Source organism: Apteryx mantelli, chromosome 1 (genome assembly GCF_036417845.1).
Source record: "Apteryx mantelli isolate bAptMan1 chromosome 1, bAptMan1.hap1, whole genome shotgun sequence".
Classification (NCBI taxonomy): Eukaryota; Metazoa; Chordata; class Aves; order Apterygiformes; family Apterygidae; genus Apteryx; species Apteryx mantelli.
Window position 1 is genome coordinate 188431258 of NC_089978.1, and position 260811 is coordinate 188692068.

The window sequence follows — 260811 nt, forward strand, 5'->3', positions numbered from 1 at the left end:
TGAGGGATTTAGTTTGATCATTTCAATTGTTTTTCTCTATATGTATTTTGAGCACGTCTCCAAAATTATCCTAAAGAAAAATATGAACAAGAAATACTCACCCACAAACTATCACACCATAAGATACCTCATATAATGAGCACTCCTGAAAGAAATATCTTTATGCTGTCTGTAAAAGATTAAAATCATCACTTTCCATTGCTACATTGATTTTTAAAAATTACATATAATCAAAGTACAGTCTTTTAAAATTAATTTAAATTATTTTGACTTCAGAGTATCACCCCATGAACAAGTGGCATGTTACATGGAAGTTAAGAAAGAAAAGCAGAAGGAGCAGTATTGCCAGATGATAAACTCACTTGCCTTCTGCAATGGTATGTCAGTTTACGCCAACTTAGGATTCCTGCATTAGAACTTCTTGCCTCGTGCTCTGAAGCACCATTACAAACCAGTGTTGGCGAAGGAACGGTGAACTATAGGCCTACCAGCTCCAGTGGATATATTAAGTTTTGTGATTCTGTCTCACTGTACTGGATTTCTCCTAACCTGTATGCTGTGGGCCTGATTCTTCTCTTTTAAAACCTTTTGCCTTGACAAATAGATGTAAAATCCTCCCTTTTGCTTTGTTAGAATTTTGCATACAGTGCGTATTGGCAGGCATGACTGGGTAAAGCCGCGCAGAAGCTGGTTCTGCCTTTTAGACACTGGACTCCTGGAGCATGTTCTCAATGGGCAGAAACATTTAAAAATTGCACTGTTGTAAAGCAGCATTTCCCAGTGATACACATTATAGCTATACAGTTTATACTTCCTGTTAAAGGGTGAGGAAAGCTTAAGATAAAAGTTCTGACCAAACTAACAGACCCTACTCTAAGTGGGGAGGAGGTCCTCAATTTCTGCTCACTAATCTGGGATTTGATCCCTCTGCTTGTACTCCAGTGGCTAGATATCATTACCTTCTGGATAAATTATAAGACTTGGCAGTTTTCCTCAGCATTTTCTGGCATAGTAAAAGCATCCAGAGGCTGATGGGATGCAGTCTGTTGTAGCACAGGGGAGGCTCTAAAGAGGTCCGTTCCACATCTTTTCTCATGACCTGGTTTCCAGAAGTATTGGCTGACACTAGGTCAGAGTGACCTCAGTGAGAAGTGCACAGTTACTCAGATACCTGAAATCGCTTTCTGAGAATCTCTGCTCTTCTCAAGTAATTTGCCCTGGAGGGAAATGACAGTAAGTGCTTTACAGCCTGAACGCGTTCACTGGTACATATGTGACAAGAATCTGGCTTTCTGCTTTTATCTTGGTATTTTGATAGAGTAACAGAGAAATAAAGCTGAAAAGCACAATGAAACAAATAATATGAACATAACAGTGAGATATTTTCATTGCAAAATCTGCTGAAAAATTGAGCTGACTGGATTTTTGCCGACAGCAATAGAATAGAATACAGTATAGTACAGTACATGTAACAAAAAGACCCCCAAAACAATTAGAACAAGTACTTCTTAAAAATAAATTGGTCTCATGATGTTCAGCATCCATTCTACAATATGGATGTGGCTTCTGTTTCTCTAACATTTGGGTACTTTACATTTTAATGCATTTATCATCACAATGTGCCAGTGAGATGGGAGACACTTTCTCTCTCCATTGCATAGAGGAGGAAAGAGGGCAAAAAGAAGTGAAGTGACTTGCCTAAGGTAACAGAGAAAATGAGTAGCAATGCAGGGAAAGAAAACCAAGTCTTCCTCTGCAGGCTAACTCTCTGGACCAGCATCACTTTTTCCCTCAATGTGATAGTGACATTAATTATGCCCTCCAACACTCTTATTTTAGTCAATATACTTTATTTCCCATTTTTAGTAAAACCTCTGTGTTTCATTCCTTATAACAACCAGGAGATATTTGAGTTACTGGAATTAAGTGATTTTCTTCTTCATTTTGGACCCCTTTTAGTGAATCTTACTCCAATAAAGGCTCACTTTTTATTGATTACAAACTGACTGGCAGCCAGACTGTGTCCTCAAGTGACATGTAACACTGTAACTCTCACTAAAACTGTAGGCAGAAAAGAGCTGAGTGATTTAACTCTCAGTTCCCTTTAGATTTTCACTAGCCTCTGGAACTTTTTTCCCTAAGTCAACATCTTGTTAACTAACAAGTCTCAATATTCTCCTGTTTTGCAGGTGTTTTCTGGGGAAAGAAGGTTTCTTGGGGGAGGGGGGGGGGAGCTCTATTTGGCATCTTTTCTTTTGCCCTGGTTTCCGGGAGTATTGAGACTTCTTCACTGTTTTAAAAGTTCGTCTTTGAAGACAGAGGAGTTTCTGTGAGCATCAGAAATCACAAGAAGTTAATTTCCCCATGATGTAGGATATTTTCCTGCTTCCAATTACCTTTATGAGCCATTTAGTAGAATCAGTTTGAGGTATCCAGCATAATCTAAAAGAGTAGCTGCAAAATACTTTTTAAAGCTATCTTTGTCCTTGTTGTAAGGTTGTCAGAGCCAGACTGGTGCCAATTACACACTGCAACCTGGCCACCAGTCCATCAGTGAGGGCTCAGAGGATATATAAGCTTTGGCTGGGCAGTGCTCTTGCCTCTGGCCACACTTGCTGCACTGTCTCTGAGAAAGGAAGAGGCTTCTGGGTTTGGCCCTTAGTCAGGATTAAGCACTGCCAGAAGGTCTCAAGGCAACACTAAGGTGACCAGTGGTCAGAGTTTGTAGGAACAGAAAGCAGTTCACAGAGGGGAAACTGTGGAATTATTGATGCCCACAGTTAGTGAATTAACTTCTGTAAAATGCATTTTATACTGCAGAATGAGCTGGTCTTCTGAAATCTCATAGCATATTTTTCATGTTTGTTGGAAAGATGAAAGACGACGATGAATCTCGTCAGGCAAGTTCTTTAATTCTTGAATGCAGATTTCAGGTTTCATTGTGCTGTGATTTTTTTAATGTTAACAAACTCCACCAAATTTTGGAAGGCAGGTTCTGTACCTCCACTTGCCTACTGAAGGTGGTCCACAAAAAATAATTCTTGCACAATTCAGCTCTGCAAACTAATTCTTGCTCTAACTTTTCTAAGTGGTACTTTTGTGGTCAGTCATAACTCTTAGCAGAATTGTGAGATAATCCTTTCAAAATGAAAACAGGTGCAAGTGGACAAAACAGTACGAGGCATATTCAAATGTCAGGATATATAGTCCCAGATCATTTTAAAGTTAGGCACCAAAATATTTTCAGTGACCTGTGCTGTGGGTCATCAGGTTGGAGAATAAATAGCCTTTGCTTTATGCTGAAGACCTCATGAAAATTTCCCTTGAGAGGTGGCCTTTCCCTGAAATTATAGCATGTAATTTTGTTATCTTCTATGTCTGTTGAGGACTTTACACACTTCTCATGAACCTTGGGCAATTTGGTATTCTTTGTTAAAGTCCCAGCCCCTGGAATCATGTACTAAGTGAAAAATCTCAGATTTAACCTTGAAAAAATATGTTTCATCCCCTTAATGAGTATCGTTACCTACACTTGTAAAAAGACAAAAACCCCTATGAGTGAAAAAAAAAAGAAAAAGAATCTACTCTTTTTCATTTTAATGATGTTTAACCAATCTTGACACTTCTGACTGGTTGGAGCTAGTAATACTGCAGCAAGTAAATTGTGGTTCAACTAGCAATGTTTAGCTAAGAAATGCTTAATGCTGGCATAAATGGAGCATTTTGGCCTATGGTAAGATTTTGAATTAGGGTTGCAGCAATGAGAAACCAGTGAACTGCCCTCTTGCAGCATGTGACCCTAATTTCAGCTTGTTTGAGGAAATTATTTCTAAACAAATTGTAATATGCTGAAAATCAAAGAAAATAACTTTAGTGCCTTTATGGCTGAATTTTATCATTACTGTTTTTACAGTGTCCTTATGGCAATACAGACTGCGTTAGCTGCTTAAAAAAAGCAGATGTCTTGTCTAATCCAGTTGTCTAAATACCTTGTCTAATCTGTAGTCAATACAGAGAGAGGCACCTCCAGAGGATGACACAATTTATCTTCTTAGATGTCTGTTTTAAGGTGATGTATCATTATATAGAGCTACTTACTTCTCATTAACTGTGCAGAAGACCTAGGCAAGTGGCTTAGACAACACACTGAATTTTAGACAAAGAAGTGACAGTAATGCCCCTAAATGTATTTAAGTGAGAGAGAGAAAGGAGATGTTTAGCAAGAACTGGTAAGCAGAAGGTGCTGTGGGCACACTAGCACATGGGCATCTTGAAGAAGAATGGAGCCAGTAAGTCCCCAGCTTTCCAGATCCCCATCTTTCTTCTCAATAGCAAGGCTGCGTAGAAGGCATGGAAAGAAGATTCTGCCATAATGTGGAAATGGCCTTTACTGCTGACAACAGGAGACCCACAGAGTCTTTTGCAAATGGGGGGTGGGGTGGGTGGGTGTTGCTTTTTTGTTGTTGCAGAAGTGAAACCTACACCAGTGTGCAGTTTGTTCAACTTCTTCATCAATGACCTGGATGAAGGGACAGAGTGCACCCTCAGCAAGTTTGCTGATGATACAAAACTGGGAGGAGTGGCTGATACCCCAGAAGGCTGTGCTGCCATTCAGAGAGACCTGGACAGGCTGGAGAGGTGGGCAGACAGGAACCTCATGAAGTTCAACAAAGGCAAGTGCAGGGTCCTGCACCTGGGGAGGAATAACCCCAGTCACCAGTACAGGTTGGGGGTTGACCTGCTGGAAAGCAGCTCTGCGGAGAAGGACCTGGGAGTGCTGGTGGACACCAAGTTAAGCATGAGGCAGCAATGTGCCCTTGTGGCCAAGAAGGCCAATGGTATGCTGGGGTGCATCAGGAAGAGTGTTGCCAGCAGGTCGAGGGAGGTGATCCTCCCCCTCTACTCAGCTGTGGTGAGGCCACATCTGGAGTGCTGGGTCCAGTTCTGGGCTCCCCAGTACAAGAGAGACATGGAGCTACTGGAGAGAGTCCAGCTATGAAGATGATTAAGGGACTGGAGCATCTCTCTTATGAGGAAAGGCTGAGAGAGCTGGGCCTGTCTAGCCTGGAGAAGAGAAGGCTGAGAGGGGATCTTATCAGTGTATACAAATATCTGAAGGGAGGGTGTCAAGAGGATGGGGCCAGACTCTTTTCAGTGGTGCCGAGTGACAGGATGCGAGGCAACGGGCACAAACTGAAACACGGACAGTTCTGTCTGAACATGAGGAAAAACTTCTTCACTGTGAGGGTGACAGAGCACCGGAACAGGTTGCCCAGAGAGGTTGTGGAGTCTCCTTCTCTGGAGATATTCAAAACACGCTTGGATGTGATCCTGTGCAATGTGCTCTAGGTGACCCTGGTGGAGCAGGGGGGTTGAACTTAGACGATCTCCAGAGGTCCCTTCCAACCTCAACCATTCTGTGATTTTGTGAGTCTCACGAGAGCCTGCCCATGCATTGTCACCAGTCTGAGGCACCTTGTTGCCCATGTTTATTCAGGCAAAGAAAACAAACAAGTCATACATATAAACCAAATCATGCCTTAATAATAAGGCATGCAGATGATGCCTCTGAAAACTGACAGTGATTCACATGACCTCAGCTAGTCCGCCGCGTGACTCTATCATCTGCTACACTGCTGTAGATGTAAGGAAAAGACGATCATGCTATTAATACATTTCAAGTCCTTTTTGGTGACAAATCTTTTCTGGAGTGACTAATTTATTAATTTTGAAAGCCCCATTGAGACCCAGCATAAGAATGCAAGCCCACTTCTCACATCCACTTTTTGTGCAGGATTTCAAAATACGCTTTTAGAACTGCAAAACCCTATGATCATTTGCCAGCCTTTTAAAACTAATCTGCCTCTATCATCTGCCATCTCGACTTGACTTCCTTTGAGCATTCATGCAGTCGTGTCATATGGGAATGAATGGAAAGTGGATAGCCAGTGACTTTGAGGCGTGGGGGAAAACATGGCTCTGAGGGATGCTGTACCACAAGTTCTTGCAGAAAGCGCAGCCAAGTCCAAGGTGGTGACTCCCTTTGGTGGGAGATGGCAGCAGCCTGTGCCTGTCCCCTCCTCTGCCAGGGGTTCTCCTCTGCCTGGCTGAAAAGCTTCGGGGTGTGTGACTGCTGCTGAAGCCTTGTGCTTTAAACAAAGTCATTACCAGACCCATGGCTCAAGGTTCAGGAGCAGAAACGGAGCCATGAGGCTCAGCTGGACCACTAACCTGGCACAGCTGCTGCTTGACTATTTGTAGGGAGCTGTACATGGGATGAAACTTTCTTGTGGCTTTGCAAAAGTCTATTTTAATCATGGCCAAGAGCAGACAAATGTGGGAGAGGGCAGTTTTCTAGTGCCCACTTCACAGGCAGAAACTGTCTAAGTTTCTGAGATGAAATGTGATACTTCTAGTAATAATATTTTTAATTTGCTTGTCAGGGCTGGAGCCTAGGCATCACTGTGGAGAGCTGTTTGTATAGGCTTAGCAATACCTGGAGATTTTTAAGGGCTGTTTTCACACAGCCTGAGCTCTATCTGTGTCTATATTCATTTCAACTGAATTGTACTTAGGAACTTACTCTCAAAGTGGTGGAGAGTTGGAAGGAAAGCTTCTAATCCCTCTGTTAGTATGACTTTTTAGTATGGAAGGATTTTTGAATTTGGACTATCTTAAGAATTGCAATATATTTTAAAATATCAGTGTCTGAACTAATCTCTGAGTTTTAGCACTGGATCAGCTTGAGTTTGACTTGCATGTTTAGTATCCATTTATTGTGTGTTTATAAAATGTTGTGAATTCACAAAGCTGAATGTAAATGAGCATTTTTACTAAAATTTTGTAAACAGCTGCAGTGTCGAGGAATTTATCTTGTGCTAAAATGTGAAAATATTTATGACATGATAAATTTTATTTTAAAGCATGGAGTACTTGCTTCATAATATATAGTATAATTTTTGGAGTGCCAAAAGGCATTTATATCATATTGCAATATCTCATTTTCATTCATCTGAGGCTAAACCTGCAAAGTCTCAATCTTTTGTGAAATGCTTAGTACCACACAGTCTCTGTGTTTATGAAATGGGAATGCTAAGCAGAAAAAGGAGTAGGTATCTTGAATATGAATTACTAGGATTTGGCCCATGGTTAATGTTTAATCCACATGGCTTGGAGCAAAAGATACTTTTTGGTTACTATATACTTCATTCTGGCCAATAAATACAGAACTAATATTCTGACATTTCAGAAATTTTCAACCTTATGTGAATAGCAAACAATGATTTCTTTAGACTGCTTGAGCAACAAATATCGGTAGAGTAGCCATGATGTATGTGACCAGAAAATTAAAACATAACCAATGTTTTCCCTGTCTTGTCTTCAACATTCATATATATTATGTCATTCCTACAGTTACAATCACACTGAGTATAATTCTGAAATAGATATACTTTAAATGCATCGTTTTTCCCCAGCAATTTTCATTCTGTTAATGCAGTTTCGCACAGACACTGGAAGCCATTTAATACAATGAATGTTCTCTACTGTGTCTGTCAGAGACAAAAAATACTCTTGTATGTATTGGGGTGAAGCATTAACACTTTTCTCTACATAGGGCTCCCAAGGTAGAGCTGAGTATTCCTGTGTCATGCCAGATTCTTTGCTGATGTAACTCTGTGCAACTCCTACATATCGGTTTCAGTGCAACTGCTTCAACAGACATCACCTGGGGACGTGGTTTGATATACCTAACACAAATTCACTTGTGCATCAGTGTAGTTGGAGCACATTAAAGAAGCTTATAAACTAGATATTATGCTATAGGTTTAGGGAGACATAATGTCATTGTTTATTCCACAGGATCTAGAATAAATCAATCTTCAGAAATTGTCTCAGGAACCACTTGGTTCAGATCTGTATGAGGATATCTTCTACATCTTATTTCTTGAACAAATGTTCTCCCCTGGAGGCATATGCACCACGCAGGCAGAAAACACAGCAGTTGAGAGAATTAAGCAAAAAGCCTAAGAAAGACAAAAGCAAAATTCCCATCAATTTGAGCAGACTTGTTACGAGGTCCTTGGAGATCTGTACTGTTTCATTATGGTGCTGTACTAGTGCGCTAAATCATTCCCAGCAGCATCCATGGAAATGTGTGGCTTGTTTAGGGTTTTCTCAAAGAAAATGCATGTCTTCAGTTTTGATACTGGTCCATCTTCTTGCCTTTATGCTTGCAGTTCTTGCATACAAGCTGAGATTTAGTGAATAGAGAAAAACCTACCCTACCCTACCCTACCCTACCCTACCCTACCCTACCCTATCCTATCCTATCCTATCCTACTTCTCTATCTTTACATGCAGGAGTGTGCTATCTCTCTGACACAACAGCTTATTCAGTTTTTATATATCCAGCTACCTCTCTGGGCTATATCACATACCATTAAGTGCATCACATTCTCAAAAAAGGAGCAAGGAACTGGAAAGAGTTAAGGAACCATACCAGGGAGTGTCAAGGACAGGTAGGCATGTCTTGCAAAGATCAGATGACCTGAATAAGGTGGTAAAGCAATGATTAAGGGGAACAGGGCATTATAGCAGTCAAGGAGTATTTGAGAGATGTGAACAAAAGGGAAGCAAAGAAATTGAGTATGGTACCTTGTATATACTGAGCTGTATTTTTAGAAGTGGAAAATTTTACCTGCCTGTTAGGGAAATTTGCGGAATCTGGCTCACAAGGAATGGAGGAAGAGCCCTTCACTTGGGAATTTGGAAGGTGGAGCAGACAAAACCTTAGCAAGTGTATTGTCAAGAAAAAGCCCTCATGTTCAGGAGGACAGCTGAGGTTATCTAATAGGTCTTTTCCTTCTCTGTCTTCTGTACAATTACAGTCTAATCCTTCTAAACTTATTTACCCCACCAGTTGCATTGAAGCCCCTTGGATATGTAAGATGGGTAAAATTTGGCTGCATGTTCTTGATGCTTTTAAGCTCCTTATGACACAGTTCCACATTGATGGTCTCATGTGAAACAGAAGCTTTAGAAACCTAATGTCTGATATAAATCATTCCTTTTCGTAAATGTTTTGCAAGCATACAGCTCAAATGTAGACAATTAGTTCTCTTGGAATATATTTATATTTTATTAGAAACAGCAAAGTGTTATGAAAAGCTGTAGTAAAAAATGCTCATTAATTTGTAATTAAAATAGAAGAAATTTTCACCAAAGATTATGTGAATTCAGATAAAAAATAGGTTATATAAATATTTTTAAAATGTTCTGTGTTAGACTTCTAGAGCAATATTTTATTGCTTTGGGAGATCAGCGGATTTGAACATCAGAAAGCTTATTAGGATGCCCAAATATGTACTCAGGAACATAATTTTGGGTGATCTTTGTTTTTAATTCCAGTTGAAAAACCTTTACAAATGAAGAACGTGGCTTAAATGCATTTATCTATCTTCCTTCCTGGTTACTGATTGTTTCTTCTTTTTTTTTTATCTAAGTATGCAGTTACATTTTTTGAAATAATCAGGTTATTTATAGAGACTTAGATTACAGTACAAAGTCTAGAGCAGTTTATTTTTTGCCTAAAGTAAGACAGGAAAGTGACATAGGCGTTATGATGCTGATCGCATTTTACAAGGCTACAGTTTTAGCAAGTATGATATTTTCAAAAGAAAAAAATATTCCACATTTCATAGCTGATTAATACCAGCAGAAATCAGAAGATAATGAAGATTAGCAAAAAAACCCCCATGAGCTTTATGGAAAAATCTAAGGAGCTATTAGACAATGAGCCTTTTCTAAGACTTGGAAGCACTTCTTAGAAATAACAGAGACTTCTAATTCGTTGGTTCAAAAATTTTTGTAGAAATGTTACCAAGTATTACCTAATTAAATGGGATGATTTTGCAGTTTTTTTACTGTACTAAGTAGAGCCTTCTTCAGCAAGTGGTTTGTTTAAATTAATGAGAACGCTTGCCCAGCAAGATGGAGTTCAATATCAGGATGGCAGAATATCAAGCCCTGTAGTTCGTGGAAAAGTTTCCATAGAGGTCAGCTTGATCATCTCATTGCATTTTATATTTTTTTTCTTAGAGGTTCCTTATTTATTGAAGTCCTCATTTGTTTGAGTACAAATAACAGCACTGGAATACAAGCAAAAGAGTCAGGATTCCTTTGTAGATTTTGAGTTTCTTTTTTGACTTTTAAGTGACCTTTTCCAGGATATTATGCCTACTATAGTTGTTTAAAATAACTTTCTCAGATGCATTATACTCATGTAAACAATGTGTTCAAACCTAATATTTAGAAAAAAACATAACTGTAGCAATTACAGAGGTAAATTTCAAATCTGCAGGGTTACATTCTCATGATAAATGTATTGTGAAGGTTTTGCATATTAACATTTAAGCTATACATATAAACTAACCTTGTAAAAATTCAAAGAGCAATTACTTGGATTATCATTGTTTACCTTAAAAATATCACCATCTTGGAAAAAGGAAAAAGAACTTGTGGGGCAGGACTTTACACACTGACTTTTTGGAAGACTGTTGTTATGAATATCACCTAAGCTCTATGGATAATCAATTAGATCTATGCTTTCTTTGCAGCTCTTTCCAAACACTTTTTTCTCCGAGCCCCGCCATTCTACTCAGCATGCTGCGGTGGGTCCTGTCAGCACCCTGCATCCCCCACTGCTTTTCCAAGTAAGTTTTTATGCTTCATCAGTAATGCTTGAGTTACTCTGTAAACCGAAGCAGCAGGATTTAATGTGTTCTGGAAAACTAATTGGTGATGCAATGGCAGCAGCTAATTCCTTAGTAAAATCACAGCAATCCTATTCAGAAGGTTTCCAAAGATTTATCAAACTTAAGTACACTGAGCAATTGTGAGAGATTTCCAATGGCACTGAGACACCCAGACAGAGCTAGCCTAGGAAAGCTCCTTGTTTTCAGTTTGCTAGAAAAGGTTCTTTAAAAATCATTAACTCTTTTTAAAATCTATGTCAATACAATAAACATTTGCAAATAGAAGAAGAAAAGAGCTGAAAGTTCATAAAATGGATACTGCATTTTATTGTCTGTTTGGCATACATTAGGATTCAGGAAGCAGTAACATTATTTAGATAAAACAGTCATTCTGGTCTTAGCAGTCAAATGCATGCACATGTTTAATTTGATTTTTCTTTAATTATGATGTAAAAAGTTGAAGACATTAATTGAAGAGAATTTTGGCTAGTATTATATACTCAAGGTTAAGATCTGGAATACATTTCTGTCTAATCCATATCTAAATTTAACCTTGATCATGAAGTTTATGTGCCACAGTGTAGGAGTGGTTATTAATGATTTTAGATGTTTATGACTCAGAAATACAAAGAGAGGAGGCATTTCCTAGTCCTTCAAAATGGAATAAAAAGACCAAATTGGGTGTCAAATCCAAATGAGAATTGGAGCTTATGCATGCTCTAGCATATACTGTCTTATCACAGTTGCATTCAAACCCTTCCTGACTATGCGCATGTGTTTTATGAATGTTTCAGAAGGGCAGTTGCTAAGTTGAATGATTCTTGACAAGTGAGGCAGCAAATGCTGGCAGTTTAATGAGCTGCAAGTTTCTGAGCACCTCTTTAGGGGGCTGACACTTTCCCACAGAGCATTTTACATGGCCCCAGCTCTCCCACAATGGCTGACAGCACCATGACCAATCACCACTTTCACTTTACTCATCCACACGCGACCTCACCACAATTTTTCACTGTGCAGATGAACTTTAGGAACCATTTCACATTGAAAAGGCCTGGGCAAGGGTCATTTGCCCTTTTGTATGGCCATAAAGCAATACTCTATGTGCCAGTCTTTTCTCCTGTCTCACATTCCAAGAGATTTTCTGGACACCATTTAAAGCACTTGACTGAAAAATAAAGCAGTGAATGAAACTGACTTTTATAGACTCATTCTAGCTCATCTTCCCATATAACCCTGTCTACCTGAAAAGGGATTTAGTGGATGAGCTGAGTGTATACAGGGACTTGCTGAATACATAGGCCCATTATCAACTGTGGGGATTGTTTATTAACCAGGACTGATACACTACTATTTTGGAAGTGACCTATTAATTGTCCATTTAACTAGAATGTATTGAATTCAAATGAAAAAATGGAAACCACGACTAAAGCTTTTACTTGCTCCTTCAAGGTGGTCTCTGCCATTAAGGCAAATGAAGATTGTTCCACAGATTAAGAAGACATTTATCACTATATATTAGGATACTAAGGAAAGACTTAAAAAACAAAGCAAAGCAAGACAAAAACCAAACCAGTAACATAGGAAATAGTTGGTAACAGATTCACATTTATGTCAGCAGAGCACTAAACCTTTTGATGCATGTTCAGAGTGACAGACTGCAAACTCACTTCATTTTGATAGAATTGTTGTCATGTGTGAACTACTGCCTGTCCCCAACATATCGAAAAATCCTTTAATTCACAGATTGAAATTTATTTTTTGTGTGCAGAGTCAGAATGTATTTTGGAACATGAGGTACTCTTTAAAAAAATCTCTGGGCTTATCCCAACAAAAGTTAAAAAATTTTTGACCCGGTGTTGACCCAGTGGTTGGTTGCTAATGCTTGTCTGTGTTCTGCCTATGGTCAAATTTTGTTTAGTTAGGCCTTTACAATCCATCACATATTGTGCCTTACGCTGTGTAGTCTTCACTATTACACTGGTCTTACACAGGTGTTAAGCTGTAACCTACATACTGCCTGTATAGGAATTAATTGGAGCTTCAGTGCTCCAGCAGGAGGTTGTTTCTTAGCTGATTGACTGTTAACAACCAGTCAGGCAAGACAAATTTTAAGGCGTCACATAATCTGGCATTCTCTGTCCTTGGCTGACAACTCCATTGTGGAACTCAGCCCGGGAGTCAAGGACCAGCCCTGTTAAGCCTTTTTCCTCCCTGGTGTCAGTGGTGGGGATGAGAGCAAGTTCCGGTTCGAACCTTTCCACTTTCAGACTTTACCTTCCAGTAAACTTTAAAAAGTCCTAATAATTGATCAGGAACCACCTGGAGGCTATCTGGAAAAATGTACCTAAATTGTACAAACTCCAGCGCGAAGGATAGAAAACATGCTTGAGGAAGAAGGGCTAGTGTTTGTCCCAGCTTCCTGGTCAGGAACAGGACTTTGGGGGGTGGCAGTTGCACTCTTCATGGAAATATGAGCCCAGCCTGTTCTTTGCAGAAATGTCCAATGTGACATTTTGACTTGTGTTCTGCAGATAGTTTATTTTAGTTTTGACAGAGTCTGTGGCTCGCTGTGTGATAAATACCAGGACAGTAACCAGTAGGCTATGATTTTTGTATATGTTTTCAAATATTATTTTTAAATTTGAAATATATCTATATAAATTTAAATTTCTTTATATTGTAACACTTCAATTTTAAATAATTACTTATTGCCAGAGACTGTTATGGGGGCCAAATATAAAGATGGGTGAAGGTTTAGGAAAATTCAAGAAAGGCATGTCTAGCAGAAACTACTAAATCCAATGGTCTCTGAATCAGTAGTGTTGGGTGCTAGGAGTGTATTTTGGGGAAAGATCATTTTGTACTTGCTCAGCTTCTAATACTCTTCCTCTGCTGGCCACTGCTGGAGAGGATGCATACGGGAGTAATGTTTTCAAGACCATGATATTTACTGAACAAATGTATTTAATTTCCCCCCACTACCACTACAGCTGACTAGAACAGATAGACCTTTTCATGAAAAAATGTGTAATCTTTTAGAAAATCTGCTTTAGATGGGAATTTTGCCACTGGCTTTGATACAGAAATGATCAGACCCTTGACAGAAATTGAACAGCAGTACACCTTTATTAGGATACAAAGGAAGTATCTTGAAGGCAGTTGTGAGGCAAGTCCATGGGAAGGTGCTATCAACAGGAGGACAGCTTGCACCGTTAGAGTCTAAATTGCATGTGACACAAACCAGAGCTGCCTGCTCACAGAAAGGTCCTATGTGTCCTATACAGCGATGGTGTGGGTGTCTGAATCAAAGGGCAGCTCTTTCCTGCGCTGCTTGTAACAATGTCCTGTGCAATTATCACATCTAATATTGGGCGTTGGGCCCTATTCAGCTGGCCGCTGGCACTGCTCCCTGGGCAAGCTAGGACCGCTGGAGGCATACCACTCCTTGCCAGCAACACCAAATCCTTCTATGGGATGGGGAACATGGGAAAGTACTATGGCTTTAGGCTTTATTGGGAGTGAGGAAGGTGAGAGATTTATCTGAATTTGTTTTTTCCATGCTCTGTGTGAGGCTGATGAACAGACAGTGTGGATACTCCCAATTCCTCCACTGCAGTTCTGTCCCCCAAGTCTGAGACTGTTTTCCAGAGCAGGGGATCTCTAGGGGATCCCTCTCCAGACATGGATCAAGGGGATATGACCGAATTTACTGCACACTGCCCTTGCAGGGCTTGCTATGGGATGTCAAAGGATTAGACACCAGGCTGAAAGAAATAATTTCAAGTACTCTCCAAATCCTCTAATAAAGAAATTGCTGCAGTTTCCAGAATAAATAAGTAAATGGCCAGTGATTTTCTGAGAGAAAGTTCACCCTGACAGCCTTTTCTTAGAAAACTAAACTATATAAGCCTATTTAGCTCCTTTAAATCTGTATTACGGACCACTTTCATCTGGTACTACATTTCACACAGGGAGAAAATAAACTCCTGGGAAAACTTACTGCTGTCTACTCTGTGATAATAATGTGCAAAGGAAAGTGGGGAAGTTTTTCTCTGACCATATTTGGATTTTACAGTGGAGTGTACAGAGGCCCTGTGTTAATGTTCCTCTATGAACTCATCTGATTTACTTTTTACCATGTCAAGGGGAGGCTCTTGACCACTGACAAACCTCTAGATCCAAGTGAGCATTTAATCCTTAATGAACGTGACTGAAGCATTACCACACAGTTATAACACCAACAAATCAAAAGTGGGGCACCAGCCTGCTAGCACTATTATAGACAGTGCTTAATATTTCTCTGGTATGTGTTAGATATTACGTGAAGCTCTAATCCATTTCCACTAGGAGAGGAAAGTGTCCTGCCTCTTCTGACCCAGGAGTCTAACTCCAAAGCCCGGAGAGGTATATTAAGAAGAGCTGTCTTTTCTGAAGACCAGAGGAAAGCTTTGGAGAAAATGTTTCAGAAACAGAAGTATATCAGTAAAACAGACAGGAAGAAACTGGCCATTAACCTGGGTCTAAAGGAGTCACAGGTAAGGAGGAATGACAGAACATCCATGACTTTCTGTCTTTTTGAAGTAAAAATCTTTTAAATGGCTTTACAGAAGGAAAATTGAACAGCCTAGGGGCAGCCCTGAGCTCCTTCCCTGAGCAAAGACCTCAGTAAATCAATGACAGTTTTAACCAAGGAATGCTTGACCAAGTGTCTGTCCCTAGTTTATTCCCTGAAGATGTACATTCAGAAGTTGATCACTCCATTTCAGCACAAAGTGGGAGTAAAATGACCTTTGAATTTCATTTCCAACTCCCATTTTGCTGTCTCACACAGACCCCCTCAGGGGCTTTGGGGTAGTGAATTGTGCTCCCTTCCACTGCCACATAGGCAGCAATCCAGGCAGAAGGCAACACACACAGAGCCCTCCTGCGTTCCTCTGAGCACCCTTTGCACCCCCACTGCTGAGCAGCTAATGACGATGCAGTCAGCCACACTCACTCTGAAGTCACTCTGCCCCAAGAGAAAGGGCAGTCATCCCTACAGAAACAAACATGGCTCTACACGGAAAAAGATCCTCAGACTTGAGAGAAGCCCTAGAAGGAAAATTTTGAAGGGTGACCTTCCAAAAGGCTCCCACTCTCCTTACTAATTCATATTTCATAGGATTTTTCACATGACTCTGATTTGGCCTACTGCAGAACTTCAGAATTTAGCTAGAGTTTAATACCTCTGGCAAGTTGTTCTGACTAAAAAATGTGTTAATGATGATGCCTAGAGGCAGTAGCCAAATCTGGAATCTGAGAGGCCTGACCTAGCTGCAAATGCAGGCAAAGAAAAAGTGCCTGGCTTGAAGGGTACAAATTCTAAAGACACTAGAAAAAAGTTTGGGAGGGTGTGCAACAGTGGAAAATGAGCATGGTCGCAACTGGCAGGTGGGATTCTGAAGGCACTGAAGGAGATGCAGGTCTCCAGAGTACAGCTGAAAGAGGATGAGAGAGTGACAGTACAGTTGTATTTCTATGCATGTGGCAGGAGTGAAAGTGCCTAAGAAAATAAGAGCTGAAGCTATCTGGTGAGCATAAAAGCCTGGGAATAGTGATGGGAGCTCTTGTCATTTTTATCTTGGAGATTTTTAGAACTTGACAAGGCCTGAAGCAACGTGCTCTAACTTTGCACTGCGTAAGAGGTTGGATCTTGTGGACTGCAGCGGTTCCTTGCAGCCTGAATGAATCTTTGATTCTGTCTCAAGCACTGCAACTATAAAGAACAAAGAATGTAGGGTTGTGGCCCTTCTCAGCATGATGAGCAGAGCTGTAATCTCTGCAAGATAAACTATTTCTTTTCAATGAAAATGTGCAATTGCACTCTCCAGTGAACTGCCTAAAAATTTCCCAGTATATAGTCAAATTCTTAATATTACAGCTATATCCTTGAGCTTTTTTTCTGTGTTCTCAATATTCAAGAGAGCCTAGGGAAATAAGAAATAATGAAGTGAGACAGAGAGAACAACTAACATTACAGGAAAATTATTTCATGATAATGATAGACCAGATCATGCCCTCCAGAGGTTTTTCTCATAAAGGGAAGAACAGTTCTCATGAGGGTCAGTTCTTAGATTTTCTGACTGGTTGTGCTGGAGGAGCAGCATCTGCCATCTAAGGCTATGATTCTCAAACCTTTTGAAAGTATAACCCCTCTGTCTTCATACCAAGTGTCTGAATACTAGAACTTCATGTAAATGTTTCAGGAAAAAAAAGAACATAATCTGAATAATCTCATTGATTCACCCCCCTGCAACACATTTCTTCTCTTTATGTAAAAAACAGTTCTTAGATACATATTTGCCTAAGCTTTTCCCAGCACTTCATGAATGCCTTTGAACCCCCATGATCAAACTTTGCATTTCAAAGTTTTTGGAAAATGGGTTTTATCTCAAAAACACATGGATTCTAGGCAACTCCTGAGCACCTGTAGTCAGAAAGACAAAATGTCTTTAAATCCTCACTTCTGTGTCATAACGCACATTTTGTAGCTATATGGCCAAGCTATCTTTAGCTATGCTTGTGAGTTGGACAGTCATAGTTCTCACAGCCTCTTTAAATAGAAATCTTCACATTGCCGATGATATCACTTAGTTTTGTTAAGGTTACTCTGAGAATCCTTATCTGTCTACAAAAAGGATGTTACAGGAAGTTGCTCTCTCCTTAGCCACTGGTGTGTCCTCTTTCCAGTCTAAGCCAAATAATCACTTCTTTGAGGTGGGGAAAGTCAAGGAGAGCATTTGGCCCAGCTGTAGTAAATAGTGATGGGAAAATGCTCAGCTAGCGTAAATGAGACAGCTTCACTGAATCTACTGTGACATTGACTGAGGAGGGAATGTAAAACTGAGGGTTTGTAAAAAAAAAATTGTTAAGACAAAGTTGTTTTAAGAAAACAATGATAATACACTCTCATTAACTTGCAAACAGGTGAAAATTTGGTTTCAGAACCGAAGGATGAAATGGCGAAACTCCAAAGAAAAAGAAGTGCTTTCAAACAGGTGCCTCCAAGAAGAGAGTCTTCAGGAGAACTACCTCTCAAGATCCACTGTGAATTTTACTTCCCCATGCCCTGCTGTGTGGGAAGCGTCTCAGGAGCAGGCAAGTACAAGGTGGAGGGAGAATTCTGCAGGAACTTCTGAAAGACTGGTTAGTACACAACCACCTCCAAGAGCAAATTCATCACAGAGCCCACTGTATTTGTATCCTGACCAAGACACTGCAAATAAGGCAGTTACATCATCAGCCCAAGAAAATAAGAGGCAGTTTGTAAACTGAGAAAAGAGCACAGGCTTCAGATGGGTGGTCTTCTAAGACTAACAGTATTTGGACACTGTAAAGCTAACTAGTTTATGCCTCATCAATTTTCTAAAGTCTAACACCATTAAAATGACAAACAACTAATGATTTAAGAAATATTCTTGAATACTCAGTCTTTTCTTCTGTCTTTTCCAGTCTTGTACTCACCTTAAAAGTGAAATAGGAACTGATGGTAAGTAAAATGAAGTGAAGAGCATGGAGCTGAAATTTTGCTCTGATTTATACATCTGTGCTGTATATAGATATTCATTAAAAACACACTGATAGAGACTCATTTTTATCTCTCATTGCAGTCAGACCAATTAATTTCTTTTGTGCACAAGAATAACCCTGTCTCCCCCAAGATAGTAAGTTGCTTTGGGTGTTTTTTTGAAATTGATAAGATGACACAATAGGTTTATGTTAGATGAATATGAAAAATTTTAGTATGTTTTCTCCATCTGTCTTCACTTATATCATTATCCAGTTAGTTCTAAATAGCATGGCCACAAGTCAGCTGATTACGCTAGTAAAGTTGCAATATTAGAAGACAACCAACCAACCCTAATAAAATATCCTGCATTTAAATCACTTTGATTTGAATGCATACTGAGAAATGCAATTCACCAACTCCTTTGTTTTCTCCCGTGGATGAAACTTACAGCATTCTTAACTCTGAATTTCAGTGGCTTTTGTCAGATTATTAGTGCAATCTCTTGTATTCTGTTCTGTATTTCAAAGTTGTGATGGTGATATGCAGAATTATAGCCCAAATGGAATAAGCAACAGACCTATAATTGGACACTTTGCCACCATAGCCCTCTCAGAGAAGAACTTGAAGAGATGCCATGCTGTAGTAGTCTTATTCTTGACTTACTCCTATTTAAACTGGTGCCAGTAAGTGCACATTAGTATATTTCTGTATCAAAGACAGGACAGTATTCTATGTAATACAAGTAGCCTGAAATAATATTATTAAAATTGCTTTACTTGAAATGATTTTCTTGCTTCATCCACTCATTCCCATCTCAAAATGGGAATAGAAAATGTTTTTTTTATCAAACTTTTGTGAATGCATTTGTTGAGGAGAAAGACTGGAAGTATTTTATGTTACAGGCAAAACCTCTTGAAGAACATTTAGGTTTTATAAGGACTTTTCATTTCTGTCAGATTCCTGTATTTTATAGCCAAAAGAGATTATTATGATAACCTAGTCTGGTTTTCCTCATCACGCATGCCATGTTTCTAATTATTCTTGCCTTGAGCTCCATAGCTTTTTGAACTGTATCATGGTCTTTCAAAAAGCCATACAATTGTTATTTAAAGTCTTAGCTTTGGAAGATGATCTACTACCTCCCAAATAATACAACGTATCAAGGGGAATAAAGTTTAGATACATTTGCAGCTAAAGAACTTGAAATTGCAGTGACAGAGTTCATATCATAACAATATGCACAATCAGGCAAGTTTTGTATCCCAGCTTGTGCATGTCCTGCCTTTAAGTGCTCAGCTGTGCAGTCCTAATCTTGCACTAATGTCATTCTTTGCATGTAAATTCTTAGGCTTGCTTTAAAAAAAAAAAGAAATTACACAAAAATTAAGAAATCTTCTCTTCCTCAAGTTATAAACCCTGGTTAGCACAAGCTACCTAGATACCTACCTACCCTCAGAGGGCTCTTGAACACATTTAGTAAGCCAGTTTTATATGCTGTTTACTCACATGAGGAGAAATTTATTCCTATCCTGCAGTAGAAACCCCAGAACCCGCCCATATTCTGTGTAAGACCTTTTCTGGAGGGATGGGTAGACAGACTGCTTATCACACACACGGATGAATTTACCTTCTAATTGTCCTGTTGAAAGCATAGAGACTAGTCTAACAGAGCAGGACTATCTGAAGGATTAGCAAGAGTTAGTGGCCCAGATTCATCTGCAACAGCATCTGCTAGCATCTGCCTACAATGAAAGGCATGCAGAGATTTCTAAGTTATCATCAAATGATTAAATAGAGAGATGGTGGTGGGGGGAGGATATTCATCAGTGCTTCCTATTTTGGAGAGAATCAGTGCATGCTTGGGACGATTTGGGGTTTTACAGTCTCACCTTCCAGGTGTAAGTGTGAAGCCCTGGAAGGGAGATCTTTCATAGCCGCTCGTATTCTTTTACTAAGCCTCCCACACCACAACTCAATCCAGTGACAGTGTTAGAAGCAGCACTCACGGACGAGATTCAGGATGCTCACTGTGAAATTCTTTCAGCTGATGATGCCGTTGCAAGCACTGAATGTGAGCTACTATAAAAACTCTCAACTGATGTGCTAAACAGATCACATTTGAAGAACGTCTCACTGAGGCAAAGATCAAGCGATGCTCATGCAGAACTGGATTCACAGTTATAATGTTATACATGTTTTAAAGTTCCAGTTTCACAGTAGCCTATTTAAAGCTACATCACTTCATGGCCCTCCAAACCTCTAACACTTCCTATTAGAATGCTTATTTCATAGCTAGAATAAAGTTTCAATGTGCCAGCTTAAACCTCTCTACTTGAAAATGCTGATTCAGCTTTCTTCAAAACCCTAGAAATATGTGAATTCTGAATTATACCTAAAATACTATGATTCAATTAGTCAAAATGGATTTAGGCCTGTAACACATAACAAGCCTGATTCCCCTCATTTTAAGCTTTTTAAAGGGGAAATTTCTTCAGTGCCAACATACTGTGAAATCTTGGTAAATGAGAAGCAGCACTCAGTATGAACACAGAAAATATGAGACTTACAGTGCTATTCTTTTCTGAGTGTGATGGATCAAGTACTATCTATTAGTTTTCTTCAAATAACGTATGAACACTAGTTATAAAAGAACAAAGAGAACACAAATGATACACAAAATCCCCAGTAGGTGTTTGAAGTACTTTGACATTCATGTTACAGGGGTGTAAGGCATATAATGCACCTGGTTTGGTATTATGGAGTGACATAATAGATACTGATGGCATCTCACAGTTAAAACTGGGCACATACTATTTTTACTTCAAAGATATGACTTGATGGACGATCTTGCATCATGGTTATAGGGTATCTGAGCTATATTTTTATGTATGGCATTTTGAGACTATATAGTTCTAGCCTGTAGAATATTATGAAGGACATTTGTTAGGATCCTGGGGTTTGGCAGAGTTTAGGCGCCTTAAATTCAGAACCGCAACAAAAAGCTAACTGTTCAGTGTGCCATTAACAATGCAGATACTTATACTTGCTGGGCACTTCTCTGTTTAGTCTGGCAACTTATCAATGCTAATGTAATATAAAATACAACAGGGAAAGGAAGGAAGGACTGAGACTCAGTACTCCCTTTGTTATCCAAGTTGCAGGCTCCTGTTCCCTTAGGCTATCCTGCTGACATACTACAGAGCTTGCTGCACGGTGGAGCAGCATCAGTAACAGGAGGCAGCATCAGTAACAGGAGGAGGTTTTCTCACCCCACCGATTCGAGACTGTGCAGACTAGTCTAAATGTGGATTTCCAGAATGAGTGGCAGATTATCAGGCACAGCCACAGTCATGTTTTATTGCATGTAAACAACTCTGTGATCATGAACATGAAGAGAGGCAAGCTAGCTTCTCCATGGACTTCAAATAACATTGTTTAAAACTGGACATAATGACCACACCTATGTCAGCACTTAAACTTTGCTTGTACAGATTTATGGAATAAAATAATTTTCTGAAAGTTCTCTTGATTCTCTGCCAAACAGGAATTAATTGTGAGGGCCTGTTAAGCAGAACAGGACTGCTTTGAGGCACAAAACTGCATTACTAACTTCAATGTCAGAACAGTAACACAATGACCAAATGTCACTCCTTAGCAGCAATAACACATCAGATTAGTTTTTTCCACTGTGATTTGCTAGTACTAGGTTTTAAATACCAGTTGCCATCACCTTAGCCACGCAGCTCCTCTGACGAACATAATCTGCTCCACAGTCAGACTGACATAAATTACATTCATTGGCTTCTGTACCTTTTGTGAACAATAACGTTGCTGATCTTCACAAACTAGAAAGACACATGAATTTAAAGCAAGTTAGCTGTAAATACAGTGCCCTAAGAAAAGTCCAGAGAGAGATTAGGGCCCAACTAACTTTAAATTTAGTTTGGGACCATAGGGAGACCAAAAGGCCACTCCAGAAAAGGGTTTGCATTCTAAGTGGACTAAATTGCCATTTACTATACAGGTCTACAATAACTGTGCTTCTAAGTTATGTGCCTGACAACTGCTGCTGTAGGAGATAAACCTAGGTATATAAACCTGGATCTAAGATGCTCCCCATGTAGACTTGCACCTAAATTAATTGTTAGCCAAAAACCTGCAACTTCCACTCCCTGGTTGCTTATAGATAGTGGTTGTTCTAAGCAATGAAGCTGGGCATGATGGATGGGGATGTCTCAAGGCAAAATTCTGATAGTGAATCCCCAGTATTCACCCAAACATTCATACAAACATCTAGCCTTTTATAAACATTCAGTGCTTCAGGAATTCTTAAGATTTTTTAAGTCGATTTTTCTTTGCATGTCAACATTAGAGTGTGATGTCAGGTATTTAAAAGTTTATGTATACCAGTCAAAGACATCTGTTTCCATTTTTTTTCTGCTTTGCTATGATATGGTTTTAGATAAGAGTTAAACTATAACAAAATTCTCTCTTGTAACTTATCTTTCAGTTAATCCATCATACCAAACATCAGCACAGCAGATTCAATCTAAATTTAAGATGCATTATCAAAGCCATTTTGTATATTGTGAAAGAAATAAAAGTAATGTTCAGTCAGTGTCTCTCTACCATATCCTTCATCATCCTTAAAAAATGGAAAAAGTACAACTAGGAAATCCTCCTCTAACCTGAGGATGATATCAGTATTCTGGGGATATCCTGCAACATTTCATGTAATAAAGTTTGGAGAACAAAGGAAATATTTGTAATTCTTAAATTTGGTTGGCTGATGAGGAAAGTTAATAGAAACATTTTGTTACAGAATCTGAAATTACATGATGACTTATCTATAACACACATTGCTATATATTGCTGTATATGAGCAATATATATATTGCTGTATAATTCCAATTAATTGGAAACAAATATATTCATTCTGATTTTCCATTAATTTGTAGACGAAGTTGTGTCTCCTAAGTTTACATTAGTATTCTCAGATGCAAATGATGATGTATTCTTATGTTTCAAAGCATTTGATCTTAGTGTGCTTTTTTACATTTTCAAATATTCCTAACTAGTTTCACTGCTGCCTTGAAGAAAAATCATGCAGATGATGAACTATTCCCCTGTGTAAAAAGCAACCATCAGTGATATTTCTGTTTGAGGCATCAGTCACCAAAGAGAAAAACATGCCCTTTTCAGCCAACTCTTCAATTGTTTTCTCAATCAAAAGAGGAGGTAATACATTGCTGGCAATATAGAATGTCTTTCATTACCAACGTGCCTCATTTTAGCCATAGGCAAATCATGGAATGTAATACTAATTTGTGATATCAAATTAATATGAATGACTATGGATATTTTGGTACACTGTTGTTCTTTCTGCAGCACCCACTCTATCATTTTCTGTATTTTCATATTTCTCTACAACAATATTTCCAGAGTTTTGCTCTTAGAAGTACAGTAAAATTATTTTTATGATCTGCTCCACTTGTTTTCCATCTGGCAGTAAGCTGCAACCACTGGAGGATCTTCCTAACTAAGATCCTCATAGCAGTTACTGTTCACTCTCCTGATCCATGCCAAGTCACCTTGCAATGCATTTGGACAAAGGAGCCTTATCTCTTCAAAGGCTGTGCCGGGGTGCACCTGGACCTGGGCATGGAGCGTTACCATGACAATCACTGTCATGGCCACGCTCCACTTTAGGTCACAGTCATTCTCTTCTGAGGAAAAAAAACCCAGATGCTGTGCATCATACTGCTAGAATGTAATTCATGGCCAATATATAGCATAAAGTCATCCCTAGACACCAAAAGATTGAATTCACTGGAAACTGTAAGCTGCAGTTACCTTCAATAGCCTAAATCTATTCTGCAAGTACATTTTAAATGCACATTTATACATTTCAGTGATGGCTGAAACCACTTTTGTACACAGCTTGTTAAATACCCTTTTAAGGGTGATGCAGGGCTCAGCCTCAGGTTAAGAACTGGGAGGCGACACCTGGGCGACAGCACTGAGTGAATGTATGGGGCCGGCCGGCAGGCCAGGGCCCGCTCCCCGTGCGCCCTGCCTTCAGCCGCAGCCCTTTCTCCCACCGCCATGTGCGGTTCCTCCGAGCCCCCCGGCACGTGGGCTCCCCTCTGCTCTGACCCCTCCGCGCCCAGCCCGCCTCGCCAGCTCTCCCCAGCACCAGGACGCCCCACAATGCAGTCGTCTCTCTTCCCACGGAAGGAAACACCCCTGCAGCCCAAGTCCAGAGCTTCATTAAACATTTTAGCACCAGCATTTCTCCTGGCATTATCTGATCCTGGCCGGGAGAAGCAGGAAGGGGCAGACGAGAAACCCTGGGATGTTCCAGGGCCAGCCTCAGAGAGCAGCGCGGCTGCTCTGCCAGCACCATGGGACTCCCTTGCCCCCCACACCTTCCCCCATCCCTGCACTCGGCCCTGCAGCCCCGAAGGAAACCAGGTCCCGGCTGCTCCGACCTTCCCTGCAAGCCCGCACCCTCTCCCTTCCCTCATCCTCACCTTTGCCCCCTCCATTTCCCTCTCCCTTGCTCCCTCCCCTCATCCTCACCCTCGCCCCCTCCATTTCCCTTTCCCTCACCCTCTCCCTTCCTTCATCCTCCCCCTCCATTTCCCTCTCCCTCTCCCCTCCCTCATCCTCACCCTCGCCCCCTCCATTTCCCTTTCCCTCCCCTCACCCTCACCCCCTTCATTTCCCTCTCCCCCTCCCTCGCCCTTCCCTCATCCTCACCCTCGCCCCCTCCATTTCCCTCTCCCTCACCCTTCCCTCACCCTCACCCCCTTCATTTCCCTCTCCCCCTCCCTCGCCCTTCCCTCATCCTCACCCTCGCCCCCTCCATTTCCCTCTCCCTCACCCTTCCCTCACCCTCACCCCCTTCATTTCCCTCTCCCCCTACCTCGCCCTTCCCTCATCCTCACCCCATCTCTTTCCCTCACCTTCATCCCCTCCATTTCCCTCCCCCTCGCCGGATCCCTTTTCCTCAGCCCCACTCTCGACCTCGCCCCCTCCACTTCCCTCTCCCTCCCCCTCGCCACCGCCATTTCCCGCCCCCGCCCCGCGCAGCCCCTCGCGGCGCCCCCTCGTGGCAGCGCGGGGCGCAGCAGCGCCGCGGCTGAGGGGCCGCGGAGCCGCGCGGGGGAGTCCGGCCGCGGCGCTCCTGCCGGGGCGGGTGGCGGGGCCCGGCAGGGACACTCGCGCCTCCGGAGGCAGCCCGGGGCCAGCAGCCGCCCCACGGAGGGGCCGGCGGCCTGGGCCTCGCCGCCCCGCCGAGGAGGGGAAGGGTCGGCCCCGGCTGGGCCCCGGCTGGCAGCATCAGCCCTCTTCCCCAATGCTCTTCCCTACTCTCCCCCTCCCCGCCCCTCTCCCCCACCTGGGCCTGGGCCTGCCTCGGCCGGGCACGATCGCGTCCCTCTTGCCAGTCCCCTCCTTTCATTTGACTCTTTGGGCTGCGACATTTAATAGAAGTCTGGTGAAAGGTAGCTAGTGTATATACTCTTTCTCCAAAAGACTTAGTCGGATCAAAGTAACAAACACTTCTTTGTATAGTTGGACAGTGGTACCAAACCTTTCCTCTGCAAGACCTTTCCCCCACACACCTCTTTCAGCAACTTGTTTTTGCATGAATAACCTTCCCATATTTGTTAGCTTTTGTTTCGGATGTTTACTTCTTCTAAGCAACACCTCCTTTGCTGGAAGGTACAGGGATGAATGATACCCGATCACCTTCCCCCATTTACTTAATTAATGTACGCTTCCCAGTTCCAGCCTTTCAGAGACAGGGATAACCCCATACTGATACGGGATACACATGCTGGGCACAGCATGTTACAGTGCCGATGCACTGTGGGGTTGTGGCTGCACTAGATGACAATATAAATGTTCTGTATTTATCTGCAGATACAATATTTTTAATGACCGGTTTTCATACTTGCCTTAGGTAAAGCAGGACATAGATCTGATACCTGTGAATTGTGTTCAAGGTCAGATTATGCAGCTGACAGAAATAAATGCTGTAAATAATCATTAGTTGCTATTATATCTTCTGTGACTGTGGACAGATGTAGACAGAGTAGACATCCCTCTCTGGTTCTGTGTAGCCATTTGCCCAGAGGAGACCTTCCTTTATTCAGATCATTTGGAGATGCATTTAGTTTCCAGAATTTCTTCAGAGTTTGCATATTAATGTTGATATTTTGTTATTTGTATGTAGTATCTTACTGTCTAAGAAATTACAGCTGGTAACTTCTTTAAGGGCAGAAACCATATAGTCCAGTGCAGTTCTACCATACGTGGCACAACAGGGACCAGATATGAATTGTGAACACTCACAGCTTCTGGCTGAAAAAGTATATCTATTAGACAGGATGATAGAAATGGATGTAAGTGAAAAAGTTGTTCCTTTGTTCTTCCTCTGTTCTGCGTAAAGGTTTCTTTGAAATTCTTTCCTGTTCTTTCTACTTCTCAAGCCCAAATCCAGTGTCAATATTAAATAATCATCAGCAATTTTACCCTCCATTCTTGGCAGCCTGAACTCCAGCAACTGTCCACAATCATTAAGAAGAGTAGAGGAGGCCAGAAAAGATCATTAATAGACCAAACCTGCCTGTACTATCATCCCATCAGCTACACAATGCAGAACAAGGAAAGACGAGGCAGATGAAGGTGAGGGCACAGGAAGTCAAATGGCTGTTGTGGGCCCTGCGAAAAGGAGAAAATCAAACCACATGGCCAGATAAACTACACACCAGCGCTCCAACTTACCTCCTCTTGTTTTAAGCACTGGTGCACCTACATTGCTTGAACATGCTCCTTTCCTAATTTTGAAATGAAAATTTAGCAAATAGCACAATTTACATGTATGCTACTGCAAATAAGAACTTTTCTACTTATCTGAACGTTCACGTGTGGAGAAAATGCTGGCTGAACTGTTAAGTGTTTGCTGTTCCAGCTTGAAAAGTAACTGCCTATGCTTTGGATGAGATTTTGGGAGCTAAGACATAACTCAGAAAGTTCTTCTGTTCTGAGTCGTCTCTTTGAGTTTCTTAAGTTTCCTCACAATAAATGTGTAGCTGCATTCCTACCATGGCTTCAGACTTGCAAATGTGAATGAAAACACCATGGGGAAAATTTTCAGTAGTCTAGCACATGCAGGACTGTCAGGGATCAAATAATCAAGAGTATTAAAAATAAATCCATGTCAATTATGAATGGTCATTTAGAATCTGAATGCAAGAATGTTTGCAGATGATACAATATTGGGAGGAGTGGCTGATGCATCAGAGGGCTGTGCTGCCATTCAGAGGGACCTCGACAGGCTGGAGAAACGGGCAGAGAGGAACCTCATGAAGTTCAACAGAGGCAAGTGCAAAGTCCTGCACCTGGTGAGGAATAACCCCACGCACCAGTAAATGCTGGTGGCCAACCAGCTGGAGAGCAGCTTTGCAGAGAAGGACCTGGAGGTCCTGGTGGACAACAATTTGAATGTGGGCCAGCAATGTGCCCAAAGGTTGCCAATGGTATCCTGGGCTGCATTAGGAAGAGCATTGCCAGATGGTTTAGAGAGGTGATCCTTCCCCTCTACTCAGCCCTCGTGAGGCCACATCTAAAGGGATAGGTCCAGTTCTGGATTCCCCAGTACAAGATATGGAGCTATTGGAGCTAGTCCAGCAAAGGGCTACTAAGATGATGATTAGTGGCTGGAGCATCTCTCATATGAGCAGAGCCTGAGAGAGCTGGGACTGTTCAGCCTGGAGAAGGCTCAGGGGGATCTTATCAATGCGTTTAAATATCTGTAGGGAGGGTGTAAAGAGGATGGGGCCAGACTCTTTTCAGTGGTGCCCAGTGACAGGATGAGAGGCAATGGGCACAAACTGATACACAGGTAATTCCACCTGAACTTAAGAAAACACTTTTTCACTGTGAGAGTGGTTGAGCACTGGCACAGGTTGCCCAGAGAGGTTGTGGAGTCTCCATTCCTGGAGCTATTCAGAAGCCATCAGGACACAGGCCTGGGCAACATGCTGTAGGTGACCCTGCTTGAGCAGGGGTTTTGGACTAGATAATCTCCAGAGGTACCTGCCAACCCATACTATTCTGCAATTCTGTGTTTTTTTGTCCTATTGTCCTAAAAACAGCAGTAAACAGCACCCCACTGTTTGGGAAAATGTAATTGTTAAAAAATCCCTGACAGATTTCAGATTTTTTTTGATATGGAGTTTATGTCATCATTACTGTAAAATGCAAGCCCTGTGTCAGGATGTGCTATGGGAAACAGAGACTCATTGCTGCCTCAGCCATACTCAAACTGAAGTGGTACTTAGACTAGAATTCTGATTTACCTTTCATATAGAAACTTTAAGAGTTTTCAGTGAAATCAGCGATGCAATTACAGGTATAAAAGAACACTCAACACAAATAGAAGCGCTAAAATCTGGATCTTATGGGACGCATGTGAAAGCCTATAGAAATTAGTAAAAAGCATGACATGAACATAAAGAAAGTTTATCCCGGGGTCTGCAGTTAAATGAACTGATCAACAGCAATACCACTTTTCAGTGTTAGGCAATATTCTGTAGGCAATAAATAGGGGAAAAAACAATTTTAACATAAAATATACTTTATTTATAGTATATAGATGTATTTTACCAAGGTTTAACAAACTGAATTTCACTTTCAACTATGTGCATATTTAAACTGTGTGAACCAGCCATACAGTAGTTTGTCATAGTGTAATACGCAAGGATATTGATTTATCTACTGGTACTCTGTTTTATCTGGTGTGTTTATCCACATGCACACATCATGCTTTATTTAATATTTCAACTGTATAGGTTAACAGTGTGAAGTAGCTGCCAAAACATTTCAAAACCACTTTCCTAATAATTTATAATTACTGTAAATGTGATAGTTTATAAATTATATTTTTCCATTTTTACAAACAACATGTAATTCTGCTCCTGAAAACTCCCTGTCAAGAGATTAAAGCTCAACGACTATTTTCTGGCATAATTCTACATTTAAGAATTTTTAGGTAGCTTTGTACTTTATTGGAGTCTCTCCTGAAACAATGAATAAAGTCAGATTCACTCATCAGGTTTTCTTCATTACTAATGGATAAACCAGCTGCTTCAGATGATGCCATTCCATTTAATGAATTGCTGATGATCCCCGTTGACTGCATCTGTATTGAAAACAGGAAAACTGTATATGGTGTTTTATGAGTATAAACCAGCTTGACAAATAACTATACATAGGAGAAAAAAAAAATCTTTAAAATACTAGTGCTGAAGTCAACTGATGCATCACTATGTTAGGCTGTTCTATTCCAGACTTTTCATGTACCTACTGAAGATGTGTAAAGCTCCTTACAGAGAGATAACATTGCATTTTCTTTGAACAGTTGCCTACACAATCTGAAGATTAGCCTGAAATGATCTGATATGCTAGTAATGCAAAGATATTGGCCTCACGTTCACGAATATAAAACCATTGGAATTTAAGTAGGAATCACTGTTTGATAATAGTTATTTCCTTTCAAAGTAATACAGCAAATCAGTGTCTCTAGACTTGCAGCCATTTATTTTAATGAGCTTTGTCAAGGGAAGTTTCTAACGTAAGCATTCGCCAGTGATGTTTAACCTGGTGAAATCTGAACACTGTTACCACCTCTCAGGAGTGCTGGCTTCACAATAGGATCAAGCTTAGAATTACTGTCTTACAGCAAAATACAGTTGCAAAATATTGGAATGCAGATTGCTCCCATTTGATGTTGTTTGCTTCATTTTTTTATTACATTTCTACTGCGTGGTATGTCCATAGTACGTATAGGTCAAAATGGACATACATGCCAAACTTCAGAGAGCTTTCCTTTTTAATAATGCCTCAAACGGTATTTTAGGAAGGAAAAAAAAACAAAAACAGGATAAATGTACCATAAGTGTATAGTTAGTTTAGAATTTTATGGCTGGCTTGAACTATAGAATGAAGCAAACAAAGGTCAACCTCAACTGATGCCACTGTTGTCTTGAAGAACTTATCCATAAAATTGTTGCTTTAGGAAAGAGGTCTTTGCAGCAGACAGTGATACATGAATTAGTTGGAATGTGTATCAGAAAAACTGAAAACAATAAATATTTGTCATGGTCTACCCACATCTCCTTTACCGTCCTAGATGTAAGTCCATACTGGCTCATTTATGAAGCTGTAAATGGTCCTACTCTTTGTACTCTCTTTCATATATTTCATATCAGTAAAATATTAATGTGATCCACATTTCTGTCACTCCATAAACTAAGTCACAGCCTGTGGCTGAAAAGTTACTGGATCTGTAACAGAGCCCACTATATTTTGTTATCATGACTTTTTGTCTTGGACATGAAAGAGTGGAAGAATATTGTTATTTTACTAAAGAACTTTTCAAATGGATTGGAGGTGTTAAGCAATTTGAATAAGAGCTGTCAGGCTCAAGTCTATTGCTGAATGAGAGCCTCAGTTCATATTCAGGTTATAGCCTAAATGAGAGCAGACATTAGCCCCCAGAAGTCACTGCTGCCACAATATCGTGACTGATATAAATAGAAGCTACATTGAAAATCTTGCCTTTTCTGTTACTTTCTCAACTCCAGTCTTCAGCTCATGTACCATATTGCTGACTTGCTTAGCTTTGCTAAGGCTGTCATCAGATAACTCTTGATGGTGTTCAATATGCTGGTTAAAGTGAGAAAGTAGTTCTTTCCAGGCTTGCAGAAGTTTCAGTATCAAGTGTGTTAGTTCTTCCCTCTTATAAATTAAAACAATAAAGATTTTTCTGTTAGTTTGCAGGTCATATGAATGCTGTTGGACAGTCTCACTGAAATCTGGGCAGGCTTAAGATTTGTCTGTGCAGTTCAGTGTTTTTCAAATATTCAGAACTTGAGGGGCACTCCAAATCTGATTTTTTGCCTAGATATAAGAAAGGGAAACACCAATTTTTACACAACTTCCTTGTCAACTTTCTTAGACTCCTAGGCTTTAGACTATACCTAAAACTGTAGAATACAGCATTAGCAAAATGGTGGCACTCCTGTTAAAGTTATTTTCTACTGAAGAACTTTTCAGTAATTCCTGGGTGACTCATGAACCCAAGAAACCTCATCTAGACTTTTAAGTTTATTGATATGGTAGTGCAGATATTTCCTCACACCTGCAGTGGTTATAGCTATGTCAGTTAAACACTAATTGCAGACACTTCTAAAAGTGCCTGGTGGTCAGGATGGTTGCTTCTCCAGGAGAAACTAAATGGCCGTAAGAGCTCTCTTGCAGGGTAAGTTCAGAAATAAGGTTGAATGGTTAAACCTTTCTAAAGCAGGTAAGGCCTCATTTCCCTTCAAGGCGAGTTTCTAAACATCTTGGGCAAAATCATTCGTATCATCACAACTGAAGAGCAAGGTGACAAAATAATAACATTTTTCTAAGTTTGTCTCCTCCTAGAGGTAAAGGCTTCTGTTGCTGTATCCTCAGTTTTGCAATCGCTGCTTTTCCTCTCTCTAAAGAAACTCTTACTGCTTTTCCTCTAAACTGATTTGCCATGACATGTCTAAAACAATCTGCTGATTTTTCCCCTTACCTAATTACAGATTCAAAGAGATAATGACTGTCATGTTTTTCTCCTGATGGCTTTTTATAGCTTGCGATGGAACAGATTAATCAAACTTACCTGTCACATTCACAGTTTGCCAAGTTTGTGTTTCACGGGGACTGCTACAACAAAATCAAGGGGACGCCTGTCTGTCAGTCATTGGCATGAAATAGTAGGGCAACTATCACAATAAATTTGAACTAAGGACTTTTAACCATATTTATCTTTTTAAACAGAACAAAATGGTGATTCATTATGCAGCACCTCTGATCTGCGGCTGCTTGGGGTCAATACTTACAGTTGCTTCACTCCAAACCTGTTGGGAGGCACCAGAGACACAAGACCAACCCTGCCCACCTTTTTGGGCGAGCCGTTTGGGGGTCAGCTGGTGGTGGGGGGAATATTTTCGCTTTTCCTTGGATAGGGGTGGAGGGGGGCCCACCGCCCGGAGCCAGAGCTGCTGCTGCAGCCACGGGGGGCCCAGCAGCGCCGCCAGGCACCGGGTGGGCGGCAGCCTCCCCCCCTCGACGGCCCCAACCTCCCCCCGCACTGAGGCCCCCCCCCCAATGGCCCCCAAACTTCCCCCCGCACTCTTGGCTCCCCCCCAGCTTCCCTGCACTGACCGTCCCTAAGCCCCCTTGCAATAGTGGCCCCCAAACCTTTCCTTGAACTGACCCCTACTTCCCCCCCCAGGACTGTCCCCCTGCCCAGCATCAACGGTCCCCAAACTCCCCTCCCAAGGATGCCCCTTCTCCTGCCTCCCCTCGCACCAAGGGCCCCCAAACCTTCCCTCACACTGATAGCTCCTCCCCAAACTTCCCCAGCACCAACACTTCCCCCCTGCCTCCCCTCGCAACGATGGTCCCTCACACGACTGTCCCCTGCCTCCCGGTCCATGTGCTGGTCCCAGTAGAGATGTGCTGCTGGGCCGTGCCTGAGCTGCAGGCATACGCCGTGCTCCCCGTGTACCTGGGTACTCCAGAGGGACATCACTGACCCAAGCGCATACCCAGCCCTCTGAGCGGGCTCCCGCTGCAGGGTGAGGGCCCTTGCTGGTGTCAGCCAGGGGCCTGCATGCCACTTGTCCTGGGCAGGAGGTGACAGCTCCTCAGCCCACACAGGGACAGCCAGGCCAGACCTCTGCCATCGTTACTGGGGAAGTGCTGGGGCAGAGCAAGGTTGTGAGAACAGGGATTAACTGGCTGTTGTCAGTGATAATGAAGGTGTATATAATAAGGACAGCCACAGGACAACTTCACAGGGTAAGAGAAAGGCTTGGCCTGGTGGCATATGATGAATGGTCCTCTATCATCAGATGTTTAAGATCAGATTGGCTTTCCCTGCTCCCTTGCTGCTGGTCAGAGGTAACCAGGACCACTAAAGGCCCAATAGCAGGCAACTGCATGATTCGTGGTGTAAATATGCCTGATGACAGGTGACAGTTTAGCCCATTGGGCTAAAAGGTTAAGGGACTAATGTGACAAAGCCCCTAGAGCAGGATCTGCAAAGGGATGCAAGTCCTACATGCTCAGTTGCTGTCCTTAGTTTCTGTTTGAGATACTGGGCAGCCCTGCGAGGAGAGTTGAGATGTTTGTCATGGGGCTCGCAGTTGCTGTCATGTCAAACTAGGAGCTGCTTCAAGCTGACCAAAGGGGATGTGGAGCACAACCCCTTACTGCTCTGTTTTCTGTGTTTTTGGCACGTTACTCCTTACAAATCCAATGGGTACAGCTCAAGGTCTAGGAGTGCTGAAATCAGTCACCATCTCTGTGGCAGTCAGGCTGAAGCTGGCCACGAGACTGCCGTAACTGCTGGCTGCTATGACATGGGGAAAGGGTCAGCTCTGCCCTTCTTCTTGAAGATGTTCCACTGCAAAGAGAGTAGTCTGCTTAGAAATGAGGATACATTTCACATGGAATTGTCATTGAGGGCAGTTTATGTCCTCATGTGACTACAACAGCCACTGCATTAGTCTTATATCTGTTTTCTAGCCCCTGAATCCTGATTTCTTTTATGGAAAATGGAATAACCATACCTCCACCAGAATGAAGAAGAAAGTCCCTCTCCCCTACGTTGTAGGATAGCTTGGTGATCAGGACACCCTCTTTGGAGGTGGGAGATGTGAGTTTGACTAGCTTTCAGCCAAGGAAGAATTGACCTTGGTCACTTATGTTCTGTGTAGATGCTAAACAACTAGTAGAAAATGAGTAGAGGCAGCCAAGTCTTTGTCATCTGCCGCTGCATTCTGCATGGATTTTCCAACAACTGTTTATTTTGAAAATATGAACTTCTCCAAGGAGATAGGTATCAGTTTCTGGACTCTGAGTATGATGACCTGTATGCATGGCTATTAACTGAGCTCCAAGTCCTATTAAAGCTGACATATTTGGGGACTTGCACAAACATCAGGCTTTGAGAGGTGAGACCTTTAGTGCTGAGAACAAGAATACCAGGAGAAGTCACTGCCTGTAGGGCCACCATTTGGCTGGTTATGCTCTCTGCCTGGGTTCTGTTTTCCATGTTTACATCCTTTTAGGGATTTGGCTCTTTGTTAACAAGATAGATTTTTAGGTCGAGTAGAAAGATTTAGATTTCTTTTTGCCTAAAGGAAGGTTGAAAAGATAGCACGAGAAGAAATATTCACATGTCTTTCTCACACAATCTGTATTGCTTGCTTTCATACAGCCCTCTTGAAGGAAGAAGGTTATTTCTTTCTGAGAGATACCTACAAATCTTGGGTCGTTTCCAGGACTTGTCTTTGCCGCAGTGCACTGAGTTACCTAAATTTGATTCCAAATCTCCCCCCCCCCCAAAATTTGCATTTTTCTTGGCTCCGTTTAATCAGTATAAGAAAATGTCAGAAAACTCGCTCCTGGACTAGTCCATCTGCCCCTGAGCCTGCACTGGCAATGCAGCTTAGCCAGCCATTCAAACCAATATATCTCTGAACCCAACAGACCAAACTCATTTATCCAAAGTCACTTATAAATGTTGATAGAGTCATGGGTCCATAAGATACTTCTTATGAATCATTTTTTGGACTTCCTAAATTTAGTTTTTAAAGCAGTTCATTAAAATCTACCTAATGATCTACACTATTCAGTAGAGGTTGTTCTAATTTTCTTACCTCTGCTATATCTCAAATGAATAAAACTGAATGCAGTTAATTTTAGTGGTTAGAGTTGTTGAGAGCTGCCAGTTCTTAATGGCAATCATACAGTAATCCTTGGCAGTAGCTGTGAGCTCTTTGGTAGCTGATAAAATACTGCTGGCTTGGAATATTAGTATCTAGTGGCCATCAGAAAATGAACAGTCATGCATATGACAGGATCTGAAAAACATTGGTAGCATTCATATGGGAAGCATGTGTATCAATGGTTTGTTTTTACTGGCTAAAAGACTTTTTCTTTTGGTTTGCAATGGCATGGAGAAATCCTGACATATGTAAATCTTACTCTGGAAGAGGTTTCTTAAAATGTTAAGAGATTTTCTGAGCTTTGGAGGAGATACACTTATGCTAAAGAAAGGTGTAAATGAATTGCACAGCAAAAAAAATGCAATACAACTTAGAGGAAAGAGTCCATAGTAAATCATGAAGTTTCATTAAAGCGTCCAGTTCCTAAAATGGATGATGTTTTCTTAACCAATGATATATCAATGTTTAGAAATTTTTTTTTTTCCCTGGCTCTTCACTGATTCCTTATTAAGTTTGTAGATGACACCAAACTGGAAGAAGTCACTTACATTTTAGAATTCAACATGATCTTGACAAATTAGAGAAATGGCCTGGAAGAAGTAGGATACAGTTCAGTAAATAAAAATGCAAATGACTGTACTTAGACAGGAACAAGCAACTGCCCAAATACAGAGCTAGGCAGCAGTTGTGCAGAAGGGGATTTAGGCTTATAAGATATAACACGCTGAATGTAAATCAGTGGTATCTTATGGTTGCTTTGCATTATTTATTTGTTCATTTGTTTTGCAAATTGGGATGTGTACTTTGAAATGTTGTCTGTAAGACATGTAAAATAGGTCCTCTGGCATACTTGGCACTGGTAAGGCCTGTGCTACAATCCTGTGTTCAGTGTTGGGTATCACGTTTCAAGAAAGATACAAGCCAACTGGAAAGAGCCCTGAGGAGAACAACAAGAATGATCAAAAGTTAAAAAAACCATGTGGACTACAAGGAAAGACCGAAGGAAGCAGGGTTGTTTACTCTCTAGTAGGGAAAGATGAGGCGAGATACAGTTTTCAAATATGCAGAAGGTAGCAGCAAAGAGGAAGAGAATCAATTATTCACCACATTCATTACAGATACAAGATGTAACAGGATTAAACTGCAATAAGGGAGATTTAAATTAGACACTAGAAGAAACTTCTTAATGGTTAGGAGAGTTAAGGACTGGAACAGATTGCTCAGGGACACTGTGAAATCTCCATCATTGTCTAACCTTTCCTTAAAAACTTTCAGACAGTTTTCAGCCTGCCAGGAATAGGTTTCATCCTTCCATGAGCAGGAACATCTGACCTCTCCTCTTCCAGCCTTCTGCAGTTCTCTAATGCAAGGCCAGCTGGAGTTCATTATACATTTAAAATCCCTCCTAAAGTTACAGCACGAAGGAGTAAAAGGTGAAATGAAAAGATTTGTATCAACTAAATACTGTCTGCTATTGCTTTGCCCTTTTTCTGTAACATAGCAACATGCATGTTTTACAGCTGAGGAAGGGGCAAGTCAAATTCTTTTGCTCTGAAAGTTATAATACAACTTCTTGAATAAAATAATATGGAAATTATGAAGCTTGGATCTGAGAAGTGAAATGAAAAAATGAGTTGTCTATCCACCTGAAGGAGCCAGCCATTTTCTGAAGGCTGGAATACAGGTCTGTGGAGAATCCTCCATACCATTTTCTGCAGTGATGGTAGCACACAGGTAGAGAGAAATACACGATTGAAGTATCTTCTCTATTCCAGCTCTTTGGAGAGGGCTAATTCCTTAGCTGATCTGCTGATTGCCCATCAGGATGAACTGCTGTGCTAATTTATGAGAAGAACTGTATGCACATAAAGATTAAGTAAAACTGAAGATAAAAAGCCAGTTACAAATTCCAGTCCTTGGAGTTCTGAAACCTTTCCCTGCCCATCCTGCTAAGGGCAACTGTACAAGGAGGGATTTGGGAGTATATGGAATATCTGAGCGAAAAATTGCCGTGCTAAAGAGATATTACTCTAAATCAATGACTTCCGTCATAATAAGTGTCATACAGGTCAAGTGGGATAATCAGTGTCTCAATATTTTACTTGTGAAGTGATGCTTCTTTTGGATTTTGTTTTAATTTGTTTTTTTTTTCTGTTCTCGTCTCTGTTGACTTCAGTGGGATTGCATGTGATATGTGAACATCATTCTACCTAATTGTCCGTTTACTTAATGATTTGGAGGGACTGATCCAATCACAGGGAAAGGTGGGTTCTATGAAAACTCTGACCTTCACGGAAATTTGTAGGAGTAGTATGCAGTAGGAAGTCCTGACCTTGCAATTGAACTTTTGATCTTATTCTACACATTTTTTTTAGTGAAATTTAATGTTTTCAATTTTATTTTATATAGTCTATATTATTTTAGAATTTCTATATTTCAACTTTGCAATTTTGTTTAGCCTGGAGAAGAGAAGACTGAAGGGGGATCCTGTCAATGTGTTTAAATATCTGAAGCGAGTGTGTAAGGAAGACGGAGCCAGACTCTTTTTAGTGGGGCCCAGTGAGAGAACAAGAGGCAACAGGCACAAACCGAAACACAGGAAGTTCTGTTTGAATCTGAGGAAAATTTTTTTTTACTGTGAGAATGGTTGAGCACCGGCACAGGTTGCCCAGAGAGGCTGTGGAGTCTCCATCCTCAGAGATATTCAGAAGTTGTCTGGACAGGGTCCCAGGCAACCTGCTCTAGGTGACTATTCTTGAGTAGGGGGGTTGGACTAGATGATCTCCAGAGGTCCCTTCCAACCTCAACTGTTCTGTGATTCTGTAATACTTGAATGTGGTCTAGATAAACTAAATTTGAACACAAAAGGTAGAACCTATAATTAAAGTGTGAAATATTTGGACAATTAGGATTTGCTCTGCACTCTGGGATATTCAATCAGACTGAAAAACTCACTTATAAAATATTTCCAAGATATAAAAATAAAAGAATATAAAAATAGATTTAGAAGGGAGAAAGGCATGATCGTATCCTACCCTTTGAATAAATAGAAATGATCTTATTGTATAAAAAAGAGTGGGAGATTAAATGTCATATTTTACCATCTACAGATTTTGTAAAATGCTTCAATGGAACTTCATTTTCCTTGAAGCAAAAAGTCAGTCTTCTCAAAGGAAGTTGCACCCTAACGATGCAGCTGCATCACCGTGCTTTCTGCTCCTTACAGTGCCCATATAGTACAGTCCGTATAGTACCACTCATGTGCTCTAACAGCACTAAGCATTTCCAGCTCAGCCATGTTTCCCCTCATATCAAAAGTTTCACTGCTGTGTCAGAAGCGGTAGTGTCATACTAAAGGGATGTGTTAAATTTTAAAGGAGATAGGCTTGTATTTGAAACAACCTTTTTTGAACATAAAGGTAAAATGATACACTTAATGTTTGAAAGTGCAGCAAGCAAAAATGCTTTCTTTAGCTTGTTATCAGAAATTATTTGGAGATAAGTTTCAGGCAAAGTAGTTACTCAGGTCTGAGAATACTAAGGAAATAATGATAATTCTGTCATGCATTGCAGGGAATCTCTAGGGGACGCCTTAGTGCTCACTGAAATCTATAGTAGGCTTTGGTTGACTTTAGTAAATATTGGGTTAGATCATTTTAGTGGTATAGCTCCACTAACTTTGATGAATTTACTTCTGGCTCATACCGGTATATGATTGGATTCAGCCTCCAAGTCTGTATTATCGATAAGCATGCGCAGTTCAAACCCCCCAGGTTTAGTTTTGTAATGGCAGTTGGAAAATACATGCTATATCCTCTGTTTAAGAAAATAAATTATTTAGAGAGTTTAGTGAAGTAGGAAAGAAGACCCTGGAATTATGTACAATTTTTGTATTTTTTTCTTGCAGCACTGTCCTCTGATTTGAAGTGATGCTGCATTTAAATTGTGACTTCCCATCTGACACCATATTGGAATCATCATAGCAGAAGAGAAGTATGTCGAGGTACCAAAGCTCCAAGCTTTTTATAAATGTAGTATGGATGTATGTTAACAGCAGTTCATTTAACATCTGGCTAGTGACAGATGTTGCCAGGCTGTCTCTTTCCCACTGGCATAATAATATTTTACAGCATAAAGTACTTGGTGAAATCTCAAGCTTTGCAAGGCTCATGAGGAAAATAACATAAATATGTCTTCCATTTTGTCAAATTCTTTGTAATTTCTGCTACATTCTTTTCACAGACTCAAATATTATAAAGAAATTTGTTATTATAAAATGCTCCTTGCTTCAGCTGAAAATATTAAGTATGCTATGGAATCTTCCTTTGTATTCCTTATGCATACATGTGTAATAGCCTTTAATTACATGACTGAAAGGTATTTTTTCAACTGGATTTCTGCTTGGTTCAGTATACTGTATTCAGCTGAATAAGCGGCTATTCAGTTTTGTTTTTCTCTTGTTGTTTACTGTGTGCTCCCATGCCTTATTTACTGCACACTATTCAATCCATTCTGAATACATAATCACTTTCCTCCTGGATTCTCTCTATTGCTCTTGAATATCTGCCTGTTCACGAGCATTAATTAATTGATTATCACATCATATTCCTGAGCTGAGGGGATGCTATCACACCCATTTTACAGATAAATAAAGAGGCGCAGTGAAATTATTAATCTCTTTGGACGGTCAATTTGACATGCAAAGGACATGATGTGTACTTGAGGAACTGAGGAATGGAAAACGTTATATTCAAGTACTACCCTTACTGAATTCAGATATAAAAATCTTTTGTTCAGGTCCCTGCTCTGCTGATACACTTTTCCCCTAGCGTGGGGAAAAAATATCTAGCTGGAATCAGCTATCCCTACTTGGAACCCTGAGATCTATTTTCAGACCTTTGCCTTTCAAGCTAAGAAATTGATAGCAGCGGTAAGTCGTCATCCCTTTGTGGGGAAAGGGTACAGATATTTGCTGACAGCAATGGCTTAGCGAGACCTGGGAACATTTTGTTCTGTCTCAAGTTGTAAAGGGGGCTGTGCTGTAGCTGGATTTACTCAATCTCCTTTTCAGTCTTGTCTCCGAGACAGAGAAACCGAGTAGGTATTCTCCTCCCCAGGTGTGCCTAATATCTGGATATATCTGGATATTTCCCTCAGTTCTCCCCTGCCTTCTTGTTTTGACTACCTTGTTCAGCCAGTTGTATCCTTTCTTCCTACCTCTTCTCATAGTTCTTCTCCTCAGACTTAGCTTCCAGTTACCCTCTCTGCCCCTATAACCTAACACCAAGAAGGTGTATAGCATGTATGAAAACTGTTTTCCTTTTTCCAAAGGGTAACAACTTAGTCACATGAGGATTAGATTTGCAGAAGAATAAAAGATTCATATCTGGGATATGAAATCATCTCCTAATGCCATCTGTCAAATCTCTACTTCAAAAGAGGAGAGTGAATGGAGAGTATTGGAATTTCTAGTGAAAGCTTATTGTTTTTTGAACAACTTTTTTTCCCCCCATGCTTTAAGGAACCATTTAGGCTGGTCTTTCAGAAAAACAACAAGCCTTCACTAGATCCCAGACATTTACAATTTCAACCTAAAACGTAAGGCTTGACAAATTATAAGGAACTAGGAACAAGGAAAGTACTGAGAAGCCTTTATGATAGGCATTGTTATCTGCCTAGCTTATAATAAATGATTTATCATCTTTTTCTGTTATTGTTTTTTAATATGCAGTTCCCTAATCATCGTTGAAGGCTGCGTATCCAAGATGCTTTTTGGTCATGATACCTTCTCTGCTTTTGTTTTGCTGAAGGGAAAGCAGCTGAGGAGTTTTTGACTTGCTTCCATGAGAGGTATTTTCTCCTTTATCCCGCTATGATGCCAGCACGCTGGCCAGTGAGCACAGGAGGAGTGGAAACAACTGGTTGTTTCCAATTCTTTCATTCAAAGGGAGAATGCAAGCAAGTTAGTGGGCACTTGGCCCCATTATACCTGCAGAACTGAAACCTGGTAGAAAATCCCCTGAAATTCTGTGCTCTCCTTTAAAAAATTTTTTTTTCCCCATTTCTTTCCTTTTTTCCCCTGACCTTTCCTAACATGGGTAGACTATTCAGGATTTGATACGTGCCATGTTTCAGACTGAGTATGTGACAGGGACACTCTTTCTTATTTTCCCTGACATACGTCTTTCCTGGGCTGACAGTACCCCTAGTATTCACTGTCCTGAAGCCTATGGGAAACCTGTGTAGGGCAGCTTGTAGCTGTCCTGTACAGTCTCTCTGCTGGAGAAATTCTCTTTCCCGTAGCTCAAAGGCTTTTTTTTTCTAGTCCCTGCTTACCACATCAGCAGTATTCAGAGGCTAGGGAGAATCAGATCTGTTTCTAATGGGAAGTAATAACAGAATGCAATAACCCACTTAAGGGACAGCAGGTGTTTTTCAATCATTTACAGATAGAAGAAAAACTGAGTGGAAAACTGACTTTTCCAAGGTGGTACAAGGATTTTTCCTGGCTAGGAATAAAATCCCTGCCTTTTGCTTCCTGTACTCTGACCTCAGGAATCCTTATCCTGAACAGATTGGGTACTCCTTGCTGAAGCAGGACTGTTGCACATATTTCTGACATCTATGTTCTGTGATTTATATACAGTTCCAAACTATACTCTTGTAGTTTTTAAAATATATTGTAGAAAGTGGCAAATTACTTCTATTCAGAATCAAAAAAAAAAAAAAGTTGCTCCCTCTTGTTCTCTTAATGCTGTTTTCCTAGAGGTTTTTATTTTCTTTCCAAATCACTGATGTGTATTTCCATTTATAGTCACATGCTTATGGGCTTTATCCTTCCATCATTCCCTGACTGCAGCCACGTGACAGCATAACAATAGTGAGAAAGCCTGCAGGTTTCTTACCAAACTGCTGCAAACCATTTAATAGATTGGAATAAGTGGCTAACTTTCCACTTTCTTATGTAAGATGATGAACATAGATTATTTATAGAGGCTGCTCTCTCTAAATTTGTTTACTGTCACATGGGATATGTGTCTCTCTTTCAAGTGTCTCTGTGAAAACTCCTTGGAAAAAATCAGCCTACCACCAAATACTAAGAATTCGCTGGTCCTGTTGTGTCTTTTATTTTACAAGGATGAAAAATGACATATTTATAATAAAACAAATTGGAATGAGTAATTGCATATATATATATATAACTTTATTGTGCTCATATGTTTAAATTTAACTCATGGCAAAGAAAAATCATTAAATACCAAATTAATGTAATGTAAGTTCAAGCTTTATTTCAGTGTTTCCTAATAATCCTTTGCGTTCCCAGAACAGGAGGCATTTAAAACAGGTAGTCAGAATATGCTTCCAAAATGAGGAAGCAGTCATACAAGGTAAAATTTGTTTTGCCCTGTGTATCTGGTGCAACTAACACTGATCCAGTGCTCTCCTTGCTCCATCAATGTTCAGGCCCTGTGCCTATGGGGGTGCTTGGTCCTGACTTGGACTTCTAGGCAGTACATCAACAAGAGCCAGTGTTATTTGAATAGATAACAGCATTTAAATCATATTCCAAAGAAGGTTATGACTGACGGGAAGAGTTCTTCCCTACAGAATGTTCTTCCCTAGAGAATACCTATTGCTGTCCCTGATTTATATAGCACACACAGTATCACCTCTTAGTCCATACCTGCTGCCAGAGTGGATTTGCTCCAGCTGCAAGCAGGCACCATGAGGATTGTTGGAAGAATGGGGAATCACAGCTCCCACTGGGCCACAGCCAAATGCAACAGGGGCCCAGAGGGGCTCTTCCCCTCTTGACTTCTGTTTCTGTTCAGGCTGATATCCATGACTCCAAAATAAAATAGAAAGAGGAACAAAGTGAACAGAGACATTGTGACCAAGGAAAAACCTGTTTCTGATCAACTCCATGCTGTTACAAGGGTCCAAGCCTAACAAGTCATACGTTGTTGTGTGTCACGGGGTTTGACCATCCCACTTGGCCACATCCCTTTTGGGGGGTTCAGAAGCCTGTAAAGGCCCAGGTTGGCTGTTCCGCAGTGTCCAGGCATAGCCGAGCAACACCCAACTCTTTTTCCTATTGGGTGTCGCACACGATAAAGAATATGGTGTTGAAAGGAGGAAATGAGTTAAAAAGTGGTGTAGAATCACTGGAATAAATTGGCACAGGCTAAGAGAAAATGTGAGGAAAAAACAAGTAATGAGCTGGTGTTACAAAAACCCTAAGTTAAGCTCAGCTGGAATGAGCTAATGGACTTTCCTGCAAAAATGGCCCTAACTGTTTTTCCCCACCATAACAAAATAGCCTGAAAGGAATAGGACAAATAGGAAGGAAAACAGGTTTGGGAGCTGGCTACCCCGCTGAAAGGAGGAGGATCCCAAGGGGCCAAAATTCTCATTATTTCAAGCTCACCACACAGACTGGTCTGTCGCTCACCAAGTGGGAAGAGTGAGCAAAGTTTTCCTGAGCTCTGAGATAGGCTGGAGCAAGCGCTGTGTTCCCATCCCTTCTGAGTTACATTTCCCATTTACTTGACAAGTAGGCTATTAAGAGTGTTGATTTTTTTTAATGTCATCTGAAAATAATTTTATAGCAGAAAAAAAGACAAGACTGTGCTTTTCTCAGAGTTGTCCAATGGATGTGTAGTTGGAGTTGTTTAGTTGTTCTTAGGTATGCAGGTATTTTAGTTCATGTGCAAAAATGAATACTCCATCACACAATCACATGGAAAACTATACGTGACATTAAGAAATAAGCTATAATTGTGAATGCTCTTTAAGAACTGACAATTCCTATCAGCAAAAAATTGTCCAAGACTTCATAGCGGAATGTGTGAATCCTGAAGGAACCATTAGAGGCTGACTCATTAGCAAATGCTCATTTCTTTAAACTACAGACTGAATATGTTGACAGTGAAACTTAATTGCCAAGAATGTATTTGGTTTAGAATTACTGAACCAAATACTGGGAGACTTTTACGGGGAAGTCCGTTGTCACACCATCTTTCTATTTAAATGGGGCCATTAATCATCATGCTACAAATCCAAAGCTTAGCAAGAACTGTTCTGTTATTTTAACTGTATATATATATATTGAACTATAGCTATTTCATTATTCTTCTCTCCTAATGTAGTGTTAATATTTTCCTTTCTATCTCCCACTGTTAGGTGTATCATGTAAGTGTATATTATCAATGTACAAGGCCTAACTGTGAGGTGAAAGAGCTGTACTGAGTTGTAGTAACTATTTGCTTAAATAGCAGTAAAGGTATGCCTGAAATAATGTAACTAAAATTACATGCTTGCCTGTTTCTTTGTCAGTGTGTGAGTATGAGCGCAGAGTATGTCTTCAGAAGGGAAAAAAATGTCAGAGAAAATGAATATAAAGACATCAGCTCTGCAGAATATGAAAGCAAATGTATGCTAGTTGCACCAATCAGTCTGACATCTGTAGAATTACTTGAAGTTACACTTGAATACCTTCTTGAATTGAAGCCTGAAATCTTAAGCGTATATCCTGCTAAGACCTCTGCAGCTGTGGAGGACTGAACATGGTTGTGTGAAGGAACAAGGAAGCTCAGCAGAACTATCTCTGATATTTTAGGAAGCAGCAGATGAAATTAAATACTCACAGTTGAGATTTTCCTTTGTACTTGAGATTCTCGTTCATATGCAGGGCTGATAGAAAACTAATAACTCCAGGCTAGAGTTTTAAAAAGAGTTCTTCATTTCAAGTTATGACTGTTTATAATACCAGAGATGTGACAAACTGTATCAACTCGAACGAGTACTAGTAAAGTCTACACTGTTAGTGAATATGTTAATTTGCAGTTTTCTCCCTGCTGTGCATTGCATATCCTTTAATGGGAGAGGTCTGTGTTTTGGGGTCACGTTGTTAGGCACAAGTAGTCTACCCTTTATGGGATGATTTTTCAAAGGCACAGAACAGAAAAAAGATAGGAAAGTCAGTGGGAGCTGGTGTCAGGGACTCTTGTCTTTGAAATTGTTCCCTTTTGGTTTTTTGGCAATGGATAAATATATTGTTTGAGAAATTCAGTCTATTGTTTAACAAGTTAATATTTTCTCTTTGCCCATTAGCAAATATTTGACTCATGCAGCTCAAATCATTAAAAGCGTGCTTCAAGCATGAACATGTGTGGAACTAATTTTTGACTAGTGTCCTTACCAATTGAAAGGTTTTAATGATTAGGAGGCCTAGCGTGAGTCACTTCATAATGCAAGGTTAAATAAGGATGACCTTTACTGGGGTTTGTGCTCTCTTGGAGAGAAGGAGGTCGCAACACAGGGTTTTCTCTGCTGCTCTGTAAATTGACCTTAATTTTGACCCACAGCAGTAGCCTCTGGTTAGGCAGTAGGGAATTTCAGCTTTATACTTAATTAATTTCTAGTCATCCTTTGACCAGACTGCTGGCCTCACTACTTTTGTAGTAATTTGTGATATTGTCAGTTGCATGACAAAGTGAAGTTGATTTGAGTTAAAAGGCTACCAAAAGCCACCAAACTCATGTCAATTATAAGCAATAAATGTAAGGATGTTACAGAATTTGTGGTTTATCTTGTTGTAACTAGAATTTTTTTTCTAAAAGCAAGCGTGCTTTCTATTGCATATCATATGTGCTGCCTTTACTGTTAGTTTGGCTTTTTAATTATAATTATTTGGTGTACTGTGTTCTGTATAACGTGCTGATTCTCCATTAAGAAATAACTGTTAGCAAAGGCAGGAAAAGTGGCTGCATTCAGTAGTTTCAAATGTGATTCTGAGCAATATCATTGTTCCGAATGCAAAATAATTCTCTGATGAAAATTCTGCTTTCGACACTGCTGTCCCTAGGTAGAATGTGCCTCGTTTGCTCACAAAACAGCCGTGTCAGCACAAGTCTCAGAAGACACTTTTTATCCCTTCAAAGCTGGTATAGGCTGAAGCGTAGCTGGTATAGGCTGTAGCTGGAACTAGTTGTAACTAGCGTCGCTGACTTCCGTAGGGCTGTATTTGCTTATATCAACTTATCTTCCAGCTCAGACAGAGCAGTTTTATACTTTTGCCTTGCAGATTAGACTTCTCTTCTCTCTTCTGCAGATAACTACTTCATAACACCTCTGAAAAGAGAAAATGAAGGAGGAGATCAGTGAATTGAGTGGAGGTAGGTGTTGGACAGAGAGAGCGGCTAAGCAGCAGCCTCCTGTTATCCACACCCCAGTCAGGCCTTGTCTCAGTGGTCAAAAGGCTGTGGCACAGCGTTTTACACTCAATTTGAAGAGCTTCAGGAGGATCAAGGTCCAGGATGGCAAGGCTGAGAGTGATGGCAGTGTGTAACTGGTGAGTCTGGCCCTAGCAGTGAACACCTTAATGGGCACGGTGACACTGAAGCTCATTAAAGGTGGTATCAGGGAGAATGATAACAGAGAGATGCAGGGAATTATGGGGGTGAATGAGAAGAAGGGCCAACAAAATCTGCTCTATAGCACCATTTAGTCTCAGTGGAGGGGGACTCAGGGACGGCGGGGGCTGCCATGGCAGAGGTCGGCCACGCTCCTCCGAGGGCTCTCCAGGAATCGGAAGGAGGGGACCTGATTCACTGGAAACCCAAGGTGGGAAGATGAGAATCTTTAAACAGCTTGTAACAACATTCGTGGACCAGGTTGGAGAGAGGAGCACTATTAAGAGACAGCAAATGGTAAAGAAAGCGCAGGGCTCTCTTAGAGCAGAGTGGGCCACCGAGAGTGACAGAGCTGCTAGGGGTGAACAGGCTTGTGCGAGTCAGGAGGCTACCCACTTTGATGAAACTTGTATGAGAGATTAATGTAAGGGTAAAGCTAGCTGAAATTACGTGAAATTCAACAGCTGAAAACAAAATAGTACTTTTATCCTCCTTCTGGGAGGAAGAAATGAAATGCAAATAAATGCGGCAGTTTCCTAATACAAAGGAAAGACTAGTTCAATATGATTTCGAAACATGAAACCTAAAGATTCATCTGGCCAAATTAAAAAGCCATTCAAACACTGGGCCCTTAACTGAATTGAAACATGTCAAACCTCCATTCTGTCTATGAAAAAGAGGTTTTAGTTTAATGTGCATATATGTTCTCTTTTTTCCATAAAAATTTAAAAGGTATGTAGGCGAAGAATTACTTCGAAATAAAACTTTTATTGTCAGAAGAGTTTAGCATTTATTTAATTTGGAAAAATCTTTAAATTAGATTTCCATTCATAAAACAATTATTGAGTAAAATATTCATCAAAAAATTCTGTATGTTCTTGCCATATCCATTCTATAATTGTATCATTCACTGTAGAATGGCAGGTTTTGGGGGCTATCAGAAAGACTATCTTTTCTAGCAGTCTGTGTATTAGAAAAAATAACCTGAAATATATTACAATATTTGCAGAGAGTTTGTGTTATTATAAGCTATAAATTGTGTGAAATGTTTTTAGAAGAAAAAAGTATTAGATAGCTCAGTGCTCATATTTCACTTCAGCCAACTGGCAAAAATAACAATATTTTGACATGTCACTCTGCTTTGTGGACACAGACAACACTTGTGTTTGCAGTCAAGAAGCTGAATATCAGCCCTCTGCCTTTTCGTTCAGATAAGAAGGCAGAGGTCCTGTTGAGGGCTCTTTGGAAATGTGACCTACATGTCTAGAATGTTAGTGATAATGCATTTTTAAAGACAGAAGGGTAAAGGAGAAACTGAGATTCAAACTAAGCTATCACATTTAAAACATAATGGCAGCTGGGAAAAGGGTCATGGTTTCATGAGTTTCTTTGCTGCAAATTTATGCCTTCTGCCTGTAAATACATATGTAGAAAGTTAATGGAGAATTGGTAAAAATACAATGTATCCTAGAGTAAAAAGAAAAAACAAAAAACAAACACCCAAATAAGTAAATCCTTCTTTCTCCAATTCTGAGAGTTTTTTTTTCTTTGTAGAGGTAATCACTGAAAAATGTTGTATTTCATTCCTCTTTTCTCTATCTGTCCTACTTCTTCTGAAAAAAGAAAAAAAGATGAGACAGGTTATTTTTTCATTTGGAAAAAAATTCAGAAAATTTAAACCAGGACTTTTTCCCCAAAAAGCTGTATTTCAATTGAGACAATCAGTTATATTACTTTGGCCTGATATCTGAAATATGCAGAGCATTAGGGATGTATGTAAATATTTGAAAGACTGGAGCTTTATTCATTGTCTTTGATTTCTTTGGGAGCAACTGGATATCAGAGCATTAGTGTTTAGGCCATTGTTTGTTTTTATGAGAAAATTTATACACAATGATAAACAAAAGAAAGCTTTCCATCAGACTCTTTCAGCTTCGTTATTGCCTTGTTTATACATCTGTTCTTTCCCTAAACTTCAGTTCTATTCTTTTTTTTCCTAGCCCTGTTTTATCACTAGCAGGCTTTCTGGGATGCTGATCTTCTAGTTCTGACTTACTCAAGCCCACCACATTTTCTACCTATCTTTTCTTTCTTTTCTTTTTCCCTTTATCTCTTTCATTATTTGGAACTGCAGTTATCTCTGCCTCTAGCACATATTTAACCATCACCATCACACATGTTGTGCCCTCTTGTTAAATACCTGTAAAAGGAATTAGGACTGCTCTAACCAACTAACATTGTATGATGCATTTTAACTGGTTGTGGGCATGCTAGCAATAGATCTTGTGGCAATTAAATGTTCTCAGATTATTGCATGTATCAGTTGTACCTAATCAGCTTCACGTGCTTTGTCTCTGCCTCTAGAAATTGTTACAGATCGTGATGGACTGGGCAGTTCTGGGTGTTTGGCATACTCATAAAAGGAATGCAGGCTCAAGCTACCTGAATATTTACAGAAAATTTATGATCCTTTAAAATAAAGCATTCAGCAATTTGCTTGAATGATTTTTCTTCTTTATGCCATGGAACTAACAGTGTAGTGGAACTTACTCTGCTAGACTAGTCTAGACTGCTGGACTGCTAATTAGTCTTAGCAAAACTAACAGTGAACACAAATGGTTGAGTTTTATTTTCTCTTTCTCTAGTAAGGGACTTACCTTGTTGAGAATATCTCCAGTATCATGATGGATGTGGCACACTACTATATATGAGACTTTCTAGCCCACAATGATTAGGCATGGGAACATCTGCTAGAGGAGCTTAGCAGGGCTTTCCAGAGATCTGGCCAGCAGTCCGAATCTGTGTGGGAGAGGTGGGAGGGCCTCTAAGCAGAGGAGTCACAGGGAAGAGTCTCCAGATTTCTTCCTGGTATCCGGTGTCTCACCTGACTTGCAGGCTGCACTGGGATTTGCCCTACCACAGTAGTACCTGTTCTAGCAGAATCTCTTAAACAGAAGAAATGCTTATTCAAACAAAACCAAAAAGTCTTACTAGCAGGAAAACTCTCAATACAACTACAGTATAATAGTCCATTTTTTGCAGCATCTTGCATGACATTCTGTGCAAGCAAGTGTGTGAGATTTTCCTGGTTAGAAATGTGCAAGTGGAAATTAAGCATGATGTCATCCACACACCCTACCTAAAACAGTGCACACATCTGCATCTGTGCAGGAGGAAAAGGTAGGGAGATGCTGCAGGTGGCGAGTGAAGGCAGCTGGCGATGGGGCCAGTGTGCAGGAGAGGAAGCTGAGGAGCATCTGGGCTATGTCAGTGGCAGGTAGTGCCTGGCAGGCACCCGAGGGCTTGCTTGCGGCGCTGAGAGAGCGGCCAAGCGTTTGGTGGGAGGCGTAGGTGCCAAACGCACCCAGAAAACTTGAGGTGGGGACTCCTAGTTTAGGGTGCAGCACCACAAGCTAGGAATCATGTCAAGCTGTTTGTTTATTTCCACTCTTTATAATAAAACGATCTTTTAATGGTGGATTTGACATCCCAACTCAATGGAAGAAGTCCTTTCCTGCCAGGAAGAGATTTGCACCTGGGAAGCCCTTCATGGAAATACGATGAAAAGTGGATAGCGCTATTATCTTGTACCTCTTCTTAGAAAGCCTCCAGTATTGGACAGTTATTCCTTAAGTCAGCTCATATGTTTGTTTGATTTTTAAGAGATTCTATTTTTATTTCATTGTCTTAATAGCACAAATGATAGCCTATTGGCAATTTCAGACGGCTTTTCTTCCACAAGATGGCACTATAATCCTTTCGATAATTACAAGGGACAGTGGAGAACATTTTTTCTCTTTCTAGATACAAACTTTCACAGCATCCGCACAAAACAGCTCTTTGAAGAGATTGTTTCCTACAGCTTTTGGAGTCTAACCAAAAGTGGCATGATAGGTGTTTTAACTGTTATTATTGACTGTTATGGTCAAAATAATTACCCCTACATCTGAACATGACCAATTGCTATTTAATCACTGAGCACATAAAACCAATTCCGTTAAACAGATTTACACAATAAATGAGGGATTTTGTGGTGATACACTTTGTATGCAGCACAGAGTGTTGCAATATATAGATGGCCTGATACAGTAAATTCCTTTTGCATGTGCTTAACGGCAGTCTCCTGCTGCCCAGAACAAGGTTGGGTGTTTGGATGTGCCGACTTGCTTTGCTGCAAGATCTTAGACCACTCTAGCTTAAAGTCTGGGACTTCTGGCTTCCCCAACAGCCCATGATGTAAAATTAACTCCAAAAGCAATGTTGGGTTTTGTTGTTTTTTTTCCCCAGTGGCCCAGAAGTTTCCATATAGTTATCAACTGGAATAAATTCTGTGAAGAAATGAAAAATCCCAGGTCAGAGAATGAATCAAAGATGGCAAGGTAAGAAAATAAGACGTGCCAAGGACCGCAGTTCACTCCTCAAAGTGATTCCTTCACAGCTTTGTGGTAAACTTTGTAAGTCAGAAAGATCCATGAAGGATTTTTCATATACATTCAAAGGCACTCAAAGGTTGTTTGAAAAGGTTAACTTAAAAAATGCTTTATTGTTACAGATTTCAGATACAATATGTCTGCCATCAGTATATAAGCAGTATATAATAAAGGCTATTAAGACGCAATTTTGTTTAATTAAGTAGAAAAAGATATGCCAAAATGTCTCATTTTTGTTGCAGCATTGATTTCCAACAGCTGCTTTAGGTAGGACATGGTTAAGATTTGTGCTTGGCACTCTAAAGAAGCCAAGTGCAGTTACGCTTAGTGCTGTGCTTCTGCTTGGCCTTGGTGTTGAGGAGATGCAGAGGAGAACAGGAAGAGTAATTTCTCTCTTAGTGTCTCAGCCCTCATCTCTGAAAGCAGAATTACAATTCATCCCCACTTTTTTGTCTAGATATCCCACCTATTTTGAACATAAGTGCTTTAGATGAGGGACTGCTTCTGATTCTGCACACTTACTCCACTAAGTCTCATCTTCCAGCTACTACTGTGACACTTAACACTAATTAAATGGTGTAAGAAATTAACTGGGCTGTGATTTTCCTGTTGGTCTTGTGTTAGATAAGAGATTGTCTCATATTTATTATACTAGTGTTATAGAGATTGTCTCATATTTATTATACAGTGTTACAAGCTGTTCTTGTCTAGGTGCTTGCTAATTTGGGGAAAGTCTTTTTTCCTCAGAATACTTCATCTTGCCATTTTGCTCTAACAACAACACATTTCTCTGGCAATTGAAAGTGTTATAAATAGGCTTCTTATGTACCTGAATTACTGTCAACAGTAAGGACAGGAGCAAGTGAGGTTAATAGGAGCTACTATGACATGTATGTCAACGATTCAAATATATCAGTAGCAAGAGGAAGACTAGGGAAAATGTGGGGCCTTTGCTGAATGGGGTGAGTGCCCTGGTGACAAAGGATGCAGAGAAGGCAGAGTTACTGAATGCCTTCTTTGCTTCAGTCTTTACTGCTCAGGCCAGCCCTCAGGAACCCCAGACCCTGGAGGCAAGAGAGAAAGTCTGGAGAAAGGAAGACTTTCCCTTGGTGGAGGAGGAGCGGGTTAGAGATCATTTAAGCAAACTTGACACCCACAAATCCATGGGCCCTGCTGGGATGCACCCACGAGTGCTGAGGGAGCTGGCGGATGTCATTGCTAAGCCACTCTCCATCATCTTTGAAAGGTCATGGAGAACAGGAGAGGTGCCTGAGACTGGAAGAAAGCCAATGTCACCCTTCAAAAAGGGCAAGAAGGAGGACCCAGGGAACTACAGGCCAGTCAGCTTCACCTCCATCCCTGGAAAGGTGATGGAACAGCTCATCCTGGATACCATTTCCAAGCATGTGAAGGACAAGGTGATCAGGAGTAGTCAGCATGGCTTCACCAAGGGGAAATCATGCCTAACCAATCTGATAGCCTTCTATGATGGAATGACTGGCTGGGTAGATGAGGGGAGAGCAGTGGATGTTGTCTACCTTGACTTCAGCAAGGCTTTCGACACTGTCTCCCATAGCATCCTCATAGGCAAGCTCAGGAAGTGTGGGTTAGATGAGTGGACAGTGAGGTGGATTGAGAACTGGCTGAATGGCAGAGCTCAGAGGGTTGTGATCAACCATGCAGAGTCTAGTTGGAGGCCTGTAGCTAGCGGTGTCCCCCCAGGGGTCAGTACTGGGTCCAGTCTTGTTCAACTTCTTCATCAGTGACCTGGATGAAGGCACAGAGTGCACCCTCAGCAAGTTTGCTGATGATACAAAACTGGGAGGAGTGGCTGATACCCCAGAGGGCTGTGCTGCCATTCAAAGAGACTTGGACAGGCTGGAGAGGTGGGCAGACAGGAACCTCATGAAGTTCAACAAAGGCAAGTGCAGGGTCCTGCACCTAGGGAGGAATAACCCCCTGCACCAATACAGGTTGGGGGTTGACCTGCTGGAAAGCAGCTCTGCTGAGAAGGACCTGGGAGTGCTGGTGGACACCAAGTTAAGCATGAGGCAGCAATGTGCCCTTGTGGCCAAGAAGGCCAATGGTATGCTGGGGTGCATCAGGAAGAGTGTTGCCAGCAGGTCGAGGGAGGTGATCCTCCCCCTCTACTCAGCTGTGGTGAGGCCACATCTGGAGTACTGTGTCCAGTTCTGGGCTCCCCAGTACAAGAGGGATGTGGCACTACTGGAGCAAGTCCAGCGAAGGGCTACAAAGATGATTAGGGGATTGGAGCATCTCTCTTATGAGGAAAGGCTGAGAGAGCTTGGCCTGTTTAGCCTGGAGAAGAGAAGGCTGAGAGGAGATCTTATCAATGTGTACAAGTATCTGAAGGGAGGGTGTCAAGAGGATGGAACCAGACTCTTCTCAGTGGTGCCCAGTGACAGGACGCGAGGCAATGGGCACAAACTGAAACACAGGCAGTTCCATCTGAATATGAGGAAAAACTTTTTCACTGTGAGGGTGACAGAGCACTGGAACAGGTTGCCCCGAGAGGTGGTGGAGTCTCCTTCTCTGGAGATATTCAAAACCCGCCTGGATGCAATCCTGTGTAATACGGTCTAGGTGACCCTGCTTGAGCAGGGGGGTTGGACTAGATGATCTCCAGAGGTCCCTTCCAACCTCAGCGATTCTGTGATTCTGTGATTACAATCGACTACATGCTCTGTAATAGATAAAAAAGTTCAACTTTTGGGTAATTGCTTTCATGAAGTTTATCTTTGGTCGTTAAAATCATGCACTGTTAATGTGTGCGAGCCACAATACTTTCTCGTGTAAACCTTTCCAGGCAAGCAGATCATGAAGCTTCCTCTAGTGGCAGGCAAGGACAAGGAGCTGCTGCAGTGTGCCTACATCTCTGCGACGTACCGTCCGGCCGCTCTGGGCACCATTTGCTGTTTCAGGATTCACTGTGTGTATGTACAGGTAAACAGTAGCTAAAAATCGTGTTAGTAAACAGTTGCTGAAAATTCTCAGGCTTATAAGTAATAAATGACCCTTTTTTACCTTGTCTTTCTGTTTTGCACTGGATGAGGAAGAGGCTGCCATACGTGAGACCTAGTGGGAAAGAGCTGAGGTAGTGTCAAAAACATCTCCACTTGTTAATGAAGCATGAAATAAAACTGAATGTTGTAGCAAAAGAAAATTAATATTTGACCATGAAACTTCCTGTTGTATAAACTGGAGTAAGGTAAGTTACAGTGTATCCAGTAGAGTATATTTCTTTCAATAGATTACATTGCTTCAGTAATCTTAGAGAACTGAATTTTCTGTATATCTGATATCATAGAGCCTGTAGCACTAAATACCACTAAGCCTTCCTGATTATAAAAGGCCATTTTCACTGATTTTTATGACCTAGCTAAAGTCTGTTTTGTTTGAAATTCTCCATAATAGCCTCTCAGTGAAATTATTTTAATTTCAGCTAGAGCATTTCAACCATTCATTGAGAAAGAGATTGTTTTGCCCTGTAGTCTAGGGAGGAAAGCCAGAAACTGAGGACAAAGCTGGAACTCACTGGGTAAGGACGTTGTGAAAATTTTAGATGGCTCTAAACTGAAGACTGAGACTCGATATTGCTTGTTGAGAAGAGACAGCCCGAAAAGAAATTGAAAGGACGAACAGACTTTTCTGGAAAGAGAATTAGAACTGAGATAAGAAACTTGAGATGTGGATACCGGAATTTTCTATAAAAGAAAATACGATTGCACTGAATAGAGAGGAAAGAGACTGACAAAGAATCCTGAGAGCAAATTAGAAAGAGCTACAGAAACAGCAAAAACACTTGCACTTGTTAGTGAAGGACTGGGGAAGAAATAGGATGAGGAGAGGGATGGGAAGGCAACAGCTCAGAAGATAGATTTGGAGGAAATGGTCAATGAAGGTTGCGCATCCTTTCTCATTAATTTCTCTCTTTACATTAATTTCACATTAATTTCAATTATTTTCACATTAATTTCTCTCTCTCTTTTCTTTTAATAACATAAATATCAGATCCCAAAAGAGAGGGGTCTCAGGTTACGGAAGGAATTCTTAGTCAAGAAGGGAGAAATACATACACACAGATGAGCTCTAATGCCTCACCTCTAGACCTTTCTTAGAAGGCAAATATTAATTTCCTCCACGGCTTTTATTGTCATATCAGAATGTTCCATACCTGTTGTCTGATCACAAATGTCCAGAAAGACGTGGTGGGTAATATGATCCTCATTTTACAGATGAAGGTGTTAAGCATAAAAGATTAAAGACAAAGGTATTCACTAGTTCTCAGATATTTAGGAACTGGTTTTCAGAGCACCACCTCTGTCAATCACACTCTGCTTGGCTAGTTTTCACTCCATAATCTGCTTTATATTTTGGTTGGGACATCAAGAAGACCCTCATGGCCTCCTTTTTTACTCAGCTCCCCTGCTAGAAATGGAAACCTTGCTTTTTGGTGAGCCCACGTGTCCTCATATCTGATAGAAAAGGGAAAATTTGTATCCAAGCTCCAGGAGTCTGACCCAAAGATATGAGGTTGCTCATGTCTTTTCCTCCCCTCAGGTTCATAGCTATCTCTGCTGTTTCATAACACTGCAAATTTTCCATCTGCTCTGTTCCTGAAGCTGTTATTGGCTACACAGCACTTCAAGGCAGTGTTGCCTGTGTTTTCTGAGACTTGTCCTCCCCTTTCACATACTTCCTTCTGCAGGATTTGTGGGATGCACTGAGCAGTGCATGCTTAGTGAACTGCTACATGTGCTTGGCAGCACCTCATGCTCCCCCTCCAACCCCAAGTTCCTTGTCAGGCACTGAAGAAGATATCCAGGCCCCCCAAAATACACCTCTCCTCAGATTAGTCAGTGATTTTCCCCCAGATGCCCTGTGCATATACATTATATGCAGAGGATTGAGTCTAAGCAGGGATAACAAACCATCATATTTAGAAAATGCATTGAGCTTTGAAAATATATTTACTGTGCATGAAGAGAAAACACCCACGCAGAAGAACATTTGATTTAAATAATGTGCATTTGTTTTTACCAATGACTTTTCTTCCCTTGTGCTCCTAATAAATATCTACCAAGCAATAATGATAAGTTCACCAGGGCCCAGACCATTCCTGAGCATGTAATATCATTAGGTTTATTAATCATTAGACTTTTGTATTCTCCTCTTTCACCAGAGCAGACCAAGCTGCAAGCTGTTATGTCTCCCATCAAACACTATCATCTTTAAATACGGTTCTGTGTCACCACAGCCACACAGATTAAGAAGTGCCTGAAAAGCCCTTGTTCCATTTTATTTCTTGTCAATCTCTGCTTTAAAAATGATAGCTCCTACAGCCCTAAACCTACATTAAACAAAGTTGTTATGACTGGAGGCTGAAAATTCATACTCAGCGACCTGAGTCAGGTTGTTGTTGCTTCTCTCATCTGTGAATGCCTTCTGTGCTAGCAGAAGGACCTTTTACCAGGAGCTTCTGGTACTACAATATAAATATGCAGAGATGGTGAGTAAATGTTCTAAAATTACAGGGCATTTTATTGTGTGCCCAATCATAAAATGGCTTCAGGAATTAATGGCTGTGTTTGCATCACTTGGACAGATTTTTCAGGAAATGGATAATTCTTGCTTTAATTTTTTCTTTGCATTGTTTTTGATTAGGTCCAGGAAGGTCATTAATTCAGCTTAGCCAAATAAGTTCTGAGGAACTGCATCTATTCTCCTTGAACCAGAGTAATTACATTGCTGCACCACCATTTGTGGGCTCCCTGCTAATAAAAGTCTGGAAAATACAGTCACAAAATACTTGTTGAACATAAGATACTTGGGAATCCCGCAATCTATACACACAGCTTTCTTAAAGAAAGGGGAGTGGTAAGGAGGAGGGTATTCACCAGCATGAAGTTAATTGAAAAGCACATATTGGTTCTTGCTTTGCTTTTGCTGGTCTATTAAAAAAAAATCTACAAACCCTCCCCTTGCATCAGGGCAGCAGGAACAAAACTAGGCTTAGGGTTAACTGTCAGAGTGAGTTGCAGCCAAAGTGGAAATCCTGAGAAAACACATCCGAGCACTTCACTTTTTCTTTTCTTCAACTATTCTCTTTCCCTTATCTCCATTTGGGATAAATTGGGAAATCCACAAAAAACAAAATTACTGAAATGAGCACAAATATAGAAAAAAAAGGCAGTGGCAAGAATACAAACCAGTCAATGTAACCACACCAGAAGGAAAAGAATTAAAAGAGCAGATTAGAAATTATGACATTAATTCAGCTGAAAATGCGATTATCATTTGGGGTAATCAACCATAGTGGCTGAGAGTCCTTCACTGACTGAATTATAAGTGTTTGGGTTTTTTTATAGTTTTCTACTGTAGTAGAAACTGTAGTACTGTAGTAGAACTGTAGTATCTGTTACCATTTCTATAGGATCTGAAAATGGGCATAGTTCACAGCTGGTATTTTCAGTGGAACCAAAAATAGCCATTGTGGCTGTGGGTTCCAAGCACCTGTGGGCCTGAGCCTGCAGGGCTGGGTGAGAAGCTACTGTCCCCACTGCTGCAACCTGCTTCTGAGGTGAACATATGCTATGCAGTGCCCAGAAGAGCAAACAGCTTGTGGGAGGTGTTTTTTAACAGTCAGATCAAAAGAAGTTTTAACTGACCTCCCCCATCAGCAGGACGGTGCAGACTGTTCCTGTTGGTCTTTGGCCCCTTGGGTTCCTCAGTGGATCTGCACCTGGGGCTGAAAGAAGCCATAGATTATAGCTAAGGCTTTGGCAGTTTGGATTAGAGGAAACTGAGATCTCCAGATGACTTGCCTTTAAAGTGCAGTGTACTCTCAAGTTCTCAAAATCAGAGTGCAACTCTCACTTTCCCTGCTAGGCCTTGCTTCTACTGGTGCTCAGTGTAGCCAGGTTAATGTTGCCTTGGGTTCATCTAAATGTCCTGCTGTCTCAACTCTGATACACTGTACATATATTCTTTGCCAGTTATGGTTTCTTTTTTTATTTCTAAGAGGGCTTCTTTGGGAAAGTAGAGCTCTTGCAATTTCACCAAAGTGATTAGCAAGAGAAATCTAGTTTCACCTTACCTTCTCTAGGGCTTCAAAGACTTTAATCCTTTAGCTCACCTTGAAGGTTATGGCAATTTCATGGTAAGAGAGATGGAGAGAATGGTTTCACAAAGGCAACTGGTCTGCAGAAGTGGCTGTCCAGATCTTAGGGCAAAATTGAACAGAAATAAGCTCTCATACAGGATCTTTGTGAACTATCACTTGGTACCAGAACTCCAGAGAGAGAAGAGAAGTTGATACTACGAAATGAAGCTTAGCACTGTGTTGCTTTTTGATCTCAGTGTAAGGAAATACTGGTTCTTGAAATCATTCTGTTGCATAATAAAAGCTCCAACTAAACCCTTTAAAATGACTAAGTTTTTGAGAACAGTCCCATACATCTCTGGCAAGTACAGATGACTCATTGCATAAGGCAAAGCCGATGGACCCATTTTCTAACTTATTTTACACTAGGAGAAACTTGCTCTTCCTTATGATGCACTGAAGAGAGGTAAGCATCAGCATTGGAGGTGGTCATCTAGACTTTCTTTATAGAGAGAAATGGGGTCTTCTAGGATATTATTAATCTCACCCTGAAGCTGACATCTAAAATAGGTCAGACAAATCAACCTCTAGAAGTGTCTCTTTCAAATAAAAGGCAGTTAGTATGATTAGCTTAGATACAAGAACTTTTACTGCAGATATCTCAAGTGAGGTAAAACAAATCCTACCTATCCATCTTTCTTTCCTGGACTGTCTGGTGGAAGACTAAGAAGATTTCTCAAGAGGAATTGCATCCCTACTTTACGGCTAATCTCTATAGCTCTACTGGACAGCATTTTCTGGGCTCTGTCTTTGAGATCCTTGGTTGACAAAGCAATAAGAACTCAGTTCTGTAGAATGTTCAGATTTTCTTGAATTGTTTTCTATAAGAAGCACAAAACAGTTTATTTTGAACAATACTTTGTTGTTGAATTGCTAGTGGTGGTCCATATTAACAAAAATCTATTCAGATAATCAATTCTTCTGTGACAAGAGCAGAGCTGAAAAAAATTGCATACTTTCCTCCACAGGAAGATAAAGCCACAATCCAATCAAGTGCAGGCAGTGGGGTTGTGTTATCTCACAAGATGTTATGTCCTGGGACCAGCAACATGAGTGCTGCAGTAAGTCATGCTCATGGCAAAGTAGGGTGGTTACAGCCTCTCTGAACTTTCCCCTCTATCCATCCACTAAATCCACACCTGCCTTAATCTTATCAATGGAAAGTCAAGCTATGTGAGAGCTGAAACAAAGAAAATAGTATGCTATTCATCAATTGCAATGGGGGAAAAATTCCTTCCTTCTGGGAAGGAATTTTGTATGTCAGCCGCTCATCTTGCTCTGCAACCTATTCATCCCATAGTCACGCAAAGGAAGCACCGGTATATTTGTTTTGAGTTCCAAGATATGCCACCATGTACATATCTGCCCATTCCAAACAGTGATTGTAATCTCATATGAAACATTATAAACTTACACATTATGAGCCTACACAAGAATATCAACATCACCTCCAGATTTTTAATCAGTTCTGTGTCATTTTCTAAGGCACAGAAATACTCTCTTTTCTCACACGCAGCATTTATATGACTTAGAAATCTAAGCAGGTAGAAAACAGACACAAACAACAGATAACTGTATAGACACTTAGCTGTCAGACAAGATCTAAGATGCAAAAATCTGGACATCCAGGAGATGCTGTGATATGGTTTTCTTAATATTTTTAGAAACAAGTACAGCACGTAGAATATATACCAGAAGATGAAGCAAAGCTCTGCCTTCCTGAAGAAAATAAAAGTTGCACAGAATGTTAACTAAATTCTTCTTGTTTTCTTTTTTTCTCTTCTGCAAAGGAAAAAGTGCTTTTTTTCCTGCTCTCCTAAAAATAAAAGATTGATGAAAACGATGCATGACATGCACATCAGGAAAATGCACCCTGACATTTTTGCACAGAATATGCGTTGCATGCTGACAGATATTTGCTATAAAACTGACAGTTTTGGTGCAAGCTGTTCCTGCCATGACTATAGGGAATAGATAGCAAAAGGAAAAAGTATAATTTACACTATGCACACTTGAAATGAACCTGACAGGCTACAAGGTGGCTCAGTTGTTCCATGTGAAGGTACCATAACGTATCTAAAACAAGTTCCTTTTGCCCTTTATAGCACAACATTATACTTGTAATGTGGTGAATTGGTTACATCAAAAACACAATCCCATTTACTGATCTTCACATGTAGTTTATTAAGGTGTGGGTCAGTGAGTTGAGCAGTCTCTCTGTGATTCCTTCTCTTCCCCAAAACATTTGTAGTGCAAGACCACATTTCCTTCAAAAACTGACATGAAACAAGACTGCTTATTTATGAAAGGATTAATAAAGGTGACCATGCTGTGTCTGCATAGTTCTAGAGACTTTCTACAGGAAATAAAAATGGTAGCAGTTCCTGTAGCAAATTAAACATTTGGCTGCACAGAATGTATATCTATTAATTTTAAATGAGAGTACATCCAAAAAAATCTTTCTTGTTGTATAAAGGTTATCATCAAAGCTGTAATGTATTCAAATTCAATACAAAATGTCATTTTACTAATAAATTCCTATGCTTTGAAATTTCAAAGAAGTGGAAAGATCTTTAAAAAGCAATGATTAAATATGCAAATCAATCCTTACAGCTTTTTTTTTTTTTTAGAAAAATGTACCTTTTAGAAACCTATCTGCAGAGAAATCTTACTTTTTTTCTCATCTTATTTTTCTCCTCCGCCTCTTCTATTTTTAATGATGGATTGCTGTACAGTAGGCTGAACACTACGCAGCTTCAGTCTTCCCTATTTAGATTAATCTAGGGAGAACATTAGATTTCTAATCTTGGGAATCTCACTTCCATTCTCCCATTGCTTGAGGGCTTACCTCCTGTCACCTCAAGCTAAATCCTTCTCATTTATTCACGTGAACCATTGACTTTCATGAGACTGCCAAAATAAATAAAAGCAGCAGGATATGGCCCTGTATTTATTTCAGTAACACCTTTTTTCATTGTGTTACGCAGAATGACACTAGGGTTCTGCTCTTCACACCCACTAGTTTCTAGGGTAACAACTTGATTTTCATTTTCTTATTGCTTCAGATATTTACTAAAATTGCAAGAAATGGGTAAATGAAGAATTTCCTCCAAATCCAATTCAGTTTTGAGGTATCTTTGTTTTCCTTGGCATTATGTTCTGCCCCTCTTCTGCTCAGTTACCCCTGAGGATGCTTTCTTTTTTGGCCTTCATATGAGTGTTCCAGGTTTGGCTCTTCTCTGGAGCACTCTCAATGGGCCATGTTTGGAAAGATACACATCCGATGGAGGTAAATAGAACTAGTCTGATGAGGTAATGGAGATCAAGGCTAAAATTTTGAAGCCTACCCTGAAGCTGAATGAATGGGATTCTTCCAGTGAGAAGCTGACACTAGCAAGTTTCAGAGGTCTGTGAAAAGGCTGGAACTCAGCTGCATCCTTTGCTGTTCATCCCACCTGAGTGCAGGGAATGAGTCCTGCTATTATATAGCAGAAAGTTGGGATTAGAGTCATAAAACAATTTAAATGGCCATGGAACAACTTGTGATCCTGAAGACCTCACCTTTTGTGGCCTCTTTATTTGAAATTAATGTTTCTCTGAACCCTGAACTATGCATGTACCCTATTAAGCCGGGAGTCCTCCTGCACCTCGACAGCCCAGAAAGCTATTGTGGTCCACGCATGCTACTTACTGGAGCCTGCAGCACAGACAGATGTGAGGTGGCTGGCATTACATCTGGCCATCTTTCCCTTTGCATCTTTCAAAACCCTAAGTCCAAATAGTAAAGGCAGCTACTGCCCAGGGCACAAGGGGAGGCAGAAGTGGGGCGGGAAGGTACTCTGGGCCAACAACCAGCTCAGAGTTCTGGTGCTCGACCAGGTTGCTTTGTTTATTACTAGAGCAGTGGTTCCCCAGCTTCTTTAAACAGTCCATATGGCGTCTGCTGCCTTCTGCCTGGTAAAAGAAACACAGGGCATGATCAGTCTTATCGCGCTCTCTCTCCCCTTCTCCCTTTACTGGAGCTGCAGTGCTAAGTGTCCCAGCACTGGTGCTGCCTCTCTCTGCCTCCCTCGCGATGAGGAGCAGAGTGCCGGCACCAGGGCTGCGAGGCAGTGCCGCAGGGCTGGGGAAGGAGGGAGCGGGGGGGGGGGGGGGGGAGAGATGCAGCACAGATGATCCACAGCACACACAGAGACACATGGAGCATTAAGCACCCTGACTTTTGCCTTTTTCTTATGCAGCTGGTCGACTCGTAGTGCTGTGTCTTGTTAAAGAGGCAGAAACCATGCTGGAAAAGGGCAGCGGTGCTGCTGCCGCCTTCCCCCATCTCTACACTCAGTGTTAGGATGTCGCACTCGGAGGAAGCCCCTCTGCCAGGGAGGCTGCTGCTAGCTTCATGCAAGCAACAGCAGTGGGGATGCAAATTCTCTCCTGGTCTACCCCACTCCCACAGGAGAAGATACAATTTGGGGGCAGCTGAATCTTCAGATCTGCCATCTGCTTCCCACAGAGCTGTGAGAAACGTTTGAAAGAGACTACTGCTCATCAAAAACACGGAAGACAGATGAGTACAAGGAAGAAAATCTGCTGAGCCACCCAAGAGAAGACAAGTTTCTCTCCTAACGACAGAATGCAATAATGATCCTGAAGAAATCAAGGCCATGTAGTAAGCTGTTCAAGAATGTTGTTCCAAATGATATTGAATTTTGGGATAATTCTGAGAGCTAGAAGATACATGCAGAAGATTATTCCCCACTTTTCTGAGCTCTATCACTACAGCAGTTTCATCTTGGTTACTCTCTCTAAGAGGATTAGAGACCCTACCTGTCACCTTCCCTCCCCCATCGCACGTCACCCAGACAGCAGAGTTGTCCTGTCTTATGGACTAATATCCAAAAGCATCTTCAATGTGTTCCTGATTTGTTGCAGAGCAATCTGTCAAGAATACAAGTCAGGAGGAGGTAGGAAGAAGTGGGAGCAGAGGGGAGAAGAAGGAGTGATGCTTATCGTCATGGCAACATTTCCCCACCATACTGCTGGCCGGCACTTTATAGATGTGGCTTTCAAAGCAGCAGGACAGACCCAAAGCATCCTTCAGCAGTGTAATGTGTGCCCTGGTGGATGCTGGACAGGGTAGTTGCAGTTTACCTGCCTTTGCAAAGCTACTTGTGCATTGCAATCAATAAACTACTTCAGCCCAGTACTCCAAGTCACTTGCAGTAACCTGGATACTACGTTACTGGTGAAGACAAATGCAGGATATCTGCAGACAGCAAAATCTGTTATGGGGCTGTTCTGCATTCTAATGCTTGATTCTAAGTAATGTATTTTCTGACCTTGAACTCTGCATTTATTTTTGAAGAAGCCTGAGAATCAGTTTCAAATTATTGGAGGGATAGTTGTAATCTCCATTTTCTTCCAAGTGCATTGCATTCAATTCCCATCTGTCCTCTCAGACACCTCCTCTATTAAATGGTCACAGAAGATGAATAACAGTTGTGCGAATTCTTTAAAATTGCATTACATGTTATTCTGCTCCTTATTAATGTTCTATGTTGTTTTATTTACGATAACCTTGTGAACAGTAAGATGAAATGGCATCCACATGGTCTCTACATTTAGCTGAAAAACTACGCAAGTGTATTATTAACATCCAAGGGAGGGAAAAAAAAACAACAAAAACAAGTAGCAAAGGAGAGAAAGTACTTTTTGAAAATTAGGTCAGAAACTAAATGAAGAATGTTATTGCTATATATTTGGATAAGCTCTTTCTTAGTTGCCAAGGTTTTAAAGATCTCTGTAATTCATTTAATTGTCAGAAGTTCACATTCTTCTCTTATAACACCTACTGTATGCTAATATGTCTTTTTCTAATGGCTTTTATCCAGAGTTATTTAATATACAGCAAAATGAACTCTGCAAATTTTGTTGTGCCTTTACTGGCTCCAAATACAGTGTATCACAAAGAGCTTTGGGATCAAGGGAAGACAGGTTTTTCTTCTACTATATATTTGCTTTGTAGGTTGGACCATTGTAGCATTATTACTACTGAGATGGCATGTTCCATATACCATGTTCTGAGTACCTTAACATAATGGTAAACATTAAATAGATATATAGGAGCATATAGTAGTTGATTAAACAATTTTTATTTTAATAATATGTTATCAAAAGTCTGTTATAGGTGAAACTGTTCTGTACCACTTTTCTGAGTACTTGAGAAGAAGACTTTCAGGTTGTGAAACCTGCTTCATGCCATAGTTCCTGGTGGCAATGATAGAAGGATATTTGCAATTTTAGTACAGGAATTGTGATTCTGTAAGTCTGTTGTGCGGGGGGGGGGGGGGGGGGGGGCTCCCCCTTTCCTTTTCTACAGCGCACACAGACATCAAACTGGGTCAAGGTATAGTTCTCTCTCCCTCCATTTATCACAAAATTGCCACCAAGCCCAATGCTCAGAAACCATGGCTCAGACTCCAAAAATCTTGAGATTACTTACACTTGGATTTTTAATAAATGAATTTCAGGTATCTTCTCATTTTCTTTTTAGCTTCAGAGTGTTTAGGTGCATCTGAGTCATATTTTCAAGCTTCTTTCTACAAACATGAGTGACAAACGCCTTTTTTTTTTCTTTAATGAAAGCTGATAGTCTCCTGCAGTTGATTGCTGCTAGCTGTGGCCTCCAGAAAAACAGCACACATCCCAAGAGTCAAAGGAAAATATAAGTGTTGCTGAGATGGCCGTCACATGTCTCTGCTCTTTAGACTTTTTATAAGGGAGCTGCATAATAATGAAGGGCAAGAAAAAGTGTTGGTAAATCAACCAGAGATTTATGGTGGGAATAAGAGGTACAGGGACAGAAGCTTTATGATGAACAGAGGGCACAAAGTACAAAATATGTTTCTATCAAGGCCATCTGTTGTGGATCTCCCCAGTCTCAGTTGTGTATATGGGTGGAGATCTCTATAAGATGATGGAAGAAATACGTATTGGTGGGAGATTATGGGAGTTTTTAACTTGCACATAGAGATTATTAAGTTTTCTACCAGTAATTGTAAGGTCCAAGAATTCTTGGATGTAAAGGTCTGCACATGCTTCTGCTACAGAGTTGCTATACCAACAAGAGATGATACTGCTTCAAATCTTAACAGACTATAGAGGAGCTGGCTCTAAAAAATAATCTTTGATCCAGTGATTATAAATCAGTTAAAATAGGTCTGAAACAAAGGTTTTGGATTCAGAATGGCAGTTTTTTTGTGTATGAAATAGGGCTCAATGGAGTGAGGAGCTCAAGAATTTCAATGTTAAGGAGGCATGGAGTTAATTTAAGTCAGAGGTGTTTATTATTTAATAGCTTGACTATGTATGCCAAGTGCAAGGGAAAAATGGTAGGAAAGGAATACTGATCAGCCTGGCAAAAGTAAGCACCCCACAATAAGTGTTTAGGAGTAAGGAGAATTGTTAATGGAACAGGAACTGACAGTAAAGAAAGCTATGTCTCAAAGGTCATAAAATGCAGAGATAAACTAAGAATGTTCAAAGCCCAGCCACTGAGCTGGGCCTAGTGAAGAAAACTAAAATAAATAGCAGGAGATACTAGAGCTACTGAAATAAAAAGAGAATTAGAAGAGAAGAAGTGAGGGAACTGCTGACTGACAGATGGAAATGAAAGGTTAATCTAGGTATGGCCAAAAACTAAATGAATCCTGCTCCCAGGATCTGGGAAGTGGATAGTGCTAGGATATGACTGAGAATGGCAGGGCAATGGAAGTCATCTTTTCCTGAGGCAAAAGCAAAACGGAGGGCATGTTTGCACAGCATTACTGCAGTCAGGCATGAAGTAGCTCTGCTGCTGCAGCGACCTGGCCAGGTGGGAGTGAGCTGCGAAGCAGGCACTTTGGAGCTGCATTTGCACAACACTGGCACTGAGCTAATGTGCCCTGCTGAGAAGGGCTAACGAGGCCTGTGATGATCTACATCTTTCATCTCTACCTTTTTTTTTTTTTCATTTGCTTGTTCCATGAGGCAGCATGTTTCTCCCTGAGGATGACAGGAGGAGAGGTGTCAGCGGGGAACAAGTGTTGTCCCGGTGTCTGCTGGGGAGAAAAGGGGCTGATGAGCTTCTGTAATGTCAGGCTAGAGAAAAGTAATGTTCAGGGCATGACTAGTCGTCCCAGGCTTCCTTCTTTTTTCACTAAAATTTAATTTCATTAGAATATTTTTAGCAAGTATGCCTGTTTGATGATATTGGGGAGCATTTCTGTCAAAGAGCCCTGAGAGACTTTTAACGAAGGGAAAGAGCATTCAGAAAATCTCCCAGTATTGGCAAGGACTCCATATAGGTCCTGGATGTCCTTGCAGCTTTTCCAAAATAAACGAATGCAAGGGCATGGAGGGGAAGGTTCTTGAGAAACGTAGAACTGAAGGCCAGGCTATGCCAGAATCAGGATAAAACTGCAGCCAGAAGATGGACTCAGAGACCGCATAGGGCAAGAATGATGAGTGGTGAGAACAGATATGCTCATTAACCCAAAGAGTTAACAGGACCAGCTCACAGCCACCATCTCCTGCACCCACTGGCAGTGAAAGCAGTGGGTAGGACAGCCATCAGTGAACACGGAGGCAGCAGCAGGAATGATGAACCCCACTATTAGGGTAGACAGGGGCAACAACGGCTCTGTTCATGTGCACCCAGCAAGTGCACTGCTCCTGGGAGAGGTGGAGCCCCCAGCAGGGGTGCCTCCAGGTGCTGGCCTGGTGCTGCTGCCAGCCAGTCAGACGGACACAGGAATCTGCCGGGTTGCCTTTTGCGTGTGGGCACAGGCCTGTTGCAGACATGCAGTGGCTCTGACAGCCCAGGATTTGTGGAGGTTACTGTATATATATATATACAGCTGTCTTGGTTTCTATAAAGCAGGAAAGTGTCAGCTCTCTGGGAGCCTCACTACTCCATTTTAAGTGTCAGGCTGGTGGCCAGCGGGGCTCTCCAAGACTGGACCCCCAGCTGCCCATGCTGAGTGTTGGATGAACAGTGCTCACCTTGCCCCACACTCAGCAATGGAGGAGACGATGTGGCCAGAGTTTTTGCCTAAGGCACAGTTTGGGAGTGAGTAGTCTTTGCCATCTCTATTCTGGAATGTCATTAGCTGTTTTCACCCCAGAAAAGATTTTAGGGGGGAAATAAAGATGAGGAAGCAAATAAAAAGTGGGACTGAATTTATCTAGATTTAAGGAAAGGGTTGAGACAGGGCATGCCTCACAGGAACTAATATTTGCATTAAAGATGATAGGGGATTAATTCTAAAATTGTCGAACAGAGGAGCTGCAGGATGATAGGAGAACAGACTAATAGTTATGTTCCATGGGAGGCAGCCTTGGGCCCAGGCTGGGTTGATGTTTGCCTTAGTGACCTTGGTCCAAGAACAAGATGTGTGCTTACAAAATCTGCAAATGACACAAAGCTGGTACGTATTGCTAATACAGACCAGAGGAAGATTTGATTATCATGCAGGAAAAATTAGATGACCTTGTTGAATAGCAGAATAGAACAGCATGAAATTTAATAAACCAAAGTGCAAAATCATGCCCTTCAAGACTAATCACTAGAACTTTTGCTATAGGAAAGGGGTTCATGAACCAGAGGAAGGAGAGATAAATTAATTGGTTGACCACAGGATGGCCATGAGCCCCTGTGCGATATGGCTGTGAAAACAGTTAATGACGTTCCAGAACAGATATGGCAAAGAATTCTCAGTGGAGACAGGAAGGAATTAGTAGCAGGGAAAAAGTACTGGGTTCAGAATATCATATACATCTTCGCTCACCTGTGTTCAAAAGATACTTTAAACTGTAACAAATGAAGAGCAGGGCATGTATGTGTAAGTAGGAAGGGTCAGACTGGGTAGCAGTGATTAGTATTTCTGTGTCAGGTGCCCTTTATTTCCTCCCCCTCAAGCTTTCATGCACTTACGATATTTGCTGCTCTGTGTTTATAGTGTCCTGACGGAGTTAATCCCATCCCCAAGGGACAATCCTAGTCTCCTGAAGAGGTGAAGAAGTGAACTCCCCTTTCCACTGATGTATAACTTGGTTACGGGGAAGGGAGATTTCCCTTCCTCTGCTTCACCGGAGGTTGGCTACAAGCAAAGAGAGGGTTTTGGGGCAGGCACATGGGGTGTCCCCGTAGTCCTGAGAAACCAGCCGGCACCTGTCAGCTGTGTCTTTCTGAACTGGCCTTTCCAGTGGAGCCGACCCATGGGGCTGAGCAGGTGGGACGGATGCCAGCAGCACCTGTGCTGTGGGGCTGGGTACCTGCAACGCCAGCGAGGGACCGAGGTGCTGGCCCAGCTGCACGCTGCCCTCTCACACCCGACTGCTGGTATGTCTGAGCTATTCCACATTGCATCAGTGTAAGGAAAGAAAGAGGATCGCACGCACTGTCTTCAGTGCACCCTGGCCACACTTACACACCAGGCCTGCTTTAGAGATTTCCCTCCTCTTCCTCCCTCCTTTCATGCCTCCTGGTCCCATCCAGGGTCAGAGGAAGGAGAGGAAACGCTTCAGGGGGTTGGCCAATGCGAACTTTCAACAAAAACCCTCCTGTCAGGACTGTAATCTGTGAAAAATATCTTGCAATAAAAGCAGGCTGTTCATTTTCCTCTGCGCACAGTAAGCAGAGGCTATCTTTAATGTGTCATCAGTCTTTTTTATGAAGAAATATAAAAGCTCCCACAGCAGGAGTCCTCTGGCTCTGAGGCTGGGTGAAGGAAGGCGGCTCTGACAGACTGCTTAGCTGGCCACGCTGCTCAGAGCCATCTGCTAGCCAAGATTTTTCTCAGATATTAAGAGAGAGGCAGACACTGTCCTTCACAGCGGTGGTACGTCACCATGTGAATTGAGCACTACTAAGAGATTCAGAAATATTCAGATAAAACAAAACTCAAACATTTTAAATAAACAGAAGACACTTTGTACTGTCTGCTGTTTTAAAATTATCCACTTAGTTGTAAGTAAGCAACAAAATATAGTCATTCTCTTCTCATAAATGCAAACTGGCCATGTTCTCCCATAATTGGTTCAGACCTGTTAATGAGCGTATGCAGCTTGTTTTATAGCCGTATCTCTGCAGTTGCTCATGCCGAGCATCTTTTCCTGTCCTGTTGCTAGTTTTGCAACAAGTCCCAAGAGTTATTTACAGACCCCTTAGTTTTATCTAATTTAACAGCTTTGTGTTGTCAGCAGTTTTGCCATCTCATTGTACTCCCTCTCCTCCTGGTCATTAATAAATAGATGGGGATAGAGAAAGAGTGAAATTAATCCTAGCAGTGATCCTCCAGTATAGTCCCTGTGGCATCACATTGCTACCACCTTTCCATCTCAATGATCTGCCATTCATCCCCATCCTTTTCTCTCTCTTTCCTTTAATCTATAGCAAAGACTTTATCTCCTACCCCAGAGTTACTGAGTTTCCTTAAAAGCCTCATGTGAATGATATTATCAAACGTCTCTGTAAACGTATATCCACTGATTCTCTTTTATTCAATATTTTGCTAACTCTTTTTATAACATCTGAACAGGCTAGGAAAGCACATTTCATCCTCATTGATAGGGATATCAATTTATCTGTGCTGACTTGCAATTTATTCATCCTGATTTTTTTCTCTCTCTCCTACACAGGTGTTTTATAACTAGCTTAAATGATTTTCTGAACTATTTTCCCCATTACTGAATTAAGGTTCTCCAGTTTTTGGTTCTCAGGGGGAGCCTTAAGAGCTTTTTTAAAGGTTGCTACAATGTGGGCCATTTTCCAGTTATCCAGTGGAGTGGCTGTTTTAATGATAAATTACATATCTTTAATGATAAATTATGGTAGGCTGGAATTGTATTTCATTCTTAGGATTCCTTCAGAATCTCCAATGAATTCCATTTGGTCCCATGAATTATTGGAACCTTTATTTCTTGAGTTGTTACAACACCATTTTAATACCTTTTATCCAACAGGGCTTCAACATCATTACACGTAACTCAGAATAAAGACTCACCTCCACCCCCTCTTTTACGACACCCAAATAAATCATCTAGTTTCACTGCAATTTTTTCTCATTGTGTGCTTTCTTCCTTTACACTTAGCAGGCTAGCAGGCCTAAGTATAATAGTCAGCTTCCCACATGTGATTTACTTGTATCACTTCTTATTATATGTCATCATGTGTTTGACTGTTTTTGTGTATCTTCTGAGCTTCCTCTTACTGTATGAGTTATATCTTGCCTGCCAAATATTCCATTTTATTAACAGTGCTTTAACTGGATATCCATTTCTGAAAGATGTTTTGGGGACTAAAATTAATTCTTGTACTCTATCATTTAATTATCCTGTGCTTTCCTTTCTTTCTTCATTCAGAACTGAGGACATCTCCTAAAACACAGGTCATAAATAGCTCCCATTTAAAGTTATAGATCATGATTTTTAGCTTTACTTTTCTTCTTATTTCTCTGGAAGAAAAATCCTGTTTTAAATGCTGATATTTTACATATTGCTTGATTTACTTAGCTGGAATGTGATTCCATTTACCCATACTTGTTATTCTATCAGCTTGGAGATACTCATGTAAATAAGGGTATCCTAATTATTTTTATCCTAATTATTGTGTTTGGGACCATACTTTCTGAATCAACTCATGTTGTTTCTAAGCTAATGAACTCTGTTACTCATACTCCTTTTTCATGCTTAATCATTTTGATCCGTAGGTCTGTGGTGTGTTTACAGTACTGGATTTGTTTTTCTAGGATCTAGAATTTGTGCATTAACAAGGTTGTTCTAGTCAGTTCCTACTAAACACACTAATATACTTGAGTTCCTGTCAATGGTTTAGGTGGTGCACTTTAATTCCTACCTTTATCCTTATCTAGGAAAAATGGTCATCACAGAATATCTCTTGAGATTTCCTTCTAAGAAAGGTTATTTATCTACAGTTTCTTCATTTCTTCCCAACATGGTACTGCTTTCTCAGCCATCAGTATACCTACACTCCTGTATCTCTGCACCTTTCTGTTGCTTTCACATCTGTAATTTAGCAGCCTGGTTCCCCTTTCTCATCCAAGAGTAAAGCACTAATGTTATTTTAGATGTTTAATCTATTTCTTAAAGTTTTATTGCTGTTAGTATTCAAAATCAAGAATGTAAGGAATTCCCAGCTTCTAATTTCATTCTCCTCTCTGTGGTTAAACCCTAAAGTTATTGATAGTCATCTATCCCCATTAACAGTGTAATTCCTGTAGCTAATCAGGTACATTAAAATAAGAGATTTCTATCTTTACATGTGTTTGAACAAGTAATGAGTAAAACTGCAAGTGATGTTCATGAGAAATGTCTAGTGCTCAGACTTTTGAAAAACAGACCACTTAGATTAGGACTAATCAAGCATTTTATGGTGAAATAATATGCTAGAAATACCTCAAGAGCTGGGCACTCACTAGCAACAGAGATAGCCCAGAACAAAGCATCTGCTGTAATCAGATGAAGTAGGCACTTGAACCCAGCCTGCCTGGCCCTAAGTGCATTTTTGCTAGGACTGACTTCTAAAATATGTGTTAGAATTTGTCTATAGATGTTATATTTAAAAAAAAATAATATGGGTTCAAATCTTTCTCTTTCTTTTGTTTGTTCAAAAGAGGGAATAATGGGATGTTTACTATCATGTCTCATAATGAATTAGCTCTAACAGTTAATGGAGATTTTTTTTAATTTTGTGGCCTTAAAAGCAATATTAAAATCATACTATTTTTAAAATGCATAATGTACATTTACACTCTGGAATTGCTGATCAAATTTAACAGACTGTTGGGATCTAGCTACTTGGAACTGGCTATTTTTTATTACATCTGTAAGACTAACCCAGTGAAGCCTGGTTCAAGGTGGAGTGCACCTTTCTTTTTTATGATGATGCAAATAAAGAGGTTTCCCTTCAGCTGAAGGAGGATTTGGTGAGGCTGGCACTGGGCATGTTTACACAGTACGCTGAGGCAGGGTTCAGAAATCCCCAAACTTTGCCATGCTGGAGTACAGTGCTGTTCAGACTTTCTTTCTCAGGTCCAAAAGCCATCCAGCTTATCCCAACATCATGGCACCTGTGCTAACAAGATGTTATTACAAATCTCCCAGCAGTGGAGGCAGATATAGCTTTGGTATCCGCCCCACAGTGTAGACAGGGCCCTTAGCACTTGGATCATTCCCTTTCTTCTACATTTTTCACTCCAGGCAATAGAAACCCAAGGTCATTTAAGAATTGGAGTTTGATGATATAGTAATGCTACTACAAAATGCTGCGCTACTTAAAGGTCTTCTTAATTATGTGATGGAGTAATAGAATCATTGAAGCTATTCCATTTTGCCCAATAAATATGCCTTTGGGTCTAGAAACTGCACAGATCAAGTTTGAATAGCCTATTATTTGTCAGGCAGTGTAAGAGATCCTGTGATACTTTCTCTCCCAATATTGCAGAAGTAATTAGACTATACTAGAGACTGTTAAATTTGTACTTTTGAGGTCACAAGCACATTTTAAGCCTTTTTTCCCTCTCTGTACAATGCAGAAGCCAAAATCTGTCTTTGTTCAACTGAAAACTAAATGGTTGGATGACAGGTATTAATATTCTGTTCCACTGTAGTCCCACTCACGACACACCAGACAGATTATTTTTGCTTGAAATTGTCTGTGTTAGATTTGGGGAATTTGTGGATATGGCAGTTTGCACACATGATAAAAAAGCAGATCCTTTTACCACAAAGTGTCTGCCACTCTTTCTGAGCAAGCAGGGCCTGGGAATAGGCTCTGGAAGAGGGCCCCAATCCAAAGTTGCCGGGAATCTTTCCACTGATTCCAGCAGCTTTTACAAGTCATCCTTCGAGGCACTCTGACCACCATGGCAAGCCGCAAACGTCATCCCTTAATGTCTGCGTCAAATCTGTAAGGATACCATGTTCCCTAAAATGGTGTCTGTTTTTAATGAAAATAAATGGTGGAGAATTCATCAATCAGTGATCAATTTGTGGTCATTAACTAGTTGTGCCATCAAGTATGGATTTCTTTAGATTTTATTCTCAGCTACTGGATTTTTTCCTGCCTTTATTCTCCACAGGAGAGAGTCTTCTACTACCAGAAATCATCTCTCCACATTGCAGATGTAATCACCGTATTGCATTAGATTGCAAAAGAAGAAAAAAAGTGCACCCACCCTCTCTTACTGACTTTTACTCCAGCCAGTGTCTGGCTCCAATGAGGACTGTGTATATTTTTTTCTTTATTATGTAAGTAAAACATACCAAAGTAAAGGCTTCCCGTGCCAACTTTGTTATAAATATTTCTGATGGATATGCTGATTCCTTTTTAATAGGGGGTAATACTTCAGAAGGCAGAATGATCAAATCATAGAGTACACTTGGGTCAAGATAATTTAACTCTAATTTTGCTAATTATTACTGTGGCCTGGTTTGACAGAACCAAAATAATTAAATCCTGATCATGAACTATCCTTTCCTTACTTCATACGGTTTCTCGTGCCAAATACAATGCCAAAACTTCTAGCTGACATCTTCTATGAAAAGACATTTTAAGGCATCATAATGTGTGAAGGCTGTCAGCAGGGCAGTCCATCACTTCTACCTTACATCAAAAGGATGTGCATGTGCACCCTGTTGGAGGAAGAAAATAAAGCTAGTATAAAAAACAAGACTCTAGCAAGGAAGGTTAATGTGGGCACCTTGTAACTCTGAAGATCAAGGTTCAAATTTGGGAAAAGCAGACTGCAGAGTGCACCTCCAGCCTTTCTTCCTTGCCCCTGAGTCAAACAAGAATCTTTGGGAAAACTTCTGAAAAATGCCTTCATCTCTACCTCTCGTTAATGTAATCACTTGCATTTCTCTTTCTGCTCTCAGAAGAATGCACCCATAATTCTAACTTTCTAATACCCATCACTCTTCCCATGCTCTGCTTTTCCACTTCTGGCTGCACCATTCAACTTGCCAAAGCTGAGATGTAAGATGTAAGTAAGTGAAGTATCCCCAAGTGAAGATGGTATAAAAAATGAGGAAGACATGAAACTTGGAGAGACATAAAGTGCTTTCCTTTGGTAGCTATATCCTTTGTTTCACAGCTCTATTTTTATGGTGGTAAGTAATTTCTGAAATTACAAGTGAGGCACTAGCAAATTTGTATGAAACATTCATAACTTTGTAACTAAAATCAGTGATGTGTCTTCAATGGATTTGTGTTAGAGAGGAACGCCTTTGATGCCATGGCTCTTTAACTGGGCTAGTATTGTCATGGTAGGTGTGTGGCTTAGTTAGTTTGACAGTCTCTGCTGGGCCTCAGCCAAGTGCTAAATTTAAATCTTAAGGTCTCTGAGGCTTTCCTGGTGAGAGACACATAGTACATTTTTGAGATGGGAAACCTGCAACATGCAAGATTTTAGTACAGATACCAGTTCTGACCCTGCAAGTTCTGAAACTGCAAGACTGACAAATTGCAAAGAGGAGATTAGTAAAGGAGTGTGTGTGCATGCACATTTGTGTATGGGAAAGGGAGAAAGGGGGAGAGAGAGAAAGGGGGAGAGAGAGAGCGTGAGAGCGAGAGTGGGCGCATGAGCATGAGCGAGCTGCTAAAGGTCAGAAAGCATTTGGGGAATCGAGGAGAAAAGACTATGTAAGAGAGGGAACTATAAAGAGGCTAATGAAGGTGCAAAAGTACATCAGCTGATTTATATAAATAAATAAATTGATGTGTGTATGTGTTGGAGGGAGAGTGCGCCACAGGTCACATTCACATAGCTGGTCAGGAAGCTCGCAAGCAAAAAATCTAATAAACACCTAAGGTTTATTCAAGAACTGGAGAGCATCTGAGATTTGTTTCTCTTTCTGTTGAAACCTTTTAGAAACAAGTGAAAATGAGTTTGGTGGTCTCACCTTAGTCCCACATGACATTCTATACATCACACAACGACTGCATGGGTTTTACATGAGGAAGTTTTCATATAAGGAAAATCTGGATTGTAATGATGTAACAGTGCAGATGGGAGTCCACATTGAAGGGTATTAACAGAAACTCCTGCAGCATAATTTGCATGCATTTTCCCTGACTGTAACTAATAAGAGCCCTTATCCTCAGCAGTATCAAATTTACTCACATTAAAAAGCTGCTTCTCTATGACAACAGACTATTCTCTTTATTCTACTTCAAAAAGTATTAATTATGGAACATCATGTTTTACAAATATTTTTTCTGTACAAATGCTGCATTAAAGCACTATAATATTGAGTAAACATCCACCTGTGTTTTGCAATATAAGGAAGATTGTTTTTTATACTCTAAGAAAAAAGTTGCATCAGTGTTTTATAAGTAGGTCAGTGACAATTCTTTATGTATTTCTTAAATTCACATGGACTCTCCAGGTCCTGGGGTAGAAATACCTGGCTAAAACTACTGTGAATAAAATATTTATGCTTTTCTTTAAAAATAAATAGACCCAGTTAAGCTGCAGTAGGAGAGGTAATGCTTTCCCAGTGCAGGACTGTCATCTGCATGTTTTAAGAGTTTCACTCAGTTCAGTTTATTAGCATATAATTAATAGGAACATAATTGACATGAGATTCCCCTTGCACTGAAATCATTCATGAATTTGGGGCTTGTAAGACATCCCTTAACTTTTCATTTGTTATGACAATTGTTGTGAACACTACTTATTATTCAGAAGACCTATTTATTTTTTAGAATCTAGTGGGGGGGGGGTCCTGGGGTCAATATAATGACATTTATTTCATCCAAAAATCTTACTGAAATAGAAACATTTACCACCTGTCCATGAGTCAGTTGTACTACAGCGCATCAATTTTGTTTGTTCCTGCTCATCTGCCTACTAGTCCTGCAGGCTCACTTGCCTGGGGGGCAGAAGCAGCTGGGGCAGGAACATCACCGCCAGGGCCCTGAGCGCGTTTTGCTGCCTGGGTCCAGGGTCAGCGCCTCGGAAAGCCTTTTCATTTATATTTGTGTGGCATTGTTGACATGTTCATTGCTGTGGAATTACAGCATGTCATGTCATCCTAGATATTTTGTAAAGAGGATTGTTTTCACTTCACTACAAATGTGGAAATATCTCTCACTGGTTGGTATTCAGAAGAGAGTCCTGTGAAAAGTCAGTCATCTCATGAAAAGTCCCATGAAAAATCAGTGCAAAAGATTGGCCCTGTCACCTACAGCTCTTTCCTTGGGCAATGTTTGCTCTAGTGTTTATATGGACCAGAACTATGTTAATGCACAAAAAAAGAAAATATGTCTAAGTTACGTCCAGGCTTGGAGAGCCTTGAAACCTGCTGAGAGCCTTACAGGTTAGTATCTGGAATGGGATGCTTTAAGCAGGGACCTTGTTTAATATATAAAGCACTGGAAGATTGTGCTTTCATCAGTATGTGGTTCTTACTGGATATGTATATGCTGTACCATTTTCTTCAGGCTGCCACCCTTTGCCAAGCACAGAGAGGATTACAGTGAGCCTCAGTGTGATGCATATGCAGATTTCTGGCTCAAAGACATTGTTTGCATCAAAGGGAAGAGCATCCTGGGCACCTCAAGATATAAAGAGTATTTTCATTTTAGTATTCCCATAATATCCAAATTTAGAAAGTGATTTGTCCAAAAACACTGTGAAACTGTGTGTTTCTAGGAAGATCAGAAAGCGATTCTGCTGGATAGAAATATGTATTAGTTTTAGGCAAATCTTTGAAAGGTTACTCTCTATTCAACAACATCATATTCCTTCTATTGGTAGAAATTCTCATTTGGCTGTTCACTCGCCTCTTGGTTAGCTGAATTATGTCACTACATACACCTCACATAATGGAAAGGCAGCTCTATGTAATGGGTATAATGTGGCTACATAGCGCTAACAGGGAATAAAGTAGGCTGGATGGAGTTGGATGAGTGACTTCTCATGTACATCACATGAAGATGAGCGGCTGCTCCCCAGAGGTCTACTGCGAGAGAAAGGGGCGATTGCAGAGGAGGACTCCAGCTACTTCCCAGGCTTACTCCACTGAGGCAGGAGCAATTGACGGAAACTGCCTGTAGCTGCTGGCAGATTCAAAGAAATAAATGCAGATGTTTGCCTATTTTCTTCTGTTCCTTTGCATGCCTGGCTCAACTGGTGGTGGGGTTCATTATGCACTGTTACTGCTCTGGATTATGAACCTATTTCTTCCCAAATTAATTACTTCTGGTTCAGTTATCTGTAACCAATGTGATTGAAAGAGCATGAAAGAAGCCACCAACGTATGGCTCTTGTCCATTAATTCCCACAATTAAACACATCTTCCATTAGCTTGCTCTGACAGCAGGTGGATTTCCTGAGCTCAGAAGCACAGCTCCACTTCCCCAGCAGGCTGGAGACAAAGTTTTCATGCAGTAGAGGTGTTAGTCTGTTTAGGATGGGGCTGTAATGTCACTATCTCCTATGTCTGTTTAAGATAGAAACTCAGGTATATTGTGGCACTAGTTACGCAGCTGGTACTGGCAGGGTTCCCCTTTTGATTTTTGGGTCAGCTGCAATGACAAATGGTTGTCGAAGCATCTCTCATGTGACTGTACCGACCCCAATACCTGGAAGAGATGTCTGCAGCTCTTCTAAGATTACATGGGCTGTCAGAGCTGCGTGCAGACACCCGTGATGTGTATTTGGTTTGACAGATGGATTGCATTTTCCCACTCTCATTTTCAGACACTCTTCTCTCCCTTTTTTTTATAGGGAAGAAGGTGACTTTCACATTAGCAGCTGATTGCTCTTTATGCTGCTTAGGATCTGAGTTGGTCGATCTAGCCTGGAAAGGAGATTTGCCGCTGACCCCCATGGTCTACTTTGAAGAAGAAAAGGAGAGAAAAAAAACATCTTCCCTTCAGTCTTTGGAATTATTATTTGTAAAGATCATAGAGAATAAATTGAGGGTGGTCAATAAACACTACAGGAAATCACTGGCTGATATCAAGGTCTTACTGCCATGCACGGGAAATTGGCAAAAATTTGAAAAAAACATTTTTCTGCAAAATCCGACTAACTGGCAACAAGGCATTTTTGCCTTGAGCATCGGAGTCCTTACAAAAGAGCAGGTAAGAATAAGGCTATTCTTAGCCCCCTTTATAGGCACAAAAAGCAAGCCACAGCAACGTCACTTGCAGGGGACCTGCTGGGGAGCAGAGAACTGGACTGCTGCGTGACTGCAAAATCTCCCGGCCCCAAAGGGCAGACGGGCACCTGCCGCTGAAAGCCCTGCGCCAGCACGCTCTAACCTTACTCGATTACCCGAACCGCTCTGTTCCTCCCCCCCCCCCCCAACTGTTTTTATTTCAGCTCAAAGATCAGGCCGAGATTTCGCCAGAGCCTAGAAAATATTATCCCGGGACGGGAATTAAAGCGGCTACTTCAACATGCGAAAGCAAAGCGGAGGGAGGCAACCCCCTGCCACCAAGCAGGAGGCTGCCCGAGGGCGAATGGCCAGCGCCGCCCGGCCACAAGCGGAGGGCACCGGGGAGGACCCGCTGCCGCCCCCGGGCGCTCCCGGCCGCGGAGGTGCCTAACGGTTTCCCTCAAACTTCCCTCCTAACGGTTTCCCTCAAACGGCCCCGCCGCGCCGCGCCGCGCCGCGCGCCCCGCTCACCGCCTCGGGCGAGGGCGCCCCCCCCCGCGCCGGCGGCCGCGCCGCGCCGCGCCGCGCCGGCGGGGTGTGCAGGCCGCCCCCGCCGGGGGCCACCCCCGCCCGGCTCCGTCCCGCCGGGGGGGCGGCGGCTGCCCTTGGCGCCTCGCCGGAGGGCGCGGAGCGGCGGCGGCGGCGGCTCCCCTGGCGGACGGGGCGGTACCGGTACCTCCCCCTCCCCTCCCCTGCTGGCCCAGCCCGGCCCGGCGGAGGCGGTGGGCGGCTCCCGCGGGCCGCGGCATAAGCCGGCGTCCCCTCTCGCCGTCCCCGGTGTTCCCGCCGGACGGCGGGAGGAGACTGGCGCTCCCGCGGGGGCCAGCGGCAGGTTGCGGCGGCAGCAGCGGCAGGTTGCGGCGGCGGCCGCCGCTCCTAAGCGGAGGGGCGAGGGGGGAGCCGCGGCTCGGCGCGGCCGCCCCCTCCCATTGTCTGCCCGGTGGCGGAGGGCAGCGCCGCCCGCCCTGCGCTTTGTGTGCGCCGGCCCGGCGGCGGCGCGGCGGCCGCCGTGATGCGCGCTGCGGGGCGGCGGGGGGTCCGCTCCTCCCGGTGAGAGGCGGGGCGGGACCCAGCCGCTGCCCGGAGGATTTGCCGCGACAGCCGGAGCGGGGGGGCTATGGACTGAGCGCCGCGGAGTGCCATGGAGTCGGGCGGCGGCGCGGGCGCGCTTTGCTTCCTCCTCTGTCTCCGAGCAGGTAGGCGGCCGCCGCGCCGGGCGGCGGCGGGGGGCCGCGGGGCGGAAAGTTGCGGCGGCCGCCGGGGGGTAACGCGGAGTTTGTGGGTCAGTTGCAGGTTTCGGCGTTGACCCCTCGCTGCAGATCGACGTGCTGTCCGAGCTGCAGCTGGGCGGCGCCGCGGCGGGCGTGCGCCAGGTGCCGGGGCTGCACAACGGGAGCAAAGCCTTCCTCTTCCCAGGTACGGCCGGCGCGGCCCCGCGGGCCCGGCTCCCTCCCCTCCTGCCCTGCCTCCCCGCCGCCCCCTTCCTTTTCCCCCCTCTTCTTTTTTTGACGGATAGGCACTTAATTAAAGTGCAGCAGGAGCGGGGATGGCAGATGGCTTGTTTTGTGAGTCGTGGGGCGCAGCGATGATTAATAGCACCACCCACTCCCCCGGCTCGCTGGGAAGCGCCCCGGCCCCGGCGGAGGAAGCGCTCGCTCAAGTTTCGCGAGCATCGAGCCCAGCGCTGGAACGAGGCGCGAGCGAGGCAGATGGCTGAAAGCGAGAGTGCCGGTACCTACCGAGGGAAAGTGACCCTTGTGCGCCTCAATGCCGTACCCGCTGTGAAGTAAAGAAAGGATTCTGGCCTCTTCTTAGTGCTTGTGATTCTTCCTTTTTTCTTTCCTGTTTTTTTCCTTCATGTGGGGGAAGGAAAAAGTAGCGGTCATGTTCCCCCTTTCAAAAATATATTGAGGAGGATTATTCCAAAATAAGAAAACACTCCTTATACTGAAACTTATATAGGTCGGTAAAATGACTGTCAATTGATAGATGAAGTTACTGGGGTAGGCTGCTCATTCTATTTGCTCGTTTCAGTGTATTTTTTAATTTTTACACCTTAATGGTGTATTGACATCTTGCATGAAGCTGGACTCAGGAATATGTTTTCAGGAAAAATCACCATCCTCATTTAAAAAAAAAAAAAACAAAAAACTAAAAATGACCTTTAAAACCAAGTCTCTCATCTGAAAGCTAATGAAGTGTGTTTTTTTAGAAACTTGACTGAATAAGAGCAAGAAATACGGCTCAGCAGCTGGTGGAGTGAGAACAAATTTCTGCATCAATTTGTAGTTTTAAAATATAGGGACATGATTATTGGCTTCTTGTGTCGTGTTGTGCTAGGAGTTTCAGCTCTGATCTGGAAGAATTTCTGGTGCAACAGGCAGGAGGCTGTGTTTCCTATGCAGAGCAGTTACAATTTCAGGGAGATAAGAGCTGAAGAGAGAATTTCTTTCATGTTTGTATTAATGAGATAATTTATCAGAAGCTAGTAGTTGCCAAAGGCTTTTTTTAAGGTGATCTCTGTAGTGGGTGTTCTTCCCCGGTACGGTCAGCGTGTGTCACTGTGGACGCTAATGTGGAGACTCATAGGTATATGCGTTAAGAAACACTGACACATGCTGTCCTTAAACGTCAGTGGTGGGCTCGCTGCTTCACAACAGACTTCTGTGAAGAGGGTTTGCAGCTGCTTAGAGTGGCAGCACGTTTGTATGGCTGTGGTTCATGTCCTAAAATAGCTGTAGTGTATAAGGTGTGGTGCTCTGATTTGAGGCCCCCCACAGTGTTAAAATAGGAAAGAGAAAGTCAAAACTCCATCTGATTCAGTGATAATAGGATTAGAGGTTTGCAAGAATAAGTCTTTTTGTTGTATATTTTCCCAGCTTTGGGGCAAAAAGATTAAGTTACTAAAGAATCTTTAGATTATCTTTTTTCAGTTGTCCCTCTTGCTTTGTAAAAACAATTTTATAATTCCCAATTGGTTTGCTAATTTAGTTGTAACAAAAGAAGACAGGACTTTAAATTTACACACAAACCTTTTCTTTTGTTCAGAGGAATTGGGGGGGGGATAACAAGGACAAAAACACTTTGGTCTAAAATGGTGGTTGAAGTCAGTCAGTATCCCTTGGGAGGTCTTTAGCACCCTGCAGGACTGTATACACTTTCTCTTACTGCATAATTGGACAGCTGACTTCCGTAGTAAGTAAATGGAATCCTCCCTGAGCAGACAGACTTTCATTTTTCTAACCTGCATTTAGGAATATAGAAATTTCCATACTCATTCAGACCACTTTTTATTTTGCTCTTAGAGCTAACACCTTGGGAGCGTTGCTGCAATGTATGCTTTTTAATGTATGTACTTGCAGAGTGTAAATTTGAAATGTATGAACTGCTGACTTCAAATTTATTTTTTACCTCTTTTGCCTAAGTCAAAGCCTTAGTCATTAGACCCAGTTTATTTGACTAAAGACACAAATGGCTTTAAATGGTCTATGAACTTACTCTCAAAACTTTAGTGTTCCTTTTTTTGTTTTCTTCAGAAATTGAATATTTTCTTGTACAATATACATTTTTGTGTCACTTTAGTGTTTTGCCCTTAGACCTTTTTTGTAGACAACGTTCTCAGCTGGCATAATCCCTCATTTGTAAATCCCCTTCAAATGATTTGTTGTTGTGCTTCCTACTGGCCAGAAGTTCTTGCTGGTACTGTCAGCCTGAGAAAGGTTGAAGCACAGATTTCTGTTACATTCCTCTGTACAAAAATCTGCCTTTATGCACACTTAAACATACAAAAAGGCTAAATGGAGGTCTTTGTTTTAGAAAGTAATCATAAGAGTGGCAGGTTGAGCTGCTGACAGTTAGCTGACAGTTAACAGACAATTAAAATTGTACCTACAGTTAAAGCAGAACAGTCTCCTTCAGTTTCTAGGTGAAAAGTCAGTTTTGATTGGGTAGAAATTGCTTAATTGGGTGCAGCATCAGTTTTCAGTATGAGAAATTGTTAGTGTCTAATTAGCTACTCTGATAAATTCTTCTTTCAGTAATTGATTTTCAAAGGAACTTCTATTTCTAGACCATAGAGCAGAATCCATGCTTCCTTGGTGAGGGTACTTTTGTTCTGTTATGGTCCATTCAAGAGACCTTAGGTTACTCCTTACACAGTTTCTGATTTAGAAATAAATCTAGCCATTTGAAATTTGCGGTCAAACTTGCATACAAAGTAAAAGACTTGTGAAACAAGTCTTTTGCTTATGACTTCAGTAGGATTAGATACCATGGTCTTGAATTTTAAAGCTTTTTAGATTGCTGATGCTCCTTGGTTGTAGTGGATGATAGCAGCTGAATACCACTGTAATCTGGCCCTATTTAGCTACAGGGATTTCTTTTGCTGTAGAAATGTGATTTACAAAGTAATTGTAAAATGTTCCAATGTAGCTTGTGGGAAGATATAATTTGAGTAGAAAATAGGAGGAAGTCTTCCAAAATGTTAGTGTTGCTATATATGAACATTTGCCAGCACTTCTAGCCAACAGATTATTATCTCAAAATATGTTGAGAAGAAAATTATTCTTCTGGCCAGAGTATCAGAACAGAAGTCAGAAGATCTATGGCATAAACTTCTTTTTGCTGGTGACTCGTCTCATAAGTTATTGACATTCTCAGTGCCTCAGCTTTTCCTTTGCAAAAGAGGGATAACATTTAAAGTAACACCGAAATCAGAAGGGTGGATTGAAGTGTAATTAATGTGTTTGAGGAAGGCTTTGAGCTCCTTTTGGAGACCTGCCAGTTACTGTTATTCTTGTGCTTCTTTCTTTGTAAATATACCACATTAACACAATTTGAGCAGATAAGTGGAGATGAAAGTAAATGTAGCCATTTTCCTGTGCAAAATATAAGAATCTAATTGCTGCAAGAGCACTTGTTGCACATGTAACTGTTTGTCCACCTCTTTTGAATTTTCATAAACACAAACAACGGGCTGGAGAGCATTAGGGTTTTTGGATGTATCAGGAATATGACTCAAGTCTGAGCATGTAATTAACATTAAGCACTTGCAAACTCCCACTGAAGCCAGGTATTTCAACTTGTAATAGGAAATTGCTCTGAAGTATGTGAATCTAAGTAAGTAAGGACTGTAATAGTAACTTTGTTTCTTTCTGATAGTCCTCTATGCAGCAACTTTCTCACCTGCCTTCCTGATTTCAGACTCCATATTACTTTTTTTTAACTGCTCTTGCAAGTAAATACTGTGAATCAAACTAGCCTTGCTCAAAGAATTTGTACAATAATGGACACATCTTTCAACCACCTCCAGCAGCTGTGGAGAGTGTGAAGGTTCCCTATAAATCAAGAGGGGAGAGGCACAAAGTAAACATGAAAGCAAGGTGAGGTATAAGGAAAATATACACCCATCAAAGGAGAGAGCATAAAGGGAGGATAGAGTCAGACGCTTACAAATGCAGGAACTTTTTATTTAAGGCAAAAGTAAAAAAGGCATGACAACATGAAAATGAGAGAGCTTGTATCTTTGGAATGAGTTCCAAATTTTATATTCAGATGAGCTTTTTTGCCAGTTAGGATATGTAAATTTTAACATGGTTATAAACAATGCTTATGTAATCTTGATGAGGAGGGACAGTGCTGGAGGCAGTATATGGTAGATTATGATGGGGAACAAGAAGTGCTATAAAACACCAAAGAGCTGATTTAATCTGTCAGTACGATGCATGAAAGGACTTAACAGTAGTGGTTTTTTTGAACTGGGTCTTGCTGGCACAAACTACTGGCAGAAAATAACACTGAAATAGGCCACTTCATGTAAATGGCTTATTACATATTGTTGCATGGCTAGATAATTAGCACAGTACTTAAAAAATGCTAGCAAGACAATATCACTACTTATATATCCAGTATCCCTTGGAAGGATCACTAGCTTCTGACCAATGGTATCATCTCTTAATATCGCTAAAGGAGCTAGAAGAGCAGCTTTAAAACTAGATGGAAGTAAACTTTCTCTTATTATAAAAATAGGATTTAAGTTGGCTATGCACCTCACATGCTTTTTTCCTTGCCACCTGTCACTGGAACTATGGACAGATGCTCTCTCCTGGTTCCAGCTGAGCCTGCTGAAAATGTTACTGTTCCCAGCTGCTTTCACTGCCCAGTAGCTAGAGGTTACTGTCCCCACAACTTTTCCAAAGCAAGAGATCATATAAGCACTCCCTAATCTGCTGATGGCAAAGCCAGCCAGCTTCTGGAGCTAACCTGGCTGCCTGCAGTGATGTGCATTAGTGAGTCCCATAAGATCTCCTTCCTCCAGCTGTACTAGAGACCAGAGTCCTCTCCTAGAGGAGCCATAACAGACAGCTGGAGGAGAGGGTGCTCATGTCACCAACTGGCATAGCTGACTGTAGAGTGAATGTCTATTTGCAGCTTTTTTTGTCTTGCAAGCAGTCTGGTTTCTCTCTCAGAATCAATGAATCCTCAAAATGTGGGACCTCCAGCATAGAGGTCACCTGTGGATATTTAATATTCCCAAAACTTTTTGAAGGGACAAACCAAAACCCCTGTCCCATAGTTTTGGGAAAGACTGAAATAACTCCAGTACTTACTAAAATGAAACTTTTTTCAGTGCTAGAAATGTCTAGTGTAACCAGTTACTCTGACAACTCAGTTGTCAGAGAGATCCAGATTTTGAAATACCTAGAGCAGCAGCTTAGGCCTCCCACTGCTGCCATCTTGGCCCTTCCACCTTCTGCACCTTCCAAAGTAGACTCCTGCACCTCTGCGTTTGCTGCTGATAGTAGCTGTTGGGGTAGAGCACAATTTGGGTTGAGATTACTGCTGGGATGGGGGCTAGAGGAGAGAAGCCTGCAGAGCTGGGTGACTCCTGCTTCTGCTGGAGCTTGCAAAGTGGGGGACGGCTGCTGCGAGACAGCCTCTTGCTCCGCAAGTAAGAGCTGAATACTCGGCATCTGCCTTCTCTTGGCAGCAGTAGCAGGAGGAGATGTTTGGACAGCATTCGCTGCTTGAAGAGTCTGCCCAAAATGTAGGAAGTGATATGTGAGAATCCTGCTTGCAGTTTCTATCCTGAGCCATGCTGAATTTACATGACAGCTCTCTGTGCATGTTTAGCTAGGCAGTAGATAAGTACACATTCTTTATTGCTGAATAATGATAAATATACCTGATATTGGAGACTGTGCTGCACACTAAATACTGCCATGCTGGCTTATTTATAAAAGATGAGAAAGCTATTGAAAGAACAATATTGTTGACTTGTGAATAAGAAGGAAGAGTATAGGGTAGAACTGAGGAGCGGAATGTAAATGTGGACCTAATATACTGCAGGTGCCAAAGAAACTTGGATTTCTAGAGAAGAGATGCCTCTAATCCCTATATGTAGTCACTAATACCTAGTTAATGCAGAATAATGTTAGGGAATGATAGAAAACTTGGCCCGTAGCATTTAGGGATTGTAACTGTCTAATGCTGAAAGTTTCAAATGATGTCTTTGCTTTATATGACTAATGCACATTCTCAATGTGAAGGCTTAAGTGTAGAGCAGTAATGTTGTTTTAAGAATGACTCTAAAAATGATGTCACTGTTCATTGCAAGAAAAGAGACTTCACATAAAATTTTCTGTTTTGCTCTGTATTTTTGATTTTTCTATAGTGGACTTTTGGGGGAGGGAGCGGGGAGAAGAAATAAACAAAAATTAAATATTCCCTCTGAAGTCCTTGGGATTTTTGCAGGTATTTTCATCTTTTGCCATGTGTCTCAGTATGGGTGCTTGGCACCTTCTGGCATATCCAAACAGCTTAGACTCTGCAGGAAGACCAAGCGTGGGGAGAGAAGATACGTGCTTGCTGATGCAGTCACCATAACTTACCTGCCATGATCCTGGGGGGAAATAATGCCAAACAACATGGTTTCCACAGCTTTGGCTCAGCTTAATGGGCCAGCTAGAGCCTCCTGCCTCTGCCACTTTGCCCTCCCGAATAAATTTATACCTGCATTTAGTAATCGGCTAGTGTTCAACTCTTCTTGTTAGGAGGAATGTCATATTTTGCAAGTAGTCTCATTGACTTCAGTAGGATTTTTGTTGACCTGGTGTTCTTCACAGCCAGGTTGCTTCAAATATCTGCAATAAATAGAAGTCTCTGGGGCTCTCTTTTCCATTAGGACAGTGTAGTTTGTCTAAAATATTTTTTATGACAGTTTTGTTGCTTTGGTTAACTCCAATGACCATGCTCCATGTATGCACTCAGTGTTGCCAAAACCAATTCATGCTTATTAACAACAGCCAGAATTGCAGTTACTTGCTACTAGATTTGCAATCAGGCCTCTTCTAAAATCTCTCAGATACAAAACCCAAACTAGGATAGTATTTTCCTAGGGCTCAACTTGGCACATTTATTTGGAAGCTGAAGACCAGTATGAGATGTGGCTCCAGGTCATATGTGGAAGGAAAATACAGGAAGACAGTGTCGGTGTGGTGCTATGGGGCTGAGGCTGTGCTTGTGCCTGGGGAAGGGGAGCCAGACTGCTGCCGGTGTAGCAGGGTGCAGTGGTCTCAGCTCAGGTTAAATGTTGTGCTGGCAGTGAGACCGCATCTGTTTCAGGTGCTGGAGAGAACCTGGCACCTTGCTGCATGTGTGTTACTGGGAGGGGAGGGGGACAGGCACAGTGACTGTGCTGGGCAGCTGGGTAGCTGTCAAGCACATCTTTCCATATTGCTGGGGGAGGATTAAATTAGCAAAGGGTAGTGACGTGGGAAGGCGAGGTCTTGCTACCCTTATATAACTGTTTTGTTGTGACATAGTTCTGTGGTGGTGTAGAGTGGCTGAGACTAGCTGGGCAAGGGTTTTTTAATATTTTTATTTATTTTATTGCATCAATGTTTGCGCTCCAGTGAGGTTTCAGAGAGGACAGCAGCATTTCCTATATGTTCCTTCATGTTGTAGATTAGCCTTAATGTCTGTTTCCTCCCCTCATTTTCACACAAGGCTAATCTTTGCTTGAAAGACCTGGGAAACAGGTTTCCTACACTCCTCTTACCGCTTGCATTCTTCTAGTCTGTATTCACCAGGGCATAGGGATGCTGGCTCAGGAAAGTAAGAATGGTTAATTTTGCTACTTCCACTGCATCTTAAGGAACATACAGAACTAAGCTTGTAAGTTATTTAAAACCAGTGGATAACAGCTGGAGATTATATATAGCTGTCACAGGAAACTACACTTTCATATAGTTACTCTAAAGTTCTCTATATGTTGTCACATTTGGTTATATGCCAAAGTGCAAATCCACTGAGCAGCAATGTTTTCCTATCTTAATTTTTAAGGTAGAGCTGGGTATGGGGCAAAGCATTATACAGAACTCTGAAAAAATCGTTGAAAAACTACTTCTCACTGAGTTTTTCTGTCCATCTGTTTTTTCTAAATCCCTCAATATTTTGTCTCAATGTTTAAAATGTAGTGGTTTGTCCATCTCGGTGTTATCCAACAACTTTTCACTGGAAAATCTGAGAAGAAATATGATGAGGGTACTTCTATTTTAAGTTTTTGCCTGGTCATTTATTGTTTTCCATGATGAATATCCATTATGACTGCTTACTTGGATATTTCCGGTAGCTCTCACTGGACTTTAAAAATTTAAGGAAAATTTGTTGTGAAGATGTTATTTAAGTCAGGGTCCCATTCAGGGAGTAAATTATTTTTTTTTCTTTAAAACACTTAGGAAAATTTGCTGTAGTCATTTTTAATGTGCAAGATTTTTGCAGAAAAAAATTCAATATTGATGTTAATATCTTTTAGTTTGCTTTTCTTTCATGCACACTTTTTCATGTTCTTGATGACTTCAGAGAGAAATAGGAGTTTAGAAAATTGACTTCTGTGTTTTGCCATCTTGGGAGATGCTACTCACAACTCTCTGTACTGCAGGAAGGTGCTAAAGTAATGGGCATGATATAAAAATATGACTACACTAAAAGAGAATTCTGAAGATGGTGTTCAGAAGGGTTTTAGCAGATTAACATATTTGCAGCAGCAACAACATTGTTATGATAGACCTCAATGTTTCCAAAGGAGCCATTACAATCAATGTTGCTAGTGATCCATAACTGAGAACACTTTTAGTGGAATTTTACAGGGGAAATTGCCACTCAAAACATAGAGACCTACAGTTTTAGAGTTGTTCTCTGTTAGACTGGGTAACGTTTGTACTGTTTTCCCAGTATAAATGCTTATATAAGTATAATTTGACAATAGTAATGTCCTCACTGTTTATCTGATTGAAAAGTCACTGTAAAGAAGGCACGAACCAGCCTTGACTCCAGGGCTGGAATCTGAGTCTCTAAATACAAGTGCATAATGAAACAGAGAGGTTCCAAAGGAGCTTTTGTGGTTTGGAGGTCAATAATCTGTGTTTTAATAGCTCCCTAAACATGTATTTGTGTAATGGGCCATGGCTGTTCCAAAGGCGCTCTGAAATTTCCTGTAACACTAGCTAATATCTCTTGAACTTGAAACAGTCCCCAAGTTTGCTCAGCACCCATTCAGGGAGTGGGATAAACATGAGGAAAAACTTGTGTACTCTGCTCAGTAATGCTCTTAATCTCCCCATACAGCATTAGCATTTGAAGTATAAGGAAAGCATGTTATATTAAGAGATCTGGAAGGGTGTGTGTGTTGTTTTTTTTTTTTTTTTTTTTTAACTGTGATTGTGTTTGGGCTACTGCATTCACTTCTGGGTTTCTCCATTTCCAAAAAATATCAAAAAGAAAAACAGCAAATCTGATACAGTAAAAAGGTCTGGTTTACTAAGACAGATTCTGAAAGAACTAAGTATGTACAGCTTGTCCAAGCAAAGACAAAAGTGTTGCGTAGGTGTCTAGTATTAGAGTCTCAGAGATTTAGAATGAAGGAATTATTTAGTATACAAAGAGCTAGAACTAAATAACATAGTAAGTGGAGAGGATTTAAGATAAAAGACTTTTATAGTAAGCTAGTTTATATTGTAGAATAACTACTGAAAGGAAGTGGTGGAAGTCTCCATAATTTTGATTTTGTACAAGATAGCTAATGCTTAATTTTTTTTTATTTCATGCTGTGTTGTGGTCATTGTGAGACATTCAGTTAATAAGCTGAAGACAAGGTAGATGACCCTGTAAGTCTTCCTATAGTCTGGAAATCTGGGTTGTTCCAATATAGGGAGAGACTTTCAAAGGCAGGGAGTATCGAATACACGATACTCATTAAAATCAAACTGGTGCCTTTGAATGCTAAAATAAATACTAAAACTGTTCTTAGGTGCTCTTGTTGATTTTAATTGTGCTCAGGTAAAAACAAGCCTACAAGAGCAAGGAGATCAGGATTTGGATGCATTCTAATTTTAACTCATCCAAGTTTATAAATTGTGCATGTATTTTAAAACCCATGACTAATTCACTGGGGCTAGCAGGCACATTCATATAAAGCATGGATCCATTAATATCTGGTTTAAAAAGAAATTTCTTGCAGGAGAATATGAACTTTTGGCTTCCTTGGGACTCTAGGAATTGCAGCTTGAGTCCCAGTGTGTATCACAAAGCATGGAATTTCTTCACTTTGAGACTCACAATTCAAAATTTTTCTAACCTTTTTTTTTTTTCCTGGCATCAAAACGAATACCAGATTAGCAGAAATTTTTCTGAGAGTCCTAGTAAGATATTTTGGTTACCTGGTGCTATTTCCCTCCCTTCAGTCATGACCCCTTGGCCCACTGGCACTGTTCCCCTCATTTCTTCAATACCTGATTTCTCTTTATGGTTTGGTCTCCTAGCTTCTCTTTCCATCTGCTGCTGTTTGCTCAGTCCACTGCCAGAGGCCTTTGGCTAGCAACAGAATTGTTGGATATCTGGCATGGTTCAGACTTTTTTTTTTTTCCAATGATGGCCTTGCTGTTTTTGTTGTTGGGATGGAGGTTTGGGTTTTCTTTTAAGAGGGGAAAAAGAAAAAAATATCTGAGTTGGTGACCGACCCTTTTCTTCAGTCAGAAATTAATCTATCAAATGGACTACATCATTGTGGTTATATGGAAAATAAAGATCTATTTCATATTAATGCTTTCTTAAGCTCACCATTGTATACATAGACTGAAGATAATTAAGTTTTAATGCTTAGTTTGAGCCAAAGACTTTTGTACCCCTGATGTGAGTACAAAAAATTGTACAGCAAAAGCTAGGATGAGAACTTCCAACAATAATCCCATTGCAAAGATGGAGAAACCATTAGGTTTCTAATAGGGGAGAAAAAAGCTAAACCCTCCAGGGCATCAGCAAATGCAGGCCTCAGGTGGTGGCTCCTTTGGAGTAGCCTTATAGGTCCCGGGAAGAAGGAACTATTGAGAGAAAATGACTTATCAGAGACCATTAGTAGGTCTCTGAGTCTTACTGGCGCTTATAGTGAGAACCAAGTGAGGAAGAGATGTGGCACGTCGGTCGAAGGATATAGAAGTGTCTGCACCCAGCAGCATCCTTGTCCAGAGGTGCCCTGGTGGTTGCTAGTCTCCTACCATCTGTCATCCCATGACCCAGTGCACCATCCTGGCTGTGACCAAAATCAAGCCAACAAACAAGTGCTGAAATATGATACATTTGAGAAGCCTGAATTGTGCAGTATCTTCTGGGAGAAGGGTAGTTCATATAATCCCATTTGATCTACATCCAGCGTAATCTGCTTGCGTGGTTTATTATTGCTGTTAGTTTGCACTTTATTGTTGATAATTGATTCCACTTTTACCTTGATAGCAGTTTCCAAGTGAAAAAGCAGGCTAACAGCACTGCTTCCTCCTCTGGTCTTCTCCCCATGGTGTCACTTGCATAACTTTATAAATCCTGGCCACACTACATGACTAGGGCCTGGAAATAAATTCAGTCTCTTAGCAGTTCTCATGTGTGTCGTGCCTTTATTACAGTACCAGGAGGGCTGGAAGACAATATATTATTTTTCTTGTGCTCTTCAGTCTGTGTCCCAGTGTTAACAGCATTTCTCAGTGCGATTATTTTAGTTTGTTGTTAGGTCAGTTTGACACAGTGTGCTCATATGACAGTATGCAGCCAAGCATAACTAGGTGCATATGCCACAGATGGCAGTAGCAAGGAAAACAAGACAGACTTGATTTTTCTCTGCAGGTTTCAAGGTGTTCTCAAAGCAGCGTCTAGAAAACTGTTTTGTTCCTAAAAGGGTGCATGTGCGTGTGTGTATGTGTATATACACATATATTTATAAAGCTATACTAGCTGCAACCTTTTAAATGTAGCCAGAACCTAATTTAAAATGAAGAAGCAAACAGAAATCCCACTCTTTACTAGTTCTGTATCCTTGTTCAAATATAATTGGTTTTATATTGGTGTTGGCCCCAAACAATTTAAACTTCATTGTAAGTAGCAGCACTTGGTATTACCTACTAGGGAGCGAATAAAAAGTCTTCAGAATTTGAAGAGGGATTGATAATAGTGTTGGAATACAGACTGGGGAGAACTAGTAATCAAAATGCTATTGCATCTTATAATTGATAACCCGGAAACTATAAATCACCAGAAAACTTTACAATAATAAATATCTGATGCAGAGCTTTACGACACACTCTAATTTCCGAAGAGTTGAATGTCTATAGCAAGAACAGATGTTGTCTTTTATCTTTGTCATTTTGTTATCATGTAATATGTCCCCATTGAGTAGCACCCTCTCTCTTGGTGATTGTATCTTGCATGATGACATGCTTACAGTGAAAGAGAGTATTTCTTGTAGGCAGGGAACAATGGTTTTCTCTATCATGTACATGTTTAGAAATGCCTGATAGTACTTTTGTATAGCGCTTGTGCTGTGTTGGTGCGCTCATTACTTTTCCTTTCAGAAATAAATGCTCAGGGGTGCTCGTAGGCTGTTACTGATTCACTACTAATAGATTTCAGTGTGAATAAACCTGATCTTCATTTTCTTTGACAGTTTGGTGAGAGTTAGTTGTTTTAGTAACAATCTAGAATGGTAGGATCTGTTTCAGCCTCCAGTGTGAGGAATATAGACTTCTAATCTAGAGCCTGAGAAATGTAAAGCTCAAGTTTTCTTAAAATTAGGTTTCTCATCCTTTTATTTGCAAAAGCTTGAAAAACTGCCTATAGAAATATGCTATTTTACATACTGCAACTAGAACTTTCACTGTATTTATTTATCTATATTTTTTGCCTGCTGAGTCTGAAAGTCATGAAACCCTCAGACGTGGATCCTTCATACTTTTGAACGAGTGCACATGACTTGTTGCTGTGCAGTCAGGCTGCTTTACCTTACAGTAGATTGCTCCTGCTTCTAGCCCTGGTGGTAATTCCTTCTTTGCCAAAGGGACCACAGCCTGATGCTCAAATGAATTTTTATAGTGGTGTAGATCTAGCTACTTGATGTCTCTGAATTTATTTCCCTGTGTTGTAAGTATCTACTTATCAAACAAAGGTGCTGTAGCTGTTTGCAGTATGCTGCTGATGAACTGAGGCTCACCATTATTGAAATAACGTTTCCCTGATCTGTCATCTAGGAAGGGAATTGCCCTTAGCAGCAGCACTGTTAATTTGAGAACCTCACAGGAACGGCTGGATTCTGCTTGTGCAGTAGGTGGCTAGGGGTGGAAGAAAGGATACAACTTCCCCATAATATGATCTAGCTAAATGTTTGTACCACAAATAATTGTTTCATATCATAAATCCCAAGATCATCAGGGGTTTCACCATGTTTGATTGTATTTTAGTGGGTAACACCTGACCAATTGTGTTGTAGACTCACAAGGATGCAAAGGAGGCTATTTTAGTAGGGGAAATAGGTAGTCAGACTGTGAGAAGATAGGCTTAGCATTACAAAAACATTCGGCTCAATATGACTTTCCCTAGTTTCCAGAAGCGGCCAGTATACGAACTCAGAGGCCTAATCTAGTCACTAATATAATGAACCTCAAACTAACATTGAATCATCTTTTTTTGCAGAATGCTCCTAGGCAGAAACAGATTTTCAGTGTTGTTAATATATTATGCATTCACTGTAAAATAATACAGCCATAGTTTGCCCTGGACAGTCTTGGTTTTGCAAACTCTGTCCTAAAGTCATTCAAGTCAGTGCCAGGAGCTGGCAAAAATGATTGAGGGCTTGCTGCCAGTCAGTAATCAGATTCTACCATATCAGGTAGAGGGTTCCCCCCTCCCCTCTACTAAATATGTTCTATTTTCATTTCATCTGGTGTAGTTGACAATTTTGGATATCCCTTTAACCTTATTTAAAAAGGGGGGGGGGAACCTTAACAAACTAAGCAAAAATCCCTGGGACTTTGACTGTGGAGAACAACACATTACTAGTAAAGCACTTTGCATAAGCGATCATCATTTCATTCAAATACACAAGCTACTTCAGATTAGACAAGGGAGTTAGGTGCTTAATGACGATTTGGTTACTTCAGGTCAGAAACATTGCAGTTGTACTGAAGCATATGTGTCCAGGTTCAAAGTACCTTTTTCCCCTCCTGTCCCGCACTGGATTTGTCTTCTCAAGCTAAGCCAAAATGACTTTAATATTTTTTTATATTATATTTAACGTACACACAAATATATAGCTTGTAGGTAAGGTAGAGTTTTGGCTGGAAGTAATGATTAATATTTTTGAGGCTATCAGTATAAACAGTCAATATAATTAGGGAGGAAAAAACATGAGTTTTCAGAGACAGGTCCTTCTGCAGTCTCCTATGTCAGTGTGTTGTGACTCCCTGTAATGTACAGTTGTGAGGCTTTACAGGTATAGCCCAGGTCTGCCTGTTTTAAGCTGGACAATAGCCCTTGCTGGATGACACATCCAATGTGTAGTTGATATTCAGAATAAGGAAAGCTGCGGATGAAAGGTGATAGGAACCTCCCGCAAGAATAAACTGACACTTTCGCCATTGCTTTTATTTGATGCAATGGTTTGGCTTCAAGTCAGTTTTGTTTTGATTGTTTAGTTTACTTACTTTAAGTGCATTTTGCCCTCTTCCTTCCCTTGCTCACATCCATTGCAGTTCTTTCTGCCTTCATCTTTCTTTAGCCACTACAATGGAGGTAAGACTGGAGGTGCACAGAAGTGGGGCAGACGGTGTCCTGCAAGGGCAGGCACAGCCTGTGGGGTATGTCCCAAGGCCCTGGCCATTCAAACTGGGAAACTTATTGGAGTCCTTCCCTGCATTCACAGGTTTTTATTCTGTGGAAACGGTGTTGCAGACAATTTTAAGGAGCACCCAGGTGCAGGTGGGTCTGGGAATACCCCGGCTGGATGCTGACATACAATTAGACCTCAGTATTCACCCAGGCTCGAACTGGACATTGCTCCTGGGCCCCTCAGGTTGCATACAGCCTTTTGGAAGGGAGTGAAACTCTGGGCCCAGTGGGAGCCTTATAGAGCCAATATTTACTCTGTTTTAGTCTTTTATAGTATAACTGCAAAAAACTTCCTCCCAAACTCCTACAGTTTGATCTCCTAGAGCTTTGGAGAAACTAAATCAGGTTGATGCGGTTTTGAAAAATTATAGCTGCTTCTGTTTTGCCATTCTTGCTGGAACAAATGGAAACATATTGGGAAGGAATGAATAAATGCGTAGGACAAGTAGTTCAAAATGTTTTATCAACTAATGTCTTGCGTATTGGTTCAAATAGTCAGGTATATAAAGGAACTAAACTAATCAACTGTCCCACTGAAGTATCTAAAGCATATTGTAATATTGCAGGGTTTTAGTCTAATAAAGATTGTTTTACTTCTTTCTTTCTCAGCTTTCATTAGTCAGTGTTACAGGAGTGCGAATTTGGATGCTCTGTGCTCTACTTAAAACCTGTTGTACCTTTTCAGCCTTGTAAAGAGTCCGCACTTGGACTGTCTTCCCATTCTGCCTCTTTAGCTAAGAGAAACTGTGCCTGCTTCAGCTACTTAGATAAAAGCACAATGTAAACAGTCTCAGATATTGTTGCCCTTTGTAGGCTGTGTGAAATTCTTAGTTAAGAAAACATTAGCCAAAAATTTTAATAAGGAGAAGTGACACTGAATTTATTCATATAACACTGATTCCAAATAGTGTAGGAAAATAAAACAAAACTGAGCTAGCCTTATTATGTTCTTGAGATTGTTTTTACCCTGCAGCCCTTTTCCTTTGCTCACAAACCACTAGAATTAAATTTGGGCCGTTCAGCAAACCTAGTCAGACACAGAATTGATTTATAGATGCTGCCATTAGAAGCTGATTGTGTGCACATGAAACTGGAACTGTGGAGCCCAATTAATTAGAATCCCCCCTTCAGAGGTTCTTCTGCAGAAGTCTGAGATTTTTATAGTTCAGTTCATACTATATGCTTAGCTTTAGATGCACTTAAGAGCATACCCTTTCTTAGGAGAAGGTACCCATTCCATTTAATAACTTTGTTTTTATTGTGAACTGGAAAACATCTGTAATGAATGGCTTGCCCTTAACCATTTTTGCATGTTGTCAAAGTGTAGTTGGTGATCTATTGGGCAGCTGCATTAGTGTTCAGTGGTAATTGGAATGAGTGTGCTAGTTTGAAAAGAATGGATCTAGTGGATCAAGGACCTTTCAATGATCTCTTTTAGAAATCCACCTGATACTGGCCTTGAGCAAAGGGTGCTCTGCTTCATCAGTCTAGTAGTCACTTCAAAAGGCTGTTATTTGGTACAGTAGGTATGAACTGACTTATTTGCAGTAGCAACTCCGAATGGCCCTGCGTTTTGGCAATTTAATATTCTGGCAGGTAATATGACAACAGTCTTATATCCTGCTGGAAGCCTATATATTAGTCCACTCTTGATCAGAGTGGATAGTATTGAATGGTACAGAGGAGAATACTTCTGCCTGTATTTGAAATGCAAGTTTAAGGTCATGATGAACGGACTATAGGGTACCCAGGTATGATTTTATAGATAAAGGGACAGAAAACTCTCCACCCTATTTTTTGGGTAATGAATCACAGAGGGGACATGAGAAGACCTGAAAAAAGATTCCTAACTTGCTGATGTAGAAGTAACTGTTCCTGTGCCTCTCTTAGTGTAGCGATGCAGAGTGGAAGGGTTGTGGACAGATCCCCTTGACATCTAGGGTTTGTTTCCTTGCTAAAGCGTAGTTCATCTGTAGCAATGTGTTTGCATTCCCAATAACTGCAGTTGGAATTAATGGAAAGATAATCATCTATGTGCAAACAGAAGTGGCCCCATATAATGGTAGCTGTATTATCCATATGCTTTCTGCCATTGGTTGCTAATGGGAAGATCATATTAACTTGGTAGATATTATTTCTTTTCTAACTGAAAAATTGTGGATTCTAGTTTTTTAAGCAAAAACAGTGTATGTGGACCACTTTCCTCTTCCAGCACAAAACATTTACGAGATTTCCACTGTTAAGTTGTGACAGTAGTTAAAGCCAGGAATGATGCAGAGGGTTAAGAGTGTAACTGGGCAGAGAGCACCCTAGTGTCTTCCAGGATTCACAACTGTGCAGAGAAGATCTTCTAGGTTCTTAGTGATCCTTGGGAAAAGGTGGTGGTTCCACAGTTCTCATCTTCCCTCTTACCTCCGCTTCAATGTGTTGAGGGAAACCTGAAAGAAACCAGTCAGACTCGGACAATGGAAGCAGAACGAGAACAGTTAGGGAATTTTCTGCAGTTTTGCTACTTCTTGGCATTCTGATGTGACTTTCTCTTTTCTCTTTTTGTTGGCTTTTTTCCCCTTCCAAACCTCTTCCTTTCCCTTCCTCTTCTCATCTCCTATTTTCCCATCAAATTCACACTCAATATGTTTCCCTCCGATCATTTTCTGCTGCCATATTAAACACTAAATGTTTTGTGTCCATCTCAATGTACATCCATAGACATTAATAGTATCTATTCAGTACTCTCAATGATTCAATAGATTCCTGCATGCTCACTGTCTAGCTTAGAGTAAGATTTATGGGACCAAACACAGAAGCTGTTGAATGAAGGACTTGTGCAGCTTCTCTGCTGTCACATTAGTGTAGATGTGTGCTTTATCAGCTCTGTATGAGTGGCAGGAGGGTGAGAGATGATGTGGAAGTCAACTAACAATCGTCATAGCCTTTCTTCACCCTTCACTTTCCTTCTAGCAACTCTGGCAGTGTTTCAGTTGAGGGGGAGTCAGCCAAAATTAACATGGAGTGAAAAAGTTTAGGGTGTTCATGGGGTATACTTTATACCTTTTGTTTCTAGGATCTCATCTACTGAAGTCAAAGCAAAATATTTCTATCAAGAAAATACATAAGAAACATAGAAAGTTGGAGAGACAAGAGTGTTATTACAATGTAGTAACAATTATTACAATATAAGCAAGATTTCGCATATTCCAGTAGTCTCAGCTTGCTCTTGTTTTGTTCTGTCATCTTCTAGTTTGAATTGCACTGCTCATCTTGACTGAGACTTCTGAGATTGCAAGCCCTTAAGGCAGAGGAGCTCTGCTCATTGGGGCAGAGGCTCTTTTGACTATGCATGCAAGCACGTAAACAAAGTTTTATTACACCTCATCAGATCTTCCGTCATCAAAATGAAATTGTTTTAATTTCAGTGTAAACATGTAATATGGTTGTGGGCCCCACACCAGACTGTGTTAAGGGCTCTAATTATGATGAACCTGCAATAGAAAAGGATGTTGGTTGGGCTTCCTAAGGTGAGAAGACAACCTGCAGACAGGGATGGAGGATGTGCTTTGCATCTAAAAATTGGTCTCTACATGCTTTTAAGTGAGTTCCACATTTGCATTTTCCTGTATTCTTCCCTATCATGATAGGGAAGTTGCTGCTAAGAACTTGAGTTCATAAGAACTCGTGATAATGATTAGAGAATGTTCCGTGTGTGTCCGTCCTTTGCTCTGTCTGGTGGGAATGGACTGTTTATATTGCTGAAATTGTTAATGCAGTTAAACTATCTTCCAGCATGCAAACTGGTGTCATTCCATTCTGTTAGTGTCCCTTGGCTAAAAATAAACGCTTTGATGTAATTGTATTTGGGTTGCTTTATAATTTATTAACAGTTCCATTAAAATACCGTGGATGTCTGCTACAGTGAGGGAGTTGCGCAATCTACAGTAGAAGAGATGTGAAATTTCACAAAAAGCTTTAAAGTGCTGCTTTTTTTTTTTTGTCTTTGTTTTCCCTTCACTTTTGGATTCTCCTTTGTAAAGGAAAATGGATCCAATTCAGCCTGGTGTGACACTGTGTAGGAGCTTGGCTAGGGCTTCTGGGCTATAGAAATTATTGCCTTTCTTAAACATGTCTTACAAAATATTCCTGTTCAATAAACCAGAATAAACTGTTAACTATCAGTACAGAGTATCATTATTATAGATACGGCATAAAGTATAAACGTGTCTTCAGAACAATGCTTACTGAGAGCTCAGCTCCAGTACTGCCAAGAGAAAATCAACGCTTCTATTGCAGTTAGCTCTCTACTTGTTCCTGTCCCTGAATGAGTGTCTCTGAGTTAAAGCTGGATGGTCAAATTGCAATGATAAGCTTATGAATTGATTTAGGTTCTACACAGTTGATTACACACTCTAATGAATTGATTTTATGCATTAAAAACATATATTAAATTTTTTCTAGTATAATGTGTTGTGGAAAACCTGGGAATTGTTTTTCTAGCATTTGACATCTTTAGTAAATTATCTCTCCAGAGGGCTGAAGGTTGGGCCTTTTTTATTCTTATCTTCTATGCAAATTCAGCAGAAGCATTGTTTCAGTCCTGGTGGTGTGTGGGCTCTTAAAAGCAAAATCATTTTTTTGTGTGTGCAATTACTCTGTGACAAATGTACATGACATCCTGTGCAAGCAGCAGCAGCAACATTATTGCACAACTAGAGTATATAGTGATTAATTTTTGACAATATACTTTGAGAGATGGTGAATTTTAAAGCTCATTTATAACTCTTACTTAAAACTGAGTAAGTTGTTCCTCAAGAGCTGCTGCTTTTTGTTTTTTAAAATTAATTGTGCATAGATACTAAGCATAGCATTTTTTTAGGTGTCATAAAATAGTTGCTGAGGTCCCATTTCACAGCTTAGGCTCATATTCAGTGTTGTCACTCTGTGCAATAAAGTGTAGATGAGCTGCACTGCTAGTCAGTCGGTATTTTGTATGAGATATTAAAAGTCCATATGGCCATCCATGGAGAAAGTAAAATAGGTATGATCCTGTCTTTAACAAAAAAGAAAAGAAGAAAGGCAAAATAAAATGGATGACTTAGAAAAAAATTTTTTTTCATTGAAATGACTCTCATTTGATGTAAGACCTGGTGCTTAAAATACTTTGGTCCCTGCTTTTGCCTGTCTGTGCATTGTGCTGCTAAGATGTAGCTCGTTATTTTGTTGACTCTTTCAGTTGAGGGTGTAAAGTAAAATAAGGTTGTATTCTGAGTGTCTTTTCTGTATTTTTTTTATTATTTTAGATACTTCAAGAAGTGTGAAGGCATCTCCAGAAACAGCTGAAATCTTTTTTCAGAAGTTAAGAAATAAATATGAATTCACAGTCTTGGTGACCTTAAAGCAAGCCCATTTAAATTCAGGGGTTATTCTTTCTATTCATCATTTAGATCACAGGTAAGTACTGCTACTTGTATGCTGGTAAATGGAAAGCGTATGTGTTTGTACAGTCAAAAGTTGAACATAAATTAGGGGAAAAACTGTTGTGTAGCAGGTCACTTGCAAATACTTATTGTGTGTGTGTATGCATATTATACAGATTCATGAAAATTCACGAATCCAAATCTGCCAAGTGAAAGTGGAGCAGCTATTGCTCTTTAAATGTCTCTTGCCACTAAGGGCATGAAAAGCCAGTTCTCTCTGGTTATAACTGTAAGGACCACATTCTGAGCTGGTGTAAACCTTGGTCACATCAGTATAGCTACATTGATTCACACAGCCTGTAGCCCTGGCCCTATAAGTGCACTTCTTCACCAGTTAATTTTTAACACTGCAGATAAGAGGTGTGGGGGGGTGTATGGGGGAGGGTGATGGTGTTTTTTTTTTTTTTTTTTATCCTTCCAGGTTGTGGGCATACACCTACATTGAATGGCAGAATACTTAGCTGGGAATTCTGTCAGGCTTTAAAGGACTAAAGCAAATGACACTGAGCATTTGAGGATTCTTTTTGATAGGATAACAACTGCTAGAGATAGGATTTATTCTTTATTTCCATCTGAGTAACAGCTATTAAACATAACCACCCTGTGATTCTGTAACAGAGTAAAAAGGAGTTTAAAAATGTGCACTTTCTAAGCAGTTATCAGCACAAGCAACAGATGATCTCTGCTTTTGCTTCATGGTCTTCTGTACAGTCCCATAATACTTTTTTTTGAGTCTCTCTGAAAAATAAAAGAAAAATTAAGGCAAAGACAGATGTTTGAGGGAAAACAAAACATCTGTTGCTCTTATGAGTGTAGAAGTTTTCATTAACAAGCCTCAGTTTTGTGCTAGAAGATGGTACAATAGTAGCTTTGTACTATTTCCCAGAGGCCCCATATTCTGCAAAATCTTTAAAAAATGTTCCCAAGGATCATTATGCCAAGTTTATAGAAGCATCTTTAAGTGGTGTAGGGGAATGCTTGAATGCCTCCTAGATGATGTTCAGCTGGTCTTTTTATATCATAGAAAAGCCAAGTGGGTCCTCTGTTAATTGTTACCTACTTCTTATCTCCAGGAGTGGGCAGTGTGTAATGAACAGAATTGGGCAGCTCTGAGTTTCTAATTCAAACTACGCTGCCATATGCAGAAATATCCCAGATGAAGTCTGTTCTGTCACAAGTGACAGTCTGTTCACAGGGCCAGCTGTGCCCTATCAAAGCTTGTTTTTACAGTTGTGAGAAGAGTACAGGTTGAGAGTTGGTTGTGCTACAGATGTGACTAACACAACTATATACTGAAATTTGAAAATGCGAGATGGAGTCTTCATGTGCCAAAATAGCTGCAGAGGTGGGGAAAGAGATCAACATGAAACTGAGTTTGGAAAAGAGTAACTATAGTCTTTTTGAGAGGAGCACATGACTTTTAACTGTGGCTGGTTTCTTGCCATTTTTGGTAAGCTGGGAACTCAGATTGTCACCCAGGAGGTGTGTGGTGCCATAAGGAAGGTTCTTGCCTTGTATTTGTTCTGTTTGATGGACTAAAACAGGTAATTGGTAGCTCTGTGTACAGGGACAACAGAGAGCACGTGTTCATGTAGACATGCTCAGCTTTCCTTGCCTTACGTTAATAAAAGGGGCCTCTTCTTTTCTGTCATCCTTCTTCTGTCTCTATCACATTCACATGTCAGATTTGCCAAAGTAGCTGTAGAAGTGGTGAAAGAGATCACAGATATGAAACTCTCTAGGTAGAAAAGAGTAACCATAGCCTTTCTGAAAGGAGGCAAGGCTTGCTATAAAACCTTTCCTGGCTTCAGGACTGGCATGAAGAAGGAAACATACCAGATTAGAGCAAAAAATGTATGGTGTATTGAGCAAAACTTGACAAACATGAGCTTGGAGAGTGGCCAACTGGAAGGAAAAACTGCTAGTTAGTCAGCAGAAAAGAGTGATAATAAAGTACAAAAAAATATGTTCCATGAACTTTCATTAAAGTGTTGTGGAAGAACTTGGAGTATCCCTTGGGAAAACAACCAGTCCTTGCAGTAAGACTGGACAAATAGACCTGCTGTTGGTCTTATGAGATCAACAACACATTAGATTGGTTCTATCCAGCTATAATAGAGAAAAGGAAAGGTTAAAGCAGTGTTGGTTTCCAGATCATGTGGCCATACAAACATAATAGTGACTGGAATCTGGTTCAACTATATTATCTGCTCATACTCATTTAAAACATGGTTGTAAAAAGGATGACGAATAGGACTCTGAGAATCTACTTAATGTATATCGGCATATTCTTAAGAATGGATGATTAGATTTATCACAATATAGGAACAGCATCCTTTATACGTTTTCAAGAAAAGTCAGTTAAGATTTAAATATTTTCAGGTTTTGTGGATACATTTTCATCTCTTCCTCCTGTTTATCTGCATCTTTTGAATTTCTAATGTCCGACTGCAATGAAAAGCGAGAAGCCTGCATTTTTTTCAAGGTTTCTAACTGAAAGCAAAAGATTTGTATTATCTAAGTAGGTATTTTAACTATGGATGAATAACTTAATGGTATCAAAGAGCATTTTTGAGGCCTTTGGACTCTAAATTAAGGAAACTTTTTATACCCGGTTTCTGAGTTAAAATGATACATGCATGAAAACTGAAGATAATACCTAGTTCAGGCCCTGGGGAGAGAGAGAGAGAGAGAGGGAGAAAGGAAAAAAATAAAAATAAAAATCCTAGCACCATTTTAGCCAGTGTGGTCTCTTTATCTTACTATATGCTATTAAGTGATGTCCAGTGTTTGCAAGTTTTCTCTGGAGGTGTGTGCTTTATGTCTTATTTTTTGGGGCTTCTTGCAAGCCTTTGGATGATCAAACAAGAAAGGAAGAAAAGGGCCTACTAGATTATTTATGCTAATAAAGATTCATTCATCAGGACATGTTTGGATAAAGTAACTAAAGAACAATCTTTTTTGAATATTTCTTTGCTTTCTCTTGGAGAATGTTATGTAATCTGATGGAAAAGAAACCTGAATTGGTTTTAAAAATGATAGGCCTAATCTGATCCCATTACAGTTAGTGGAAATCTTTGTTATTTTTAGTAGGTGTAAAATCAATCTCAGCAAGAGTATGGTGAGAAAGAATTTGTGACTATAAAATTAGATGTGCCCTTTAAGTTTTTAATAAACAGTTTCTGCTCTACAACACTAGGATGTACAGAATACTGTCTGTGTGCCATAATGGTGTTTGTCTAATTTATTGTGCTAAACTGAGGGCTGACTTAGTTCAGTGCTGATGTACTGTAATTAGGCTAGCATTTAAAACTTTTTTAGTGGCTTTTATGGTTTCAGTTTTCCTTTACGAATGACAATAAAGGAAGCTGTATTTAGGAGTTAAAGGAAACATTTATCAGGGTTACATTAAGTAACTGCTGTTTCAGGGTCAGCTTTCCATCTCTTTCATCACCCATTCCCATCTCTTTGAGCTTGCCCCTTTCTGTCCAGGGACTTGTGTGTAACAGTCCTTAATTCTTAAACAGCTTCTAGGGAGCTCTCTGTTATAAGTCCTCGCCATTGGAAGGAGAAGCAGTGACACAAGACCTGATTCTCCACTCCATTGCACTAGTTTTAGCCTTGTACAACTCTTTTGAAGTAAAAAAGTTGCACTAGTATTTAACTGTTGTGTTACAGGATAGAATCAGCCCTAGCTGTGTTCTTGATTTACAAGACTCAGTACTAGCTCTTGCTTTTCTGCAATGAGAAGATAGGATGCTGGATATAAAGAAAAAGGATATAATCAATCATCACACAAGTAGCTTTCCCCATATTTTATTTTACAGTGGTTTCATAACACCTAAAGGTTCTAATACCTAGGGTAAAAGAAAATCAAAATATTTGTGTGAAAACTGGAAAAAGGTATGTTCATTGACTCAGTGTTTTGGAAAATACTTTATGCATTTTGGAAAACGAATGAGAGTAGAAACTCATCCTCTCTTTGCATAGCTCTAAGGACTTCAGTGGAAATATGCTAACTTATGGCAATTGAGGACATCTCCTAAATTACAGTTACCTCTTAATTTTATAGTTTTACTTAAAATTATATACTTGAGATTGAAAAGTAAACTGTGTTGTCTAGTCCTCTGGACTTCTGTTCCTCTTTGCTGGTTTCCTTTCAAAGATAATCAATAACGAATACTTCCACTGAGATACAGTCATGCAGCAACTTAAGACTTTGAGTCTTAAGAACTTGACAGGATCACTCTTATGAAGTTTTCCCTCTCTCTCCATGTGGTGAATGCTGTCCCTGGGATATCAGATGCAGAAATTGTCCATGTAAATCAGAGGCTTAAGTGTTTGAGGCTGGACTGTTGCTATCACCATGAAAAGTAGCTTTCTAAAGGATTTGCTGGGGATATAGTCATCTTATTCTACTCTACTAAATACTCTTATTTTTATTTTACCAATTGAGTATTGAGCTGTCTTCCTTCTCCTTTTATGATCATTATGCTTTTCTTTAATATTTTTAAATCTTTTAAAACTGATTTTAAAGTGGAAGGATCTGAAACAGTGTCTGTAATGATTCCTGTCTACTTTGCCTGTATTCTACCATGGACGCCCCCCCCCCCCCCCCCACACACACACACTGACCACAGCACCCAGAGAGTTTTCAGGCAGTTGTAGTCTTGGATACAGCTTGGAAGAGATACTTTCAAGAAAGTACTGTGCAACAGTAACCATTCAAATGGGTTTCACGCAGCTAAATACTTATTTCCAGGCACATCTGTATATGGCATATATTTGAAAAAAGGAAGTTATGAAGGCTTACTTGAGAGGATCACCTTGACTGCATATGACTACACTGTCTAAAATCCATTGTACTTTACAATAACAGGGTAAATATTTTGAATGATGTTAAAAGTGATGCCTTCATCTGAGTGCAGACATTGTTAAACACTGATTGTTGTGTGCTTGCTCTCAGTACTTGATTTAAGCTGTATTATTTTCTTCACTTCTGAATTCATCTCAGCTTCTTCTTGATGAAAGAATCAGTGGAGAGAGAAACAATCTATGACAAGGTTTTAATATGTTAGGCCTTGCTATTCCATCATATGTTTTCATTTAAGTGGCAGCAGTGGAGTGATGTAATAAAGCTTTTTCCTCCCTTCATGTTAGATGGCTTTATGCAACTAATGTTATATTGATATCTCTTTGAGATGCTGCATTTTAGGGACAATAGAATATTGTGGAGAGGCATTCCCTAGACTGAATTGTGTACATCTGCTAATTTATTCAATTACTGCCTTACATAGCATTTGTTTTCACAACACCTCATGATAATCTGTTGTCAAATGTGCAGTACTATACAGTGGTTTGAGACCTCTTTCAGTGTCTAGGAGGAAATTATCTGAGACTGTTATTTCTTATGGATACAAGGAGATAAACTGTCAGAGGTAACCTCCTGATGCATAAATTTCATTGTATCATTTGACTATTGTATTAAAGTTGTCCTGGAACTGTATGTTCCCTGCTTTTGATATATATGAGCATCTGTATTTCTGGATGCAGTATTAAGCCTCTTCTATCTGACAAATTTGCTGTGGACACATTATACTGAGGAAAAAACTGTAGAGTTGTGTTGGTTTTGTCTGAGGGATGCTCCCTGCCCCAGTAACATGCAGAGTTTACATTAGGTGAGAATAGCATGGGATTCTTTTCTGAATGTTAAGCTGTATGAGGCTGTTTCCCATGCCAAAAAAAGTCCGAGCCTATTTCTGCTTTCTAAACCTCTATATGTGGATGTATCAGTGTTCTTTGAGAGAGTGGATAGCTGTAATCCTCTGTACTTTTTTGTAGTAAATCTTAGTTACTGTTTCTTACTATTGTAATAATAATTATAAACCTTCTAAAAATTTTTTTTTAAATGTAATCAGTTGCTTTTGAATTGACTTGCTCAAGCATTTTAGAACTCTCCTAGGGTCAACCATGTTTCCTTCTGATAAAGCTTTCATGTGTCATCACAGGTGTCCAGTCCAGGAAAAAAAAAAGTATTTTCTTTGCTCTTTTCATTCATTCTGATTCTTTTTTGAGCACTGAAGAAGACTATGAGACAAAAGATTCTTTATGTAGCCACTGACAGTTTGGTTGGGCTCTTTCCTTTACCCCAAAAGAGAAAGATTCCTTGTTTCTGTTTGGGAGATTATCTTCTATCCTTGAGTATGTGGTTGAATGGAAATGTTTGTAAGGCAGCTGAAAGGTTGAGTGTTATATTCAGTTTAACCTCTTCATAACATTGGGAACGACCTATTTCTTAGTGTTGTTTATAAAGGAGGTTATTAAATTGATGCCCTGTCACTGTAGCCTGTTTTCTTTGCTTCAGTTAGTTTATGCTTCCTGCCAATTAAAAATAAAAATAAAAATCTTGCCAATAAGATGTAAATTGTTCGAAGTAGTGAATGTACCCCTGTTAGAAGTACCTTACTGTAACTTTCACTAAGTCAAGTTAGGTCAGCCTGTCTGCTGATGTAAATTGTTACAGTACCAACTAATCCAGTGTGATTTGTTTGCGAATTTGTTCCAAAATGCTCCTATGAGACCAGATGCTATAGTTTTGAATTCAGTCTTTTAAGACTAGTGACAGATTTACTTGAATAAGGGTTGAAAGATTTGTCCCTGCCTATAACACTGGAAAGTACAGATGAAATAGATAGTTGAAATGTGAGTTTTGACAGCTCTCATTATTCTTCTACTGTTGTTTGAAAGGGTTCCTATTAACAAATAAATAACAAACAAATCTTTATTGTCAGAGCAGGAAAGAGGAGGAGAAGTTGGGTTGAAATTGTTTTTTGCTTCTACTAATATATATCAGAAAGTTGTTCAGTTGGTTTGCAGTCATTTTGCTCTCCATGGAGAAACTTTGTCATGAAATGGAGTCACAGAGGGCAGAAAAGTTTCTTCCATTTCTTTTTACAGTGTTTGATCTGAGAAACTCTTACTCCTTGATTTTGGTAGAAAAGGAAGCTTCAGAGAGGTAAGACTGATGTTAATGAGATTGTATGATAGAACAGAAAGAGAAAAAACATAATGATAAGTGGGGTTAGTGAGATAAATGGGAGATGAGAGCAATTGCTGAAAGACAAGGATTCTGTTTCAAATGGTATTTCTGGTTTTAGAATTTGATTTGATTTCATATCTGCAGCTTAAACTAGGACAGTATCGACAATGTGCCGTAACACAATATTTGAATTCTTGCAACACCAAAGCAGCACTTTCCAGGAGACTGGCTCCCCTTGGACTGCTACTGGGTGCTCAGCAGGACCTCAGCCCCAGCTTCTAGCTCCTGTGCTGGAGGAAGGCTGGCTAGAAGCCCTGGCTTGTCATCAGCTGTGAGATTAGAGGGTCTGTGACTTCTTGCTTCTGTGACAGCCAGGGGCTCTTAGATCATAGCTCTAAGCTCAGCAGAAGCTGTGAGACTGCAGGTGGGAAAGGCAGGATTTTGCTTCCCTGATTCAGTGGTATAGCTGAGTTGAGAATTTAGGAGGTGGGCAGAAAGATGCCTCAAATGAAGGAAGCAAGTTCTTGCCTTCAAAGCTAGCAGAGGCTTCTGGATCACAGCAGCCCCACTGAAATCAGATGAGGGGCTACCAGATCTTGATAGAAACAAGATCTTATTCTCATATTTTTTTCTCCCACTTGCTTTATTAGCTTGAATCAGGTACAGACTTTGAGGGGGAGAAGGCTGAAGATCTGAGCAACCTGGAGTGTGATTATTTCCCAAATTCCTCTGCATCATGGCATTGCAACTCCTGCTTTCCCAGCTGCTGCCTTGTGCTGGGGCTTCTTTCTGGCTGGAAAGAAGGTGCGGTGCTGTGTGGTAGCCAGGAGGGTTTGTGCGGGTGAATGCGTACAAATGGTGTCTCTCTTACATGACCGCCCTGATGTGGATGATGTTCCGAGATGCATGCCCCACCATGGGGCTCAGTCTCCCATTCGCATCAGGAATGCACCTTCCCACTCTCCAGCTCTGTCTTCCATAGCTGTCCAGTGTGAGCAGTGGTCATGCTGGAACAAGCTGAAATGTTGGGCCTTTTTTGGGGGGGCGGTGTGTGGAATAAAAAGTGGAAGAGATGTAAATGCCAGAACGATCAATAACACACTGGCTGGAGTACTTAGACACTTTCCTTGCACCATTGATCTGTAGTCTGCCTGATTTGGAATAGGGACTTTGGTCTTTTGCATCTGAGACAAGTGTCCTGAGGAGTGTTGTTTTCTTTAATGCAGGAAAAAGCTTCACTGGCAGTGCTTGGCTGTGACTATGCTAGTAAAAACAGGGCACAGGCTTTGAGCACTGGCCTGCTGTTGTCTGCTTTGTATCATTGTTAGCATCCTCATTGGCATGGTTTTGTCTCCTGCAATTGACACCTTCCCAGATGATGCTAGGGCATGGTTTGTGGAATAGCATGGGTCAAGGACTGTTCCCAACAGGTAATATGGAAAAATCCACCCATTTCAGGGAAGCAGTGGGAGAGATTGCTCACATGGATGTGAGCTGTAATGGAGCACCACTGTGAAGACTTGTTTTCAGAGCCAGGGAATGGGCCCTTGCTGGCTTTATTTATTAGTATAGGCATATGACTTACTGAGTTTAGGTCCCTATTATACCTGATATATTCTTTTTGATTAATAAATGGTTAATGAATTCTATGTAATGGAAGAACCTCATCAGGTCAACTGGTTTTACTGTCCAGTTGCATGTGCACGCTGTTTGGATATGGGAAATACAGGTCCAAATCTACAGTCTCTCTCTGGTTTTAACAAGTATTTCATTCTGGACACAAATCTTGCTGCTTGAACATTTTTTTCTATCAGAAGACTTGGTTTTAATGAATTGGCTTTTTTGAACAGAAATCTCATGTCAGAAAATTGCTGTCCAGCTCTAAAAATGTGTTCAGAAAAGGAATGTACAAAAACTGAATTGGTGGCTTTGCTGCTCACTGTGCATTCGCATTAAGTACCACAAAATTATCCAGAAGAGTGAAGACCAGTACTTTATTTATCACTCTGGCTAAACCGTCAGTCATCACTTGACTAGGTAGAGCTGTAGGGTAGTCAGGGAAAAGGGCAAAGCCAGTAAGGCCGAACAGTGTAGCGAGAGATGAGGACTAGGTTTTTACAGCTCTAATTGCAGGTACTGCTTGGCATTTAGAATTCATCTGAGGATAATTTGATGGCATATTGTTTCAAGGGATGAAACATTGAGTAAAAACTCATGTTTAATATTTAAGAACATTATAAGTTCTAGCTCCCAATTTGGGGGTGGGGGGGAAGGCTTAGCCTCCTGAATGCCTGGTTATCACACCATGGAAAATAACAAATAATGCATTGTTGAACGTGATGGCAGTGCGATGTGGATTGCTTTGACAGCTTCAGCCGCACCCAGTAGAACAGGATTTGCTTACTGCTGTTGTAGCCATAGCTTACAATGAATAGGGTCTACTGAGTAAGATCTTTTTTGTTATATTTCATATCATTATACCCAAGTAAAAAACAAGAAACTTTATATTAGAAATCTTCAGATAAAGATTTTTATAAGTAAGGAGATGAGGACTTTTTTGTTCTTTACGTATTCCTCTACTTTCTTTGGCTTTCCTTTTTTTCTTAGTATAGATCAAATAGCTATGGAACACTTTTAACTCTATACCTATAAATGTGAGTAGTAAAAATAAAATAAAAAAAATCCTTAAAAAGCAGATATGGTAGCTTGTCTTTAGCTTCTAAAATATTTGCCTACATACTCTGAGTTGAAGCAGATTTTTTTTTTTTTTAATTAGCTTCCTGGAGTAACAGTGGGCAGTTACAGTATGCCTTTTCTCTCTGAGCAGGGATGCCAAATGAGTGAGTGAGGCACTGAAGACCTAGAGTTACCAAAATGGCTGGTGTTGGTGGTGAGTGGGAAGGGTGGTACCTCCCTCTTCTCTGAGAGTCCTGCTTCGTACACCAGGACCTGCTATTGCTTCACCTCCCCAAACTAGCCTTTTGCTGTGCATCCGGACTTTAACTCCACAGACCCCTGCGTGTCCCAGCTTGGAGCGTGGGTTGTGTCATGCAGAGGCTTGTGCTATGTGGAGAGGACAGCCTGCGTGCCCCTAAAAGGGGATGCGCAGTAGCACACGAGCACTTCTTGGCTGCACTCTTGAGGTCTGCACACAGCAGTTACTGTGAATCAGCATGGGGCAGCAGCGAAAGCATCAAAAGTGTTGCTGTTGTCTGTCTCTGCTTCCTCGGAGCAGCTGAGACAAAAACTCCTTCCTCTAAGACTAGGTCAGCCTTAGGGCGTAAGGGATTGCTGTCTGGCTGGTTTCCAAGCAGACTGGCTGATCTTGCTTTGGCCTTGGCAGTTGCCTTTGAAACAACTGTGCCTGCAGAGAGTGATCTGCAGAGATGGTACAACTCTTTGTTCAGGTTGGCATTTTCTTCATTGTGTGTCAAACATAGCAACCCGAAGCATGTATCATCTCACTACAGAGTTGCATTCCTTTAACCCTGAAAACCACATATCCTTTGGTCAAAATCAGGCAGACTGGTATGTATTAAACAGTGAGCCTATGTGCTGCACCATTAGTGAAGACAGAAGCAGGTTCTCCTTTTGCACAGTGTTTATCATTGAGGTTTGTTTTTACTTAGAGCTGTTTGTTTTTCCCAGCATAGCAGAATGTCTTGGAGCTGTTGGGGGAAGCAGTAAGGACATTAGTATTGGGAATCCTCTGGCTGATGTTGTCCCCGAGACGAGTGGTCTGGGCTGGGAGGGGGTAGATGGGAAACTCGGCTGACGGGATTCCCCTGGGGCTTTTCAGCAGTGAGATTCTTAGAAAAAGACTGAAGCACAATGCAGTGATCGTTTCCTTTGGGAGCAAGTCCCTAGGAAACAAGATCACCCTCTTCTCTCTCAAAAGATTATCCTAAGCATATGGAGAGATTAAAAACACTTTTGTCGCTATAAATGAGCTCTTTAAAGCCAGGTGTGGGTGTTAATGCTTCCCGTACTTTTCCAGAGGTTTGGAGGAGCCTTTGAGAAGCACGTGTCCAGGGCGCTCTGTTAGGCGGCTGTAGGCTGACAGAAGGCACCGCGTGTGTAGTCTTGGAGAAGGCAGGAGAAGCCTTGCTGGGGCCAGGCCATGCGCTTCCCTCTGCGGCCGTGGGACAGTCCTGAGGCTGTGCTCCATCTTCTGAAGTGAAGAAAACTGAGTCAGATCTGTTTAAGTCCGGGCAGTTAAATATACAGACGTTGAATATCTAGCGCAATATTTTGAAAATAATGGAGCGGAAATGATTAACCTTCACTTCCCAGTGTTTCCGTGTCACAGCCTTAGTTCATGCTGAAGGGAATATTGTTTCAGCTGTTGTTCCACTTGCTTTTCTGATTGTGTTTTCCTGCTGCTTCTGCAGATTATTAGTAAACTATAAATTATGATGCTGTTAATGGCTATTTTCTTTTTCATTTTACTGCCCTTATAGTTGACAAGATGAAGAGGAGGAGTGGTGCATAAGGGATTAAGTTGTCTACCATAGTTCTATATACTTGTGTGTGTAAAAAGGGAAGCTGCTGGGTTTTTTTGTGTGTGTTTTTTTTTCTTCTCTTTGCTGAGGAAAAACTTAATTCTGAGTTTGTTACAAGCTTACTGGTTATATTGCCATTGCTGGACTTCCTCAAAGCTGAAGAACTTGTCTGGGGACTTTTTCTTTTTTTAATTTGATTGGTTTCATTAAGTCTTGTGAAAAGCAGTGTTACTAAGGTGGTTGCTAATTCATAATCCTCTCTGCATTTGGACAGAACACAAGTTCTCCCTAGCAGTCCCCAAGCCTTTAGAAGGTAGATGCTTTTGTTTACAGTTTACCAAACAGGAAAACAAAAGGGATTACCTGTAGATCTCAAACCAGGGAGTTAGTCATAGCTGAAGCACAACACCAGATGTCCTGAATTTTTTGCCCAGCTTCATATAGGAAGTTTTTCTTGGTTACTGCAGCATCATTAAATGTTAGCATCATCTCTCAACAGTTCTTGCATAATTTCTGAGATCTTGCAGCCATGTTTTATGTTTATTTAGCAATTCATGTTTCATTCGGAGATCTCATTATCCCACCTACATGAGGGACAAAAATGAATGTTTGTTTTATACCTTGTGTACTGACTGTATGCTTGTTTCCCACGTGCCTGCTTGCATAGCTGTGTGCTGGGATGAGCTTTGCCGATGACTTTGAAAAGAGTAGGAGCTAGCCCTCAGTTGTACAAGGAGATAATGTTTCAACATATCCATGCCTTTTTTCCTCTGAATTATGTCTGCAACTGGGTGGAGAAAAGTTGCTGGAAGAGTCCAGTTCTGTAATGTTCCCCTTTATTAGGTTGAGAGTGACCTTATTTTTTTTTATCCTTGAAGCTTGAGTTATGGAGGAGGTTAACTTGACTGATGTCCTGCCACTATTGCTCTTTTCTTTTTCTTTTTTTTTTCCTCCCAGCTAGGCCTTCAATTAGTTTACACTCCTTGCCAATGCAAAAATTATTTTTGGGACATGAGGCTCAGATTATAAAACTTATTGCTGAATTTAGTTAACTGCTTTGATACTGGGGAAGAAGGGGAAATTGCCCTTTGGCAGTTTTGCAGAAGGGTGGTAGTTTTTTTGCTGTTGCTAGGCCTGCTAGCCTGAAAAAAGTCTGAACATGCTTTTTGCTTGCTCTTGTAGTGATAGAATGTTGTAGATTGCATAGGATTATTAGAGAATTTCCACTTGTGTGTATTTATTTTTCTTGTTTTAAAAATGTTGGGGGGGGGGCTTTAAAATGAGAAACTCTAGTATTTAGAAGAGCATTTAGAATTTAGAAGTATTTTTGCCACCAAAACTTTTGTTCATTGTCTATAAATGTGGTGTATATGGTGCACCCATCTTGGTATACCTGCAATGTGCTTTTTTAACCATATTTATGTACCACAAATGCCACATATGTATTAAAATGGCTAAATATGTATGTGTGTATATACATACATAAATTGTTCTGAAGAGTCTAGCACTTCTTGGTTTTGAATTTCTTTGGAGAAATTTCATTATAAAAAGAGGTGTTACAATGTATCCAAAAGCAAACAAGTGTCCAGCCTCCATTTTTACTTGCATGCCTGGTAATGGCTAATGATGTCCCTATTGCAGCACTTGGTGTTGTCTTTTGTGTGCATTCATGCGTTTGGAGTATCCATACTATACTTTCAGGATATAATGCAATTATTTATGAAAGGATAACTGTATTTCCAGTGAGACTATGTTATGGAATACACTGTTAAAGGAAAAGATAATTAGCTTGGGATCTTGTGTGCTTAAATGGTAGTTGGATACTGCTGCTACATGTTATTCAGAAGGAGGATACTGTACAAACCTGTGGAGTGTCAACTTTTGTTTTTATAACTCCTTCTCTGTTTTTTTTTCCCTCCTTTCCTGTCTGATAATGAGAAGTCGTGTGATGTAAAATATTACTGTGCTGATAAGAATGGTTCATGAGATGTTGCATTTTGGTGTAGGTATCTGGAACTGGAAAGTAGCGGTCATCGAAATGAAATCAGGTTGCATTATCGTTCAGGCAGTCATCGCTCCCACACGGAAGTGTTCCCATATATTTTGGCAGATGATAAGTGGCACAGGCTTTCCTTAGCAATCAGTGCTTCTCATTTGATTTTACATGTGGACTGCAATAAGTAAGTAAACAGTGTTGATTCATAGTAAGTCACATTTGGAACATTCTAGCTCCAAGTAAACGAAATGATAACAACTTAACTTTTTTTTTCCTTGCCTTTCAACAGGATTTATGAAAGAGTTGTGGAGAAGCCCTTCATGGACTTACCTATAGGTACAACCTTTTGGCTGGGACAGAGGAATAACGCACATGGTTATTTTAAGGTATGCATTCCCTGAAAGGAAAAGAGTGAATTTGGGTAAAAATGGCTTCAGCTTATTCTTCCTTGAGGCAAATATTCTGTGATATAAAGGATCTGTCAACTAAGGCTGGTTTTGGTTCAGCTGAGTTGAGGTTAGTCTTGCTGACAAAGATATGTAGACAGGATCCGAGATGATGCTTGCCATGTTACTTCTCCAGCAGGGTTTGGGTGGAACAAAAAAGGTATACGTTGCAGACTAGAGATGGGCAAGAGATGTGTATGTGGAGGATCATCTGTTGGAAGGACTCAGCAGAAATAAAGCTGCATTGATCAGGAAAAAATTGCTAATAGGATTGGCAGTTTGTTCGAGTAGGTTGAAAACAAGTTACTAGTAATCATAATGCAGTTCTTAGTGCCATGATGTGTTGTATAGCATATTAGATGTGGTGAACTTCTTGTCAGTCACTCATTCCAGTTTGATGGAAACACAACTGAATTCCCTGAATAGATAAAGCTGTACAGCTAGATATATAAGGCTTGGTTTTGCTAAATGCCATTGCCAACAGCAGTTTAAGCCTGGGAAGAGTCAATGACCAAGTGAAATGGAATCATAGGAAATAAATAGTCAGGTTATTGTCTGTTTCACAGCTAGATGCATTCACCCCCCAGAATATTATTTCATCAGGGTATGGATATGCAGTACAGTCTAGGGGACTCTGTCTCATTATCTCTGTAGAGTTTAATTTTTTTAATAACATACCAATCACTGCAGTATCACAGCATCTTCTGGGGTTAGAAATTAATGAGATGACTAGAATCAATGAAGAGAATGCTTCTTTCTCCAGAGGAAAAAGTCTGAACATGCTTTTTGCTTACTGTTTCAGCTTTAATAAATATATAGCAAGAACCTTGTGTATAGCAAGGTTGAAGCGAATTCTATGTTTGGACTGCAGTATAAACTTTATGACTCCTCTGAGTCCATTAGGTAGCATTCACTGGTCACAGCCACTATCTGTGGTTTGGCTTTGGTTCTCTCTGGAGCTGCTTTGACAAATGATGGCACTCCTGTGGATGCCTTGCGGCGCTGCAGTCCCATTTACCTCCCTATCAGCATCTTTTTACTTGAGCTGCAGAATGTAGTTGATGCCTGTCACAGAGCCAATCACATTGTTAAATATGGCCTGCTAAATCTTTTCTGGGATAAAACACTTTGTCTGTGACTCTCACTGCAAATTCTGTGCTTCTGTGCTAAAATCAGTTTTTTAGATGTTGAAATACTGTACTCTATACTTAAATGCTAGTTTATATTCTTGATAGGTATAAGGCATGGAGGTCCAGTGAGGCACTCAGATTTGAAAACTGAAACATGAATTTGTGTTTATTTTTCACTTTAGTATGTGTTTCCTTTTCCTGCAAAAGACTGAGAGGATGCCTGGTAAATGAGTTGCAAAAGCATATTTCTGGCTTAAATAAACAATTGAATGCAAGAATAAAATCGGTGAATATTAGTGCATTTGGCTAAACTGATTTCAGACACAATTCCTTTATTCTGTCTTTAATATTTTTTTTAATATTACTTCTACTTATTTGTGTCTTCCCAATTCTTGGCTTGATTAAATTCTTCTCTTTTCTAAATCATAGTCACTGTGAAGGAGCTCATTTGGTGTAGAAAAATAAATACTCCACTTGTGGACAGTATTTGTTGGTTTTTTTGTTTCTTGGGAAAGATAAAATGAACTAAAATACAATGAGAATTGTGCCTCAACTGCAAAGCCAATTTAACAGAAATACAGTAGGAAATTGATAGTTGTTAAAATAACATCAATATATCCAAAATACAATGTGCTAATTGATTTCTTCAGTATAATGTAATACAAATGGTCTGACCACGTTTGAAAGTTGTCTTCTACACTGATGCATTTTCTGTACAGCAGTGTCACATTTTCAATCTGTCTTACTGTTTTGGAGTGCCCATATGTTTAAGCACCCAGTGTGGGACATCTACTGATCTGGTTTTCAGAGGTCCAAGTTCTCACTTCCTTCTGAAAATCGGACTGCTCTGAGTGTGTCTCAAATGGATTGTCTATATATCAAGGTACTCAAAATCATTAGTCACTCTGGAAGACATTTTATTTGGCTGTATTTTATTTTGGACCTAATCTTGCTCCTCTAAAACAGTGTGCCAAGATTTGGGACATATTCACACTGGGATATATTCATATCTGTGTCATTTTAAGTGCTTAAATCAGAGAGGGCGATTCTGGCTGTCTGCTTTCTGGGACTATGTAATGTCTGTAGGTACCTGACAACCACTGGTGCTTTAGTTCAGGAGCCTGTGCATAGCCTTTCATGTATGACCAGAAATTCCTGATTTGGGAGCCCAGGTGGGCTAAATGTCACAGCTCTCTGTTGTTACCTTGGGGAGGATGAGGAGGAATCTGAATTCCTGGTAGGTGGCAGTGTCCAGCTTGCATCACAGCTGATGTGTGATAAATAAAGGTCCTTACATAGGTAGAGGAGCTTTACTGTGAATTAATAGCTAAGTGACTTGAATACTTGCCTGTGTAATCAGAAAAAAGATGTGTTTTATGCTCTTTATAATTCCTTCTTTTCAGGAAAGTGCCATAACTTGAGTTGGTGTGAGTTTGAACTTTGCCACTGAGGAGGGCAGGGAAGTGAGGTGAACACTGGGAGCTAATGAGTGTGCTCTTCAAAGAGGTCTTTGCTCCTGAATTCCGGCGCACTTGCTCTGGGAGGTCCTGATGTGAAGTCCTCTTAGCCATACCTGTTTTAGTATTAGCTAATAACTGCAGCTCCTTGCATGGCATGGAGAAGTGTCCAGTTACCCTAAAACATTGCTTTGTTGTTAATGGAAAAGGTAGGCGTGTCACTTAAGTATCCTCTCAATAGCCCTTCAGTGACACCTACTCTTCTCCATAGGTCACCTAAGCTGCTAAGGCACCCTGAATCATGCACTTGAGCTCAAAATTATGGCTCTTAGGCTTTGTAACAGCGGTACTGAATGCCTGTGTAGTTGGATGCAATATGGCCTTTTGCATTTAGTTTATATTGTTCCTAGTGTCTTGAAGCATTCCCTTCATAAGCATGCTGAAGCATGTTGTAATTATTTTGCTTTCTTTTCTGGGTATGAGATACAGGGAAGGAGTCATGAATGAAAGGGACATCTGGAGTGTATATGATAGGATGGCTCATTTTAAAATAGCTATTTGGCCTTTGCTTTCAGAGAGGAGCAAGGTGGCTGCTAATTATATCTTAATGACTAAGGATGCATGTAAATTCTGCCTGTAAGCATGTGATCTGTTCTTCTGGGTGAAATGGGGCATTTCCAGATGGCATATTTAAATTTCATGCTAAACTTCCTGTTCTCTTAAATTCTTGCCAACATGCGGCTCTGCAGCTGTGTAACAGATATGTAGTTTCCCAGCATTCTGCATGCTTTATGAAGAGATCCACATCAAAATCATAAAGGGTTTGCATGAATGTTTTTCCCGAGTCAAATTTCTTTGATCTTCATTTCTATTTGACAGTTGTAGTTTAGTGAAAAATTAACATATTATTTAAGAGCGTTTCAAAGTCACTGGAACTGTGTTTTAAATTACTTTTAAAGTGAGTGACTTTTAAGGTCATTTTCAAGCTTTTCTGCAGTGGCTAAGTAAAAATAACAATGAATTCAAAATAACCAACTCTTGCCACATAATTATATCTTGACATTTAATCTTATGTCTTTAAAAATGATCCTCTATGTCTGTACTTGTACATCTATCTATTTCCCTTTCTCTTTGTTCTTCTATCACTGCATTGGGCCCAGACGAGAAGCAGTGTATTCATAAATATTGTTTTTATCAGGCAGCTTTTCTGTGTGGGCTTTAATATTTTGCGTGGCGAAAGGAAAACATAATTCTGACAGGTAAAATAGTACATCTTTTATTTTTTCCCCTCTCTGCTTACAGGGGATAATGCAAGATGTGCAATTACTTGTCATGCCTCAAGGATTTATTTCTCAATGCCCAGATCTTAATCGCAGTAAGTCCATTAATTCTTGCCCCATAAAATGAAAGGTGTGCTTCTTGCCTAATTTCTGTCTTGCAAGCTTTCTTAAAACCTTGAGTTTCAGTTTATGGATTGTCAACATGATTGAACTTATTGTAAATACATCTTGATGAATGTGTATTTAATTCTAGCATGTCCAACTTGTAATGACTTCCATGGACTTGTGCAGAAAATTATGGAGCTGCAAGACATTTTAGCCAAAACATCAGCTAAGGTAATGGTTACTAGGAAGCATGGCGCATGAGAACTGAGGACTCTGAGGCTTAATTGCTGTCTTTTTAGATTACTTGTGTGTTTGTGTGGATGCGCATGTGGGCGTGTGCAAAATATGCCTGCATGTAAGTGTATTTTTGTATATGTTTGTATTTAACTATGCCTAGTATCCAGTTCAGAGAACTTCCTTCTATTGCAATTTAAAAAAATTTTTTAATCAAACATTTTAGTCATACATTTTAATAGTAAACAGAATCCAAATCCCTGAACAAGGAAAGGGCCCATAAATATTCAAGCTCTATCTATCAGGCTAACAATTCAATAAAACTGGACTGAAGCAGGTTACTATGCTTACAGGGCTTATTGCAGCAAGGTTTATTGGTCCAAGATTTTTCTAAACCTGAGCTGCCAAGGGAACTTTCAGATAAAGTATATGCAAGACTGAACCTTTTTTCTTTTGGAAGATCATGCTGAAAACATTGACTGCCAGTAAGCATAGACTAGTTTAAAGCATTTCTTAACATGTCCATTCCATAGATGTCTTCAGGAATGCAATTACCTGGCTAATTTGATACACAAATTATTTAAAAAAAAAAAAAAGTCTTGGTTCAGTTGGAGGAACTATTGCTAGCATGTTAGTTTTAACTTTACCTCCAGTTTTGACTCTGTACTCAGATTCAGGTCTTTTGTGTATAACATGTTACCTGTAAGCAGTTTATATAGAGCAAGATTCCTGGTCAGTTCACATATACAAAGATGACAAATCAGGGGCCATATCCACCTTAACCTACTCTTTATCCCATGATGTTCCTGATGTTATTAGTGAAAGATGGAATGCATTATGTCTTGCTGCTTTTTTTTTTCTCTGAATGACTAATTATTTAATCATTTCGTATTTGACAATAACCATTTTATTATCTTTGACTGCATATCATACATGCATTTTCTTGCCTACATGCTTGATAGGAGGGACAGTTCTAATGTTTACGATAACATGGAAACCACTTACAAATCTAAAACTTACTTTTTGTGAACCATGTATACAGCTGTCCCAAGCTGAGCAGAGGATGAATAAGCTGGATCAGTGCTACTGTGAAAGGACCTGCACAATGAAAGGCACGACTTACAGAGAATTTGAATCGTGGACAGATGGCTGTAAGAACTGCACTTGCATGGTATGGCTACAATTTGCGTGGAGAGTCAGGAACCCTAGTGTTTGCTTTAATTACAGTTTTACTGAGACCAAATGAGAAGACTTCCAGTGTGTACTCTAGCTAGTAACAACAAAGTGCTGGAAAACCTGTTCTAAATCTAGAATACTATCAATCGATATATTTTCCTATTATTTTAGCCGTGCCAGCATGTGTAGCTCTCCCAGATTTTATGGCAGATGCTATGCAATATATTTTTCTATTATGTTATTCCCATGCACTGAATTGCAAACAGTTTCTCTGGATAATTAATTCCCTGGTTCTTTTATCACTACAAACACAGCTTTGTTCTTAGCAAATGATTTAATAGATCCCTTGTGTCTGATTTCATTTAGCTTCCTTTGGTTACATCTTGATAAGTAATAAAGAGTAAAATGTCAGGGTTGTATGCACGTTCTATTGTATCACAAATTAAAAAAAGAATATGTGAAGCAGATGGAGGACTTCCTAAGGTATCAGAACCCCAGAAAGGGCTGCAAGTATCCTTTCAAATACTGACCCGTGATATCTTGGTTAATGTCTATTCATTTAAAACTCTTTAATTCCATTTGGACTCATTAAGTGCCTAATCCAAAAGATATCAGAAATTGGTGGAAAGGCTGTCTTTGCCTATATTGCACCTTAGATAGTTTGTTGCTGTCTGTGTTTTGCTAAGCTGTTCTCCTTAAGCCTAATTTGATTTTGGTATGTTTCTAGAGGGATATTTGCTTTGTTTTTAGCAGTTGTAGTTAAGTAGAAGATGATTTAGTCCATAGTATCAGACCTGGCTAATTGCTACCTAACAAATGCATTCAAAGCATTTTAAAATGCAAAAAAGCATTTTTTTCTTGCAGCTATGATATTATCTTTTAAAAATATATTCTCTTATGTAAAAATCAGAAGGTAGAGTATTGCTTTGAGGCTTTTATATTTCACACTAATTTGTCAATTTGCTGGTGACTAGCAGAAAATATTTTTTCCTTCCAAATAGATTTGCCTCTTAAACAAAAACACCAAACACTTAAATCACTATCATCTCAAACACTTCATATATGTCTAAAACGTTATGAATGATATTTTAAAGGTATAGCTTCTATTCTTGTAACTATTAAAAGAATCACGTTAAAATGGCTTTTTGGGTATTGTCAGAGTTTACTGTACTTAAAAAAGCTTGTATGCTCACACCTTTGAGGAAAATCTCTTCTCTTGCTAAATGTAACTATCAGTTAAGCACTTTTTATTCTTCTAGAATGGTACTGTGCAGTGCGAAGCTTTGATTTGCCCCTTCTCTGATTGTCCACTTAATTCTGCCCTGGCATATGTGGATGGCAAGTGCTGCAAGGAATGTCAATGTAAGTTTTACTGTGGTGCTTCCTTCTAATGAATGCTTTGAAATTTGTAAAGACAATGAACCTTTCAGTAAAAATATCCCTGACGGAACTGGTCAGGGAATTACATATTTGGGTTTGAGGAACAGGGGAATTCTGTGAAATATTTTGGGAAATTGATAACCAAAATGCTTTCATTTTTCAGTTGAGGCTATTTTGCTTTAGTTCAGTTACTACTTTTTCTGAAAACAGATTTCTTATGAATGTTTTTAGCAAAAATGTTAATGTAGAAAAAAACCCTGCAGACTTTACTTAATTTACCTTCTAGTGAAATCTGACCTAACAGCTAGAGACTTGGGAGTAAATGTCTTGCGTTTATTTTGATGAGTGTTTCCAACACCTCCAGCTCGAAGAATGTACTTTCGATTGTATGTTACAGCACTAGAAATAGATTCTGATTTATGATTCTTGTTCTGTAATTAAGGGAGGAGCAAACTCCTACTAGACCCAAGAGACCAGCAAAAACCAGTCACCTAGAAATGTTCTTTCGTAAAAGGTCAGACAGAATTATACAGGAAACTGAACAAGGGTAATTTCATGTTGTCATTTAAGACAGGTGATTACCTTTCTGGTTTCATAGGATTTTGCATTTGTTGCAAGTAGGGTCAGAGAAGAGGAATTTGAGGTTAACCAGTATCTATCTAGATGGACCGTATATAATATTTCAGCTTGATTATGGATGAGTGTCACATGTGATGGATATTTATTTTAAGCTAGGGTGGAAGCCATTCTTGAAGTTCAGCTTGAGATGCATACACTTAATTGTTGAGGCTTTTCTGTGTGGCTTCATCACTCTTCGACTGCTGTGTAAAACTTTTTGCAGAGTACAGAGAAATATATAACTGATTAAAATGACACGTTGTAAGATAAAAATCAGGAAGACAGTTTGTACTCCATTAGTCTTGCTTCCACGGGAATTTATTAAGATTCAGTTGTGTTAGAAGCTACACAAGCCACCCCATTTTAGGAAGCCTTATTAACTTACTCTAGATTAATCAGAGGAAACTAGAATTCAAATGTCCCAGCTACACAGATTTTTCCATGCATATTATATGGCTCAGGGAATTGGTAACTCGGGGATGTAAGATGCACAGAGTTCAGGCCTCTGTTCGAATCTTTGACCATTCCGACGCAGTTTGAGGACTTGATCCTGTCAAGTGTTTTTCTGTAATGTACTGCGTGTGAACTGAGTTGGAGAAACCCGCATCCAAATATTAGTGGGCACGTGCTCACATCATAAGACTCCGCATGAAGTTGTTATTTTTACTGGGAGTCTTGACAAAGGTCAAGAAATGAACGGGCTTATGGACACTGACCTCATTGTACAGCGCTAGTACTTCTTGCATTTAAGATGCAGCTGTGCTACAGCACAGTATGATAATTACTCTGATAGTCCCTTTCTGATGTTCTTAATATTAGCCAAAGCTTTTTAACTTCCAGTGCTATTAATCTGTTGCCAGTATATAATTCAATTTATAATTAACGTGCATGCATAAAACTTTCTGACAAACTATCAGGAAAATGATTAGATCATAAAATAAAAATTTCTTTTCAAAAAATTATCTCCAATTTCATCTGGAGTATGTAAAGTGTTTTGGTTTAGTGTGGGTTTAGTGTGGGTTTAGTGTGGGTTTAGTGTGGGTTTTTGTTTCAAGAGACTGACTCTCTGCAACCAAAAGACTGAGTGCAAACTGACAAGATAATTACTTTCCAGTGAAAGAGTGTGAAGAGTGAAGTTAGAGGCATTACAAACTGTGGGACCCTCATTTATTCTCCAGGCCCATTTGGTGGAAATGCTAAGTTGTCACAAGTTCATATATATATATATATGCCAGCTGTATCCTGCCCTCTTGGCATCTTCAGTTCATGTCCCGAGTTGATTGCAGTCAGTGACCGCAGTTCTTGCTCAAGGAGTCAGATCTGAGTTCCTTCATTTGGGTAGTTTCTCAAAATAGCTTTTATTCTCATTTCTTAGAACAGTGTCAGGGGACATGGCATCTGACTAGGTCATGTAGGCTGAACACAGATGGCTTATAATTGGGAAAGAAGCTAATAGGGGAGTGTTGCCTAAGGAAGCACTATCCTTAGCATTAGATAATCATAAATGATGAGGAAAAAATAACATGCCTAATATACTGTTCTTTGGTTGAGTTTAATGTTTGTTGCAAGACAGAATGTCTATGGTTATCTCTGCTTCCTTCTTGCTAGTTGTGGTACCTTGTAACAGATGATGAGCTGTTTCTGCCAAACTGTTGTGTGAGTAAAGCTGTCTAGGCCATGGTAGCTGTGGTAGCCTTGTTCTGTTGCACCCAGGGCTAAATTCTTCCCTTTCCTTTCTTCTGCTGGTGTGTTAACAGAGCCACCGAACTGAGAAGAACAGGGTCTGATTTAATGACGGACAGCATAAAAGAGCAGAAATGTACTGTATCGAAGACTCTTATAGTGACCAGCAAGCAGGATTCACAGGCGGATGTGTTCTGTGTGGGTCGTGGGTTTTGGGTGTGGGGTGTGTGTTTTTAAACTTCAGGATAGATTCATTTCACGTAGCTTTAGCCATGTAGAATTTAGGAATGTAGTCTGAACTCTTACACTACTAAATAAAACAGGGCAGGTACAGTCCTGTGGCCCTGGGGCTAGGTGGCACTTTGTGGCTCACACCTATATGGCTACGCTCTCCTCCCCTTCCCCCAACAGAATATCTGTACCCAGATGGCTGTTTGGGAAATGATCTCTGGCCAGTGCTGTTCCCCAAACCATGCCTAATGTTGTCTCAAAACATGCTAGTTGGTCCAAATGTTTCCATGGAGTGTGCTAACACTCAAACCATGTGGATGATCACAGACCAGTGCTTAAGCCTGAGCCTGGCCCTTTTTCGTTCACAGGTATGGCTATCACCAGTTTGCCTTCTAGGCTCTCTCAGCAGCCAGTTGGAGACTGGCACCTTAGGAGGGCACTTACATGAAGGGGTGGCTGGAACAGTTGGGCTGAATTGCCTTCCGGGGGTGTGCGTCTCTACCTCTAGTGACTACACAGGGAGCCCAGATGATTCAGTTGGATACCACACTCTTAGAAAGCTAAAGTTAAGTGAGATTAATCTTTCCACCAGTTACTGATGGATATCAGTATATCAGTTGTGCATAGGAATAGGAAGTGCTGGATTTTTAAAGTCTGGTTCTTTCATTAAGCAGTTGTGCTAAGAGACTTGCGAAAACCTACCACACTGCCAAGCCCTGGAAAAATAATTTCAGTCCAGTATTTAAATGATCAGACAGTGCAGTTTTGTCATATCTCCCTGGGTGACATTTTCAGTGCTTTAGAGTATGAACTTCAGTGCAACTAACTGTTTTTTTCTTAAATGTTTACTTAATGGAAAAACATTTATTATGGAATCTCATAGGAAAAAATTTCTGATACTGCATTGACTATTTCTTCATGTATGCTGAAAGAGAACAAAGGCAACAACAAGCGCTCACCTTCTCCCCAAACCCTGTACCTTTGAGGACATTCAGAAAATTTGGTCCATTTTGTCTTCTGTGAAGACAGATGCTGCTGTCAATGGGAATGACAATGCATGCAAACTATCATTCTGTTTTCTGTTAGTCGGAATGGGTTAGAAGAAGTACAATCTTCCGAGGCACATAAATTGGACAATGCATTGGATGCATGTTTTGGCTACAGGCAAGCTATTCAACAAAGCTCATCAAGCTACCAAAGCATATATCTTAGATCAATGGGAGCCTCCTGTAGAGATTTGTTTGGAGCCAGAAAGCAGAGAATTTTCTTTCCTATTCCCAATGCCATTTTAAGCCTAACTGAGAAGGTGTGTGCAAGAGATCATTAACTTCTTTTTTTCCTCTGCAAAGACAAATGAATTGTGTGGTGATAGGCACTGATACAAAACAGGGAGAGATTAAGCTCCCCTAATGACCCTATAAAATATAACTTTACACCGTGGACTTGGCTTAAAAAATACAAGGACAAGTTCATTTATTTTAAGTGAGTTGTGAAAGGACTGCCAATGTCTTAGTAGCTGAGGCAATTGGTACTTGGTCAGCAAATCTTTTTATGGTAACTTTCTTATTAGTCAGGGTAGTAACACTATGGCATCACTTAAATAGCCATGTGATGTATGTATTTTTTAAATGGAGCCAGTGTATTTTTAACAACCTAGCTGATTTTCATTTTTTAATGCCAGCAGTGATCATTGTACCAGTGTCTGACACAGTAATAATTCCTAACCCCAAGACTGATTTCCAGGAAGAAATTGTTCTGTTCTCATCACTGTCCTTCTCCCAGTGACACTGCAGACATTTACAGACCTAATCCCAAACTATTTAAATATGTCCCAACCAATTTCAGTGGAGTCTAAAGTGTCATCATGTCCAAATATGCAGGCAGTGATTTTTTTTTTTTTCCATGTGCTGTTTTTTCTGAAACAGACATTAGATGGTTTTCTGGTATATTGTAGCCCCACCTGCACTCTAACACAGGTGTCTTAAGCAACTGTAAAAAGCACAGGACTGCACTGGATCAACTCACACTTCTACTGCTAACAAGTATGGAGAGAGAGAGTGAGCATGTAAAGGGGCTATATGATTCAGAAAGGGTTTTTGAGCAAAATGGTTAAAAACATACATGTGGACATGGTACCTCTTAACATGGATGGATTTCTGATTTGGTGATCTGTCTTGCTAGCTTGCAGGAAAACTTAATTTTATACTTAGAAATTAAGAGGATTTCTACTTTCCTCTTCATAATGCTTCAGTTTTTCCCCAAAGCTACAGACACTTCTACAAACTCCCAGCTCTTTTAGCCTACTGACACAGAGGAGCTATAAAAGCCTGTCTGCTTCTCACTTGCACAGCAGCTGCCCATCAGCAGTAGTACAAAATATTTATCTAGAAATGTAAGGAATATAGATGAAGCTTTCTAGCAAATCCATTAATGTTTGTCCAGGTGGACTTAAGCATTACAGACTTAAGCTTGTGCTGCTCACTGAATTTCATCTTCTCCCCAAACTTCTACCTTTCCTTTGGGCTGAAGAGGTGGTACCATCTTGCCTTAGATGTATTGTATCTATGGCATAGCATGCCAGCCTCAGCCCCTTTCATCAGTGTACTGAAGGAACTTCTGTTGCATTTAATGTGGCACAAGAGCAGAGGCTGCAGTTCAGAGAGATCTGTTTGAATGATAGGATTAGTCTATACTTGAGTGTTGAATTACATCTGTGCCTGCTGAACAGGCTGTCTTAACTACTACCTAAGTTGGAGTCCAGCAGCCTGGAAACTAAAGACCAGCTCCAGCAGGCATGGTAGGCATGGACATGGCCTGCATGTCCATGCTGTAGGGGAGCCAGGAGACTCCCCTGCTAATTCAGGATGAAAGAACTGTGATTTGTAGTGGAGAAAGAAAAGAGGGTTTTTGTAGTTTGTGAAAAACTGCATACGCAGAGCAGAAAATTGAGTGTAGTTGGTGTTGAACTGGAAGTTATGATCAAGGGAGGCAGGATAGGGAGAATGTGTGGATTCAGAGACAGGAGCAAATGGTGGAAGTATGTTGAAACAGCTCATACAAAGAGGAGTATGAAGCTCTTACAACAAGAACATTGACACTAAAACCAGTAATAACTAGCTAACGATCTGTTGGAGCTAGGGTACCATTAGCAGTATTTATATATGACAGTAGAGCTTGCCTGTCTTTGAAAGTGGAGGAAGCAACAGAAGTCATGTGAAGAGAACTCATTAAAAATGATGATGGGGTGGGGCATGGTTCAAGTTACCCCTACTTGTGCATTTTTGCTCCCCACAGTTTAATATAGAATTAATATGGGACCTGAAATATATAAATTAAATCAGTGCATGCAGGATTTGAAGATGAAAGCAATTGCAGAGTGCTGATAACCAGACCTTCACAGAGACCGCCTGCAGTAAAAAAGCCTGTACTGATTGGACTAGTCTGCACTTTTGGATACCATTGATCAAAGTGGTGATGTTTTTCGTATGGTATCCAAGGAGAATCAGTAGTTTTAGTTGGTTGTTGTGCTTCCTGAGGTAGATCCCAGAGTAAATCATAGCCTGTGTTCGCCTGTGTGGAATTATGCCAGATTGCAATATCCTTCAAAGAGGATGTGAACTACTAAGCGATACTGTGAAATACTTTACTACTAACTTATGACTGCATTTACATAGTTTTACTGTTTTCTGTTCCAACTATAAATTCGTACATCTGAAGTCCTAGCTCCTGACTCAACACATTAGTCTTCTAATAACATGCACTGTAGGTTATTGTAGCATAATCTTGTGGAGAAGAAGTGTCAAACATCACTAACCCTGCAGATACTCAGGATTAGGTTAAAGGAAGGCCCAAGTCTATTGAAATCAGGGCTTCACTATACTAGATTCTAGACTAAGTTGTTGAACTATTGAATAGATCAAAACTAGGAAGAAGCTGCATGGAGCCTAATCTTTTTCTTTAGCAGTGAAGTAATGCTCATTCATTTGTCAAAGCTTTTTTTTAAGGACATTTTAGAATATAGAGGACAAGAAGCATTCTGTCCAGTGCAAAGAACTGGTTGCTTTTGATCATAAATATTAATGTGGCTTGCTTAAGATATTGGTGCAAACGGAGCATAAATTCTTTTATTTTGAGGGGAAGTTTTGAAAAATCAGATAAATTAGCCTACTTTAAGAATACTACTAAAACAGGTCAGGAATGTAGCTGGCATTGAGTTATTCCCTAGGACTGTGACATTTTTTATATCCTCCTGCATTCAGCATGCAGAATTTCTGAATGCTAGTTAGCATTTTAGCAGAACAGTGTCCCTTCAGACTCTGCTTTCTAGATTTTCTGTGCTGAAATGATTCACATCAACTTTATTCCTCAGGCCTTTGAATCACATACAATAATAGTATTACATTATAATAACAGATGAAGAGCATTATATACAAGCTTGTAATACAGAGATGAATAACACTGCATTTTACTGCCTGTTTACACGGGTTTATTACTTCAGCAACTACATGTCTCCAAATGAAAGGCAGTGTTTTTATTAATTTAGGAATAGCACACATTTTTCTAAAGACATGTTTGTGGAAAAAAATAATCTTTGAACTCATGCAGTTCAACTCCACAAAATCAGTGGAGTAATTTTAGATTTACAAAAGCATAGCAGAAAAGCATAACTGATGCATATATCATCTCTGCAACTCTGGCACAGCCCATACAATCTCAGGAAGCTTAACGCTGAGATATTCCAAGAATGTCCTGGGTGCCTTGCCTGTGCCGAACTCAAAGCCAGCTGAAGGCAGTTGAAAGCCTCCACTTGGTTTCTGTAGACAGGGCCAGTCTCCAAAGGAAAATGAAGTTGTGAGAAGACCCTTGACCCAAACTGCTCAGTCTCTGCTGTGTTTTCCCTACTAAAGCTGCAGAAATTGTCAAACTATTCTTATACCAAAGCAATATCTTTAGTTTACAACTGTTATATTTCCAATGCTGGCATTGATAGGGGTCTTTGCAGAACTTGTAGCCTCTAATAACCTTTGTTTTTTGTAAACTGGGCAATATGCCTATGTTGGAGGGAAAACACTGAGTGTCTTCACCTGTGTGTACTTGCAGTTCCCTCCTGAGCCAGAAACCTGCTCCTTGTATGTCTGTTGTATTGTATAAGTTAAAGTACACCTTATAGTAAGTGGAGTTCTCCAGAATATCTTGCTTCTATGTTTTTCCTCCTTCATTTCCTTTGAGTTTCATTGTTCTGAGTAAGCACAGGAGAACTGAGGGAGTCAGTGCACTGTGCCTGAACTGAACTTTTCATGCATCAAAGTGTGTGGCTGCCTCCTAGGCTACTTGCTTTTCAGCTCTTCTGGGCTTTGTGCGTCATGGAACTCAACTGGAAGACTGGAGATCTGCAGGCAATGTGTCAGTATATTAGGAGAATTCCAGTTAATGGTAAATAACCCAGTCTTAGTGTTATTGTGTGCCTGAGGAATGAATTATAAAATAAAATGTTTAAAAATACCCTTATTCATTAAAATACATTAGAGTGTGTATAGCTTTCTGCACTAAAGAAGAAATGGAAACATAATATTGGTAACTTTATATTTTATCAGTAGAGAATTAAAAATATTTTGCACTGAAATCTTGCTGTAGGGCCTACTTCTCTTCCTTCCCCGCACCCCATCCTATTTTGTCTAGGCAGTCTGAGAAAAGAACCTATTCTTTTCCTTTTCATCACATTCTTACCAGGGAGCTCACAAAATATTAAATCCTTGTAGCAGCATATTTTATTTCCAGTGCAAATGAAACCTTAACATATGTTAGATGTGAATATTTTGGCTTTCAGACAACTGGGAATGGACAGATTGGCAGCATTCCAGTTTTAGTGTGTCACTACCCCAACTTCAGTGATGCTAATTTCATCAGAATTTACCTAGTGAGATGTTTAAGAAATAATAAGAAAATTCTGATTCAATTTCTAATTGCAAAAATCACATAGGATATTGGGGTGTTCATGTGCCTGTGTTGATTTCAAGATGTTTTTTCTCAGCAGTAATGAACTAATGTCACCCTGCACCTGTCATTGGAATTTTTTTGTCCCCTAACAAGGAGCACATTGCCAAATCAGCAGCTTGTAATGGATGTTTGAGTTTCTGCCTGGACGTCTTTGTGGATTTTGCATATTTCTGTAGTACCAGTAACAATGATCCTTAATGGGCATGTGTTCTTGAAAGCGCAGAATTTGGCTTTCAGTGAAAACACTGAAGCTGCAACACTGGGAAAAGGCCACGGCACGTCATGGAGCTGGATAGAGCAGGCTGTCAAATAACGAAGCAAAAGAGCTCATTGGGACTTCTACGGTTTTGCAAAGAAGGCTTTGAGCTGAACTGACTCCTCTCAACACCAGGTTTGCCATGTTGACAAGGGTCATCTATGTGGAAAGCTGGCTGAGAGGGGTTAGTGCTAGGAGCCACGGGAGTGTAAAAGAAACCATAGATACAGTTGTCCAACACTGCCTAGGTAATGTGGGAGGAATAAATGGGAAGGATGAGGAGACTGAAACTCTGTTTCGAACAAAATACTATAGTACAACAAAACAAAAAACCTTAAGAACACGATTTTGATTTTATTTTCCTGAGAGTGTAAGGAAAGGCTGGTAAAATACACGTGAAATTAATTCAGTGAGATTAACATAAAATGATGTATAATGTTTTCCTTTATTTATCTTTACAGAAATAATGATTTAAACCAGTGTTTTTCAGTCATTTTGATTGCAGAAGTTTGAAAATGTTCCAGTGGATTTAACCACCTACTGCTTGGTTTACTTTTCTTAGTCACAGCTTGCAGATACCTAATAGTATACAGACCCTCAAGGCTGTTATTGATCACTATTTCTACATCCGTCGGCTCATAAAATGCATTCTGTCTCAAACCCTGGCAACTTTTGCACGTGTGAGACATATCTTCAAAATTGAAATCTAGGCAGATATGGTGTAACAGTCTATTCTTACACTTTCCTCGTCTGTTCCCTTAAAAATAGTCTTTGCAGTCCTCTTCAGCAGACTTAGAATTCAGGGGAATTAGAAGAACTTCTGCTGTTTTATTTTCTTTCTTTGCTGTAGCCAGGCACAGGACTGTAATTGTAATGATTCTCATATTTTAAATTGCTGTTCTGCATCTCTGCTGATTCAGAGAGTGTTTTTTACTGTTTTTTTTTTTTTTTTTTCCTTTTTGGTACCAATTGCCATTAAGAAGAAAGCTCTGCCTACTAATTTAGGAAGGTAGTTGACCAACCTAAGGCTTTCTATATGGAGTAGCTGACTTATTTTGTCCTTCTACTTGTTGAAATTGTATAAATAACTTCTGCTTGTAAATGAAAATTCTGGTACTCTCCTGGTTGCTCTAAGTAAAAGATTATGTAAACCTCTTTCAAACACAATTTTGACTGGTTTTCCAGGTTTCATTTTATTCTTATTTAACTGGTAACATTTAATTCAAAATTCCCTAAAATTATTTGACTTTTTTCTTAACAGATGAGTAAAACTTGAAGATATTAGCTTTGCTGTCTTGCATTGTCATAAGCTATTATGGTGAACAGCATTTTTTACCTTGCTAATTTCTGATATATTTCTGATATATATTCTGATATTCTAACTCCCGTTAGAATGGCATTACACTGACATCACCATTTGTAATAAATTGTGGCAGAAAACACCTGGTTTCAATTATCAGATTTTTTTCCTGCTCTGAAAACAAAGCAAGAAAATATTCTTAACTCATCTGGAAAATAGGCAGAAACCTGTTATTTCTAGTGAGCAATTACTTCAAATGCTTTGGAGGTAGGGAAAGATAAACTGGCATGATTCTCCCTATATCATTTTGGGAGATGATACTACTTTGGGAAGAGCTATAAATTCTGGTATTATTTCCCTAAGCTGTCTCTTTGGTGACTGTGAATATAACTGAAAGTGCACCATCCTTTCTAGGCCAGTTTTACAGGGTTGTGAAGTGGGAGTTCCTGTTTTCTACATGCTTTCATTGTAGATGCATTGTAGCTGCTTTCATAGCCATAAGTTTAGCAGATCCCTGAGGCACCTAAATGAGAAATAAAATTTGAGTATAACATAGAGGACAAGAACAATCCTGCAAATGGATGCTGTGAAATTCAAAGAAACTTTTTAGTAGGAGCAGAATGACTTCAGAATGCTTAAAAGCTTTGTCCATGATCTTTTGTGGCTCTATACATACACAGGTGTTAGTATGGCAGAAATGCATAACCAAAAACTTTTTTGTTACTGAGTTTTGCATTACATTATTGCAGAGTTGCTGTAAAGAAATGTGGGAGTAAATACATGCACTTTAAATATAGAAATTTAAAATAAATACAGGAATAAAGGAATCACAACCTCATTTTTGGTCAGTCATACATAAATGAAAACATCTTGCCAGTTCACACATTCCACACATTTGCACCTAGTGTCTTTGTCCTGTTTCCAGTATGACAGCTCGAGCTCTGTGAAAGCTTGAATCTTAATGTGAGCAAACAAATTCAAGATTCTCACCTTGGCTTCTCTTGTACTTAATCTAGTCTGTATGTACCTTGCAACTTTTTTATTGTCTGGGAAACTGTTTGATTAGGACCGGCTTTATTCTTTTTTTGCTGATAATTGATCATAGACAGAAAAAGCCCTGTCCTTTATTCTTTCCAATATAGCTTCATGTTTTGAAGACCAACTTGACAGAGCTCAAGATCTGTTAAATAAAATCCCAAGGAGGTAGTTGAAATAAAATATTTTGTAGAACAGAAGAGTCCCTCCCCTTTGCCAATCCTCCCCTCCCTGCCCCAAAGCTTGAAGGTCATGTCACAAAACAGACAAGTTTCTGGCTTTTAGAAGGTATTTCTTACCAGACCATCAACTTGCAGACTTGCAAGTAGATAGTAACAACAAGTAAAAATATTAAATGAATTTGTTCACTGCATCTATCAATTACTTGTATGATGGTAGCATTAAAACCCCCAGCTGTGAACAGAGCGCCATTGCTGTAGTTACTGCACACAACACAACACACAGTCCCCTCCTTTGCAGAGTTCAAGCTTAAATGCAAGATGAGATAGGTCTTATCTCATATCTGGGGTGCGGTGGCACAGATGGGGGGTGAAAGTAAGGGAGGACTGAAAGGAGTCGTTGTCCTGTCAGACTTCTCTCTTAGGTCCGTGCCTCTCTTAGGCACTTCTGGCTGGCTAGTCGTAGGCTCTGAGGTGGAGCTGTTGGTGTTATGGGCTGTGTCTGGTTTTCATATTCAGGATTGTGTCCTCCAGGAAATGCACATGTTGAGTTACTGATATTGTTCTGGATTTGAGGGCAATATTTCAATACTTCCCTTTTTTTTTTTCTTTTTTTTTCCCAATAACTTTTTTCTCAAGACACTCCCCCCACTGGCTTTTTTTTTTTTTTTTTTTTAAATCTCTTACAACAATAGAACTTGGCCAGAAGGGGAAAGAGAAGCCAATTTGACTTTCTTGTTTAATTCAGTATTGTAATAAAGCTATCATATATGTTGAAAGCACATTGTCAACATTATTCTTACCTGGTCCTCACTTTTCTTGTAAAATACTGAAGTATTGCTCATGTATTGAGGCAATGGGAGGCAAATTCATTTTCTCAGTCCCTATAATGCTCCCTATTACAAAGCTAGATAGTTCCAAAGGAGATAGGACTTATTCTTGCCAGGGCGATATCCCAAATTTCTTATCCATCAGGTTTGTTCATCATAATTTCACTGTTCCTTTTTAATTTTATTAAATTTCCCCACTAGACCTCTTCAGCTAATGAAAATGAGGTGTTTGGTAGTAATATATCAAAAACAGATTCAAGAACTTACTAGTCTTGTCTTTCTAGTTAAGAGCTTGAAAAATACTGAGAACAGGTTTCATAAAATTCATTAAGCATCTTGTTTTAACGTTATTTAACCCATTTTAGTCACTACTGAGATTCTTGATGAAGAAACAAATTACATTTAAAGATGAACTTATTCCTCTTCTACACCATTGGAATTGCAGAATTGTACTTTGTCTTCTGCGGATAAGATGCTAATAGACTATAATTAAGAATGAAATAATTTCTTAAACTGCGCTTTCTGACTCGGCTTCCATAGAAACACAATGGTACACAAAGAAAGAGGGCAAAAAAATTGATTTGACTGACACAGCTGTAAGACAAAAGTATTGCAGCTCTCCTAGAGACAGATATATGCTACAACCTCATATAGACAGGCTAACACACTGTACAGCACTGGCTGTACAAGCATGCAAGGCCTCAGTCTAATATCTGGAAAGGTCCTACTGAAAACAGTAGGAGTGTTGAAATAGATATTTTCTGCAGAAGCAGTGACTCTAAGGCTTTCCCTCAGTGGTGTATTTCACAGACAGAAAAAGGAATATTCATATTAATAGTTTTTATGAACTCCAATTTACCATTTTTCTATAAATGGGTCAGAGCTTTTCTATAAGTGGGTCAGAGTGCATCAGCTTGATGCACTCTGGAGAATTTAGCTATGACAAAGCAGAGTGTGAGCATCTGGTCCAGCTACATTTACATTTTTAAATATTTCAAATCCTGAACTGACTCAAGACATGAAGTACCATATTGTTTAGGAATGGACAATAGATAATAGCAGCTTGTAACTTTTGGCAGCCTTGAGAAAAAGGGGCATGATGTTAGGCATGCATGGGTTTTTTATAAAATCTTTTTTTTTTTTTAATTTCTAACTCTACTGGTAGCACTTGCTTTTTTTTTTAAATTAGTTTTTGATTAAATACTACTTGATAATGAATGGTGAGAGTGAGTATATATCCAATTTGGAAAGCCAATTTGCATAACTGACTTTAATCAAGATTTCCAAAAATGTGTTTACCTTGCTGTCTGTTTTAAAAACCTTTTGCTGAACTACTGCTGCGGACTTAGCTCAGGTACATTCAGTGGATTTCTCGGGGGGTGTCTGATTATGCCCAACTAACCGTGTCACTTCAGTTCAAGTGAGGAAGATGATGAGTCTCAGAAGGGGGAAGGGAAGGTGGGCAGGTTCATCATACAGAAATGAAAATGGGGAGAGGAAGAGATGGGAGTGTAAAATTCTGCTCAATTCCTCTGTAGACCTAGATGCAGAAGTACAGGTGCTTTGAAAGAGCTGTGCTCTAACAGCAGCTATAGATGTGGTGCTCCATCTGCACACTAATCCACTTCTCCTGGGACTTGGGCAACACTGGGCTGGCCGGTGCCATTATGCAAATAAGGCATATGTGATTATTAGTGTAATATCCCAATTAACAAGGGGCTGCCATTTAGAGGGGAAGGGAAAACACTTAGATTTGGGAGGAAAACAAAAACACTAAAAAGGGCAAAGATGGAACTATATAGAACTGTATGATACCAGGTGACAGGAGGCTCTGCCTTTGTGCGCGAGGCATGTTTGTCAAAGGCACAGTGCAGGATTCCTCTGTAAAGTGTGGTGGAAATTGTGCAGGGCAAAGGAGAGTCTGGCTGAGCATGGGAGCGATGGTAGGGTCCCTGATAGTCATTCAGATATGGGTGTAGTCTGTGGGCGCTTAAATAACACTGAAGCAGACTCTTGGTCAAAACCAAAATGTTGGCAGTGGCTGTAAATTTTTGGAGCAGAAACAAGTCTCTTTGGAGCCTGTATGGTTTGGGTGCATGGAACTTTCACTTTAAAGTTCTTTTTACCCAAATTCATTAGATTACTCTTTTGGATAAACCGAGTAGCTACACTATTTGTGTAATTCTCTTTTTTCTTTTTTTTTTTATGCTGTCAAACAAAACAGAACATAGAAAATCTCTGAAGGTGCTGTCCTTCAGGGAGACTCACCCTGTGTTTGCTCACATGGTGGCTTGTTTCCTCAAAGGCTACAGAAAACAGCCATCTCACTGGTAATGCACAGCAGGTTTTTATGTCTTAGAAAAATTATGCATAATTGTCGCACTCTATTTTTTGATGGTTAATCTGGACAAAAATATGGGTAGTATCCAAATAAAATGCTTTATTTTTTTCCCCCCGTTTGACTGAAGACTCTGTGGAACAGGATAAGAATTACCCTGTATCAGCGCTGTATCAGGAATAGCCTCATCATGCTGATGGGTGGTCTTAACTTATGACGTGATAATGGAGAATGCAACCTGCTTTTTATATGGTAGATTACTGTTGATGGGTGATGACTATATCTCTCTCATAGACTAAGTCTCATAGAGTTAAGTCTCTTAAGTCTTTTAAGTCTCATAGACTTAAAATAGTGATTAAAAAGTATGCAGGCTTTTAGCAGATCTTCATTACTTTCTGAAGTCCTTAACACTCAGTCTTAATTATGTCATCAGGTTTTATCTTGCTGCCTTATGGATCCCTGTCACTTGAGACTTTCTGATGGGGCTGTGAGATGTTTTAAGGAGGTGTCTGTTTATTGTTCCACATTACACCATTTTCCTGTAGACAAAGTTCTTCAGAAAAGTCCCTTTAACAGTTAGCTTCTAGCAATATCAGCTCAGAGAAGGTGGAACTGAAGTAGAAACTTTGCTGCCATTGGTTGCTGCTAGTGTTTGGCACAATACCTATCTGCACTTCTAGTAAGAAAAAATTCTATCACTACTTTTGAGAACAGCTGACATAAGGGGTCCATCAAAAAATGTCTAATCCTGCTTTTATCAGCAGGCATGTAATGACATGTCCATTACAGTTAAGTTGGCCTTGCAGACTGTTGTGCTATTTATAGACCTTTAATTGAACTGTTAATACAAGAGTCATATAAAAGAATATCAACCTTAATTGTTTTTTTTTCTCTTGGCACCGTCTTGCACTTTTGTCTTGGCATTTGATTTTATTGTTTGATATTTTGCTTTGAAAGTTGTTTGAGTACTGAATGGCCAACATAGTTAATTTGACAAATGGGTGGCAATTTTGATTGCATTAGTCATGCCTAAGTTTTCAAAATTCTATGTTTAGAGTCCAAAATATCCCAGTTCTGTTTAGCAAGCAGAATATGGTCTGTTACTCTAAAGCCAAAGTTGTGCATGTCTGTCAGTATCAATATTTTGGCTGATGTATTTAACCAGGTTAAGTTGCTATGTGATCTTAACATATTATGATGTTTTTAAGAGAACTTGACACCAAATACATTGTCCAGATTCCCTGTGCAGATTCACTCTCTAAAGTAGTGTAAATGAAGTATTGTTGCTTTTTCCGTGGATGTGGGAAGAATATCTAATTGTCCTAATTAGTGTTTGCCAGCATGTTCATAGCATTGTGTGTGCTGAACAGAGCAAAAAGGAAAACAAAACCAAAGTCAGTAAATATGTGGACACTGCAGTCAGCCTCTCTGAATATGAGGCTGTAATGTGTGATTATAATATACTTTCCTAAGTATTTTGATCCTACAACCTCACAGAATCACAGAGTGGTTGAGGTTGGAAGGGACCTCTGGAGATCATCTAGTCCAACCCCCCTGCTCAAGCAGGGTCAACCAGAGCACGTTGTGTCCAGGATTGTGTCCAGATGGCTTTTGAATATCTCCAAGGATGGAGACTCCACAGCCTCTCTAAGCAACCTGTTCCAGTACTCAGTCATCCTCACAGTAGAAGAGTTTTTTCTTAGATTCAGATGAAAGTGCCTCTGTTTCAGTTTGGGTCTGCTGTCCCTGGGCACCACTTAAAGGAGTCTGGCTCTGTCTTCTTTGCACCCTCTCTTTGGATACTTATACACATTGATAAGTTAACCCCTTGGTCTTCTCCAGGCTGAAGAGTCCCAGCTCTCTCAGCATTTCCTCATATGAGAGATGCTCCCATAATCATCTATGGCCCTTTGCTGGACTAACTCCAGTAGCTCCATATCCCTCTTGTACTGGAGAGCCTAGAACTGGACATAGTACTCCAGGTGTGGCCTCATCAGGGCTGAGTAGAGGGGGAAGGGTCACCTCCCTTGACCTGCTGGCAATGCTCTTCCTAATACAGCCCAGGAGGCTGTTGGCCGCCTTTGCCACCAGAGCACATTGCTGGCTCTTCGTCACCCTGTTGTCCCTGAGGACCCCCAGGGCCTTTTCTGCAAAGCTGCTCTCCAGGTCTGTGGCCTCCAGCCTGTACTGGTGCATGGGGTTTTTCCTCACCAGGTGCAGGACCCTGCACTTGCCTTTGTTGAACTTCAGGAGGTTCCTCTCTGCCCGTTTCTCCAGCCTGTCCAGGTCCCTCTGAATGGCAGCACAGCCCTCTGGTGTATCAGCCACTCCTCCCAGTTTTGCATCATCTGCAAATTTGCCAAGGGTGCACTCTGTCCCTTCATCTAGGTCATTAATGAGGATGTTGAATAGGTTTGGACCCAGTATTGACCCCAGGGGACACTGCTAGCTACACGCCTGCAACTAGACTTTGCGCCACTGATCACAACCCTCTGAACTCTGCCATTCAGCCAGTTCTCAGTCCACTCATCTAGCCCGCACTTTGCATCAGCTTGCCTATGATGATGTTATGGGAGACAGTGTCGAAAGCCTTACTGAAGTGAAGGTAGACAACATCCACTGCTCTCCCCTCATCTACCCAGCCAGTCATCCCATCATAGAAGGCTATCAGATTGGTTCAGCATGATTTCCCCTTGGTGAAGCCATGCTGACTACTCCTGATCACCTTCTTATCCTTCACATGCTTGGAGATGGTGTCCAGGATGAGCTGTTCCATCACCTTTCCAGGGATGGAGGTGAGGCTGACTGGCCTGTAGTTCCCTGGGTCCTCCTTCTTGCCCTGTTTGCAGACTGGAGTGACATTGGCTTTCTTCCAGTTCTCAAGCACCTCTCTTGATCTCGAAGACCTTTCAAAGATGATGGAGAGTGGCCTAGCAATAACATCAGCCGGTTCCCTCAGCACTCATGGGTGCATCCCCCCAGGGCCCGTGGACTTGTGGGTGTCAAGTTTGCCCAAATGATCCCTAACGTGATCCTCCTCCACCAAGGGAAAGTCTTCCTTTCTCCAGACTTTCTCCGTGGTCTCCAGGGCCTGGGATTCCTGAGGGCCAGTCTTAGCAGTAAAGACTGAAGCAAAGAAGGCATCCAGTAACTCTGCTTTCTCTGTATCCTTTGTCACTGGGGCCCTTGTCCCAATGAGTAGCGGGCCCACGTTTTCCCTGGTCTTCCTTTTGTTGCAGATGTATTTAAAGAAGCCCTTCTTGCTGTGCTTGACTTCCCTTGCCAGATTAAACTCCAAATGGGCCTTGGCCTTCCTAGTTCCATCCCTTCGTACTTGGACGATTGCCTTGTCCTTTCTGGCTTCAAGATCTGCTATTCCCTGGTAAAGGTTTATATAGACTTTTTCACAGACTTCCTTCTGCAGTAGTTTGAGGGGTGTCCTTCCTTTTTCTGGGAGAGGAAAGAGGCATTAGACTGAGCTCTTTCTACTCTTTGTGACCTGTCTGTGGATGTTATACAGACTTTCTCCTTCACGTAGCCCTAGGACTCTCTTCTGGACTCTCTTCTGTGGCTCTTGAATTTCCATACTACTTTTATTAAGTCTGCCTGCAAACTCTGCCATTCATGAGATTTGGGGTGTTCTGGCTCAGTGTGATTTTACTCCTTGAAAGTGTCGTGCAGGCTTATATTATACAAGATACTTTTTTGTCACTATGCCCTTCATTTCTTTTCAACATCTATTCCAAGAGTTGGCTTTTCACAAGTTGGCAATGTATTAGAAAGTTGGAAAAATCAAAGAGCTGCAGGTGAAAAGAAATAAAGGAGAACTGAAGGTAACAGCAGTAATGGTAATTAATACAGGTCATGCAATAAAAACTTTTAGATATTTTTAAAATGTCTACAAATTTTAGTCTGTTTAAACAGAATAGATAAATTTGTGAATGAATTGTAGTGCAATTGATCTACATCTGCAAATCAGAAATTAACAAAATAGGCCTATAACACGTAATCTAGAACTTTAAGATGGTAACCTACTCCTGTTATTTCATGATTATCCTTCCTTCATGAACCTTGACTGTGTCCTGAGCAACAGAGAGAGATGTCAGATTTTCCACACCTAGCACTTATACTACTTATCTTGTATACTTTGCATAATGTAATTGCAGTAATAGACCCTTTTAGAAAAAAGGAAGACAGTTTGCTGTGAAGGTATTTTGTGTAACCCTTAAATCCCAAATGGGAACTTTAGTGAGCAATCCAGTATGAGCTTTTCAGCACACTGCTGTAAAACTTGGTACTGCCAGGATATAGGACTGGCACGTGGTGAGGTGGTGGTGTAACATCAGGCCTCGGTAAGCTATTCTATCATTTGAACACTGGATGTCTGATCCTACTTTTGTTGGAAAACAAACAAACAAACAAACAAAAAACCCATGATTGCTGAAGATCAGTTTCTGCACAATAAAATTCGAACGCTCTAATATACTTTAATAATAATGGTAAATAACTTGGAATTAAGATGTATGTATAGAGCTCTTGAATACCTGTGTGGGGTGGTGAAACCTCAAAACAATATCAAAACCAAATAATAAACATGCAGCTTCAGTATTTACCTTTCATCATACAACATTCCTCATCAAGAAACTGATTATCTATTAATCTGTCACTCACACTGCTCTCACATCTCCATTTTTCTCTTCACCTCTGAGCTTTTCTTACAGGCTGCTTAGACTGGCTTCCTTCCATGAAATTTCTTCTGGTCTGAGCCGCGTTTCTGTGCTTCATCCTTACCAGGACCGGCAGTTGTATCTTCCTAGTCATGACCTGAGACACATCTGTTCTGTCCTCTCAGTAGCTATCAGTACTCCATATTGCCACGCCATTCTTCACCTTTTATTTATGTGTGTTTTTGTAGTTCTTTCATCTTTTATATCTTCTCTGAATTTTTTTCTTGTGATATCTGGACTCTTGCAGCTGGGTTTGGAATATTCTTGCGGCTGAATTGATCTTTTTATAAGTTTTATGAACAGAGTACCAACACTTTCTGACAAAATTATTGTGATATTTTTTATTTTCTCCTGAAGCGGTGTGCATATTTGAAGGCAGAACCTACTTTGAAGGACAAAGAGAAACTGTGTATTCAAACTCAGGGGACTGCGTTCTGTTTGAGTGCAAGGTAAGAACACTGTGGCTGGAAAAATTTTTTGTTGCATGTTAGAAATATCAAAGTCTCACTGAATGAAACTGTTGAAATGCAGGGAGGCGTGCCTTGGGAAGTGACAGCAGAAAAGGCACTCGAGGGTCCTGGGTTTATTTGATCTTGCTGAGTTCCACAGCAAGTTTTGAAAATAAGTTTATTTTCGTAGTTGCAAGCTTTCATTATGCAACCTGACAATTGAGCTGCATTCTCTCCTCCTTCTGTGTCATGACTGTCGTCATGACTGTCATCAGTAATGAAGAACACCCAGACTGCATTATGTTTCTATTTGCCCATGTGCAGTGTTGTTCAGAATTATGTGCTCAGTTACAAGGAATATGCAAGTGTAATGGAAGCATAATTTGGAATAATTGTTAGTGGCAGTGATATACGAAAAGGAAGGAAAAAAGCTGGCATGTCAGGTGTCTGATTATGTTTCTGGTGTTGGAAATCGGGTGGAGTCACTGTTTGATTTGCAAACAGGACGCACCTGATGCCAAGGCAGCCTCACCCTGCAGTGTTAGCAGTGTTGCTTTTCAGAGCACAAGGCAGGTTAAGGACAAGGCAGTGCAGCCGCAGGCCAGGAATGACACAGAGTGATGCCTTGAGCTCTATCTCCCTTCACTGGGCAGGGACCTTCGCTTACCCACAGAGCCGCGTGCCCGGTGTGGAGCACAACAACTGCACGTTTCTAGGGCAGAGAGAGACGGAGGGAAATCCCAAACATGTTTTGTAGCTGCGGTGGCCCCAGAGGAGTGTAACTGCCATATTCAACAGTGTACAAACTCCCCTGGGCCTAGGCTGTAGGAAATCCAGACTGTCAGACCCAGAGTAACTGGATTAAAATCCTTTCTGACTATGAAGGCCAGAAAGCTGTGGTAGATTTTGCCTTGACTTCAGGGCCAGGGCTCCTCTTTCAGGCCTCCTAAAATATCTTTCTCTTCTGCAGTGTAAACCGTATTGTGCCTTTCCTGTCTGGTCCTGGGGGAAGTGGGTCAGAGCTACCTACCAGACCCTTTTTCTGGAGATTTACAAACTTTATTTATACAGTTTTGAAAAAATGTATTTTACAAAGTAGAACTGGTGACTGTTGTCTTCCTGTTGCTGGTTTTGAATCTTTTTGAGCTTAATTCTCTGAGTAGGTTCTTTGAAATCCATTTGAAAAAGGAGGGAAGAAGCTGACCCAAAATAATTTTGGAAACACTGTTGATTCAGTTGTACAATTTTTGCATTTTCAGCATGACACTTGGGACATGAATTCTGCGGTTAGTGAATATGTATATATAATTAAGAATCATCAAAAGTTATGTGGTGTTGCCTTGTGTTTCTTACTGCTGGCAAGTATGATATTGTATGAGCACAAGCTGTGTTTTGTTGATTGTGCTTGTTTGCTGGTGGGCTGCCTGATTGTAGCGGTAGAAATATTATGCAGCAATTCTGGCTGATTCAAATTCTGCTTTTCAAGGATTGAAATACATATGGTTTCATATTGAGCAGCCTTATGAATGATGTTTCAGAGCAGAAAGTCTGCATACTGTGAACTGTGTGGATCAGTTAGGAAGCTGTACGTGGTCACTATGTTATTACCACCACAGTCTTCATAAAGGATGTAATTCATGACCCTGCTTGAGAGAGATTTGATGGGAATGGCACAAGTACGGATTTTAAGCTTAAAGGCTACTGGTGATGTTAACAAGGCAGCATAGCGAATTTCTTCTTTTGCTTTCAGGTATGCATAATCCTAAACATTGCTTTTCTTTTTTCTTGTTGGACTGCTGCAGTTGCATCCCTTATAGGCATGCACTTTTCTGTTTAAATATTATAAAATAAATGAAAGAAAAAATCTCTTTCAAATTAGTTTGTAAAAATAATTAAATGCAATCTTTGGTACTCTAATTGATATAATTTCTATTGAAGGATTTGTTGTCTTTGGCTGGAGAGGTTGCTGGGTTTTGTCTGTTCTGGTGTACAAACACGCATCAGTGGCTGGTTTGCTTTTCTGTGTGTTCAGGTTAGGGTTGGGCTGGGTTCTGTTTCAAGTTTGTTTAAGATAAAGTCTGAGCAGTAATTTCGACATTGGCCACTGTGCTTATCATGTTTCATCTTTATATTTTATGCTTAAAAATAGTTTAAAATTAAATGTTACCCATACAATAATAATACAGGCAATGGCATATTCATGATTTTGGAAATAACAGGGTCCTGAATTCAGTGAGCTCATATTTTAACAAGATTGCTGATTTTAAGACAAATGCCACCTAGGAAGATGTTTGCCTTGACTTCTGTCTTTGTCATATCATGACTAGAGCACTGCAGGACACATCCCTTAGAGCCCTAGGGAATCTAAATGCCGCACATCTGTGGTAACCTGATTGCTAAGGCCGGCATTTCACTGTGGTCATATTGCAATGACTGCATATGACCCACATTGAGTGCCTGAAGATACTCTGATATGATCTTGGCTGAGGCCATTTTCAGAGGCCTGATACAAGCTTAGCTGAGAAACCCTCTTTTTCTTAACAGGGAATCAGTGCCTATTTGCTTTAATGTTACTACCGCAGTTGAAATCAGAGATGTTCAAGTTTGATTTTTATTTGATTTGTATGAGAACCCTTGACTCTGGGATCCTCTGCCTCAGTTTTTGAGAACCAATTGTTACCCATTCAGGCATTATTTTAGGAGAAAATTCTGAGGAGAGTTGCTTGAGAGTTAAGGTATGGGGAGAGTGAGAACTGTTTCCACATTTTTGCTTGCTTTAAAATGTTTGAATATGGGGAAGTTCCTGATGATTTTATTGTGCTGAGTTTTCCTTTCAAACAGTTCTCAAAGGCACCTGGAGTTTGGCAGAGGCAACTTCTTGTTTGTAAATTGAAAAGCTAAAACCCAAATAAAGTAAAGCATCAATCAACTTTTTTCTCCTCCCACAATATTAATGAATTACCTCAATTTAACAGGACTACAAAATGCAGCGTATTCCGAAAGACAGTTGTCCAGCTTTGAACTGCCCGGAATCGCAACAGATCCCCTTATCTCACAGTTGCTGCAAAATTTGTAAAGGTAAGATAATAGCAGGATCCATATAAGCTCAGTGTAATTTTGTGTTCTTACAGGTCATACAGACTTTTTTCTGAACACCTGAAATAGGGTACTCCTAAATATTATAATCAGTATAGACCTTGTAAAGCTGAATACGTAAAGTCTGCATCACGACATCTGAAAATTGTTTATGAAATATCAAATAGTATAAATTCTGTGGAACATGTTTGTTGGCATTTGTGTTTCATTCTAGCCAAAAGTGGGTGGAAATCCAAAGAAGCCTGATACATAATTAGTGATTTTATACCCTCCCCTCATTCCAGTGGCCAAACAATTGAGACTGGAGAAACGTCTGTGTTCCCCAGCATCTTTGATATCTCTTTCTGAGAATGTTTTGTGCTGTGCAGTTGTTTGTAGGGTGCAGTAAATGGATATTGCTCACTTGTTTGTGGTTCTACTTTGTACCTAGAAGTGGAAGATTTGGGGAATATTTTTGTATGCTATGTACCTCTGTTACACCCAGACAGATCCTTACCAAAGAGGAGAGATGAAGGAACTGCTCTGTGTCTTGAGCCTGCTCTCCTGATCTGGACTAATACCATTACCTTCAAAGCTATGAGCAATTGCACCTTCAAGAGGCTACATCTGTTTCTCCTGTAGTTAAATCATGATAAATTGATACCTGGCATGAAATAAGACATCAGGCTGTTGAGCTGGCTTTAGATATACTTCAGTGAAGAGTGCAGCTATACTGGTTTTGGTGCTACTCAGTGGAAACACAAAGATTAATGACATCAAGCAAAGAGATAAGAGCAAAATGGAAGAAAAGAACTCAACGAAAGTTGATAGGTCTTGAAATCTATCACAGTCAAAAGGGATTTTCTTGGTGATAATTTTCTATAAACTCTTTAGTGGCTTAAAGAAAAGAGTTCTATGTTTGTTGTGCCCGGTGTAGCTTGAAAGTTTTAATGTTTGTCAGATAAGTGCATTCTGAACACTTTCAATCCTACATGAACTATGCTAGTTTTGATTCTCATGAGCTGTAGGTTTTAGTCTTTAAACAAAAAGCTGTTGTACAGTATTATTCAGCAGTGCGTATTTTGTTGATTAATACAGCTGATGGGTGAGTGTAAAGAATCTTAAAACCCACACCATTCACTGGATAATATGTATATTCATAATTCTGCAATACTGAAGTGTGATACGAGCCAGTCTGGGCCAGGAAATTCAGAACTAAGACACTTGCTTTGTCATTAACTCAGGCTTTGATGAGGAAGACAAGAAAAGGGCAAAGAGCAGACGTCGCCATGGATGTGGCCAGAGGTTGCTCTTAACACACATACTGTGCCATATCAGTGAATTCTGCTGTAGTCGATGATTTTCAAAGAGCCTCTAGCATTATTAAAAGTGTAGCACTTTTAGGTTCTTTATGTCCTGTGTCGGATAACAACATTGTGGTAGTTATGGCAAATTACAATATTCAAGTAACGTTATCAAAGCATATCCTAGGAGGATATGGGAGAAAGACCGTAGCAGAAAAAAGAGAATTGAAAAACATCTGCCTCTGTAACAGTAGGTCTGTGACGTTTGCACCATGACCTTGTTGCTGATCCTAAGCTCTGTACGTCTTGCATTTACTGGCTCTTCTGTTTCTCTTGTCCTGGTTTGCTTGATTCCTGTTCCTTCACACTGTTCATGAACTGCCTGAGTGCAAAACAACCCTCTGATTTCAATTCCAAGCAAACACTGCCATTTTCCTGATTGAAATGTGTATGTAACTGAGCTTCTGAAAAGTGAGGGATGGAAGCTCTTTCATTGCAAAATATGAAGCAGAAAACAAGCGGTGTGATGAAAAGTAAAGTAATCTTTACAGCCAACAAATATTTGTTGGTTGTTGTTTTATAAGAGACCTGTGTTACAGCCTAATTCCAACTTGGATTCTGGAGTTGCTGCTGTTGCACCAAGCCCGATCCCCCGAACCTGTCCCACATTACCCAGTTCCCCTATGAGACATTTTAGACATAGGAATAGTTACTGGAAAGGAACAATGAAAGATTGCTGCTTGACCAATTCTTATGTTTCAGTTAAAGAAGAAAACTTTAAATAAAGTCACTGAGAAAACAGTGAAGGAGACTAGCTTCACACATTTTTAGACAGGTGTGGAAGCTGTGGAAGTTTCAAGTCAGTTACTGTAACCAGCTTGAATTCATCATATTGAAGGAGGATTGGGAGGTGTTCAGCAATATAGCAGCATTAGATTTCTTGAGAAATTGGGAATTAAGGAATTAAAAAAAAATCTACTGGGTTGAAAAACTCACTTTAAATCTTCTAGCCTGGAAAAGGAGTTCAGACTCTCAAAAATTTGTAATTAAGATGCAATGGAAAACAGTCCCACTTGTGGGCGGGGGGGAGGGGGAGGAAAAAAGATGAATGCAAGAAAGAGGGGTGGATAAAAGGTGAAGTTTTAAAAATAAATTTCTCTGAAATGGAAAGGAGGAGGCAATCAGGGAAAAGTATTCAATCTGTGGATCTTGAAGGAAAAAATATGAGGAGAAGAGAAAAGCAAAATAAGCCAATGTTAACCAAATATCTTCAGTGAAATGTGGAAGGATTTTACAAATACACCTGGGAACAAAAAGAGCTAGGAAAAAGAAGGTAATGCCATTAGTAAATGTGCTACTGAGTATCTAAGCTATTGAGCTCTTTTTATAAAAAGTCCAACCATAAAAAAGAAACTGAAGAAAAATGTATAATTAAGAAATGTCCTGTAAAAGTACTCAACAATGACGAGACAGTAAGGGGATTTAAGCAAGCCACCTATCTGGCTGCCATCAGATCAATGGCATAATCTGAAATTGAATTGAAGTCCTCGAGACAGTCTGTTCTTGTGGCCTTTACTACTCCTTTCATCTGCTGCATGCTTGGTACAATTTATTTTTCTATATCTCATGCACAATAGAAAGGTATTCTTTGACCTAACTGAAAAAAGATAGGACTGTCTTTGACAGCGATGTTTTATAATCCTTAGATTCTTTTTAACTCTCAATCATATTTGTTTCTGTACAGGCCATGACTTTTGTACTGAAGGACATAACTGTATGGAGCATTCTGTCTGCCGAAACCTAGATGACAGAGCTGTCTGTAGCTGCCGAGATGGTTTCAGAGCCCTTCGAGAGGACAATGCTTACTGTGAAGGTAATACCTTGTAAAGGTGGTTAGCTCCACTGTATAAATTACTTTGGGAAGAATGTATTAATTCATGAGTTCTCAAAGTGATGGGTCCATTGAATGCAGTGAATTAAATTTGCAGCATAGTAATCAGCTAAAATAATTCTCTCTCCAATTAAGTTTTTTTTTTTTTTTAATATGATTAGTGTTGAAGTTACTGGTTAATATGTCTGAGTTCTTGGATTAGAAGTACACTTCCATATGAAAATCTTGCCTTTCTTTTCATGATATTCTGCAAACAAATGGTACAACTAGTATGCTATCGAGCTGTTCTTACAGTAAAGCTTAAGTGTTGGCAGCAGCATGGCCTTTTACCAATAAGCAGTTCAATTCAGATTTAGCCTGCTAAATTGAAAGCTAAGCATCTGTAGTAGAGTCTAAGGTACTCTATCCCATCTAGTAACTGGATTGTTCTCCAGTGATGCACAATTATATGGTATGAATCAAGGCCTTCTAAGACAGTTCCTTTGGCTGAACTCTGCAAAAATTGATGCCTGCAGCTCACTTGAATGAGTAGTTGCATTAACTTCAATGGGAATGCTTACGTTTAAGTTTACATGTGAGAATTCATGATTGTTTTCAGGAATGGAGTGTACAACTAATTCAGCTTCACATACATCTCTGTTTAATGTTTATTGTAAGCTTTTTGGTGGAAGCCTGTTGTCAGGAGTAGAACTAAAAACAATGCAAGAACAAATCCCTTGCCCCTCATCATGTCCAAGCGGACATGTGACACCGGGACTTGCTGTACAGCTTATTCTGTGTTGCAGCATCAGCCACCCTTTGTCACATAGTCTTTGGAGATGATGCGGAGGCTTAGGCCTGGATCTGAATTTCTGGGAACTCATCAACCGTTTCCCTTTTGAAAGGGTCACTAAAGCAATGGAATTACAGTGAAATCAGGCTCTTTAAGAATGTTTTTTCCACAGCTCTATTGTTACTCTGCTGACTGTAAAGGAGGCAAACAAGTCATGCTCTTAGTGATCTCCACATCACTCAAACCAATTAGAGCCTGTTGCTACGTGTGGAACTCGCCAAGCATGTAATAAGCAAAACATAGGGAGCTGCTTCATCATCCTGTGGTGAAATGTTTTAGACGAGGACACAGTAGAGTATCATATGTGAGATTGATGCATCCATACTGGAAGTGGATTTGCCAGTTTGTGCAGTAGCTGAATCAATATGATGATTTTTTGGGAAAGTTTCTTAGCCTGAGTGCTTTTGTATGGGTATATGACACTGTTTCTTTGTGGTAGTTATTAATCTGCCTAAGTACTTTCAAAAAACTTGCAAAAGTGAATAGTAGGTTGGAACGTATTATTTACTTAAAGAAATGATCATTGTGATTGCTATATCTGGATGCAGAGGATTCTCTCTTAATGTGTAGGATTTAGGGCCTGATTCAGAAACACTTACTAGCACTGAAGTCAGTGAGGATAAGCCCCACTAGGAAGATACAGCCATGTGAGCAAACCTCAAGAGACTGGGTCCTGCCATGAGGCCTGGAACCGATCTGCATTATTTCTGGGCTGTATAGCAATTTCAACAGCTATGAACTTCCTACCAGATTTTTAGTTATGTATGCACATGTGGTGTTTTTTTTATAGTGCAGTGTTTAATAATAACATTATGTATTTCCCAGTGTCTTTTAGGTTTATTCTCTTTTTCTAGAAACATATAAAACTAATTAATGTTAAAAGTATCTGGCACATCTCCAGATATGTGTCTTCATCTTAAAAGTTTCCACTAAGTGCTGCTATTTTTTTTTTCTGTTGCTCCTCATTAGTTCCTTCTTCTGTATCATGTTGTCCAAGCTCATTAGAGAAAGAACTCTGAATCTTGTAGAAGTCCCTCACACTTTTCAGTGTAAAAAGACAAACACTGGAAAAGGTCTGTTACTTCTATGGTTTATACGATGGCCCATGAAATGTGGTCTTTATTAGAGAAATTCCTATTATTAGGAATTCTTGAGGTAGGAAGAAAGAATACAACCAAGAGCAAATATAAAGATGAATTTATTCATAATATTCAAGAAGCAGTAATGCTTTAGGAGCATCAGCTTTTGAATTCAGTTCTTTGCTTTCATAATTTTATAAAATTAAAACTGTTAAGATGAAGCAATACAAGAGATTTTGTTATATTTTTGTTAATCAACTTACAGAATGGCTTTATATATTTCTATGTGTATGTACATATATGTACATATCATATATGTATGTATGTGTGTGTGTATGTATGACAGGTAAATAGTGAATCGTGGGCAAGAAGTACCCCCCCCCTTGTGGGACTCTGGTAGATCCTTGCAATGTTGTCAGTCATTGTTCTTTTCCTAAAGTTTTTGTTCATAGCCTCATTATCTCCAACCCTGGAATTATTATCACATCCTCTTCAACACCTGCCCAAATTTCTTAAAAACAAAGCACAAAGAAAAAGCTTACCTCTCCCTCCCACACCAAAAAACCCAACCCTCCAAACCCCAAAATCGCTACCAAAAAACCCCCTGAAACCCAACTCCCCCTGCAAAACCCAAGAAAAACCTCAGAGTTTCTTGAACCCCTTTTTTCCTTCTCAGGAGCTCATATTGTTCCTCTCCAACCTTCATAATCTCCCTTTTGCTTTTCTTCTGTGCCACATAAAGTTGAAGTTTCTTATGTTTCTTCAAGTTCTATGTAATTCTACTCTTTCACATTTTCCTATCATTATTTCAGACACTCTGCCTGGCCAGAGATACCAACTTTGATATCAGATTCTCTCCTTTCTCTTTTTTATTCTTTTAGTCCTGTTTGTTTAAAAAAACAGCAGTAACAAAACCAAAAAACCCAATGTATACACAAGAGCAAAGGAGGTTGGGGGGAACTGGAAATTCATTCATTTGACAGTGAATTTCATTTCACGATTTATCTGAGATGCTTTTGATGAAGACTGCTTTTTGGCAAAACCACATACATGCACCAGTGAGTAAGTCTTTCACTTCCCTCATTTGGTTTTTGATGAAATGATAATTGCCACCCAGCAAGTGATCAACCTTGCTGGCCCTGTGAGCTTTATGCTCCATCTTCTTAAGTGTGAGAACCTGAAGGCATGTACTGCTTCTCCAGGGAATTAAAGTCCCCTCAGTAATTCACTGTGGGAAGATGACAGTGGGTCTCCTCAGCTGCGTGATTGCAGGGTGACCCTGGCAGCCCCAGCTTTCTTGCTCCCTCTTGCAGCCAAGGACAAAGGTAGCTCTGCAGGCAGAATAACATAGCTTTGCTGCCAGTTGTGTACCATAGCTCCAGCGCAGGAACCGCGCTTGAGCTATACGCATTTTGTATATGGCTCAAGAGCCACAGACTGGTCTTCCCTGACTGAATGTAGAGGTTGCATGCTGGAAAGATAGAAAATAAGTTCACAGATTTGAACCTGAGGATTGTTTTTGTGGAAGGGAGGAGCATAGGACCAAGGAGACTGAAATCCCAGTGTCTCTTCAGACATGGGCTTTTAGTCTGTACCCCTTTGCCCAGCCCAAGTGTCTCTTACAAGGGGACCAAATCTTTTTTATTTCTGGGGAGTGACTCAATCTTAATATTGAACAATGTAATAGCAAAGGGCACAATGGTAATAATACAATGCTGAGTCCTTTTTAGAGCCCTGTCTCTCATCTTGAAAGCCTGAAATGGTTCAATCTCCCTCTCTCAACACATACCCTTTCTTCAGAATGCCATTATTTTGGCTTTAGTTACTAGTAATGCCAAGTGTAGAAATGTTAATACAAGGCCTTTCAGGCAAGGCATTTTGTAATGGCTGGGACCCATGGATGTGATAACTGTTTTTATGTTTGCACTTCACAAACTTAGGATATACTGCAAAATTGGATGTTATTGATTCTATGTTAAAGCCAAACTTTGCCAAATACATTCCTCATTCATGCCTAAGCACTGCCAAAATTAAAAGAACAAGTAGAAATAATAATGCTCCCATTGGAAGAACTTCTTAAAACAGAAGGACAAAAATAAAAATACTCAAAGCTGATTTCAGTATGCGTGTAGGAGAGCTGCATGAATTTCATCTGAATGATGGAAGACTTTGGCTTCTGTCCTAGAAAGAATTGATGTTTTTCCAAAGCTATGTGATGTCTCTAGATACTGCTATGGTGGATACCTTTCTATTTTATAATAATGATATTTGTTAATATTTATGTCACATTTAGTTTTCCCTTGGAGGACTGTTAAAAGCCATACTTTAAAGAGTTGGGACTTCTTCATTTATATGCTGTTACAACAGTGCTGTGCTACAGTTAAGATTGAGAATAAGTTCTCCTTAAAAGAAACCTTATTCTAAGTACTCTGAAATCTATTTTCTACCTCAGGTTGTTACACAATTTGAGGTACCTTATGTACAGGTTAGGTATGGAGTATGCTGTGCTGTCCAGATGTAGGTGCTTTTGAATATAGCATTCTTTCTGTATAGCCTACCTAACATCAGCAATTTACAAACCCATGTCTTATGATACATCTTCTGATGACGTGTAATATATTTGGCCCAAATCTACACCTGCAGTCCTTTCAAACTGATACTGGCCTGCTGGGAGTTATCTGAAATAGTGTTCAGTGCCTGCTTTATGGGGGTGGAGTTATGCTGATGTTTTTAAGGAAAAAGTGGGGGACTCTCAGCTACAACAGGATAAACTGATGCATCCAGGAGAATGAAATATAGCTAGGTAGAAGGCTAGGCATCTGCTGGAACAAGGTGGTTTGCAAATAGTCTGCTGGTGACAACTTTAGGTGTTCTTCTTGGATCCTTGAACTGAAGCTGTTTTTGTGCACCGTGGCGTGCACCTTTGGCTGTTCTCAGATGTGTGTATGGGGAGGAGGTGTTACTTGTATCCTTTGGCGACTGAGCTTGGAGGGAGTGCTTGAAACGAGAGTTTCTAATTTAATAATAGTGCTCAACTTTCTATGTGCAAAATCTGCTTTCACTTCAGAGTGTTGCCAATGAGCACTGATTACACAGAGAGAAAAGTAGGCTCAAGTAAGACAGGACAATGCAGTAATCTTTTGTAAGCACTAGGACTGAGTGTGATCAAAGAAAAACAAGTTATTTGGTTATTTATCAAGAGAATTCTGCCTGATGCCTAGACCTTTTTACATCTACAATTCACAAATTTACATGCTGGTTGTGTGGACCATAACATTTATTTTCTGATATTTAGGAGTCGTTGTAGAAGTTGCACAGTATGCAACCTAGCTAACTTGTGTTAACAATGTTTGGGAGTATTTAATATTATTAAATACACTTCAGTGAAACCATATTCCATTTTGCCTTCTAATTTACTCCTTTTCCTCAGTAACTCTCCGAGTTACTCTTCCGTTACCATGGTTGTCCTAGTTTCAAACTTGGCAGCTGAAATGAGACCACAGACTGAGTGACTTTGTCTACATTTCAGAATTGCATCAGCTTCACTGAGCAGAGATTTATCTCACCTAATTTGAGGTGAGATGGTGTTCAGTTTAGAGGTCTGCATTTGAACTAGCTGTCTTGATTTGAATTATCATCAGAGGAGGGAAGTAGGAAGTTTTAGGGTATGATTCTTCTCTTTCAAAAGTAAATGTCCAAAGTAGGTCAGAAGTATCACTTTGCTGAGCTTCATCAGGATTCCCTTAGTTCAGTGTTTGTGTTCTCATTCTGGCTGGAAAGATTAATGGGAGTTGCATTTATCCACAAGTTTGGGCAAGAATACCAGTAGGCAAGCATTGCATTCATCATTTACCTAATATGTAGCATCTGTTGTTAATCTTACTGTTTCTCATTGTTTTTAACTACTGGCTAACCAGATTACAAAAATGAAGTAAATTTTCAGAATGAGTCTGGTATCCACAGACTGCAATAAAGAGAAGTAATCTTACAGAAGATAAATAATGAGTAGGATACATTCTGCATTATATTGGCCAAGTACAGCAATCAACAACATTTTTTCTCTTTAGAGAAGTATAATATTGAGAAGAGCATAAATAAGAGACATTTGAAATGGAGATAAAACCCAGAATATTTAAATATATTACATTAAATCCTGCAAGTCTATATGAAAGAATACTGGGCTGCTTTTTAGCCTTGAGATCTTCAGGGTACGCGCCGTCCTCTCTGGATGTGAGTCCTCTCTGCATGTGAGCTCTGCAGTATTGTCAGTAATTTACAGCTGGGAAGATTGGTTGAGCTTCTCTCTTCTTACATAAATTCTACTTTGTAAGTGGGATGTGGCAATATTATCGCATCTAACTACAAAATTAAGGTTTCCATCTCTATCAGCTGGCAGTTTTTGAATGATTACTTTGTCAATTTGGGTTGAAAAATTAATCAAGTAGAAATAAAAGCTTTTGTTCCAGGAGGGCAGAATGTTATTTCAAAATCTCTATTAAAAAGTAATTAAACATAAAAATTATATTTATTTTTTTTCTGAATAAAGGCAGTAATTGTCAGCTTATTTCCATCATTATGTCACTGAGAAATCTCAATATGAAGAATTACTGGGCCAGTCTTAATGTGCCAGTGTGGATTATAGAGGGTGGGCCAAGTCCTTGTTTGACATGGCTCTTATTCAGGAATATAATGAAGCATTTTCCTACTTCCAGTGTACAAGTAGCATCCCTGACACCAGTACATAAAGCATGGTCCTGAACATTGTGCTTCAGGGGTACAGGTAGTCCCACTGTCTGTAACAGTGGAATAGCTTGTACATATACATATTGCAGGATGTGATTCAATGTTATTTGATTTTAATTACTTCTACAGGAAGGATGTTCAGACTGATTCTATCATCCACCCATGGGCAGGACTGACAGTGATGTTATTAGGATGAAAAAATATTGAAACTAATCCTAGAAAGGGAGCTTCTCAAAAACTCTTCTAAACTCTTATGTGCTCCCAGTACCTTGTAAGAAAAGGTTTTTTTACTGAGGACAATCATTCTCCCCAAGCAATAAAAGCATATGTTGCATTTTGTTTTTTAAATTGGAAATCAAGGTCAAGTTTTTCATAGAAATCACCTAAATCTTAAATCTGCAAGCAAAAGAAAAAAAGCACCTTAATTTTGTTCTTGTTTTCCTTTAATTCCAGTTTTCATTAGTAGCTGGGAGGTGACTATTGAATGAATTAGATGCTCTCATTCTGCTGAAAATTGCCCAGAGCTGACTGCTTGGTTTCCTTAGATAACTTTTAAAACCTCAGTCTAAGTGTGCAATACATGTCTTATGATACATAGTGGCTCAATCCTCAAGAGCCTCAATAATCACACAAATGCTAGATGTTAAACCAAATTGGATTTAAAGATCCTTTCATAAAGTATGCAGAGCAATAGCAACCACAGTTATTATATCTGTTATGATACTCAAACTAGTGTGACATCTCTTGACAGGCTACATGAGTTGGGATATCGCCATTTATTTTTCTTTATTCATTTATTCTTCTCTTCCTGAGAAGAATCTGAGATATATTTGTAGTTTCAGTATAGAAATAGTCTCTCCTTGTTCTTATTTTCCTTTAAAAAAGAAAAAAAAGAGAAAGCAAAAACATTAACAAAATACTTGCAAGTGTTTCTAAGTTTTTGAAAATCGTAATTGAAAAATGCTGAGAAGAGTTGTCATATTAAAAAAAGTATTGTTTTGAAATTCAAATTTAAGTACTTATTCCTAACCCAATGCAGTGCTGAAGAGGGGGAGAGGTCATGAACTGGAATTTCAGTAAGTTATTCTCATTTTTGGAATTCACTAATTAATCATATACAGCATCCTTTTTATTCTTGGTGTGCAGCTATGTCAGACTGCTTAGTTGGTGAGTAAGGAAAGCCCCCTGGGATGTCTTCATGTCTGACAGATAACTATATATAATTACTTGTTTTATCATGCATACACTACTATATGAATTAATTATAAGATATTAAATAGTAAGAAGGTTCAGTTTGCCAAGTAAAACATTACATGATGGCAGACAATATTTGTTTTCAAAGACTTCCTGTGTGGTTTTTTTATTTTTTTAAACTGTGTAATGTCTGTGGGGTCCAGTAATGATTTTATAAGACAGTGATGAAGATTTCAGTTTCTTTCAAGTGTCTCACTTGCACTGGTAACTGTTGAACTTGCATACTTTAACAAAGACGGTTTTATCTCAACAGTCTGTCTACCCATCCTTTCCAAAAATTGGGTCCAGTTGAAATAAAAACAAGCCAACTTTTTTTTTAATCACTGTTAAAAATTGCATTTCTGAAATGCTATAATGTTGAATTGTGCCCTTTAACAACTATATAGAGCTTGTGTCAAGGAATGTAGAACTTGAGTGACTTTGCTTTTATTTTAATAGTATTTTCTGTCCTAATAGTCCATTCTCATTCTGCATGAGGTGGACAGAGAAAACATGAACTTAAGCAAAAGTCAGAAATGTAATAATCTCTGAAGGGAAAAGCACCAAGATGTGTGTCCATGCATGGATGTGTGTGTGTTGTGTGCAGTTTCATTATGGGCAAAAAAGGGAACACACCTTATATGAGGATCCAATAATTAGAGTTTTTTAGTCTAATTAATGCTTTAGCCATCTAGTGAAGCTATAACAACCTCTTATTAGTCCAATTACGTGAGTGCTAATGCTTATAATCCAACTCACTCAGTTTCTCTTAGGGACCATTAATGTTTCCATAAAATCAATAGACACAAGTAACTGTCCCTTGCCTCTGGTGTTAAGTTCTTACCTTTCCTTTGTGTTGTTAGAGTGAGTTGTGTCCCAGGTTCTTTGCTGGGAGCAGTATGATGTTGATGGTGGAAGGCTTTTTTCTCCATGGTCTTGTGTACACTTAAGGTTATTTTTTGGTTTTAACCTAATACATAGGGGTACATTCTTGTAGTGGATTACCCTCTCTCCTTTGTGTTGATCCACAAGGTTAGTTATATTGTGATTGGGTACGTTTTAGTCCTCCTTCGCTTGTAGAATATTTTCTTTCAGGGGAGGAGAATTGCACAACTGCACAAAGACAAGCAAAAAAAAAGCTGAAATAAGTTACATAATAATATAACTAAAACAAGCAGGCATACAGCTGACCACTGAGTAATTTTGCTGTTACAGCTAGGCCTATTACTGGCTGTTGGTAACACCAAATTAGTCGAGCACAGGTCTACATATGGAAGGAGAAGAAAGAATCAAAGATTATCTACAGAGGGTGTGAGCAATGGCAACGATAGTGCAATCAGCTGCGATAAATAATGTGGGAAACTGTGAGTAAAACATACGATTTTGATTTAAGTTGATGTTAACATCCTCTGTGCAATATGTCAGATGGCAAAATGGCTGTACTGGATTTGGTAGAGCAAAGCAAAACAGAAGTACAGTGAGTTCGTGACTCACTGGAATAAAAGGGGTAATTAAACCATAGGTTTGCCTGGTGATGAAGAGCCTAGAAAGAGTAGCAGAAGAGGGAACAGGAAGGGCTGTGCCAGAGCTCTCAGAGATTTTGTCCTTCCAGACAGGACTTTATCCTCTTAGGTGTGAAGAAGGGCATGTACCAGAAGAGACACAGAGGAGCACACTGTTGTGAAACCCAAAGCACAGAAGATACGGAGACAGAGTTGTAGCTGAAAGTGAGGGGAGTGTGAAGAGAACAGGAGCTCTGAGATATGGTTGGGGGAAGTGAGAGAGACCCTACTAAGACCATTTTCTTTGGAGCAATGAATTGGGGAATCTTCATGCACTACACACTTGAGGGAGTTTGAAGAGTTTGAGGTTGAGTCAGTGTGTTTGGTGAAAAGAAAAAAACCCTTTTTTCACAGGTGAGTGAGCTGGTGGAAGCTTGCTTCAAAGCTACGGAAGAGGAGTCAGTCCTTATTCTGTTAAGGAGAAGGAGCTGGGGAGGGGAAGGGTTGAAGATGGGGAGGAATGTGGTGAGCAAGTCCTGGAGACAGGAGTGAAGTCAGATAGTGGGTGATGGGGGGAAACAGCAGAGAAAGCTTGGTGTCAGAGGTAGGTGGGAAGAAGACTGTTGTAGGTGAAAGGAAGACAAAGAGAAAGAAAAAAGACAACTTTTTTTACTTTGTAACCCTGTCCAGGGTGCAGGAACTGGATAAGTTTATAGAAGAAAGTTTAAAGCTGCAGTAAATGGCTAGGCTTTAAATAATAGTGTAGTGAGAACACCTGTGGAAGGTCTGGCGAGGAGTCAGTGACTGGCAGAGTACGTGGTAGCAGGCCCAGCGTGTGAAACTACACACTGCCCAAATTCCCATCAGGGCCAGACGTGCATATTCCGTTTTGTCAACAACGTCTAGCTGCTTCCCAGCCAGCAGCTGCTCAACGTTAGCACAGCTGAGATAAGGAAATAGCTCCAGTAGATTTAAGGGGCCCTTATGAACAACGAGTCGAGTCCTGCCCATGCATCCAGCCTGTGCGTCTGACCTGTACCTCCAGCAGCCTCCCATTGGTGACCCCTCCTCGCAGTTCCCAGGGCTACGCGTGCAGTTTGTAGTGCAAGTCTTTTGTTAAACCTATCCTGTTTAACCCCTTATGAACCCTGAGTGTCTCTCTGTTGGTATCTGACTCTCTCTTGCCCGCCTTGTGGTCACAAATAGCTACAGAGAAGATGGCAAAACAGTGCTTTGTGGAAAGAAGTAAGGCTGATGGGATAGGGAAGAAAAGCAATCTGAAACAAAAACTGCATGATCGTGAGGTTTTCTTTAAAGATGAACAAGAGACATTGTAGAGCCATAGTGCAGTGTGCTGCTCGCTCTCTGTGGTGCATCACAAATGGATGGCTACATCTTGTACCAAGCCATGTGTAACAGATAGGCATCAGTCTTAGGAGCCGAGAGGTAGTCCAGTCATAAGATAGGTACAAACAAATATAGATGGATACAAACAAATTTAAAATAATTTTTCTGTATGTATCTCCTTAAAAAGACTCGTACTGTTTTAAAAGCCACGTTTACCCTTTTTCCTGGTAGTAGTTGCTATGGTCAGTCACTGTTCATTCTCCACTTTTGTAGTCCCTTAGTGGGTGAGTAGCATCTGCTTATTTTATGATGTCTTTTGTCTGGGTCAGGATCCAGATGAGAAAGTGTCAGCTTTTCCCAGTTTATCCTTTTCTATATGAATTAGGTCAGTAGTGATAAAAATTAGGACCCGAAGGATCTTTATATGTTGAATGTTGTCTTTGGGAATCTCAGCAGAGAGGCCCAAGAGGGCACAGGAATGGTGAGCAAACGGCCCCCTTCCACTGAGCAATGGAGCCTTCAGGTTGGGACAGAGGTGTGCCGATGCGGCTGGGTGGGAGGGCTGGCCTGCTCGGCAGGTAAACCTGGAGCTTGATGCTCATGGGCTGTGAAGGCAGAACTGTTCATTAACCCCAAAACATCATTTTTTTTTAAATTGTAAATCTAACTTATTTTGCTATCGGATTCAAGGCACTTTTTGACACGCTTCCCAAAGAAATTTTTAAAAATACAACTTTCAGTGTTTCTGTTTGCCCTCCTCAAGGGAATTGAAGCTATTTGTTGCTAAAATCCTGCAAAACCATCCCCCTACCCATCATATGGCTCTCGGGGTGTGACCAGTGAGATCACTTATACTAGACACCATTGAATTTTAGAGGAGGTGGCTTGAAGCAGGTCATTATTCTGAAAGCAGCCTTTCCTTTACTCTACAGCCCAGATTTACTGATGTAGTACCGGACTCATTTGTTCTGGCAGGCTTTTGTGGTGGATAAAGGCAATGATGGATAGTGAGGCCCAAGGAGAGGCTTTGTTTGTTAACGTCTGTGTTATGAGGCTTTGGTCAGTAATGATTTATAGAATACAGGTCAAATTCTCTTCTTATTAATGGGATTATAAAACATAAATGGGAATTTCACTCTGGGGAAGCAGACTCATTAGGGTACAGGAGTACAGAAGAAGGGAAACTCTTCCTGGGTTATATACTTTGTATAAATTTTGTTTAGGGGTTTGGGGTGGGTGAAGGCAGAATTTTGTTGTTGTTGTTGTTGCAAGTATAAATAAACAAATGCCAAATACTTCTGTAGCAACCATTTTTCTAGAAATTCCTCTTACATCTGTTCCACGGGGAATAGAGCAGGTGGATCTCCATGACTACATTGTGTCAGTACATCACAGCTGGTGGCTCAGTATCACATCACAGACTTAAAGCAGACAAGTTTTTATCGTTGAATGTGCAAAACCATTGGAGTGATGCATTCACCCTATTGAACTGACTGACTGCAGGAACTTATTGGCTAAACAGTAAGACATTATTGTACATTAATTTGTCAGCAAGGCTTTTTGGCAGGGTAAAATTAAGATAAATGTTGTAGGCTTCCTTAGATTTTTGAAATGCATCAGGTTTTCTGTTGTATTGAGTGCGTTTGTGTCTAAAGGTGAAGAAAAGGCTAAACCAGTGTTTCAACCAATAAGCAGAATAAAAAAACTTTTGTTCTGGTAGCTTTTAAAGCGAACAAACGTTGGGCTCCTCCCCTGCCCCAGTTCAGTCTTCCTTGATTTGTAATGCCTAAAACTAATGTATGTGAAGCTTGCATATGGGGTGCTAAAAGGGAGCAGAATCACTGGGTTTTTAGTGTGGTCACTCACTGCATCTAGTTGTGCAACTGCAAGTTGGCATTTGACTGTTTATCCTTTCTGTCTTGACCCTATTGTGTCCAGCTGCAATGTGTCATTTCGTGCTAAGGCTGCAAACTCTTTTTAAAAGCAGCTTCCTATCAAACATGTCCATGGTGTAGGACAATGCTGTTTTGACACCTGATTAGGGTAGAATAACATATAGGTTATAACATGTAGTGTAATAACATACGATAACAGTAGCAATAATAATCATTTCCTTTGTGCTTCTTACAGGCATTTTAGAGAGCTGGGTGGAAAAAAGAGTTCTGTTATCTGGTGAGAATTTAGAAATGCAGACAAATCTTTGCAAATCAGTGGTTTAAAAAAAATCAGATTTGTTCAAATGAAACATTTCATTGCAAAGTTAACCTGTTCAGTTTTTTGTAGCAATTGAACAAGCACGGTTTTGAAATAAAAGTAATTTTAAATAAAACGCTTTGCAAAACCTCAAGATGCGATATGTTGACAAAAGGAAAGCTTTTATTTAGAACATTTCCATATGAGGAGGTTTGAACCAAAGTAGGTTTGGCTTTAAACATTTCTTTTTAAATTTTTTAACAAACATCAGAATTTGGGGTCTCCTGTGGCTTTTTACTTGCCAAAACAATCATTAGTATAATTTTCAGAAATTTCTATTTAATATTTTTGAGGCTTTGGATCTTTAAATAAATTGTCTGAGGGTGCCAAAGCCTGCTCACAGGCAGTCTGACCCCAAGAATATAAGGCCAGTAATTATTTAAAAGCTATTATTAAATTTATTTTTCACCATTATATTTCACTGTTCATTATATTATATTTCACCGTTAAATCACCATTGATTTAACATGGAGTTGTGAACTGGAATTGTGAAAGACACAAGTTGCATCATTCGTGGCAGTAGCTGTGGTGTATGTTGTAAGTACTGACAGGTTTTGTGACCTGCACGTTTGTTTCTGCAGAACTTTGGTACTTCAGGAGGTTTGTGCTATTTGCAACTTCCCATGCAAAACAGCTGCCTCTGTTGGCCTCTTGGGGTAGCTTTGCTTTTTTTACCTTTCTTAGATGGTTTTCAGAAAATGCATTTCCTTCAAATGCTCATTGTAAATAAGTGTTTGATGGTTGTGTATGTATGTACATGAAAACTCCTACTGCTTTTCTAAACCAGCACCCTCATACTGCTATGATTTTTTTTCTCCATGCCTGTAGAGCCTATAGAAAAAGGAAGGGAAGGAAAATAGCTCAAGTGTGTTGGTCACGAACCTTTAGGTTTGTACAAGACAGGCTGGGCCCCCAAAACTGAGCACTTGTAGTCAACACCTTTGTATCTTCTAAAATACAAAACCTGCCCCTAGATTCTTCAGCAGAATCTGTGGAACAGTGCACTGTGCAGAACTGGAGAAATTAGGGTCAGATAAACTGGGCTAGAAAATAGAAAGGTTTTGTCAAAACTGAAAAATGAGTATTAAATCACAAATGTTCAATGTACTGCATTGTTTCATACTCATAAAGCAAATTTTCATGTGGTTAAATGGGAAAGCAGGCAATGAGTGCAGCTGGAAAGTAGCTGTTAATTTAAGGCAGCTGGGAAGAGGAGGAAGAATTGGGAGATGAGCATATGACATAAATCGGAGTAAAGTACAGCAGTTAATATTGTTGACATTTAGTATCACAGCATTAAGAAATCAACCCTGATGAGAGTTTATAATACCAGACTATTGTTTTGAACTATCAGCAAACTCTGGAACACAACACTTTGTTCTGGAGGTTTTTTCAACTCTGAAAGCTGTAAACATCACTGAAAACAGGGAGCAAATCCAAATTGATGAGCAGGAAAAAAACAAACCCAGCAATCCGTCCTTTTGATTTTAACCCACTTCTGTAACAAGGTTTGGTGACGCATTGCATGATAATACAACTAGTTGTAACGAGCAACTTGGTGATACTGGCTTTATCTTTAGGATTACAGGAACAACATGCTACTAATCACTTCCAAATTAATATAGTTTTTCTTCTGTGCAGCAAAATAATAGTGTGCAGAAGTTGCTATGTTATTTGTGGTGCTTTCTCTGTCTTTTCATTAAGTATAACCTGCTACAAGAAGTAGGCCTTTGGTGAGTAGGTACTCACCAAAGTGAGTACCGAAACCAGTCAGATTTTGAAGTCCGTGCCTGCAGTCTGGAGTTTGCTCTGCGACTCTAATAGCACAGCAAGTGTTCCATCCCAACAAATATTTTATCAAGTTGCATTTTTTTCTATCGGAGTAGATCTTTATATAAATCAGATTCTTTCACATTCCTTTCAGATATGGCTATCTACATATATATGTAATAAATTACCAATTGGTTACTTTATAGTTATAAGATAAACTTCTAATAAGGTCCAGTGTCCTTTCAGAACTTGCCGTGTTCATTACAGTTCCTTCCCAAACAGCAATGTTAGATCAAAGACATATGGTATGCATATAGTAGTGTGTTTATGTATTAATGACTGCAATGACTATACAGATATACTGATTGATGACATTGCAGTGCTGAGGCAGTTGGTCTGCTGTTTCAGCCCCTGCTTAGGTTCTGGTCTTATTTAAATGATAGGAATAACAGCATAGGCACTTAAAAAGGACTTAGGAAAGATCTAAGCCAATGTAATCTTCTTTGTAACTCCACTAACAGCTGTTCACGAAAAGCTCATGCTGCTCCTGTTGTTTGAACACTTCAAACAGTTGTTTAAAGGGAGAGCACCAAAAAACTTTCCAAAATGCTTGGCTGTTCAAGTAATTTCTTAGTCTAACTTAATATTGATGGAAGTGAGTAGTACAAAGTATTGAGAGATGCTAAACTGAACTGAATTGGACTCATCTTCCTCTTTGCCTTATTCATAGATATTGATGAGTGTGCCGAAGGACGACACTACTGTCGTGAGAATACCATGTGTGTAAATACCCCAGGATCCTTTATGTGCATCTGCAAAACAGGATATATACGCATTGATGATTATTCGTGTACAGGTAAGAGGTGTATATTTGTGAAAGGAAATAACAGGATGGTAGTATTTAGGAGCATTGATATGATTCAGGTATGTTTAATCAGATCAAGTTAATCTCTGTTAGATTAACACTGCATGTAGACATTTTGTGAAACAGTAAATGCTAAAATAATTATGAGGGTACAGTGCACAAAAGCTAATAAATTTTACAGATTATGTATATGCTGTACCATTTGCATGAAATTGTAAAGCAGTCTGGATTGTCTCATGGGTACATGCTTTTGGATGCGGATAGAGAAGATAAAGGCAAGAGGCTGAAGGGGAAAAGAAGAGAACAAAAATAGTGCTGTAGGGTACTCAGTTTCCATATGGTATCCTAGTACATCTTAACCTGGAATATAGTGACGCTTCTGCAAACTTAGAAGTTAAACTTCCTGCATATTAGGTATAGTTGCTTCCTTGTTTTGAATTCACCTACATCAAGGAGATTCCCTGACTGAATTCTCTATGAGTTCAGAGGGCAAGAAATCTGTCTGCTTTGTGCCACTGGACTACACAGTCTGTCTTGTCTCCGTACCTTCCCTTCTGCTCTGCTGCCACTGGATGCTCTAAAGGAAGCATTGGGTTCACACTGACTTTCTGTGTTCTAGTTTTTGGTTATTGCAAAGCATTTTAGGTTTATGAAATTAAAATTGAATGTTTGAAACTCTCTTTATCAGAGCTAGCCTGACTATAAGTGTTCCTTGGAGGAATGTGTTTTTTCATACTAGATAGATAAAGCAAATATGATTCAAAGCTGTGGCACAAAAGATGTGTTTCTTCAGTGAAGAAAAACGTGTGTGAACAAAATAATACCACTATTTTATTTGCACAGGGAAATGCCTTAGCTCTTTATATAAAAGGATATGCATGTTCAGGAAAACTTTCTTGGAGTTCATATTATTCATTAATACTGGCTAGAAATGGATGAGAATATTCAGAATGATGAAGCTATCACTGTAAAATTCGTTTTAAATTTATTTAATTCTGTCTGTTCTGTTTTGGTGTTACTGGGCATCAGTGGTATGTCTTGATATAGAAACAGCTTCCTTGCAAACTAGCATAATTTCTTTGCCCAAACGTGCACAGCACTCAGGGACGTGGATATAAAACCGCCTATGTGTGATTTATGCACATACTGCCTTGTATGTACTTGACATTCCTCTCACATATGCTGGTAAGCATTATTTTACTTCAGTGAGTTCTGTTCTTGAAGGACCAAGTTATAGGCTGTTTGCAGCAGATCTTTTCCAAAGCAAACATTATGTTTCTGATCACTGCCTCTTGTTTTCCACACTCTCAGTTGAGCAAAACAGTTGTTTCACTACCTACTGAACATGAATGTTGGTATTATTTTACGACTGAGTTTGTCTAAATCACTGTGATGACTCTGTGTGACTCTGCTTTGTTTCTCTCAATTTGCCATTCTGATTGAACTCTACAAACAGTAAACCGTCATAAACATAGGGACATTTGGTCTATCTGTAAAAATAATAAAGGTATTTCTCAATATTCCACACACAGCAACCCCCATTTTTGCTAAAATATGCTGGTATGAAATTCAATGAACTTTTAAAAAAAGCTCTTGACATGCTCTATCAAACTGACTTGCTAGAAATCCGTTACAGACCTCTCATTCCAAAACGTGTTTGTCTTCACATCTGTAAATAATAGCTTCCAGTGGAATCAGCCTGATGGATGACAAGATGATTTCTTTTCCACCTCTTCAAACAGGAAAAAACTAAAATAAAAGAAAGTGAAATCTTAAGACATCTTCAGGTCAGAGGAACTTCTAAGTGGTGGAGTGTCTTTCTCTATGTCTGAGCAATGCCACTTGCTATTATTTGGAACATATTTCCTTGGCATATTTATGCTACCTGGAGTTTTTCTGGAGTTAAATTGTAGTGAATTTTGAATATTATGAAGCAACCATGAGAAAGCAATGCCAGCTGGATGGTAGAATTTCCACTAATGACAACCTGACATAATTAAGTATATATGTCACAGAAGAAATGGGTTTGATTTTTTTCTGGTCCCACAATTACACTGGGCATCTCCACTGCAGCCATTGATCAGTTAGTGAAATATGCAGAGTTATGAGATTCTTGTGTGACGTTTCCACCAAATGTCAAATGTTTGAAAAGTTGATTATGTTTTAATGACCGAGTGAAACACAGGATACTTTTAAAGTCATTTGCTTTGACCAATAAATGGCAGTTTGCTTGTTTTAGTCTATATGATTGGCACTGAGAGTGTTTAAATTATAGCAGGGCATTTGAGCAAGTGGCCAGTGTATATAATTGCTATAGTTTTTTTCACCTCTGGTTGAGCATGCGCTTTTCACTGGCTTTGCCATCTATTAAAGCTCCTAATTTCTGAGACTTTCATGTGCATCCATTTGTCCAGATATAACTCTGAGAGGCAAGATGAACATAAATAATGAGGGTATGTTGCTGTGTCTTTAACATGGACTTTGTAAAAGTTTCACACTACCTAATTGCTTAACATTGTCTATCCTGAAGAAACTTGCTGTGTTCTGACAAAGAGCAACTCTTCTGTGTAGTAAAAACACTGACTTGGTTACCATTACTATGCTGAAAGATGTGTATGTTAATTAATCCATGCTAAATAATAACAGGAAAGAGTTAATGATGATGATAACAGTTCTGTGCTGTCCTACAGACAGTCCGACAGGTTTAGTGTAGGCAATTACATTTATCTATAGCCTATCTTCACCCTCCCCCGCAAAACAAAAAAAAAAAGCTCCAAATGTTCATTTGCTCCATGCAGACCCATCACTTTCATCTGCCCCTTATGATATGTAGAAAGCAGCGAGTAAAAGTCTTTGCACTTTGAGAATCGAGGTAACTTCCAGCTTGGCCAGCACACCTCACTGTGTGCATCTGGAGCTTTTGGACCATTCACTGCACCTGGAAATGATTTTAGTTAGGCTTTGTTTTTTTGTCACAATGGTGCTAGCTGGGGGAGTTAAGAGAATGAACCAAGTCTTTTTATCTGGCAGAAGAAACCAAACAGGAAGGAGAAAAGCAATCATGATAGATCAAGAGACTTAGAGCTCTGCAAGCTGAAGTGTTTTTGAAAGGTTCTGTGAAGAACCTGTTTAACTTGGCATATCTATGAGAGTAAGGCTGTGCACTGTCCTTAAGGGAATTTTCAGGTTTTCCATTTTTCTTTTTTGCTCTAATAATTGAGCTTATTGTAGAAGCTGTCCGTAATAGCTGGTGTATTCCATTGTGAGTACAAAAACCTGGTGTTTGCATCTGGAAAAAATGAGAAGTGGGAAAGGCATCTGTATAAGGAATGATAATTTAAAAAACAATTCTGGCACTGATATACAAAATATCTTTAAAATCATTGGATCAAATAGGCTTTGTTTTACGTGATTCTTGCAAAAGTTGGGTTCTGTAGGACATAACTTTTGTATTGCTCCTTTCTGTTTTCCCCAGGATAGGTGGTGCCATGAAAGCTGATGCTTTCAGCTATCAGCTACTGTAAAAGAGTATTGTAAATTATAAAGATGCCTGTTGCCAGCAACTCGTGAGAACCATGCTGCAGAAGTGTCTCAGACATCACTCTCTTGTGTGCAGAGAGGATCCTGAGCCATCTTGGGGGCAGCTTGGTACTAGCAGCATGCTACAAAAGGGACCCCATGCCCAGGATTCAAGTTGATGTGGTCATGTAGTATGCAGTCCTGTCCCAGCCTCTCGGCGCTTCTGTGCAGAGTCCAATGCACTTCTAGTTTTGCCAACATCTGCAACTAAATTTAGTTATTCAGCCTTCCTCTGTCTTTTACAGAATTTAAAGTGTTTGGCAAGTCTTTGTTCATCTTATAGGCAATTTGAGTTTATTGTAAATTGGACCAAAAACTTTGGCAGCCCATCTTTTGGAGTGTTACTAAGTAGGTGGAAAATGTTCTGTAACTTGACATTAACATGTCATTGTTTGCACAGGGTAGCTGAAGCATGGGAAGGAGATGTTGAAAAATTATAGACAAACCTTGATTAGACAGGTTATTATGTGAGTGATGTCCATGCAGATTGCTGGCAAACTAGTGTAAAATGCCTTATTGTTCCGTTCTGGTACATATATGCATGCATATATAATTTAGCAGTCATTGATCAAAATAGAAAAGGGGCACAAAATCAGTGACATTGAGGGTTTTTTTCTCCTACATGAGACATTTGAAAAGAAATCTGTACTATCTATATCTGTTAGAGTCCTGTGCACAAAAGGCTGTTTCAGACCACATACAGACTGTTTTGGAAGCAGCTAAGTCTCTTTCTTCATGGCATGTTTATTGTGAGTGTAACAATAGATCTGAATTACATTTTGATTTTTCACAACAAAGGATGTAATGAAGACATCAATTTTAGGTTTTGTTATTTGTACTCATCTTGGAAGCAAGTTTCACAGGGTTAGACTGAGCTAGTCATAACGATATTTACACAGAAACCTATTGTTTGTGACTGATTTCATGTTCAAAAATCAATCATAGGTATGAAAGGGGAGATGAGTGCTAAGCTACACCCATATGCCAAATGGGTGCACAAACTGCAAATTAAAGGCATAAAAATATGTCCTAGGCTACCACACTTCCTCTGTATTCATATTGTCTCATTCTCCTTCCACTTTGTTGTGCAAAACCTGAAGTGTTACGGCATTGCGCTGGGGGAAGGAAGGCAGAAAGTGACGTCATTCTCTACTGGGCCAGTTTTGGAAGTTAGCACCATGCTGCGACATCACTGACTATATCTGAATGCCCTAGTGTTTTTCTGGAATAGCAATACTTACACCCTTACTCCATCTAGGTTTAAAAAAAAATTCACAGGCTGTTTTCTTGGCTGAGAAAAAAAAAAGTTTTCCTTCTAGGAGCAAGGATTCAGCTGGTGTCACCTCCAGGTCTTTCAGGTTGCTGGGTAATCCACAGCCAGCAGAACAGTGCTCTCAACAGCATGGTATAGCTTCCTTTCTGCACAATTTAAAAAAAATGGAAAAAGAAGAAGATAAGAAATGAGACCTTTCTTTTTCACACTTTGTTCTAACAGTGAGTTCTTCTTACTACCGTTAGTGGATGGTTAATCATATCTGCTCTGAACACGTCTTTTGTTTCCTGCCTTGGGACCACTCAGCTATCTAAGTAACCCATCAAAAAGGGAATGGAAGAAAGAAAATCCTGTGAGATTCTTAGTGTTGTTTACTCTTTAGATCATATTCAGGTAGAGAAAGATGCATGCAATGGTGCAGAGAAAGCATGGATCTTCCCAGGCCTAGACAATTTGTTTAAAGCTATGTTTCTGTGCGGTCTTGTGGGCCACCTACTCTGTTTTTTCACTTTCCGGCCAGCTTGAAAAGGGGTACCCATTCTGCCAGTTAGGTGCCTTCTGAGAGGATTCGCCCAAGAGCAGCTTTATGCTTCACTCTTAGTGGTGCTGGAGCATGGCACCAGGGCTCCCCATTGATTTCAAGGCAGAGACCCCAATATCCTAGAACCACATCTTCAGCTGACTCTCTCTGCACATGTGATCTTGCTAAGATAATGAACAACCCTGTGCAAGGCAGATGTTCAGTGCAGACTATGTTAGCATCTAAACCAGGCTCTGAAAGTACCTCCCTTGGTAAGTAATGTTTCTACATGCCATAATCTATGATGTTTGGTAGATTCTCTTCCATGCTTTCCTTCCCATCCATGCTTCATCCCGCCCACACTTCTTTGCCCTCTTTCTTGCCCGCGCTCCTTCCCTCCTGCGCTCCTTTGCTTGCTTTCTCGCCAGCGCTTTCTCGCCCACACTTTCTCCTTCTCTTGTGCTCTCGCTCTTGCTCTCTTTCTCTCTCTCTTTTTTTTTTTTAATTAACAGAAGCAGGTGATCTACAAATCTGTATCCTGACATCAGCAAGGTTTTAAAATTACACTGCGCTTCAGCAGCAAATACTTGTGAAGTCTTAACTGATTAATTATTAAAATGTATCAGGCATGTTGCAAATTGTGGCCTACTTCTTCAAAACATGGCAGAGCCACGTGACTAACCTTATGCGTCTCAGCAGTTACCCCAAGCTATGTGGGACTACTCCCATGTGCAGAGTTAGTCACTTACATAAATGTTTTAAATGCTTGCAGACTTTGTAACTGTCTTCATAACCATTTTGCTAAATCCATTCCACATAATTTTTGTCTTTCCTTTTCGCTTTCATTTGAGCCAAGTGACGCTGAATTTTTGCTGCTACTTTCTAAAAGAAAGAAATAGCTTTGAAGTCGAAGAAAATGGCAAAATAAGTGGAGATGCTAAGTCTGTGAGGCCGCTATTATGCATTACAGCTAAGTACTGTCATGCTTTTGTTTCTTTTTTTTTTTTTCCCCTAGACTTCCAAAGAAGATTGCAAAGGGTTCTTATATACGATTTCATGACTGTGGTGGGAATAGTTACAGGGTACATTGTTCTTCAGTGAGGCGTAGTTGCAGAGTCTAAACAAGCAGAAGGGACAAAGCACTTCCTCAGAAATAAAAGGAATGGAGGGAGTAGACTGATGGCTTTGGTATTTTTTTTTCTTTCCTTCTCCCTGAGTTGGCCATACAGAAGGCCTGTTGAAGGCAAAGGAAAATGTATGTCAGACTCATTGGGCTTTAGCTGAGTGTATCCAGCTGGACTTCACTCTTACCTCCCCTGCCCTTAGCATATCTAAGTCATTTACATGTCTCAGAAATTATTCTAACAACATTTTTTTCCCAAGTGTTGTCAGTGGATTCAGTAGTGGATTCATATTTTTTTGGAATGGCCTCTTATAGTAGATTGAAGTCTAATAATTGTTTCCACATAAATTGCCAAGAAGCGTGGCAGTAGCAAATTGAGTGACACCTGAAATGTTAATTCTTTGGAATGCTGGCAACTCTGCATATTTTTCAAATCAAATTAAATGACAAATCTGTTGCAAATTGGAAGGAATTCCAAGAACAGCATTAAAATAATTGAGGGTCTGGGGAGATTGACTTGACATATGGGAAAGATTTAAAGAGAAAACTACACATTTACCTACATAATGATGACGAATGTGCAAAAAATAGGGAATATGATAACAATAATACTAATAATTACTTGAATGATGTCAGTAATCTATGGAAAAGTGTAGAGGAAAGGCCTACATGATTGCAGATCAATGGACTGTACTTTTTGACCTTAATTTATTACATCTGACCCACAACACTACTCTTTAATGATATTGTGGGTTGACTTTGAAACAAAGGCATTTGGTCATAGTGGAATGTTATGTATAGAAAAAGAATTGTCATATTTAGCCTGTTCAGTACTTGTATATATGATACTATCTCACCTATATTTGTGCCTTTCTTCCCATGCAGGCATTACTATGTCCCCATTCAGGTTTTCTGACATGCCAGATCATTATGATTTATTTTATGTTCACTTTGTTCACAGTAATCAAACCTATGACCTTCCTAAGTCCTCATATTTGGTTCCATTTTTACAGTTGGCTGTGGTTTATAAACCTGCATATCTGCTTGGATTTCAGCTAATGTCAGTGCGTAGTCTTCTGAAGATCTGGGGCAGGTGGTACCTCTCCTACAGAGAGAGACAGATCTTCTGAAGGCTGCACTGGGGCTCTGGGGATGTCTGCACTTAGGAAGATATCTGTTGGTGTTGGTATCTTGCTAAGCACTGATACATGCTATCTGCGTGTTAGCATTGAGTCTGGAGATGACTGGCTTATCGTGTTATCCAGAGAGTGGAAGACTATGTGTTTTCTATTAAAACTACCAAAATTCCATCACTACTTTTGAACATGAAGTGTTAAAGGTATCCTTATAGTCCTCAGTAGAGATAGGATTTACCTTTAGAGGCTTCTCTCCTTCCTGTCTTTAGAAGTCTCAGCGTTAGTTTTGCACATATGATACAAAATCTGCTTTATGTGAGTGCCCAGTTTTCACTATCCTTCCAGCCAGGAAAAAAAGTATTAGCTTTGTAATACAGTGTATAGCCAAAAGTAGGGTCTTGCCGCCTTTTCCTGCATCCATGCTTTATTTACAATGGAAGCCTTCTGAGGATGTCTGTGAGAAAATAGAGGTTGTGCCATTATTATGCTAGTGATGCCCATTGCTATGCCCCAAGCTCAGATGTCCCAGCCTGGGAACAACCAGTCTGGTATGTGAAGGAACTTTAAATTTAAACAGACACTGTTGGTGATCTGTTTGTGACTCAGATCCCTAGACTAGAGATTTTGCTAGCTCCCTATTTGCTACCCTGTGCTTCTTGCAAGACAAAACCATTTTTGAGGGGACAATACAGTCCTTGTCACATAGTTTTTCGGTTTGCTTTTTATGTTTTTGTTACCTTGGTATTCCAGCACACTTTAGATGAATGGTTCAGTTTCCTTATGAAACTAAAGTACATAAAAGTGCATCTGACCTTGGTCTTCCATGCAGGTTTCATTGGTTTATTTTTGACTTGGGAATCCATCAATTGTTTGGGACACTAACAGTTTGAAAAATCATCTGTTTTCCTGTATTATACAACAGAAATGATATTTAATGGCAAAGATACTCCAGAAGAAGTTTTGTTGATTTGCTTGTGAGGAAGCTGAAAGTAAAATGAACATTTTCAGTCCATAGGGCTGAGAAAAGTGGGCTTTCAGTCCACTGTTGTTAAAATTCCAGACGTCCAAAACTTTTATCGCGGGTATTCAAGAAAAGTGCTACTAAGGGTTCTGACATGTGACTGGAAGTGGATCTGTACTGGTATACATTGGGAGGAAATGGATTCCAGTTAACCATGAAGTGTGGGTATTGTATAATATTGTGGTTTATTAGTTATTTTTGCTCTAGCTGTATGTTTCAGTTCCCACAGATGGGAACTGGGAAGCTGGAAGGGAATACCTCTCCTTATTTAAAATTAAGAGTAAAATCTAGTTTACCTGTGAGGAATGTGTGCTACATCTTAGCACCTGCACCACACTCTTGGATTGGTATAATTGCCTGGGTTTCCACGGAGGAAAGCTACTATAAGACTGATGGAATCCAGAGTTGAGTGAAATCGTCCAACTTCTGTGCTTAAAGTTGCACGCTCTTCATTATGCAATTAACAATATAAAATTGACCTGCTTTTTCAGACACACAAGGGCATCCACAAGTCATCATGAGGATAATAGGAACTGACAGTACTCACCACATTTACTCACTGGGAAATGAGGCCACATTTTAATAAGTACCTAAATTTGGCTACAAGATGCAACTTTATTCAGAACTGCTGTATACCCTCCACTGCTACAAAGAAACTTAAAAAAGAAAAACAACCATCGTGACTTCAGATGACTGTCATATGATTATAGTATAGCAGCTTTGTTATTTTCAAATATAGTAACATGAGACATTATGATAATAGTAAAAACAATGTGGCTAATTTCTTCCTGTTTTTTCCCTTGATATTTTTATGAAACCAGCATTTCAAGTTATCCTCAAGTTCTGCAGCTTGTACAACAGCTGAGCTCATTGACTCTATTTAAATAAAGACTAATAATGATTGTACAGGATGGTACAAGGGATAGAGCAATAAATAAGCATGCTGAGAGTGGCTTGTTATAACATCAGTGCAGTGAAATCCTATGGCTTGAGTAAGGAGATGTTGTAGTCAGCAAACCACTAGAGAAAACAGGATGAGCAATTCTGGATTTGTAATGATGTGGGCAAGGTGAACCATCTGTCTTTTCCATCTCTGATATCGGTGATTTCTCCCGCCCCTGCCCCGCCAGTGATGTTAGCAGCAGTATGAATATACATGCCTTATAAAACAGTATAAATCTGTGTAATCTAAAACTCACTAAAGTAATGGTGTATGTATACATTCAGCATTGCTGTTAGCAGTAGACACTCTGGAAGTTGGCTTGTATGCACAGAACATTTTCAACTCAAAACTCATTTGATTCTAGTTTCCTTCACTGGGCACAGTTTCCTTCTACTTTATGGAATTTCAGCTCATGTGAAGTACTTGAGCCTACTTCAGGAAAAAATCTGTCCTATGTTCTACAATTTTTAACCTTCTAGCTGTAGGATAATTCACAAAGCTAATAGAGGTTTGATCATTCAGACTGAACTTATTGCTATGTTACTGCATTACTAAAATAACAACAAAAGTCATTATTATATGCCTGCTATATACATTTATGCATTTATACATTTTTGCTTTATTTTTGAATCAGGTTGTCATTGACATCTTAGTTCAGAGGCTGTTTTAACTTGGAACCAGACTTTTTTTCTTTTTAGAGCGTACTCTTTAGGTTCCATTTCCTCCTCAGTTATTGACCCAGTTCAGAACTGTTCATCTGGCTATTTAATTACAGCAGGATTGCTTTTTCAACTGATTAAAAGCCAACATGTTTCAAGGGTTTTTGATAGAATGTGATTTGGGTTGATAAACAGAACATGTTTTCATTTGACAAATACATGTATAAATGTATGATCTTGCATATTGGATGCTTAATTCTTTTACAGAGATCATTTGTTTACAAAATATATAAAAGGGTGTTACTGGCAAGTTCAGTGACACTGTACCATTGCATATTAGAGCTAGATTCCCTGTTAATGTTAGGAATAGTCTGTTCAGAGCACGGTAAAAGTTATTATATCAAGTGCAAGTCTCTAACTACTTTGCATTTCTACATCTTCTGTATACTATTCAAACTCTGTATTTATGCAGGAGCAGGCATCAGAATTGATTATTTTGTTTTACATAGAGTGTATTTCATGTTCTTAGAGTGGTGAGGAAGCTTTCCATTTATAAAAGAAGGTATAGATATCTACTTGAGAATATACTCAGTTTGAAACTAGCTCAGAAAGGAGTGAAGCCTTTCATTCATCTAAAAATTCTGAAACTTAACATTTTCAAGCATTAACATTGCTTAATACTTCTCTCAGTATTACCACAGACATCCAATGTGCATCCCGTTTCTTGGTGTTCTGAACCCCTCCCCAGCTCTCAAGCATCCACTCTCCCTTGACAGCTTCTATAATGCAGTTACGTGCTGTGTCAGTACAGTACAATTGAAAATTAAAAATGTAGTGAAATTAGTGAGATTAACAGAGTATATTATGAAAATAGGCAATCTAACAATACAGCACTGAATGATCCTCCTCCACCAAGGGAAAGTCTTCCTTTCTCCAGACTTTCTCCGTGGTCTCCAGGGCCTGGGATTCCTGAGGGCTGGTCTTAGCAGTAAAGACTGAAGCAAAGAAGGCATCCAGTAACTCTGCTTTCTCTGTATCCTTTGTCACCGGGGCCCTTGTCCCAATGAGTAGTGGGCCCACGTTTTCCCTGGTCTTCCTTTTGTTGCAGATGTATTTAAAGAAGCCCTTCTTGCTGTGCTTGACTTCCCTTGCCAGATTAAACTCCAAATGGGCCTTGGCCTTCCTAATCTCATCCCTGCATACTACGACAACATCTCTATATTCCTCCCAAGTGGCCTGTCCCTGCTTCCACCTTCTGTATGCTTCCTTCTGTTTGAGTTTTGCCAGGAGCTCCTTGTTCATCCATGCAGGTCTCCTGCCCCCTTTGGTCGTTGATGTCTGAAGAATTTAGGACTTTGAGTTAGAATGAGTGTAGGAAAAGAGAATTCACAGACTCATTTTCTATGGAGCTCAACCACAACATGACTTCCTATCACAGATGGACCTCTCCTGGTTCCATCCTTCTACAAATGATCACAGGCTGCAAAAGATAGACTGCAAAGATCAAGAAACGTTATAGGTAGCCTTGAGGACAATTTCTTTGAAGTTGTAAGGATGTTTCTGGATCAGAAGATGGGAATCTGCTGCTATCTTGTTGAGCCAGACAGAAGGGAATGCAGTTTAATAGAGGGAAGTTGGATAGCTCACAGCTATAGTGTCTGAGCCAGCTGGTGATCTTCTGCCGGCAGAGCTTAGCTTGTCCTCAAAGGACTCCAGCCAAGGTCAGTGAGAGACTGGGGCTACTGCATGAGAAGAGACAGTTTTTAAATAGGAACAGTGGAGTTATTTAAGGTTATGTGGTCATGCTATATTCAAGTCAGCAGTTTTCTATGCATTCACAATAAAAATCAAGGTCACTATAGCTGTGACAGAAATTAGCACAGGTTTTGAGGGCAGTAGATACAGCTGGCAGTATACGGTCATCATGTTTTAGTCTGTTGGCACTCTGCTGTTGAACAGTATTTCCAATCGTAAGGTGACGCCATCATGAGAAAAGGTTGAGGATGAGAAAGATAACTGCTTGTCTGTCAAGACTCATAAAAGGAGACATGAAATTTTTTAGTTTTGTCCAGGGCTTCAGAGGCCTTTTCTTTTAATATTATAGCTAAAGGGCTTTTCTTTTAAATGAATATGGAATTTTCTTGTTTGGACATATAGGAATCTCTGAATTGTTTCTGTTCAGACAATCGGCAATTATGGAAACTTTTAATTCTTTATAATTTGATTTCCAATGTGTGTAACATGGCAAGTCCAGTAAGCAGTGGCTCCTGAAACAACTTGTAACCATCCTTTATTTTTTGTGAAATCTTTAAAAGACTAACCCTGCTCTATGCTAAATGGCAAATTGTTTAACTCTTGTTTTATACTGACAGTCAAAACTGAAAGTCATTGTAGTTTAGTATTCATCATGTTTTGGAAATCCTGTGTAGGCTTGTTTCTGGGACAAATCTTACCAATAACATTCCCTTTTGTTAGTCTTTTGTACTGATGATTTTTGACATCCTAAAACAAATTAACTTTGCATCAAACTGTTTTTTCAAACTGAAAGCTCATTGCTGCAGCCAAAAGAACTCAGAAGTAGCCATTAGGGCTACAAACCTCTCTTCCAGTGTGTGCTGGAGTAGTGGCCGTACTTAACCATGTCATAAAACCTGTTAACCACAGCAGGAGTTGTGTACTTGCTAGTCCTTCTTTGCACATAAATTATGCTGAAATCTACCTTGAAATGTCCTGGCGCACAAAGTAAACATATTGGGCTTATCCACTTCACTGACTCACTCGGTAGCTGTGGTCCTATGCGTAATCCCAAAGAAAGGCTTATGTTTGTCGTCCTGCATGTTACTTCTGTTTTGCACTGAAATTTGCTGATGGTCTTGCAGCCAGACTGTGGCTGGTCCTGCACAAATGCATAGCACCGATAATTTAGAGAAAGCTAAATTGGTGCTTTTTCTGTCTTTTTATTCCTGTCTGAAGCTAGTTCCAGTTCCAGAACTTGCCCTGTCTGAGTTTGTCAGTTCACCTACATGAACAAAGATGCCCGAGCGATGGCAGGGCCTCTCTGTGGCAGTTGGGAGAGGCAGGCTGACAAGGAGGCACAAATACTGCCACACTGAGAAAAAATATCAGAACCTATCCTCAGGGGGTTGTTCTGGTGATGCTTGGAGGAAGACTGGCCAAATCATCATCTTTAATTTGAAAAGTCAGGTCGATGCAAAAGGAAGCATCACTGTTTACATTGTGTAACATAACAGGTCCAGTGCTCCTGTGCAACACAATCCCAAGGTTTCTGGGTGAAATTTCACTTTTGTTAGTTAAGATGCATATTGTGAGGCAGTGTTTCTGAAAACATTGCGTCTCTAAAAGATGCCTTTTTTTTTTTTTTAAGGCAATTCTCAATATACAGAAGTGTTCTATCTTCTCATATTTTTTTAGAAAACATTAGTGGTTTTGAGGCATCTTCAGGTCTGAACTAGAGAACTGAAAACAGAAAGCATTTCAGAAATTGTAGTCAATTTACTTTCCTGAAATCAGTCCCCTTTATGACTTATGTAGTTGGATGTGCAAAAATAGAGGCCCTCCCCACATAATCACTAAAAACTGTGTGAAAATCTTGATATTTCTCTTGCACTGAGAGCTGTGTCTACAAGCTTAGCAATAAAAGAGAAGGCTGTTCTACCTAAAGGTTTATAGGAGTTTTTCTTTTTTTTTTCCTGATAAGCTTCTAAATCCTCTCACAAAGACTACAGCAGTTTCCCGCAGTCCCTATATGTTGCAGTCTTTTTACATTGCTGTACATATATTCATAGGAGAAATGTAGCAGGGAATTGTACCTATTTTATATTTTAAAAGTGAAAGGTATTCCAGAGAAATACTTGCAGTCAGCTAGCTTGATTAGCCTGTAACTCTCACTGCTATAAATCAAAGTCACTGTTGTCTTCTGTAAGTGTTCTTTAAAATTGTCATGAAAAGGCATATCTTAATATGTTTATCACATAATTTTACCTTATTTACTTATTTATTTGCATTTTATTCCTTTATTTTATTTACCTGTTTCAGTGAGTGTATCTTCCAATATATTAATAAAACAAATGACCATTTAATTTACATGGAAAACAGATTTTCATTATAAATGCTTATTTTCTAATGCAAAACAACATTAAAGTGGTGGACTGTGGTGGACTGTTTAGCCATGCAATAGAAGATGAATTTTTACTATCCTCACCATCCCAAATATCTGTCTTGGGAGATATTGGAACTAATTCTTAAATACTTACTAAGTTAATGTCGAAGTCGCATGCAAATGGAGATTTGGATTGGACTGACAAAGATAAGCAGCTCTGAATCATATAAACCAATCACCAGGGAAAATATATTGTCAGCAACAGTAATTACAGCAGGTAATTGTGTCATTTACCCTGTTACAGACCACTAAATGTGACGAATTTGGAACATAGCAGCTGTCACACAGTGTTAACTTTGACGTTCAGGGGTTTGGAAAACTGTAGAATCTTTTAGTGATGGTGCATTTGAAAAAAAAAAGAAGACAAAGATTTTACAAGGTTCAAAGTGGGCATGAATAGTAAGTTCTTGATTTCTGGAAAGGTGGCTCCATCAAGAGTAATCCTTTTTAATTGTTTTCTTATGTTTTTAATAAGTGTGGATTGTGTACATGTTTGGTAAACAGAATTCATTACTTTCCTTCTAGCTTTTCAGAAGGTGGAGATGGAGGTAGAATTCAATGTAACTTCTAGCTGCATCATTTTAACATTTGGGAAGTAAAAAGAGAATATGGTCAATTGTAGACTGAACAGGTATTCCATTATGTTATGAATACACTATGATTATTTGCTTAGTACCCACCCTAAAGTTAGTGGGCTCCAAAGTTGTTTGCAACATCTGAACATCCCCTTTCCAAAGGGCAGATGTGTAAAGCAGATAGGAATGCAAAGCCAAATGCATCCTGGGATGACAATAGTACTAGAAAAAATGGGATATATGATTAGGGTTTGCTTTGTTTCTTAACTCTGTGGTTTAATTCTAAATTCATAATTTGTGTTTCAAACAATACTGAGGACTTAATGTCAGTCTTGTCTCTGTTTAATTGGGTAATTCATGGTGCCCTTAAATAGGGCAGCAGATTTGATGGTAGAATTTTTCAAATATGTAAAGTTTGTTAACATGCACTTATGCAAACATTTAGATATCAATATAAAACACAAATATATATATTCATATATGTAAGTACAGAAATCATTATTTGTAAGTGTGCTTGGCAGCAGCAGTTAAACTTTGGCAACAGAAATACAGTGTGGGCTGCAAAATCTACCTGTGAAACAAGTAAGTTGGCCTGTGTTGCAGGGAGGAAAAGGAATATGAAAGCCAATTCCATTGTGTCTCCATTACTGTGCTGTGCTTTGCTAAAAGCAGCACAGATGTATCCTGTGGCAGCCAAGCCCGCTTCTGCAGCGCTGCTGCCAGCTCTTGGCATCGAGGGCTGTATCTAAACTGCAAAAGCCAGGGGGCTTGCTGACTTCCAAGGCTGGGTACATGTGCTAGTGCTTCCCTGACACCATGATGTGCTGAGAACTGGCTGGACCATTCTTCCCCAGGTGTGCTCGTTCCCAGGAAAGACAGCTTGGATGCAGAGGTTGTGCAGCAGCCACAGTGTGCACTTGCTATGCTGTTTTGGTGTGCCTTTATAGTCTACTGTGCAGGATAAACTCTAGGGAAATTAGGAGCATCACTAGAGACAGGGCAGAACTGAAGGCAAAGTATCAGTATCATTCTGCTTTAGCTTCACTGAACCTTCACTGGGAACATCTCTGTCCTCATTTTCAAGTAGAGACCCCTTTCCTAAATTAGGTGAGCAACACTGGAGGAAGTCCTCTCTCCACTGAGCTCGAGCCCTACAGTTGCCTTATCAAAAACAGTACTGCCCTTCTAGATACCCGGTGAGTTGTCTGTATTCCTGTGGCACACTACCACTGGGGAGCTAAGGTGAACCATCTCCTGTATCAAGAACTTGCTCTGCTGCATAAGAGAACAGATTTTTTCCCCTAATATTTATGGTTAGATAAGTTGCACCAGAATCCTGAGGACAGCAAGAGCAGGATCAAAGCAACATCCACCACTGTAGTGTCTCTCATTTTCTTCATCTATCCTCCAGTCAAGCACTATCCTCCGTCATGGCAGTGGTCCTGTATGGTGTAACTCTAAGTTCCCTGGCAGCCCCCTGTTATAATGAGCTGACGAACTCCGGTCATGATGATATCACTAAAGAATAGAAAAGTGGCACCAACTGTTTCCAGAGAGCTCTGAGTACTTTTATACTTTATCAAACCAACTTTGGACAGCACTTGATTGCTGAGACATATTACTCTTGTCCCATTGTGTATGCATCCTTCTGTGATCTCAGTGCTGAAAAACCAGTGTTTCTCAGAGGAGCTTTTGTGGAGCCCTCCAGTTACGTAGATGATCTGTAAGTTGTTAACAGTGAGATATGAAAATAGACAGGAAGTTATGAGCCTTAGCAGCTTTCCTGGTTCCCCTGTATAACAAAGATGTGCAAGATGGAGGTCAAGTTTCCAATACACGTATCTCTTGCTGGTAGCAGACTTGTATAACATGGAGTCTTTTAGTAAGGAAGCAGTAAATTAAAAGATTTGGCATTAGGAAAAGTAGTAAAATAAACAGTTTTCAGCTGGCTGAGGAAATTGGAGTAGGATATTTTCAGTTCTAGGCTGGCTATTTTTCTACTAGTGATAAAGTAGGAATCACTACTATAGATGCAGAATTTGCTCTCATTGTCACTTTTGACAGCATAATAGAAGATTTTGAAAGCATCAGTTTATCATAAGTACCTGGGAGGTTTACAATACAGGTTGGAATTGAAAAAGATTTATCTAGGAACAAATAATGTATCTGCCTAGATTAAAAAAAAAAAAAGTAAAAGGAATATATGGAGAAACAGGCTAAATGATGAAATACCTTTTAAAGGATAGAAACATTGTTTAAAAAATGTCAGTGATAAAAGAGACAAGATATTAAGAGATCAGTTTGCATTAAGGCAAGAAAGAAGTGGGTGACAAGGTCACAGACCTAATGTCTAGGCTGAAATCTCTTAAAATGGGATTTTCAAAATCATTTCAGATTTGCATTACAGTCCTTCCATTGAAGTCAGTGGGAGTTACAGTCTTTCCCTTAGGGGAAACAGTTAGACCTCTGCCAAGTGCCTTAGAAAATGCTTCCCTTGAACTTTTCGCTTCAGGAAAGAATATAGAAAATGGCAGACATGAAGGAAATTAAAGCTTTAATTAAAGCATTTTAGAAGAAAGAAATTAAGGCATTTTAGCTGTTATGTTACATATTCTTCAATAGATTTCCTCTGCTTAAATGGTTGAAAAGTGTAAAAATTCACAGGATGTTATATGATGTTATATGAAGTAATATTGATTAATATTAAAGTAGAACCCTCCGTGAGAGGAATGTGAATATTTTTCGATATTGTTCCTATGAAATGGGAAATCACAATTAAAATATAAATTTTGAAGATGAGGAAACTTACGTGGGTTTAAGTAGGTTTAAGTGATTTGCTCAAGAGCTGTGGAGGAAGGTGGAGAGGAGCAGTGGTAGACCTGACTTGAAATATATATTTTAGCCATCACCTTGTCCATTGCAGCTGAGATGGAGAATATTTTTTGTCTTTCCTGAGTTCCGTGAGATCTTAACACTGATTTCTTGTTGAAGAGACACCACAGGAAGGAGGGACTGGTCCACATTCAGCTTGTGTGTTGGACTTTTCAGTTTAAGATCTGGGTGGGAATATACCCTGCTTAGAGCCATAAAAGCCATGATTAGAGTTATATAGTTTAGATTTACTAGTGGACAATTCAGAAAGATTTATGGATAAGTTATGTACTTCTTCAGTCTAGAAGGAAAATCCAGAATTCCAGTTTTGGAATAACCAAAAAATAAGAGAGATTTTATATGAAGATCATTCGCATAATGTGCTATAAGAAAAAAGTCTTAAAGTTTAGTTAAGGGTGTAGAAGAAAATGTTTATGCCTCTTGTAGACTTTGGTGTATGAAATAATACTTCTGTTTTCTTTAGATGAAAGTCTGTTGTTAAATAATTCTAAAAAAAAGTGAAAATCTTAGAATGTTTTCAAAAAAACTCTTCTTTACTGGGATTAGAGTATCCTATTCCTTATTTTAAAAAGATGTATTTGCATATCGACATGCAGCATTTTTCTTGGATTTTATTGGCCTCAGGATCTTTCTTACGTTCTCATGTTGGTAAAGAACAAGGCACACATTAAAAGTTTTGGTTCTGCTATTGAGAAAAGGACATGGTTAGAAGTGGGAGATGTTTTAGGGGTTAATTTCATCACCTAATTCAAAGTGTCGGGACTTCTGCTTATGAAACAAAATTATGCAGTTAAGACCCATAAAGATATTACCAAAGATCAAGGGAGCTAAAGTTCTAATTAAAAACACAGTCATAGGAGTGTGCAAGACTCAAACTCAAACTTAGTTTAGCTAACCCATTATGCTGAGATAAATCTCCCCAAAAAAGTGGCTCTCCTGTTGTTTGTCTGTCCAGCTGATTTGTCCTTAGTCGGTTGCTCTTCAGAGCAGTTACTAAAGGCTTATGGGCTAAGACTATGCAGACACACAGAAGTACATTCTTTTTGGTAAGCCAACAAAACATCCTCATTTGTGAATACTTCTGATCTGTTCTTCTATGGGGTCAGCCACAGAGCCCCTGTGCTGCAGCAAAGCCCATCAGTCACATAATCGTCCATTTGGGGGCCTTTGTTGCAGACCTGCTTTGAGATAAATTGGTGTCCCATAGCTCCTGAATTCCAGCTCAATCTTGTCTGTCTCTAGTGTCCTTGGAGTCGCAGCCATCTCTGAGCTTTCTCCAAAGTGCTCCTGACCTCAGAGACAGACTCAAGGAGAGCGGGTGCATGTTTTTGGTATTGCCCTCTCTCTATCAAGTATTTTTCAGCTGCTCTTAATCCGTAATCAATAATTGTTAATTACATAGGTTGTCCTTTATATCTTCTTAGTAGTATAAATACAATTCAATCCTGGAGCTTTCTCACAATGGATATGAAAAGGGATACTGGGTTTTGGCCATACCCCCAGCTGGGTTTTCTTCCTAAAGGTTTAGTTACAGTTTTCTTGTTTTTCTTTTTTATCATATTAACACCAAATATAGAATAAGTAAATAAGCTAACAAATAAAAGAGAGAAGTAGACATCTGGATGAGATGATGGCAGCTGTTCTCCCTGAAGAACAACAATGGACTAAGTAATTACAGTCAGAAACAACATTTCAGAAAGCAGGAGGGTCTCAAAACAGCCCTTGAGAAAAGAACATGCTCATGCCAGAGCTATTTTTATTATCAACATAATTAAGAGAAGAAAGTAGGAAAAAAATTGGACATAAGTTAAAAAAAAAAAAAAAGTTGTTTGTGACTGCAGTGAAGAAAGAAGTAGTAAAAGAGGACCAAGAGCAGCATGGATAAGGGACATAAAGGAGTGGATGAAAGTGAAAATCAATCAAGAAACAAGATTAGCAGTGAACAGACAGTTGTAGAGAGACCTTGCCTTTCATATCCCCAGCCTTGATTTGAGGACAACTGTTGGTGGTCATTGATGCTGAAGTCATGAATCATTAATTAACTAAGGGGAAACCATGTGATGGTAACTCTGAGTAATTTAAGGGTGGGTTCCATTTTGCATTTAGATTGGGGATATCTGTAGAAAAGTATAATTTAAGTATATGGAAAAACAAACCATATCATCAATAAATTTATTCTCTTTGAAAACAGTGTGCTATTATACTGAGACTTTAGGTAACCCTGCTAATTAGAGTTTAAACTAGATAATGTGAAGTCTTTAAAGAAATTAACCATCTGTCACTTCCCAAATGATCTTAATTGAATAAGTCTTCCGAACTATCCATATAATTAATACAAATTTTTATCTTGTACAGGAACAATATGAGGAAAAAGGCTTGCAATTAAGATAAACTATGAGTTGGTATTTAAGTGTGTAGGGCAGTGACAATTAAAGTAACTCTTACCTGTTGTCACTGCCATGTCAGATTGCCAGCAGGTCACCACATTTCTATTGATTATACTAAATCAATTGGAAGGAAACAGGAGACAAAAAGTAATTGGAGTTCAAGAATTCAGAGACGTCTTAAGGAGAAAATATCTAAAATGTTTGGGTTTTTTTAAATAATTTAATCCTGTTCCACAAATTCCTCACTCAAAAATGAATATTTGTTGCGTGGCATTACAAGATTACAATTGGAGGAACATGTTTTATTTATATATTTGGGTACTTTTATGCATTTCTGTGTTTTAAGTATGGTCTTAGCTCTTAATCTCCCATGTTGGTAATGAGTGGTTTGGAAAAAATGTCAGCATAATATTCTGTATCCATTAATAGCTGATGCAACTCAGGCATAATCCTGTTTGCTGTTGGATTGGATTCTGTTTGTTGGTTTCTTTTTTTTCTTAGATGTTTACAAAATTTGAATACATGAGATAAATATTGGGAAGTTGGTAAAAGCTTACAGTACACAAGTAGAATAATGCATAGCAAATACTATACAGGTTTTCTGATTATTTTTAATTGTGAAAAACACACTAGGAAGGACAGAGGGGCTGAGTGCTGCATAGCAGTAGGAAAATAAAAGGAGAAGATAGGTGAGATACCTCATGGACAGCATGTTACTTGGTTCTGCAGGAATCTCCAGACATATAATAAAACTGGTGAGAGAGATGCCCAGCTGATGGGCATTGTCATACAGTGTAGGATTTAGTGGGTCTACATCAGTTTATACCAGCAGAGTCTCTCCTTAGGACACCATACTTTACTGTGAATATCTTCATGTTAATCTTGATTGTCATGAGAAACCATAAACTTTATTTATGTTCCAGACCTTAGAGAATGTCCCTGTCTCTTTTTTGGTATAAACTAATAACATTTTTGTCAGACAAACCATATGAAATATTCTGAAGGAGTATTTCATATTGAATCAAAGTAAAATAAAGCATGTGTGTGTATTTTTATAAATATATATATATTTATATGTACATGTGTGTGTATGATCTGTTTGCTACACACACAGATACATAGGTGAGTAAATTATTTGTGTAGTCATGTGCTTTCTGCATTTCTTTAAGTCATCTGTGTCTTGAAAGCTATTTAGTGAAACATTCATGTGCACTTACTGTGGAGTAATAACAAATTTTGGAGTTGAAAAATCTTTTGCATCTTGAAAGACCTTATTCAAGAGATAGTTTAGCCAATATGAATACTGTATTTAAGTCTTCAGTCAATTCCCAGACCAGAGATTTTATGAAATTTGATACTGTTGAGTGTGGAGTCCTGGCCAGTGCAAAATGGATTTTAGATATATTAGATAATATAGCTTTAGAAGTAATCATTGAAACCAGTACATTTGGTCTTTCTGGAATATGTGTTTATGCAAATTCTGGTTTGTAAATCATTAAAATCTCTCTGCTAAAGTAATTTTTATTTCTTTGACTCTGTAATACTGTTGTACCTGGCCTGTCCCCATCACCGCTATGATGTGTACTGAAATGAGCATAAGGCTTTTGTTAAATCTGTGTCACATTATTTCTAAAGATGCTTGAAATAAATAGCCTCAGCATTGCTTCTTGGAGTATCAGAAATATATTTGAGCAGTATTTATGTTTCTAAACAATGCAAATAATGTTTCCATACTATTTTTTGAAGTTAAAATAGAAGACACCATATTCATGGTTCTCTTTAAATGATTCTTTTATAAACTGCTTTTTTACTTCTTTGCAATGTATGGTCATACCTGCTTATGCAGTTCCTGGTTTGCTATTGAAGATTGCTGAGCTGAGTTTCTATAATGCCCTCTTTATTTAAAGTGACTTTTCAAATGTTTGATTAGAAAGGGAAACCAAAGTAACAGGCATGAGTTAATGAACACTTATCAACAGAGGCACCCTTTTTATCACAAATAAATACTTCTATCTTTAATAAAACTGGACAGACATACCTTGTAACAAACAGGGAGTTATGGAAAAAGCAGTTTTTGATGGTGTCTTCAAAATGGCTGTGGATAGTGTGCCATATACGTTTTGGGACTGAATGTAGTAAGATGCTTTGTGTACAGGATTTTTTCTGTGTAGTTTAAGCATTTGTAATCTGTCCACAACAGAGGTAGTCTTGAAATGTAGACTGTTTGCTCTGCTAGCTGCTACTGAATCAAGGAATATGAAGAACCAATACATTTAATTTTTTTTAATTGTTATTAATTCAGCTGGTGTAAGATAACAAATCTAGATGGGATGTAAAATATCATTGCTGATTCTTTTCCATTCCTGTCATTTTAAAGTGTCTGTTTCTTTAACTGAATCACAAATCTTCCTTTTACTCAGAGATGTTTTCCTCCAGTTTAATGACATGTAAACTTCAATCCCAGGATCGTTTATCAGAACCATAAATTTTTCATGAGTCACTAATACTTGATTTAAAAGAAAAATAGACCTGAAGTTTGAACAGATAGTCACATTTGTAGAAACGCTGGCTGTTTTGATAATACTGCAGTTTTGATTATGTGCTGGACCCTGTTGCTGAAATGTTAGCAGGCATCCTCCATGAGCTGTCTTGCAGGAGCGTATGAGATGCTGAAGTTTCTTACTGCCAGACTAGGGAACAAGGCATATTGTCTTTGAATCCAAGCTCTGTTACTTAACTGCTAAAAGGTTAATTTTATCTATACCATACACTTGAAGAAAAATTCATCTGAAAAGACTTACTAGTTTGTCTCTGCTCAGAGACTAAATATTATGAAAGTACAGTCAGGTGTAATGTAATCCTTTTTTTTCAAAGGACAGTGCAAATGGTCTTCAAGGCCACAGTTCTGCAAGGTGGAGTTATGCATATGTTTAATACTTTGTTGTATTGGAAACCCAAGAGTAAGTTTGCTTGGCGTAAGGGCCGCACCAGTTGCCCTGCCTTTGGATGCCTGCACAGGCTTTCAGAGCTGTCACAGGCATGTGCTTAGAGCTGTTCCTTTTAATATGACAGCCTGTGATTAGCTGCTTTTCTCTCATACGCTCTTATCCACAGTAAAGAGGTGTTGTATGTGCCAGGGATGCTGTTGCATCCCCAAGGACCAGGGTGGCTGGTTGCACTTCCTTGTTCAGCATGATATTTAATTTGCCAAATTCAGCGTTTTGAATCGAGTCTACCTGTGTGATGTATTTTTGTATATACGCTACCTCCTGAGATACTGGCTTTGCAAGATATTTTGGCCTGCTGAATGCATAATGTTTCTCACATTTCCATAGTTAATTTCCTTTTGTATGTTATATAGAACTTTTAAAAATGAGAAAATAATAAATATTTATTATTTAAATAGCATACCATACTTAAATAATATCACAATAGTAACACAAACCAAGAAATCCAGAGTATTATTACAACATAGATGATACTTGTAGCTAATTTATGTAATCATGACCTTTTTTTGTTTTATGGAGTGATCTAACAAAAATACTGTTTCAACCAGCATAAGAGGTTTCACTGTGGCAGGAGGTCAGAGTCAAATATTTTAACTGGAGTCTGGAAGGGTCAGATCTTTTGGTGAACATTAACAATTTTAGTTATCCATGCTGAGAGTAAAGTAATTAAATCTTATGCTTCAGGATTGAGGCCTGCAGCCCATGCTCTGCTGCATTCAGTAAGAGACTTGCTCAGAAGGGATGAAGGCTGATAACAGCATTATTGGTTATATAAGAGACACTTAAGTCCCTGTTTATAAGTGTGGTGTCAGGTAAGTGTTATACAGAAGAAAAAAACCACCCAAATCCAACAACAAAAAAAACCCTTGTGCAGTATTTAAAATTAGTTAGCTATATTTTGGTGATTTTCCCCCATTTTTAAAAACTGGTAATTGCCATTGCTAGAGGTCAGTTTACAGCTATTGACGGATTAGAGATGTAGATCCATTTTGCCAGTTTTATACTCCTATAATTCATGGCCAGTATTGAAATAGCAAGCTGAACATTTACATAGTGATTTGCAAATGTTAACAAATTAATTTTCACGACCACCCTGTGGGATATGTGTAGGATTCAGCTCTTATTTGTAAAGTGCAAGTTTCAGAGCAATGTGACATATCCAAGGCCAGGGAAGAAGGAACATCCGATTCCAGATTTAAGACTTGGATCAGATAGACGGAACAAGCATAAGCTAAACTAATAAAATTTGCTAGACCCTGGACAGAATGATGGCTATGGAAACCTTACCTGTGGGTTAGTCCATGTCTGCTGATTGAAACTAGGTAATGTTTATTTTCCCCAAAATGTTCAGTTTTCCTGAAATAAAAGATTCCAGAGAGTCTGAAATTATTTATGGTTAGATGAATTAAAGAAAGCATAAGGAAGATTTCCAGAAGAATGAAACATTTCATTCTGATGCATTCGGACGAACATATTTCATTTCAAAAATGCTGGATCACTTTATGTGATGTTTTGAAATGATACTTTAGAGCATCTTATTTTGAAATTACGTTTTCCATTTTTTTTTAAATTGCAAGCTAAAACATTAAAATGTTGAGTAACCTAAACACTTACAGAATAATTTTTTTTTTTTTTCAGATTAAGCAGTGCGCTTCAGGTTAACTCAAAATCTTATTGTCTTTATTGTTCATTTAATCCAAAAAGTGGTATTTCCCCAGTATGTCAAAGTTTAGTCACCAAACTGAAGAGTCAAATCCATTGAACTCTGGTGCTAGAACACCCCATGATGAAAGTCCCATACTCTGAACAGGATGTAGACCTTTATTTTCAGTTTACTTAATTCATCTGAATAAAGACAAGAGCTGTGTACACAATGAAGTGAAGGAAAGTGTGGGCTACATTTTGAAGTCCTGCTTTCCGCTAATCATATTTTTTGCAGTTTGGAATGTGTGACTCGCACCATTATTCAGCTTTTCAAAGGAAACCCTGTGAATCCCGCTTAAGATAAATCTGCATGAATAAATTGTACAGTGGATCTAACATGTGGATTTGTAGTATGCTAGCCATTTTTTTGGCAAATGTTTACGAGAACACTGTAGCCAACGTGAAAAATATAATGATGGTAGCTCCCCATTACTGAAGTGGAGTCATGCTGCAACACACTTAGCATATACAAGTATGTACTAAAAATGTATACCCTTGTTTATTCCATGGCTACATGTTCACCTAGCCCGGTCTAGTAACTACTACTGTGTTTGTCTCTTTTTAACATTGAAACCTATATAAAGCTTTTATTTTGTTGTATATTCAAAATTCAAGAGCATACTATTATTGTTTCACTTTTCAGAGCACGATGAATGTATCACAAACCAGCACAACTGCGATGAAAACGCTCTCTGTTTCAACACTGTAGGTGGGCACAACTGTGTTTGTAAGCCAGGTTACACAGGAAATGGGACCATATGTAAAGGTAAGCTGTTGAAGACCCTCAGGTTCAGCAGTCCTTGGACTGGATGAGTTAATGCCAGTCTGTTCACAGACCTTGAGGAAGACGGACAAAATGCTAGGCATTTAGGTTCTGCACCCAGGAAAAGGTCTTCATGAGCATGATGCATGAGACTTTGCATTTTACAGCATTCATAGTAATTTGAAGATGATGCATATATATATATAGTATGTTCTAAAATTTGGAGTAACTACTTTTCATTTCTGTCCCAAGTTAAGTTTCTGTAAATGCTACCCCATTCAAGAAAACTCATTGTTACCAACAAAATTACAGTTGTGGAAATATTATCAAATCTATATTTTCCACTGTCAGTCACTTGCTATTTTGCTTGGATGAACTGAAGATTGTTTGGTATGTTGTGTCTCTCCATTGTAAATGAGGAAAGTAGTAGACATTTGTGCACAAAACCTTTGCTACCCGGGAGCTGGTGCCCTATTTTCTAACATTGCCATTCACTGGTGAACATTAAAAATTATATTAATAGTCTTAGATGCTTTTCCAGAGATACAATGCTGTTTTTATAATTCCTGTTGTATTTCACATCAGAGGAGGTAATACTTGGTACTTGGTCCCAAATTTTCAGAAGTCTTCAGACTCCTAGCATAGGATTTGGTGATATCTGACAGTACAGGTAGTACAGCTGTAAGTGGACTGGTTCAGAAATGAGAAGTGGTCTAGCCATAGCAATGGCATACCCAGGATTCCCTGAAACTGCACCTCAATCCCCCCATGTGTTAGGTGTCAGAATCTAAGAGTCCTGAATTAACACTGATTATATTCCATAGATACATTCTGCTGCTATTTTTTATTTTAAATCTTGGTTCTATGCAAATTATCGAGGCTAAGCAACCCAGTATTTCTTTAATTGCTAAACCTGATTAAGATCTTAGCACTAGCTATTCCTTCACCTTAGTGCCATTTTTTTTCTGTGTATTCCTAATATATATGAACTCTTTGTAAAACACAGTAGCCATACCTACTTCCAGTCACACACATGGCTAGAGGAAGAGATGTCAGCCAATACCCCTATTTATGCCATTATCCCTCTTTTGGGATGTGGGAAGAAACACATCAGGCTAAGGAGGTTCAAACCCACAGTCACTCTGCTCAGAAGAGTGCCCAGTCTGTGCGACTGAGCCCTGTGCTGTGCTTGGGAATAGTCCCCAGTCCTTCTGTGTGTCATTTCACAAACAGGTAGTTGAGACTTCTTTGGATCAAAGAAAAGGTGCCTAACAATATAGAGCAGTGTTCAGCTCTTCTGTGTCCTGGATGAAAGCTCTGACTGCAGACCTAATGTTTCAGAGGGCCTTTGGCCCCATTGTAGAAGAAAAATGTCCCTCCCTCCCTTCTTGGTATTGAAAAGACAGTACGGAGAAGGATCTCAGACTGGGTATCCCGTTCTGAGAAATGTACTTCCCTACAGCCCTAGCTTGGATGCTGGAGTCCTTCAGAGAGCTGGATGCACCTCTTGACCACTCTGGGTTTGGCAGCTCTCCATGCCCCATGCTGCCAACTGATGCTCCAGTCCATCTCATGCCAGGAAGCTTAGGTGTCCCACTCAGTGCTGTGGGTCCTACTTCACAAGCCCGGTGCCTCAAAACTGAGTTGGAAAGGTCAACTTCATAACTCTCTTGTTCTCTCTTAGGTCCACCTTTGGACCTCATCAGTGATGCTGCCTTACAGAGCAGCTGCACACCAAACCTCATATCTCTTGTGGCTGTTTACAAATGTAGGGGTAACCCTAATGCCCTTGGGCAGAATTCCACTCTTTGCATTGATGATAACCTTCATCCACCTAGTTTTGCCTGCAGTTTTCCTCTGTAGTTTCTTGTGAACACAGCGTGGCTCACTCCATAGTACAGGTACAATCGAAGCAATTAAACAGGTGCCATATTTTATATCAGGGCTAGTTGCATTTCTGTGTCAGCAGAAGGGATTCTTGTAGACACACACTTATTGACAGCTGTATCTGGATAATGTTGCACTTAAATATGTGAGCACAGCTTCTTAGATTCCGATGCAAGTCAAAGAACAAATCCAAGGATGTACCTCAAACTGTAAATGGTAAAAGTTTTAAAGCTGTTTAAAATCCCTTGAGACAAAATTACTATTTTTATTATTTTGATCCAATTGTTGAATTTAGAAATCAGGTAGACCAATTAATTTAGTGCTTAATTGTGCTTGTTAGGTTCAGGCCTTTATTTGGGAAGCAGTGAAGAACAGCAGTGCTCTAAGCAGGGTCTGTTGCTATGGAAGACGTTCCCTTTCACTGCTTTCCAGTGCATGGGAAGGAGCACATATGTGGGCTGTTTTCTTCAGATGATTTACTCTAATCTCCCTCTTCGTCTTCTCAGACCATCTGGCCGATGAGGTGGGGGGGCTATAAACCATCTCTTGGTGACCTCTATCCTTAGGTGAAAACAGCCTCTGTGCTGAGCACTACAGGACTGTGTTTTGTGTCACTCTGCTAGAGGCCCATAAACACCTGCAAAGTTGTTGAGTGTAATTTTGCTAATTCCTTCTTAACCATATATTGTGCTTTGTTATTTCAGCATTTTGCAAAGATGGGTGTAGGAATGGAGGAGCCTGCATTGCTTCCAATGTGTGTGCCTGCCCGCAAGGCTTCACTGGGCCCAGCTGTGAAACTGGTAAGATTATAATTGAATTTATGATGAAGGTAATCCAAGAAAGATGCTTGAGGTAAATCCAAGAATAAAGGAATGCTTTAAGTGTGTGCCCTAAAAAAGGTAGATGCCACTAAGTTACTCACTTTTCATATATGCCTCCCAAGAGAATATATTACAATAGTTCTAATTTGAAGCATATTGACCACAGAAATTAGAACATGAGTTACGACATCTTGAGTTCTGATATTCCATAATTAAGAAGAATATTATACACTTGCTTTTCATCTGAAATGGCCTTTGGTATCTCCTACAAATGGCAGATAATCTGACATCTAGAAATAAATCCAAATAACTGATTACTTCTGTGCTCTAAACTTGTGACTGGTTCACTAGCCGACCTTACCTTGCGTTCTTATTTAAAGACTTCCTAATTAACTCATCAGTCTTTACTTACTGCAAGACAGGTTTCAATGTTCCTATTATTCTTACTTTCTCTCACAGGCATTCTTTTCTCTTCTTGTTATCCCTGAGAACGGCAGTACCACAAAGCCTTGTTTTAAAGTTTTATTTTAAATCTTGGTTCTATGCAAATTACAGTAGCAGGCACTTTGCCCAGCAGACTGTGTAGAATGTTAATATTTAGCATCTCAAGTGCCTGTAAATAATTTCTCAAAGTTCAAATGAGTAGATCCAGCACCTTTATTTATTGCTGTAGAATTTTCAGATGCATTCTAACCAGTACATGCCTTCAGGAGGTGAAGGGAAAAACTCTGATTAATTAGCTTCACTATGCCTAATAAAAGGGCAGTCTGCCACCTATGATTGACTATTGTTGCCATTCTATATTGCCTTCAATAAATCTTACAAACAGAGGAAAAGAGGTCATTTCAGCAAGTATTGCTTTCATCTTACTTGTAAACATGTCCAGCTTAATGAAAAACACAAACTGATCTGAATTCTGTATTCTCAGGTCCATTTGAGAGATGAGAGATGAGAAATGTGATTGTTTTCATTCTTCTGTATTTGAATGGATATTACCGCAGTGCACAAGAGGGGTGCTATGTGAAAAGTAGCAGCCTGATTGTTGATCTATTTCTAGAAAACAGTCAAAAAGGCAAGTTTCCAAGTATTCCTCGCTATTTCACAGACTGAAAATGATGTAGTGTGGAATATCAGGTCACTTCACAATAGTGTTACGTTTTTACTTGGAAAAAATTTTGTGCTAAGGTAATGCTCAAGTATGAAAATAGCTACCTTTAGTGGTTTGTCTTAAATGCTTCTTGCAGCATTCTGCTGTTATCAACCAAACAAACTGAACACACAGTTTCAGGGCTAAGATTCATCTTTCTTAGATTTACATGCCTATCTGACTTGTCTACATTAGAAACATTCTTGCTTTAATCTCCTTGCATAGTCAATAAAGAGCCACTATCAGAGAGGGGTCTTACTAGCTTGTCTGAATTGCTCCCTGGAAGTCCTGTCTCTGCTCCCTTGTTTAGAGAGGAACCCATGGCCCCTCTGTTCCCAATTTAGGAAGTTCAGATACAGGCCTAAAGTCAGGTTGAGTGAATTCAGGCCCAAATGCCTTTCTAAAGCACTTCTCAATGGTCTAACTGCCCTTCTCTCCTACCCTTCATGAAATGTATAGGAGGGGGACAGCAGAGTTCACTGGGTTTGAATGCCTTTGGAAGCTTCATACTATGTTTTCTGAATATCTGATTTCAATATTTAACATAAGGTTAGCATCGTAGTTTTGACTCAGAGCTAGTGATACCATTGTGATTTGGAGCCAGTGTGACAGCCCCAAACCAGTTTTGTAGGTGAGTTTTGCGAGAGGAGGCCTATATGTAGTCCAGTGGACCTCCACAAAGATAGAGTAATTTTTTCTGGTGGTAAAATTAAAAATGTTAGAGGTCAGTCACAAGGATGTAGATCTGGTCAGCTGGTTTGGATATTAGTGTTCAGGACTGGGATTCTGAGTGACTTGCTGGCTTTGAAACACATATGCTCTGAAATACCCTCAGAGTGGCAAATGGAAGAGCTATCCCATTCATAAAAAACAAAAGCTGGTTAATTCAAGAGACTGAGTTTTCATAAACATGGTGCCCTATACACCCACGAATGAAAATCTGAGCTTCAGACAGTGCGCTCCCAGTGATTATGACAAGTGTCCAGTAGGTGCTTCTCATTAGGATCAAGTGATCAAGCCATTCATATTACAAATTGTTCATGGTGGAAGCTTCCCTTTATGAACAGTCACTTTATCTTCAAAGAAGATATTACCCTTTCTAGACAGACATCTTTAGTTGTGTTCACATACAAGGAAGGAAGAGAATTGATTTAAAGATGTCAAATCTATTTTTAAATTGCGTGTTACTTCTGTTTATGCCACATTATATTTAAGAATTGCTTATTGAAGATTCTTGGCATTCTTAACTTAAGATAAAAAAGTTTTTTCTTACATTTAAATGGAATTTTCTTTTTTCAATTTGTTTCCATTGACTCTTGTCCTGTCACTGGGCACCACTGAGAAGAGTCTGGGTCCGTCTCCTTTACCCTCCCCCACAATCATGTATTTATACCCATTGATAGGATCCCTCCTGAGCCTTCTCTTCTTCAGGCTAAACATCCCAGCCCTCTCAGCCTCTCCTCCTATGTCAGGTGCTCCAGTTCCTTAATCATCTTCATGGCTTTTTGCTGGACTTGCTCCAGTAGGGCCATGTCTCTCTTGTATGGGAGAGCCCAGGACTGGAGCCAGCACTCCAGATGTGGTCTCACCAGGGCTGAGCAGAGGGGAAGGATCTCCTCCCTCGACCTGCTGGCAACGGTCTTCTTAATGCAGCCCAGGAGACTGTTGGACGCCTTTGCCACCAGAGCACATTGCTGGCTTATGTCCAACTTGTTGTCCACGAGGATCCTCAGGGCCTTTTCTGCAAAGCTACCTTCCAGACAGTCAGTCCCCAGCATGGACTGGTGCATGGGGTTATTCCTCACCAGGTTCAGGACTCTGCACTTCCCTCTGTTGAACTTCATGAGGTTCCTCTCTGCCCATTTCTCCAACCTGCTGAGATCCCTCTGAATGGCATCACAGCTCTCTGGTGTATCAACTGCTCCTCCCAATGTTGTATCATCTGCAAACTTGCTGATGGTGCACTCTGCACCATAGTCCACATCATTAATGAAGATGATAAACAGTATTGACTCCAGTATCAACCCCTGGGGACACCACTGGGGACTGACCTCCAGCTGGACTGTGTGCTGCTGATCACAACTTTCAGCCTGGCAGTTCACCAGTTTCCAGTCCACCTTACTGTCTATTACCTAGCCCACACTTCATCGGCTTGTCTATGAAGATGTTATGGGAGACAATGTCAAAAGCCTTACTAAAGTCAAGGTAAGCAACATTCCCTTTTCTCCCTTCGTCACTGAGCCAGCCTTCTCATCGTAGAAGGTTGGCAGGTTGGTCAAGCATGATTTCCCCTTCGTAAATCCTTGCTGACTACTCCCAGTCACCTTCTTGTCTTTGATATGTTTGGAAATGGTTTCCAGGAAGATTTGCTCCATCACATTCCCAGGGATTGAGGTAAGGCTGGCTGGCCTGTAGTTCCCCGGATGCTCCTTCTTGCCCTTCTTGGAAATATCAGTGACATTTGTTTTCTTCCAGTCCTCAGAAACCTCTCCCTCTCAAGAACTGGTAGCTGCCATTGTGAGGCCAATCCCTTAGCACTTGCAGGTGCATCCCATCAGGTCCCATGAACTTGTGTCTTTCCAGTTTATTTAAATGTTCCCTAACCTGCTCTGCCTCCACTCAGGGTATGTTTTCCATGCTCCAGCCTTTTCCACTGGTCTCAGGGACCGGGGATTGCTGAAGGCTGGTCTTACCAGTAAAGACTGAAGCAAAGAAGACATTGGGTACCTTGGCCTTTTCCAAGTCCTTTGTCACCAGGTCCCCTGCCCCTTTCAGCAGTGGGCCCACATTCTTCCTAGTCTTCTTTTTGCTGCTGAAAGACCTGTGGAAGCCCTTCTTGTTGCCTTTTATGTCCCTCACCAGATTCATCTGCAGATGGGCTTTGGCTTGCCTAACTCTGTTCCTGCATGCTTGAACAGCGTCTCTATATTCCTCCCCAGGCCTGGGAGGGATGATGCTGTCCCCACTTATGCCCTCCTGATGGGGCCAGTGCCCAGACTCCTGTTGTAGAACCAGGCCATTGACTTAGAACAGGAAGAAACCAGAACTGGAAAAGCTGGGGTTGCTGGTGTCCAGAGCACCCCCTGAAACTTTTGGTGAGGCTGAGACCAGCAGACATCTGGCCTGTTTCCTTGGCACTGTGTGGGTTGGGAAGATACACTATTTCACCATTCATCTATGAAAGATGCGTATGGGAATGGCTGGTGATAATAGACGAGTCCTTTTGGCACCAGTTCAGGTAAATAGTTGATGAATTGGCTACAGCTGTTGGCTTAAAAGCTAAAAGATACAGCCTGGAAATTAGATTGGGCCAGAGGTGATCAGACTAGCAGCCCCTCTGAGCCTTCCAGTGGAGTGGAGAGGAGTGAAGTCGATGACTGATGGGGCACAGCTGATGAGAAGTTGGCACCCTGCTTCTGATGGGGAAGTCTGAAATCTTCTGCAAAAATTATCCTGAGATTGAACATGATTTCAGGGCAAGCCCATTCACCCATGACTCAAAGCAGCTTCCTGGTTCTGGTGGATTAGCACTGGAAGCTTGTTTGTGTTTATGGGCATAGCTGTAACTCTTCACCTTACTGACATGTCAGCTGCCATGGAAAAGGTATGTCAGATTCCTAAATACAATGCAGTTTTTCAAAGAGAAAAGAAGCCTTGTGTAACTAAGCACTGTAACAGACATTGCATTTCATAAAGTTTTTTGCTTCCCAGTGGATGCTTCTGGAGTGTCAGTAGGAACTACTGCTCTCTCAGTAACATAACGATGAGAATCAGCTAAGACTGTATGTTAATCAGTTATTATTTCCATGAGAAGAAGTAGTCACTGTGAATGCCTTGCAATTAATGGAGCTGATGCAAAGCTTTAGAATTCTTTATCTATTGGAAACATTTTAGATTAATCGTGGCCCCTGCCTTGTTGAAGTGGATCAATGGAATGAGGAAGCAGATGCAAGAATCACGTGCAGATATTTCAGCCTCCGGCACTTTTTGGTTTTATTGGTAATAGAACATAAAAATGAGACATGGGAGAATTCCTGTTTCTCTTCCCAAAGGAAGTAGGCTGAGGCAATGTTAATGCTGGAGATGCAATCGTTGGCTTAGGAAAGGGGAGGGGATATGTGTGAAAAGATTTTCAAGACTTACAAGACACAGTAGGAGTTAACCCAGTAGAGCACAGTCTTCTTCTGTATAGAGAGCTGAGATTACCAAAGGAATCTGAAAATGTTTGTGCCTGAGACATTTTCAAAATACCTGACTTACTACTGCCTTGTTTTATTACAAACCCATGATTTCCTTAGTAGACATTTTAGCTATCTTAAATTATATTTGGAAAGTGTTTTGTATAAGAATCCAGCATAAGATGACTTTGTTAGAGCTGCTTGACACTGCTGTAACTCCCCTTTAATTGGATGACAGAACTTTAACAGTGGATTTCTCCTACTATATATGTATATATGCTAGTGCATATATACAAGACTACTGAATTTTTCTTTTTACCAGCTTCTTTTTGAGTTCCCACACTCATTTTGTGCTTTGAGTATTCCCCTGAACCATTTTTTAATTATGATGTAAAAGCAACTAGCAAAGTTTGACTACTAGTGTTTTGATATAGTTTTTGTAACAAGTTGGATGGAAATATATGTATGGCCTTTTTGTGAATGATAGGTTGTAACTTGCATTTTCTGATAGTGAACTTTCCTTGGATATCATAGGAATCTTGTCCACCTACTGCGTAACAATCTGTGGCAGACTACTGAAAATAAACTGGCACACAAAACTATTGTATTTGAAAATAACTGTTCAGAACAAGCTTAACTTGCAGACTCTACATTCATTCAGCCATAAATTACTAGTAACAATTTGCTTAATGACATGGGCAACTGAATTTGAGATCACCCTCTTACCAGAAATAGCCAAATTTAAGGAAAATACATTATTTGGCTCTTCTCCATGTTTTCTTTTTTTCGTGGATGGAAAGCTCAAACAAAAATAGGTAAGCTTTGTGAATACTTCATGGAAAATGAAAAAAATTAATATAGCTAAAACAAATTTTTGTAACTTTGCTTAACATTTGTAGTTCAAAATATTAAAATACAACTCAGATGAGTGATTTGGCTAGCTATATGCTACAGATCAGACCTCTAATGTTTTGTGCCGCTTTCTGTACAAGCTAAGTGTTTAACATGTGTGACTGCTGTGCTTTTCAGCAAATTCAAATTAATTTCTTCATGTGCATTGACCATGATAATAGCAGGCTTCAGATTATTGCTGTTCCAAATGATGCTTGTGAAAATCTTTCAATTCTGATACCCTAGTTGTTAGGAAAATAGTTTTATTGGTATTGGATCAGAAGTCGTTGTCAAAGTAAACAGAAAGCTTGTTAACTTTGCTGATATTGCTAAAATCTGATTAAGTAGTACTGATTTAGTACTTTTAACATCACAAGAGAATTGCTTCTGTTTAAGCCCTTGATTGCTGGTGTTCAGCTAAAACAACCACAATCAACTTGTGGCCAGGTAGGCTCTGAAAGCTAAAACTGTGAGACAAATGGCATTTTAAGCCATTGAATCCATTGTAAAAGAACTGGAATTACTTTTGGCAGAACTCTTAAAAATTCTTGGCCCCTAATCTAATGAAAACTGTCTGGAAGTTGGGGAAGTGTCATGGTAGGAACTTTCCCAACAGCTCTGGAACCTGTCATTTGCTCAGCTCTATTTTTTAAAATGAAAACTTAAATTGCTGGTAGTGGAATGGGAATTTACTACAACAATACTACGAGGCTCAATTTCATGGATCCAGTGTACAAGGTCCTGCACAAATAGAGTAATAGGAGTGCCCTTAAAGAGTTGATAGTCTAACTGGACAAAGCAGGCTGCATGCTGGGATAAGTAAGTATAGCATACAAGCTGCTTGAGCAGAAGGCATATTGGGGTTCATCATTTATGAAATCCTCATGGGTTGTTGGACTTTTTAATGAAGGAGGAAACAAAAAAGGGGAGCAAGAGGAAGGTGGTGAAGCGAATAGTAAGGAGTGGGCTGTCCAGAGCAATAGCTGTAGGAAGAAGTGCTATGATATTGTCTTTGTCCCCCTGCCTGTTTGAATGTCTGCTGCAGCTCGCTGGTTTTCACATCTTGCCTGGCTTGCTCCCTCTGGGATTTTTGTTCAGTTGATGGTGTTTGTGCATGTGCTGGAGGTGGTGGTGTTTGTTTGCTTTTTTCCAGTGCCACAGTTCTGAAGTGAGAAGAAGTGAAACTTTGGTCCTGGTGTCCTGAGAAGTCAGATTCCCAGTTTTGGGGGTCAGATTCCCAGTTTTGGGGAGGCTTCCAAGTTTGAGGCATAGGACTTAAAGAATACTTTCAGCCAGCAATGCCTTAGTGGCATTAAAGGCCTGACTTGAATTTACAGAAGTAAGAAAATGTTACATTTATTTACAGATCCTGGATAAAATTTTAAAAAGCGAATAGCACTTGAGCCTCATCTGCAGTGTATAACATTTTAATAGATCCTAATGTGCAGTGAATTGGGATTCATCGCATTCTGAAAGTCAGGCTTTTAGAGTTACTCAAGTCTGGCATTTCAACTTATGACAAGTCACTTCCAAAGTTTGCAGGCTACTTGAAACTTTTGCCCTCAGTGGAAGCAAAAACAAAACAACCCCCTTCCTCCCTCTCATAGAAAAACAAAACAAAACACCCAACAACCTAGGACAAACCCCGAAACCCATGCTGTAGTCAACCATGCCCAAATTGTGGTTTGCAGGCAGCAGAGATCTGGATCGCTTGCTGGGCTGCGTCCTTGATGGGCACTACAGCTGTCCTGAAGTTGTGCCATCAGGTCGTTGCGTAATCCAGGTCTCCAGCTGTGTAAATGAAGATAGATACTGGAGCTGACGTGGCCAGGTTGTCACAGGACCTAGCTGCATGCCCAGCCTAACCCTGGGGAGCCGCAGTCATTTCTCATCCAGGAATTATTCCCAGAGTGCTCCTCATTTTCTTGGTATGTCTTCTGGCTACCTGCCCTATGAAGAGTTGGGTATGTTGCATATTGGGTCAAGAAATTTGGCCTGTTCTGCCATAGTTCAAGTGTAGGTGCCAATCAAAGATACAGAGTTCTCAGTTTCCTGTTTAGGCTGGTTTAGCTAAAACTTGTAACAGTAAATATCCGACCGTACTTTCTATTCTCAGAGGCTGAATCTCTGAAATAAAAACACTTCTGAGTTACTGCGTGCACCCGTATTTAATTAATATTTTCTGTAGTTTCCATTTCAGCAGAATGAGACAGGACCCAGCTGCTAAAAATAATGAAATGATTTTGCTGAGGTTGCTGAAACATCTTGTTTTATAACTTGCATCTGAAGAATACATTTCTTCAGCTTTGTTACATGAAGTCACTACCCAACTGCACAGACTGGGCTTAAAAACAGGACTGTTTCAGAGCCTTGGCCTTCTCAAAGGTGGTAATTTTGTATGTCAGTTGTGGATTTCAGAGGCAGGAGCAGTGTTCTTTGAGCTACCCTTGGTTTTAAGGTAATGCATATCACTAGTCTGTTTAGTGATACCCCATCTACTTTCTATTATTCCATTTAAAAGCTCTCTCACTGTAGGAAAATCAGATAGTAAAAATATAGGCAAACTCACGGGAAGAATCTTATGCCATCAGCCATTGTCTTCTTTAAATGTAGTAGCTAATTCTACTTCAAAAGAATAATGTTATGTCACTGATAATTTTTCAATACCTTGGTGCAGAACTCTGATACTGAACTTTGAAATAAATACTTTGTCTTGCATACTTATCACTGAACTACAATTATGTAATATGAAACAAGCCTCTGTACATATAATTTTTGGTGTCTTGAGAAGAAGTTAGCAGGAAGTGATTGTATGAGTTGTTTCCTTACAAAGCCATTCCAGTATATCAGTCATCTGATTCATAATATTTCTGCTCTTCTTGTAGTTGCAAAATTTGTAAATGCTTCAAAATAAGCAGTGATTTTTGTGATTTGAACAAGCACTAGTAGGGTGTGGGCTAAAATCACCATGTTAATTTGCATGGTTGACTTAATGCAGTTTTCCTGTTGCCATGGGTGAAATGGGTGAAAGCCATTAAGGTTTACCTCCTGAGCAAATGTGGCCAAGTAGTGCCTAGGATCAGTGATTCAAATCCTGAACTGTGCCCCCGTGAACCATCTAATCATCTAATCCAATATCTTGGTTGTGTCCCCAAGTCTTTTCAGTACTTGGAGAGAACTTCCATTCAGTTTTTTCTTCTTTTGACTTGCCTCAAGTTCAGATAAATACTTTGAAGATAGTCATTCTGTGAATTTGAACCTCCATGCTGCTTACTTGCCATGCATTGTTTTGTTGGGTTAATCTAGTTTTCTGATGTACTCGTTAGGGCATAGTATATGTTAACTACTATCTTAATTATATCTATTCCTAACTGGTGATTAATATGCTAAGATTTTTTGGCATATATGTGCAGAAATATCCTCGGTAATACAGGGTTGACTGAGTGTTCCAGCCAGATGGGCCTAGTTTGTACTATGTCAAATCTGAAATTCCTAGAAGGTCTTCCAAAAATCTTGTTTGGCTGATTTGGAGCAGAGGGTGCAAAGCAACTTCTGATTCCTTTTTTTTTTCTTCACTCCTATGATATACTTTACATAAAATCATGAAGTCAGGAGCTACAGTCCTCACAGCTTCCATGCCAGTCAGAAGCTTTGTTCATATGATGCTTCTGGTGGAACAGATGAGACAAGGAAGGTACAATATGGCCTTGATTTCTGTGCATTTTCAGCTCCCTGAGACTGAGCAGAGAGTCGTTTTTCTGTACGTCATGGGTTGAAGCTCTGTAGGTATTACTGAAAAGCTGGTACTAAGTCAAGTAGAGTTCTGCTGATGATTGGTTTATTTTCCTTACTTGTGATCTTCAGTAGTTAGCCAAAGGTGTTTTATTAAAAGCATAGAGTAATTTAGAATTAATGACTATTTTGTCCTTATTTTTTGCCATATTTCTCATCTGTTTTGGTTTCTTGACAAACCTGATAAAAGTGTTTTGCTAACCAACCTCCCTTCTCATGCTTTCATCTCACCAAAACTAGCTCTTGTATTCAACTGATACAAACTGATAAAGTTCTCACATGTCTGGCCTTTTGTCTTTGCATCTGATCCAGTTTCTCTTATTTGTCTCTATCAAGAAACAATAATAACAAGCTGTAATGAGTCATTCTAAAATGTCCATTTGGACTAATGCAGAAACAACATTTCACAGTTGATTGTTAAGATCATTCTGGTATCTCTGACCAACCCTAAGAAAAACACGGACAGTGAGGCATGCTGTTGTAGTGCTCACTCTTTAATATAGTTCTGTAAGTCAGACCTTGGGTGAGCAGGAGTCCTATAAGCTAGAATCTAACTGAAGGAACTAAAACATGCAGTATGTTCTTAGCTTTTTTTGTAAATCATTTTCCTTCCCTACAACTAATTAGTATTCTAGGTGAATAGCTGTCCAGTCCAACATGTGTAAAAATAAAACAAGTTGCTACTAATGTTTGTACTTTTACAAAGTAGGAAACATACCAGGGTTTAACAAAAGACAAGCTAGGGTTGGATTTCAAGGGAGGCTTTACCACATAAGGATCTCAAGTGTGGTACATTTTTCTAAGCTAATTAAAAAGTGCTCATGAAAAATATCTTGAATTTGCCTGACTCTAAAGTCACTGCAAAGCATTTAGTATATTATGTTGTAAGGAACACTGAGCACTGAAGAGGCAAATGCTGCAATCTCTTCTTTTTTAGTTGGGCACCAGTTGCTCATATGAACTTAGGCAGATAGACTAGAGCAAACACTGGCAGAAGCTAAGTAGAGGCAAAGGCTTTAACTCTCTCCTGGCTGTACTTCTGTTTTAACTGGCATCTCCCTTAGCGCTGAAGTCTAGCAGGGGCAAGGGACAGGACAGCTTGTGAAATGCGTGATGCAGCAGCAGCTTTACCTCCAAGGGTTGCAGGTGGCATGGGGCGTGTCCCTTACACAGTCCAAAACATACATGCTCAAACAGACAAGTGAAGGTTGAAGGAAAGGTTGAAGAAGTCATCCCAACACAAGATGAAAGCTGATGAATGATTACTTTTTGCAGGAGGAACATCCCAGATTTGTTGGGGATTCTAATCAGTTGGGAAGTCAGTAAAGTTGAACCCTCTGTAGAGTTTGGTTAGTAATACGGCAGGAGGTAGGTTACAAAAGCAGGTTGTCTAGGCTACCGTTCTATCTCTGTCCCCTATGACTTGTCTGAGATTTCTCAATTGATTTGTATAAAGGGTGTAAACTGGCTGTTTTCTTCCCTCAGCCCAAATGAGTGCAGAAGAGCCTTTTCAGAGAGCAAAGAACATAAGACTCTTGGACAGGGTTTCTGCTGAGACTCTCCTCCAAGAACCTCCAGATGAGTTTTTTCTCAAGGAAAAAAAAGGAGGGTTTGAGGGATTTCATTCATAAGATGGCTTAAAACTCTTTGGCATTTGATGGTTGTAGTCTAAGAGTAACTTTAGGTTCAAAAAGAATTGTCACTTAGAAGAGAAAAAATACTGCATATTCCACAATACTGATAAAATACAGCCAACTGTAAATGTTGGTTGAACTGGTGTTATAACTGATAATTCCATCACGCTTCAGCTAACTACCAGCAAGTAAAGCAGAGCCTTCATACTTGCTGGGAAGTTAAAAACAAAATAAAAGAAAGAAAACATGATTGCCAGTCTCAGAAATTGTAGCAGGGTAGAGTTCAGCTAACACCTGGAGAATGAGGCTTTCCTACAAGGAATGCTCTATTTTAACAATTTTCCAAGTGCTAATTAAGGCTGCAGAAATATAGATATATGCAGCCAGTAGATGCATTACAAACGTGGCACATATAATATGGATATACTATATACAGGTGAAATTATGAAATTCAATGTGCTGGTGTAAAAAGTAGTTTCCTGTATCTCCCTCTCTCCAAATATTTCCTCTGAACATATACAATAATATAAAGTTAATTATACATGCGGGTGCTGTATTCAGTCATGGTTTCAAATATGCATAAAATTAAATATCCTCAGAGTCCCATAGAATTGGGCAGGAGACTTTTATATTTTTACAGGAAATAATACTTGTGCTCTACATTGAGAGTTCTGCTTTAAAAAAAGGCAAGACAAATTAGTATCAGTGAGTATCCTTGTGACTTGTACAATATGTCTGTGCTGCTGAACAAAGCAGGCAAGGAAGTAAGGGCAGGAGGTGCAGCTCTCATCTGTACAGCTGAACTCTGCTCCTCTCTCCTCTCCCCAAAACACATTTGTCTTGTCCATAGTTCTTATTCCCTGGTCTGTTGCTTTTCCCCAAAACATGCCTGTGCAATGTCACATATAATACTTATGGGGTTAGTACCATTACTAAAAATTCTTCCCCCAGACCTCTTTTTAGGCAAAACAAAAAAGGAAAAATGGCTGATACAAGCACTTTCTCCCTATTTTACAGATGTGGAAATCAAGACACACAGCCAAGTTGAGTAGATGACAAGGTTTGCATAAGAATAAGTCAGTGGCAAAAGTCCAGATAAGGTATAGGTCCTCCCATTTCTGCTCCTCTTGCTTCTGTTCAAAAAAGTCAACATCCAAGGGAGGATACAGTGGGTTTTATATGATATTACTCCAAAAGAAAAGCTCAGCCAATTCATAAAACCTGAGAAAATATGTTTCCTTTGACTTTTAGAGAGGGCATTTTCTAAAATTGCTAGCTTATTAAATTGCAGAAAAAGTTTTAAAGTTTCTATGCTGTAAACAGATGAGATCTGCAACAAGACAAGGGAAAAGCCAGGGTCCTGTGAATGAGATGCTTTTTGCCTGGCTGCAGCATCTGGAGGCTAATCCCAGTTATCACCTGTGTGAGATATTCTGAGATATTCTGAGATATGAGATATGAGCCCAAAATGAGCAGAGAGATGATGGCTGGTGACTTCAGAAGTTTGGAAAGTTTTACTTTGCTTCACATTTTTTACTTCTATTTATTCATAAAACTCTGACAGCAATTAAGCAAAAATGCCCATATGGAATTTGGTGAACTTTCTGGATTTAGGCATGAACCTTGCTGCATCATCCTTTCTGTTTTGTAGATTTTTATTTTTTTGTTTTCCTTGTTTTTCCTTGCCTTTCTTGTATATTATTTCTTTTTTCCCTCAGAGTATTTGTCAGTTTAAATAACAAAAGACATTTTTTCTCTGCTGAAGAGCCAAATACTAACACTTACCTTTGTGTCTACTTTAGCTTGTTGCAACACTACATTCCTATCTGTAGCAGCTTTTAAAAAATGCTAAAGGAGAATGCTAAAAGAGAAGTTTGAGGAGACAGGATTTTTTGTTTTTTTAGTACAAAAATCAGAATACATCTTTGGAGGATTTTAATGCATCCACAGCTTAGCTATTATTTTACTGAGGGAAAGAACCTCCTTTACTAAACATGCAAACTAAAATTTCAGTTAGGTTCTTAAAATACTGTAAGCTATAAATAGAATGTGAATAGTGCAGCTGGACAGTATTATAATAAAATTTCCTTCTGTTATATAAGAAAGTGAGGATGACCTTCATAACTCACTGTAAGCTCTCCTTTTTATGAATTATGACCCATTCAACTATTAGTGGAATTAAAATCTATAACACCACCAATCATCGCACTGTATCCCTGTGGAGCCCTTTCTCTTGCTGTCAACATGAGGGAGTCTGCAATCTCTGCAGATATATGCCAATGATATGTTTATAGCTCAAGCAAAGAAATAATGTGTTTACTCCATTTCTGTGGTTCAGTGATTTTGTACGACCTTTACATGATTTTACGCTTGAAGAACAGCAACATAGATTGGTGGTCACTGGCATATGGCCTGAGAGTCATGGTAATAGGTCACCAGTAAGAAAATGTAGGTAAGACTGTTTTAACATTATGCATGCACACACATAGTATGTGTGATACCCTGACCAGCAGCGGAAGACCAAGCTTAAATCAGGATGTCAAATTAAATCCGAGACAAAACCTTGTTTGAATTGTTGTGTAGGGTGTTTGTTTGTTTCTTTGTTTGTTTTCCTTTAATGTCCTCTGAACTTGAATCTTTGGAAGTTTTGTTTAATTCATACCAGAACTGAACTTGAACTAAGTTTTTGCAAAGCTGAACCCAAACTAAATTAAGAATATGCTGGCTGAATCCCTGATTCAAATATGTAGAAATTGTTCTTGCACCTCACATTTATCAATGACTTGATTCCTCACCTGACAAAATTCAAGGTCTTCCTTCATTGCACTGTGCAAGTAAAGCCTTCCTTCCCACTCTTCACGAAAGAAAGCACCTGGCAAAACTGATTTTTCTTTTCAAACAAATTAATCTAGCCATTTTCTTTAGAACTCAGCTGTTGCTATCCAGTTACTGAAAACATTTTTAGTGAGTAGCACTAGTGCATTAGTCTTATTTCTAATATGTGCAAATGGAGCTACATAACTTCCAGAAACTAGTATGTAACTAAAATGAATTTGTCTGTGTATTTCAAGTTATGCAAGTGGTTTTGGTATCTTGAGGAAGATAATTATTTTTGTTTCTCAAGATAGGGCTAACAAGGAAACATAAGCATGTCCTATTTTTAAGATAAGTTGCTATACTGAGAATTATGGCCAAACTGAAAGCAAACCCGCATCTTAGTCAACATCTGAAAACAGAAACCCAGTATTGTGTCAATTTATCTAACTCTCTAATGGGGATTGGCATACCAGTTTCACAGGATCTCATGGAAAAATATATTCCTTACATTTTTTTTTAACTATTCAAGCATGTACCTAGTTCATCATGGCTAATTAGGTGTTCTGAATTATCATCCTCAATTGTTACAAATGTCATATCCTTTAATGGTATTGGCTGCATAATGAGAAGCTGTCAGTTATCTGTGGGGTCTGTGATTGATCAATTTTTGACAACAAAGAATTGTTAACAGGGCTGCATGGTGAAGCAGTCAGTGGAGAATTCCCTTTCATAATGTTTCTATCTAATTCTGGAGCGCCGCCACTGCCACACATGAAATAACAACATGATTGAATTTCCTTTTGCTGGCATTTAGCAGGACCTATGGGGGTGTGCAGAAATCAATGGGGGATCAGGAGTCTGGAAAATTACATACTTGAAGAATTAATGAACTATAATTCCATATTACATCCTCAATCACATTTTGCTTCCTTTTCATTAATGGGACTAAATTAGTTTTCCATGGACAGGGTACTCAAAAAAATGCAATCATGCTCTTGCTAGGATAAAAAAATAAGACCTGTTTTAACAATAGGTTTATTTTTTCATGCAACATGACAGTTGGAAACTTATAGCGAAGAACATATCTGCAGCATTGACTCAACCTGTTGAAGTAGTTTTAAAAATTACTTTTATAGCCCTTGCTCTAGGGTTCCTGTCCTTTGAGCCAGATTATGGTTTTAGGCTGACTTGGCCAGAATTTCTACAGAATTTCTACTAGGTATAGATATAGGAGCAGCAACTCCAAAGGCATGCAAGTTGCTTTTCTTCCTGCACTGGTCTGATCCATTTTCCAGGGGAGCAGAAAAAGGAAAGGCCGTGATCTTCACTGCTCTCTGAAGACTTTATCTGAGATAGCCAATGTTTCTCATGCTATATGAGAAAATCCTTTTACTCATGAAATTATGGTATGCTAGGATAAAAGAACGGGTGACTCTTCTCTTTCCCCGCAGGCCAGCTGTAGTCTGGTCCTTCATAATTTAAACTTACAATTGAATGAAATGTTGGAATACAAATACAGGGAAACTCAAGAATATTCCATAGTTCAATGGGAACTTTGTGAGAGCCCATAAAGTGAAAAGCGTGTTACAGTAGTCAGGGTCTGTTATCATATCTTTAAAGAGTTACTGGAAGCTGAACAAATTCTAAAGAAAATTGGGTTCTAGAACTTTTATTAACCAAGGAAGAAAGTTCCTTTGGGAATCATCAGCAACAGCAGCGTTATAAGAAAGGAGCTGATCAGTCTTTACAAAACAGATTTAAAATGCATTCTAAACAGCTTTGGTTTTCTTATATAACTGATATCTCCCTGGACTGTTTCAGCAGTCTCAGCTTCTGTATTCTTGTTTTTTATCCTTCTGTATGATGTTTATATGCCTGCAATACATAGGCATGTAGTGAAAAGGAAATCCCAAAGGCTGATATTTTGTTTTAACAGCAAGATAGTCCTAGTATTTTGAACCAGTTTCAGGCTGTTATATTTCTCCAGTGGGACCTGATTTTTGCATAAGATCTCAAATCAAAGGTCTGATTGAACAGCAAGGTCTCTCAAGTATTATCTTATTAGAAATCTGCTGTCACAAGAAAACCAACCAAAACACTTTTCTCTTTTTAAATGTAAAGAGATGAGACTCTAGAATTTGCAGTAGAAATAATGAACCCTTTTTACAGCTACTCCAGAAAATTGAGTTATGGCAGCAGGTACATTAGGCAGTGTAGTGAACTTTGATTTTGTCCTACTGAATAAGGCTGAAGCCTTTTCCCTATCGTGTACGTTCTTATTAAAATCCTATAACCCGGACATCCCCTTAATCCTACCAGGCATTCTGTTACATGAGCACAAGTCTGAAAAGTTGGGATGTAGTCTTTTATACCCAGGCTGGACATAGCATCCTTGAAAGTAAATTGACATATGCAAAAACTTATTACAGTCTGAGTGTTCCAAGTGCACCAGTGAAAAAGCATTGAAGGCTCATCATTATAAACAGCTTCATAGTTAGTATGTCCCCAACCACTTACTTCTTCAGTGATCTGTTTTGAGGTGATACTTCTTTCAGCATATGCACTTTGTTTATACTGGGCTGAGATATGGGTGACTCTGGAGATTAGCCTTAGACTGGGAAGGCTGTTGCCTTTGAAATGAGATTTCAAACTTAGCCTAATTCAGTAGTGACTGAAAGTTATGGAATTTGCTGGCTGCCCGTTAGTCTTTAAAAATCTATCTGGTGATGATAACCCAATTAGCACTGGGGCAGATTACTGCAACTGGAAGTCTCTGTTACTTGGCAGTCTTAGCTGAGTGCTATATACTCTACTGTCCCAGAAAAACTTCCAGAATGGAAATAACTAAATTCTAAATATTCACGACTTTGAATCAGTGGATGTTTCCTTCTTGAATGGAAAGGGCTTTTGGGGCTTTGGTTTGGAATTAGATAAAGGGGTTTATGAAAGAAAGGATTTTAGAACTAAATTGTGCTCTCTGTCTCTGTAATGTTGTGCTTGATGGTGACATACAGGCTTTTCTGAGAGCAGGATTTGGAGATTAATACTTCAATCTTGAAGTGAGAGTAATGTAAAATGATATAACTCCCCCTCCTCTTCCCCAACACCATGGTTCTTTGTTGAGTGCAGCTTGGCCACATTAGAGAGCTTGGGCCTATTGCTGGATGAAAGAGCACAGCTATCTTTCAAATTGGCAATTTTATAGCACTTTCGGTCTTCAAAAGCTCTTATTATACAGAAATTCTCTAATAGTATTCATCAGACTGCTGGCTTTTTTCATACTGAACCAGTGGATAATTTGCTAATGATCTTACTTGAATCTTCGGGGAGCAGAGTTTTCTCAGTCTCCCCAAGAGCAAGGAATATAATAGCTATAACTGTTGCCACAGTTCAGGAAGTGAGTGATTCAGAGGTGCCAAGAAGGTGATTTGGAAGAGCAAGTCTTTTTTTCATCTCAAGCGGAGCTATTTGTATACCATCCTTATTTTCAAAAAGCCAGGCATTGTGACTATTTTATTAGGGTGGGGCTTCAATTAGCAAAAATTTGAGGTTTTTTTCCAGTTGAAAAATGGGTAACCTAATATGGAAATAACCAGGTTGGCTGATTTTAGTTCAGGAAAAACACACAGAAGAAAAACAGAATATTTTAAAAGCAAACTGCATGCAGCATAATTGTGTAATAATAAATTATGCTGTTTTATGGCAATAGGGTATGTATGCTATTGCTATGAGTGCATTCACAAATTCTGTGGCATAGACAGAGCCCTCATGTTCCTGATATTTTGTAGTGCTCACCAGTATCACACTTGCATGTTCTCCAGACACATTGTTTCAAGAACAGAAATCATAAATCTTCTGCCATGCAAATTGCTCAGAGTGGAAATGCAGTTGAACAGGAGGTGCTGAAGTGCTGTGCTGCGCTGTTGTGTAGCTGCTCTCCAGTTTGGGGGTGAAGGTTACTTCCAGGGATTGTCTCAGTATTACTTTTTGTTCCAAAGCTGGCTAGTCACACCAGTGGGGTGGGAGATTTGGTATGTGCAATTGTGCTGTTTATGCTACCATGTGCTAATGACCATGATAGTCAATGAGAGTTCTGCCATAAATTTCAATGGGACCAGGATTAAACCTGTAGACCACATGCTTTGAACCTTCACACAGCTGAGACTCTATTCTACCTCCCAGATGAGATGCTTTTTTTTTTTTCTCCTTTGCCACAGCTTCTTATAGCTAGTAGAAGAAAAGAACTTGCATACTCAGAATAAGATGTCCATTTTGTGTATTTGCTTGCAAATATTATCACCTGCTATTGAAAAAGGGACATCACTTCTTTACTTGTACCTAGAAACTTTGTTTAATTTCTTTCGAAAGTGAAAATATAATGCCTTTTCAGTAACCTCCTTCTGTAGAGTAGTATTTCATTTTTTGTGCCTCTCTAGCACAGCATCAAACAGGACTTCATTAGTGCTGTTAATGTTCCATATAGTCCACTGATATACCATAGCCACTGGCCAAGCAAAACTTCAATCAGTTTTTCTTCTCCTGTCAGCTCACACCTCTGACTGAGCAGCTGCAAGATGATTCATCGGAGAACGTTTCACCATAGGAAAGAGGAAAATTATTTCTGACTGCTTTGCCTGTGCTAATAAAATCCTTTCAGCTGTAGATCCTTTCACAGTACTTCCTGAGCCATACTATGCCCATTTGAAAATAGAAATCCTTTTATCCAAATGTCAAGAAAACTTTCCATGAAATCAGTACTTTAGCTCTGCAAAACACGTTTCTGCTGCATTTTCTTGTTTAACAGAGTCACGACAGTTATTTTGTCCCATTACAGTGCAAGTCTCCACAAGAGTTAGCGATCAACATTATTTGGAAGATTTAGAATAAAATTTTGTACATAACATTTATTTTCTGAAACCTACCAGCACATGCTGTAAAATCTTTTGCATAAAAAGTTAGTGGCGAGAAGAAATTTTTTGGATTTCTTGTTTGCTACAAAATCATTTAAAGAATAATGGACTATTCAACACCAATGCAGCAGTGATTCCAATGGAGTGGTTTGCAGACAAACAATCTGTCAAGAATATGACATTTCTTAAAGACCAACAGTATGCTGCCATCAGCACTTTATGGTAGACACTCTTACATAACTCCACCCAACAGCTTTGCATGCAGCTATAATGAAGCTAAAGGAATGTATTTCTTTGTTTATTGGCATCTGATGAAGCATTTCATCCCAAGTAATATTTCTTGTGATACAGGTTTGTCAGATAGTTTGCAAATAAATACAGAAGAGCTACTTTGTTTGTCAGTTTACCAATACTGACATGACATTCAAGGTTTGTTTTCCTGAATAATCAGTGAGTTCATCAGGATGCATTCAGCCTGTGCTTGCAGCACCCTGCTCATAATTATAAAGCTTACAGATTCACAAATAAATTGTTCTGAAGAGAGGAACACAGGCTTTCTTTAATTCATATCTGTTACTTTGACCTAAATAAGACTTTTTCCTTCACTTTGTCACTAATAAAAAATTCCACTTTCCAAGAGGAGAAATATGGGCTATCCAGTGTCTTGATACATGTTACTAGGTAGCGCTTATGAAGGTCTGAACAACAGTTCTCTGCTTTTTCAGCCTCAAACTACATGCTTCATTGATTCTGTGGGGCTTGTAGATTTGGCCAACCCCAGCAAATTATCCTCTGTTGAGCAGATGATCTCAAGCCTTTAGCATAGTAACTTAGATCATGCCCCACCAAGCAAGCTATCTTTTTGCATATTCCCCAATGGTATGCTAAGTTCTAGATTGTAGACCTTTCTTCTTTCCCTTTCCCTTTCCTTTCTTTTTTTTTTTTTTTTAACAATCTATGGGTATATAAGTGAAAGCCAGTAGATAAGGCATAGACTGCAAACCAACCTTTTCTCACTCCAGCAACATAATTTTCATTGATCTTCCTCTGATCTCTCAAACGCTTCTGTAGTCCCCCGGGCTCCTGCCTGCTCACAAGAAAAAGGCTGGAGTTTATACTGAGTTAGAGACACACACACTGAACAGCTGCAGGTTGTAAAGGTTTGGCATTTCTTAGTCCTGCATCAGGAGTTGTTATATGATTATCCTGGAATTTACTGTGGAGTTGAAAATTCTGTGTTTTAAACCACTCTATACCTATTAATTAATTCCTGATACACGAAGAGGCAAAAATATATCTATTTGGTGCAGTATTCTAACAACAGTACTGTTAACTTTCATCATGATAAATACTGATAATGTACACCAGGAGCACTGAGCCAAAGAGACTGTTGATAGAAAATTGGACTGAGACCTAGTAATGAAAATTTCTCATGAATTTTCCTCAATTAACTATAAGGCTTTTAAAACCCAATACCATGATGAGATGACTGGTCATTCTAAGATGACTGTGCTAGTCTTGTAATACAGAAGTGTAGTATCAGAGACCAATTGGCTTGTAAATAAAATACCCCAAAACAGATTACCTCCCACCCCTCAGGGTGTATAAGAAAAACAGAACTTGAAAACAAATGCAGATGACTGAGGAATTACCTTACAGTGTATGCAGGTGTCCCCCAAATACTTAATAACCTTCTTTCCCACAAACATGAAGTGAAGCATTTTGGATGGGTGAAAAAGCCTCGTTTTCTTTTAAAAGTTTATTTTGGAACAAATTTCATAGGACACTTGAGTGAGAGTATCTGTATCTGTGCACTAACTACTATGCTCTATCTACACACTCATATTCTCAGAAGAGAAAATTGTGCCCTTATTGCGGTTCACAATTGATTTTTGCAGCCAGTGTACATTTCTCCTATGAAAATAACAGATAACGTAAATGGGAGCCAACAGGCACTACGAGCAGAATTTCGATGTATTTATATATATAATTTCAATGGTCATGTCACGTCTCTTCATTGTACCTGCATCCCAGAGGATACTAGATCAATGGCTGGTGTACTTTTAACAGTTTGAGTCTTAAATTGTTATTTTAATATTCAATTCTAAAGATTCCTGGTTGAGTCCTTACTTGGCCAGAAGGGGCTTATGAGGGCATGAGGGTTTATTCAATATTCAAACTCAGAGAGTTTTTTAGAGCTTTTTATTTCTGAAGGAAATCTTTAGGATGTAAGCATCCATGTTTGGAATCCTCACTACTCTTTTTGATAGTGAGAGGGGAGTCTGACTCTTGGCATAGCTGGCTGCAGTGGCGCTGGTATAAGTCAACAGGAACGCCACAAGACAGGGAAATTCCACTAACCTAAAATCGATGTCGCCAAGAGCACAAACAAGTACTGGAATAAAGATTTATTGTTTTGATATGCCCCCAGAAACAGTCTTGGTTTATCAGGCAGCCTGCATTCATCAAAGGGTTAACCTCTGGAAACACAGCCTAGCTCCTTTTTCATACTGTGGGCAGATAAGAGATAACACACAGATATACAGATAATGGATTATAGGTTACACAGATAACAGATAATCTATCATATATTGTGACAAAATGAGTTGCTAATATGTAAACAATAAATAGGCTTAGCAGAACTGTCATTGTTAGCTAACACAGTTAGCCAAGACCTTCTATGGAAAAGATTCAAAAATTTACCACAAATAACTCTGGAAATTCAAGTGTTAGTAATTAAAATACTTCTGTGAAAGTCAGGAATAGTACAGACATGCTTCTTCCATTGGGTGAATATAGTACTTTCCTCTAAGTGAATTTTCTTTTTCTTTTTCTTTTCTTTTTTTGATCTTACTAAACAGACATTGATGAATGCTCAGATGGCTTTGTTCAATGTGACAGCCGTGCTAACTGCATTAATCTGCCTGGTTGGTACCACTGTGAGTGCAGAGATGGCTACCATGACAATGGGATGTTTTCACCAAGCGGAGAATCCTGTGAAGGTCAGTATCTAAAAAAGATGGTGTAGTGTTATGGCTTGCATTACAGTAACATCTACCATTTCTAACTGGTAGTGGGCACTGTATCGATGAAAGTTAAACTTTGACCTAAATAAATCATAGTCTAAATAAGCATGGTAAACAAGAAACAAAAGTATTCCTAATTTATAGGTGGAGCATTGACCCACTGGAAGATTCAATGACTTGCTAAAGATAATACGTAAAGTCAGGAGTAGTGCTTAAAACAGAATCTCTCTGGCACTACGTCTGCTTCTGTGCATGGCCCTTGTATAAGGAATTGGGAAAAGGAGATCATAATCACTGATCAGTCTCCTCCCATCCTCTTTGCACAGCTAAAGTCCTAAAATAGAAAAGCCAAGGAACTTTTTTCCCCTCTTTCTCCCCAAAAGGGGAGCAAAGGTGGTTTAATTTTCTCTGAAGGCTGGCTTTTCTCTGCTAGAGAGCTGCAAAGGTAAGCTTAGATACAAGATCAAATTACTGCATGATAGGAGGTAATCATTTGATCTTCAGTTTGTGCTGAAGGCTAAACTAATGCAGGTGACCTCACATGTACCATTGGCTGATAGCATGCACTGTAATCTGTCACTCTGCAGTAAACTGGTCATATGTCAGATTCTTTACATGTGGAAATGGGCCTCAATCCAGACCTCCGTTCCTCCACTTTATTTCTTGTGTACTGAAATAGGCTGTGTTGCACATCTTTCCCATTGCAAAGAATGATTATGCAGCTCTCACACCCCTCCCCCCCCAGGTTATTACCACAGTGCTTTTCCTGTGCGTAGACCAATCACTTTTAGAAAGTTGCAGTTTGAAGAATAACCTTACAAGCTGGGAAGCTCCGTGGCCTGGGGACAGGGATGCAGGGGATGGGAGACTAACAGGGACAAGGAGATGGGAAAATTTTCTTTGTTTTGTGAATGACATAAGAGGGAACAACAGCTTTGTAAGTATAAAGTTATTTTCAGATGCAGATCTCTCAGTACGAAATTCTTCTGCTTTTAAGGTTTTACATGCTGCTACTCTAAAGAAGGAGAACAAGCCTGTCTGTTTTGTCATGGACTACTTAAGGCAAAATTAGTAGTCTTTCTTCTTTCTTTTGCTGAATACTTAAATGTTCAGTGCTCACACAGTGTAAACCTCCCCACTTTGTTTAAATTCACGTTGGTGGGCAGTACCAATCCCAAAGGGAAGGCATTGAATTAATTTTGGTAAGGCAGACACACGGACTTTTCTCTACTGATAGCAGGAATGACCTTTGCAGGATCCCCATCACCAATGCTTTATTTCAACACATTTTCACCACAGCTGAAAGCCTGTATTCCCAGGAGGAACCAGCAATTTGAATCAGCAACTGCTTTCATAAATCCAGCTTTCTTTGTCAAGAACAAACTAAATGTCGCTGTTAGCTGGCCAGGTGTTAGAGCAGGAAGGTGCAAAGACTTCTGAAGAAGTTGTGATTCCCCTGATTGTAAGGTCACCCTTCTGATACTCTCTAGGCACAAGTAATACTGTAGCCAGGTTTTTGTGGAAATACTTCTCAATACCTACCCCAAGATTTATCTTCAACTTCAAGATCCCATTTGTCTTGTGGGTTTAAGATAGTGATTTGGCACGTGCCATCTTAAGAGATACATGGTTCCTCACGTCTGTTGCTAAGATGTGTGCAAACAAGCAAAAATCAAGCAACAGTTTCTAAGCAAATGAAAAGCCAAGGAAAAAGATTGTTATATGTATGCAGAAGTGGCAATTAATAATATATCTTGGCCTTTTCCACAAGGCGTCAGCAGCTCTTTAAAAAATATACACAGAGGCTAACAAGTGATTAGAATTAGTTCACAGATATCAGGAAACTATCTTCAAGTTGTTGCTGACTCTAGTCACTAACGATGGAACACTTTCAGTCTGATCGATTGCAGCTCTAAATTTTGGAATATGTAACAGCTTGAGATAGGAAGGAAGGTTAGATATTTTATTGGCATCTTACTATATCACTTTTTATTGGATTGAAGCCTGTGACATTGTGTCTCGAGCAGAAAATAAAATCTGAAAAAAGGTATGAAGAGACAGTCTCAAATCTATTGCAGCTGAACTTTCAGTGGCAGAGCACAGTGGTGCAAAAGCAATCGTTTTCTCCACTGGCTGGTCTTTCCACTGTTAGAGATTCCCCTACTGGGTTTAAAGACAATTTGGCCATTTCTTATGTCACTTCTTCAGTATCCCCTAGGTTAGAGGTGATTAGATTGAAATGTTGGTGGGTGGCCTTTCAGACAGTCACATAACAGGGTAGCAGCTTCCAGGCTATACTAATCCCAAATCTCAGTTTTCCAGGTTGAATTGGATGAGCTTCCTCTTGCAGCCAGGACTAGTGTGTGCTAAGGCATTTCTGGCTTGTGCAAGCCCTACAACTTGCAGAGTTGTAGAAGGAATAATGCAGAATTGCACAGAAGAGAAACTGGTCCTACCTTGATTTCTTTCTTGGTGGAACAAGGAAGTAAGGCCTCATGGGGCTTGCCCATTTTTCTTTCTAAGAAGACTGGTTCAGTACAGTGTTTATATAGAGTGCATAATTAGCTTATTGCCTTTGGCTTCTCTTCTTTTATAAGCTTGTATTGCTTTGAAGAAAGTTCCCTCTTTCTCTGAAGAAATGCTTTAAAAGCCAAGGAAGTCTGTATTCAAATGTTTTCTTTCTTGATTGCTCTATTGGGTCTGCCTCAAATCTGGGTCTGTCAGTGTCCCTGAGACATATGCCTGTAGTAGTACAGAGAGCACTTCCAAGATCAGTGTCAGTCACCTCCTTGTCTCCTTCAGCAAAGTCTCCATTTTTAAAAGATGCAGATGGAAACACCCCTATTAAGATCACAGAGGCACAGAAGCATTTCTTTAAAAAACTTCTTTTAACAGAAGACCAAAACTGCCCCCTATGCCTTTTGCAGGAAATGGTACCATTAGGACCTCTTGCTAGAAATTCCTAGCTAGAGGTAGACTCCTTGGTAGCATCAGACTTTGTCAGTGCTTGATAATGATATAAGTTGCTGAATTGCCTGCTTTACACATATATTGACCTTGGTTACTGCTGCTGCTTTGGCACAACTGAGAATATTGAGTATTTAGACTAATGCTGTACTTGAATGTAGAAATTTATAATCTTATTTCACTTGGTACCTACAAATGATCGAAGACCTAGAAATTCCTTTGCTATTAGTTTTGCTTCACATTATACTCCTGGGCAGACCTGTAGTCTCAATAACAATGACCGGGAGAAATGATGTGAAAGGCAGCTGCAGGGCTTGAACGCCTTACCCCAGTGCTTGCTGCTTCTCCCTTGGAAACAGAATTATGTTATGCATCATCTTATTTCCAGAAAAGTGGTGAAAGATCTGCTGCTTTGTCTCTGTGAAATGCATGGGTTTGGGGAGTCTCAAATTTTATAGAGATGTAAATATAGCAGTCAGCATGGTATATTACCTTCCTCTTCAGCCCCCTACAGCTTTTCTTTACACAGTCATATTGGTGCTCTAAAGCTTGTCTCTCACCTACTATTTCATAAAAGAGAGCTAAGCTGAGATAATAGATTTTGCAACCTTAAGCCTCATTGTATTCAAAAACTGGAACCTCTGAGGGCAAATCCTACAATAAGAACATTTAGGCCCAGTTACCATTTGCTCTTCAGTTCTGTGTAAGATCCTGATTCCTTTGAATCTGTCCCCTGCAATGTCTAAAAAGCTTCTAAGATCAGGTGAAGAGAGGCTGTATTAGTTCATACCAGAAATAGTGCAGGATGTACCTCATCAGTTGCTGGACATTTTGCACACTTCTGTGTCAGAAGAATAGCTCACCTAATTAATGAAGTCCCTTTGGACTTACCAGAAGTATCTGACAGATACCAGCTGTTGTTGATATATAAGGTGGGAGCAAAATATCTTCACTCTCAGCAGGTATCAGATTCTTTAGATGAGACAGCTGCAAGTGAAAGGATTGGAAAGCATCAATCCAGAATGCCCAAGCTAATTCAAAAAGAAGATCCCAGACAGAGGGGGTAGGGCTCTCCTTGAACAATTTTTTCCACAACCCGGAATAATGAGCGATGGAGGCTAATTACAGATGCCAGCATGCTCCCCAGTCTTATTGAATGAACAAAGTCCAAAATGGCCACTTCAGCATTCACATCTCTGGATCTAGAAGGCAGAGGAATTGCTTACCATCAGGATGTCTGATTTTTATATCAAGGTACATCCAATGCACTAGCATGTTCATGAGATTTCCCTTGCTTCAAAACTACTGTCAATTCATAGTTCTACACTTAGATCGTCCTACAGTCCATCCTTCCCAAACAAAGCTATAGGTATTAAAGCTTCATTATTAGGTGTGGGAACACAACTTAAACATCACCACACAGAAGGTAAATAACTTCTATGGAGACAAATTAGTATTTAAATATTCTGGAATGTAGGCAGTGTGCAAAATTGACAGAGTTTCTCATCTTTTATAAAAGGACTCACAGGGACAGAGTACCCAACCACTACATTTTATATGATGGCAATTTGAACATACTTACTGTATCAGGAAACAACACTTCTGTGAAACTGGTGTTACCAGCATCCAAAGTCCATCTCGGCTCTTCATCTTCCACATCTGCTGCGCTCTGACAGGTGACTTTTATGAAGTCACAAATATATTATTCACAATTCACTTGCTATTTGAAGAATGATTACGTCAGTCAATAGATTGCTTTGGGGTAGACAAGAACAGAAACCAAACTTTCTGTCTGGAAGAACTTGGGATCCCTGACAAATACATGCCTTACTGTTTTGCCTTAAGCAAAAAATACTCTGGGTATCCTCATAGTTGCCACCTTGCTGAGGTAACGCTACTCTCCAGAGCTGAGGTATCTGAGTAGTTTCAGGACAAAGGAAGCATCCGCCATCCCAGCCCATCTTCCAACAGCCTATTTCTCCTTAATAGAGATGCACAGCCCTCTGACTGTTACCAGAACAATTCTGTTAGGAAACCTTGTCATGGGGAGATGCTTTCTGGCTTTATGTGAACATCATGAGTGTAAGTCTGGATGGCTTATAAGAGGAGGAAAAGTAGAAACTTACAGTCAGTTATATCAGAACGCATCTCTTAGCTCTTTGTCACCACCTATCAAGGTGTGCAGTTTTTTCTTATTGTGCTTTGTCCACATTCCTTGCAAATTTATTGAGAGTTTTCTTATCTGTAGTTGTCAATATTGTATTTGTTTTTTGTGTCCGAGAGAGTATTGAACTGACCTTTTTTCAGAGCTATCTACAGTAGCGCCAAGATCTCTTTCCAGAATAGATCTAAAAGATTGATTTGGTTTTTGAATGGGTATTGCCCCATGTGCCTTGTATTTGAATCTCATCTGCCGTTTTATTGCCTACTCAGTCAATATCACAAAATATTTCTATATCTTCACAGATAATTTTTGTCTTTAGTACTTTATTATCAACAGCCTTTTTTATCTCACCGTTCATCCATTCCTCCAGATCACTTTTAAGCATATTGAACAGCACATGTTCTAACACAGACTTTTGTGGAACTCCCCTGGGACAGCTGTCCATTGTCACAGCTTGACCATTTATTGCTGCTTTTTATTACTTACGAATTAACCAGTTATTAATCTGTGAGCTGACCTCCCCTTTTATTCCATGGCAGATTCGTTTCTTTAAGAACATGTACTATGCAAGGGAGCTCATCAAAAGTTTTTGAATAAAAAAGTACATTATATCATCTGGATCCCCTTTTTAAAGTATTTCTTAATTAGTGGTGTGCTTTTACTCTGAATCTATAATACAGTGTCTTTAAACAATCTTCTTTCTATCTGAAAACATTTTATGCTTTTGGCTGCTAGTCTAATTCATTTTTAAAAGCATCATTTTAACATAATTCCCCTTTTGAAACTAAGCACTATGATAGTGAATTTTTACAGCCTTTTTAATACCTTTAGGAATGTTGAACTTGCATGCATTGTGGTCATTACTGGTCACCAGCAGAGAGTAGTTGTTCGGTAGTGACAGTCTGTATCAGAGCCTGCACACTGCTCCGGGCCAAGCCAAATGTTGCTTTCTCCCTTTGGGGTTCTTTGACTATCTGCTCCAAGAAACAGTCATTAAATCTGTTAAATATAGTCTTAGGTCACATCCTGGTGTAGCACTAATCCAGTCTGCATGGGGCAATTGAAAATTCCAGTTTTTATGGAGTTATCTGCCCTTGCAGACTTTCAAATCTTACAAAGGGAGTTTAGGCATTCCAGTTGCTGTCACCGTTTTGTATACCTCTAGTCTTGTATTTTTCCTGTTGAGGCATTAAATTACTTGTGATAAAATTAACTCCTACCTTTCTTTAACATATAGCATTACTTTTGCACCCATGGGTCTCTTTTGTCATTGCAATACAGTTGTTCCCTGGGATGAGAGTGTTAAAAGGAAAATCCTTAAAAATGTGCCAGATAAAAGCTGTTGCAATTTTTAGTATGGATTAGATAAATAAGAATTGGTCCTTAATTTAGCACTAGGTAACTAGTGACATTTTGGTTGTTTTTCTGAGACAAATCTTCAAGTCTTTTGAGACTCAATGTTCTAACGTCAAAACACTTGAGCTGTTTGATTCCTAGGCAATGTGTTGTAAATAGCCTGAAGTGAATTGATATGTTTTTTAAAAAATGATATGGAAGGGATAATAATAAACCTCTGTGACTCGGTATGCTGGAAATATGCAACCTGTAATCCTCCCCCATCCTCTATTATATTCAGCAATAGATGCAGGGGCCAGTGTACACTGTCCATATAGGCACGGAGTTTGGAGAGCTGGTTATAGCTGTAAACAAAATGTCAGTAGTATAATTCATCATCTCATGGAAATCCAAAGGAAAAGAGCTGAGCGAAGTTTTGCTTGGGATGGATGACTTGTGCATAAGTTCTTTGCAGATAATGATGGCAGTTTGTTGTGGATGAATGATGCCGATGAGAATTTCATGCCTGTAAGTTTGTGTTTCTCTTGCTGCGTGATGAACACATTGCTGTTTCTGATTAGCTTAGAATCAAAGGCTGAATAGCTTCTGCTTTGACCTGGGATATATAAATTACCCTATCCAGAAAATTCATTTTCATCAGTCAAACAACTAAAAAACTAAAGTTGGGATTTTTCAGAAGTGCTTAGATAAGCAGGGAGTCAATGATAAAACCTTGATTATTTTCAGTAACAGTGCACTAACCATTACTGAATGCTCTTGAAAAACATACCCCAGAAACATTTCCCCTTGAGCAAGTTATGAAATGCACTTGTACATAAGCATCAAACGCAGACTTAGTGTTTATAGGGTCATTGCTTGTTGTTTAAAGGAAACTGTTCTTATTTACAGGACAGCTGAATTTTGTCCAAGTATCTCATATAATATGGTTGGTTTGAGTTGAGTGGCCAGTTTGTTGAGAAGTGATATTACTCATTTGTGACACTAGCTATGTGAAAGGTTTGTGAGAAAGAGTGTTTTAAACAAATGAACACAAGCATCTAAAAGCTGTATATTAAAAATGGCTTGAATAATAAAAAGAATCCTGCTGATAATCATTATATTTAAATGTGGGGGGAGGAATTGATGGTCTCTTCATTGTGTAACTTAAAACCAAGTAGATTGTCAAATTGCTAGTTTATATTACTTTCAGTGTAGAGTTAGAGAAAACAGAAAAAGGGGAGAGTAGCTCTTCCATCCCTCTGCTCTGCCCAGACCAGCATCGCTCAGTCATTCCTGTTAGATGTTTGTCTAAACATCTTTAAGGCTGGAGATTCCTCAGCAGCCCCCGGCCATCTATTCCACTAATTGTTTTTCCTTACAATAAGGAAGGGTTTTCCTGTGTAATGTGCCCCTGATGTTTCAGCTGTTTGGGCCCGTGTGAACAGCCACACTGAATTAGGTTCATGATCCCAGTTGTCCTCTGCCCTCTTACAACAATGACCAACTCCAGATGCTTCAGAGGATAATGAGGTAGGAGATGTGGAGATATGAGAGGATCTGCCCATTTTGGATTATCTCATTGGTAGACAAGGTCACTGTATACCCTAGTGCAAGAAGTGTAATCTTTGTTCCAAAATCTGTTAGCTTTACAAGTCTGGATATTCTTGCTAGCTTTATACATTTTTGGATATGTGATTTTTTTTCTTCTCTCTAAACAACGTCTTGTAGTAATGAGTGTCATAGATTGTTTATGCATTGTATGAAAAAATTATTTCCTTTTGTCAGACTTGAATTTGTTGTCTTTCACTTTTGTTTGCTATCCCCTTTCTTGTGTGTTAGGGAATATGGAGAACAAAAGCTCTCACCATGTCTCTTCTGGAGTATTCTTTTTTTATTTTTTGGTTATGTCCCTTCCTGCTAATGTTCTTTTAGAGATGAACAATACATTTCTATCCAGATCTTCTCAAATGATATTTTACTCATTCTTCCCAGAAGCCTTGGTAATTTTGCAATACTTTTTTTAAGATGGATCCACCATTATTGCACACAGTATTTGAACTAAACTCACGATGCTGATTATTTATATATGAAATTCTAATAATTTCCATGCTGTTTTTCATCCCAATACATACTCATGTTAGCAACTTGTTTACTTTTTTTGACTTCAGCCACATGGAATTGAAATAATTGAGTTATTTTGCTTTAAACTTGAATTGAAGGAGGTTTCATTTCCATTGTTGAAACCAAAACTGAATGTTGTATTAAGTTTTTATGCTGATTGTGAAAGATACGTGCATGATTCTACTACTTATTTTGTCTCGTATCAATCTGTTGGATAGTTAAATATCACAGTGCTACTTTTTAATGAACTCCAATTAAAGAGCTTGGGCCAGACTGTCATGAAATTGAATTTATAATTGAACTCAGTGGAGCTATTGCTATTTACACTTGCCACAGATCTAGCCTCTACTTACTCTTCTAGTGTTTTCCATATTTTATTTATATCACATATAGTTGTTTACCTCATGCCATTTCAAAGCTAACTTTTTTCCAGCTAACTTTTCTCCAGATGGACATCTGAAAAACCTAAATGAAGGCTAGTCAAGTATAAGGCAGAGTATACTGCTAGTTTGTCATTGCAAAATAATTATATGTAGACTGATGAAGTAGGTCTTTAAAGGTACTCTTGAATTCTTTGAGATATGATTGTTTCAAAGTCATTTACTTTTTTTCACTGGAGACATTAATTTTGTTCTTTATTTTCTATGCTACAGACAAAGGCTATCTATACAGCTAAGAAGTTAACATGAAAGGTGATGTCTGGCCTGTAAGCTCATATAAGTAAGAACTGCATCATTTATTAGGGTGTACAAACTAGAATATTTTAACTATCTATAGCCTTACTCATTTTTTATAGTACTGTTTTTTCAGCTTTCTTGTTTAATTGAACATCTCTCATGAATGTAGGTTATCACAAACTTAATGGGCTTCATAAGCTAAGTATTATTTTTCCTCTTGTGTTGTGATTTTCACATTCTATCTGGCTTGCCAAGTAGCATTCTGTAGAAAAATATATACGAAAACTCAAAATATAATGTTTTTCTTTTTAAAGTTGATGTGAGTTGAAAAATGTTTTTATGAACTTAGAAGTTATTTCTCCCTGTGCTGAAGAAGTGCAGATTAATTTTCAGCTCAAGTCCTTAATGGCCAAGAGTCATCTATAGTGGCTGCAGCAAGAACATTTTTGTTAATTGAATGTGATCTAAAAGCATTGCATGGCATGTTTTTGCAGACATTGATGAATGTGAAACTGGAAGGCATAGCTGCGCCAATGACACCGTTTGCTTTAACTTGGATGGTGGGTATGATTGTCGATGTCCCCATGGCAAGAACTGCACAGGAGACTGTATCCATGAAGACAAAATCAAGCACAATGGTCAGATTTGGGTGCTGGAGAATGACAGGTGCTCTGTCTGCTCATGCCAGGTCAGTAGAGATGAAAACTAGCTTTTTCTGCAAGGTGATGGTAGGGGTGAAGGGAAGACCATCATGATTCCAGTGAAATTCCTGTTTTAGCTGCCCTTTCTGCTGTGCTGGTAGCGCTACATAAAAGCGTTATTTTATAGGGTGTTTAGGGGAGAGCCTTCTCTCTCCAGCCTGCACAGATACGACTGCCTTGGAAAGTTTATTGTACAGTACTGGGAGAAGGATGTAGTACTATTTTGTTAGCAGAGATGCCAACCTATCTTTTCTTGGTGGGAGTAAAGACACTGTCACTCAAAGATACTGTCTGTCTAGACACATATTGGCGTTGGTGACTGAACCCATTATCTCTAGCAGATGGCTATAAATATAGATGGATTCTATATCTGAAGAGTAATTCAGCTTAACTTTCTCAAATATCTGCTGTGGGATGCTGATCCCAAGCTGAATGTAGAGGAAGTTCATGCAGAATGAAGGGCCATTTTACAATGCTGACAAAGTACTGAGCATTTCAGAGACTCAAGTTTCATTAGCATGAATTTAATTTCAGACTACACATTGTCTTCCTTATGTAAATAATTACACAAGTGAGGACTAATCTGGAAGTTTAAAACAAGACTCAGCTAGCACCCATATGAGAACAGTGCAGAGTTATTGCAATCCATTCAAATTTGACCCTTGAGAGAAGCATCCTTGGGTCTTCTCACCTTAGGCGAGAGCTGTCTGAAGACTGGTTGTACGAAGGATTTACAGAAGACACCGAGAATGTGCAGTGATCTATTAGTCTGCAGGTGAACTTACAGTACTTACTCAGTGTGTACTGTGGTTTCTGCCTCTGTTTAAATTGTACTTTGAAGAAGTTATATAGTGGAAAATTTCTTGATCTGCCAGTGGCTTAGAATTATGCCAACAAATCAAGTTTTTGTACAACTGCTGTTGGAGTTATGCAAATTTCTGCCGTTGCTCTATCTGTCTTGCGACAACAGAGTGGATATGTGATGTGCCGGCGAATGGTCTGCGACTGTGAGAATCCCACCGTTGACCTATTTTGCTGCCCTGAATGTGACCCACGGCTCAGCAGTCAGTGCTTGCATCAAAGTGGAGAGCTTTCCTACAACAGCGGCGACACCTGGATACAGAACTGTCAGCAGTGTCGCTGCTTGGTAAGTCTTCTGATTACAGCAGACTAGACAGAAAAAAAAAGGATGCGAGATATTTTGATGTGTGCGTTTTGGTGCATTAGCATCCATTTAGTTCCCTCTGGAGTATGTGTATAATCAAAATCTGTTTTTCATGGATATTTGTCAGTATTATCAAGTTCTAGTCAAAAATGCATTTGGACACGATAGACATAGTCGAAATTACTTAATCATGAAGATTGTTTTAGCAGAGTGAAGGTCATTTGGATGTGGAATGTACGCAACAGCACATGAATTCAGAGACCAGTGAAGCTTTACAAGGAAATTCTAAATATATATGAAATTATTATCACAGCTGATAATTTCTAAGGTTTTGATAGACTAAAATCTATTCATTCAGACATTTCCAGTAACAGAAAAATTAGTAAGACTTGATGTATTTTTCAAAATAATGAAATTAGGTTTGGAAAAAAGATATTTTAAAAGCTTGTGATCTTTCTCCTAGGCATGTATTTCAGAGTCTGGGCAAAATCTCTTCTGCATATTGCAGCTCAGGAAGTTACCATGACAGAAACAATCCCAAGATAAAAACAAATAGTTTTTACCTCAAGTTAATCTTCAAAGGTAAAGCCTAGTCCATCTAGCAGCTTTCCCTTGTCTGAACATCATGAGTAACAGCCAGAAACCAATTCCTGTAGACAAATTTAACTTTCAGTGTTACCACTGCTAAAATCTGATGAAATAGATTCTCAGGTGCTTCATTAAATGTTTTCAAAACAAAACAAAAGACAACCTACAGCTTGGGACCTCAATAGATGTCTCTTCTTTATTCAGGATGCTACTTCTGTAACTAAAGCCTGCTTTCCTTCAATTATCACAGGGATATTTTAGGCGGTAACTTTCAGTACAAGAAATAAATTGAAAGTTCAAGATCAGTGGCAGGTTTTAAGATTGCTTTCATTCTTAGCATCATGTGATTCAAAAAAAGAGGAAAATTGACCCAGATGAGAATTTTATAAAACAGCAACTTCACAATACTTTCTACAGCATGAAGAGTAAAGTCAGAGCTATGACAAATTCCAGGGGATCTTTTTCAGCTTTTGCTCTGAAGACATTTAACTCACCATTGCTCAGAGTATTAGATACAGTTTTTGTGAATAAATTTCTTTCCCAGGCCAAATGTTGCTTTTTTTCTTTCCCCTCTCCTTCATAAATCCTGACTACTCATTCTGTGCTCAAATGACCTGAATAAGTTTTTAGGTCAGAGATAGACCTGCTCCAAAACAAATGTGAATTTAAGACTTCTGTCAAATCTTTTCTTTGACTGATAGTTGTAAAAATTTGGCCCTTGCTCAGAATTGAATAGAGGTTGTCCCCAACTTCCAGTAACTGAAGTGAATAATTAGACATCTTAAGATTTGTGTACAGGAGTACAGTAACTTCCCCAAAGAATGTTCTGGCTCACTGCAAGTCTCTCATTTGGCCTTTTCATACTCTGATTGTGCTGAACCCATCATGTAAAGTGCAGAAAGTGAGATTAAGTTGGGAAGTCAGATAATCTGGAACACCGAAAATGGATGGTAAGTGGGCGGAGGTCCTTTCACTTTCATTCCCCGTTAAATTGTGTTGCTGGTAGCTTGACATCCTTAGTACAGCAAATGAATTTGTAACCATAGCAAAAAAAAAAAAATGTAGCCCATCCAGAGATGAACGGTTGAGGGCTTTTTATTGCAAATCAATAATCTGAACAGAAGTCAGAACTAGAGGAAAGAGACATCAAAGCACTTTTGCAATGTAGTCCTGTTAGGGCTTCTGTGACTCGCAGAAGTAGGATTTAACAAGAAAAGATCCGTATTCTGTATTTCATGAAGTTTAGGGAGAATTTTCGGTTGCAGCTTGATGCAGGGTGCATTGAAATAAGTTAAGTCTAACACTTTCTGAATAGCATGCAGCAGAAAGCACCCAGCTTGTTGTTTCCCACAGGCAATGAATATTAGTGTTCTCTGCACTAGCTTCTGAATAGGACCAGATGGAAAAAAATGGTCAGCTAAGGAACATAATGCTGAGTCAGAGAAACAGGTAATAAAACAAGTAATGAATCAAAACAATAGCTAATAATCTTCTCTTGTTCTCGAAACATTTTTTTAACAGCAAGGAGAAGTTGATTGTTGGCCCTTGTCATGTCCAGAGGTGGATTGCGAATTCAGTGTTCTCCCCGAGAATGAGTGTTGCCCACGTTGTGTCACTGACCCCTGCCAAGCGGACACCATTCGTAATGACATCACTAAGACCTGTCTGGACGAAACCAATGTCGTTCGCTTCACTGGATCTTCTTGGATTAAGCATGGCACAGAGTGCACCCTCTGCCAGTGCAAGGTAAAGAGCATAAAAGTTAAGCTGAGATGCCTCTTTCCCAGCTGGTTCTGTAGCATATAAATATTAATGCATTGAGTATGGATAGTCAGTGTCTACACTTGCTTTCAAAGCAGAGGAGGTTAGAGTAAAAATGTTCATTTTCGTTAACTTCACTCTTGCATGTATTAGAACAATGGCTTTAATGCACTAACAGGTCAGAAGTAGGACAACAGCCTGTGCCACAGTGTGCTTTGAACAAGTTACAAGGCTTGTTTTTTCCATCAGAATAGCTCATTTCAAATTTGATTGCAGTACAGCTCCATGGTATCTTGCAAATGTACACAGTAACAAACAGATATGTAAGATCAGACCACAAAAAACGTGCTCTGTGTGGTACTATAAAGTTATCAGAACTGATTGATTTCCTCCTTGAGGACTGTGATGATCAAGTACTTTACATTTTATAATGGGACTAGTTACATAGGTATATAGTTTTCTTGCTTTAAAATTAATAATAGAGTCAACACAATGTTTAGAGCATCTAATAGTTTTTGTAGTCAAAGGAACTCGTTGCCTGAGGAGAAAAATTTACGGCTATAGGCTTACATGAATTCTAGCATCTCTTTTTAAAGATGCAAGAGAGAGGGAAGTTAAATAAGTTTTTCCTATTCAAAATAAACCTCTAAGTAAATTGGATTATATTTTCGGTAATCCAGTAGTGAAGAATGACAAAGAGTGATTCCACAGTAGTCAAGGAGAGAGAGACAGCAGGATTTGTGCAAATGATGTGTAACTCCTCCTGAAATTCAGCGTTGATTTTGGTCTTTATCCTATGTCCTTCCCAAGGAGGAAACTTCCCAAACTCTAGTACATGCTACCATGAACTACTTCAAAAAGGTGCACATAAAAAATAGCATAATTTTACTACTTGCTCCTGGGAGAGAGAGGAAGTAACTGACCATGTAACAGAAGCTGTTAAGCACCACCACCTTCTTTCTCTGGATTGCCTGACATAATACTGTGCACAACAGTAGTTGTCACTGCTGTTGAAAACATAGTCGTGTTACTAGGCAAGTGGTACATGCTAAATCAAGTGCGGGCATTTTTTCTTGATGTCAGAGTGGGTCTATGGTTAGGAGAAAACTCTATGATCTGACATGGTGGCCAATGGTTAGAAAGCCAGCTATTGCACAAGGATATTGAGACAGGCTTATGTGCACAAACCTGTATTAGTGAGGTGCATAACTGGTGGCATACACCAACTCTAATGGTGAAAGTTACTTTTGGGGGAAGAAAATTAAAACAAACAAATGAAAGCTGCAACCGAAGGGTGAGGAAGAGGTGATTTTCACAGTGGCCCAGTCTCTTCCCACAAGGTCCTGTGGAAACACTGCTACTGGGGTTTCTAGATGCCAGACCATGAAAAACCAGCCTGAGAACAACGTTGGGCTCTGGGATTCACTGCCAGGGTGGCCCAGGTGATGGGTACAGCACTGCGGGGGGAAGGCCCTAGACACAACACAGGATAGGGCACTGCTTGGGCTTGGGCAAGTCGCTGAGGTTTCTGTGCCTTGTTTTCCCCACCTTTAGTAAAATGACTAATTTTGTGTGGTTCTTCTCTAAAGCACATTGAGATTCAGTGATGGGAAATGCCTTTTTCATTGTTATATGGCTAATCAATGGCACTGCAGAAGAAATCTGTTTTATATCAGTTCTACTGATGTCCATCCGTCTGCTGCTCCCTTTTGTCCTTTTCTCTTAAGCAAAGATTGAACCATAAGCCTGGACTAATTTATATTCAGTGTAAACACATACATAGATTACTAAAATCGGTTGCTGCATTGTGAACTTATATACAATTAAAACAGATACTCTGCCAAACCCCATAGATTTAAAACAGCTCAGGTAAAAATCTGCTCTAAGAACCCATAGAAAACACCATTGCATTATTATAGTTCAGTGTCCCAGCTACCTGGAATTAGGCATTTCAATGGGTAGTCACAAACATGAGTCCTTGATAAAAGTTATTGTGCTGTTTAAATCAGATTTTCAATATGTAGCTGTGTTTTCCACATTATGGATTCTTGAATATCACAGTGCAAAACACACAACAGGGCAGTGATGCTTAACAGTGAAGAGGTACCACTTTGTCCCTCAGCAAGCAAAATCTTATTCAGTTCTCTTTACAGAGCAGTATTCTTTTTGAAATACAATATCTGTTCATATTCGTGGCATTTTAATATTTTAGTTCTGCATGCGAGCAGCCCTCTCCCTCCAGATCAGGTTAATGCTATGCTCAATTTGTATAGTTCTGTCTCATTCGTCCTGTGTCACCCCACTCTTTTCTTGCGAAACATCACAGGGAAGGTCAAAGCTCTAGGATAAGCCTCTCTAACCAAGCTATAGCAAAATAAGTTTACACAAATCCTTTAACAATTCAGAAAGCCAGGCATCATCTAAAGCTGACTTAGCCACAAAACCATTTCAAATCACAAGTAAAGGAGGTGAACGTTAGGATTGTCTAACCTTCTGTCACAGAAAGAGTGAAAGAAAACATCTGAATGATTCAGACCTTGGTCTTTAATCAATCCTGGCAGTTCAGTCATCTAAATGTATTTGGAGTAATTTAAAAATAATGCACACTTTTTATTTGCATTGTAAGAATCAGACTGAGGAAAAGAAATAGTGGAAATGTAGAAAACATATTTTCTCCAGTACTTCAATCATGTCATAGGCAATCTGTTCCTTTATTTGCTAATATTCTCAAAAAAAAGTCTAGACTATCGGGGAAAACCTTATGGATTAACCTTTGCCAGTGTTATAGCCTAGATGTATTCATCTGAAGCACTTAGTGCTAAATAAAACTCTTAGTCCCTTCTGTCTAAGCTAAATAAAACACAGTGTCCTGTCTTGTTCAACAGCCTGGTGTGTACTGTGGGCAAATACCTGATACCTTTGCATCAGCTGAATGTCTTTCACTGATCTCAGCTTTTTTCAGTTTGATTGTTGTAGCTTTGTGATACAGACAACAGCAAACTGCGCGATTAGAAGAATCATCACGTCCCTTCCCTGGGATGAGGGAAGGACAGGATGACAATTTCATGAATCAGATCAAAATTTGTTTTTGTCCCTATTTTACAAATCTGTTTGTTAAAGCCTGATGGGTGTTTGCAAATAACTGATCTTCTTAAATTGACTGAATTTGTATAAATTTGTATTAATTCAACTCTTCTTTTTGTTGTTTCTTCCCTTAGAATGGCCACGTTTGTTGCTCAGTGGATCCACAGTGCCTTCAGGAACTGTGACACTAACATCCATCTCTCACAAGCAGTTTCTGGTTAAAGAATTTCCTTCACAAAAAAGATCTTTAGACCAAAAATTGTACAAAATCAAAACTGAAATTAGATTGGTTTTGTCCATCTAAAGTGCAGGAATGTGATGAACTCAGTTACCTGAATCAGAGTGAAACTTATGGGGCTCAAGAAAATCTCAGATGTGTAAACCTTTGTGTGAGGTCAAGCCCAGCTTCTAGCTATTTGTCTGTCTGACATCATTATGCAGAATATTAGGTTAGTGTAAAATGACACACTGTAATGATGTACATAACAATGTCAACATCAAAAATCAACTGGGAGTGCTTACGGGGTCTTCCGAAGCTTGAGGGTTCAACACTTGACTAGGTGCAGAGATTTTTATCTAATTGTATTTGGATCTGCATAAATGTATTTGCTCACTGCAGAATTTAGCAGACATTTGAGTAGAAGGGTGAGGCCTTCAGGCATAAAGAACATAGCAGCTAAGACGTGTTATGTACAGTATGTGCTCTGAAAAAAAAAGATACAAGTTATTGTAAAAAACCCACAAAAACAAAAACCGTGATGCACAGGCATGGCTTCTTAATGTTTTCTGATGGGAAAAGTCATCAATATTTCCTTGTTTTACTGCACTTACTATTATTTCTTGATTGAATTTGTTCAGTATAAGCTCGTTATTGTGCAAATTTAAATAAATATTTCTCTTACCTTATGTTTCTTTCTGTTGCCTTTCCTTTTCAGAGATGTCATTGTTGTTATTGTTCCTTCTTTGTCAGCACAGCTAGTCAGCTATACTTTACAGATAATGTATATCTCCTGTCTAGCTCCTATACATGTGGGAGTTTCTGCCCGGCACATTTTGCCCATCATTTCATATCTTTGCTATTCTTCTGAGAGCACATGAATAACTTCACACATGGGAGACATTACAGTGGATTGAACAAAACAATTCATATGGCTAAAGATCAGACCCTACATGCCAGCCAGTTGTCAGTCAGACTAGGTACACACCGTTTGTGCATGATTGCATCTGTTCTGGTTTACGTGGGGTGTTCTCTAGACTCCTGGTCTCTCCAGCTGCCATAGGTTGGTTTGTCTTTCTGTAAGCTCGTCAGCTTGTGTTTGTAAAATCTCTCAATGCATGAGGATCACTTCAATGTATTTATTTTTACTGATAAAGAGGCAGTCATCCATTAGGAGGGATCACTTAAATTTGCAAACCCTATTTTCACAACTGTACTGTTGTGACAGTAAATAAAAGAGGCTACATAACCAAATCCATGTTATTTTGGGAAGGAAATAAGGAATAAAGCACTAATTACAGAATAAGGTTTGCAAAGGCTGGATGTATAGGGATGCATCGCAAACAGTGGAGACAAAGCCTGAGAGGAGGAAAACATCCAGAATGGCAGCATTCTTTTAAATACTGCACTAGTAGTCTTTTCAAGATGCCTCATTTCTCTTCAACATCTTTCTTATCAGTTTAATAGATCATTATGCAACCTGGACTGGCAAACCTGTTAATATTGTCCTTTTATGTTATTAGGTTACAAGGGAAGTCTGTGTATATGTTTTTCACAATGCAGAATATTTGCCCTCAAACAGATGCTACTTTGCAGTGTTTCATAGACAGGAGGAGATCAAAGGAATGCCATGCAACTGCATGAATCTGATAGGTATTCTTTTGCACCCCAGTCCTACTGCATATTGGATGTTTTTGGAGCAGGAAATTCAAGAGATGCCTGGCCTGTGAAGGCAAATAATATAGACAACAAGAAACTAAAAATCTGAAAAAAATGTAAAAAAAACCAAACAACCTAGACTGATATTCTACATTGGACCATTAAAGCTATGAAGATTTTCAGCCCAAATAAGCCCTTTTCCTCGTTGGCACCTTGTCCACAAACAACAGGTACTCAAGGGATTTACTGTGTTGTCCAGTTTCTGGCAAGCTGCAATCAGTGTTCTTAAAGGCGAGTGTGAGCTCCTTGAAAAAGAGGCTGCTTTCTGTATGGTGTTTTCCTGCCTCCTCGTAATTGTCTAGAGGCCATGCCTTGCCCTCAGGAACAGGGGCACAGCTCCAGCTGGTTTTGGTGGCAGCTGCATACCTATTTCTGAGGGAAGGTTTAACAGAAGATATTACTGTTTAGGAATTACACTTCGATTTCATTAAAGAATAAGATAGGTATAGGAAATGAATGAAAACTAGACTTTTTTTTTCTTTTTTTTTGTAAGATACAGAAAAAGAGAAACATTTTTCAAGAGCAAAATCCTCAGTCTCTGTCAGAGGCTGTAGAAAGCCCTGAATGAAAGCAGTGGAGCTGGCACAGGGAAGGTCAGATATCCACAGCATAGCTGTAAGTATCCCCATTAATCCCATTTTTATTCAAAACTAAAAAGATGTATGGATGCAAAACAAGCATCTCTTTTCCACTCTTATCCTCACCTGAGTGTTGTAGGGTCTTTCTGCTATTGTGGGTTTATCAGGGGCAGTGCAAAACACTAAGAACAGGCTAAAAGAGCAAGGAGTTGAGACATAATAGTTAAACCTTGAATTAAGTCCTTGGAGAGTCAGTCAATATTACATGTATGTAAAGAGAAGCTGTTCTGCTGAACAAAGCTGAAATTCTCTGCTGAATAAAAAATGAGAATGGGTTGAGTGAATATTATCCAATTTATCAATGTTCAAGTTTACTAATTAATTGGGAGTTCTTCTAAAGGTCAACAAACCCCAGTGAGACATCATGATGACCCTCACTTTCATCCCCTTCCCACCTCCTTTCTGTTCAGTCAACCCAGTAATAAATAGTTCATGTTTCTGATTTTCCTCAAAAGTAAATTTAAATATTATTTAAAATTGATGTCTGAGTTTCAGGCCTAAATTATCTACGGCAGGCAATATTGTCCATAAAAAACAATTCACATTTCTATCTTTCTAAAATATGTACTTAGAGTAAAAGAGGTATATTGTGTTCTCTTCCTAACCTTTCATTATTGATGCATTGTTTTCAGTACTAGAATTCAATAACTTCCATAAAGGAACTGTCACCTCTCTGCAAAGTAATTGCCCTAAGTTAATAGACCTACAGATATAAAGGCAGAAATGTCTTCAGTTGCACTGAATTCAATTCTGTGGTGAAACAAGTTGACAAAAACCAGCAGCATTGTAAACTGCTGAAAATGGAACTCTTCAGCTGCAAATTTCTGGTACTCACTAATTTACCAAATTGGGCAAGAACAGGTGTCTGGTTGTCTCAGTTCTCACAGCTGGCATGAAACCACTGTATCAGGGCACATTCATGAGTCTTCAAAGGAAATATCAGTAGTTGCTCAGGAGGTTTATTTCACAGAAGCTGAATTTTGGTCACAAATATTTACCAGCATGTCCATGTGTGTGTGCAGAAATGCACAATGAGATAATTGGTGCAGAAGGGCTCCAGAAGTTTGCATGATTTCAAAGGGAGACCAGGCCGGTTCATAGAAGGACTGGTTTCACGTGTTGCTAAATATGTAGCTTCCCTGGCCTGAAAAGAGAGAGAAACTGGAGTAGTAGAGAGTTTTCTTCTTATGTGCTTTTTGAGGCATCCACTTAGGCCACTGTCGCCAACAGGATACAGACTGGAGTAGTCGGGCTGTTAGTTTGACCCACAGCAGTTGTACTAATGCCCACAAATTTCAGCTTAATGGGAAGATATAAAACTTAATGGGAAGATCTAAAACTTGAAAGATGTCAAAATTGACTTTATTCTTCATTATTGGAAAGACCTAGTTCAGTACTAGTGGGTGTGCTCTACAGTGAAGAACGTGTCTTTGTCTTCCGTGAGAGCTCCACCTTATCCAACCTCAGAGTAGCCCAGCTTCATAAGCCCAGATCTTGGCTCCCATTTTGGTACAGCAGCAACAGCTGCTGGCTCAATGCAGGATGTTCCTGGGGCGGCTCCAACCCAGCCTTCTCCTCCTTCGTGGACCCAGCCATTCTCACTGTGATGGTTTCCTTGTGTCTACACTCTGGTCAGCGGTGAGGGGAGGATGCCCTGGGCAACCAGCACTGATGGTCCTCAGCTCATGGCCTTGCTCAACAGGCATAACCACAGGGACTCCTTTGATTTCACAGCTAAAAGTAGCCTTAAAATAGAATTCAGCTAATTTCTTTTAAAATACTGTAATTTATTTCCAGGCAAATGCAGTTTTATTTGCCCCCAAACCAGTTAGTGAGTTAAAATCACCAAATAGTTTTTGCTAAATATATAAAGAAAATGTTTCAGAGTAATATGAATAAAGAGAGTAGCGTGGCTGTGACATTGCCAGAGCACCTGAGCAGCAGAGGGGTCTGTCCTGCAGTGCGGTGGTGAGCCTGCTGCAGCGGTATCTTCTGCCCCAGTCAGAGCAGCAGGTTTTTTTCTTTATTCTCCATTTTCACAACTCTGGTGATCTCTTCTGTTTCTGTTTTAATTTTTAATTAAATATTTAAAACTTCTTGATGCTTTAGCACGGTGGCCAAATCTCTGACCTGGAAGGAGAAACACAGAGCACTACTGTATTTCTGAGTAAGAAGAACCATTTTAGGAAGAGACTGAAAAGGAAAAGACCATGTTGCAAACTGCATTTCTGAGTTAAGCTCAGATCTCTTCATCAGCCATGTGAATGGCACATAGCGTGTCACTATTTCACCTTTTTGTTTCTTCAGCATAGTGCTGATGCAAAAAAAAAAAAAGCACAACAATTATTTAAAATCAATTATTCATATAGGCCTGCACTAAAACTTAGCAGGTAAGTCCATGCTGATTAACATTTTCTTATTGCCAGAGTTTACACAGTAAAATGACAGATAAAAATTGTTTAATGTAACTGGAGATTTGCACCTTATATTCTACCAATACAGTTTCCATAGATCATTTCTATAACATAAAACTTTAACTACTAGAAAGCACAATAATCTATTGAGCACATCGTATTTCATCCACAAAAGAGCCAAACTCAATTACTATGCTTCATCTTAAAATCTGTTTTTGTAAGTAATATCATTTTACGATTTTAGACTTCAAAGGTAACTCCCAGGATGTCATTTATCTATCAGCAGTATTTCTTGCAACTGTAAAATAAAAGTCTTTGAGAACTTATTTTAGGACTGAGTCATAGCTGAAAGCCAAAATAACTAGAAGTACATCACCGCAGCTAGAGCATCATTCTAAATAGAACAGCAGAAACAAGGTACTGAATCAAGTGCAATTTCATGGGGGGGGGGGGGAACAAAACAAAACAGAAAAACAACCAGCAATCCCACTGAGGCTAACACAGTCCTCTCCCTGCTTTTAATGACTGCTGAGCTGAGCGAGAATAGGAAATTAAAATGCAGCCTTTTGCACGGTTACTTTATTTCTTATAAGCAACTCTGTAGCTGATGCTGCCTTTGAATATTTCATCTGACCTAGTGGGCCACCGCCCTTTATTATTTATTTTCTTAGTGACCTTGTCTGGTAAAAATATTAGAAATGTTTAGGACCATCATAACACAAATGTTTTTTCCCAAGGTTGGGACTGGCCCAGTTTGAATCCCAAAACTGCATGGCAGCTGCTGCACCCTGCCCCCAGCCGGCACCAGCACCATGGGGAGCAGGCGGGGAGCAGTGCGCCAGCCAAAGGCGGCTTCGAGCACGTCTGCTCTCTGGTTGGGTACCTGCCACCGGCTCCTCCGTAAGCTGCAACTAGAACGACCCAGCTCAGACTAGCTCCTCTTGCAGCCACCCAAGGCAAAAACTCCCCTTTCAGCTCTGGAAGTCAACGGGTGCATTGACATGGTGGGACAGCGGGGTATAGGAGCGTTTTGCCGGTGCTGTGGGATGGTGGGGGAAGGATCGGGAACCCCTGGGAGCTCCCACCTCACATCCCACCGTGCAGCCTGGGGTGCTGGAGATGCCTGCAAGCCTGGCCGGGACCAGCAGAGCTCACTAGCACATGGCCATGAAGCGCTGGAGAGCTAAGTACAGCCTCCACGTCAGGAAGAAAATGGCTCATCAACTGGAAAATACGTTTCCCTGGGAATAAGCAAGAAACCAGTCTTTTAGTTGTTTTCCAAGACAAAAATCCCTTGTTCACCTCACTCATGCTGGTTGTGGACAAAAACTAGGTGCTTGCAATCAAGCCTCGAAGGGCAGCCCCCCTACAGCATTGGTGTGGTCATTAGGCTCTATAGACGTTGTCCCAGACGAATGAGAGCAAGGAGAGGGCACCATGGTCTTGCTCACACCATCGTTCTTCAAAGACGAAGGGCACTAGGCCTAAACTGCCCAAGTCTTGGGGCAAAGCTGCCTCCAAACAGTGGTGATCACAAGAAAATAACACTGCTCTGGAGGCCTTTGGAGGGTGCCGCATGGCTGGCTTTTGGTTAGAGGGCCACCATGGAAGGGAGAAGCTTGCTTTCCCTTCCTGCACTGGTGGCCCTGAGGGTTGGCCACATGGGGACATTTTGGGCTGGGTGTCCTAAGGGGCAGCTGGACCATGGCTTTGGGAGGTGCAGGAAGAGGAGGGTGGCCAAAGAAGAGATAGGACCAGAGAAGCTGTTTGGTTTTGGGAGCCCTGTCTGCGTGCTCGCGGCCCCCACGCCAGAGGTGCTGCTGGGGGAGCTTGCTGCTGACCTCCCTCCCCATGGCCAGTTTGCCCACTGCAGACCCTTTGCAGGGGAGATTTCTTACATTTCTGTAAGGGAATGGTATAGATACGGCTTAAATGATCCTTTTTTAATTAGTCTGTTTTGCCATTCTAAGTTTCCATTGGGTAATAACTATGTTCGATGGTCCCTGATGCTCCTGCAAAAAACACAGCAGGTGAGGAAGAAATAATTCCCTTTCTTCACTTGGGGAGCTCGAGAGGCAGCTTAGCTGATGGTACCTTCAAAGGAGGGAGAGCTGCATCCCCAGTGCCTACGATCCTAGCGACACCAGCACAGCCCAGCAGAAACGCAGGCACCTGGCCCCGGCTCGGCGCTGGAGGCAGCACGCGCCCTCTGGCCCTGGTGGCAGCAGGAGCTACTTTCAACGCCCCGCCACCGCAAATTAACTCCTTCAACCCAAAATTATTGCATTGCCTTCCCCTGGCTGGAAACCCACTGGGGAGATGGCAATGGGCTGTTCTGTAACTCCTATAGAGAGCTGACTTTATTACCCCCTGCTTCGTAGTTTATTCAGCAAATCGTGTGTGGTTCCCTCCTATTTCTCCCTTATGAACGTAAAGGCCAATACCTGGCAGATCACTTTCAGTCCCAGCCCAGCTCAAGCCAGCACTGATGTTTTCCATAACAGATCATGTTATTTTGTCATGCCTTCAGGCATTCGTAAATTGAATTCATCACTTCTAGGGCTAGAGACCGCTAGTGTTGCTACAGAGGTTTCAGTCAGTGTTAAACATCTCTTTACAAAAGCTAACATATCTATATTCCCACTGTACATTTGTGAATATTCGTAAGGAGCTGTACAATTAGCACTGCCTGATGTTCACTAAATTTGGATAAGTTTGCAATCAAATTCTTATTTTAGTCCCAATTTTCACAGTTTAGATTCATCTGTGTTTGCTAGTGCTTTGAGACTTGAACCAGGCTGAGAAATTCATTGCTGAAATCTTAATTATTGTTGTGTTTTCTCCCGAATGAGGAGAATAGCAAATCAAGGTTCTGTTTTATTTATTTTTTAAAGAAACAGCTTCCAAAATCTGCAGCCCAGAAGGCCAATTTGCACGGTACTCCCACAGGTCTAAATCCTCCAGTCACCCACGACCAAAATTTGAAATGCTTCATCAAGTCCCAGCAAAGCTGTAGATGTTCACACTTTTATACAGGCCACTTAAGGGATCTGTTTTATTCCTTATATAGCAAGTTTTCCTCATTCATGAAGCTTTCAAATGATTTTTGCATGCTTCATGTATTTGAACTGCTTCTTGTGGGTGATATCCACTTGCACATAAAGCTTCTCAGCTGTTGCATTTGTTTTTTTTAAGCTATTAGAATTTTAGGTTCACATATCCCACACCCTGGCATATGCCTGGTCAGCAGATGCTGAATTTGGCCCGTGTGCATAATGGTGTTACTGTCGTGTGAAGGGAGGAAAAGGGGTAATCAACATTTGCCTGCCAGAGCCCTCCTCAAAAGGGCTTTCACTGAGTCAGGTTCACAAAGTTGATCAAAATAAACAATTTATTAAAGCGACAGATCAACAGGTTCAGGATTGCCGGTGATAAATGCACTTACTGCAACAAATTCTACCTTTTCTGAGCTCAAACTGATAATTAAGCGCTTTCAACAATGGTATTTTTCCCAGGGTAACGTCTGAGGTTGTCAGAGGCACAAACCTTACCAAAAAGGCGTCCCTGTTTTGGGGAGGAGAGAGGTCCAGGCCCATCGACCCGTCCGTAGGTTGGTGTTCTTGTCCTCGAAATGGAGGATTGTTTATGCACTGAATTTATACTCGTGGCGAGGTGGGGCTGAGTCAAACACTGTGGGATGTTTGGTCCTTGTTGAGCTCAGCAGAGGATGTCAATGGCTGCTGGCCTTTTTTTTCTTTTGCCCCTATCAACAACACCAGGCTGCAAGACTCCCGCCTCACCCCAGGTGTCGTTTTGGGTAGAGCAATGTCGAGTGGTGAGACCTCCGCCTCGCCCTGGGTGTTGTCTCACTCCTCCCGACATGGGCATCAGACCGCGAATCACCCTTTGTATCCACTGTTTACCCCACAGCAGGGAGGATCACAGAAAATCATAGGCCATTATCCCACAAATGGTGAAGTCAAATTTTTGTTTGATTTAGTATTCCAAATAATTTCTGTGTTTTATAGTGTTCTTCAGCTTTCTTCCAGCATTTTTGCACTAATACAGTTTACAAATGTAAACCTGGATTTCTGAGCAATCAATCAATACAAGCTCAACTGCAGGCATTTCTTGCATTGGGTGAGTCAAAACTTAGACATGGGGACATTTATCATAATATATAGAAGCATAGGTTTCACTGCAACCAGAATGCTTTTCATGTACAGAAAAAAATACACAGGATGGTTTCAAGTGAATAAGGTAATAATTTTTTTTCTCTGGTTTAGTGAGAGCTTAGATGTGAATTTATACTATATTTACTGAGTGCTGTACTGCTCTAAACCAGAAAATCCTGAGAAGGTACCAACCTCATAGCCCAAATACTGATCACCCGTTAAAAAACTTTCTCAGGGTGAAAAAGTGTCCTGGACCGAAAGCTTCTGCTGCTGAGCTTTAAAGACCTTCAGTGACTGATTAAACACACCTAAATGCATAGCATACATACATGATGATAGGGGAGCAATTGGGGGCTATAGCAGGATGTTGTTACCTCTTCTCTGCTGTGGTAGAGATGAGTCTTCTGTCCTTGCATTACTGTGAACAAGGAGTGTGCACATGACAGCTACCGAATTTTGACTGAAGTTCTTCAGAAAGTTATTAATCCGTATTATTGTCACCACTTGGGACTGTCTAGCAATACCCTTAGAATAGATACAGCTTAAATGCACCTAGTTTTGAAGGAAAACATCTGTAACAAACCTTCCAGCATTAGGACAACACTGTAACTGATGTGGCCACAACCCCTAAAATCTTTATACACATGCTAAATGAAAGAGTGCTGTTGACCTCAGTTAAGCCTATGTTTTTCTGTAAGGCCTTTGAGCACATGCCCATCATATCTGGCATGGTACAAATGTGGTCCTCTTCCCTTCACTTTCTCCTCAAGGATGATGTTCAAAGACATTATAAACATATCAACCTGCAAATGATGATGCTGACTAGGAATAAAGTTAGTCTGGTTCGATTGTCTGAGGCACAGAGAAAAATGTCAAATCTCTTTTAAAGCAGTTTTGTTTTTTAAGAGGTAGCTTGGCTTTGGTAGCATCAGGAGGGACCTGACCGTGTCCCTTTAAGCGTTGCAGATGTTCGGATCCACTCGATACAGGGCAGGATTTTCAAAGAGCGGATGATTAGGGGCAGCAATGCACAAAATTGCACACACAGAGGCAGAATGACTTGCAGCCGTGCGGCTGAAACCCCACGCATCTGAAAAGGGTCGAACCTGGCTAATTGTGTGCCTTGCTGCCCCCAATTACACATGCAACCAGTTCGCGTAGCTGCAATGGCTTAGTGGGAAGATTACTTTCCCGGTGGCTTCCTGATAACTGTCTCCCTGCTCGTTAACATACCTGACATTTCTTAACTCCACTTTGATTTGTAGCCTGAGCTAATCCTTATCGTATTTAGTTCATAGGCAAAAGTTCAAATGGAACAAATTTTGATGCTATTTGTACAACTGCTTTTAATTTCCCTCCCTTCTTTTTGGTCAGAATAATAGCTTCTATCTCAGAAGAAACAAAAAAGAAAAAAGAAAAGAACAGAAGCAATGGAAAGCTCATTTATATTTATACTGAGACAAAACTACTTTTTAACTCCAAACAGAATTTTCCCTCTTAATTGCCTTTAGTTCTGCACAATAACAGTTCTTCAGCTCTGTATTTTTTTCATACTTGGTCTGTGTTATTGTTTTGTCCATGTACCCCATTAAAGCAACAAACATTTTTTTCCATGCAATTGATGAAAATATATGTAGACGATCACTGGATAATGTGTATCGTCAGAACTGAATTTTTACATGTGAAGGTGCAATAATAGGTCAAATCATAGTCTGTCCTTGAAGAATGTTTTTTATCGTGGCCTGAATCTGTAAGGTATATATCTGAAAATGCTTAGCCTGAAGAAATAAACAGAACTTGAGAATTTTTTGCTGAAGCATTTCCTTCAAGTTGTGTGTTTTCACAGAGAAGTAATAAATGAGGTGAATGCTTTATTTCAAGAGCTCTTTGGGCTGAATTAGAATTACTCTTAAATCAAAAGCTCCACTCACAGGCATCTCCATCCCAGTGGCACATTTTGGTGCCCTTCTGGGTTGTGGGGACCTTGAGTTTAAGTCCCTTCTCTGCTTCGTTGGGTTTGGGACCTGCTCCTTCTCCCTGCCACAGTAATGTGAAAAACATTTCTCATTTTGCTGAAACGACAACAACGACAAATGCTGGATGCACCCAAAAACATGTGACACGACCTTCTTTGACATTGCGTAGAGCCTCATCATGCTGCCTTTTGCTGGGTCTCATTTTTGCCTGTGACGCTTGCATCCTGGATGCCCAGTTGCAGCCAGGCGTGGGGTGGAAGGAGAAGAAGCGCCGGCGGCCAGCACATTCCCCCAGCCCTGCGGTTTGGGCTTTCCCACCCCATTTAATAAGTGCCCATCAGAGATGGCAAGTTGAATGCTGCAGACTGAAGGCCCACTGCTAACAGCTTCTCAGCCCTCACAGCCCACACAGATTTAGAGTTAATCAAATAAACAGAGTGACAGTTGATCATGAAGCTGCCCGATTCATTTATGCACTGCTAAATCTTTTCAAAAATACTGTCTTGCAGGAGAACAACAAGCATAAAATGAATGATTTTTAATAAAAAAACAACCCACAGGGGATATAATCTCAGTGTCATTTTGAACTTACTAGGTAGCTTTTATTCACTGGACTGCACTGTCTTTTGTTAACATTCATGGAATTCAAAAATGTTAAATTAGTCACTGGAAAGTTCCCATTTTATTCCCTGTCTATTCCCTGTCTAGAAGCAAACAGAGAATTACAAGGGAGGCATTAATAAAAAATCAACTACAACGGCTGCAAGGACTGATACAAAGTGCACTTCCTAGCGCTTATCAAGATCTAACAGTATAAAAAATTCCATGCGTTTCATGCTTAATACAGTGTGGTTTGGTTTTTCAAAAAGAACAACGTATTTTACATTAGAGCTAAAATTGTCTCCATAAATAATAAACCCTCTGAAAGTATTAGGTCAATGCAGAAGAGCAGAAACAACGGCATCTTATGGCACAGTAGAGTTCCTCTCAGATTTAAGTGATAACAGACGGGCAATGTACCTGGTTCTCCCTGTTTGATCACAATTGATTTGCACTAACATGGAAGAATTTAAGCCAGTGAACCTCGTAGAAGGCACAAATGCACACAGGCTGCTCGACTGACCAAGAAGGAAATTAATTTAGATGAAAGAAACTTATCCCCTTCCCTTTAATAGTGGTGCTCAAACTCTGTGTGAAGGACTTTTCTCCTTTCTTTGGGTGTCACTAATAGGACAGAAAAAATAACCAGTGGCCCAGCTTGGGCACTTTTCCTTCTCCCTTTTCCTTTCCTTTCTCTTGACTATATTACTGGGATTTATTTGCAGAGGTTCCTGGCACTGTATGCACGATGATTTCACTCATTAGGTCTGCATTGCTTTCATATTTAATACTCTGACCACTAAAACAAAACAAGACACTGAGGAACATCCAGCATCCCTGGAAAACCCAACAGGGCTGTTAAAAAATGAACACATAGACTATGTATTGCATGAATGACAGGCAATTTAGAAGACCAGCATCCTGCCTTCATGAACAAAAGTGGTTGGCTTCCCATGTAGTGGCATACTGGTGAGCCTCTCTTTTGTCTCCCGATTTTGTGATTGCCAAAGGTCACAGCCACTTTACTTTGCTCACTATATAAATCAGTCAACCAAAACTACCACTTCTTAGTGCATTTCAATTTTTTTATGACTCCAAATCTAGTTGAACAAATATGCTTCTAGGCCTGAATCTGAAAGCTAAAAGAAGAAAAAACTAAGCATCATAAATCAATAGAAATGGGGAACACCAGAGTGGGGAATACAGGCTCCCTAAAGTTAATAAGGAGAAACCTCCCCGGCATGCCTTCACTGGACTACAAGTCATTGGGTTGGGGGGGGGGGTGTTTAAAACATAAGGCATTCTTTACATTATTTGAAGTGTGCAACTGAAACTACACAGTCCTGATCTTTTTTTAATATGTTGCTTGGCTGTACAGCTCAGACATACAAACACGTGCCCAAATCCCAAACAAACGCACTGGATTTAACTTGTCTCAGACCATACATGCTAGATAGCTCAGCACCTAGGTCCTGCTGAAAACCTGATGGGATCCAAAAAAATCTCATCAGCTGTGTCTGGTCTGATCAATACAATCACAAAATGTCTTTGCCCAGCTTTCGAAAGCAAGGGCTGGAGGCAGTGGTCCCTACCGTCACCTATCCAAGAGCATGCTGGCAAGGGTATGAACTGGATGAGGTTCAGGAGACTGCTGGCTTTAAGGGGTTTCTAGTGAGTTCTCACATGGTTATTGTGGATACCTCCTGTAGGGAATTTTGGAGTCACGAGCTCTCATTAGATGCTGATTATAATAAACTATGCATTGGCAAAGAATGGAACTGCAAATTAGTCAGGAAAGTCATTCTCCTGCACCTTTCATTGATGTAATGAATATTTAAAGCAAAGAGGAAATGCTTCAGTAGAATGAAGAGAGTGTCAAGCTCCTGGGAAGCTTTCCAGTCCAGAGCACGCTGTTTTTTAATAGCTTTACTCTCCTGAACGACAAAGTATAATGGAAGGCATACCTGTAGATGTAGCAGGTGTTTTGGACACAGTATTTCAGGTAAAAAAAATAGAGCAGCTCTATCATCATTTTCCTAGGAAAGCCCTAATTCCACCCTGGCTTTGGCAAAAGGGCTTACCTCCAAAAAAGACAACACAAACAAGAATTCCAGCTAAGAACAGGCATCTCAGTCCCTGAAAGGTTAGATCCTACCACCCCTCCTTGACACTCATTTGTAGCCGGGTCGGCCTTTTCTCATTCAGGAGGTTGGTTTTTGCAAATACCGCCCTTGGGCACGCAGCGTTTCCCAAACCTTGTGCAAGGAGTGTAAGCACTTAGTGGGGTTGTGAGCTCCGGGAGGCAGCACGGCCTTAGGGACAAGTAGGCGTCCTGGCGTTGGTTGTCACAACCCCTGCGCCCTGCTTGTGAACACAGCACCAGGTGTGAACCACTGTTGAGGATGGGTGGGATTCTCACAGCACCGGATGGGCGCGATGCATGTGCGTGGGCATCGACCAAAACTGCAAGTGTGGAGAGTGCCCAGCACAGAAGGGTGCAGGATTTGGAGGGGCAGTAGATTTTCAGAAGACACTGCGGGAGAGAGAAGCTCTTTTTTGTTGTGTGCTCCAGAGGCACGCACGGACCCTTGTTAGACAGCCATAGCATAGATGACAACATGAGGCAAGGAGCCGTGAATGAGAAACTTCAGGGGAAGGAAAAGCAACTTGCACAAATTCTTTAGGTTCAACTTAGTGCTAATAAGCAGTTGGATCTGTCTTTTAAATTTTCCTCATTTTAAATATCTGTGTAGATGAACAGGCTTGTTTCCTGACCCTTCAACATGAAGGTTAACTTCTGGGCTTGGATTTTGTTTGCTTTAGTTCCTCTCGTTATTATTGTGGAGTCAAATTTAGTCTGTGTTTCTGCTGGCTTTTTGGGTGACTATCAAGGAATGTGGAACTAGTCTGGCAGGGCAGCTATTTTCTTCAACCTTATTAAATCCCCTCAATGCTTGCAATTGCCCCAGTACAGAGTTAAACATAGGGCCGGATACAGAGCTGTAAGTTGGTGTCCAATTGACCTAGTCCTTTCCAATGACAGAAGTCTCAACTCACAGACCTCAACTCATGCTTTCAAGAGGTGAGACTGATCTGGAAGGGTGCTGAGTGAGTAGTTACAGTTTCTGAACAGGCTCAATTTGAAACAAAACCCAGAAAACCTCCTCTTGTCAGCAACAACACCACTTTTTCTTCCATGTTGCTAAAAAATCAGTTGTCAGCCTGTAGCATTTAAGATGAACAAGCTCAGGGCTTGGAGTGTGCTGTTCTACCTGGGCTTGCGCCATTCACTGTGGCCTTCCAGCTGGTGCTTTGTCTATCTCACTGGTAACAAAGTTCTGAAATCAAAATAGGACTATTTATCCACTTCCTGATTTAAATGCAGACAGACTGAGCAGCTATTTTAAGTAACGGCAGTCAGCAGAACAGATGCTTACAGCGTGAGCACTGGGCCATCATTAAAAGACCTCTTATGGAATACTTCAGCCACCTGGGACTCTTCGGCTTATTAGGAAAGTTTCAAACTATTGTGTCTCTTTAGCAGGGATAAAATAACACAGACTTGTTAATGATGTTAAATATCGTGTTTTAGCTATTGTAGGTAAGTGACTTTGAGCTGAAAGAGTTAAAGATCTTAAGGTGTTTTACATTATGATCTTCATTTCTTGCAAGTAAAATGAGTAATAATTTAAGTAAAAGTAACGCACACATTCCATTGAAATGAGTGGCAACAGTTCTTATTTTATGGAGTGATTCTGATACAGACTTACAGCTTAGTCTTGATAAATGAATTTTTTTTTTAGTGAACAGATTATCTGTAACATGGAAAACCGCAGCATGCAAGTCAGTTCTAGCTGTATCAGCTCTCGTCAGTAGCAAATCTAGCAGTGTGTGTTCTATAATTCCTCATTTAATACTGTGAATTAAATTGCATTTGCTAAATAGAAGGATGTGTGTTAGCAAAAGTTTTCCAACATCTTACTTAGAGTGTAATAAATTGTGTTGCTTACTAGCTTTGTGGCTCCTCTGAGTTTCTGATCATATGCTATAAGAAAGATTGATAGCTCATTTCTTACATCAGCCAGATGGCTAGGCCAAGCAAGGGCTTCAGCCAAGTCTTTGTGCCGTTCTGACAGGGAGAAAACATGTTTTCCCTATTTCAAGCTCTACTCTTTACAAGCAGCTATTGACAGCTTTGCAGTACTTTCTCCAGGCAAGATCTATCATGGTAGAGCTTTAAAGTCTTGCTGTCTCTGCTGTATTTCTTTACCCCCCCCCCTCACTCGCCAAGTATAGTTATAAATTCTTAAAGTGGATCTTACCTTTGAAGGAGCTCACTAAATGTTGAGATTAGCCAAGGAATAATAGAGGTGATCTGAATTTACAGTCACTCTGACTTCCACTGATTCCCCACAAGAAAGGTGTCATCAGAGTTTGGCTAACAAAATCTGGCAACTACACTTTCATACCTTTTGATGAAATTGGTTTCCCTGTATGGCTATATGGCGCAGCTCTTTAAACCTTTTACAGGACATGTTGGTGGAAAATTAACTGGCAGCAGTAATGGTGTGTTTTTCAGCTCTGTGGATATCATGGAACATGTTAAGATAACACCTAATTTTTAATACTGGGGATAGGGAGAATACTAATGTTCATGTAAATAAAATATCTTAAAAATTAGAAGAGAACTGAAGAAAGCTTCTTTTTGTCATGCTCTCACTGATAAAATTCAAAACATTATTAGTGAAGATATTGATTTTCTACTTATATGCACAATATATCATAATCACATCCAAAAAAGAGTATTAAAAGATAATTGAACCTTGTGATTGCCAAGTGAATCACTCACTGCATGGAAATGCCAAAGAAGAATTATCCCCCTAGCTCAGGTTGGCCATCCCACTCACAGTGCTTATTACATGCTATTTTCCCAAAGAGAATGGCTGCTTGGCAAAGAGAAGCTGAATTCTTTTGCCCAATTCATAATCTCTAGTAAAACCTTTGTATTAGCAAGCTGAACTTGTGAGGAGTCCTCCATGACTCTGTTTCTTCATAGCTATGTCATGGCTATAAGACAACCATCTTATAAACTTAGCTTCCAGAAAGCCAGTGCTAGCATTTAGTATCTAAAGCACTTTGCTATCAGTAGGGCCTAATTCCCCAGTAATACAAGAAATTTACAATTCAAATGCAGGTACTCCATTTTCCACATGTCACCATCAGGAGAGCTACACAGGCAGCTTAATTCACTCAAATCACAAAGGGAATTTGTGTGCAAATGCAGGCCCCTCATATTCCACTGGAAAGCAGCAGAATATAAACGAGATCTGTGGGACACTTTTATATTCAATCCTCCTGAAGTGCAAAACAGTCCAATCACTAACCCAAAAGCTCAGGCTGGGTCTTGCCTCTGCTTTGTCACTGCTGGTTCCTGCAGACCTGGAGGTCTCAGAGAGCTGTGCAGACCCAGAGGGTCAAAGGGCCCTTCTGGACTGAGCTCTGTTGCCCTGGACCCTCATTGACACAATCCTACATTGGCACGTGTTTTATCAAAGTGCAAGACTACAAGCTCAAGGGCTTGGCCTTTTATTTCCCTTTGAGTTTTCAGGTTCAAAATTTTAAATGAAAACCAAGAGGGAAGCTCAAATCTAAGGCAATGTTCACATGAATCTCAGAGAACTGAAACCATTGAATGTCACAGCAAGCAATGACACAGTCCTCAATGCCTGGACAAACCTATGAAACACGATGAGACTGCATAAAACTTCTTAAATAAATGAGAAGGGGCTATGGAAGCCAGGTTTTGTTTTGCAAAATTAAATATGCCAAGGCATGAATCCATGATCCTTTTATTTGTAACTTCTGAAGCGCAGCAGATTCAGATGAAGGTTTCTATTTTGGCTGATTTTGATTGAAAGCACAAAATCAATGATACCACATGTCAACATAGGCAAAGACTGAATATAATATTCTTTACTGTACCTTTTGAAATTTGCTTTTGTTAAAAGTATACTATACATTTCTTCTGGAAAGGGAATTTAAAGATCATTTTGTCAGAGAGGTTACAAGATGCAAAGGAACAACATTTGCACAACTCATTTTAGCTAGTCTAACTTCAAGACAGAAATCGAAGTTAAGAAAAGAACAAACCATGACTTAAAAACAATGCTTCCTCCTTTCCTGGCTGATTGCAGGCTCAAATTGCAGTTAAAATTCTCAGGAGATGTACAGATTGAAACGAAATATTGGTTTGGTATAGTGGTAGCATGGAGATCATAGCTATAAGCTATTTTTGTAAAGCATAAATCAGTGCCTGAACACCAAACCATGGGAGTTTAGTATTCAATTCATATATAATTCGTGATTATAATTTTTTACTTGACGATGTATCATCAGTCATGCAAGTAGCTATAAGCTATTTTTTCCACCCATAACCACGCAACTTGTGTGCAAGGCAATGACTCCTGAAAACTGCCAAGTGTAAATAAGAAAAAGGATATTTTTTGTTATTGGTTATTCTGGGCCCAGTTGAGAAACTATTCCTATTTACTACAACCCAGGGCACTGAACAGTTCTTTTCCCAAAGAGCTTATTTTTTAATAAGACAAGACAAGCACAGGCTCACAGAAAGAGATGCAGCAGCCAAGAAGTGAGACTGAGTGACAGTTTGCAGTCAGCATGTTAATTCAATTCTGTTTTTTTCTTAAAAAAACAACATTGTAAGCAAGAATAAAGCACAGAGGCAGTGAAGGAGAATTCTGACAGAGTTGGAGCAAGTGACTAATTAGTATGGAGGAGGGAACGTTTGAAGTTCAACGTGGTGTGACTTGCTTCCTAAACTGTTGGCCGTCTTGTTCAGTTAATTTTCAGCATTTCTCACCATGTGCCTGCATCCTCCAGCTTGCAGCTGAGAACATTTTATCTTTAATTGGGTTCTGCAGAGCGGATGCCAGCACTTTTACTCTGGGATTTACTCTCAGCTCGTCAGTGGCTCACAGATGTCCACTGGCATCAGCAGCAAATGTGATCCTCACTGCAGCCCTTGCTGGGGTTGTCTTTATCCCTGCTCCTCCTGGCTGAGCGTGTGTCTCTGATCTCCTGTGCTGGATACTTTTTCTTTCTGTCCCACACCTATGTGGGTCAGAGCATGGTGCACCCATTCGGTCCAAGCATCCAAGAGCATCTGAGGACTATCTCTGATCAATGTCACAGTGTTTGGGTTTTTTTTTTTTTTGAAGGAATGTGTTTTCCCCTTGATGGGACAATGCAGTTGCAGAAGCTCTGCTAGCTGGAATTGCTCTGATGGGACAAAGAGGAGTTCAGGAGACAAAGTGGGCTAAGCCTTACATCTGTCACTTGTCTTTAGCCATGGCCAGGGCTAATATGCTATAGCAAAATCTCACCAATCATCCCGCATCAGTGAATGAGAGCCCTTTGGCCCCAGCCAGAACTGCAGGACCTTGCTGCCCAGAGGGATAGTGTCATGGCGGGTTGCCTGCCCTACTGTGCTCAGATCTCACTGGCATTTGCTGCAGTCTTCTGACCACTCTTATCCTGTCAGCATCAGCCACATTACTACGCACCACTAGTAGTTTGCTGTGGGCAAGTCTGCACGGCCCCCTCTTGGTAGCATGCCCAGAAAACAGCAGCTGATATGACAGTGAGTACACAGTGTGTGTGAACACAATACCCCAAACTGTGCCTTTGGAGATGGTGGTTGCGCAAAACAGGTAACACTATGAGGAAAGTAGCAACGGTGAAGTTTGCCTAAGATGACCATCAGCTGGATTGAACAGTAGCCAGGGGATTACCAGGAGACTTCTGAGAGAAGGAGTCAGCCTGGAAATACATCCAAAAGAAGCATGAGAGTGTGATGGGGGCAAGAACTGGGAGTGAGAAGAGGGAAGGAACAGAGCAGCCACCCAAACCAGGGCTGGCACTGCCAGAAGCCACCCGCTGGCACTGGTGGACACCATGAGCAGCCCGAATCCAGCTAGTACGCTGACACTGACGGGGTGCAACACGTAGAGACGCATGCCTTGGGGTGCCATGTGACTTGTGGGGTGCACTTTCACCAGCTAGTTTAGGGGTTTATCTGTTGCATCGCATATATGGATCCTAAATGGGTAGCTCACTGATTGCTGGTTAATTATGTGCTGATAATGAATAGACAGGCTGTTTTGATTGGGACAGACCACAGTCCGGTGGGCTGAGCCACCAGCGGCAGAGGCCCCTGTGCCCATTCTTGACGCAGTGACCTCACAAACCCCAGTGTCACGGACGCGTCCCCAGAGCCCGGGCAGGGCCTGGGTCCTACTTGTCCCTCATGTCAACAGTGAAATCAATTAAGCTGGTGCTGCCCGAGGATGAGGTGTACCTGGCAGGCTCCAGCATAGTTGGCCAACTGGTTCTGAAGCTTAGGAGCACCCTGGTGGACCCTGTGGTGAAGGTGGAGCTGGTGGGAAGAGGTTACCTGGAGTGGAATGAGGAGGACAACCCCCACCTGGACTACAGCAGGAGCACTGTCTGCAGGAACCAGGCTGTCTACATCTCCAAAGCGCAGAATTTCCACGTAGATGGTAAGACCCAGGTGCCAGTTAACATAACAGCTCCTTAGCGTTGGACTAGTGAAGATGGGGGTCAGAACTTTTCCAGTGTGGAGGAAGTCTTCCTTGTGCTAATGTGCTCTGTTTCTGTCCTGTGGCATATTCCTTTTCACTATGTCATACAACAGCAGGGGCCTCGGGGTGAACTGCAGTGTTTTGGTATGGGAAGTAGTATTTCAGAGCATGAGTAGCCCCTCAAAGGTCTGTGGCTGTGGCTGTGAAGTGAATAGTAGTTGCATAGAAAGCTACCACAACCTGCCCAGCAGCAGGTAGAAAACCTCTAGTCACAAACACATCACTGAAGCATTCTTTGGTCATCTAAAATGCTTGCCTGCAGTTTCTTATTGACTTACATACCACTGGGGATACAGGCTCTGCTATATTTGCAAATATGGTAAAGGCATTATTAGGGTTACTGCTGCATCTTTACTGAGAGACAAGAAAAATCTGAGACATGCACTGAAACTACCTGCAAAAGTATGATGTTTTCAGCGGATTAAACACCCCAAGATGCACACACATAAACTCAGAGCTAGCCATTAAAACTTACAGGTTTATTAGAAAGAATAAAGTCAGTGGGATGTACTGATGACCTAAAATGTATTTATTTGCAGACCAGTGAATTATTCCATGGGGTGCAATAGCAGTTGGAAGTCTCCTAAGAGGTTCACTCCCCTTCCTCACCCTTCCCTTCTTAGGATCTGTTGGGAATCCTGGAGATCTAGTTTGCAGATCACAGGCTGAAAGTCACTGCCCTTAGATTAGTTTAGTACTGAAGTTAGACTGTGTGCCAATACACAAAAGCTTCATTTGACCTACAACCTGCAGTGGTCAGGCTTCATTCCCTCCCAGACTTGAAGGCTCTACTTTGTCCAAAGGTCATTTTCCCCTTTCACATGCATTACAGCCTTAGTCTTGACCTACTGCAGCATGCAAACTCTTCCTACAGACAAACAAATGTTACAGCCCTAATGGGGAACAGGGAGAAATCATTTTGGAAAAATCATTTTTGCCATTATAAGAACAAGTACCCATTAAGCATCTCAGTTCTAGGCTAAAGTTCAAATTAGTGTTGCTTAAAGACACATTGAATCCACATTCTGTCACCTATACCTGAGTCCTGATTTTCAAGAGAGTTGAGTCCCCACATCTCTCAGGATTTGCCAGTGCAGGACAGTTTAATAATAGGTTTTTACTACAATTATTCAGACTTTATGCTCCTTTTTCCAGCCTAGCACTCTACAGAAGTGCTATACTCTGTGGCCCCCATTGAAGCTGGCATATGAGAAGTGTATATTTGAATAGGTTGCTGCTTGTGTCAGCTTTTGACACTCAGCTGCTATTATGCTCTTGATAGCACCCTACTGGCTGGTATTTGACCTTACCACATGCCCTACTTTGGTCCCACCTTATGTCCATGTAAGAAATGCATATACATGAATCTGGGTGCCTAATGGACATATTTCTTGTTAACCCTGGCAACTCCTGTTGCAGCATAGGGAGTTAAGGATTGTCTAAGGCACTGACTCCAGCCAGTTGTTGAATATGACTAGTAACATCTCTAGGATTGTTAGAGTCATAAAACAAAAAGCTGAGTTTCACTGCTACCACGGGTAACAATCCTCATCAGCAGCAGAAACCTCTGGTCAGAGTGAACATTAGCCAGAAACTCCCCAGCACTACAGACCGTTTCAAACTCTCCACGCACTGCCCTGCAAGGTCAGTCACACCCCAGGAAACCCCCTGTGTCCTTCACAGAAAGGCCATCTGTCAAGTTGCTCCTAACGGCAGCCTATTCGCACTTACTCACAACCACAACCATCATCTTCCTAGCCAAGAAACACAAGATGGAGCTCTTTTTGAATTAGGTAACAAAAATAACTTATCTAGAAGTGACTTAAATTTCCCAGTGTGACTGAAGTTCACAGGCTTTGCTGACCAGTAGATGCACAGTGTCCCTAGGTGCCTTCAGGGAGTTAACTCTTGGGAGCACCCTCCCACCTCTGCAGCTGCAGGAAAACTTTCTGCAGAGGAGCTAATTCTGTCGCATGGTTCAGGGGAATAAAGTTTTGGGAGGCCACAAAGGGGCCGGTTCTCCTGTGCAATGAGACTCATGTCCACCAGCAATTGGGAGGCAGGGCAGGTGAGTGCACCTTCACTTCCAAAGTGAACTCAATGCGACTGATTAAGGCGACTGTCATTCTTAGTGCAAGGACCCATGCAGGAGGTTAAGTGCAATTTTGTGAGTCTCTTTAGAAGTGATGCAAAATAAGCCAGAGAAAACAGGCTTAAAGTAAGTTGTACACACACACTGGAATAAGCACCTGCAAGCATTTTTGCACTACCTGAAGACTGACCCACTTCAGCTCTGCACACACAGCCAGGCTCTTAAGGCCACACCTGCAGCAGGGGTGGAGAAAACTGAACTTTTCAGTCAATCAACACACTGCAAAACCTGTACTGCATCCTACACCCCTTTCAGCTGGGGCTACAAGAGAGACCAGTCACCCCAGGACCTAGCTCCAGATCGTTCCAGGAGGGGAACACTGTTTTTTTTCAAAGTGAAATTGTACATTTGCTCCCCCTTTAAAGTCCTCCCTTCTACTAAAACAAGAACATTGCCAAAATAACTTACAGAGAACACGGTGTAAGTGAGATAAGGCCCTGAGAGTTTCAGGCTTCTACAAACTGTCAGAATAAAGAACATGACTTCCTTATATTGCAGTTATCCAAGAGGCTGATGAATTTTAGTTTCTTTCCTATCAGATTGTTTTAGGCATTTCTTTTCTTCAGAGTTACAATCCCAATTGATTGAAAACACTGTTATGCCAGCTGGTAAATCCCCCACACTGTGAGGAAACAATATCTGGGCTCTCCTGCCAGCAGGAATATCCAGTTTTGGTTATTAAAACTTGAAGCATTGTAGAATTCATCTGCAAAGGGATGAAGTTAGCAGGACAGACGTCTAAAAGTGTCACATCCCCTAGTAATATTGTTCAAAGGAAAGTTTTGGCACAAGGTATTAGGATGAAAGAAAGCCAAAGTTTGGACAATAAACTGCCAGCAGATACATGTGATTAAAACAAGAAGGTCTTGGATGAAGAAGAGTCAAGAGCTGGTCTTATGTGAACAAAGGGGGCCATATTTGTCCCTGCATAGGGGAGACAGTCTTTCATTACAGGCAGTGGAACATCACCCACATAAAACTGAATTCGATTAAGAGGAAGTAGGACAGAAGCAAAGACGTTAGAAGGAATGGACCACAGTTGTGCAGAGAAAGGGTCAAATATTATTTTTGCTGTACATGGGCTCTTTTGCACAGGTGAAACAAAATGCTGGAGAAAAGGCTCAGATCCTGTGCACAGCTGTGGTTGACAATGAGAGTGGAAGAGCGAGAGTTATTACACTGTTTTACTCCCTAGGAGCCTATTAGTGCTTGTTGGCAAAGTTCAAAGTTTGTGGCACTCCATGTCAACAAGTCAAGGCCCTGATGAGTTTGCGAGGAGCTGCAGGTTTGCTGTCCTTGTGACAAGATGAGGCCGATTAGCACTCCTCCAGCCTAGTGCCTGGCAGGGACCTGTAAATCTGGCAGCTGACCTGCAGAGCAGATTTGCAGTCCATCCCATACCATGCCTTTATGGCACTCTTGGTTAAATACCAGATGCTAAGGACACGTCAAATTTTGGGAGAAACATCAAGGTTTCTGGAAGGCACAAACATCCTGTGTGTTTAAAAGGCTCCTGGTAACAGCATGTTGTCTGACTTTCAGATGGCTGGCTGGATTCTGGGGTCCACACCTTTGACTTCCACTTCAGCTTTCCTCTGGGGCTTCCCACGACTTTCACTAGCAAAATTGGCCTCATTTCGTATTTTATTCAAGGGACTTGCAGCGGCCGTGAAATTGTTTTGGCTAAAGAGAAGAGATATTTACTGTTGCAAGGAACCTTTGGCAACCATGGAGAAGATGTGAAAGACATGGTAAGGCGAACAAACCAGCTGAGGTGGGGACACGCAGAGCTACCTCCTGTTTCAGTCCAGAGCCTCAACTTTCTACTACTGAGGGTCCAGAACTTTTAGCTCTCAGCTGAACCTTCTTCCTCCTTTTAGTGTTCAAATGACACTTTCAATATGTTCTGCCATCTTTGTCCTAGGGCTTGCACCAAGATGTTTCTTTACTAGCACGTAAGGTGCATTGTAAAATTCAAAAGTAATGTGCAGGGAGTGCTTTAAGATTCAGGATGAGAGAAGTGGGCATTTATTCTCCTTCTTTGAAGTCTAAGCCCTAGAGCAACCTTCACACCAAATAGTAAGCCCCTTTTCTACTCAGGTACTTTTGTTCTACCTAAACTGGTATAGTCAGTCACTGGCCATCAAGACAGCTAGAACATACTGATTTAATCATTTGTGGCCTCCCTCTAAATTTAGGTGTGGATGGTTAAAGGTGATAACATTTACATGTGCACATGTGTATCGTTGCACAGGTGCTCAGGACGACTGTGACAATTCAGCCATGTCACATTCAGTGCGGCAATGAAGACTCTCCTCTAGGTGGACAGCAGGGCCCATGGGGAGGGTTGAGCAGCCTCAGCTGCAGTACTGGGAATTTCTGCATGCAGCACTAGGGGATCACCCTGTATCCAGCAACAAGAACTCACTGTGCTTTGCCTTTCCCCACCACCGTGCAGGATCCGTTGGTGGTGGAAGCTAGGAAGGATGCAGTTTATCTCTGCTGCTTCAGTCGTGGCTCTGTGATCCTTCGGATTTACCTGCAGAAAAACATATTTTCCCCTGGTGAAATCATTGTCTTCATGACAGATATTTCCAACAGGACATGCAAGTACATTAGAAAGGTAGTTTTTGCAGTGCACTGCATTGTCCTGTACAGGGGCTTCAACAGCAGGGGAGAACAATGCTCCTTGGAAGACCGAAGTGAAGTGACGAGGCTGGAGTCCCGGACAAACACAGCCCCCTTCCAGGTCATGCGAGTCACCAGCATGCTGGTTCTGCCAAAGCCACTGCCTGTCACCAGCATGCTCATGAGAAATGAAATCATGTCATTCAGGTATGAGCTGGTAGGAACTTCTAACTTTCCTTGTACCTCATCCACCATGGTGGGCAGGGTGCCCATCATCGTAGCAATACCTGAGAATTCCTCTGGGGAGCAAAGCACCGAGAATCCATGTGAAAATGAAGGTGACAACTCAGAGGGGAATGCCCTTGATGATAGAGACATTTCTGAGAAGGACACGGAAACAATTGAAATCAAATCCAGTGAATAAAGGATTTTTCTGTGAAATTCATGCACACTAGCTGTCTGCTTTCACAGGAGGAGCCTGCATTTGCAGAGATGCTTCAGTGATTCCCAAAGCAAGAGGACTATAGCTAGCCAAAATCCAAGGTCAAGGAGACATATAAAGGGAGCCTGTGATTCTATTAAAATCACTCCTGATAACTGGATAAGGAAAATCAGGAGACTCAGCAGAGGCCTAGCCAGAGGACATACTTCGCATGCCCAGAGAATGGCCATTCTCCTATCCCTGGGAAAACAGCCTGCCCCAGCCTTGCCTAAAGGTATGAAGGAGACGTGCAGACCCCAGTGCGGGGTGCATGTGGAGAACCAGAAATTTGAAGACCAGTTGCGAGATGAGCCACATGACCAAGAGAGCAGCCAGGAAGCTGGCACCTGCTAGCTGCAGGGCAGGCAAGGCCAGCTGAGGCATGAGGGAGCTGCTCCTGCTGGCTCCTGTGGCAAGGTCAGTCAGTGGAAGGGAATCAGGGACCGGGAAACCCCAGGCTGACAGGGACAGCCAGGCAGCAAGGGATATGCAGCGCCTGTGTCTGCTGATGCAGGGTGCGAGTAGCACACCCTGAGCTAGGGAACAGTTTTCAAGACTTTGGAAGTCAGTGGAGCTGGCCAGGAGGGAGAGCTAAGCTGAAGCTCTTGACCTCTGACCGGGGAATTGTTTTAGCAAAGCGGTAGCCCTTTGAGGGCCATTGCTTAGGAGTTCCTCCATGCCATGAATGATGACAGAAGCTAATAGGTAGGTAGCACAGGACAAGATCCAGCAAGCAGGAGCATGTCCTGCCTCCCCCTGCCCCTCTCCCTTGCTCTGCTCTAGGATGTGGGCATCCAGCCTGACATGACTAGTACAAACCCACTCCATGTTCATTCAGGCTGTGGCCCTGGGAAAAGCTGCTGTAAGGAGCAGCAACACCTTCTGCTGCTGGGGGGAGAGGGGGGGAAAAGGTACTTGGAACCGGCATTCTCACTGCAACTATTTTTACAATTACTCAGCATCACCTCTACAATCAGTGGCTAAGATCACCAGCCTCTGTTAGCTGCAGGAGCCACTGTAGGCCAGCTCTTAGCAAGGGACCCTTAAGCTCAGTTGCATGGAGACTCTCAAGAAGTCTGCTGTAAGCCGCAGCACTTTGCTTGACTTAAGCGAGGAACAGAGGTCCAAGAGATATCACCTCACTCATGTATCATCTTTGCTCTTCCTTGTGTCTACCCTGGGGAGGGGTGAGCATGGCACCCTGGCAGATTGCTAACGCAGTAAAGGCTGCAGGAGATGAGCAACATCCTTCCCAATGCAGCGGATCAGCACTTGCAGGTCCCTGGTCCCCAGGCAGAGGATGCTGGGCCCTGAGGCACTGCAGAGTGGAGAAGGGAGTTGGGCCTGACACTGGGGACCCAGTATAATGTCCTGCTCCTTCAAGTCCTCTACACCCTTGTGTACTTTCCTCTCAGTGGAAATCCAAAGGAGACTGGGGTGCCCCAGGAGCACATAGCTGGAAAGGCCTGTTCCGCTTAGGGACCCCTCCAGCACCCAGGCAAGGTGAGCGATTGAGCGTGGTACAGACCACAGCAGGACTGCAGAGGAGCAGGCTTGCCTGGCTGCAGCCTTTGCATGAAGGCTGTGGAGTTACTGGGGAGCAATGGAGCAGCTGTGCCCGGTGCCATGAGGCTGGTTTGTTCTGGCCAATGAGTCTCTCCAGTATGCCTGCTTCTCTGCTGTCTCCTGCACTGTTTCCATGCTCACAAACCTCCTTCAAAACAGAACTGACATTATCTTGGTTTTGAATATATAGTATTTATAGACTAGCAGGGAACCACATTGGTGCAGAAGATGCCCGTGCAAACTTGCTCTGGAATCACAGGGCATGCTGCAAGAACGCCAGGCTTTCATACTTTGACCTCTGTCACTACAGCCACACTCAAGATACCATATGTTGTCTCATTAATAATAATCACCAGAGTTATCACATGGAAAGCACCTGTCACACAGCATGTGAGGATTATAGCAGCTGCTCACTTTCTACTCTGTCACATTACAAGTCATACGAAGGTGTGTCACTCAGAGGCTACTGTTCTACTCATTTAGGTGATGAAATCTACCCTGCCTCCTGAAACAGCCACCATCACTGCTGCAACTGGCCTCCTTAGGCACCTTACTTCCACGAACCAATGGGCAGTGCACATCATTGGACGCTGCTGCTGAGAACAGATTCCACCACCCATATTTAGGCCAAACATTCAGAAAAACATAGGGCCCACTTCTTGACTCTGGTCTCTGCAGGGAAACATTTCATTAGACGTTCAGAAGATAAATAAAAATACATGCTTTCCCCTACACACATCCCAACCACAAAAGCCACCCTACAATACCTGATAAGCAACTTAAGACTCACTGCAAGAGACCAAACCCTTCAAAACTGCAATGTACTCTTGGAAGAGAACAAGAGATCTAAGTAACCACTGATGTCATCCATTGCCAGGGAATTTGTCAGGTGAAAGTTTCCCAGGTGATGCTAGAAAGTGAAATGAGAACTGGTGGAACATCCTAAACAAAACATAGGATGGGAGATGTTATCTTACCAAAGGGCAAGGAAGTATGTGTGCAATTCAGATATGGAAGAACCCAAAATGTTCCTGATAATTGGACATATGCCTTAGAATGGTGTGGGGAAGCAGGTGTCTGTTTTTGTCTTTGGAGGTATGAGGGAGAAAAACAAATGATTCCTTTAAGAATTTAACATATTATAATACAACAAGCAATCAAATTGCTTGACCCATGATCCACAATGATGCAGTGTTAAACCCAACAGATATGTTATACAACAAGTTGATATGATTAGTTTAAGCAATTGTGAGATGTATGGGAATAGAAAATGGCAATGTCCATAAACAGTATTAAAAGTGGGGCCCAATATTGATGTGCATTGGGATTTGGTTTTGGTTTAAATGTTGGTGGCTGAAATTATGGCAGGAGTGATACTTGTGCAGGAGTAAATCAGAATTTGTATTACAGACAGATGGGGGCAGTATTAAAGGTATAGGGTGTAGGAATAATGTAAGATGATGGGTGAAACTGGAACAAATAGAAATGGGATTGATGGACCTCTGACCCCTCCACTGAAAGAAGTAATATTCGGCATAGAAACAGGTCTGTTGGTTGAACTGGACTTAGGGTATTTCCAATGCAGTGATTCATTCTTACAGAGCACTGTTAAGACAGGTGCCAAAAGAGCTGTCCAGACAAACGCAGCTTTTAACCAGACTGCCAGGGACAGGGCATGCTTGAATGGGACATAAGATCTCTTAATTGCATTTTAACCAGTGAAAGGGATCGCATTTGGATTTAGCAGGGTTTTTGCAAGTGCTTTTGAACCCAAAGGTATGAATTGTAGCAGAAGTTGGATGGTGCGTAATATTGATAAACATGATCCTGTGCTAAATCAGGAAGGTATAGCAGCAAACTGGACTTGCATATACAAAATTAGCACAAATTCATTGTGAAGATGCTGAAATCAGGTTATAATCTGGCTAATGGCCCAGGGATGGAAGATGGGGGAGTCTGCATGAACCCTCTTGGTAGCATGCCTGGAAAACAACAGCTGATAAGAGAGGGAGGTGAGTTTACACAGTGTGCGTGAACAAAATACCCAAAACTGTGCCTTCAGAGACAGTGGTTGCCCAAAATGGAAATGCTACAAGCAAAGTAGCAAGTTTACTTAAGATTACTTAAATTTACTTAAGATGACCATCAGCATGGGGTACAGGGACCTTACCTCGAGGTGCGCACATAGCTCTCAGGGTGTACTCTCAATGGTGTGTGGACTGCAGGAAGCGATGCAGGCACACGTAGAGCACCCACATCTGCCCCCAGAGGGGTGTGCAAGTGTGGGAACTCCTGCTCCTGGGGAGGGGATATGCATGTCACCCACATTACAACCACAGCTCCATGAACATGTGTGTGTGTGAGAGAGAGAGAGAGAGAGAGAGACAGACAGACAGATTAGAAGTTTTGGGGATTAGTCATAAAAGGTGTTCAGAAATTTGTTGGTGTTTATTCACACTTGGCGGAGTGGCTGGTATTGTGGTTTATCTGCTGTAATGCTGATACTGATTGCAACGTGTCCCCCGCTCCAGCCCTTCCCCATGCTTTTCTGCACCATCGCATTCTCACATGCTGTCTTTGGCAAGAGCCAAAAGCCTTTTGTGGTCTCCAGAGCAAAAGTGGTGTTCCCTGCTGGGCTGCGAGCGAAAGAGCAGCCCCGGCAGCCCGCCCCATGGTGCCCCGAGGGCCCTGGCATCCTACGGCCTTGGCCAGTGCCCGCTGGTTTCATATGTGAAACCTGCGGCTCAGCTGCCGGCATCAGTGTATATCAGTGTATATCATGCCTCCAAACACTGCTCAGAAATGAGATTATTCAAGGCAGCAGCAGCAGCTCTACCAGCAGCAAGTTCCCATACACTTCCAGCCATCAGCTGCCAGGTAGGTCCAGCCAGGCTGACTGGGCGCTTTTGCATGTCCCAAGCTATTTCCATAGCTTTCCAGGCGCACGGACTGTCACAGTGCGTTGACAGAGTCCAGCATTGCTCACACAGCACAGCTTGCCTTTCGTGACTTGCTGTGCGCACACAGATTGACACTGATTGGCAGAACACCCTGGCTGGGGGTGCATGGGCTGAGACATAGCACTGTGCTCGTCACGGCTCTGCTGCTCGCGCACGCTCTCGCTGGCCTAATGCTTTCCCTCGTCTTGTCCCTAAAATTAGTATTTGTCACAATGACACTGGCAGGGCCCTTTCACATCTCAGATGAGACCACACATCAGGATGCTATGTGCAGAATCCCATTACAAATAGGTTGTTGTTTTACAGGTCTCCCTGTTTTATCATTCAAGCAAAAATTAATGCACTCACAGCGTACATGACAGGAACATGTTAGAAGAATATTTTTCACTGCTTGTCTTTTGTACTTCCAGCATTGCTTCTCAGTGACATTTGATACAGCTGAAGGAAAAATGCAAGTGGGTGTAAATTCTGAAGCTGCCATCACATAAATACTGGTGGTGCTTGCATTTACTATTAAAAAGAAGTTAACTACTTCCTTTTTGTAAAATCTCATTTGCAAAGAAACAATAGGATGCCAACATATGAGGGGGTAAAAGAGCAGCTATGCAATTCTTTGACATGTTACTTGCCGTGATTTGAAGCATTGCTGAAGTCTGCTTTCCCGATTCACAGTGTCTGCAGCTGGACTGAGATCAGCAAACTTGGGAAGGCAGTGGGGAAGAAGTGAAGTATTTCCACTTTTCATTACTGTCGCCCCTCAGGCATTTTGATGGCAGGAGACAATGGGTGTCTTATGTTAGCAAAACTGACTTCTGGTTT

General features: G+C 40.2%; 3 protein-coding genes across 4 annotated transcripts in view; all 3 read left to right on the forward strand.

The window, feature by feature from the left end:
* DBX2 (developing brain homeobox 2) overlaps positions 1–23685 on the forward strand; it is a 26803-nt gene extending 3118 nt beyond the window's left edge. Inside the window, exons 2-5 of one of the 2 annotated variants that reach the window (XR_010883209.1) lie at positions 10617–10712; positions 15102–15289; positions 17721–18282; positions 22814–23685. Coding sequence is in view for 1 of the 2 variants with exons in the window: in XM_067289947.1 (XP_067146048.1) it covers positions 10617–10712; positions 15102–15289; positions 17721–18068 (632 nt within the window). In the remaining variant the exon portion in view is untranslated. Of the gene's footprint in view, positions 1–10616; positions 10713–15101; positions 15290–17720; positions 19080–22813 lie in introns of those variants that run through there. The other variant, XM_067289947.1, reaches the window with a different exon arrangement.
* A 55709-nt stretch (positions 23686–79394) lies between these two features.
* On the forward strand, positions 79395–230691 carry NELL2 (neural EGFL like 2). Its single transcript, XM_067314413.1, has 20 exons — positions 79395–79596; positions 79688–79816; positions 99898–100048; positions 113622–113795; positions 113901–113997; positions 117947–118019; positions 118178–118260; positions 119306–119434; positions 120699–120801; positions 140371–140462; positions 143438–143540; positions 146586–146714; positions 162222–162347; positions 188000–188122; positions 190711–190806; positions 213058–213198; positions 222981–223174; positions 224158–224334; positions 226462–226686; positions 229920–230691. The coding sequence occupies exons 1-20, from the start codon at positions 79542–79544 to the stop codon at positions 229968–229970; spliced, it is 2451 nt and encodes an 816-aa protein (XP_067170514.1). The 5' UTR covers positions 79395–79541; the 3' UTR covers positions 229971–230691.
* Positions 230692–249850: 19159 nt separating this feature from the next.
* On the forward strand, positions 249851–255409 carry ARRDC5 (arrestin domain containing 5). The gene is made up of 3 exons (XM_067298079.1): positions 249851–250103; positions 253900–254108; positions 254816–255409. Exons 1-3 carry the CDS (start codon positions 249851–249853, stop codon positions 255407–255409), a joined length of 1056 nt encoding a protein of 351 aa, XP_067154180.1.
* The last annotated feature ends 5402 nt before the right edge of the window (positions 255410–260811 follow it).

Coding starts and splice junctions, on each gene's coding strand:
- NELL2 (XM_067314413.1), top strand. CDS start 79,542: ATGGAGTCGGGCGGCGGCGCGGGCGCGCTTTGCTTCCTCCTCTGTCTC. Junction 100,049..113,621: donor ATTCATCATTTAGATCACAG/GTAAGTACTGCT, acceptor ATTTTGGTGTAG/GTATCTGGAACTGGAAAGTA. Junction 190,807..213,057: donor TGGGCCCAGCTGTGAAACTG/GTAAGATTATAA, acceptor CTTACTAAACAG/ACATTGATGAATGCTCAGAT.
- ARRDC5 (XM_067298079.1), top strand. CDS start 249,851: ATGTCAACAGTGAAATCAATTAAGCTGGTGCTGCCCGAGGATGAGGTG. Junction 250,104..253,899: donor GCAGAATTTCCACGTAGATG/GTAAGACCCAGG, acceptor TCTGACTTTCAG/ATGGCTGGCTGGATTCTGGG. Junction 254,109..254,815: donor GAGAAGATGTGAAAGACATG/GTAAGGCGAACA, acceptor ACCACCGTGCAG/GATCCGTTGGTGGTGGAAGC.